This window comes from Triticum aestivum, chromosome 4D, assembly GCF_018294505.1.
Source record: "Triticum aestivum cultivar Chinese Spring chromosome 4D, IWGSC CS RefSeq v2.1, whole genome shotgun sequence".
Taxonomy (NCBI): Eukaryota; Viridiplantae; Streptophyta; class Magnoliopsida; order Poales; family Poaceae; genus Triticum; species Triticum aestivum.
The window spans coordinates 409,436,596-409,724,953 of record NC_057805.1 but is presented as its reverse complement, the minus strand read 5'-3'; the positions used below and the strand labels follow the sequence as shown (position 1 = coordinate 409,724,953).

The 288,358-nt window shown below is 47.2% G+C and overlaps 2 protein-coding genes across 2 annotated transcripts; one reads left to right on the top strand and one right to left on the bottom strand.

Moving 5' to 3' along the window:
• Nucleotides 1–169,074: 169,074 nt before the first annotated feature.
• On the top strand, nucleotides 169,075–179,112 carry LOC123098240 (protein DETOXIFICATION 42). The gene is made up of 14 exons (XM_044520174.1): nucleotides 169,075–169,548; nucleotides 174,751–175,099; nucleotides 175,216–175,337; nucleotides 176,326–176,532; nucleotides 176,645–176,838; nucleotides 176,935–177,070; nucleotides 177,181–177,277; nucleotides 177,367–177,467; nucleotides 177,554–177,717; nucleotides 177,831–177,902; nucleotides 178,014–178,130; nucleotides 178,231–178,326; nucleotides 178,414–178,535; nucleotides 178,742–179,112. Exons 2-14 carry the CDS (start codon nucleotides 174,909–174,911, stop codon nucleotides 178,782–178,784), a joined length of 1,662 nt encoding a protein of 553 aa, XP_044376109.1. The 5' UTR covers nucleotides 169,075–169,548; nucleotides 174,751–174,908; the 3' UTR covers nucleotides 178,785–179,112.
• A 620-nt stretch (nucleotides 179,113–179,732) lies between these two features.
• LOC123098239 (probable glucan 1,3-alpha-glucosidase) lies at nucleotides 179,733–183,788 on the bottom strand. The gene is made up of 6 exons (XM_044520173.1): nucleotides 182,158–183,788; nucleotides 181,788–182,061; nucleotides 181,576–181,711; nucleotides 181,127–181,337; nucleotides 180,828–181,034; nucleotides 179,733–180,428 (listed from the first exon to the last, which is right to left on the bottom strand). The coding sequence occupies exons 1-6, from the start codon at nucleotides 183,715–183,717 to the stop codon at nucleotides 180,060–180,062; spliced, it is 2,757 nt and encodes a 918-aa protein (XP_044376108.1). The 5' UTR covers nucleotides 183,718–183,788; the 3' UTR covers nucleotides 179,733–180,059.
• Nucleotides 183,789–288,358: the final 104,570 nt, after the last annotated feature.

The following is a 288,358-nucleotide window of genomic DNA, read 5'->3' as shown; positions in this document are numbered from 1 at the left end:
TCCGTGTGGACTTCGACGTTTAGCTTGATACCACAGCTACGATCTTGTGCCCTCGGCAGGATCTGGTAGATAGTCAGGCTTCTCTGCCTTTTTCATTTGTAGATGTCTGTACTCAGACATGTTAAGCTTCCGCATGTGCTTTGATTTGTATGCTCTGAATGTTGGGTCATGAGACCCATGTTTGTAATATCTCGCTCCTCGGAGCCTAATGAATTAATACTTTGAGTCGTAGAGTTTTGTTGTGATGCCATGTTGTATTTACACATATCGAGCATATTGTGTGGATGATTGAAATGCTTGGTATGTGTGGGATCCGACAACCTAGTTGTTTATCCTTGGTAGCCTCTCTTATGGGGAAATGTAGTCTTGTGCTTCCATGAGCCATAGTAGTCCGCTACAGCCCGGTTCACCGGAGTCCTGCTAGCCCAGCACTACTGCTCCGGAACACTTGACTGGCCGCCATGTGATTCACTTCGTTCCTGTGTCTGTCCCTTCGGGGAAATGTCACGCGGTGACATCCGGAGTCCTGCCTAGCCTGCTACAGCCCGGTTCACCGGAGTCCTGTTAGCCCAGTGCTACAGCCCGGAGTCGCACGCTGCTGACCGACATGCTCGATGTTGATTCATGTATGCCTATCCCTTTAAGTTAGTGCCACTTTGGGTTCACAACTAGTCATGTCGGCCCGGGTTCTTTGTCATAGGATGCTAGCGACACTATCATATACGTGAGCCAAAAGGCGCAAACGGTCTCGGGCGATGGTAATGCGACACCTGTGGGAATAACGTACATGAGGCCTCAAAGTGATATAAGGTGTTACCGGCTAGATCGATGTGACTTGGAAACGGGGTCCTGACAAGAGGCCCGCTCTGGGCCGCGACAAGAAGCAGGAAGACGATGATCGTGACGAAGACGACAAGTCCGGCGAGCATGAGTTCCAGAAGGCTACAGAGGCCATGTGCGTCGATGGTGGGGCCTCGCTGCATACCTCTCACCGCCAGCTCAAGCAGTGGGCGCGTGAGATCACAGCAGCGGAGCCATCATTCGACGCTCAGAAGCCAATGAAGGGGTCCAGCACGCCTATCATCTTTGACACCGAGGACAACGCTGATTGCACAACTGCGTTCGGGTGCTTGTCGTTGTTGGTTTCACCAATAATATGCAACCTCAAGGTGAACAAGATGTTAGTCGATGGCGGGGCTAGTATGAACTTGATCTCGCCCGTTGTGATCAAATGGCTGCAAATTCTTGATGGAGACCTTGAGGAAACAGGCACGTTTCAAGGGGTCAATCTGCGAAGGAGTCAGCCGAAGGGGAAGGTCACGGTGCCCGTGACGTTTGGGGGCGAGTTGAACTACAGGACGGAGAGGATCGTCTTCGACGTAGCCAAGATCCCCTTGCCCTACAACGGTATTCTCGGCCGCCCGGCACTAGCCAAGTTCATGGCAGCGTCACATTACGCCTACAACACGCTGAAGATGCCTGGGCCGATGACCATCATCATCGTCCCTTGTGACAAGAAGGATGCGCTGATCTGCGCCGACCTACTCTACCGGGAAGTAGTTGCAGCAACTGCCGCCAAGGCACTTGCTCCTGCCGTTGAAGCCCCGAGAGGGAAGAAGAAGACCGGCAGGACCTCTTGCACCCACTCTGGCAAGCGCACCTCTTTGGAGTGTTGTGCTACCGTCGAGGATGTGCCAGAGAGCTCCACCGGCAAGAGCAAGAAATCCAGAGCTGGACCACCAGAGACCAAGAAGGTGTCCGTCAGGGAGGATGGCACGGGAGGGGCTTTCACCATAAGCTCCACCCTTGACAGCAAATAGGAAAGCGTGCTCATCACTTTCCTGCGGGTGAATGTCGATGTGTTTGCATGGCAAGCATCTGACATCCCCGGTGTTCCCAGGGAAGTGATTGAGCACCATCTTGCTGTCTGCCCCCACGCGCGACCCGTCAAGCAGAAGGTCAACAAGCAAGCTTTGGAACGGCAGGAGTTCATCACAGAGGAGATCAGGAAGTTGGAAGCAGCAGGCTTGGTGAGGGGAGTGCTCCATCTGACGTGGTTAGCCAATCCAGTGGTGGTCCGCAAGACAAACGGGAAGTGGAGGCTGTGTATTGACTACACTGATATCAATAAGGCTTGTCCTAAGGCCCCCTTCCCGTTGCCGCGCATCGACCAGATTGTTGACTCCACGGCCGGGTGTGATCTGTTATCATTCCTCGACGCCTACTCGGGCTACCACCAGATCTTCATGACAAGAGAAGATGAAGAGAAGATATCATTCATCACCCCATGTGGTACGTACTGCTTTTTACGGATGCCTTTCGGATTGAAGAGTGCTGGCTCGACATTTGCAAGGGCGGTCCAAATTGGTTTTGAGCCCCAGCTACATAGAAATATGGAAGCTTATATGGATGACATAGTGGTCAAAACCAAGGACAGGGCAACTCTTGTACAAGACATAGAAGAGACGTTTGCAGACCTGCGCAAGATCAACCTCAAGCTGAACCCTAAGAAGTGTGTCTTCGGCGTTCCCTCCAGCAAACTTCTTAGGTTCTTTGTGTTGCAGCGTGGGATCGAGGCAAACCCAGACAAGATCAAGGCTATCGAGCAGATTGAGGCGCCCAAGCAGATCAAGGATGTGCGTTGGCTCACTGCCTGCGTTGCCGCCATGAGCTGATTCATCTCCGAGTCTGCCGAGCGCGCCCTTCCCTATTTAATATTTTTAAAAAGGCGGGCCCAATGGAGTGGACCCCAGAGGGCGAAGCAGCACTGCAGGATCTGAAGAAATACCTCTCTTCTACACCAGTACTAGTGGCGCCTAAACCGCAAGAGCCGTTGCTGCTTTATCTGGCGGCGACGAATCAAGTGGTCAGCGTCGCGCTGGTGGTGCAGAGGGAGGTCGACGAAGAGGCAGCGGCAGCGGCAGGACCGACAGATGGCAAGTCAGAGATTCCCCCGGCAGGGCCTAGTGCCGGCAAGGCAAGGCCCCCGGCAGAGTCTGACGCCGTCGGGACGAGGCCCGCATAGCCCAATGAAGTGGTGCAGAAGAAGAAGATGATGCAGCGCCCGGTTTACTTTGTCAGCTCCCGCTTGCAGGGGGCTAGGTCAATGTACTCCGGTGTGCAGAAAATGCTCTTCGGCCTCCATATGGCCTGGAGGAAGCTGCGTCATTACTTCCAGGCCCACGACATCACTGTCGTCACCCGCCTCCCGTCGCAATGGATACTGCACAACCCAGACGCAACCGGAAGGATTGTGGAGTGGGCCTTGGAGTTATCAAGCTTTGGGTTGAAGTTTGAAAGTACCTCAACAATCCAGGGTAGAGTCCTGGAGGAGTTCATTGCAGAATGGACCTCAACGCCTGATGAAGAGTTCCAGGAGACCACTCTCCCCGGCAAGGAAACAGCTCGCGACTGGATTATGTACTTTGACGGAGCTTTCTCGCTTCAAGGCGCTGGTGCTGGTGTGCTACTCGTCACACCCACTGGAGAGCACCTTAAGTATGTAATCCAGATGCACTTTCCCAGGGAGATGTCCACCAACAACACTGCTGAGTACAAGGGGTTGCTTGCCAGTCTCAGGATCGCGGCAGACCTCGGAGTTAAAAAGCTCATCGTCAGGGGTGATTCACAGCTTGTCGTCAGACAAGTCAACAGAGATTATCAGAGCCCGTTGATGGAGGCCTACGTAGATGAGGTGTGGAAGCTGGATGAGTGCTATGATGGTATACAAGCGGAGCACGTTCCTTGAGCGGAGAACGAAATCGCCGATTACCTGTCAAAGCGTGCTGCATTCAAGCTACCTGTGGAACCAGGTACCTTTTTGCTTCGGTTAACTCAACCATCCGTCGAACCATCAACGGAGCAGAACAAGTGAAGGAAATCCGGCCCCGGCAAGTACTTTCCCGCTGAGCCCCCGGGGGCCGTCGGCAAGGGTGTTGCCATGGACTCTGAGCCCCTCGAGGAGCGACCAACTCCGGCAGGCCGTCAATCCCTGGCCGTAGAGACGGCCGCCCCCATGGCAGAAGAAATGCCTTTGGTCCTTGCCGTCGAGCCCCAGGCTCCGACATGGGCACAACATACCGTCCGATTCCTCCAAATAGGGGAGCTTCCTGAGGAGCAAGAAGAAGCGGAGAAAGTAGCCCGTCGGTCTGCTATGTATCAGTTCGTCAATGACGTCCTGTATAGGAGGAGACCGAACGGTGTGAAATTGAAGTGCATTCCCCGGGAGGAAGGACTGGAGCTGTTGGCAGAGATACACGGAGGCATATGTGGCTCCCACATAGGGTCGAGGGCACTTGCCGGCAAGGCGTTCCGGCAGGGTTTCTTCTGGCCCACTGCCCTCCAGGATGCAATGGCACTAGTAACCAAGTGTGAAGCGTGTCAATTCCATTCGAAGAAGCTTCATCAACCAGCCCAACCCTTCAAACCATTCCTCTCTCCTGGCCATTCTCGGTCTGGGGGCTCGACATAGTGGGCCCTTTCCCTCGCGCTGTCGGGGGCTTTGAGTACCTGTACGTTGCGATCGACAAGTTCACAAAGTGGCCGGAGGTGGAAGCAGAGAGGAAGGTGACAGCAGAGTCGGCCGTCAAGTTCTTCAAGGGGCTAGTGTGCCGTTTTGGTCTGCCAAACAGAGTCATCACCGACAATGGTACGCAGTTCACGAGCCACACCTTCATGCAATACATCCAAGACATCGGTAGCAAGGTCTGTTTCGCTTCCGTGGCACACCCACGGAGCAACGGCCAGGCAGAGAGGGAAAATGCTGAAGTGTTGCGAGGCCTGAGGACAAAGACTTTTCAGGCTGCACAAGAGCGGAAGGCGCTGGATTGATGAGTTGTCGGCGGTTCTTTGGTCGATCAGGACGATGCCAAATCGAGCCACCGGCCAGACACCCTTTGCCCTGGTATACGGGGCAGAAGCAATTCTCCTCACGGAACTCATATATGGGTCACCTCGAGTGCTCGCTTACGACGAGCTTGAGCAAGAGCAATTGCGGAAAGATGACGCAACGCTCCTTGAGGAAGATCGTCTTCGGGCGGATGTGAGAGCAGCACGCTACCAGCAAGCCTTGCGCCGCTACCATAGCCGCAAGGTTCATGCCCGAAGCTTTGAGGAAGGCGACCTTGTTCTTCGGCGCGTTTAGTCGGCCAAGAATTCCAACAAGTTGACGCCGAAGTGGGAAGGCCCTTATCGTGTAATACGAGTCACCAGGCCTGGCGCAGTCCGCCTGGAGACCGAAGATGGTATTCTAGTTAGCAACTCCTGGAACATCGAACATCTTCACAAGTTTTACCCATAAGGCGCGGTTGCCGGGCCTCCCGGCAAGCCACTCTTTTGTACGAGCTTTGCCGGCAAGGCATGTAACCCTCTGTACAAAGCCAGGCGCAGACCCTGAGCATAAATAAATTTAGCGCTGGCACCCTAAGTTATAGCATGCATCCTAGGTTAAGTCTCTCCCTCGGGTAGGGTTGATAGTGCTTAGCGGCGACTAACCCCTAGCCTAGAGGTCGAGTATGCGTCTTTCTGTCCTCTTTGGTTCGCAGGGCACATGGACACTTCTGCTGAGGCACTTGGAAGAAAGAGAACGAACCGGTGCTCCGGCCCCGGCAAGCCAAGACTGCCGGGGGCTGCGGATTCAGATAAGTCTTTCATCCCCTGTTATGCATTTCCGTATGGAGCTGGGACATGTGAAGCCTCGTTTAAATTCTTAAACCACCGTGCCCCCCTTTTCCTGTCCCCAAGACCTATCCCCTGGGTCAGAACTTGGTCGTAGTCGCGGTGGCAAGGAAATGAACGAGGGGCCTAACTCTACTTCGCCCCTGCTCCGCCAAGAGTATGAGAATGGTTGACTGAAGTGGGAGGACAACAAGGCCTGTTGCCGGGCGACAATGTTTATCTTAAAAATAACAAGGATTCGTTACTTTGCATGGGCCTCGCTCACGCACAAAGAACCCAGCAAGCACCCTTTTTCATTAAAAACGTCCCATACAGGTACAGTTCGCACGGAATAAAAAACATGAGCAAGGGGATTATAGGTTTTAAATCTAACAAGTGCCCGCAGGCTTACCAACTAAAAAAGATAAGATGCCCGTAATCCCTTTCTTGTCCCCCTCCTCAGGAGATGGAACAAGGTAGTAGGAGGGCGAAAGGAGCGCCTAGTGGAGGTGCGAGAAGCAGAAGGCACCAAGAGAGCATCACGGTGCCAGAGCTGGAAGATGAGGCAGCGGCCCGACGATACGCGACGAAGGCGTCGGTGCCCGCGTACTCCGACTTGACGGCCGCCGCCCGCCTTTTTCGCCTTCTCCGGCCCTCCTACACCAGCCACCCAAGGAGGCGATGGGGAACGCGCCGATGGAGAGCTTGACGAGGAAGGCCCTCGGCAGGGCGCATGGCCGAGGGAGGAGCGACGCGGTCAGCCGGAGTCAGGGTCGGCGCCCCGCCGGTTGACGCCCTCGTCGTTGCTGTCGCTGTCCTCCTCGTCACTCCCGCTCGAGGAAGAATCTTCTTCATCGGAGGAGCTCTCCACGCAGCACTTCAGACGAGTTCCAAGATCTCCGAAGACCTTGACGGAGAGCAGGCCGTCCTCCATTAACTTGAAGTAGAGGACGAGCCCCGCCGTCAGGCTGTGGATGCGAGCGAACGTCTTCCATCCGCGACAGAGGTACATGACGTGAGAGGCGGGGAAGTCGACGTCGACCCGCGTGCCGCCGTTCCCGCAGCCCCTCATGAGCAAGCTGAGGGTTTGGGGTGGATCGAGCTCCATCTCCCGAGCGAATGGGGTAGGGAGACATAGGCGGTGACGCGGTGGCCGGCGCAGCCTGACGAAGAACTTGCGCGGCTGGTCCCCGACGTGGCCTTCCATTGGAAGAGGCATCGCTGGCGGAGGCGAGGCCGGTGCGCCGCCCCGTCCCCCTCTTCCCCGAGCGCCACGAGGACCTCGGCCTCGCCCCCTCCCCCTTCCACTCGTGGCCGGCTCTGCCACCGCGAGCTCTTGTGGAGGAGGGACACGCTGTCGAGCAGCAACTCTCGACGCCACCGTCGAAGGGCCGACGCCTCCTCTCGCCATGGCAGATGGAGGAAAGGAGCCGAAGTGAATGAAGACGGACGATGAAGGGATGTGGGATGCCATCCCCCTCCCCCTTCTTATAAAGAGGCGGAGTCGGGGCTCGGCCGCCCCGCTCGACCAATCCGGCCATCCGGGGCGCAGGAACCAGGACCCACCCACTGCCCCAATCAGCGACGGCCCGGTTTCCCGCCTCCACCACCTGCCACCTGCATGGAGGACATGTGGCGAGCAAGCAGAATCGCGGGGACGGTTGAGGCGACCGTTCCCCGCCCCGTGATCGTGGGGCGCGAAAGCCTTGAAGACCACGACCCGCCACTCAGTAAATGAGCCGCGCCTCTGCGCCTCCCTCTTTTTATGGGGAAGATGCGAGCCGCCTCTTTACCGCGATGTGACGCATGCGTGCGGGAACCGCCCCACGCATGACCCCCACATCACGCATGATCCTCCACGTCACGCGTTCAACATGGGTCGTGGGGAAGCGCAGCAGACGAAACAGTCACTGCGGTAAAAATCCGCCCAACCTGCCCGTGCACCGTTCTGGGCCTGGGCCAACAACGCATCGCGCTTATGTGTGGCCCAGACCCGGGGGCTCCTGTCGGTGTACAAAAGTAGGGGCTCTCCTTTTGACCCCTTTACTTTTGCACGGGCAGTCAGAGCGACGTGCCACGGCCACACTTAGCAGCGCAGAGGAGGGAAGCCGGAGAGAAACCAAAGTGCAAGGCAAACAAAGCAACGCCAAGACCAGAAGCATGAAAGAGCAAGGGGGCGAGGTGGACTCCCCCGGCAAGACCCTTGCCGGGGCGGCCTCCGTGGCCCTGGCAGCAAGCCACCCTCGAGCCCAAGGGTTCCAAACATCACCAACAACTACGTTGGACCCAGGGCTCTGGAGGCACCTCTGTGGTGGCATGCAGATCTTTGTCAAGATCATAGATACATGAGATCATATGAGGACCAAAAGACGACGATCCTCGGCGGGATTCTAGCCGAGGAAGCCTACAAGACCCCCTGGCAAGAGCCTTGCCGGGGACGACTGCAACGCCACGGCAAGACCCTTGCCGGGCCCCCGGCAAGACCCTTGCCGAGGGCATCAGCGGGGCCACTGCCAGGCCCGCACCAGTCAAGACTCCACCGTCGTCCCCAAGGAGCTGCTAGCTCAACCAGCTGGGCAGGCACCTGCGTGGCGACGGGCGGCCTCTACACCGACTCAACAAGCACCTGCGTCGTGGCATGCAGATCTTCGTGAAGGCTCCACCACCACACCACCTCAGCAGCCTGCCTGCCTACATGGCACCGCACGCATCGTTGGCCTGGGTGCGTGTCGAAACGAGGCGGAGCAGCGATGGACGGGACGAGCCTCGTTGCCATCCATGATAAAGCTAAAGGACGCCTAAGTAGCGCATTTAAGGCGCTTTGTCCCGTAACACCGGGCGATAAGCTATCGCCCTGTATACCTTTCCACCTCACGTTTGCCACTGTGGCAACCCCTTTTGCCTATAAAAGGAGGCCCGAGGCGACCAGGAGAAGGATTCGGCTCTTTTGGGCAAGTTACACCCCGTAGCTAGCTCAAGAACACAAGAACACTCAATACATCCACCAAAGCAGGACTAGGGTATTACGCATCTTCGCGGCCCGAACTTGGGTAAACGATCCGTGTGCTTCTTGTCAGGCCTGCTCTTCTCACGACCCCACGCCCACCAACCGTAGAAGGGATTCCAGTGATCCCATAGGTGTCATTTTTCCCCGACAAAAGTGTCGTGGTATTCTCACGGGGGGCTTGCGAGTCGACAGATGCCACAAGGGCTTAGTGTGAGGGTAAGACTGTTGCTGATAGGACCGGGAGCGGGTATGCGTGTAGCACGCGCTAGTTTACCCAGGTTCAGGCTCTCCAGAGAGATAATACCCCTACTCCTGCATGTCTGAGTATCTGTAGTATATCTGGTACAGAGTTGCTCCTGGAGCTGTATCTGAGCTCAGTGCCATAGGCATCTGGCTTTGTATATGCATATGAGCACAAGTGTGTGCATGGCCGCAAGTGCATGAGCATGCATGCGTGAGTGTGTGGGAGAGTGGGTCCATGCTGGATGGACGGATGAATGGTCATATATATATGCTTGAGGGGTATCTGAGGATGAAAGCTAGGTAGGTATGGGCAAGGCATGGTGGGGTGTCATGCTTGTCCCCTGGGTCACTTCATAAATAGTGCCAGGGGACAAGTGACACTATACATGATGGCGTCGAGGTACAACCCTCTTGTCCGCGGTATGGCCGCCACGTCGGGTTCTTGTTGGTGTCGGGTCGGGCTGCAGTTGGCGCAGTCGGCAGCCGGCAGCCGGCCGGGCAGAGCAGTCGGACGGGGAGCCGGCAGGAGCAGCCGGGCAGTCGGACTGAGGGGCTTTGCTAGCCCCGATGTCTTGAATTATTATCTCGCCGTCTTTGGGGTATCCATGGACAATTACTCTGACAAGAAGGTCTATCCCGTTACTTTACGACATGTTTCCAAAACATGGACCTCGAGGTTAGTTCAACTAATAGGACGGAGCATTATATACATTCAACGTAATTAAATATTTTCCAGAAAAGGTGCTATGATTTCTGTGAAACTTATAAGTCATGTATGTCAAATTAACCTTTGTGTACTTGTTCTTGAATTAACCTCCGGTCCTTTTTGCCGCGTATCACACACATCTTGTTAAGTTGAACCGTTTATGTTTTCTTCCCTAATCGAAAACATTTCATTCGACTGAACCTTATGCCGTATACCATAAACACCTTGATCCGGCTGACCATTTCCGTTGCTTTTCCTAATAGCAAATAGTTCATCGGAGCGAACCGTATGCCATATATCGCACACGCGTTTATATGGCTGCCCATTTCTTTTGTTCTATCTAATCGCAAACAGTTCGTCTGGATCAACCGTATGCCCTGCTGCGCACACGCAACTAAAATCTGAACCGTGTTTCATGCATCCGTCATCGCAAACGTTTTGTACCTTTTTTGACGGTTTTTTACACCACCGTTTGCGGTTATGGCATCACACACAGTTTCTTCGAAGGATCTCTGATCGTAGTGTCGCGTTAGCAGCATCCTGCAGTAGTGAACAGCTTTGCTGTTTCTGGGCAAGCCTTCCTCCCCGGTCAACCTTTTGTGTTCGGCGGCTTCACTCTGCGTGCCAATTCAATTGGTCACCTTGAACGGGTCGATAGCTACGCCCTTGGTCATCAGATCAGATTCAGAAGCCTGAATTAAGTCGCCGACATCCGAGGAGACTTGATCTTCGAAGGGTTCACGACCTCGACCACCAAAGGAAACCCATCGGATCCGTCATCAGGCACCGTTCAAGGACCAACTATCATCCCTGCCCTGGCCATAGATCGAGGGCAGACTACTTCATCCGAAGATGGGTATCTGAAACCCACCAGACTCTCTCCTACTATGGAACTTTCCTCCGGAGACCCGGAGGCAACTATGTCTTCGGTGAGCCTGGAATCAAGCAGGACTGTCCCTATCGTCGGAGAGCCGAACCCGCCTCAGGATGCAGACTCCGAACTCTCAAGGTCCGCATCTAGTAAGCACAGCCGGGCAGAATCTGCCATGCCTAGCCCTGCAGGTCCTCGGTTCCCTGTCCGGCCTTTGCTCTTAAACGAGGCCTTGGACTTAATGCGATCCCTCGCCATTACGGAAGTATCACCTCCGAACTACACCCAGCCTGGACTAGGGGTTGAGAGTGGGGAATTTTACATCTCACCCACCATCCACTTAATAGCCACTGTCGAGGATTTAACCAACATGCTAGATTACGCCTCCGAAGACATCGATGGTATGGACGACGATGCCGGAGACAAACAAAGCCAGGACCCGCCATTCACCGGGCGCTGGACGGCTACCTCCACATATGATGTCTATATGGTGGATACACCCAAAGAGGATGACGACGAAGGCAGGAAAGATCCGAGCGAGGACAAGCCCGCGGACGCACCACCGAAACATCGACGTCAACGGCGCCGCTCAAAATCACGTCGCGAAAACGACAGTAATACCGGCACCGGAGACAATAACACTCTGGACAATGCCGAGGATCCCGAAGACCCCATCGAGCCTATGCCCAAACAGGATGATTGTGAGGAGGGACAAGTCAACCCCGATGAGCCGGTCGAGAATGAGGATTCGGAAGATAGTAACTATCTACCGATCTCCGAGGATGATGTCAGCCTTGGCAACAAAGACTTCATCGTGCCAGAGGAACCCCTCGAGCAAGAGCGCTTTAATAGTCAGCTAATCGCAACTTCGAGAAGCCTAAAAAAGAAGCAGCAACAGCTCCAAGCAGAACAGGATACCCTCAACGACAGATGGACCCAGGTCCTATCTGCCGAAGAATACGACCTCGAGCGCCCAACAAAGAGTTATCCGAAGCGTCGGCTACTACCATAATTCGATGACGAGGCCCTTGGGCCAATACCGTCAAGATATGACCGCGCCGATGAACCAGACCGACCACCACGTGCGCAAGATAAAGCGGCTACTTACACCGAACACCAACCCGCACCACCTCGCCGTAGAGGCAAAGAGGTAGCGGCTCCAGGATACACCTACGACCTACAATAAGACCTGTACAATAGATCCGTCCAAGCTAGATAAATCTATGGATCAAGGGGGCGTGCCCCAAGGCGAGAAGATGGCCATCAAGCCTGGCGCAATAGGCATAACCTCACCCGGGCTGAAAACCGAACACAGATGTCTTCTGAACTCCGTCGTGACTTTGCCCGGTGCTTTACCGATGAGGTAATGCAGCACCAGTTTCTAGACGGGTTTAAACCCATAAACATTGAATCATACGATGGCACGACATATCCCACGGTATGGATTGAGGGTTTCCTCCTCCATACTCACATGGCTCGATGCTTGGTATAGGCTTATGGAATCCTATCGTATTTGCAATTTAAAGGGGGATGCTAAGATCTTGCTTCGTAATTTTTACATAGGATTGGCTTTGCCGCTAAAGGGAATTTTATTGAGCTTGATGCTAATGCTGCCTATGAAATTTTGGGGGTTCCACCTCAAAATAAGGGGATTTTCTTCACCCCAGAGGGAGTTCAAATGTTCGACAAACTTGGTGATTTGCATAAACACATGGTGGAAATACAAAAATATAATGAACCCCTCAAACATCTCAATGGTATTATCAATCGCATGAACACCTTGATTACTCTTTGCAACAAGCGATTGGATATTTTGGATCTAAAGATGGTTTCTTTTCCTGAGAATTTAGGGAAGCGTAAAGAGCCTCCTGGGTTTGAGAAAACCCTTACCAAAGTAGCCAAAACTATGGATGACAAAATTTAGATCCTAGCTTTATGCCTAGCTAAGGGCGTAAAAGTATAGCGCTTGTTGGGAGGCAACCCAATGAATAAAATTTATTTTTGCTTTTTGCTTTCTGTCCTTTGAGTGTTTGTACAATTATGCTACTGTTATGATTGTGCTTTTTGTGTTTTAATTAGTGTTTGTGCCAAGTAAAGCCTTTAGGATCTTCTTGGGTGATAGTTGTTTGATCTTGCTGAGAAAAACAGAAACTTTTCCGCTCATGAAAACAATTCTCATTTTTTACCAGAGAAAATACCAATTCTTTTTGCAAAAGATTAATATACAAATTGCTCAGGCCGTCCTAATTTTTTAGAATTTTTAGAGTTTCAGCAGTATTCGAAATATCCAGATTGCTACAGACTATTCTGTTTTTGAAAGATTCTATTTTCTTTGCGTTGTGTGCTTGTTTTGATGGCTCTATGGTTTCTTTGATGAGTTTTTGCCATAGAAAATTTGGAATATAGTAGATATAATGCAAGAACAAATATGAATTGGTTTACTACAATACTTATAGTAGTGATTTGCTTTCTTATACTAACGGATCTCACAAAGGTTTTGTTGAGTTTTGTGTGATTGAAGTTTTCAAGTTTTGGGTTATCTTACGATGGATGAAGGAATAAGGAGTAAGAAGAGCCTAAGCATGGGGATGCCCCGGCATCCCAAGCTATTATCCAAAATAGAGCAAGCAACTATGCTTGGGGATGCCCTGAGTGGCATCCCCTCTTTCTTCTAACGACCATCGGTATTTTACTCGAAGCTATATTTTTATTCATCACATACTATGTGTGTTGCTTGGAGCGTCTTGTATGATAAGAGTCTTTGCTTGTTTTATTTTTTATTTTAAGTCTTGATTCCTTGCTGGACACACCTATTTGAGAGAGCCAAAATTATGCCATGACTTGTTCGAATTGCTCTCTATGCTTCACTCTAATTTTTATGAGCTATGGACTTGCTCTAGTGCTTTACTTATATCTTTTTGAGCATGGTGTGCTTTAGTATTTTTTGAAGAAATGCTCTCTTGCTTCACTTAGATTTATTTGAGAGTTGGTAAAATTTTCAAGAAATTCTCTCTTGCTTCACTTAAATTAATTTGAGAGAAAGAAATATTATGCTCATGATCTTCACTTATATTTGTTTGAGCTTATCAAAAGAAACACATGAAAATTAGTTCCAAAGTGATAGATATCCAAGAAGGATATAATAAAAGCTTTCATGAAGACCATTGGACAAAATAAACTTGGTTCCTTGTAATAGTTTTGAGATATGATGATCTGATATGTGAGTCATGTTGATGAGTAATTATTGCTTTAGTAAGAATATTGGTGTTATGGTTTGTGATTCCCTATGCAAGCACGAAAGTCAATAGTCATGCAATGAAATTACATCCTGCTTGTTGTGACACCCAAAAAAAATTTATTTTGGTTTTATCAAAATCTTTATTTGATTTGAAGGAGGTTATTTAAATTTTTCTTCTAAAGGACTCTCCTTCTCAAAGATTTTCTTTTATAACAAGTATTTTCCTTGAGTTCATCCAATACTTGATCTTTGGTCTTGGAGGTTTTCATCTTGTGTTGACTCAACACAAATGTTTTTCATTGGGAACGTTTTTGAAAATCTTTTCTTTTTAAAAATAGCCCTATGGCATTTGGAATGATCCTTTCCCTTTCAAAATTTTCTCTTGCCATGACATAAGTGGAAATCCCCTCCCAAAAGCCATATCCCCTCTTTGTGTCAAGATAAACTTCAAATCCAGCAAGTTGAACTCCCCCATGATTTTATCTCCATTTAATTCAAACAGAAACTTTTTCTGTCCTCTATTTTGGCCCTTGGAGATTTGCAAAGGAACCACTAGTTCTCCTTTGAGTTTTGCCTCAAAACAAATTTCCCTGGCTAGTCCTTAGAACCATCAACCAAGATCCAGGAAGATCCACTGGTCTCCAGTTCAAAATTTTCAAAATGAGCTTGCTGCAAGTTTGGACCATATTTGTCAAATTTGGTGAAATTCATTTGTTTCCTTCTCCTAAAAATCCGAGAAAATTCAGGCAGCATCTGGATGCATCAAGAGGTCACCTCACCAAGTCCCAGCCCCAGAAATATCTCCTTCGTGCCCAAATCATATCGTCGAACACCTGGAGGGCACTGTACCTGTCAAAATTCAGTGTTCAGTAAACAGTTTCAGTAGCAGGTGTCGTTTTCTTCACAAACATACCTCGATCTCGCCAGTAGCCGCGGTGGCGCCTTGCTCCCTGTTCCCCCTTCTTATCCACTGCGCCGCCCGATCGCCTGGACGCTTGCGGACGTCGTCGGCGAGCTGGCAGTGGTGCGCCTCCCGTGAGCGGCGGCAGCAGCGCCCGCTGCGGCTGCCAGAGAGGCGCAGCGAGGGACGGCGCCGTCCAGCATCGCCCAAGCCACCAGAGGCCACCGCGTGGCCGTCCCTTCCCCTGTGCACGTTGCAGAGTAGTCATCGTGAACTGGAAGGCGCGGAGCACGCTCCCTGCCGCCGACGTGCCCGTATGGCCGTTCCGTCGAGGGCCAGAGCATTACCCCAATCCGGCCGAGGTATTAGCGGAGAAACGGTGCCAGTGAACCACCACGATGATGCCCAACCGCCTAAACCTCCTGCCCGACCTCTGCCTCGCCGTAATTGCTCGCCGGCGTTATCCCGTTCACGGCCACCTCCTCGGATCGCCTATAAAAGGAGGTCCCGAGCTCGAACACGCACCATCCCTACACCTCACAAGTACCACACCAAGCCACTGGGCAGACCCCGAGGAAGTCTTCTTCCCGAACTCCGGCCACCTCGACCCGCTTCGGGATCCAGCACGATTCACTCCAGTGCGTGCACCCCTGCCTCTCAAATCATGCCAGTAGTCTCCTAGTGCATCCACATCTCTGACCCGCGCACCAATTTGAAGTTTGCAGCACCCACCGGAGAGCTCCACCCTCGCCCGAACCACCGTCCGCCGGAGATAAGGTCGCCGTCACCGTGGTGCTCGCCGACAGCGAAGTCCACCACCCACCGACGCGGAAGAACGCCCTGAACCCGTAGGTACCCTCCGATCACCCTACCTTCCCGTGGATCGACGCCGGCGACCACCGCAGCCTTCGGGCGCCGGCGAACTCTGTTGGAGTTTGAACCTGACGGGTGGGACCCCCCCCCCGTCAACCTCTCTTCTTTCTCCTTCGAACCGTTTTCTGAAGGCGCCTTCGGGCTGAGTGTGTTTTCTCTCTGGGCTGGCGTATTTCATACCGAAGCGCTTTCCGCTTTTTCAAACGAGCCCCTGGATCTTTTCTGTTTCATCACAGATTAGTCCTTGGACTCAAACCCTTATATCTTTTAAACAAAAGATGCTTTTTGATTGATTCTTTTTCTGCCAGTCTTATATTTTTGTCTAGTTTTTTATAGTATTTATTTGGAAAAAATTTGGAAAAAATTTTATACACGCAACGGTATTCACGTTAGTATGCGATTTCTTTATACCGTAGATTCCGGAAGAGGTGACGGAGCCGCAAACTTCGCCGAGCTAGACTCTGACTTCCCCGAACCAGGCAAGCATGTTTGAACCTTTGATACGATGGGTGTTTTGCATGTTTGCTTGAATAGTTTGTGCATGGCATATGAGCATCGGTGAGTGTTACGTTCCATGCAAGGCAACTAACCGTGTGCTTCGAAGTTTACTGTGATCTCTTGATGAGAGATGACCTGCTCATATGGTGACATGAGAGGTAGTAAGATGGTATTGTTGTAGCATGCCAGTCTTATATCAACCGTTAAAATCCGACGTTAACGTGGACCGAGCCACGTTACCATTCGTTCCCTTCCGTGCTGCCACATGTTTTCTGCAAAGAATACGGTTTAGTAAGTTGCAAACCTCTTTCCTTGTACACACCAAATAGAGAGGCCGGGATGAGGGTTCCATGGCCCTAAATTAAAGCCAGTCATCCGGTCAGGGGGCATGGGTGTTTCCGGTTGGGACCGAGAGGGGGCACCCCTTAGAGCGCGCGATATAAATTTGATCCCATGCTACGCGAGGTTGTAGCCTCCCCGTCTCAAGGTTTTTCTTGAACGTTGCTCAGGGTGATTCCTGGCAACGGAATGTGGAATGGGTGTGTATTGGTTAGATGTGTTTCTCCTAAAATACCGTGAATGGAACTAGTCCCTTGTGACTACTGAAATCCGTTGGCTGTGGTTAAGAGTACAAACTCTGCAGAGTCAAAACCCTCCGAGTCATCGTATCCATGGTCAAGGACCTTGGTCAACATATCCATATATCAGTCCCTGTGTCAGTCTCCGTGGAAATCCCTGGTGAACAAGCTTGAGTGGTAAACCCGGTTGAATGTTATTCCTGTGGATGGACTAACCATTTTATTATCTCGTACCTGAGTACTACCTTGAAATGATTTAACTTCATGAGCTACTGGAATATCGAGTTATGAAATATAAGCCCTTTATGTGATGTCGCTCAGACGTCCGACTGTGGCACTCTTGTTATTTACTTTTGATATAAGCCCTTTATGTGACGTCGCTCAGACGTCCGACTGTGGCATTCTTGTTATTTATTTTTGATATAAACCCTTTCTGTGATGTCGCTCAGACGTCCGACTGTGGCACTCTTGTTATTTACTTTTGATATAAGCCCTTTATGTGACATTGCTCAGACGTCCGACTGGGCAGTCTTGTTATTTACTTTTGATATAAGCCCTTTCTGTGATGTCTCTCAGACGTCCGACTGTGGCACTCTTGTTATTTACTTTTGATATAAGCCCTTTACGTGATGTCGCTCAGACGTTCGACTGTGGCACGCACTGTCGTTTATATTCCATTATAAGCCCTTTACGTGGTGTCGCCCTGACGCCCGACTGCGGCATTGTTAATTTATTTGTACCCCTTTCGAGGAGTCATTTCAAACACTCGATTGGCCTTCAGTTTTACATTGGGATTTCGGGAGGACTACCACCCGACTTCCTTTTTATTTCCCATGCATTGCTATTTTATTATCTGAGTGCACTTTATTAATCTGCTCATATGCATCATGTTTGCATTTGTTATATCTTATGTCCAAACTGTCTTGCGAGTACTTTCATAGTACTCACCTGGCTTATTGATTTGGCCAGATGTTGACGAAGGCGATCTCATGGATGATGAGTTTGATAGCGAGTCCGACGCCTAGAGGAGTCCCAGTCAGTCCCGTGCGATCCTGGATTTGGTCACTTATTTTATATACGCTTCCGCCACCAAAATAAGAGTCCTCGAGCCTCACTCCGACGCTCGATGATGCTGTAAGATTTAGGAGTCATGTCACCCACTTCACTGTGACATATCCACCACCACTTTTATTACGAGTCAGTAGTTATGCCACCATACCCCTTGTGTCATATCCGCCTTTATGTATATTATCGGCGTGCTTGTAATAAATTGTTGAGCAGCCTCCGCGCAACCTTGTATTATATTTAGTACTCCTGGATGTTTCTGTAATCAAGAATTTGTCTACCAGTAAGAAGGATTCTTCTCTACTGGTCCATTAAAGGGATCGGTTTCTCAATAAATGTTTTATTCGAAAACCGGTCGTGACAAACTTGGTATCAGAGCCAGGCTGACCGTAGGAAGCCACTAGGTGCGATTGCTAATCGGTTATTAGCGTTTTTAGTGCTTTTCAGAATTTTTGCAAATGTAGCTATTTTCTGTTGGTCATCATAAATTTATGATTTGACTACTCAGAATTTTTGCCTACTTTTGCACATGGCTGGCAACGACTGCGAGACACGGGTGTTCACCAATGTGCCCGAGGGGTTTGTCAAACTTCTCATCTCCATCACCAAGCTCACGATCGGGCCGTCGACCCGTCCAGAGTTCACGCTTTACCAGCACAAGCTCAGCGACGACGTGTCTATGCACCAGGCCGTGGTGCAATTCAAGGGAGGACGTTCTGCGTCTCGCCACTTCCGTTTTGTGGGGAGGGCCATGCCTACGGAGAGGCATGCCATGCAGATGGCCGCCCGTGAGGCGATAGCTCGTCTTCGGGATGTTCTTCCTACGATGAAGACTCGTCGCTACCGCTACCTCCCATGCCATGTGCCATATACTTGTCACTATGCATTCGCCTGCCATAGGGGAGAGAGAGATGAAGCTATCGAGATGCTGGTTGAGTATCTCAAAGCTCTGGAGGCAGCTTTCGAAAACCTCGTGGACGACCTTGTGGCTGCCCGTATGGACTCAGTTCAGGGCTGTTCCGCCAACAGGAGGGAGCTTCTCCACATGGTACCGCCACTGACTTTCGTCTCGTCCTCAGCATCCTATACACCTGCCATTTTAGCCACCGCCCGCCGTCTGCCTACCATTGAGGAGTTTGACCAGGTCATTGCTCCTACTCCAGTCAGAGCTGCACCACCGACCGCACCCGCACCAACTCCTCAACGCAGTGCTACGCGCCTGGAGCCTATTAGGGAGGAGGAGGAGGTTGAGCCTCTTGCACCTCTGGGTCTTACCCTCGGCAGGCAGAAGGAAGTTTTCACCATCTCCGACTGAGTGCGCCTAGCAGCTGTGCGTTGTACCCGCTTGTATGATATGTTTATATGTACCTAGTTTGGTGAGAAGTAGTGTGTGTGCGCATCATGTAGGAACTCGGAGAAGTGCACTAGCATAAATAACATGTCAGGATTGTGTACGCACATCCTGAGTGATGTATTGTATAATTACGACTCGCGTGTAAGATATGTACTGAGCAGTCCTTCTCCATGCGCAATCAAGTTTTTTTTTGAAAAGTCTTGAGGTCTTTTAAATTTTTGCCTTTGCAAAATTTTTCCTCGTGCCACACAATTCTTCTCATGAGTTTTGCAAAATAATACCCCAGAGTGGAAAATGTCTCGTCCCTGGACTCGTTCCATGCCAAATCCACCGGAAGAAGTTTATGGGACCCAGACAAGCAACAACTTCACACAGGGGCAGTCTAGTCAGCGGGACAGCGAGGCAGCATTATCTCAAGTATGCCGCCTTTTCGAACAAAGCCAGCAGCAGCACCAAGAAATGATGAATCACGTCATCAATATGGGAAATCACCGTGAGCCATACCAACCGCATTCCAAGTTGTCTGAACTACAGAAGACACGTCCTCCAATGTTCACTCACACTGATAGGCCGCTTGAGGCCGACGATTGGCTTCGAGACATCGAAAGAAAGTTGATTATTGCACAATGTTCAGATCGTGAGAAGGTGCTTTATGCACCTCACTACCTCACTGGAGCAGCAGCAGCATGGTGGGAAAATTTTCTACACATGCACCCCAATGAACATAACATCACCTGGGAAGAGTATAAGGAAGGTTTTCGTGGGGCGCACATCCCCAGGAGCATTATAAAGATCAAGAAAAGGGAGTTTGATGACCTCAAACAGAGAGGCATGACCGTGACTAAGTACAACAGTCAATTTACTCAACTATCTCGTTATGCCTACGACGAGCATATGACTGAGAATAAAAAGATGGAAAAAAATTTGGACGGCCTGGCGCCAGCACTAAAATGCCAACTGGTCGTACACACCTTTCCAAACTTCAAAACACTGGTTGACAAGGCTATTACACTGGAGAATGAGCGCCGCAGCCTGGAGGATATTCGCAAGCGAAAAAGGGACAAGACGGCTCATGCTTGCAACAACCGGAGCAAGACTGATATTTAGAGGAATGAAGCAAGAAAGTCCACGACCACTGCTCTAAGGCCAACCAAATATTTCCATTCAAGGGACAAGGACTTTACGTACCGCCCAGGTGTCACTTGCTATGCTTGTGGAGAGGAAGGGCACTATGCCAAACAGTGCCCAAAGCCAAGGAACTTGGCCCCCAAGCCGAACAATGGTGGGAATAATCCAGCCCCAAAGCGTAACAATTTCAACCCCAACAACAATCACAAGAAGGGTCACCTGAACCATGTGACCAAGGAGGAAGCACAGAATGCCCTAGACATCGTACTCGGTACGTTCCCTGTCAACACAATACCTGCCACGGTTTTGTTTGATTCTGGAGCTTCGCACTCGTTCATTTCGAAGAGTTTGTTTTGCAACATGGTTTTCCGATACTTCCTTTGAAAAAATCCATGGTCATCAAGTCCCCCGGGAATAAGAAGATCACTCAGAGTTACTGCCAAGGTGTGATTATTGAGTTTGAAGGACTAAAGTTTCAGGCGAATCTCATCGTGTTGGAAAATAAAGGACTGGATGTTATCCTAGGAATGGACTGGTTAACCACCAACAAGGGATTTATCGACTGCTTCAATCGGACTATGATCCTCACTCACCATCACGGCAAGACAATAAAGGTTGCAGCCCAAGAAAGACCACGGTCACGGCAACCAAAGTTGAACAAGGTGGACATTTCAGAATTGAGAAAAGTTCCAGTGGTGTGTGAGTTTCCCGACGTATTTCCCGAAGAACTACCAGGCATGCCACCAGACCGAGAAATAGAGTTCAGCATTGAACTAGCACCTGGCACCACCCCCATTTACAAGAAGCCTTATAGAATGGCACCCTCCGAGTTGGTAGAATTAAAGAAGCAAATAAAAGAATTATTGGACAAAGGATTTATACGAGCCAGCTCCTCACCTTGGGGTTCACCAGTATTATTTGCCAAGAAAAAGGATGGGACACTGAGATTGTGTATAGACTATCGAGCTCTCAACATGGTCACCATCAAAAACAAATATCCGATGCCACGGATAAATGATTTATTTGACTAACTCGCACAAGCCAAGGTGTTCTCAAAAATTGATTTAAGATCGGGATATCATCAATTAAAGGTACGGACAGAAGACATCCCTAAGACAGCATTCACCTCCAGATACGGATTATATGAGTTCACAGTAATGCCGTTTGGACTGACGAACGCCCCCGCATATTTCGTCCACCTCATGAACAAAGTGTTTCTGAAATTTATGGACAAATTTGTTGTGGTGTTCATTGACGATATTCTGGTATACTGAAGGACACCGGAAGAACATGCTGAACATCTCAGAATTGTACTGGGAGAATTAAGGAAACATCAGTTATACGCGAAATTTAGCAAATGTGAATTTTGGCTAAGACAGGTTGGTTTTCTAGGCCATGTACTGACCCAAGAGGGCGTGGCCGTAGACCCAGAAAAAGTCAAGGCCGTTCTTGGCTGGAAAACACCAGCCAACGTAACAGATGTACGAAGTTTCCTAGGAATGGCTGGATAATACCGAAGGTTTATTGAAGGATTCTCCAACGTGGCAAAACCAATGACACAGTTATTCAAGAAACATAAGAAATTTGTATGGACTGAAGCGTGCGAGGAAAGCTTCCAAGAACTCAAGAGAAAATTAACAACAACACCGGTTTTGGTTGTGCCGGACATACACAAGAGTTTTGAGGTGTATTGTGACGCATCCCGGAAGGGCCTCGGGTGCGTATTGATGCAGGACGGCAAAGTTGTCGCATATGCTTCCAGGCAACTACGGAAGCATGAGGAAAATTATCCTACTCATGACTTGGAGCTAGCAGCAGTCATCCATGCACTCAAAGAGTGGAGGCACTTTTTGCTGGGAAATCGTTGTGAAATATATACGGATCATAAGAGCCTAAAATATATTTTCACGCAACCAGAGCTCAATTTGCGACAACGACGCTGGTTGGAATTAGTCAAGGACTATGATGTCGGCATTCACTACCATCCAGGGAAAGCAAACGTAGTGGCAGATGCTCTTAGTCGGAACCCCAGCTCGGGCAACGACAGTCTACAGAACTTGAGGCCCGAAATTCAGCAAGAGTTCGCCAAACCCAACATGGTGTTAGTCGCGGAGGGCAACGTATCAAATCTGGAGATACAGACCACCCTAATGGAACAAATTAAGAAGGCTGAGCATGGACATCCCAGCATCGAAGGTATAAAGAGAAAAATGAGCCTTGGCAAGGCTTCAGAGTTCGTCATAGACAATGAGGGAGTATTATGGTACGGGGACAGACTTTGCGTACCAAACATTGAGGACCTCAAACAGCAAATCCTATCCGAAAGCCACACCGCCCCATATTCAATCCACCCTGGAGGAACCAAAATGTACAAAGACATTCAGGAAAGATTTTGGTGGCACGGTATGAAGAGGGATATAGCCATATTCATTGCCTGTTGTGATTCATGTCAGCGCATAAAAGCCGGGCACCAAAAACCAGCAGGGCTACTACAGCCAAACAGGATACCCGAGAGGAAATGGGACGAAATTGGAATGGATTTTATCGTCGGACTACCTCGATCACAACGCGGAAATGATGCCATATGGGTCATCACAGATAGGCTAACCAAGGTAGCACATTTCATCCCAGTAAAGACGACCTACTCCACTCAGAAGCTTGCTAAGCTTTATCTCTCCCGCATAGTTTGTCTGCATGGAGTCCCAAAGACTATAATATCCGACCGGGGCACTCAATTTGTCTCTAAATTTTGGGATCACTTACAACAAGCTCTGGGCACTCAACTAGCTTTCAGTATAGCGTACCACCCCCAGACTGATGGACAAACTGAACGCGTGAACCAAATCCTAGAGGACATGCTGAGAGCCTGTGTTCTCACCTATGGAACCAGTTGGGAGGAAAGCTTGCCATATGCCGAGTTCGCATACAACAACAGTTACCAGACCAGCCTACAAATGGCACCTTTTGAAGCATTGTACGGACGGAGATGTCGTACCCCATTAAACTGGTCAGAAACAGGTGACAGTCGTATCTTCGGCCCAGGCATGCTCAAGGAAGCCGAGGAGAAAGTCAAACAAATCAGGGACCGACTCAAGACAGCTCAAAGCCGACAAAAGAGCTATTACGATCAAAAACATCGCAAGGTCAGCTTTGAACCCGGTGAATATGTATACCTACGAGTGTCTCCTATGAGGGGCCTGCAACGGTTCAAAATTAAAGGGAAGCTAGTCCCGAGATTTATTGGACCCTTCTGTGTAGTTGCACGAAGAGGCACAGTAGCCTACCAGCTAGACCTACCCAAAGAGCTGTCAGACGTCCACGACGTGTTCCACGTCTCACAGTTGAGAAATGTGTGAGCAACCCAGAAAAGCATGTATCTCATAAGAGCATTGACGTGCAACTAGACCTCACCTACAGAGAGCGACCAATAAAAATATTGGAAGAGTCTGAAAGGAGGACCCGTCAGAAAACAATTAAATTTTTCAAAGTTCAGTGGAGCAATCACACCGAGGATGAAGCAACATGGGAGAGAGAGGATTTTCTTCAGGCAGAGCACCCACATCTATTTAAGGATCAGCTGAAATCTCGGGGATGAGATTTTCCCTAAGGGGGTAGGTGTTGTGACACCCAAAAAAAATTATTTTGGTTTTATCAAAATCTTTATTTGATTTGAAGGAGGTTATTTAAAATTTTCTTCTAAAGGACTCTCCTTCTCAAAGAATTTCTTTTATAACAAGTATTTTCCTTGAGTTCATCCAAAACTTGATATTTGGTCTTGGAGGTTTTCATCTTGTGTTGACTCAACACAAATGTTTTTCATTGGGAAAGTTTTTGAAAATCTTTTCTTTTTAAAAATAGCCCTATGGCATTTGGAATGATCCTTTCCCTTTCAAAATTTCCTCTTGCCATGACATAAGTGGAAATCCCCTCCCAAAAGCCATCTCCCCTCTTTGTGTCAAGATAAACTTCAAATCCAGCAAGTTGAACTCCCCCATGATTTTATCTCCATTTAATTCTAATCAAAAACTTTTTCTGTCCTCTATTTTGGCCCTTGGAGATTTGCAAAGGAACCACTAGTTCTCCTTTGAGTTTTGCCTCCAAACAAATTTCCCTGGCTAGTCCTTAGAACCCTCAACCAAGATCCAGGAAGATCCACTGGTCTCCAGTTCAAAATTTTCAAAATGAGCTTGCTGCAAGTTTGGACCATATTTGTCAAATTTGGTGAAATTCATTTGTTTCCTTCTCCTAAAAATCTGAGAAAATTCAGGCAGCCTCTGGATGCATCAAGAGGTCACCTCACCAAGTCCCAGACCCAGAAATATCTCCCTCGTGCCCAAATCATATCGTCGAACACCTGGAGGGCACTGTACCTGTCAAAGTTTAGTGTTCAGTAAACAGTTTCAGTAGCAAGTGTCGTTTTCTTCAGAAACTTACCTCGATCTCGCCAGTAGCCGCGGTGGCGCCTTGCTCCCTGTTCCCCCTTCTTATCCATTGCGCCGAACAATCGCCTGGACACTTGTGGACGTCGGCGGCGAGCTGGCAGTGGTGCGCCTCCCCGTGAGCGGCGGCAGCAGCGCCCGCTACGGCTGCCAGAGAGGCGCAGCGAGGGACGGCGCCGTCCAGCAACGCCCAAGCCACCAGAGGCCACCGCGTGGCCGTCCCGTCACCCCGTGCACGTTGCAGAGCAGTCGTCGTGAACTGGAAGGCGCGGAGCGCGCTCCCTGCCGCCGACGTGCCCGTATGGCCGTTCCGTCGAGGGCCAGAGCATTACCCCAATCCGGCCGAGGTATTAGCGGAGAAACGGTGCCAGTGAACCACCACGATGATGCCCAACCGCCTAAACCTCCTGCCCGACCTCTGCCTCGCCGTAATTGCTCACCGGCGTTATCCCGTTCACGGCCACCTCCTCGGATCGCCTATAAAAGGAGGTCCCGAGCTCGAACTCGAACACGCACCATCCCTACACCTCACAAGTACCACACCAAGCCACTCGGCAGACCCCGAGGAAGTCTTCTTCCCCAACTCCGGCCGCCTCGACCCGCTTCGGGATCCAGCACGATTCACTCCAGTGCGTGCACCCCTGCCTCTCAACTCATGCCAGTAGTCTCCTAGTGCATCCACATCTCTGACCCGCGCACCAATTTGAAGTTTGCAGCACCCACCGGAGAGCTCCACCCTCGCCCGAACCACCGTCCGCCGGAGATAAGGTCGCCGTCACCGTGGTGCTCGCCGACGGCCAAGTCCACCACCCACCGACGCGGAAGAACGCCCTGAACCCGTAGGTACCCTCCGATCACCCTACCTCGTCGTGGATCGACGCCGGCGACCACCGCAGCCTTCGGGCGCCGGCGAACTCTGTTGGAGTTTGAACCTGACGGGTGGGACCCCCCGTCAGCCTCTCTTCTTTCTCCTTCGAACCGTTTTCTGAAGGCGCCTTCGGGCTGAGTGTGTTTTCTCTCTGGGCTGGCGTATTTCATACCGAAGCGTTTTCTGCTTTTTCAAACGAGCCCCTGGATCTTTTCTGTTTCATCACAGATTAGTCCTTGGACTCAAACCCTTATATCTTTTAAACAAAAGATGCTTTTTGATTGATTCTTTTTCTGTCAGTCTTATATTTTTGTCTAGTTTTTTATAGTATTTATTTGGAAAAAAATTGGAAAAATTTTTATACACGCAACGGTATTCACGTTAGTATGCGGTTTCTTTATACCGTAGATTCCGGAAGAGGTGACGGAGCCGCGAACTTCGCCGAGCTAGACTCCAACTTCTCCGAACCAGGCAAGCATGTTTGAACCTTTGATATGATGGGTGTTTTGCATGTTTGCTTGAAAAGTTTGTGCATGGCATATGAGCATCGGTGAGTGTTACGTTGCATGCAAGGCAACTAACCGTGTGCTTTGAAGTTTACTGTGATCTCTTGATGAGAGATGACCTGCTCATGTGGTGACATGAGAGGTAGTAAGATGGTATTGTTGTAGCATGCCAGTCTTATATCAACCGTTAAACTCCGACGTTAATGTGGACCGAGCCACGTTACCATTCGTTCCCTTCCGTGCTGCCACATGTTTTCTGCAAAGAATATGGTTTAGTAAGTTGCAAACCTCTTTCTTTGTACACACCAAATAGAGAGGCCGGGATGAGGGTTCCATGGCCCTGGATTAAAGCCAATCATCCGGTCAGGGGGCATGGGTGTTTCCGGTTGGGACCGAGAGGGGGCACCCCTTAGAGCGCGCGATATCAATTTGATCCCATGCTACGCGAGGTTGTAGCCTCCCCGTCTCAAGGTTTTTCTTGAACGTTGCTTAGGGTGATTCCTGGCAACGGAATGTGGAATGGGTGTGTACTTGTTAGATGTGTTTCTCCTAAAATACCGTAAACGGAACTAGTCCCTTGTGACTACTGAAATCCGTTGGCTGTGGTTAAGAGTACAAACTCTGCAGAGTCAAAACCCTCCGAGTCATCGTATCTATGGTCAAGGACCTTGGTCAACGTATCCATATCAGTCTCAGTGTCAGTCCCTGTGTTAGTCTCCGTGGAAATCCCCGGTGAACAAGCTTGAGTGGTAAACCTGGTTGAATGTTATTCCTGTGGATGGACTAACCATTTTATTATCTCGTAGCTGAGTACTACCTTGAAATGATTTAACTTCATGAGCTACTGGAATATCGAGTTATGAAATATAAGCCCTTTATGTGATGTCGCTCAGACGTCCGACTGTGGCACTCTTGTTATTTACGTTTGATATAAGCCCTTTATGTGACGTCGCTCAGACGTCCGACTGTGGCATTCTTGTTATTTACTTTTGATATAAGCCCTTTCTGTGATGTCGCTCAGACGTCCGACTGTGGCACTCTTGTTATTTACTTTTGATATAAGCCCTTTATGTGACCTCGCTCAGACGTCCGACTGTGGCATTCTTGTTATTTACTTTTGATATAAGCCCTTTCTGTGATGTCGCTCAGACGTCCGACTGTGGCACTCTTGTTATTTACTTTTGATATAAGCCCTTTACGTGATGTCGCTCAGACGTCCGACTGTGGCACGCACTGTCGTTTATATTCCATTATAAGCCCTTTACGTGGTGTCGCCCTGACGCCCGACTGCGGCATTGTTAATTTATTTGTACCCCTTTCGAGGAGTCATTTCAGATACTCGATTGGCCTTCAGTTTTACATTGGGATTTCGGGAGGACTACCGCCCGACTTCCTTTTTATTTCCCATGCATTGCTATTTTATTATCTGAGTGCGCTTTATTAATCTGTTCATATTGATCGTGTTTGCATTTGTTATATCTTATGTCCAAACTGTCTTGCGAGTACTTTCATAGTACTCACCTGGCTTGTCGATTGGGCCAGATGTTGACGAAGGCGATCTCATGGATGATGAGTTTGATAGCGAGTCCGACGCCTAGAGGAGTCCCAGTCAGTCCCGTGCGATCCTGGATTTGGTCACTTGTTTTATATACGCTTCCGCCACCAAAATAAGAGTCCTCGAGCCTCACTCCGACGCTCGATGATGCTGTAAGATTTAGGAGTCATGTCACCCACTTCACTGTGACATATCCACCACCACTTTTATTACGAGTCAGTAATTATGCCACCATACCCCTTGTGTCATATCCGCCTTTATGTATATTATCGGCGTGCTTGTAATAAATTGTTGAGCAGCCTCCGCGCAACCTTGTATTATATTTAGTACTCCTGGATGTTTCTGTAATCAAGAATTTGTCTACCAGTAAGAAGGATTCTTCTCTACTGGTCCGTTAAAGGGATCGGTTTCTCAATAAATGTTTTATTGGAAAACCGGTCGTGACACTTGTGGTGCATTATTCGGTGTTAATTATGCTTAATGCTATCTTATGAGATTATTCGTTTCTTGGTTGGTCGCTTCTCAATCTTTTGCTAGCCTTCATTTTACACTAAGTATGATCACTACTTGTGCATCCAAAATCCTTTAAACCAGTTTTGCCACATGAGTCCACTATACCTACCTATATGCGGTATTCTATTGCCGTTCTAAGCAAATTTTTATATGCCATCTCTAATTTTCAAAATAAATTTCTCTTTTGTGTGCTCGTACTTCTCGCGAGGCGGTGACGGGTGGCCAATATTTTCCATGCTAGATGTGTTATTCTCACGATGAGTGTTTATTCACTTGTCATTACACGAGAGTAAGGCAAAGGTATTAGGGATGCCCAGTCCCAAAATGAAATATGAATTTACTTTATGTTGTCAAATAATAAATTCCTTGGAAAGTGTTGGTATGGAGGGCAACCATGGATTCAGCTAGCCATGGAAAGTGAAAGTATGGTGGAAAAAGGAATAAACTTTATTTTCCGTTTGGGAACCGCCTATGATATATCTAGCATGGAAAGTGTTGGGAACTCTAAGTAATTTTTGTTGGTGGGAAAGGCACAAATCCCAAAATGTTTTTATCTCTGTGTTTTTTGCTTTGAGCTCTGGCACCTCTACAAATCCCTACTTCCCTTCGCGAAGGGCCTTTCTTTACTTTATGCATTTTTTATTTTGAATTTGAGTCTCCATCTTCTCTTATAAAATCACCAACTTGGGGGCACTATGATCGTACTTGAGCACTAGGTGTAGCTAATATGCGAGTGTTTTTCATAACTGGATCAATGATTGAGCATAATGGGCTAGGGATAGCTTATTTTAGGGTTGATATTTTGAAAGACATGGTTGCTTGTTGGTATGCTTGAGTATTTAAGTTATCATGTCAAAACTAGACTATTCCTTTGAATGACATAAAAGTCCAAATGTCCTTGCTATAAAGAAAAGAATATGACATGACATGTTAGGCAGCATTCCACATCAAAAATTATGTTTTTATCACTTACCTACTCGAGGACGAGCAGGAGTTAAGCTTGGGGATGCTGATACGTCTCCAACGTATCTATAATATTTGATTGTTCCATGCTGTTATATTATCAATCTTGGATGTTTTATAATCATTTTATAGTCATTTTATATCATTTTTTTTGTACTAACCTATTGACATAGTGCCAAGTGCCAGTTGCTCTTTTCTGCATGTTTTTTACATGGCAGGAAATTAATACCAAACGGAGTCCAAACGCAGCGAAACTTTTTGTGGATTATTTTTGGACCAGAAGACATCCAATGGGCCGGAGAAGCGCCTGGGGGGTGCTCCGAGGGGAGCACAACCCACCAGGGCGCGCCAGGAGGCCCAGGCACGCTCTGGTGGGTTGTGCCCACCTCGGGTGCCCCCTGAACCGACTCTTTGCTCTATAAATACCCCAATATTCCAGAAACCCTAGAGGAGTCGGCGAAAATCAATTCTAGCCGCCGTAGAGTCCAGAACCACCAGATCCAATCTGGACACCATCACGGAGGGGTTCACCACTTCCATTGGTGCCTCTCCAATGGTGCGTGAGTAGTTCTTTGTAGACCTTCGGGTCCGTAGTTAGTAGCTAGATGGCTTCCTCTCTCTCGTTTGATTCTCAATACAATGGTCTCTTGGAGATCCATATGATGTAAATCTTTTTGCTGTGTGTTTGTTGGGATCGGATGAACTTTAAGTTTATGATCAGATCTATCTTTTTATCTCCATGAAAGTTATTTGAGTTTCTTTGATCTCTTATATGCATGATTGCTTATAGCCTCGTATTTCTTCTCCGATATTTGGGTTTTGTTTGGCCAACTTGATCTATTTATGTGATATCCTGTCTTATTAGGGATGATAGATTACTCATATCAATAAGGAATTCCTTCTTTTCCGGGAGCCCATTCGGAAAGAACTCCAAAGTTAAGCGTGCTCAGCTTGGAGTAGTTTCAGGATGGGTGACCGACTGGGAGGGTGCTCCTGGGTGTGCACGAGTGAGGACAAAGTGCGCAGAAAAGACTAGTATTGATCTGTGAGGCCAGTCTAGATCCCGCCAGGAGTAACGACCACCGGCGGGTGTGTCCGGGGCGTTACAAGTTGGTATCAGAGCCGACCCTCTCGGTTACACGGATGTTTGCGGACAGGTGTGCGGTCATGTTGTGCATGACGTTTGTGACCCGTCGTGGCACACGGCATGGCACACGTGCCGGACTGGAAGCACAAACGCATGTGCCAAGAGGGAACGTTCCTGTGGCCCGACGAGGACGTCGGTTCCTCTGAGTGGGTGTGTATGTGATATCCTGGCTTATTAGGGATGATAGACTACTCATATCAATAAGGAATTCCTTCTTTTCCGGGAGCCCATTCGGAAAGAACTCCAAAGTTAAGCGTGCTCAGCTAGGAGTAGTTTCAGGATGGGTGACCGACCGGGAAGTTGCTCCCGGGTGTGCACGAGTGAGGACAAAGTGCGCAGAAAAGACTAGTATTGATCTGTGAGGCCAGTCTAGATCCCGCCAGGAGTAACGACCACCGGCGGGTGTGTCCGGGGCGTTACAATTTATCTTGCAATGGGAAGAGGTGCTTTGTAGTGGGTTCGATCTTACAGTGCTTGATCCCAGTGACAGAAGGGGAACCGACACGTATGTATCGTTGCTACTAAGGATAAAACGATGGGGTCTATCTCTACATAAATAGATCTTGTCTACATCATGTCATCGTTCTTATTGCATTACTCTGCTTCTCCATGAACTTAATACACTAGATGCATGCTGGATAGCGGTCGATGTGTGGAGTAATAGTAGTAGATGCAGCTAGGAGTCGGTCTACTAATCTTGGACATGATGCCTATATAATGATCATTGCCTGGATATCGTCATGATTATTTGAAGTTCTATCAATTGCCCAACAGTAATTTGTTTACCCACTGTTTGCTATTTTTCTCGAGAGAAGCCACTAGTGAAACCTACGGCCCCCGGGTCTCTTTCTCGTATTATTTGCCTTTGCGATCTAGTTTTCCTTTGCTTTTATTTTCAGATTTATTAAACCAAAAATACAAAAATACCTTGCTGCAATTTATTCTTATTTATTTTATTTTGCGTTCGATATTTCAATCTACTACAATTTATTTCACGTCCGTTTGCCTATCTTGGGCGCCCCTACCCGAAAGGGATTGACAACCCCTTTTACACGCCGGGTTGCGAGTATTTGTTATTGGTGTGTAGGTGGTGTTTACGTTGTTTTGCTTGGTTCTCCTACTGGTTCGGTAACCTTGGTCTCATAAGTGAGGGAAATACCTATCGCCGCTGTGCTGCATCATCCCTTCCTCTTTGGGGAAATACCGACGTAGCTTCAAGCCGCATCAACCGGTGCTTAGGTGCTGTTCTTACTTGAACAAACCTCCTAATTATGATTAACCCCGTCGCAAGCATCCACAACTACGAGAAAAGTATTAAGAATAAATTCTAACCATAGCATTAAACTTTTGGATCCAATCGGTCCCTTACGGAATAGCGCATAAACTAGGGTTTAAACTTCTGTCACTCTCGCAACCCATCATCTAATAACTACTCCACAGTGCATTCCCTTAGGCCCAAATATGGTGAAGTATCATGTAGTCAACACTCACATGACACCACTAAGGGAATCACAACATGCATACATACTATCAAAATATCGAACACATATCAAGTTCACATAATTACTTGTAACATGATTTCTCCCATGACCTCAAGAACAAAAATAACTACTCACAAGTGATAAACATGATCAAGATCAAAGGGGTATTAAATAGCATAATGGATCTGAACATATAATCTTCCACCAAATAAACTATATAGTAATTTATAAGATGTAATCAACACTACTAGTCACCCACAAGTACCAATCTGAGGTTCCGGTACAAAGATTGAACACAAGAGATGAACTAGGGTTTGAGAGGAGATGGTGTTGTTGAAGATGTTGATGGAGATTGCCCTCCCCAAGATGGGAGAGTTGTTGGTGATGATGATGACGATGATTTCCCCCTCCGGGAGGGAAGTTCCCCCGGCGGAATCGCTCCACCGAAGGGCAAAAGTGCTCCTGCCCAAGTTCCGCCTCGAGACGACGGTGCTCCATCCCAAAATTCCTCTCCTTATTTTTTCTAGGTCAAAATGACTTATATACCAGAAGATGGGCACCGGAGGTGGGCTGGGCTAGGCACAACCCACAAGGGCGCGCCTGGGGGGCCTGGTGCGCCCTGGTGTCTTGTGCTCACCAGGTAGCCCCCCTCCGGTAGTTATTTGCTCCAGTATTTCTTATTTATTCCATAAAAATTCCTCGTGAAGTTTCATCTCATTTGGAGTTGTGCAGGATAGGTAGCCTGACGTAGCTTTTTTAGGTCCAGATTTCCAGCTGCCGGAATCCACCCTCTTTGTGTGTACCTTGCATATTATGAGAGAAAAGGCATTAGAATTACTCCAAAAGGCATTATTAAGCATAAAAACATCATAAGTAATAGTAGGTAAACATGATGCAAAATGGACGTATCACACACGATTCAAGAATGTAAAATGTGTGCGGTGCCTCTACTAACGCCAACGTGTGCATTTTCATAACTGTGTGCGATTCGTATTCCAATCACACACGCACACTGGTTTGAAATGTTTGTCGTATTACCACGAATCGCACACGCATATGAGACGAAGCCGTGTGTGCGTCCGTCGGGCATCGCAAACGTTTCACGTCAAAGAACCGTTTGTTCTCTTTTTTCCATCACACACGCTGCTTTCTTTCTAACCGTGTGCACATTATTTTATTCGCTCCTGTATGTTTTTATTTTTTCTTGTAATTTATTATTCAAATTGGAAATTTTGAAATATGAAACGTGCAATTCAAATTCTCAGCACAATGGTTCAACAACAAATCCATAAATAAAATTGTCAGTACAATATGCTCAGTAATTAGAGGATTAGACAGCAATTAACTATGATGAACCACAATATTTACAGGCAGTAAAGGTGAAGAGACAAGTGTAAATCATTTTGACTGCCGATCATGTTGAAGAAGTGGAATGCCCATAATGTGCCTTCCTGCATGCCATAGGCACGAAAAAGTTTTGTCCAACCCCTTGTGACGATCGCCCGCCCATCCTTCACCGCCTTTAGGAAGACTTCTAGAGCATTATCATGGTAGCATGAATTATATACTTTAACCTTAGTTGCCTTCACTCCGGTCATGTAGTTTGCAAGGTAATCATCGGTAAATAGCTTCGGAAACCACTGAAAAGAGAAAAATATCAGATCCCGAGGTCTAATAGAGTAACTTGTTGTGGGCAGGGGGAAATGGCAACACATTACTTACCATCCTAAAGTTCACTGTTGTCTTGGACAATGTGTAAATAAAGATCTTAATTCCCATCACCCATTTCTTTCGCCTAGCAATCTTTCTTAGTTTCCTCACTTGATGCTTGTTCATGAATATCTCATTGCGCCATACGCAAAAGGGATCGAAGCGTGGATCAGTACCGCACATATATGTACCAACAAACAACCAGTAAATGTTAGAAGCTAAACTGAGATTGCACAAATGATGTAAAATACAACTACCTACGTTCCTAAGTTGTGCCACCCCGGCTCAGAGCGACCGGTTTACCCTGCATTGCCAGCCCAGAGATCATGTCTTCTGGCAACACACAACATATTGGTACAGAAAACAACCGCTTTATTGATGCTAGCGGAACAGAGTTCATATTACAACAGTGGTCGAGGCCAAGCGGCACACTCGGTGCGGCGGAACAATATGTACATTATTTAGTGAACATAAAGGGGCCTTGACTTGAACAACTATGTGGCAGCGGAATAACGTCGTAGCGGAAGCTCCATATCACAGGGACACTGATGTGGACACGATCTAGATTCGAACAGAGCTCTAGCGATCCATTTATGGACTGGTGCAAGCCTCTCGGAGTTGGAATAAACGCTTTGATAGTGTGATCAAAGCATTTGGTTTTATACAGACTTTTGGAGAAGCCTGTATTTACAAGAAAGTGAGTGGGAGCTCAGTAGCATTTCTGATATTATATGTGGATGACATATTGCTGATTGGAAATGATATAGAATTTCTGGATAGCATAAAGGGATACTTGAATAAGAGTTTTTCAATGAAAGACCTCGGTGAAGCTGCATATATATTAGGCATTAAGATCTATAGAGATAGATCAAGACGCTTAATTGGACTTTCACAAAGCACATACCTTGACAAAATTTTGAAGAAGTTCAAAATGGGTCACGCAAAGAAAGGGTTCTTGCCTGTAATACAAGGTGTGAGATTGAGTAAGACTCAATGCCCGACCACTGCAGAAGATACAGAGAAGATGAAAGATGTTCCCTATGCTTCAGCCATAGGCTCTATCATGTATGCAATGCTGTGTACCAGACCTGATGTGTGCCTTGCTATATGTTTAGCAAGGAGGTACCAAAGTAATCCAGGAGTGGATCACTGGACAGCGGTCAAGAACATCCTGAAATACCTGAAAAGGACTAAGGATACGTTTCTCGTTTATGGAGGTGACAAAGAGCTCATCGTAAGTGGTTACGTTGATGCAAGCTTTGACACTGATCTGGACGATTCTAAATCGCAAACCAGATACGTATTTACATTGAATGGTGGAGCTGTCAGTTGGTGTAGTTCTAAGCAAAGTGTCGTGGCGGGATCTACGTGTGAAGCGGAGTACACAGCTGCTTCGGAAGCAGCAAATGAAGGAGTCTGGATGAAGGAGTTCATATCCGATCTAGGTGTCATACCTAGTGCATCGGGACCAATGAAAATCTTTTGTGACAATACTGGTGCAATTGCCTTAGCAAAGGAATCCAGATTTCACAAGAGAACAAAGCACATCAAAAGACGCTTCAATTCCATCCGGGATTTAGTCCAGGTGGGAGACATAGAAATTTGCAAGATACATACGGATCTGAATGTTGCAGACCCGTTGACTAAGCCTCTTCCACGAGCAAAACATGATCAGCACCAAGACTCCATGGGTGTAAGAATCATTACTGTGTAATCTAGATTATTGACTCTAGTGCAAGTGGGAGACTGAAGGAAATATGCCCTAGAGGCAATAATAAAGTATTATTTATTTCCGTATATCATGATAAATGTTTATTATTCATGCTAGAATTGTATTAACCGGAAACATAATACATGTGTGAATACATAGACAAACAGAGTGTCACTAGTATGCCTCTACTTGACTAGCTCGTTAATCAAAGATGGTTATGTTTCCTAGCCATAGACATGAGTTGTCATTTGATTAACGGGATCACCTCATTAGGAGAATGACGTGATTGACTTGACCCATTCCGTTAGCTTAGCACTCGATCGTTTAGTATGTTGCTATTGCTTTGTTCATGACTTATACATGTTCCTATGACTATGAGATTATGCAACTCCCGTTTACCGGAGGAACACTTTGTGTGCTACCAAATGTCACAACGTAACTGGGTGACTATAAAGGTGCTCTACAGGTGTCTCCAAAGGTACTTGTTGGGTTGGCGTATTTCGAGATTAGGATTTGTCACTCCGATTGTCGGAGAGGTATCTCTGGGCCCACTCAGTAATACACATCACTTTAAGCCTTGCAAGCATTGTGACTAATGAGTTAGTTGCGGGATGATGTATTACAGAACGAGTAAAGAGACTTGCCGGTAACGATATTGAACTTGGTATCGAGATACCGACGATCGAATCTCGGGCAAGTAACATACCGATGACAAAGGGAACAACGTATGTTGTTATGCGGTCTGACCGATAAAGATCTTCATAGAATATGTGGGAACCAATATGAGCATCCAGGTTCCGCTATTGGTTATTGACCGGAGAGGTGTCTCGGTCATGTCTACATAGTTCTCGAACCCTTAGGGTCCGCACGCTTAAAGTTACGATGACAGTTATATTATGAGTTTATATGTTTTGATGTACAGAAGGTTGTTCGGAGTCCCGGATGTGATCACGGACATGACGAGGCGTCTCGAAATGGTCGAGACGTGAAGATTGATATATTGGAAGCCTATGTTTGGACATCGGAAGTGTTCCGGGTGAAATCAGGATTTTTCCGGAGTACCGGGAGGTTACCGGAACCCCCCCGGTAACTTAATGGGCCTTATTGGGCCTAGGTGGAAGAGAGGAGAGGAGGCTAGGGCAGGGCCGCGCCCCCCTTCCCCCCCAGTCCGAATAGGACAAGGAGAGGGGGGCGGCGCCCCCCCTTCCTTCCTCCCCTCCACCTCTTCCCCTCTTCCACTCCTAGTCCAACATGGAAAGGGGGGAGTCCTACTCCCGGTAGGAGTAGGACTCCTCCTGGCACGCCTCTACCTCCTAGGCCGGCGGCCTCCCCCTTGCACCTTTATATACGGGGGCAGGGGGTACCTCTAGAAACACAATTGATCAACGATTTTTTTGGCCGTGTGCGGTGCCCCCCTCCACCATATTACACCTTGATAATATCGTAGCGGAGCTTAGGCGAAGCCCTGCGTTGGTAGAACATCATCATCATCACCACGCCGTCGTGCTGACGAAACTCTCCCTCAGCACTCGGCTGGATCGGAGTTCGAGGGACGTCATCGAGCTGAACGTGTGCTGAACTCGGAGGTGCCGTGTGTTCGGTACTTGATCGGTGGGATCGTGAAGACGTACGACTACATCAACCGCGTTGTGTTAACGCTTCCGCTTTCGGTCTACGAGGGTACGTGGACAACACTCTCCCCTCTCGTTTCTATGCATCACCATGATCTTGAGTGTGCGTAGGAAATTTTTTGAAATTACTACGTTCCCCAACATTAAGTCCAAATGAAAAGATTCAAAAACTCCAAGTTTCAACAACTTTCAAATGAAAACTCAAACAAATAAGAGAGGGCAAAAACCAGGCTGTCACAAAGCTCCCCCACTTAGAATGAATCTCGTCCTCGAGATTCGGTTGCTTGGGAAAACCACTCTGGATACTGACTCTTAAGGAACTCTTCCTGCTCCCAAGTTGCTTCTGACTCGGTGTGATGCTCCCACTGAACTTTGAAAATTTTTCTGACTTTGCTGCGAGTGACCCTTTCCACTTGATCCAAAATTTTGGACGGTCTTTCTTCATAAGTTAAATCCTTTGCCAATTCTATCTCAGCCATAGCAGTCCTTTTCTCAGGCGGGGATATGCATCATCTCAATTGCGAAACATGGAACACATTGTCTATTTCTGACAACTCCGAGGGTAGTTCTAGTTGGTATGCAACCGTACCCACTCGAGACATAATTGAGAATGGACCAATGAATCTGGGTGCCAGCTTTCCACGAGTCTGAAATCGCTTAACTCCTTTCATAGGAGTGACTCGGAGGTACACATGTTCTCCGGGTTCAAAACTGACCTGCCGGTGCTTTGCATCATAATAACTCTTCTGACGGGACTTGGCCAATTGCAGTCGGTCCTTGATTTCCCTGACTTGTTTCTCGGCTTCCATCGTGAGATCGGTTCCGAAGATATGGCTATCTCCAGCTTGATACCAATTTAGAGGAGTGCGGCACTTACGACCATATAGAGCTTCATAGGGTGACATCTTTAGACTGGTCTGGAAACTGTTGTTATACGAGAACTCGGCGTATGGCAAGCAATCTTCCCAGTTCGCCCCGTTGGCTAGCACACAGGCTCGCAACATATCTTTGAGTATTTGATTTACTCGCTCTGTCTGACCGTCCGTCTGGGGGTGATAAGCAGTACTACATTTTAGTGCTGTCCCAAGGCTTGATGGAGGCGGGACCAGAAAGCGGAGGTAAACAAAGAACCTCGGTCGGAAGTGATAGTCCGTGGTACCCCATGCAGACTGACGATTCTGGATACATACAGTTGCGCCAGTTCATTTGCTCTGTATCTGGTGCTGACCGGGATGAAATGAGCAACCTTGGTTAGGGTCTCCACTATAACCCAGATTGCGTTTTTGCCTCGCTGAGTCCTAGGCAATCTGGTGATGAAGTCCATGCAAACATCATCCCATTTCCATTGTGAAACTGGCAGTGGTTGGAGAAGTCCGGCTGGCTTCTGATGCTCTACTTTCACCTTGTTGCATATGTCGCAACAGGCTACGAAATAGGCAATGTCTTTCTTCATCCCATTCCACCAGAATATTTGTTTAAGGTCTTCATACATTTTCGTACTTCCCGGATGAATGGAATACGAGGATTCGTGTGCTTCTGACAAGATTTTCCTCTTCAAGTCTGGTTGATTTGGTACACAAATTCGTCCACGGAATCGGAGGGTACAGAAGTTGTCCTTGAAGAAATCCGGGGGCTGCCTTGCATGTTTTTGTAGCTTGGCTTCATCTGGCTGGGCCTTGCGGATTTCCATCTCAAGTGTGGGGGTGACTTCCAAAATATTAGTGAGGCCAGCATCCACGATGACCAAGTTGAGCTGAGCGATCTCCTCCTGAAGTTCGGTAGGCAATGATTTTAACATGACATTTAAGCTGACGGGCTTTTGACTGAGCGCATCGGCAACGACGTTGGCCTTGCCTGGATGGTAATTTATTCCAAGGTCATAATCCTTGAACAACTCTAACCATCTTCGCTGACGGAGATTTAAATCTGGCTGAGTGAAGATGTACTTGAGGCTTTTGTGGTCGGTTAAAATTTGGCACCTTTTTCCAATGAGATAGTGTCTCCAAATTTTTAATGCATGAACCACTGCAGCCAATTCCAAATCATGAGTAGGATAATTTCCCTCATGTGGTCGTCGTTGTTGTGATGCATAGGCTACTACCTTGCCGTCTTGCATCAATACACAACCAATACCTTGTCTGGAGGCATCGCAGTACACGTCGAAGCTGCGATAAATGTCTGGAAGAGTCAATACGGGTGCGGTTGTCAAACGCATCTTTAGCTCATAAAAACTCTTCTCACAGTCCTTGGTCCCCTCAAACTTTGTATCCTTTTTGAGCAGTTTCGTCATAGGTTTAGCAATTTTGGAAAACCCTTCAATGAAACGACGATAGTATCTAGCTAATCCAAGGAACTCCAGATCTGTGTTACGGTCGTGGGCGGTACCCAATAGAGCACATCCTTTACTTTGCTTGGGTCCACGGCTATGCCTTCGGCGGAGAGTACATGCCTGAGAAACCCAACTTGCTTGAGCCAAAATTCGCACTTACTGAACTTGGCGTATAGCTGATGGTTGCGGAGCCGTTGTAGCACTGCCCGGAGGTGATCCTTATGCTCTTCTTCACTCTTGGAGTAAATGAGTATGTCGTCGATAAAGACTACCACAAATTTGTCGCGGAAGTCCATGAACACCTTGTTCATCATATGCATGAAGAAGGCAGGGGCATTCGTGAGACCAAAGGACATCACAGTATATTCGTAAAGACCGTATCGTGTAGTGAATGCGGTCTTAGGAATATCTTCCCTTTTAATCTTGAGCTGATGATACCCGGTCCGTAAATCGATTTTTGAGAATACTTTAGCCCCACTGAGCTGATCGAACAGATCATCAATCCTTGGCAGTGGGTATTTATTTTTGATGGTGACCTCATTCAGCTGGCGATAATCTATGCACATACGGAGACTGCCATCCTTTTTACCCACGAAGATTGCAGGTGACCCCCACGGTGAAGAGCTGGGACGAATATAACCTTTCCGGAGTAATTCGTCAAGCTGTTTCTTTAGTTCCACTAATTCTGATGAGGGCATCCGGTAATACTTCTTGTATAATGGTGCGGTTCCGGGCACAAGATCTATGGCAAATTCCAGTTCCTGATCTGGTGGCATGCCTAGCAGTTCTTCTGGAAAACACATCAGGGTACTCACTGACCACAGGAATAAATTCCAATTTGATCACAGCAGTGCACACTAGTTCTGGCTTGGGTATATGCTTGCGAGCATAGAATTTGGTGAGCTGCCCATTCAGACTGGTTAAATTGACTTCTCGGGTTGCGCAGTTTATACAAACTTGATATTTGGTCAGCCAATTCATTCCCAATATAATATCCAACTGTTCAGACTCAATGATTATCAGAGATGTTGGAAAGTGGACCCCGTTGATATTGAACTCCAGATCACGGAAGACTAGATTGCTCTTGATTATAGATCCCGGGGTTTGTACCAGCATATTTTTGCCCAAGATTGTGCAAGGAAAATTGTTTTGGGCGGCAAAACTCTGAGAAATAAAAGAGTGGGAAGCCCAGAGTCAAATAAAATTACTGCAGGTATGTCATTAACAGAAAACATACCAATGACGACTTCTGTCTTCTCTTGGGATTCATTGGCGGAGATATGATTCACGTGCCCAGTGAAGTTTTGCTGGGTTGGCCCTGACTCCATAAAGTTGACTTGTGGCCTGCTCAGCGCATTCACCTTGTGGTTCTTGGGGCACTGTTTGGCATAATGTCCGGCTGCCCGCAAGTGAAACAAGAATTATTGCGCTGCCACTCCTCATGCATTGGATTGGCCACAACATTCTTGACTTGAGTGGTGGTCTTGTTAACATTCTGCTGCCAATTTGGCCAGTATTCCACCTCAGTCTGCTGCCAGGTACGAGCCTTTTGCATAGGTTGCCCATCCTTCTTTGGCTCAAACTTGCGCTTGTTGTCGTTAACAGGCCTATTATCTGATATAAGCTTGTGTTCCCGTTCAGCAATGAATACCTTGTCTACCAGAGTTTGGAAATCCGTGAAATCAAACATACTGAGAGCACACCGAAGTTGCGGATTTAAACCTCCAAGAAATCTGTCCATCTTCCTTTCTTCGGTGGCTACGTCATACAGAGAGTAATGGGCCATATGATTGAATCTTTGCAGATACTCAGCCACAGATTGATTTCCATGGACAAGCGCGAGAAATTCACGCTGCTTGGCCTTCATAACCCCAGTAGGGATGTGATATTTGCGGAACTTATCCTTGAATTTTTCCCAGGTGACTTCCTCATCAATCGGCCACATGGCTTTTGTATTTTCCCACCATATGGCAGCTGCGCCTTCAAGGTAATGGGTTGCAAATAGGACTTTATCATTTCCTTCAGTACGGGCGATCTCAAGCTTTTTCTCCATGGTGCGCAACCAATCGTCTGCATCCAATGGGTCAACAACCTGACTGAAATTGGGTGGATTCGTCCTCTGAAAATCTGACAGCTTTGAGTGATGACCATTCTGATTTCCATTTTGTCCAACTATAGCTTGCACACTTCTCAATATTTCAATCAGATCATTGTTCCTTTTTTCCTCAAACATACACAGAACTTGCTCGGTGGAGGGAGGATCAGGCGGAGGAGGTGGTGGCTGAATATACGGCTTGGGAGAATATCCTGCCTGTCGTGCGGAACGACCAACAGGAGTTCCCTCACGAACGTTGCTACTGCCGCCTCCCCGCGTCATCCTATCGAGTATTTTTCCCAAGGCAACGAAATCGAGATGAGAGACATCAAAGAATAAAATTGAGGAAAAGCCAGCAACAATTCTCGAAAAAGACAAAAGAGCGATGAGAATATGGCGATTAAAGTCCCATCATAATTATACATAGACTCATACATGAAAATTTTACAACCTGACTGGTTCCACTACTCTCATACATGAAGCATCATGACTCGTACAACTACATCCGTACACCATCTAGACGACTGCGAATACTCAAAGACACTACTGCTCTGCTGGTGCTGCGGTGTCCTCCCCTGAAGCGGTCTCAGATCCCGAACTGACGTGGTTAACGGAAACCTCCGGGTTAAAGGTAACACGACGACGCTGCCTCGAGGGCTCTCCCTCAGGGGCAGGGGTAGGATGAAGCATCAGGGCTGCAGGAGTAGCAGGAAGTGAGACCCACTCGGCAGGAGTACGGAGAGGGTTCACGGCCGGGATGCCTGTGCTACTCGGGGGAGTAACCGGCGAAATAGGGGAGCTAGAGCTAACTGGGACATAAGGGGTAAATCCCAGTGAGGATGGAGTAGTGGTGGATCTAGTAGTGACCAAGGTAGCAGCTAAAGCAGTACGGGCACGAGTCAGCTCTCGAGCCAGCTTGTGGATCATGAGATAGCTAGCAGTGATATAGCGAGCAAGATGGCTAGCAACACTATCAGACTCCGGGTTAACGAGAGGAAAACGGACACGACCGTTGTCGTGCAGAGATGGGTAGTAATAGAATCCTGGGTGATGCTACATTTGAACCTCGGTATAACGAAGCTCGACAAGGACATCAAATGCGGCAAACTGGACAGCCTGAGAAGCGGTGGAGGCGTAACCGCTCCGAGAAGTGCGAGTGTAGGAGCCGGAATCGGAACTGGTGCGCAGAGTAACCACTGCGTGATACTCATACACTGAGTCTGCTGGACGCTCCCGGTACACACGGTAGACTGGTTCGTCTCCGTGAGGGTACAGCCGACGCCACACGTTGCGGAGAAGGTGCGGTGACGTGTACGACATCAACTGCAACTGGCACGGATACGACACCGGAGCCATCTACACTCACAACCATTAACAGGTTAGCATAAAAATAACAATCAAATGACTACAATGCAACAACCAGCTATAACTGCTACCGACACTCATTTTTACTCGTGCCTAGCGTCCAGTTAACACGTCGTAGTCTAGCGTGGCCTACAGTCAGCGCGGCTCTGATGCCTACCGTTGTGGCACCCCAGCTCAGAGCGACCGGTTTACCCTGCATTGCCAGCCCAGAGATCATGTCTTCTGGCAACACACAACATATTGGTACAGAAAACAACCGCTTTATTGATGCTAGCGGAACAGAGTTCATATTACAACAGTGGTCGAGGCCAAGCGGCACACTAGGTGCGGCGGAACAATATGTACATTATTTAGTGAACATAAAGGGGCCTTGACTCGAACAACTACGTGGCAGCGGAATAACGTCGTAGCAGAACCTCCGTATCACAGGGACACTGATGTGGACACGATCTAGACTCAAACAACGCTCCTTTCCAACGAGACTTTCCTGAAATCTGGCATGACATGCCAGGTCAGTACATTGAATGTACTTGCAAGCTCACAACAAGCATAATCATATTGACAAACAATATCATGATATTTAACCAATTATTAATAATGCAACATTAAATGTCAACATGCTGTGATCAAGCCCGAACGTCCCTCAGGACAGCTTACCAACTGTGATCATCTCTGGACCACAAACACACCACCATAGTGGTCTTTCTCAAGAACAACTCGTGATCCTTACGGCGATCACAACCACGACCATCATTTGGTCCCAAATACCTCGATGGCCTTTCTACCATCCATTGACAATGCAAAGTTCATAGCTTAGTGTGCAATTTTTATTAAACGTTGACTCATGGTGGGACCTAGTACGAGGTGTCCATGACCATGGACTCGGCTATCGATAGACTATACACTCTACAGAGGTAGCACACTGTACCCACACCACGGAACCCATGGCCTTGCATTCCCATTCGGGTGGACCAACGGCATTCCGACAAAACCCCTCCATTGCCACAGCACTCTCCCGGCCACTCCGACCCAAATCCCCAACGGGCTGGTCCTGGGTGGCCCCGTGTCTACCAAAGACACCCCGACCACCGTCGTGGTTAAAACACTCCCACTCGGCGACTCGGTACCATAATCTCATCAACGAGCACACAAGATTATGTGTGCTTACCGGGCCAGGGCAAACACGACATAATCTTCCCTAGATGGAGGCACACCAAGCATAAACGTCAATAACTCAATTTACTCTACTTGCTCAAAATGACTCACAACTTAACCAAAATATTTTGCAACAAGTTTTATTAATTTCTTACGCAAGAAAGTAACTCCGATAAATTTTTCATATGCTTGACAAAAAGATTTCATTATCAACAACTCTTAATTTCTTTATCACTAAGTTGGGTTCAAACATTCTGTAAGACAAGTAATATGATTAAACAAGTATTTAACAGAATATTTTCTAACAAATTTTTATCAATGTAAGAATGCAAACACAAAGCTTACTAACATGCATAACAGAATTATTTCTAACATCACCTCAAATAAATCTTAGCTTGCTTTACCCACTTAAACTAGTTTCAACTATTCTGTAAATCAAGCATAACAACTGACCAATACTTACCGGAATACAAATAATTCAATAACTATTTAGATGCATGGGTTAATCATTTCATTCAAGTGAGAAAATCACAAATATTGAAATGGCATCATAAAAATGTTGATGTGGCTTGCCTTAGTGCAGATGAGGTTCACAAGCCTCCTAGTGATCCTCAAGACAAGCCTCACCTTCTGAAAATAATTTTAAACACAAAAAGAGAATATCAAGAACACTTCTGAAATTCACCAGAAATTCTAAACAGCTCAGAAAAATCTCATCTTTGGTGAGCTGTTAGATTTCCTTTCAAAGAACACAATGCAAAAAGAATCATCTCATTTGGACTTATGGTTAAAAAGTTAAAATTGTTTGAAGCTCTGTGGAATGAATTTGAATAAAAAGAAACAGCTGGGGGTGACGTCGAAGGCGTAAAGCCCAGGGGCGCCACCACTCGTACCGCTTCACGCGCGTACTGAGTGGCTGACTAGCGGGCCCCGCTACTCAGGTGGGGGAAGATGGAGAGAGAAACGGAGACGGCCGCGGCTTCGCCAGAGCTCTTGTCGGCGACGAGGGCTCTTTGGCCATAACGACAGGGAGGGATGGCAAGAGGAGGTCAAGGCGCACCTGCCCGTACCCGTAGCGTGGCTAGAGGTGGTCGGACGGCGTCGGAATCTAGCTCGCGAGCGGAGGCAGAACGAGGAGGTCGTCGGAGTTGAGGAGGACGGCGAGCAGAGGCCGCTCCAGGGGCTCCAAGCGGGCGAGACGGCCTCATCGGAGAGAGGCGGAGGCCCTGGAGAGGTCGCCCAGGCCTGAGAGGGGCTGGAGCTGCCGCGGCGGCCAGTGGGGATCGCCGGCGAGCTCGAGCTCGGGGACGGCGGCCCTAGGCCTGCCCGGCCGGGCTACGGCTTCCTACACGACCGTGGAGTGTGTGTGAGTGCTGGAGGATGCTCAAGAAGGTTGGGGAGGGGCTCTATATATAGGCGTGCGGCGAGGGTGCTTCGGGCTCCGCCGATGGACACCTGTCCACGACGCCCGGCGACGAGCGGCGTCAGTGAGAGGGGGAGAAGGCGACGGAGGTCACATGGCCACTGTGGGCGAGCGGAGACGAGCACATGATCAAGGGGGGTGACGACGAGCACAGTGCGCCCGCACTGTTGGGCTGGCCGGACCTTGCCCATGCTCGCTGCGGCGAGCTCCGGCGTTGGCGAGTGCCAGGGTGGAGTTAAGGACGTCGAGACGATGATTGTGGCGAGTTTTGGCAAGGTTGGGCAGGCGGGGAAGCGAGCACGCGAGCAACAGAGGCTCGGGCGCGTCGCAGAGCGCGTCGGCTGCATGCCAGCACGCCTGGACGAACGCAGTCACCGTGTGAACTATGACATCAGGTCGATCTAAGCGTAAATTCGATGTCTGGCAGGTTGTTCGTGGTAGTTTAGAGTGTCACCACGATTTGGTTTGGATCCAGGTGCAGTAGAGGAAATTTTACAAGTCTGGTAAGTTTCTGGACAGTAACTTTGTGATGTTACTGTGGTGAAATGGCTGGGAGTTTGGAGCTGTGCTTTGGAGACTAGCTTAGAGTTACTAAGGTAAATAGGCACAAGAAAGATCAGGTCAAATGGAGCAGGTAAAATGGTAGTTGCTGTAGAAACCACCATTTCTGTCCAGAACAGAAAAGATTTTCTGTAGCAAAAATATTCCAAAAAGTGATGAAATATTTTTGCTCAGGGAGGTGCCCTAGGGTCCCTAGAATATTTTTGAATTATCTTAGAATTTTCTGAGCCATAAAAATTAGGGTTGCCTTGAAGCAAACAGATCTGGCTTAGGGTTTTTGAGAGAAAATGAATATTTTTCATTTAAGAAAAATATTCCCAAGGTTATTTTGTGGTGGATCAGAAGTGAAATGATGGTTTGGAAGAGAAGTGAACACTTGGGTGAAAGCCAAGGATGCCCAAGTGTTTAAGTCCAACTGAAAAGATTCAAAAACTCCAAGTTTCAACAACTTTCAAATGAAAACTCAAACAAATAAAAGAGGGCAAAAACCAGGCTGTCACATAAGTACAAGTATTTTTAGAGATTTCAATATTAACTACATACGGATGTATATAGAATTATAGATATAATTTAGATTAGAATCTAGATTCACTCATTTTGCTCCTTATGTAGTCTATATTGGAATCTCTAAAAATACTTATATTTTGGAATAGATGGTGTATAAGACATGGGATGCAGCTAAGCACGACGGCAAACAACATCATCGCCCATTGTAGCCCTGTGTAAGTACATGGGAAGCCAATGTTAACTACAACAGGGTTAACATCCACCAAAAATAGCAAATGGTAATAAAACAGTGGCATCTGTAGTGATATCTTCATTGTGAAAGAGTAGCACGGTAGCAAAGGGATGGATTAAAAAATGGATACAACTGTTTATTGCAATAGGCTTAACAGCATCCTAATTCATGTTTTGTAAGTTTGTAGCCATTGAAATACAACTGTTTAAAATGGATACAACTATTAATTGCAACAAACTTAATGGCCATTGAAACCGGTACTGATAAAAATGCAATTGGCAAAGTTAAACATCACAGGGCAGGTACTGCCAGAGTAGATAATGGCCCAGGTGTCCATAAAAAGGTAGGGAAAATAGCTAAAACGTGTTAGGCATGTTTACTACAACATGCTTAATACATCGACCGTTGTCGGTGTACAAAAGTAGGGGCTCTCCTTTTGACCCCTTTACTTGTGCACGGGCAGTCAGAGCCGCGCCCACGACCACACTAAGCGGGGCAGGGAAGGAGGCCGGAGCACAAGACGATCGAGGCAACGCCAAGACCCAGAAACACCGAAGAGAAAAAGGGCGAGGTGGACTCCCCCAGCAAGGCCCTTGCCGGGGCAGCTTGCCCAACACCAGCAGAGCGACCCACCCTTGAGCCTAAGAGTTCCAAGCGCTGCCAACAACTACATTGGGACCAAGGCTCGGGAGGCACCTCTGTGACGGCATGCAGATCTTAGTCAAGATCATAAACACACAAGATCAGATGAGGACTAGAAGACGAAGACCCTCGGCAGGATCCCAGCCAAGCAAATCCATGAGACCCCCGGAAAGCGCCTTGCCGGGGACGACCGCAACGCCACGGCAAGCCGCTTGTCGGCCCCCGGCAAGGCCCTTGCCAAGGGAATCCGTGGGACCATAGCCAGGCCCACGCCTGCCAAGACGCCACCGCCGTCCCCATGCACCTACTAGCTCAACCAGCTGGGCTGGCACCTGCTTGGCGGCGAGCGGCCTTTACACCGACCCAACAAGCACCTACGTGGTGACATGCAGATCTTCATGAAGGCTCCACCACCGCGCCAGCCCAGCAGCCAGCCAACGTGACGCCACGACGCCTCGTCAGCTCGGACGTGTGTCAAAGCCAGGCGAGGCGGCAACAGCTGGGACGTGCTTCTTTGCCGTCCCCGATAAAACGAGAGGGGCACGTCGGCAGCGAATTAAATGCGTTTGTCCGACGGTGCCAGAGGATAGACTCATCCACTGTACACCTTTCCACCTCCTGTGTGCCACTGTGGCAACCCCTTTCTGTCTATAAAAGGAGGCCCGAGGCTACCAGGAGAAGGATTCGGATCCTTTGGGCAAGTCACACTCCGTAGCTAGCTCAAGAACACAAGAACACTCAAATACATCCACCAAAGCACGACTAGGGTATTACGCATCTCCGCGGCCCGAGCCTGGGTAAACAATCTATGTGCTTCCTGTCAGACCTACTCTTTGCACAACCCCGCGCCCGCCAACCGTAGAAGGGATCCCAGTGATTCCATAGGTGTCGATTTCCCTCGACATCTTTGGCGCGCCAGGTAGGGGGCGCAGTTGTGGAAATCTGGTCTGATCGGAGCAGCGGCTTCATCGCGGCCGTCGTTCCAAGGAAGAAGACGACCTAGCTTGACGGCACCATCTGCAGATGCGGTGGACGCCCGTGCGGTGACAGAAAAGCTAAGTCGCGCGAAACTTTAAGCAATTCCTTTTTATATATAAGGTTATTGTCCTCGAAGGTCGTGCCCTATGTATGGAAAACCTACACGCAAAGGGGGCCTTCCGCTATTGGCAACGCCCTTGCTCTGTTTCAAGTCCGCTCAATAGCCCAAGCGGCCACGTCGAGAATGGTAGGGTAGCCTTCCGCAATTAGCAACGCTCTTGATTCTGACTCGAGTCAAGCTCGACGGTTCGAGCGGACGCGTTGGGAGCGGTAAGGTGGTTCGCCTTGCAGCAAGCACACCCGACAGGCCATTGGGGATCCGCTCTCAAGGCGACGTGCCCTGCGTTTACGCGCCGACAAGCCTACTCTATTAACTTAGGGTGAACGTACAAAGGGGGGATTGAACAGGAAAGTAACATGCATAATATCAAAAGTGCTGCAGAGTTATATTACATCAATTGTTGTTGCGGTTCTAACTAAAAATAAAAATTGTCTTGGTCGTGAACCTGCAGCGGCGATGAGAGATGGGGTGCCTAATCCCGGCGCTGGCCCTCTATCCTCTGAATTCCATCGATGCGGCTGATGATGGGCATGATACGCTCCTTGAGCACCGCGAGATCCACATCCTCCGGCAAGCTCTCAAGCGCGGCGTCGAAGTCGAGGTTGGGATTCCAGTGCGCCACCTTGGTGAGGACCTTGGTCATGTCACCCCGGCAAAGCCTCCGGGCCTCATCGGCCAGAGAGGCCGCCCGGTTGGAGTGGAGCTGCTCTAGGGCCCCGAGGACACCCTCGAAGAACAGGGTCAGCTTGGCGTTGGGGATCACGTTGCACTCGGGGGTGTACCTCACATTTGGCATCCCCATGGTGGCCAGCTGCATGGTGATCCTGCCGGCGACATCTTCGAGGCGGCCGATCCAGCGGTTCTCGCCCTCCACAAAGTCCTTGTGGTTGGCTGCTTCGTTCTTCCACAGCTGCTTCTCGGCCTCCAGATCCTTGGCCAGGGTCTCCTCTCGGGCCTTGGCCTCCAAGAGCGTCCCCTCAACACCCTCCAGCTTCAGCTTCAGGTCTTTGATGGAGTCGTTGGCCTTGGAGAGCTGCTCAACCTTGCCGAGGACTGCACCCTGCGCCTCCATTAGGGAACCGTTGAGCGTGTCCTTCTCCTCGGCCAGCTTCAGGGCCGGATCCTTCAGCCCGTCCCGCTCCACCTCCAGCTCTTTCACCTTGCCGGCATCAACCAGAGCCTGGGCATTGATACGTCCATTTTGCATCATGCTTTTATATCGATACTTATTGCATTATGGGCTGTTATTACACGTCATGTCACAATACTTATGCCTATTCTCTCTTATTTTACAAGGTTTACATAAGGAGGGAGAATGCCGGCAGCTGGAATTCTGGGCTGGAAAAGGAGCAAATATTAGAGACCTATTCTGCACAACTCCAAAAGTCCTGAAACTCCAGGAAAGTCATTTTTGGAAATAATAAAAAATACTGAGCGGAAGAAATACGTCAGGGGGGCCACCACCTGTCCACGAGGGTGGGGGCGCGCCCTACCCCCCAGGGCGCGCCCCCTGCCTCGTGGGCCCCCTGTTGGCTCTCCGGTGGCCATCTTCTGCTATATGAAGTCTTTCGTCCAGGAAAAAATCATCAGCAACTTTTTGGGACGAGACTCCGCCGCCACGAGGCGGAACCTTGGTGGAACCAATCTAGGGCTCCGGCAGAGCTGTTCATCCGGGGACAATTCCCTCCGGGAGGGGGAAATCATCGCCATCATCATCACCAACGCTCCTCTCATCAGGAGAGGGCAATCTCCATCAACATCTTCACCAGCACCATCTCCTCTCAAAACCCTAGTTCATCTCTTGTATCAAATTCTTGTGTCCAAGTCCGGGATTGGTACTAGTAGGTTGCTAGTAGTGTTGATTACTCCTTGTAGTTGATGCTAGTTGGTTTATTTGGTGGAAGATCATATGTTCAGATCCATTATGCATATTATTGCCCCTCTGATTATGAACATGAATATGCTTTGTGAGTAGTTACGTTTGTTCCTGAGGACATGGGAGAAGTCTTGCTATTAGTAGTCATGTGAATTTGGTATTCGTTCGATATTTTGAAGAGACGTATGTTGTCTATCCTCTAGTGGTGTTATGTGAACGTCGACTACATAACACTTCACCATTATTTGGGCCTATAGGAAGGCATTGGGAAGTAATAAGTAGATGATGGGTTGCTAGAGTAACAGAAGCTTAAACCCTAGTTTATGCGTTGCTTCGTAAGGGGCTGATTTGGATCCATATGTTTCATGCTATGGTTAGGTTCACCTTAATACTTCTTTTGTAGTTGCGGATGCTTGCAATAGGAGTTAATCATAAGTGGAATGCTTTTCCAAGTAAGGACAGCACCCAAGCACCGGTCCACCCACATATCAAATTATCAAAGTACCGAACGTGAATCATATGAACGTGATGAAAACTAGCTTGACGATAATTCCCATGTGTCCTCGGGAGCACTTTTCTCTATATAAGAGTTTGTCCAGGCTTGTCCTTTGCTACAAAAAGTATTTGGCCACCTTGCTGCAATTTATTTACTTTTGTTACTTGTTGCTCATTACAAATTATCCTATCACAAAACTATCTGTTACCACTTATTTCAGTACTTGCAGAGAATACCTTGCTGAAAACCGCTTATCATTTCCTTCTGTTCCTCGTTGGGTTCGACACTCTTACTTATCGAAAGGACTACGATAGATCCCCTATACTTGTGGGTCATCAAGACTCTTTTCTGGCGCCGTTGCCGGGGAGTGAAGCGCCTTTGGTAGGTGGAATTTGGTAAGGAAAAATTTATATAGTGTGCTGAAATTTACTGTCACTTGTTACTATGGAAAGTAATCCTCTGAGGGGCTTGTTTGGGGTATCTTCACCCTGACTAGTAGAGCAAAGAGTTGCTCCTCAACCTACTGAACCTATTGAAAATGAAAATGTCCCCTTTGAAGTTCCTTCGGGTATGTTAGAAAAACTGCTAGCTAATCCTTTTGCAGGAGATGGAACAAAGCATCCTGATGAGCACCTAATCTATGTGGATGAAGTTTGTGGATTATTTAAGCTTGCAGGTATACCCGGTGATGTTATTAAGAAGAAGGTCTTCCCTTTATCTCTGAAAGGAGATGCATCGACCTGGTATAGGCTATGTGATGATACGGGGTCATGGAACTACAAACGATTGAAATTGGAATTTCATGAGAAGTTTTATCCTATGCATCTTGTTCATCGTGATCGCAATTATATATATAATTTTTGGCCTCGCGAAGGAGAAACCATTGCTCAAGCTTGAGGAGGCTTAAATCAATGTTATATTCATGCCCCAATCATGAGCTCTCAAGAGAAATAATTCTTCAAAGTTTTTATGCTCAGCTTTCTGATAACAATCACACCATGCTCGATACTTCTTGTGTCGGCTCTTTTATGATGAAGACTATTGAATTCAAATGGAATTTATTGGATAGAATTAAATACAACTCCGAAGATTGGGATCTCGACGAAGGTAAGGAGTCAGGTATGACACCTAAGTTTGATTGTGTTAAATCTTTTATGGATACCGATGTTTTCCGTAAATTTAGCACTAAATATGGACTTGACTCTAAGATAGTAGCTTATTTCTGTGAATCTTTTGCTACTTATGTTGATCTCCCCAAGGAGAAGTGGTTTAAATATCATCCTCCCATAGAAGTAAAAGTAGCTGCACCTACTAAAGTTGAAGAAAAGACTATCACTTATAATGATCCTATTGTTCCTACTTCTTATGTTGAGAAACCACCTTTCCCTGTTAGGATAAAGGATCATGCTAAAGCTTCAACTATGATTCGTAAAAGCAATATTAGAACTTATACACCTCCTAAGCAAGTTAAAGGTTAACCTAATATTGTTATTATTAAAGATCTCTTGGCTGATAATATTGATGGGCATGTTATTTATTTCTGCGGTGAAACTGCTAGAATTGCTAAACCCTGTGCTAAAGATAAACATAGACCTGTGGTAGGCATGCCTGTTATTTATGTTAAAATAGGAGATCATTGTTATCATGGCTTATGTGATATGGGTGCTAGTGCTAGTGCTATACCTCATGACTTATACAAAGAAATTATGCATGAAATTGCACCTGCTGAGATAGAAGGTATTGATGTTACCATCAAACTTGCTAATAGAGATACAATATCACCCATTGGAATTGTTAGAGATGATGAAGTCTTGTGTGGGAAAACTAAATACCCTGCTGATTTTCTTGTTCTTGGTTCCCCCCAAGATAGCTTTTGTCCCATTATATTTGGTAGACCCTTCTTGAACACAGTTAGTGCTAGGATAGACTGCGAAAAGAGTGTTGTTACTATTGGCTTGGGTGATATGTCTCATGAGTTTAATTTCTCTAAATTTAGTAGACAACACCGTGAAGTAGAATTGCCTAGTAAGGATGAAATTATTGGTCTTTCTTCTATTGCCGTACTTCCTAGTGATCCTTTAGAACAATATTTGCTAAACCATGAAAATGATATGTTTACGAATGAAGGAAGGGAAATAGATGAAGTATTCTTTAAACAGGAACCCATTCTGATTCACAATTTGCCTGTTGAAATCCTGGGGGATCCTCCTCCGCCCAAGGGTGATCCTGTGTTTGAGCTTAAACCGTTGCCTGATACTCTTAAATATGCTTATCTTGATGAGAAAAAGATATATACTGTTATTATTAGTGCTAACCTTTCAGAGCATGAAGAAGAGAGATTATTGAAAACTCTGAAGAAGCACCGTGCTGCTATTGGATATACCCTTGATGATCTTAAGGGTATTAGTCCCACTCTATGTCAACATAAAATAAATTTGGAGGAAGATGCCAAACCAGTTCGTGATCATCAACGACGGCTGAATCCTAAGATGAAGGAAGTGGTAAGAAAAGAAATACTAAAGCTCCTGGAGGCAGGTATAATTTATCCCGTTGCTGATAGTCAGTGGGTAAGTCCTGTCCATTGCGTCCCTAAGAAGGGAGGTATTACCGTCGTCCCTAATGATAAAGATGAATTGATTCCGCAAAGAATTATTACAGGTTATAGGATGGTAATTGATTTTCGCAAATTAAATAAGGCTACTAAGAAGGATCATTACCCCTTAGCCTTTATCGATCAAATGCTAGAAAGATTATCTAAACATACACATTTTTGCTTTCTAGATGGTTATTCTGGTTTCTCTCAAATACCTGTGTCATCCAATGATCAATCAAAGACTACTTTTACTTGCCCTTTTGGTACTTTTTCGTATAGACGTATGCCTTTTGGTTTATGTAATGCACCAGCTACCTTTCAAAGATGCATGATGGCTATATTCTCTGACTTTTGTGAAAAGATTTGTGAGGTTTTCATGGACGATTTCTCCGTTTATGGATCCTCTTTTGATGATTGCTTGAGCAACCTTGATCGAGTTTTGCAGAGATGTGAAGAAACTAATCTTGTCTTGAATTGGGAGAAGTGCCACTTTATGGTTAATGAAGGTCTTTTCTTGGGGCATAAAGTTTCTGAAAGAGGTATTGAGGTTGATAAAGCCGAGGTTGATGCTATTGAAAAGATGCCATGTCCCAAGGACATCAAAGGTATAAGAAGTTTCCATGGTCACGTCGGATTCTATAGGAGGTTCATTAAGGACTTCTCAAAAATTTCTCGGCCTCTGACTAATTTATTACAAAAAGATATACCATTTGTCTTTGATGATGATTGTGTAGAAGCATTTGAAATACTTAAGAAAGCATTGATCTCTGCACCTATTGTTCAGCCACCTGATTGGAATTTACCATTTGAAATTATGTGTGATGCTAGTGATTATGCAGTAGGTGCTGTTCTAGGGCAAAGAGTTGATAAGAAATTAAATGTTATTCAATATGCTAGTAAAACTCTAGACAATGCTCAGAGAAATTATGCTACTACTGAAAAAGAATTCTTAGCAGTCGTATTTCCTTGTGATAAGTTCAGACCTTATATTGTTGATTCTAAAGTAACTATTCACACGGATCATGCTGCTATTAAATATCTTATGGAAAAGAAAGATGCTAAACCTAGACTTATTCGATGGGTTCTCTTGCTACAAGAAATTGATTTGCATATTTTTGATAGAAAGGGAGCTGAGAACCCCGTTGCAGACAACTTGTCTAGGTTAGAAAATGTTCATGATGACCCACTACCTATTGATGATAGCTTTCATGATGAACAATTAAATGTTATAAGTACTTCTCGTACTGCTCCATGGTATGCTGATTATGCTAATTACATTGTTGCTAAATTTATACCACCTAGTTTCACATACCAGCAAAAGAAAAGGTTTTTCTATGATTTGAGACATTACTTTTGGGATGACCCACATCTTTATAAAGAAGGAGTAGATGGTGTTATTAGACGTTGTGTACCTGAGCATGAACAGGAACAGATCCTACGCAAGTGTCACTCCGAAGCTTATGGAGGACACAACGCTGGAGATATAACTGCACATAAGGTATTGCAATCCGGTTTTTATTGGCCTACTCTCTTCAAGGATTCCCGTAAGTTTGTCTTATCTTGTGATGAATGTCAAAGAATTGGTAATATTAGTAAATGTCAAGAAATTCCTATGAACTATTCACTCGTTATTGAACCATTTGATGTTTGGGGCTTTAATTATATGGGACCTTTTCCTACCTCTAATGGATATACACATATTTTAGTTGCTGTTGATTACGTTACTAAGTGGGTAGAAGCTATTCCAACTAGTAGTGCTGATCATAACACTTCTATTAAAATGCTTAAAGAAGTTATTTTTCCGAGGTTTGGAGTCCCTAGATATTTAATGACTGATGGTGGTTCACACTTTATTCATGGTGCTTTCCGTAAAATGCTTGCTAAGTATGACGTTAATCATAGAATTGCATCTCCTTATCACCCACAGTCTAGTGGCCAAGTGGAATTGAGCAATAGAGAGATCAAATTAATTTTGCAAAAGACTGTTAATAGATCTAGAAAGAATTGGTCCAAGAAACTTGATGATGCATTATGGGCCTATAGAACTGGATATAAAAATCCTATGGGTATGTCTCCGTATAAAATGGTTTATGGAAAAGAATGTCACTTACCTCTCGAACTAGAACATTTGGAATATTGGGCTATTAAAGAGCTCAATTATGATTTCAAACTTGCCGGTGAGAAGAGGTTATTTGATATTAGCTCACTTGATGAATGGAGAACCCAAGCTTATGAGAATGCCAAGGTCTTTAAAGAAAAAGTTAAAAGATGGCATGACAAAAGGATACAAAAGCGTGAGTTTAATGTAGGTGATTTTGTATTGCTATACAACTCTCGTTTAAGATTTTTTGCAGGAAAACTTCTCTCTAAATGGGAAGGCCCTTACGTTATCGAGGAGGCCTACCGTTCCGGTGCCATAAAATTCAACAACTTCGAAGGCACAAATCCGAAGGTGGTGAACGGTCAAAGAATCAAACATTATATCTCAGGTAATCCTATAAATGTTGAAATCAATGTTATTGAAATCGTAACCCCGGAGGAATACATAAGAGACACTTTCCGGAACGTTTCAGACTCCGAAAAGGAATAGGTATGTGGTACGGTAAGTAAACCGACTCCAAAACAGTTTTTATGGCAATATTTCTCCGTTTTGGAATATTTAGAAAAATAGAAAAATAAGAAGTAGTCCGGGAAGGACACGAGGGCTCCACGAGGGTGGAGGGCGCGCCCTACCCTACTGGGCGCGCCCCCCCACCTCGTGGGCACCTCGTGTGCTCTCCAGACTCCGTTTTCTTGCACTATACGTATTTTGGTCAGTAAAAATTCATTATATAATCTCCCGAAGGTTTTGACTCCTATATCACGCAATTATCCTGTGTTCTTGTTTCGAGTTGTTTTCTGTCAGGGTTGTCAAGGCTAGGCATCATGTCGCCCCCCTCCTCCAACAATGGTGACAACGATGCTTGGCTAATGAAGATAGAGCTGAAGAGGGAAGAACCCATGGAGATCAACAAGGATGAAGGGATCAAGAAGACCACGGAGGACCAAGTTCCGGCTGCAGGAAACACCCTTCAACTTGATCACAATCTTCTTACCCCAACTGAGATCGAAGCTTTCAAGATGATTGAGTTAGCTCATATACAAAACAAGTATCTCACCAGTGAAAATATTTTGTTGAAGGAACATATTGTCGCACTCAAGGGCATTATCCGCAAGTTGGAGGATCTTTTACACTCGATGTGCGATTACCCATCATCAACAACTCCACCTTCTTCACCAGCAAAGGAGACATAATCACATGGGTATGGGCACTCCCCTTGGCAACTGCCAAGCTTGGGGGAGATGCCCCGGTATCGTATCACCATCACATCTCCTATCTTTACCGTTTTTCTTAGTTCGATCCTATTAGTAGTATCTTGATTTAGTAGAATAAAGTTTATGGCATGATCTAGTTTTGAGTTTTGCTTTATGATCTCTCTATGTAAGCGAGTCTGTGAGCTATATAATAAAGATTAGTGTTGAGTCAAGGGCTTGATTATCTTGCAATGATCTTCAGTGAATAAAAGAAAAGAGAAAAGAATAAAAAGAAATAAATAGATCATATTGATCTTATTGAGAGTAATGACTTCACATAGAAAGAGTATGATGATTAAAAAAATTTGGGAGTTGGCAAACATAGCTTTGGTCATCGTTGCAATTAATAGGAAGTAATAAAGAAAGAGAGGTTTCACATATAAATATACTATCTTGGACATCTTTTATGATTGGGAGCACTCATTAAAATATGACATGCTAAAGAGCTGATGTTGGACAAGGAAGACAACGTAATGGGTTATGTTTTCTTATATCTGAGATAAAGTATATTATCATGGATCATCCAACATGTTGAGCTTGCCTTTCCCCCTCATGCTAGCCAAATTATTAGCACCAAGTAGAGATACTACTTGTGCTTCCAAAAACCCTTAAAACAGTTTTGCCATGAGAGTCCACCATATCTACCTATGGATTGAGTAAGATCCTTCAAGTAAGTTGTCATCAGTGCAAGAAATAAAAATTGCTCTCTAAATATGTATGATTGATTGGTGTGGAGGAAATAAGCTCTATACGATCTTGTGATGTGGAAGAAATAAAAGCGACGGACTGCATAATAAAGGTTCATATCACAAGTGGCAATATAAAGTGACATTATTTCGCATTAAGATTTTGTGCATCCAACCCTGAAAGCGCATGGCAACCTCTACTTCCCTCTGCGAAGGGCCTATCTTTTACTATTATCTTCTACCTTATGCAAGAGTCATAGTGATCTTCACCTGTCCTTTTTATATTTTATCCTTTGGCAAGCACAGGGTGTTGGAAAGATCCTGATAGATATACCTAATTGATGTAAGTCAGCATGAATTATTATTGTTGACATTACCCTTGAGGTAAAAGGTTGGGAGGCAAAACTATAAGCCCTTATCTTTCTCTGTGTCCGATTAAAACGCCATAACCACAAGTATTGCGTGAGTGTTAGCAATTATGAAAGACTAAATGATAGTTGAGTATGTGGACTTGCTAGAAAGCTCTGACATAGACTCTTTCTGATGTTATGATAAATTGCAATTGCTTCAATGACTGAGATTATAGTTTGTTAGTTCTCAATAAAGTTTCTGATTCATACTTTTCATTGTGAATAGATTATTACTTGAGCATAAGAAATCATATGACAATATCCATATATGTTGCTGTTATGAGAATAATCATGATGCCCTCATGTCCGTATTTTATTTTATCGACACCTCTACCTCTAAACATGTGGACATATTTATTGTTATGGGCTTCCGCTTGAGGACAAGCGAGGTCTAAGCTTGGGGGAGTTGATACGTCCATTTTGCATCATGCTTTTATATCTATACTTATTGCATTATGGGCTGTTATTACACGTTATGTCACAATACTTATGCCTATTCTCTCTTATTTTACATGGTTTACATAAGGAGGGAGAATGCCGGCAGCTGGAATTCTGGGCTGGAAAAGGAGCAAATATTAGAGACCAATTCTGCACAACTCAAAAAGTCCTGAAACTCCACGAAAGTCATTTTTGGAAATAATAAAAAATACTGAGTGGAAGAAATACGTCAGGGGGGCCACCACCTGTCCGCGAGGGTGGGGGCGCGCCCTACCCCCCAGGGCGCGCCCCCCCATGAAGGAAATATGCCCTAGAGGCAATAATAAAGTATTATATATTTCCTTATATCATGATAAATGTTTATTATTCATGCTAGAATTGTATTAACCGGAAACATAATACATGTGTGAATACATAGACAAACAGAGTGTCACTAGTATGCCTCTACTTGACTAGCTCGTTAATCAAAGATGGTTATGTTTCCTAGCCATAGACATGAGTTGTCATTTGATTAACGGGATCACCTCATTAGGAGAATGACGTGATTGACATGACCCATTACGTTAGCTTAGCACCTGATCGTTTAGTATGTTGCTATTGCTTTCTTCATGACTTATACATGTTCCTATGACTATGAGATTATGCAACTCCCGTTTACCGGAGGAACACTTTGTGTGCTACCAAACATCACAACGTAACTGGGTGATTATAAAGGTGCTCTACAGGTGTCTCCAAAGGTACTTGTTGGGTTGGCGTATTTCGAGATTAGGATTTGTCACTCCGATTGTCGGAGAGGTATCTCTGGGCCCACTCGGTAATGCACATCACTATCAGCCTTGCAAGCATTGTGACTAATGAGTTAGTTGCGGGATGATGTATTACGGAACAAGTAAAGAGACTTGCCGGTAATGAGATTGAACTAGGTATCGAGATACCGACGATTGAATCTCGGGCAAGTAACATACCGATGACAAAGGGAACAACGTATGTTGTTATGCGGTCTGACCGATAAAAATCTTCGTAGAATATGTGGGAGCCAATATGGGCATCCAGGTCCCGCTGTTGGTTATTGACTGGAGAGGTGTCTCGGTCATGTCTACATAGTTCTCGAACCCAAAGGGTCCGCACGCTTAAAGTTACGATGACAGTTATATTATGAGTTTATGTGATTTGATGTACCGAAGGTTGTTCGGAGTCCCGGATGTGATCACGGACATGACGAGGAGTCTCGAAATGGTCGAGACGTAAAGATTGATATATTGGACGACTATATTCGGACACCGGAAGTGTTCCGGAGAAGTTTCGGATTAAACCGGAGTGCCGGAGGGTTACTGGAACCCCCCGGGGAAGTATTGGGCCTTGAGGGGAGAGAGAGGGCAGCAGCCAGGAGGTGGCGCGCCCCCTCCCAAGGGGAGTCCTAGTTGGACTAGGAGAGGGGGGCGCAGCCCCCTTTCCCTCTCCCTCTCCCTCTCTTTCCTTCCCCCCTTCTTTCCTAGTAGGACTAGGAAAGGGGAGTCCTCCTCCTAGTAGGAGTAGGACTCCCCCTCTCTCCTTGGCGCGCCTAGGGCAGCCGGCCTCCCCCTTGCTCCTTTATATACGGGGGCAGGGGGCACCTAAGACAACAATTGATCCTTGAGATCTCTTAGCCGTGTGCGGTGCCCCCCTCCACCATATTACACCTCGACAATACCGTTGCGGAGCTTAGGCGAAGCCCTGCGTCGGTGGAACATCATCATCGTCACCACGCCGTCGTGCTGACGAAACTCTCCCTCAACACTTGGCTGGATCGGAGTTCGAGGGACGTCATCGAGCTGAACGTTTGTAGAACTCGGAGGTGCCGTGCGTTCGGTACTTGATCGGTCGGATCGTGAAGACGTACGACTACATCAACCGTGTTGTGATAACGCTTCCGCTGTCGGTCTACGAGGGTACGTGGACAACACTCTCCCCTCTCGTTGCTATGCATCACCATGATCTTGCGTGTGGTGTAGGAATTTTTTTGAAATTACTACGTTCCGAACAGTGGCATCCGAGCCTGGTTATATGCGTTGATGCTATGCATGAGTAGAACACAAGTGAGTTGTGGGCGATATAAGTCATACTGCTTACCAGCATGTCATACTTTGGTTCAGCGGTATTGTGAGATGAAGCGGCCCGGACCGACATTACGCGTACGCTTACGCGAGACTGGTTTCACCGTTCGGAGCACTCGTTGCTTAAAGGTGACTTGGGGGTGTGTGTCTCTCTCACTTTAGTTGAACCGAGTGTGGCTACGCCCGGTCCTTGCGAAGGTTAAAATAGCACCAACTTGACAAACTATCGTTGTGGTTTTGATGCGTAGGTAAGAATGATTCTTGCTAAGCCCGTAGCAGCCACGTAAAACATGAAACAACAAAGTAGAGGACGTCTAACTTGTTTTTGCAGGGCACGTTGTGATGTGATATGGTCAAGACATGATGTGATATAATGTGTTGTATGAGATGATCATGTTTTGTAACCAAGTTATCGGCAACTGGCAGGAGCCATATGGTTGTCGCTTTATTGTATGAGATGCAATCGCCATGTAATTGTTTTACTTTATCACTAAGCGGTAGCGATAGTCGTAAAAGCAATAGTTGGCGAGACGACAACGATGCTACGATCGAGATCCATGTGTCGCGCCGGTGACGATGGTGATCATGACGGTGCTTCAGAGATGGAGATCACAAGCACAAGATGATGATGGCCATATCATATTACTTATATTGATTGCATGTGATGTTTATCTTTTATGCATCTTATCTTGCTTTGATTGACGGTAGCATGATAAGATGATCTCTCACTAAAATTTCAAGACAAAAGTGTTCTCCCTGAGTATGCACCGTTGCAAAAGTTCTTCGTGCTGAGACACCACGTGTTAATCGGGTGTGATAGGCTCTACGTTCAAATACAACGGGTGCAAAACAGTTGCACACGCGGAATACTCAGGTTAAACTTGACGAGCCTAGCATATGTACAGATATGGCCTCGGGACACAGAGACCGAAAGGTCGAGCGTGAATCATATAGTAGATATGATCAAGATAGTGATGTTCACCATTGAAACTACTCCATCTCACGTGTTAATCGGACATGGTTTAGTTGCTTTGGATCACGTAATCACTTAGATGATTAGAGAGATGTCTATCTAAGTGGGAGTTCTTAAGTAATATGATTAATTGAACTTAAATTTATCATGAACTTAGTACTTGATAGTATCTTGCTTGTCTATGTTAATTGTAGATAAATGGCCCGTGTTGTTGTTCCGTTGAATTTTAATGCGTTCCTTGAGAAAGCTAAGTTGAAAGATGATGGTAGCAATTACACGGACTGGGTCCGTAACTTGAGGATTATCCTCATTGCTGCACAGAAGAATTACGTCCTGGAAGCACCGCTAGGTGCCAGGCCTCCTGCAAGAGCTACGCCAGAAGTTATGAACGTCTGGCAGAGCAAAGCTGATGACTACTCAATAGTTCAGTGTGCCATGCTTTACGGCTTAGAACCGGGACTTCAACGACGTTTTGAACGTCATGGAGCATATGAGATGTTCCAGGAGTTGAAGTTAATATTTCAAGCAAATGCCCGGATTGAGAGATATGAAGTCTCCAATAAGTTCTACAGCTGCAAGATGGAAGAGAATAGTTCTGTCAGTGAGCATATACTCAGAATGTCTGGGTATAATAATCACTTGATTCAACTGGGAGTTAATCTTCCGGATGATTGCGTCATTGACAGAATTCTTCAATCACTGCCACCAAGCTACAAGAGCTTCGTGATGAACTATAACATGCAAGGGATGGATAAGACAATTCCCGAGCTCTTCGCAATGCTAAAGGCAGCGGAGGTAGAAATCAAAAAGGAGCATCAAGTGTTGATGGTCAGTAAAACCACTAGTTTCAAGAAAAAGGGCAAAGGAAAGAAGAAGGGGAACTTCAAGAAGAACAGCAAGCAAGTTGCTGTTCAGGAGAAGAAACCCAAGTCTGGACCTAAGCCTGAAACTGAGTGCTTCTACTGTAAGCAGACTGGTCACTGGAAGCGGAACTGCCCCAAGTATTTGGCGGATAAGAAGGATGGCAAGGTTAACAAAGGTATATGTGATATACATGTTATTGATGTGTACCTTACTAATACTCGCAGTAGCACCTGGGTATTTGATACTGGTTCTGTTGCTAATATTTGCAACTCGAAACAGGGGCTACGGATTAAGCGAAGATTGGCTAAGGACGAGGTGACGATGCGCGTGGGAAATGGTTCCAAAGTCGATGTGATCGCCGTCGGCACGCTACCTCTACATCTACCTTCGGGATTAGTTTTAGACCTAAATAATTGTTATTTGGTGCCAGCGTTGAGCATGAACATTATATCTGGATCTTGTTTAATGCGAGACGGTTATTCATTTAAATCAGAGAATAATGGTTGTTCTATTTATATGAATAATATCTTTTATGGTCATGCACCCTTGAAGAGTGGTCTATTTTTAATGAATCTCGATAGTAGTGATACACATATTCATAATGTTGAAGCCAAAAGATGCAGAGTTAATAATGACAGTGCAACTTATTTGTGGCACTGCCGTTTGGGTCATATCGGTGTAAAGCGCATGAAGAAACTCCATACTGATGGAATTTTGGAATCACTTGATTGATCACTTGGTACTTGCGAACCGTGCCTTATGGGCAAGATGACCAAAACACCGTTCTCCGGTACTATGGAGAGAGCAACAGATTTGTTGGAAATCATACATACAGATGTATGTGGTCCGATGAATATTGAGGCTCCTGGCGGATATCGTTATTTTCTCACCTTCACAGATGATTTGAGCACATATGGGTATATCTACTTAATATAACATAAGTCTGAAACATTTGAAAAGTTCAAAGAATTTCAGAGTGAAGTTGAAAATCATCGTAACAAGAAAATAAAATTCCTACGATCTGATCGTGGAGGAGAATATTTGAGTTACGAGTTTGGTCTACATTTGAAACAATGCAGAATAGTTTCGCAACTCACGCCACCCGGAACACCACAGCGTAATGGTGTGTCCGAATGTCGTAATCGTACTTTATTAGATATGGTGCGAACTATGATGTCTCTTACTGATTTACCGCTATCGTTTTGGGGTTATGCTTTAGAGACGGCTGCATTCACTCTAAATAGGACACCATCGAAATCCGTTGAGACGACACCTTTTGTACTATGGTTTGGCAAGAAACCAAAGTTGTCGTATCTTAAAGTTTGGGGTTGCGATGCTTATGTGAAGAAACTTCAACCTGATAAGCTCGAACCTAAATCGGAGAAATGTGTCTTCATAGGATACCCAAAGGAGACCGTTGGGTACACCTTCTATCACAGATCCGAAGGCAAGATATTCGTTGCTAAGAAATGGATCCTTTCTAGAGAAGGAGTTTCTCTCGAAAGATGTGAGTGGGAGGAAAGTAGAACTTGATGAGGTAACTGTACCTGCTCCCTTATTGGAAAGTAGATCATCGCAGAAATCAGTTTCTGCGACACCTACACCAATTAGTGAGGAAGTTAATGATAATGATCATGAAACTTCAGATCAAGTTATTACTGAACCTCGTAGGTCAACTAGATCAAGATCCGCACCAGAGTGGTACGGTAATTCTATTCTGGAGGTCATGTTACTAGACCATGGCGAACCTACGAACTATGAAGAAGCGATGGTGAGCCCAGATTCCGCAAAATGGCTTGAAGCCATGAAATCCGAGATGGGATCCATGTATGAGAACAAAGTATGGACTTTGGTTGACTTGCCCGATGGTCGGCAAGCCATTGAAAATAAATGGATCTTCAAGAAGAAGACTGACGCTGATGGTAATGTTACTGTCTATAAAGCTCGACTTGTTGCGAAAGGTTTTCGACAAGTTCAAGGGATTGACTACGATGAGACCTTCTCACCCGTAGCGATGCTTAAGTCTGTCCGAATCATGTTAGCAATTGCCGCATTTTATGATTATGAAATTTGGCAAATGGATGTCAAAACTGCATTCCTGAATGGATTTCTGGAAGAAGAGTTGTATATGATGCAACCGGAAGGTTTTGTCGATCCAAAGGGAGCTAACAAAGTGTGCAAGCTCCAGCGATCCATTTATGGACTGGTGCAAGCCTCTCGGAGTTGGAATAAACGCTTTGATAGTGTGATCAAAGCATTTGGTTTTATACAGACTTTTGGAGAAGCCTGTATTTACAAGAAAGTGAGTGGGAGCTCGATAGCATTTCTGATATTATATGTGGATGACATATTACTGATTGGAAATGATATAGAATTTCTGGATAGCATAAAGGGATACTTGAATAAGAGTTTTTCAATGAAAGACCTCGGTGAAGCTGCATATATATTAGGCATTAAGATCTATAGAGATAGATCAAGACGCTTAATTGGACTTTCACAAAGCACATACCTTGACAAAGTTTTGAAGAAGTTCAAAATGGATCAAGCAAAGAAAGGGTTCTTGCCTGTACTACAAGGTGTGAGATTGAGTAAGACTCAATGCCCGACCACTGCAGAAGATAGAGAGAAGATGAAAGATGTTCCCTATGCTTCAGCCATAGGCTCTATCATGTATGCAATGTTGTGTACCAGACCTGATGTGTCCCTAGCTATAAGTTTAGCAGGGAGGTACCAAAGTAATCCAGGAGTGGATCACTGGACAGCGGTCAAGAACATCCTGAAATACCTGAAAAGGACTAAGGATATGTTTCTCGTTTATGGAGGTGACAAAGAGCTCATCGTAAGGGGTTACGTTGATGCAAGCTTTGACACTGATCCGGACGATTCGAAATCGCAAACCGGATACGTATTTACATTGAACGGTGGAGCTGTCAGTTGGTGCAGTTCCAAACAAAGTGTCGTGGCGGGATCTACGTGTGAAGCAGAATACAAAGCTGCTTCGGAAGCAGCGAATGAAGGAGTCTGGATGAAGGAGTTCATATCCGATCTAGGTGTCATACCTAGTACATCGGGACCAATGAAAATATTTTGTGATAATACTGGTGCAATTGCCTTAGCAAAGGAATCCAAATTTCACAAGAGAACCAAGCACATCAGAAGCCGCTTCAATTCCATCCGGGATTTAGTCCAGGTGGGAGACATAGAAATTTGCAAGATACATACGGATCTGAATGTAGCAGACCCGTTGACTAAGCCTCTTCCACGAGCAAAACATGATCAGCACCAAGACTCCATGGGTGTAAGAATCATTACTATGTAATCTAGATTATTGACTCTAGTGCAAGTGGGAGACTGAAGGAAATATGCCCTAGAGGCAATAATAAAGTATTATGTATTTCCTTATATCATGATAAATGTTTATTATTCATGCTAGAATTGTATTAACCGGAAACATAATACATGTGTGAATACATAGACAAACAGAGTGTCACTAGTATGCCTCTAGTTGACTAGCTCGTTAATCAAAGATGGTTATGTTTCCTAGCCATAGACATGAGTTGTCATTTGATTAACGGGATCACCTCATTAGGAGAATGATGTGATTGACATGACCCATTATGTTAGCTTAGCACCCGATCGTTTAGTATGCTCCTATTGCTTTCTTCATGACTTATACATGTTCCTATGACTATGAGATTATGCAACTCCCGTTTACCGGAGGAACACTTTGTGTGCTACCAAACGTCACAACGTAACTGGGTGATTATAAAGGTGCTCTACAGGTGTCTCCAAAGGTACTTGTTGGGTTGGCGTATTTCGAGATTAGGATTGGTCACTCCGATTGTCGGAGAGGTATGTCTGGGCCCACTCGGTAATGCACATCACTATAAGCCTTGCAAGCATTGTGACTAATGAGTTAGTTGCGGGATGATGTATTACGGAACGAGTAAAGAGACTTGCCGGTAACGAGATTGAACTAGGTATCGAGATACCAACGATCGAATCTCGGGCAAGTAACATACCGATGACAAAGGGAACAACGTATGTTGTTATGCGGTCTGACCGATAAAGATCTTCATAGAATATGTGGGAGCCAATATGCGCATCCAGGTCACGCTATTGGTTATTGACCGGAGAGGTGTCTCGGTCATGTCTACATAGTTCTCGAACCCAAAGGGTCCACACGCTTAAAGTTACGATGACAGTTATATTATGAGTTTATGTGATTTGATGTACCGAAGGTTTTTCGGAGTCCCGGATGTGATCACAGACATGACGAGGAGTCTCGAAATGGTCAAGACGTAAAGATTGATATATTGGACGACTATATTCGGACACCGGAAGTGTTCCGGAGAAGTTTCGGATTAAACCGGAGTGCCGGAGGGTTACCGGAACCCCCCGGGGAAGTATTGGGCCTTGGTGGGCCTTGAGGGGATAGAGAGGGCAGCAGCCAGGAGGTGGCGCGCCCCCTCCCAAGGGGAGTCCTAGTTGGAGTAGGAGAGGGGGGCGCAGCCCCCTTTCCCTCTCCCTCTCCCTCTCTTTCCTTCCCCCCCTTCTTTCCTAGTAGGACTAGGAAAGGGGAGTCCTACTCCTACTAGGAGGAGGACTCCCCCTCTCTCCTTGGCGCGCCTAGGGCAGCCGGCCTCCCCCTTGCTCCTTTATATACGGGGGCAGGGGGCACCTAAGACAACAATTGATCCTTGAGATCTCTTAGCCGTGTGCGGTGCCCCCCTCCACCATATTACACCTCGACAATACCGTTGCGAAGCTTAGGCGAAGCCCTGCGTCGGTGGAACATCATCATCGTCACCACGCCGTCGTGCTGATGAAACTCTCCCTCAACACTCGGCTGGATCGGAGTTCGAGGGACGTCATCGAGCTGAACGTGTGTAGAACTCGGAGGTGTCGTGCGTTCGGTACTTGATCGGTCGGATCGTGAAGACGTACGACTACATCAACCGCGTTGTGATAACGCTTCCGCTGTCGGTCTACGAGGGTACGTGGAGAACACTCTCCCCTCTCGTTGCTATGCATCACCATGATCTTGCGTGTGCGTAGGAAATTTTTTGAAATTACTACGTTCCCCAACACCCCTGCCTCGTGGGCCCCTGTTGACTCTCCGATGGCCATCTTCTGCTATATGAAGTCTTTCGTCCAGGGAAAAATCATAAGAAACCTTTCGGGACGAGACTCCGCCGCCACGAGGCGGAACCTTGGCGGAACCAATCTAGGGCTCCCGCAGAGCTCTTCTGCCGGGGACAATTCCCTCAGGGAGGGGGAAATCATCGCCATCGTCATCACCAATGCTCCTCTCATCGGGAGAGGGCAATCTCCATCAACATCTTCGCCAGCACCATCTCCTCTCAAAACCCTAGTTCATCTCTTGTATCCAATTCTTGTCTCCAAGTCCGGGATTGGTACTAGTAGGTTGCTAGTAGTGTTGATTACACCTTGTAGTTGATGCTAGTTGGTTTATTTGGTGGAAGATCATATGTTCAGATACATTATGCATATTAATACCCCTCTGATTATGAACATGAATATGCTTTGTGAGTAGTTACGTTTGTTCCTGAGGACATGGGAGAAGTCTTGCTATTAGTAGTCATGTGAATTTGGTATTCGTTCGATATTTTGATGAGATGTATGTTGTCTACACTCTAGTGGTGTTATGTGAACGTCGACTACATAACACTTCACCATTATTTGGGCCTAGAGGAAGGCATTGGGAAGTAATAAGTAGATGATGGGTTGCTAGAGTGACAGAAGCTTAAACCCTAGTTTATGCGTTGCTTCGTAAGGGGCTGATTTGGATCCATATGTTTCATGATATGGTTAGGTTCACCTTAATACTTCTTTTGTAGTTGCGGATGCTTGCAATAGGAGTTAATCATAAGTGGGATGCTTGTCCAAGTAAGGACAGCACCCAAGCACCGGCCCACCCACATATCAAATTATCAAAGTACCGAACGCGAATCATATGAACGTGATGAAAACGAGCTTGACGATAATTCACATGTGTCCTCGGGAGCGCTTTTCTCTATATAAGAGTTTGTCCAGGCTTGTCCTTTGCTACAAAAAGGATTGGGCCACCTTGCTGCACTTTATTTACTTTTATTACTTGTTGCTCATTACAAATTATCCTATCACAAAACTATCTGTTACCACTTATTTCAGTACTTGCAGAGAATACCTTGCTGAAAACCGCTTATCATTTCCTTCTGCTCCTCGTTGGGTTCGACACTCTTACTTATCGAAAGGACTACGATAGATCCCCTATACTTGTGGGTCATCAGGCATTGAGTGCCTCCTTGTGCCTCTGCTCCAGCTCCCGGGTCCGCTGCACGACAAGCTTCTCCACCTCCTCATCCTTGCCGCGGAGCGTTGCGGCGAGCTTCTCCTCACACGCGACAAGGTCCTCCTCCTGGGAGTTCAGCACGGCCTGCTGCTGGTGCCGAGCAGCCTCGGCCCGGGCAGCCTGCTGTTCCGCCAGTTCCTGGGTCTTCTCGATACCAGCCTGCTTCATGACAAGCTCCAGGTTGCGCTCAGCCAGCACATCCTGGGCGGCCTTCAGGTCCTTGTTGGCCTGGCGGAACCAAGCCTGCGCCTCAGCGACGCGCCCCTGGAGGTCCGCCTCCGCCTTGTCCACCACTGCCATCCTGGACATGGCCTTGTCCAGGCGGGCGCGGTGAAGCACCTGAAGCTTCTGGAAGGTGGCGCTCATGGACTGGAGGATCCGCTCTTCCTGGGAACCGCCGCCACCGGCGCTCGGCTCGTCAACAACCTCAAGCCCGGTGGTGGAAAGCACTTCGTCATCGAACACCTCCCCCTCAACGGCCGCCCCAGTGCTCGCTGTCCCTGGGAGGTGGACGAACAGGTCGTCGCTCACCTTCAGATATCTGCCGGAGCCAGAGGCAGCGGAGGAGGAAGTTTGCTCGTCAACCACCTCCTCCTCGGCAGCGGCCTTGCCGGCCTCCCCGGTAGGCCCCTTGCCGGCCTCCTTGGCAGCGGCCTTGCCAGGCTCCCCGGCGGAACCCTTGGCGGCCTCCTCGGTGGCGATCTTCTCGGCCTCCGCCATGGCATCCTTGGCAACATCCTCGATGACGGTGTCTATGTCCTCCCAGTACGCCGAGGGAGGATCTGGATATCGAGAAGGGGGTGAGGCGAAGCCAAGACCAAGATTCAAGAAGAAAAAGAACAGGGACGGAAGACAAGTAACTTACCCGTGCCGGGCTGGGAAGAAGAGGCCCCCTCCCCACCAACATCTGGCGCCAAGGCGAAGCCACCAGCGCCCGAGTTTGCCTCCTCCTCCTCCGTGTGCATGGGCTCGGTTCCTGGCGCCCTTGCCGGGGATGCCCCTCAGGGCGGCGTGGTCGATGGGGGCGGCGTGTTGGGGGTAGCCCTCAGTGGCTCCTCCTGCTACTGTCCTCCTCCTGCAACCACGGCAAGGTCAGCGCCAAGGGATCGTACCCCCAACACACGTCGACGAGGGGTGAGTGATGAGCTTACGCTGGGGGCTGTGCCGGGGGCTGCTGTCCGGGCTGCTCAACACCACCAGCGGTGTACCAGAAGTACCTGTCGGGGGCTGGCCGCTCGCCGAAGCCCTGGCCCTCTTCACCCTATGGGCTAGTCTCTCCGGATGCCTACAATGAAAGAAAAAAATCAAGATAAGTGGCACAGTTTGAGGAGGCAGAGATGACAAAAAAGGAACAAGATACTTACTCGTGCTCCACCTCCTCTTCCGTTGCCTTCCTCTTCCTCCTTGGGCTGAGGGACCCGAAATCGAAGACAACCTCCGCGTCGTCATCTGCGGGAGGAGGGGAAGCAGATGGAGTCTGTGGACGCTTGGACGAAGCAGAGGCAGTTTCCTTCTTCGTCGCCACCGCGGCCTTCACCACTTCCCTCGCCGCCGCGGCCCTCGTCTGGGACACGGACGCCTCCTGGGTTTGCTACGGCTACACGGCCCTGGCAGGCCGGACCGGCTCGCCAGAGCTGGCCCGCCACAGACTCGCCCTCTCCCCGTTGCCGGGGGGTCGACAGTCTCGACCTCCTCCTCCGATGGCTCGTCGACCACATCTTCGATGAGAGGGGCCCCAATGCCAGCGCTGCTGGCCTCCCCAGCGGCCTCCGCCCAGTGGGCGAGCTCCTTTTCCTCCGCCTCCGCCACGGCCTTGTCCTCCACGCCGTCGGCGCTGCCGCCTTCCCTGGCGAGCTCCGCCTTCGCCGCCCTGGCGGCGTTGTAGTCCAGCTCTGCCTGGGTGGTGTCCTAGACGAGCCGCGGTTCGGCGCAGACGTACTTCTCCTCCAAGGTGTCAAAAACTCCCGCACCTGATCCTCCGGCGGCTCGGCCCAATTTGGGATGAGGCCGTGCACGTTGAACTCCGGCATCATGGCGATGATGTCATTTCGGCACGAATTGTTGCTCAGCGGGACCACCCCCGCCGGCAACGCAAACAAGGGCCCCTTGGCAACCTTGCCGGCCTTCGCGGCCTTGCCGGACCGCTCGACCTTGCCGTCGCGGTTCACGTCGAGCTGGAAGAGCCGCTGACAGAAGTGGGCGTGCCCCATCACCGTGAGGTTGTGGTCCAAGCCGGGGCGGAGCGTCATGATGTCGGACGCATTCGTGAAGAGCCAGGCAGGCCTCCCCTTATTGTGTAGCGGGGCAATTTGGCGGCAGATGAAATCCGCCCCGATCATCTCACGGGTGAGCCCGGCCTCGGTGAGACGAAGAATCCTGGTGGTGGCGACCGGGAGCTTCTTGTCATTGGCGTCGACGTCGCTCCAGTCGTTTCTGCGGACCGGCGACGCGTGGCGGACCCGGCAGAAATCTTGTGGATCATCCTCCTCAATCCAGCACCACCGGCCCCGCCACTCCTCCTACCTCTCCTTCTGAGCGCCCTCCGGGTATGTCCCCTTGGACCTTGGGATCCAGGCGACACAACCGGAAATGGCGCCCCCCTTTTGGATCTGAGGGAAGAAGTAGTGGCGGAAGAGCGCCGCGTTGGGATGCACCCCGACGAAGCCCTCGCAAAGGTGCGCGAAAAGAGCCATGCATGACACGGCGTTTGGGGTAAAATCCAGAAGGTGGAAGCCGTAGTTGTGCATGATGTCATTGAAGAAATCAGAGAAGGGGGCAGAGGCCGCAAGAAAAGTAGTCGACGAAAAATGGGTACCGATTCAGGCCGGCTTCGGCGAAGGCGGCAGGGATGATGCGCGTGGCCGGATGCCTCGTCTTCCCCCCCCCCCCCATCTTGCACCCCCACAGGTGCTTGAAGTAGTCCCGGACGTGGACCGCGTCGACCGCCGTGGGGAAGTAGGCAGACTGCGTCCACCGCACCGCCAACTCGCTCTCCGGCGGCTCGTTCGTCCCGGCGTCCTTGGCCACTCCCTTGCCTCTGCTGGTTTTGGGTGCCATGGCGGCTGCGACAGGCGAAGGACGATGAAGGCGCAGCGGCTGCGAGCAGAGGGAAAAGCTTGAGAGGGAGGAAGAAGGGGACGGCGGTTCCAAGATTGGAGAAGGCGCAGGGGGTAAATGAGCAGCGCACCCGTGGTTATTCCTTTTTTATGGGGAAGGCGCAGCCGCCTCCTTTCCCATTAACTGCGATGTGATGCATGCGTGCGGAGACTGCCCCACGCATGACTCCTGCGTCACGCACGACCCTCCATCGCGCGTTCAACGCGGGTCGTAGAGAAGCGCAGCGGACGAAAAGTTACTGCGGTAAAATCCGCCCCACCTGCCCGCGGACCGTTCTGGGCCTGGCCCAACAACGCGTCGCGCTTATGTGTGGCCCAGGCCCGGGGGCTCCTATCGGTGTACAAAAGTAGGGGCTCTCCTTTTGACCCCTTTACTTGTGCACGGGCAGTCAGACCCGCGCCCACAACCACACTGAGCGGGGCAGGGAAGGAGACCGGAGCACAAGACGATCGAGGAAACGCCAAGACCCAGAAACACTGAAGAGCAAAAGGGCGAGGTGGACTCCCCCGGCAAGGCCCTTTCTGGGGCGGTCTCCGCGGCCCCGGCAAGAGCCTTGCCGGGGCAGCTTGCCCAACACCAGCAGAGTGAGCCACCCTTGAGCCTAAGAGTTCCAAGCGCTGCCAACAACTACATTGGGACCAAGGCTCGGGAGGCACCTCTGTGACGGCATGCAGATCTTTGTCAAGATCATAAACACACGAGATCAGATGAGGACCAGAAGACGACAACTCTCGGCGGGATCCCAGCCAAGGAAATCCATGAGACCCCCGGCAAGTGCCTTGCCGGGGACGATCGCAACGCCATGGCAAGACCCTTGCCGGGCCCCCGGCAAGGCCCTTGCCAAGGGCATCAGCGGGACCATAGCTAGGCCCACGCCTGCCAAGACGCCACCGCCGTCCCCATGCAGCTGCTAGCTCAACCAGCTGGGCAGGCACCAGCGTGGCCGCGAGCGGCCTCTACACCGACCCAGCAAGCACCTGTGTAGTGACATGCAGATATTCATGAAGGCTCCACCACCGCGCCAGTCCAGCAGCCATCCAACGTGGAGCCACGGCGCCTCGTCAGCTCGGACACGTGTCGAAGCTAGGCGAGGCAGCGACAGCTGGGACGTGCTTCCTTGCTGTCCCCGAAAAAGCGAGAGGGGCACGTCGGTAGCGCATTAAATGCGTTTGTCCGACAGTGCCAGAGGATAGACTCATCCACTGTACACCTTTCCACCTCCTGTGTGCCACTGTGGCAACCCCTTTCTGTCTATAAAAGGAGGCCCGAGGCGACCAGGAGAAGGATTCGGATCCTTTGGGCAAGTCACACCCCGTAGCTAGCTCAAGAACACAAGAACACTCTAATACATCCACCAAAGCAGGACTAGGGTATTACGCATCTCCGCGGCCCGAACCTGGGGAAACGATCTGTGTGCTTCCTGTCAGACCCGCTCTTTGCACAACCCCGCGCCCGCCAACCGTAGAAGGGATCCCAGTGATTCCATAGGTGTCGATTTCTCCTGACAACCGTACAAAACATAGCCATTAATTGCAACTGGTATTGGTAAGATTGAACTGGTGAGTACATACTTGCTAAGTCCTGAGAGGTAGTTGTTGAGGCACTTCATCTTGGCTAGAGCCCGCCCAAAGTCAGCGGCGGCGGAGGCGAGCTGTTGCTCCGGGTCGAAGCGTGGATCAGTACCACTGACATGTGTGCCTACAGGCAACCAGTAAATGGTAGAAGTTAAACTGAAATTGCACAAATGATGTGAAATACTGTAAGACATGGGATGCAGCTAACCTCGACGCAAACAATAGGATCGGCCATTATGACCCTGCGTAAGTACATGGACAGGCATGTTAAGTACAATAGGGTTAGCATCCACCAAAAATAGCAAATGGGCAGCATGTCTAGTGATATCCTGAGTCATGTATTGTAAGTTTGTTGTTGGTATTGGTGAAATTGAGCTGGACAGTTAATACTTGAACATCACACAGTGTGCAGTACTGAAATAAACAAGGCACGAACATGCTTAATACATCAACCATACAAAACATAGCCATTGCAAGTGGTATTGGTAAGATTTAGCTGGTCCGATCATACCTGTTAATTCCTGGGGGGTAGTCGCTGGGGCACTTCATCTGGGCTAGAGCTTTCACCATGTCAGCGGTGGAGGAGGCGAGGTGCTCCTCCGGGTCAGCACACACAGCGGCCATCGTGCCATGGACCGTCATCAGCTCCTCGCCTCCACATGATACGTGGTTGGGCTTGCGCCGTGAAGCTCTGGAGGTAAGGGCGGTGGGGATTTGGAGGCATGAGGATGTTTAGCAGGCGCCATTTAAGCAATCAAGCTGGGCCGTGATAGAGATAGGTGGATTACCTGACTGGATCCGAGGAGAACGTAGATGTGGTTGAAGCTGTGGTTGCGGCAGCAGCGGTTTGAGCTGCCGGTACGGGAAGGCGCGGGGGGAGATACTGAGGAAATTTGATGGGTGGGGATGTGGTTGGAGGAATAAATTCTGAAATCGCGCGCCTAATGAAAATTTCACTGTGAAACTTGAAACTTGGGTGGGGAAAACACATAACGCAGATGAAGCATGTAAAATACTCGTGTGCGAGAAAATAGAAAATTGGCATATCCCGTCTCCAAAAAAATGTACACGTGTAGTTGATTTTTTCGGTCAATGGTATGCTTGGTTTATTAGGAAACATCGCACAGGTAACTGACTTATGGATCCTTAATGCATAAAAACGCACATGGGTACGGCATAGAAACTGTGTGTTTTGTGATCTTCTAATGATTAACAGAGAAAAACGCACACGGGCACACATGCTAATCAACGCTCAAAGCCCTCAAAGGATGCTCTTACCGACATTGTACGTTAATACTACAAACTTAAAGTACTACTGGTAATTTTCTCTAATACTACAAACTTAAATTACTTCTCACATGCTGCCATCGGGGCATGCTGGCCAGACGTCGATGTTCTCCTTCCCGGCCTTGTAGGTGGCAGCCCACCGTGCTTCGATCTCCACCAAGCTCTCCTCACCATGGCGTGCGGCCTCTTATTTCTTGCGGCGGCGGGACTCTCTTTTCTTGATTGCGTTTTGCCTTTTCCGCTCCTTCTGTACGGCTTTGGCCGCCTCTAGATGCACTGCCCATTCGGCCATGGCAGCCTCAAAGTTCACCCACGTAACTGTGTGGCCGGCGGCGGCGATGAACTCGGTGCGGCGAGATGCCATCACTTCCTTACCATGTGTGCGGTCGCGGGTGGCGAGGAACGCGGTGCGGCGGGATGCCATCGCTTCCTTACTAGTTACTGTGTGCCGCGGTGCCATGAACGACACTTGGAGAGAGCTCTGGGATGGAGGGCCGAGCAAACATACAGTGCGGTGTGTATTTAAGAGCTCAATGACAAACGACAAAGGAAATTTGGCTTCCCTTACAATTTTGCTCGTTCATTATCGCACACGGTTCATCTCCGTCGCTTCCAGAAACAATGTGCGTTGAGCCTATTGTGTGTTGCGTTATGATTGGCCGGAACCCCAGCCACGCGGATCGCACGTGTGCACCGTAGGATGCGCCACGATCGAACGGCAATCCACGTCCCTCACATCACACCCGTGCAGCTGTAGCTAGATTGGATTTATATGCGCTAAATGCCTAGAAAATGCACATAATCCATTAAATATGGTAAATGAGCCTAGAAAAATGCCAAATTTGAACACGGTGATTTGTAGGGTGTCTGTTCATCGTAAAAAAAAACTCCAGGGCAAAGAACGAAGAAAATTTGGATTCCCCTTCAATCTTGGCGATTTCCCTCTCGACAGCATGGAACTTCCTCGGTGATGGTTCGATTTATGAAGGGCGTGCATGACGACATAAGCCAAACCTTCTCAAATTTTTACCAGGGCATGGTGAGGTCATACCATGGCACCATGCCAGGCGTCATGTTTTTCAAGCATTTATTTCATTTTTTCTATAGTTGAAAACCCAATAAACAAACGTTTGTGGTTGACTATTGCCACACATTTCATCGAAATATCTGTCCATTCCTTGTAAAAGGCATGAGAATTTACCAAATGGCATGAGCATGGTTTTCTAGGCCGTTCTTGTGCACCCTTTCATGCACCGATTGTTTGAAATTGAATTATGTGCATTAATGCCTACAAAATGCACATAATCCCCTAAATATGGTAAATGAACCCGTAAAAGTGCAAAATTTGAACACGGTGATTTGTAGGGTGTATGTTCATCGTAGAAAAAAACTCATCGACAAAGGACAAAGGAAATTTGGATCCCCCTCAATCTTGGTGATTTCCCCCTGAAAACCATGAAACTTCCTCGGTGATGGTTCGATTCATGAAAGACGTGCATGACGACATAAGGAAAACATTCTCAAATTTTTACCAGGGCACGGTTAGGCCATACCATGGCACCACGCCAGGCGTCATGTTTTCCAAGCATGTATTTCATTTTTGTATAGTTGTTAACCTAGTAAATGATGCGTTTATGGTTGACTATTGCCACACATTTCCTTGAAATATCTACCCATTCCTTGTAAAAGGCATGAGAATGTACTAAATAGCACGAGCATGGTTTTCTAGACTGTTCTTGTGCACCTTGTCATGCACCGATTGTTCGAATTTGAATTATGTGCATAATTAATGCCTAGAAAATGCACATAATCCCCTAAATATGGTAAATGAGTTCGGAAAAATGTCAAATTTGAACATGTTGCATGTTAGGCGGTATGTTGATCGTTGGAAAAAAACTGAATGACAAACTAGGACGGAAATTTGGATTCCCCTTCAATCTTGGTGATTTCCCTCTCGAAAGCATTGAACTTCCTCGGTCATGGTTCGATTTATGAAGGGCGTGCATGATGACATAAATCAAACCTTCTCAGCTTTTAACCAGGGCACGGTGAGGCCATACCATGGCAACATGCCAGACGTCATGTTTTTCAAACACGCATTTCATTTTTCTATAGTTGATAACACTGTAAATGACGCGTTTGTGGTTGACTATTGCCACGCATTCCCTTGAAATCTCTGCCAATTCCTTGTAAAAGGCTTGAGAATTTACTAAGTACCACGAGTATGGTTTTTCCACACCGTTCTTGTGCACCTTTTCATGCACCGATTGTTCGAATTTGAATTATGTGGATTAATGCCTAGAAAATGCGCAAAATCCCCTAATGTGGTAAATGAGCCCGAAAAAATGCCAAATTTGAACACGTTGCATTCGATGGGGTATGTTGATTGTAGAAAAAACTGAATGACAAGCTAGGAAGGAAATTTGGATTCTCGGCCCCTTCAATCTTGCTGATTTCCCCCTCGAAACCATGAAATTTCCTCGGTGATAGTTTGATTTATGAATGGCGTGCATGACAACATCAGACAAACAATCTCAAGTTTTTACCAGGGCATGATGAGGCCATACCATGGCACCATGATGTCACTTGAAGCTACGTCGGTATTTCCCCAAAGTGGAACGGATGATGCAGCACAGCGGCGGTAGGTATTTCCCTCAGATATGAAACCAAGTTTATCGAACCAGTAGGAGAACCAAGCAACACAACGTAAACAGCCCCTGCACACAAATAACAACACCTCGCAACCCGACGTGTTAAAGGGGTTGTCAATCCATTTCGGGTAACGGCGCCTCAAACGGTGAATGGATGGGAGAAAGTTGTAATAGATTGAATAAATAGATCGCAAATAAAACAAAGTGCAGCAAAGTATTTTTGTATTTTTGGTTTAATAGATCTGAATAAAAAGAGCAAATAAAATAGATCGCAAAGCAAATATATGAGAAATAAGACCCGGGGGCCATAGGTTTCACTAGTGGCTTATCTCGAGAAAGACAGCAAACGCTGGGTGAACAAATTACTGTTGGGCAACTGATAGAACCTCAAATAATTATGATGATATCCAGGCAATGATCATTACATAGGCATCACGTCCAAGATTAGTAGACCGACTCATGCCTGCATCTACTACTATTACTCCACACATCGACCGCTATCCAGCATGCATCTAGTGTATTAAGTTCATGGAAAAACGGAGTAATGCAATAAGAACAATGACATGATGTAGACAAGATCCATCTATGTAGAGATAGACCCCATCGTTTTATCCTTAGTAGCAATGATACATATGTGTCGTTTCCCTTTCTGTCACTGGGATCAAGCACCGTAAGATCGAACACACTACCGGGCACCTCTTCCCATTGCAAGATAAATAGATCAAGTTGGCCAAACAAAACCCAAGTATCGGAGAAGAAATACGAGGCTATAAGAGATCATGCATGTAATAGATCAAAGAAACTCAAATAACTTTCATGGATATAAAAAGATACGACTGATCATAAACTCAAAGTAAATCAGATCCCAACAAACACACCGCAAAAAGAGTTACATCATATGGATCTCCAAGAGACCATTGTATTGAGAATTCAATGAGAGCGAGAAATCCATCTAGCTACTAACTACGGACCTGAAGGTCTACAAAGAACTACTCACGCATCATCGGAGAGGCACCAATGGAGGTGGCGAACCCTATCCGAGATGGTGTCTAGATTGGATCTGGTGATTCTGGACTCTGCGGCGGCTGGATGAATATTTCGTCGACTTCCCTAGGGTTTCTGGAATATTGGGGTATTTATAGAGCAAAGAGGCAGTCCGGGGGCCACCCGAGGTGGGCACAACCCACCAGGACGCGCCTGGGCCTCCTGGCGCGCCCTTGTGGGTTGTCCCCTCCTCGGGACTCCCCCTAGGTGCAACCAGGGCCCAACATCTTCCTTCTGGTCCATGAAAAATCTCCGTAAAGTTTCATGGCATTTGGACTCTATCTGATATTGATTTCCTGCGATGTAAAAAACATGGAAAAAACAGCAATTGGCAGTTGGCACTATGTATATAGGTTAGTACCAAAAAAATAATATATAATGATTATAAAACATCAAAGATTGATAATAAAACAGCATGGAACAATAAAAAATTATAGATACGTTGGAGACGTATCACACCACGACAGGCGTCATGTTTTCCAAGCATGTATTTCATTTTTGTATAGTACCGAGTAAACACATTTCCTTGAAATATCTGCCCATTCCTTGTAAAAGGCATGAGAATTTACTAAATAGCACGATCATGGTTTTCCAGACCGTTCTCGTGCACCTTTTCAAGCACCGATTGTTTGAATTTGAATTATGTGCATTAATGCCTAGAAAATGCACATAATCCCCTAAATATTGTAAATGAACCCGGAAAAGTGCCAATTTGAACATGGTGATTAGCAAGGTTTATGTTCATCATAGAAAAAACTCATGGACAAAGGACAAAGGAAATTTGGATTCCCATTCAATCTCCATGATTTACTATCGCACGCGATTCATCTCTGTCGCCTTTGCAAACTGTGTGTGTTCACTCACTGTCGGAGTACAAAAGTAGGGGCTCTCCTTTTTACCCCTTTACTTGTGCACGGGCAGTCAGAGCCGCGCCCACGGCCACACTAAGTAGGGCGGAGGAGGGAAGCCGAAGGTACAAGACAACCAGAGCAACGCCAAGACCAGAGACACAAAGAGCAGAAGGGCGAGGTGGGCTCCCTAGGCAAGACCCTTACCGGGGCGGCCGCCACGGCCCCGGCAAGAGCCTTGCCGGGGCAACTTGCCCGATGCCAGTGGAGCGCGCCACCCTTGGGCCGAGGGCTCCAACGCCATCAACCACATTGAGACCAAGGCTCGGGAGGCACCTCCGTGGTGGCATGCAGATCTTTGTGAAGATCAGAAGCATACAAGATCAAATGAGGACCAGAAGACAACGATCCTCGGCAGGATCCTAGCCGAGGAAATCCACGAGACCCCCGGCAAGATCCTTGCCGTGGACGACCGCGATGCCACGGCAAGGCCCTTGCCGGGGCCCCAGCAAGGCCCTTGCCGAAGACACCTGCAAGGCCACAACCAGGCCTGCGTCCGCCAAGACTCCACCGCCGTTCCCATGCAGCTGCCAGCCCAACCAGCTGGGCAGGCACCTGCGTGGCAACGTGCGGCTTCCAAACCAGCTCAGCAAGCACCTGCGTGGTGGCATGCAGGTCTTCGTGAAGACCCTACCACCGCGCCATCTCAGCAGCCTGCCAGCCTACATGGCGCTACATGCATCGTTGGCTTGGATGCGTGTCGGAGCAAGGCGAAGCGGTGACGGACGGGACGGGCCTCGCCACCATCCCCGATAAAGCAACGGGACACCTAAGGGAGCGCATTTAATGCGTCTTGTCACGTAATGACAAGGGATAAGCTTGCGTACTATACACCTTTCCACCTCCTGTATGCCACTGTGGCAACCCCTTTTGTCTACAAAAGGAGGCCTGAGGCGTCCAGGAGAAGGATTCAGATCTTTTGGGCCGGACACGCACTGTAGCTAGCTGAAGAACTCAAGAACACTCAAATAGATACACCAAAGCAGGACTAGGGTATTACGCATCCTCGCGGCCCGAACCTGGGTAAACGATCCTTGTGCTGACTGCCAGACCCGCTCTTTGCACAACCCCGCGCCCGCCAACCGTAGAAGGGATTCCAGTGATCCCATAGGTGTCATTTCCACCGACATCTTTGGCGCGCCAGGTAGGGGGCGCAGTTGTGAAAATCCGGTCTAGAAGTTAGTCTAGCAGTTCTTCATCGCCATGGCTCCCAAGAAGAAGACGATCACGGCAATTGGTTCGTCGGGAGCCAAACGGCCCGTACCAGTGCGGGCGAGTGGCGGGGCAGTCGCGGACGGAAGCCGAGGCGCAGCCCGTGAACACCCGCATCGCTCTGGCAGTCAAAGCCGGGCGAGCGGCGCCGTTCATGCGCGAGACGACGGGTCGTACGCCGCCAAATCCAAAGACGGAGCCGGCCCCCCACAGGCAGCGCGGGGCCTCCAGGGGCGGCGTCATGCCACCTACGGGTGGCGCGGCGACTTCCAAAACGCCTACGCCAGCGCCTACGACGGGCTCCTCCCAGGTTGTGCGCGATGAGCAGCGTCACCACGCTGGTGACCCTGGTGACCCTGACCCTGGGCGCCGTCATTCGCGGGACGTAGAAGGTCAGCATGCCCGCCGAGATGCTGGCGAAAATGGCGCATAGCCGCCAGGCCGTGATAGAGCTCCTTCTAACGTGGTTGGAAGTCGGAGCACGTCACGGCCCACGCAGCTTTCGCCGCCACCTACGCCAGCCGAAGCTTTGGCGCGCGCGCAACTGCTCCTCGACTTTCCTCCTGCTGCTGAGAAGCTCGACGACTGGAGAGCCACCATCCGGAGCCTCGTTGGCGTTGACAACAAAGATGAGCCGCAACCAGCGGGGCCCTCAGGCCGGCGCTCCGCCGAACCACCGCTTGCCAATGGTGGAAGGACCGGAGGTGCTACGGCCACGGTGCACTCTCCTCCCCCACGTCCGTCGCCGTGGGTGCCGATCCGTCGTGATGGCGCTTGTGATAACATCTCCATAGCGTCGTCCGACCCACGGACCCGCCGCGATCAGCGCCAAGTTCTTCGGGAGCGAGCCCATGAAGACGCTCGAAGCACCATCGAGCGCTGGCGTGATGCACGCCACTAGTCAGATAGGCGGGCGGGGCCCACTACGGACCACCGAGCTCTAGGAGGCCCTGGCGGCATACCTTACGAGGTGCGTTGCCTAGCCTTTACCCGTGAGTTGCGATAGTTCCAGTGGCCCTCCCACCGCATGTTCAAGCCCGACGTTGGCGAAATGTACAACGACAAGACCCACTCGTCAGAGTTCCTCAGCATCTACGCCATCGCGATGCAAGCTGCCGGAGCCCGCGATGATAAGGTGCTTGCCAATTACTTCCCGTTGGCGCTTAAACCCAATGTTATGTCATGGTTGATGCACTTGCCGGCGGATTCCATTTCTTCTTGGTCGGATTTGTGCCATGAGTTCGTTGGCGCCTTCACCGGAGGCCACCAAGCTCATGGCCAGGCAAGCGATTTGCATATCATCCCCTAGAAGGAAGGTGAAACCCTGCGCAAGTACATACAGAGGTTCAGCCGGGTGCAGTACAACATCCCAGATGTTCATCCCACCGCCGTGATCAGCGCATTTCATCAGAATGTGTGCAACCGCAAGATACGTGAAGAGCTCGCGATGAACAAAGTCAAAGATGTGGCCGAACTCTATGTTCTAGCCGATAGGTGGGCCGTGGGGAGGAAGTACCCCGGCGAGGACGCCGGCACAGAAACCGACTCCACAAACGAAGGCACAGCCACCCCGACGAAGAAGGGCCGATGCCGCAACAGGAAGCGCAAGGGCAAGACCGTGCTTGCTGTTGAGGGATCCGAGGACACCGGCGCTGCCAAGAAGGCCAAGGAAGATGACCCCGGCAAGGAAATTACCGGGGTGCTGATACATCTCCAACGTATCTATAATTTTTTATTGTTTCATGCTATATTATATTCTGTTTTGGACATTAATGGGCTTTATTATACACTTATATATTATTTTTGGGACTAACCTATTAACCGGAGGCCCATTCCAGAATTGTTGTTTTTTGCCTATTTCGGAGTTTCGCAGAAAAAGAATATCAAACGGAGTCCAAACGGAATGAAACCTTCGGGAACGTGATTTTTGGAACGAACGTGATCCAAAGACTTGGACCCTACGTCAAGACATCAACCAGGAGGGCACGAGGTATGGGGGCGCGCCTACCCCCCTAGGCGTGCCCTCCACCCTCGTGGGCCCCACGTTGCTCCACCGACGTACTTCTTCCTCCTATATATACCTACGTACCCCCAAACTACCAGATACGGAGCCAAAAACCTAATTCCACCACCGCAACCTTCTGTACCCGTGAGATACCATCTTGGGGCCTTTTCCGGAGCTCCGCCGGAGGGTTCATCGATCACGGAGGGATTCTACATCAACACCATAGCCTCTCTGATGATGTGTGAGTAGTTTACCTCAGACCTTCAGGTCCATAGTTATTAGCTAGATGGCTTCTTCTCTCTTTTTGGATCTCAATACAATGTTCTCCCCCTCTCTTGTGGAGATCTATTCAATGTAATCTTCTTTTGCGGTTTGTTTGTTGAGACCGATGAATTGTGGGTTTATGATAAAGTTTATCTATGAACAATATTAGAATCTTCTCTGAATTCTTTTATGTATGATTGGTTATCTTTGCAAGTCTCTTCGAATTATCAGTTTGGTTTGGCCTACTAGATTGATCTTTCTTGCAATGGGAGAAGTGCTTAGCTTTGGGTTCAATCTTACGGTGTCCTTTCCCAGTGACAGTAGGAGCAGCAAGGCACATATTGTATTGTTGCCATCAAGGATAATAAGATGGGGTTTATATCATATTGCATGAGTTTATCCCTCTACATCATGTCATCTTACTTAAAGCGTTACTCTGTTCTTATGAACTTAATACTCTAGATGCATGCTGGATAGCGGTCGATGTGTGGAGTAATAGTAGTAGATGCAGGCAGGAGTCGGTCTACTTGTCTCAGACGTGATGCCTATATACATGATCATACCTAGATATTCTCATAACTATGCTCAATTCTATCAATTGCTCAACATTAATTTGTTCACCCACCGTAATACTTATGCTCTCGAGAGAAGCCACTAGTGAAACCTATGGCCCCCGGGTCTTTCTTCCATCATATTAATCTTCCAACACTTAGCTATTTTTATTGCCTTTTATTTTACTTTGCATCTTTATCATAAAAATACCAAAAATATTATCTTATCATATCTATCAGATCTCACTCTCGTAAGTGACCGTGAAGGGATTGACAACCCCTTTATTGCGTTGGTCGCGAGGATTTATTTGTTTGTGTAGGTGCGAGGGACTCGTGCGTGGTCTCCTACTGGATTGATACCTTGGTTCTCAAAAATTGAGGGAAATACTTACGCTGCTTTACTGCATCACCCTTTCCTCTTCAAGGGAAAACCAACGCAGTGCTCAAGAGGTAGCAAGAAGGATTTCTGGCGCCGTTGCCGGGGAGTCTACGCAAAAGTCAACATACCAAGTACCCATCACAAACCCTTATCTCCTGCGTTACATGATTTGCCATTTGCCTCTCATTTTCCTCTCCCCCACTTCACCCTTGCCGTTTTATTCGCCCTCTCTTGTCCGTTTGCCTCTTTTTCGCTCGCTTCTGGTTTGCTCGTGTGTTGGATTGCTTGCTTGTCACGATGGCTCAATATAATACTAAATGGTGTGACTTTACCAATACCAACAACAATGATTTTCTTAGCACTCCGATTGCTCCTCTTACCGATACTGAATCTTGTGAAATTAATGCTGCTTTGTTGAATCTTGTCATGAAAGATCAATTCGCCGGCCTTCCTAGTGAAGATGCCGCTACCCATCTAAATAGCTTCGTTGATTTGTGTGATATGCAAAATAAGAAAGATGTGGACAATGATATTGTTAAATTTAAGCTATTTCCTTTTTCGCTTAGAGATCGTGCTAAAGCTTGGTTCTCGTCTTTGCCTAAAAATAGTATTGATTCTTGGAATAAGTGCAAAGATGCTTTTATCTCTATGTATTTTCCTCCCGCTAAGATCATCTCTCTTAGAAATGATATTATGAATTTTAAGCAACTTGATCATGAACATGTTGCACAAGCTTGGGAGAGGATGAAATTAATGATACGTAATTGTCCTACACATGGTTTGAATTTGTGGATGATCATACAAAAAATTTATGCCGGATTGAATTTTGCTTCTAGAAATCTTTTAGATTCGGCCGCGGGAGGCACTTTTATGGAAATCACTTTAGGAGAAGCTACTAAACTCCAAGATAATATTATGGTTAATTATTCTCAATGGCACACTGAGAGATCTACTAATAAAAAAGTGCATGCGATAGAAGAAATTAATGTTTTGAGTGGAAAGATGGATGAACTTATGAAATTAATTGCTAGTAAAAATGTTTCTTCTGATCCTAATGATATGCCTTTGTCTACTTTGATTGAGAATAATAATGAATCTATGGATGTGAATTTTGTTGGTAGGAATAATTTTGGTAACAACGCGTATAGAGGAAACTTTAATCCTAGGCCATACCCTAGTAACTCCTCCAATAATTATGGTAATTCCTACAACAATTCTTATGGAAATTTTAATAAGATGCCTTCTTAATTTGAGACTAGTGTTAAAGAATTTATGAATTCACAAAAGAATTTCAATGCTTTGCTTGAAGAAAAATTGCTTAAAGTTGATGAATTGGCTAGGAACGTTGATAGAATTTCTCTTGATGTTGATTCTTTGAAACTTAGATCTGTTCCACCTAAGCATGATATCAATGAGTCTCTCAAAGCCATGAGAATTTCCAGTGATGAGTGCAAAGAAAGAACCGCCAGGATGCGTGCTAAGAAAGATTGCTTTGTGAAAGTGTGTTCTTCTAATTTCTATGAAAATAAAGATGAAGATCTAAAAGTTATTGATGTGTCCCCTATTAAATCTTTCTTTTGCAATATGAATCTTGATAATGATGGGACTGAATATGATCCACCTTTACCTAGAAGGCGTTCCAAAAATTCAGAGTTTATAGATCTTGATGCAAAAATTGGTAAAAGTGGGATTGAAGAGATCAGAACTCTAGATATTAATGAACCCACTATTATAGATTTCAAGGAATTTAATTATGATAATTGCTCTTTGATAGATTGTATTTCCTTCTTGCAATCCGTGCTAAATTCTCCACATGCTTATAGTCAACATAAAGCTTTCACTAAACATATCGTTGATGCTTTAATACAATCTTATGAAGAAAAACTTGAGTTGGAAGTTTCTATCCCTAGGAAACTTTATGATGAGTGGGAAGCTACTATTAAAATTAAAATGAAAGATCATGAATGCTATACTTTGTGTGATTTGGGTGCTAGTGTTTCCACGATTCCAAAAACTTTGTGTGATTTGCTAGGTTTCCGTGATTTTGATGATTGCTCTCTAAATTTGCACCTTGCGGATTCCACCGTTAATAAACCTATGGTAAGAATTAATGATGTTCTATTATTGCAAATAGGAATTATCTGCCCGTAGATTTTATTGTTCTTGATATATATTGCAATCCTTCATGAACTATTATTCTTGGTAGACCTTTCCTTAGAACGATTGGTGCAATTATTGATATGAAGGAAGGGAATATTAGATTCCAATTTCCGTTAAGGAAAAGCATGGAACACTTCCCTAGAAATAAAATAAAATTAGCTTATGAATCTATTATGAGAGCCACTTATGGATTGCCTACCAAAGATGGCAATACCTAGATCTATCCTTGCTTTTATGCCTAGCTAGGGGCGTTAAACGATAGCGCTTGTTGGGAGGCAACCCAATTTTATTTTTAGTTTTTTGCTTTTTGCTTCTGTTTAGGAATAAATATTTGATCTAGCCTCTGGGTAGATGTGTTTTTATGTTTTAATTAGTGTTTGTGCCAAGTTAAACCTATAGGATCTTCTTGGATGATAGTTATTTGATCTTGCTGAAAATTCCAGAAACTTTCTGTTCACGACAATAATTGTTAAAAATCACCAGAACGTGATAAAATATTGATTCCAATTGCTTCTGATCAATAAACAAATTGTCTAGGTCGTCCTATTTTGGCTGAATTGTTGGAGTTCCAGAAGTTTGCGTTAGTTACAGATTACTACAGACTGTTCTGTTTTTGACAGATTCTGTTTTTCGTGTGTTGTTTGCTTATTTTGATGAATCTATGGTTAGTAAGATAGTTTATAAACCATAGAGAAGTTGGAATACAGTAGGTTTAACACAAATATAAATAAATAATGAGTTCATTAAAGTACCTTGAAGTGGTGTTTTGTTTTCTTTCGCTAACGGAGCTCACGAGATTTTCTGTTAAGTTTTGTCTTGTGAAGTTTTCAAGTTGTGGGTAAAAGATTTGATGGATTATGGAACAAGGAGTGGCAAGAGCCTAAGCTTGGGGATGCCCATGGCACTCCAAGATAATCTAAGGACACCAAAAAGCCAAAGCTTGGGGATGCCCCGGAAGGCATCCCCTCTTTCGTCTACTTCCATCGGTAACTTTACTTGGAGCTATATTTTTATTCACCACATGATATGTGTTTTGCTTGGAGCGTCTTGTATGATTTGAGTCTTTGCTTGTTAGTTTGCCACAATCATCTTTGCTGTACACACCTTTTGAGAGATACACACATGATTCGGAATTTATTAGAATACTCTATGCGCTTCACTTATATCTTTTGAGCTATATAGTTTTTGCTGTAGTGCTTCGCTTATATCTTTTAGAGCACAGCGGTGGTTTTGTTTTATAGAAACTATTATTATCTCATGCTTCACTTATATTATTTTGAGAGTCTTAAACAGCATGGTAATTTGCTTAAATTGGGAAATTAATCCTAATATGTTAGGTATTCAAGACTAGTAAAAAACTTTCTTATGAGTGTGCTGAATACTAAGAGAAGTTTGATGCTTGATGATTGTTTTGATATATGGAGGTAGTAATATTAAAGTTGTGCTAGTTGAGTAGTTTTGAATTTGAGAAATACTTGTGTTGAAGTTTGCAAGTCCTGTAGCATGCACGTATGGTAAACGTTATGTAACAAATTTGAAACATGAGGTGTTCTTTGCTTGTCCTCCTTATGAGTGGCGGTCGGGGACGAGCGATGGTCTTTTCCTACCAATCTACCCCCCTAGGAGCATGCGCGTAGTGCTTGGTTTTGATGACTTGTAGATTTTTGCAATAAGTATGCGAGTTCTTTATGACTAATGTTGAGTCCACGGATTATACGCACTCTTACCCTTCCATCATTGCTAGCCTCTTCGGTACCGTGCATTGCCCTTTCTGTCAGGACCGGATTTTCGGGATATTAATTTTCCAGAAAATGGCCCTTGTGCTCACCAGCCCCAGGATTACTGTTAGCTGATGAGGCACCAACTTGATACAGAAATTCCAAGCAAGGTACAAAATATGTAGTACAAGACCATTGTGGCCTACGAGTACAACATTTGGTTTCTAGTGGTTGATGGCGGAAGCGGTTTGTGGTTCATCTGCGTCTATGGGACTCCATTTCCCACAGGAACAGCTGACCAGGATAACTCCTATCTTCGCGAGGCTGCTATCATCATTGCGTAGGTTCCGGGGCTGTCATCGCAATGCTTATCTCCATGCGAGAAATCTGGCCAAGACAATAGCCAGGGACAAGCCAGTGAGTACTTTTGAATGTACTCGCAAACATTATGAACACGGGTATAATATAACAAGAGATAAACATGCTCCAAAATATTCTATGATCATACCGTCTGTCACGAAGTGAACAAAATTCATGATGCACGCATGCAGGTTAAATATGAATATGCAATACGGGAGTAGGAATAGAATGCACCGATCGAGTGTCTGAAGCGACGCCTCGAAAGGATAATAAGATAAATCATGCCTCAGTCGGGCGCCTGAGTGACGCCACATAAAGGGATTATAAAGAATAAATAAATAACAAGCATGCCGCAGTCGGGCGTCTGAGCGACACCACATAAAGGGCTTATAAAGAATAAATAAATAACAAGCATGCCGCAGTCGGGCGTCTGAGCGACACCACATAAAGGGCTTATAAATAAATAAATAACAAGCATGCCGCAGTCGGGCGTCTGAGCGACACCACATAAAGGGCTTATAAATAAATAAATAACAAGCATGCCACAGTCGGGCGTCTGAGCGACACCACATAAAGGGCTTATAAATAATAATCACAGTGAGTATCCAGGAGGTAGAACCGTCCCAGGGGTACTCAATAATTCAAATAATGTAAATGGTTAGTCCACAATAATAATAATCATAATCCTCATATGTCATAGGTCAAAATCAATGTTCTAGTTTAGCCATTTCTCCATCCGAAGACCGTTACTATAATAATCATAATCCTCATATGTCACAGGTCATAATCAATGATCTAGTTTAGCCGTTTCTCCATCCGAAGACCATCACTATAATAATCTCAGACTGTAGTCCTTACCCATGGACATGGCTATCCGAAAAGATTTAACCTCTGCAGAGGGTGTACTCTTTACCCACGAGTAACGGATTTATTTAGTCCATCGGGACTAATTCCGCCTACGGCCTTTTAATTGAAAACACGCCTGACCTGCACACACCAGCTTAACTTACCGGTGTCTGGAATCACCCACGACACCTGTCAAGCAAAACTCTAAGTGGGGAGGCTACAACCTCGACGTAGCATGGGATCAAATTTATATCGCGCGCTCTAAGGGGTGCCCCCCTCTCGTTCCCAACCGGAAACACCCATGCCCCCGGACAAGGTGGCATGCCTACCGGATGCATCCTGTATCTTCCACCATGGCCTCTATGTACGGTGTGTGCTAGGAAGGGGTTGAAAACCTACTGAACCGTACCCTACCTGCGGCAGGGACGAGTGGTAGTACGAAACAAGTATGGGGGTTACTGGAACAAGACTCGATCTACGGCCGACTCAGGAGGTTTAAGTATTCTCCGTATGATTTGCATAACAAAAAATATTTCCATTTAACACATAAACTCACCACTCGTCAAGCCTCGCCATGCCTTACCGGACATACTCGTCTCAACGAGGAACTAGGGACAAGCTCGTGTCTACCCAAGACCGCGACTTTCCCGGCTTCCTTCCGGTGTGCATGAGAAGCTTACGAGGATGATTACCATCACCAGCATATCCATTTCTAACAGCAAAGAATCTCCATTGTGCACTCATGCGTATGATTTTATCGCCACATAAAAATAACGTGTGCTCCAAGTCATGGTGGTGTTGTAACCATATCAACAACACCCAAAAATATCATGCCAGGGTTCAGAATGCTTGCCTTCAAGAGTACACAAGGGGGTGCACTTTTTTGAAAGTTTTCTTCTCTCTCCATTTCCTATTTTGAAAAATATTCAAATAACATATATTTCAAAAACAGTACAAAAATTTGTCCCAAATATTTTTGAAATAAATCTTAAACTAAACTAGATGAAATTTGAGAGAGTTGGAAAAAGAATCAACTCATTTGGAGTTTTATTTTAAAAGATATAGCCAGTCAAAGTTTGGTCAAAGTTTTGTTTTAAAATAAAACAGAAAAAGAAAGCGTTTCGGAGGGGCTTACGCTTTCTGTTTAGCGAAAACGTATTTTGCGAAATACGCCTCCACTTAAAACACACGTCGGCGGGGCTGGGTCGCTGACAGTGGGTCAAGCGGGCCCACTGGTCAGGTTTGACTAGTCCCCGCCTTCTTCCTCCTCTGTCCGAGCCAAGGCGGGGACTCCGGTGCTCGACGCCGGCGAACGACGGCTCCTAGGAGCCATCCGAGGGTGGGGAAAGATCCGCCGCTACAGGACGATCCTTCCGATAGTCGAAAGGGCCTCGGGGATGGAGGGGATCGTCGGCGGCGAGCTTCGCGGCGGCGGAGGCTTCGGGCATGATTGGGGATTTGGGCTGTGGTGGCTCCCGATCGAAGCTTAGAGGCTGGGCGACTCCGCGCAGTCGAGGGGAGTCGGACGGTGGCGTTGGATGGTCGCGGAATGCTATGGCTACGACGAATTGAACCGGAGTGTGGCGGCGGCCGATCCTGCCGGAGGTGAGGAAGGCGATGGTTTCAGAAGACTAGAGCGAGGTGGCGCACTTCTACGGTTTGCCTGAGGATGCTCGAGCGAGGTTTGGGGCCACTTATAGCCGGGGAAAGTCGGTTCCCGTGGCAGCCGAGGATAAGAACGCCGGCGACCGTCGTTCTGTAGCCGCAGGACGACGTGGCGGCGACGAGCGCGTGCCGACGGGCTTCAGGATAAGCTCGAGCTGTTCCAGGGGGCAGTTGGCGCGCTGGTGTGGATCGGGCGGCGCCGTCTAGGGCAGAGGTTGTCGGGGTGGCGGTGGCGGCTTGCGGTGGCGGCGCTGTAGAGCGCCAGGAGGGGGCCAGGGCGGCTCTGCGGCGAGGGAGGGGTCGGGGCACGGCGGCTGCGAGCGGGAAGGGTCAGCACGAGCGCGGGGGTGGGCGGCAGCGAGACGCGGCGGCTCGGTGCACGCGCGTGCAAAACGTGCGCTCTGGGCGCGCCCAGAGCGTGCACGCCAAATGTTCGGCAAAATGCCAAAGCGTGCCACAGGGCTTGGGTGAGGCTAGCAATTAGCAGACCTAGGTTAGGAGTAGCTAGGATCTTAGTGGACAAGGTCACTGGGTCAGTGGATTAAGTACACAGTGCAAACTAAAAATCATGTCAAAACTGACTATGCACACCAAATGTTCGACAGAATGTCATGGGCATCTAGGCAACTCTTGGGGTGGCCAAACACTCCAGATCATATTCTCTTTAGATGATAAAGAGGGTGGCAAGGTTAGTTGGTCAAGACCAGAAACTTGTTAGTGCAAAAATTTGAGAAAACCAATTTTGGGCAGAAACTAAAGGCTATTATCTCATGAACCAAAAATACTCCAATGGGTCCACTCTCATGGACTTAAGGGTTTTGTAGGGAGGACTATAAGTAGGAAAAAGCTCATGGGCACCAGAGCAAAATAAATTAGTGTTGCAGTACAAATCACCAAACTGGAGCAGAAAGAAGATGAGGATGATTCACTCAAATTTTTCAAAGAACATCACTGGGTTTTTGCATGAAGTTGAATTATATGCATCTACTGACATCTCCAAACACTTGGAAGAATTTTTAAAGGAATATTTAAATAGGTTGTAGTGCAAAAATACCTACTGGACCAGATTTGAAAATTTGGTGTAGAGCTCAAAATCTCAATAACCAAAAGATATCTTTGCATAAAAGTGATGTGGAAACATCACATGACATCCCCAAATTTTGGTGAAAATTTTAAATGCATTTATCAAATGGTTGCAGTGCAACAGAGGCTCCAAATTTATGAAGAATCATTTTAAAAGAATAAAGCTCAGGAAAAGCAATTATGCAATTAAATCCACTGATAAAGAATTGTTTTATAGAGAGAGCATACAAATCCAATAATACTTTTGGAAAGTTTCCACTAGAGGTAAAAACTCCACAATATTAAAGAAAAGAGAGGTTCTGAAATCAAGAGATAAACCCAGACAAATGGAAAAGTTTAATCTCCTGGCAAAATTTTAATTAATAAAACAAGGTCAAAATTTTGGGGTGTTACACTTTCTCACATTGAGAGTTGGTGCAAACTTCGCCGGTGCATCCAAACCCCGTGATATGATACGCTCTTTCACACATAAACCTCCTTATATCCTCCTCAAAACAGCCACCATACCTACCTATTATGGCATTTCCATAGCCATTCCGAGATATATTGCCATGCATCTTTCCACCGTTCCGCTCATCATGACACATTTATCATTGTCATATTGCTTTGCAAGATCATGTAGTTGACATCATATTTGTGGCAAAGCCACTGTTCATAATTTTTTCATACATGTCACTCTTGATTCATTGCTATCCCGGTATACCGCCGGAGGCATTCATATAGAGTCATACTTTGTTCTGGTATCGAGTTGTAATCATTGAGTTGTAAATAAATAGAAGTGTGATGATCATCATTCATAGAGCATTGTCCCAAAAAAAAGAGAAAGGCCAAATAAAAAAAGAAGGCCCAAAAAAAGGGACAATGCTACTATCCTTTTTTTTCACACTTGTGCTTCAAAGTAGCACCATGATATTCATGATAGAGAGTCTCTTGTTTTGTCCCTTTCATATACTAGTGGGAATTTTTCATTATAGAACTTGGCTTGTATATTCCAACAATGGGCTTCCTCAAATGCCCTAGGTCTTCGTGAGCAAGCAAGTTGGATGCACACCCACTTAGTTTCTTTTGTTGAGCTTTCATGCATTTATAGCTCTAGTGCATCCGTTGCATGGCAATCCCTACTCCTTGCATTAACATAAATCGATGGGCATCTCCATAGATCATTGATTAGCCGCGTTGATGTGAGACTTTCTCCTTTCTTGTCTTCTTCACATAACCCCCATCATTATATTCTATTCCACCCATAGTGCTATATCCATGGCTCACGCTCATGTATTGCATGAAGGTTGAAAAAGTTTGAGATTACTAAAGTATGAAACAATTGCTTGGCTTGTCATCGGGGTTGTGCATGATAAGAGCATTCTTATGTGACGAAAATGGAGCATGACTAAACTATATGATTTTGTAGGGATGAACTTTCTTTGGCCATGCTATTTTGAGAGGACATAATTTCTTAGTATGCTTGAAGTATTATAAGTTTTATGTCAATATTAAACCTTTATCTTGAATCTTTTGGATCTGAATATTCATACCACAATTAAGAGAATTACATTGAAATTATGCCAAGTAGCATTCCACATCAAAAATTCTGTTTTTATCATTTACCTACTCGAGGACGAGCAGGAATTAAGCTTGGGGATGCTTGATACGTCTCCAACGTATCTATAATTTTTTATTGTTCCATGCTATATTATATTCTGTTTTGGAGATTAATGGGCTTTGTTATACACTTTTATATTATTTTTGGGACTAACCTATTAACCGGAGGCCCAGCCCAGAATTGCTGTTTTTTGCCTATTTCAGAGTTTCGCAGAAAAAGAATATCAAACGGAGTCCAAACGGAATGAAACCTTCGGGAACGTGATTTTCGGAACGAACGTGATCCAGAGGACTTGGACCCTACGTCAAGACATCAACCAGGAGGGACGAGCTAGGGGGCGCGCCTACCCCCTGGGCGCGCCCTCCACCCTCGTGGGCCCCACGTTGCTCCACTGACGTACTTCTTCCTCCTATATATACCTACGTACCCCCAAACTACCAGATACGGAGCCAAAAACCTAATTCCACCGCCGCAACCTTCTGTACCCGTGAGATCCCATCTTGGGGCCTTTTCTGGAGCTCCGTCAGAGGGGGCATCGATCATGGAGGGCTTCTACATCAACACCATAGCCTCTCCGATGATGTGTGAGTAGTTTACCTCAGACCTTCGGGTCCATAGTTATTAGCTAGATGGCTTCTTCTCTCTTTTTGGATCTCAATACAATGTTCTCCCCCTCTCTTGTGGAGATCTATTCGATGTAATCTTCTTTTGCGGTGTGTTTGTTGAGACCGATGAATTGTGGGTTTATGATCAAGTTTATCTATGAACAATATTTGAATCTTCTCTGAATTCTTTTATGTATGATTGGTTATCTTTGCAAGTCTCTTTGAATTATCAGTTTGGTTTGGCCTACTACATTGATCTTTCTTGCAATGGGAGAAGTGCTTAGCTTTGGTTTCAATCTTGCGGTGTCCTTTCCCAGTGATAGTAGGGGCAGCAAGGCACGTATTGTATTGTTGCCATCGAGGATAACAAGATGGGGTTTATATCATATTGCATGAGTTTATCCCTCTACATCATGTCATCTTACTTAAAGCGTTACTCTTTTCTTATGAACTTAATACTCTAGATGCATGCTGGATAGCGGTCGATGTGTGGAGTAATAGTATTAGATGCAGGCAGGAGTCGGTCTACTTGTCTCGGACGTGATGCCTATATACATGATCATACCTAGATATTCTCATAACTATGCTCAATTTTGTCAATTGCTCAACAGTAATTTGTTCACCCACCGTAATACTTATGCTCTCGAGAGAAGCCACTAGTGAAACCTATGGCCCCCGGGTCTATCTTCCATCATATTAATCTTCCAACACTTAGCTCTTTTTATTGCCTTTTATTTTACTTTGCATCTTCATAAAAATACCAAAAATATTATCTTATCATATCTATCAGATCTCACTCTCGTAAGTGACCGTGAAGGGATTGACAACCCCTTTATTGCATTGGGTGCGAGGATTTATTTGTTTGTGTAGGTGCGAGGGACTCGTGCGTGGTCTCCTACTGGATTGATACCTTGGTTCTCAAAAACTGAGGGAAATACTTACGCTGCTTTACTGCATCACCCTTTCCTCTTCAAGGGAAAACCAACGCAGTGCTCAAGAGGTAGCAGGTGCGCCGCTTGCCGGGCCTTGGCGGCTGCCGACAAGCCAGGAGGCTCCGACAAGCAATACTGCAAGATCCACCGCACCAAGGGCCACGACCTCCAGAACTACCGGCAAGTCGAGCTGCTGGCGGCCAAGGAGGTCACCGCGGCAGGGATAACCAGCAAGAGAGGCCCGCTCGGGGCCGCGACAAGAAGCAGGAAGGCGATGATCGTGACGAGGACGACGAGTCCGGCGCGCATGAGTTCCAGAAAGCTACAGAGGCCATGTGCGTCGATGGTGGCGCTTCGCTGCATACCTCTCACCGCCAGCTCAAGCAGTGGGCGCGTGAGATCACAGCAGCGGAGCCATCATTCGACGCTCAGAAGCCACTGAAGTGGTCCAGCACGCCTATCATCTTCGACACCGAGGACCACCCTGATCGCACAACTGCGGTCGGGTGTTTGTCGTTGTTGGTTTCACCAACGATACGCAACCTCAAGGTGACCAAGATGCTAGTTGACGGCGGGGCCGGTCTGAACTTGATCTCACCCATTGTGATCAAAAGGCTGCAGATTCCTGATGGAGACCTCGAGGAGACGAGCACGTTTCAAGGGGTCAACCCGGGAAGGAGTCAGCTGAAGGGTAAGGTCACACTGCCTGTGATGTTTGGAGGCGAGTTGAACTACAAGACTCAAAGGATTGTCTTCGATGTAGCCGAGATCCCCTTGCCCTACAACGGGATCCTTGGCCGCCCGGCACTAGCCAAGTTCATGGCGGCGTTGCATTACGCCTACAACATGCTGAAGATGCCTGGGCCAATGGCCATCATCACCGTCCCCTCCGACAAGAAGGACGCGCTGATCTGCGCCGACCAACTCTACCCGGAAGAAGTTGCAGCAACTGCCGCCAAGGCACTTGCTCCTACCGCTGAAGCTCCGGGAGGGAAGTAGACCGGCAAGACCTCTCGCACCTACTCCGGCAAGCGCACCTCTCCGTAGTGTTGTGCTCCCGTCGAGGACGTGCCAGAGAGCTCCACCGGCAAGAGCAAGAAATCCAGAGCTGCACCACCAGAGACCAAGAAGGTGTCCATCAATGAGGATGGCACGGGAGGGGCTTTCACCATAAGCTCCACCCTCGACAGCAAATAGGAAGGCGCGCTCGTCACTTTCCTGCGGGCGAATGTCGATGTGTTTGTGTGGCAAGCATCCGACATCCCCGGTGTTCCCAGGGAGGTGATTGAGCACCATCTTGCTGTCTGTCCCCATGCGCGACCCGTCAAGCAGAAGGTCAGGAAGCAAGCTTTGGAAAGGCAGGAGTTCATCACAGAGGAGATCATGAAGTTGGAAGCGGCAGGCTTGGTGAGAGGAGTACTCCATCCGACGTGGTTGGCCAATCCGGTGGTGGTGCGCAAGGCGAATGGGAAGTGGAGGCTGTGTATTGATTACACATATATTAATAAGGCATGTCCAAAGGACCCTTTCGCGTTGCCGCGCATTGACCAGATTGTTGACTCCACGGCCGGGTGTGACCTGTTATCATTCCTTGACGCCTACTCAGGATACCACCAGATCTTTATGACGAGAGAAGACGAAGAGAAGACAACGTTCATCACCCCATGTGGCACGTATTGCTTTTTACGGATGCCTTTCGGGTTGAAGAGTGTTGGCTCAACGTTTGCCAGAGCAGTCCAAATTGGTTTTGAGCCCCAGCTACATAGAAATATGGAAGCTTATATGGATGACATAGTGGTAAAAACCAAGGACAGGGCAACACTTGTGCAAGACTTAGAACATTTGCAAATCTGCGCAAGATCAACCTCAAGTTGAACCCTGAGAAGTGTGTCTTCGGTGTTCCGTCTGGCAAACTTCTCGGGTTCTTTGTGTCGCAGCGTGGGATCGAAGCGAACCCAGACAAGATCAAGGCTATTGAGCAGATCGAGGCACCCAAGCGGATCAAGGATGTGCGTCGGCTCACTGGCTGCGTTGCCGCCATGAGCAGATTCATCTCCAAGTCTGCTGAGCGTGCCCTTCCCTTTTTCAAAATCTTGAAAAAGGCGGGCCCAATGGAATGGACCCCAGAGGCCGAAGCAGCACTGCAGGATTTGAAGAAATACCTCTCCTCTACACCGATACTGGTTGCGCCTAAGCCACAAGAGCCATTGCTGCTGTATCTAGCGGCAACGAATCAAGTGGTCAGTGCCGCACTAGTGGCACAGAGGGAGGTCGATGAAGAGGCAGTGGCAACGACAAGACTGGCGGATGACAAGCCAGAGCTCCCCCCGGCAGGGCCCGTGCAACCAAATGAAGTGGTGCAGAAGAAGATGATGATGCAGCACCCGGTTTACTTTGTCAGCTCCCTCTGGCAGGGGGCTAGGTCAAGGTACTCCGATGTGCAGAAATTGCTCTTCAGCCTCCTTATGGCCTCGAGGAAGCTGCGTCATTACTTCCAATCCCACGAAATCACCGTCGTCACCCGCCTCCCATTGCAATGGATACTGCATAACCCAGACGTAACCGGGAGGATTGTGGAATGGGCGTTGGAACTGTCTAGCTTTGGTTTGAAGTGTGAGAGTACTTCGACAATCCAGAGAAGAATCTTGGCGGAGTTCATTGCAGAATGGACCCCAACGCCCGACGAAGAGATCCAGGAGACCACTTTCCCCGGAAAAGAAGCAAGTCGCAACTGGATTATGTACTTTGATGGGGCTTTCTCGTTGCAAGGTGCCGGTGCTGGTGTGCTGCTTATTGCACCCACCAGAGAGCACCTCAAGTATGTAATCCAGATGCACTTTCCTAGGGAGATGTCAACGAACAACACAGCCGAATACAAGGGGTTGCTTGCCAGTCTCAGGATCGCGGCGGACCTCGGGATCAAGAAGCTCATCGTCGGGGGTGATTCACAGCTTGTCGTCAAGCCAGTCAACAAATATTATCAAAGCCCGTTGATGGAGGCCTACGTGGATGAGGTGAGGAAGCTGGAAGAGCGTTTTGGCAGTATACAGGCGGAGCACGTTCCCCGAGTGGAGAACGACATCGCCGATTACCTGTCAAAGCGCGCTGCCCTCAAGCTACCTGTGGAACCAGGTACATTTGTGCTTCGGTTAACTCAACCATTTGTTGAACCCTCAACAGAACCGAACAAGCGAAGGAAATCAGGCCCAGGCAAGTACTTTCCCGCCGAGCTCCCAGGAGCCGCCGGCAAAGATGTTACCATGGGCACTGAGCCTGCCATGGGGCAACCGACTCCGGCAGGGCGTCAAGCCCTGGCCGTCGAGGCAGCCGCTCCCATGGCAGAGGAAATGCCTTTAGTCCTTGCTGTCGAGCCCCAGTCTCCGGCGTGGGCAATACATACCGTCCGGTTCCTCCAAACAGGGGAACTCCCTGAGAAGCCGGAAGAAGCGGAGAAAGTAGCCCGTCGGTCTGCCATGTATCAATTCGTCGATGACATCCTGTACAGAAAAAGACCGAACGGTGTGAAATTGAAGTGCATTCCCTGGGAGGAAGGACTGGAGCTGTTGGCAGAAATACATGGAGGCATATGTGGTTCCCACATAGGGTCGAGGGCCCTTGCCGGCAAAGCGTTCCGGCATGGTTTCTTCTGGCCCACTGCCCTCTAAGATGCAACGGCACTAGTAACCAAGTGCGAAGCGTGTCAGTTCCATTCGAAGAAGCTTCGTCAACCAGCTCAAGCCCTTCAAACAATTCCTCTCTCCTGGCCCTTTTCGGTCTGGGGGCTCGACATACTGGGCCCTTTCCCTCGCGCTGTCGGGGGCTTTGAGTACTTGTACGTTGCAATCAACAAGTTCACAAAGTGGCCGAAGGTGGAAGCAGTGAGGAAGGTGACAGCGCAGTCGGCCGTCAAGTTCTTCAAGGGGCTAGTCTGCCGTTTTGTTGTGCCAAACAGAGTCATCACCGATAATGGCACGCATTTCACAAGCCACACCTTCATGCAATACATCCAAGACCTCGGCAGCAAGGTCTGTTTCACTTCCTAGCGCACCCACGGGGCAACGGCCAGGCGGAGAGGACAAATGCTGAAGTACTGCGAGGCCTGAGGACGAAAACTTTTGACAGGCTGCGCAAGAGCGGAAGGCTCTGGATTGATGAGTTGCCGGTGGTTCTTTGGTAAATCAAAACGACGCCAAATCGAGCCACCGGCCAGACACCCTTTGCCCTGGTATACGGGGCAGAGGCAGTTCTCCCCATGGAACTCACATACGGGTCACCTCGAGTGCTCGCTTACGACGAGCTTGAGCAAGAGCAATTCGGCAAGATGACGCAACGCTCCTTGAGGAAGATCGTCTTCAGGCGGCTGTGAGAGCAGCGCGCTACCATCAAGCCTTGTGCCGCTACCATAGCCACAAGGTTCATTGTCGGTGTCAAAACCGGCGGATCTCGGGTAGGGGGTCCTGAACTGTGCGTCTAAGGTCGATGCTAACAGGAGAGAGGGGACACAATGTTTACCCAGGTTCGGGCCCTCTCTATGGAGGTAATACCCTACTTCCTGCTTGATTTATTTTGATGAATATGAGTATTACAAGAGTTGATCTACCACGAGATCGTAATGACTAAACCCTAAAAGTCTAGCCTGTATGACTATGGCTATGAGTCTCTCCCTCCGAACTAAGTCCTCTGGTTTATATAGACACCGGGAGGATCTAGGGTTACACAAGGTCGGTTACAGAGAAAGGAATCTATATATTTGATCACCAAGCTTGCCTTCCACGCCAAGGAGAGTCCCATCCGGACACGAGTGAAGTCTTCGGCCTTTGTATCTTCATGGCCCATCAGTCCGGCCCACGGCTAATAGGTTGGACGCCTAAGGACCCCTTAGTCTAGGACTCCCTTAGTAGCCCCTGAACCTGGCTTCAATGACAAGGTATCCGGCGCGTAGATCTGTTTTCGGCATTGCAAGGCGGGTTCCTCCCTCCGAACTCCAAGATACTCTTTGGACGTAATGGTCGTGTCCGGACCTGTAACAGACATACCACACACAACCGCAGAGAATATAATATTCCATGAGTCCAATCCACTGACAACTTTTTGCAACCTCACATCACGTCTGCCCGGTCATAATTTCGAACCGTTTTTCGTTTGCCGCTCCACGTTTCGAGACGCGGTTGCCATTGGCACGTCTTGTCGAAGCAGAGATCGTGTCCCCTTATTGCGGGATTCTCATCTATACGGGCGTGGGTAACCCAACCGTGCCATTTACATAGCCCTTGGGAACAGGCGAGTGGGGAGGCATTCAATATTCACTGCCTTTATAAGGAGATAAGAATCCCCTTTCTTCACCCACGTCTCCTCCTCCATTCTCGAGCTCCAGCGCCCAAGTTCCCATCTTCTCCATCTCAAGGAAGCACTCAATCATGTCCTGATCCGGAGGCCAAGGCAAGTGGATGGTCTCCTCCATCAAGGAGAAGGACATCACCCAGCTTCGGGCGGCCGGGTACCTGGCGAAAGGAATCGCCCATCGTCTGCCCTCCAAGGGGCAAGTCATCCCCACCCCGAAGCCTACTGAGAGGGTAGTTTTCCTCCCTCACTTCGTCCGTGGATTGGGGTTTCCACTTCACCCCTTCGTCCGCGGACTGATGTACTATTACGGGCTAGATTTCCATGATCTAGCCCCAAACTCCTTCCTCAACATCTCGGCATTCATTGTCGTGTGCGAGGCCTTCCTCCGCATCGATCCCCACTTCGGCCTATGGCTCAAGGTCTTCAACCTGAAGCCGAAGGTGGTGGATGGTCAGCACGCGGAGTACGGAGGCGCCATGGTGAGCAAGACGCCCAACGTCACTTGGCCCACAGGCACTTTCATGGAGACTGTCAAGGAGTGGCAGAAGCAGTGGTTCTACATCACAGAGCCACGCGGCGCGACTTGGGCGGCGGCTCCCGAATTTAAGGCCGGAGCTCCAATGCGGCTCACCTCCTAGAAGGAGAAGGGCCCCAACTGGTCTGCATCAGACGAGCTGATAGCGCTGCAAACGCGCATTCACAGCATGGTGGATAAAAACATCAAGCTCGTCGATGTGATCCAGGTGATGCTGGTTCGCCGGATTCTCCCCTGCCAACGCTGAAGCTTTCCTTTATGGGAATTTGATCCGGAGAAGCACCAGACCCTGGGAGGGCTCTTCGGAACTACTCATGAAGATGCCTGGAAGTTGCTCTTCAAGGGCAACGAGAAGCCGCCGGTCATAGATTCGGATCGTGGGCACGATCACACCCATCCTGCCAATGAGGTAAGTTCTTAAGGCGTACCTTCTACTTATTTGTTCAAGGAGGATGCCTAACCTTTGCTTTTCAGGTGTGGACAAAAAGAGCGGAGCGGATCCATAGTTCGGCTCCGCTGCCCGAAGAGCCAGTCATCCCGCTCCTGGCGAAGATGCTGGTTCCGGCACCCTATAGGCCGCCGGAAAAGAAGGCCAAGGGGGCCAAAGGTGGCCCCCGTCGCAAGGGTGCTTCGGACATGACGTCCGAAGACGAAGTGACCCTTTCCTCCGCCACTGAGGATGACGATGAGGAGGAGGAGGAGAACAACCCTCCCCCTGATGAGGGAAAGAAGAAGTGGGCGGCCTCCACGAACCTGGAGGCGGAGACGTCCAAGAAGGGGAAGGGCTCCTTCGCGGATAACTCCGCGTGGGATGTCGACAGCAGTCCGGAGCAACACCCCCGCACTAAGCCTCGGGCTGCATCGTAAGTGCTAAGACTCACACATACCCATAGATCCAGCCTCTCCTCTTCATTGTATTGACATGATTAGTTATGCTATTGCAGTCCGGCCCACGACAGCTCCCAGTGATCCTCGTCACGAGGTTCGTTGGATTCAGAGGTGATGGCCAGCGAGTCGCCGCCGTCCGCTCACTCCCCCAAGGCCAAGGACGACGCAGAGGTGTTGTCCCGAAGGACTTTCCCAGACTGGGGAGAGGTTCAGGAGGCGCCAGAAGGCGAAGCCTCCGTCGCTGGACACCAGGGGGAGCCAATCCCCATGGGGACTGGTGATGAGGGCCGGATTCAGTTCGGCCCTCAGCTGAACTCGATTCCGAAGACCGATATGGCTCCAAAATCTGGCATGCAACCTCCTTCGAAAGAAGGGGGTACGCCTATTCCGCCGGTGACCCCTGTCCAACCAGGGGCACCTGATAATCTGCTGGAAGCGCTGCCAGGCGCTTCCATTGTGGATGAGCACCGTGTTCTTATGGGCACGGTAATTGAAAGGGTTCAGTCCGCCAAGAGCGGACTAACTGAAGCCTGCAGCAGCCTGCTGACAGGTTTTGAGGTAAGCGATGGAAAAAGAGAAGATCCCAATACAGACAGTAGCCCCTGAGACACTGTCCGGTGTTCGGAAAGAAAAAGCCGGACAGAGGATCAATCCCTTATTGCAGGAAACTAACTAAATATGTCTGAAATGAATACGCAGGCGTCGCTGTTGGCCGCGGCCTCGCATACTGCCGAAGTCTCGGACTGAAGCAGAGACTGGAGCAGGCCGAGGAGGAGCCCGGCCAGGTGAGGAGGCAACTCCAAGAAAAACAAGGTATATAATAACCCGCTATATATTCAGAAAGAGTAAAATAATGTATATTGACCGAAGTGTCATGATATGTATAGGAGAAACGACCGAGGTCGAAGCCCTCAAAAAGGACCTGGCCGAAGCCGAGGGGAAGGCTGTCAAGGAGCAGGCCGCCCGTAAGAAGCTCAAGGCTCGGGTCAACGAGGTCCATCAAGAGCTCCAGGACGCGGTAAGGAAGTGCGAGACCTTGGAGCGCGATGCATCGGCTCAAGAGACCGAACTCGCCAAGGCTCGTCAGAGCGCAGAGACGGCCCGGAATGAGGCCCAGGGCGCCCTCCAGGAGATCCAGGATGCCAGGAAGATCACGGCGGGTAAGGCATTTAGTATGCAAAGCAAGAATGTGAAGAGGAAGTATCTTTTACTAACCCAGATTCGGAGTTCTCCAGGGGCTTTTGCTGATCTGCCACGCAGTGTGTCCGACACCGCGGAGTTCTTCCGAGCTGAAGAAGGGAGCTCCACGGAGAAGCTGTTCTGGTCACAATATCTTGCGCCAGAACATCCGGTGCCCTTCAGCAACCAGCTAAAACAGCGGGTCGAGCTGCAGAGGGTGGCCGAACTGGCCATGAAGGATTTAATAATCCGGTTGTGGCCAGTCGAAGTTATATCCGGTAGTTACTTCGGCCTTGTGAATTGGCTGGTGGATGCATGTCCTCGGCTGGACGTCGTCAAGTGGTCCGTCTGCATCGAGGGCGCGCGTCTGGCCTTCGCCTATGTCAAGGTGTGGTGGGCGAAGATGGACGCCGTCAAGTTAGCGACCGAGGGGCCGCCTGAGGGCAAGGAGCACTGCACACCCGAGCGATACTTTGGAGACGTCTTGGAGGGGTCCCGCATTGTTGCGGAGCATTGTGCGAAAGACGTGATCTTTGAATGAATACATTCATATTTTCTCTCACCATGTATTATGAAACAAAGATAAATTATGTAATATAATGCTTTGTGTTAGATTTTTACCTCCTGTGCGGCCATTTATATTAAATCTGAGAGTTGGCAGTCATCAGCTTTAGCCCCCACGTAGGTAATACGGGGGTGTTCGGGATGGAATCTAAACACTATTGATCCAATTATTTGGTCCTTGAAGGATGTGTTTAGCGCAACGAACCAGGCAATCGGACTATAATGCTTTATCACCCTCACTTAGCCATAGAAGTTCGACAATAAAATTTTAGGCGCAGCCCCTGGTATTCGGAAGTCCGAACTGGGGGATTCCGTAAACACCTGATCGGATAAAGACCGATTCACCGCGTAATGCGGAAAAAACCTCTAGCGATTTGAAACCTCCGAAGAGCTGACCGGCTCTTGCCGTATCATGACAGTCAGTTTTCGGCTTTCTCTACTGAGGTGCTCATCCGGATGAACCAGGGCGCAATCGCAGTAGTTCTCCCTTTACTACCCTAGCCGATATAGCGGAACGTAAGGTAGTAAGCATAGGAGCCGAGCAACCCAACTATTGACAAAAGACATGATTCGGAGCCAATGCATATAGTGCTAAATTCAGGGTGCCGAACTATACTATAAAAAGTGTTCGGACTTTGTTGCCGTAGTGCGGGGTGCTATAAAGCCCCTGGCAAATATGAAACATACCAGAGTGTACAGGTGCTAACTGATAAGGTTGTCAATAGAAGAAGGAAAATAAACAAGGAGCAAAAGGTAATTAGCTGGGGCCCTAAAATTTGGGCCGCAAAATTGTTTCCATTGCAATTTTATTAATACGTCAAAGTGCATTGATAAAAATAGTGCGATAAGCAACAGGCTATTTGACATGCCATGACCAAGGGAGAGCTGCGTGTGGGTCCTGAAAACAGGTAGAGTGATCGTTAAAGAAAACACCTAGAAATTTCCCGGTATGCTTGTGCTTCATGCCAGCTTGGTGTGTTTATCCTTTGATAGGACCGGTGATCAAGCCATCAGGGAAAGCCTGTGGAAAAGGGACCTGAAAAGGGGAAAGATAAACAGTGAAAGTATATGTGTCCAAGAGCGGTCGAGCCATACTATGGATCACAAGGTAGGTATGCCTCCGTCTATGCCCATGGTATTTTGAGTGCTTAGTTATGTACGAGCGGTACGAATGCCATCACTTGATTGGGGCTGGGACGGAGGCCGAGTTGCTAGTTGAGCTTTTGACGAGCCGAGCTGTCTTGCTGCAGAATGGTCTGGACCCTCTTAACGGTGTCCGGGGGCTTGGCAGCCGAGTTAAGGTTCTACTTGAGAAGGCCGCTCTGTACTTCTGCTGCTAAGGCAGCGGTGTGCTCTTCTGTACGGAGGGAGCGTTCCGTGTTTCCATTAACTGTTATGATGCCGCGTGGCCCGGGCATCTTGAGCTTGAGGTAAGCATAATGAGGCACCACATTGAATCGAGCAAATGCGGTTCGTCCGAGCAGTGTGTGATAGCCGGTGCAAAAAGGAACGATATCAAAGATTAACTCTTCGCTTCAGAAGTTGTCCGGAGATCCGAAGACAACCTCTAGCATAATTGAGCCCATGCAGCGGTCCTCTACACCTGGTATGACTTCTTTGAAGGTGGTCTTTGTGGGCTTGATCCGTGATGGTTAATGCCCATTTTGCGCACTGTATCCTGATAGAGCAGGTTCAGGCTGCTGCCGCCGTCCATAAGGACTCGCGTCAGGTGGAATCTGTCAATCATTGGGTCAAGGACCAATGCGGCTGAACCGCTATGACGGATACTGGTCGGATGATCCCGTCGATCAAAATTGATCGGGCATGACGACCATGGATTAAATTTTGGGGCGACTGGCTCTATCGCATAGACATCCCTGAGCGCGCTTGCGCTCCCTCTTGGGGATGTGTGTAGCATATATCATGTTCACCGATTTAACCTGGGGGGGACTTCTTTTGTCCCCCTATGCTCGGTTGCCGGGGCTCCTCGTCATCGTCCTCGCTTTGCGATCCCTTTTCTTTGTTCTCGGCATTTAACTTGCCGGCCTGTTTAAAAACCCAACAATCTCTGTTGGTATGATTGGCTGGTTTATCAGGGGTGCCATGGATTTGGCACGGACGATCGAGTATGCGGTCCAAGCTTGATGGTCCCTGGTTGTTTCTTTTATATGGCTTCTTTCTCTGACCGGACTTGGAACCACTGAATCCGGCATTGACTGTCGTGTCATCGGTGTTGTCACCGTTACTTTGGCGTTTGTGTCTGCTACGTCGGAGCTTGCCGTTGCTATTTTTTGCCTCGAAGGTGCCCGTGTCACTTGCTGTATTTTTTCTACGGGCCAGCCAACTATCCTCCCCCGCACAGAAGCGGGTCATGAGTGCCGTGAGGGCTGCCATGGATTTTGGCTTTTCCTGGCCGAGGTGGCGGGCGAGCCATTCGTCACGGATGCTATGTTTAAAGGCCGCTAGGGCTTCGGCATCCGGACAGTCGACGATCTGGTTCTTTTTAGTTAGGAACCTAGTCCAGAATTTCCTGGCTGACTCTCCAGGTTGTTGGACTATGTGACTTAAGTCATCGGCGTCTGGTGGCCGGACATAAGTACCTTGGAAGTTGTCAAGGAAAGCTTCTTCCAAGTCCTCCCAGCTGCCAATGGAATTTTCAGGCAGACTGTTTAGCCAGTGCCGAGATGGCCCTTTGAGTTTTAGTGGGAGGTATTTGATGGCGTGAAGATCATCCCCGCGGGCCATGTGGATGTGGAGAATAAAATCCTCGATCCATATCGCGGGATCGGTTGTTCCATCGTATGATTCAATGCTTACGGGTTTGAACCCTTCTGGGAATTCATGATCCATTACTTCTTCAATGAAGCAAAGAGGGTGTGCGGCACCTCTATATCGGGCCGCATCGCGACGTAGCTCCGATGGAGTCCATCTGCGGTTTTCGGCCCGGGCGTGACTAGGTTTGTCACCTCCGAATAGATAGCCATCCTCGCGTGTCAAGGCACGTCCTCGTGATCTGTAGATCGATCTTGTATGTCCTGCTCTACTGTCCAGGTCTTGACGAAGGTCATATGTATAGCCCCGAGCTGTCTTATCCCTGCCTTTACGGCGAGGTGGGACAGTCTGGTTTTCGGCTCGAGTTGCCATTTTATCCCGACCACGCGGTGGCCAATCAACCGCATTGCATGATGGTGGTGCGGGCTCTGGCGCCTCGTCATCGAACTGAGGTAGCAATTTGCGCTTCGGGTAACTTTTTGCTGGGCATTTAAGGCCGTATTCCTCGGCTGCCAGGACATCGGTCCATCTGTCATTGAGCAGGTCTTGATCAGCTTGAAGCTGTTGCTGCTTCTTTTTCAGGCTCCTCGCAGTGGCTATTAGCTGAAGCTTAAAGCGCTCCTGCTCGAGAGCTTCCTCAGGCATGATGAAGTCTTTGTTGCCGAGGCTCACCTCCTCCTCGGAGAGCGGATGATAACTACCGTCCTCCGAGTCTTCTTCTATGGCTTGTTCGTCAGGGCTGACTTGCTCATCTTCCCGATTGTCTTGTTCGGCAGTTTGTTCATCGGGTTCTTCTGTGTCTTCGGCACCATCCGGAGTGTTGTCGTCTACTGTGTCGGTGTTGCTGTCTTTGCTGCGGCGTGATTTAGAGCGGCGCCGCTGACGCCGGCGCTTTGGTGGTGTCTTAGGAGGGTCCTCCTTCGCTGGGTTTTCCTTGTCATCGCCGCTATTATTTTTTGGCGCATCTACCATGTATACGTCATATGAGGAAGTGGCCATCCATCGTCCAGTGAACGGCGGGTTTTGGGCCTCCTTGTCTCTGGCATCGTCGTCCATACCATTGATGTCTTCGGAGTCGTAATCGAGCGTATCGGTTAGGTCTTCGACAGTGGCTATGAAGTGGGCGGTGGGTGGGAAACGAAATTCTCCATCATCTGCCTCTAGCTCAAACTGGATATAATTCGGCTGAGAGTCCTCCGCTAGAGATAGATTCTTTAACGAGTTTAGCACATCGCCTAAAGGTGAGTGTTGGAAGATGTCCGCGGCGCTGAATTCGGCGATCGAATAGGCGGACGCACATGGCTCGGAACTTCTAGCCGGAAACGAGTCCGAGGTTCTGATGACACAGGCCTCACCCGAGGTTAGGTCTGTGTGCGGCTCCAACGCCGCAGAGTCTGCGGCCTCCGTGGTGGGGTTGAACATCCCGTAATTGGATGGCGCAATCTGCTCCAGATCTAAGGCCAGAGTGGTTACAGGTGCGATTTTCTGAGTGTGGTCTGATGACAGATTTAAGTGATGCTCATCGTGTCGATGGGGAGCGACTGTCGCGGTCCCGAATCCGTCGAAGATCAAGTCTCCGCGGATGTCCGTGACGTAGTTCAAGCTCCCGAATCTGACCTGATGGCCAGGGGCGTAGCTGTCGATCTGCTCCAGCTGGCCAAGCGAGTTGGCCCGCAGTGCGAAGCCACCAAACACGAAGATTTATCCGGGGGGAAGGTTTCCCCTTGGACAGCATCGTTGTGGATGATTGAAGGGGCCATCAAACCTTTTGGGGACAACATAGTGGAACTCTCAATGAAAGCACCAGTGTGTTGGGGAACGTAGTAATTTCAAAAAAATTCCTACGCACACGCAAGATCATGGTGATGCATAGCAACGAGAGGGGAGAGTGTTGTTAACGTACCCTCGTAGACCGATAGCGGAAGCGTTAACACAACGTGGTTGATGTAGTCGTACGTCTTCACGATCCGACCGATCAAGTACCGAACGCACGGCACCTCCGAGTTCAGCACACATTCAGCTCGATGACGTCCCTCGAACTCCGATCCAGCCGAGTGTTGAGTGAGAGTTTTGTCAGCACGACGGCGTGGTGACGATGATGATGTTCTACCGACGCAGGGCTTCGCCTAAGCACCGCTACGATATTATCGAGGTGTAATATGGTGGAGGGGGGCACCGCACACGGCTAAAAGATCGTTGATCAATTGTGTGTAGAGAGGTGCCCCCGTGCCCCCGTATATAAAGGAGCAAGGGGGAGGCCGCCGGCCAAGGGAGGAGAGGCACGCCAGGAGGAGTCCTACTCCTACCGGGAGTAGGACTCCCCCCCTTTCCATGTTGGACTAGGAGAGGAAGGGGGAAGAGGTGGAGGGGAGGAAGGAAGGGGGGCGCCGCCCCCCTCTCCTTGTCCTATTCGGACTGGGGGGAAGGGGCGCGCGGCCCTGCCCTGGCCTCCTCTCCTCTCTTCCACCTAGGCCCACTAAGGCCCATTAAGTTACCGGGGGGTTCCGGTAACCTCCCGGTACTCCGGAAAAATCCCGATTTCACCCGGAACACTTCCGATGTCCAAACATAGGCTTCCAATATATCAATCTTTATGTCTCGACCATTTCGAGACTCCTCGTCATGTCCGTGATCACATCTGGGACTCCGAACAACCTTCGGTACATCAAAACATATAAACTCATAATATAACTGTCATCGTAACGTTAAGCGTGCGGACCCTACGGGTTCGAGAACTATGTAGACATGACCGAGACACCTCTCCGGTCAATAACCAATAGCGGAACCTGGATGCTCATATTGGTTCCTACATATTCTACGAAGATCTTTATCGGTCAGACCGCATAACAACATACGTTGCTCCCATTGTCAACGGTATGTTACTTGCCCGAGATTCGATCGTCGGTATCTCGATACCTAGTTCAATCTTGTTACCGGCAAGTCTCTTTACTCGTTCCGTAATACATCATCCCGCAACTAACTCATTAGTCACAATGCTTGCAAGGCTTATAGTGATGTGTATTACTGAGTGGGCCCAGAGATACCTCTCCGACAATCGGAGTGACAAATCCTAATCTCGAAATACGCCAACCCAACAAGTACCTTTGGAGACACCTGTAGAGCACCTTTATAATCACCCAGTTACGTTGTGATGTTTGGTAGCACACAAAGTGTTCCTCCGGTAAACGGGAGTTGCATAATCTCATAGTCATAGGAACATGTATAAGTCATGAAGAAAGCAATAGCAACATACTAAACGATCGAGTGCTAAGCTAACGGAATGGGTCAAGTCAATCACATCATTCTCCTAATGATGTGATCCCGTTAATCAAATGACAACTCATGTCTATGGCTAGGAAACATAACCATCTTTGATCAACGAGCTAGTCAAGTAGAGGCATACTAGTGACACTCTGTTTGTCTATGTATTCACACATGTATTATGTTTCCGGTTAATACAATTCTAGCATGAATAATAAACATTTATCATGATACAAGGAAATAAATAATAACTTAATTATTGCCTCTAGGGCATATTTCCTTCAGTCTCCCACTTGCACTAGAGTCAATAATCTAGATTACACAGTAATGATTCTTACACCCATGGAGTCTTTGTGCTGATCATGTTTTGCTCGTGGAAGAGGCTTAGTCAACGGGTCTGCAACATTCAGATCCGTGTGTATCTTGCAAATTTCTATGTCTCCCACCTGGAGTAAATCCCGGATGGAATTGAAGCGTCTTTTGATGTGCTTGGTTCTCTTGTGAAATCTGGATTCCTTTGCTAAGGCAATTGCACTAGTATTGTCACAAAAGATTTTCATTGGTCCCGATGCACTAGATATGACACCTAGATCGGATATGAACTCCTTCATCCAGACTCCTTCATTTGCTGCTTCCGAAGCAGCTATGTACTCCGCTTCACACGTAGATCCCGCCACGACACTTTGCTTAGAACTGCACCAACTGATAGCTCCACCATTCAATGTAAACACGTATCCGGTTTGCGATTTAGAATCGTCCGGATCAGTGTCAAAGCTTGCATCAACGTAACCATTTACGATGAGCTCTTTGTCACCTCCATAAACAAGAAACATATCCTTAGTCCTTTTCAGGTATTTCAGGATGTTCTTGACCGATGTCCAGTGATCCACTCCTGGATTACTTTGGTACCTCCCTGCTAAACTTATAGCAAGGCACACATCAGGTCTGGTACACAGCATTGCATACATGATAGAGCCTATGGCTGAAGCATAGGGAACATCTTTCATCTTCTCTCTATCTTCTGCAGTGGTCGGGCATTGAGTCTTACTCAATCTCACACCTTGTAGTACAGGCAAGAACCCTTTCTTTGCTTGATCCATTTTGAACTTCTTCAAAACTTTGTCAAGGTATGTGCTTTGTGAAAGTCCAATTAAGCGTCTTGATCTATCTCTATAGATCTTGATGCCTAATATATATGCAGCTTCACCGAGGTCTTTCATTGAAAAACTCTTATTCAAGTATCCCTTTATGCTACCCAGAAATTCTATATCATTTCCAATTAGCAATATGTCATCCACATATAATATCAGAAATGCTACTGAGCTCCCACTCACTTTCTTGTAAATACAGGCTTCTCCAAAAGTCTGTATAAAACCAAATGCTTTGATCACACTATCAAAGCGTTTATTCCAACTCCGAGAGGCTTGCACCAGTCCATAAATGGATCGCTAGAGCTTGCACACTTTGTTAGCTCCCTTTGGATCGACAAAACCTTCTGGTTGCATCATATACAACTCTTCTTCCAGAAATCCATTCAGGAATGCAGTTTTGACATCCATTCGCCAAATTTCATAATCATAAAATGCGGCAATTGCTAACATGATTCGGACAGAATTAAGCATCGCTACGGGTGAGAAGGTCTCATCGTAGTCAATCCCTTGAACTTGTCGAAAACCTTTTGCAACAAGTCGAGCTTTATAGACAGTAACATTACCGTCAGCGTCAGTCTTCTTCTTGAAGATCCATTTATTTTCAATGGCTTGCCGATCATCGGGCAAGTCAACCAAAGTCCATACTTTGTTCTCATACATGGATCCCATCTCGGATTTCATGGCCTCAAGCCATTTTGCGGAATCTGGGCTCACCATCGCTTCTTCATAGTTCATAGGTTCGTCATGGTCTAGTAACATAACCTCCAGAATAGGATTACCGTACCACTCTAGTGCGGATCTTAATCTGGTTGACCTACGAGGTTCAGTAATAACTTGATCTGAAGTTTCATGATCATTATCATTAACTTCCTCACTAATTGGTGTAGGTGTCGCAGAAACTGGTTTCTGTGATGATCTACTTTCCAATAAGGGAGCAGGTACAGTTACCTCATCAAGTTCTACTTTCCTCCCACTCACTTCTTTCGAGAGAAACTCCTTCTCTAGAAAGGATCCATTCTTAGCAACGAATGTCTTGCCTTCGGATCTGTGATAGAAGGTGTACCCAACAGTCTCCTTTGGGTATCCTATGAAGACACATTTCTCCGATTTAGGTTCGAGCTTATCAGGTTGAAGATTCTTCACATAAGCATCGCAACCCCAAACTTTAAGATACGACAACTTTGGTTTCTTGCCAAACCATAGTTCATAAGGCGTCGTCTCAACGGATTTCGATGGTGTCCTATTTAGAGTGAATGCAGCCGTCTCTAAAGCCTAACCCCAAAACGATAGCGGTAAATCAGTAAGGGACATCATAGATCGCACCATATCTAGTAAAGTACGATTACGACGTTCGTACACACCATTACGTTGTGGTGTTCCGGGTGGCGTGAGTTGCGAAACTATTCCGCATTGTTTCAAAAATGTAGGCCAAACTCGTAACTCAAATATTCTCCTCCACGATCTGATCGTAGAAACTTTATTTTCTTGTTACGATGATTTTTCAACTTCGCTCTGAAATTCTTTGAACTTTTCAAATGTTTCAGACTTATGTTTCATTAAGTAGATATACCCATATCTGCTCAAATCATCTGTGAAGGTGAGAAAATAACGATATCCGCCACGAGCCTCAATATTCATTGGACCACATACATCTGTATGTATGATTTCCAACAAATCAGTTGCTCTCTCCATAGTTCTGGAGAACGGTGTTTTAGTCATCTTGCCCATGAGACACGGTTCGCAAGTACCAAGTGATTCATAATCAAGTGATTCCAAAAGTCCATCATTATGGAGTTTCTTCATGCACTTTACACCGATATGACCTAAACGGCAGTGCCACAAATAAGTTGCACTATCATTATCAACTCTGCATCTTTTGGCTTCGACATTATGAATATGTGTATCACTACTATCGAGATTCATTAAAAATAGACCACTCTTCAAGGGTGCATGACCATAAAAGATATTATTCATATAAATAGAACAACCATTATTCTCTGATTTAAATGAATAACCGTCTCGCATTAAACAAGATCCAGATATAATGTTCATGCTCAACGCTGGCACCAATAACAATTATTTAGGTCTAAAACTAATCCCGAAGGTAGATGTAGAGGTAGCGTGCCGACCGCGATCACATCGACTTTGGAACCATTTCCCACGTGCATCGTCACCTCGTCCTTAGCCAATCTTCGCTTAATCCGTAGCCCCTGTTTCGAGTTGCAAATATTAGCAACAGAACCAGTATCAAATACCCAGGTGCTACTGCGAGCATTAGTAAGGTACACATCAATAACATGTATATCACATATACCTTTGTTAACCTTGCCATCCTTCTTATCCGCCAAATACTTGGGGCAGTTCCGCTTCCAGTGACCAGTCTGCTTGCAGTAGAAGCACTCAGTTTCAGGCTTAGGTCTAGACTTGGGTTTCTTCTCCTGAACAGCAACTTGCTTGCTGTTCTTCTTGAAGTTCCCCTTCGTCTTCCCTTTGCCCTTTTTCTTTAAACTAGTGGTCTTATTGACCATCAACATTTGATGCTCCTTTTTGATTTCTACCTCCGCTGCCTTTAGCATTGCGAAGAGCTCGCGAATTGTCTTATTCATCCCTTGCATGTTATAGTTCATCACGAAGCTCTTGTAGCTTGGTGGCAGTGATTGAAGAATTCTGTCAATGACGCTATCATCTGGAAGATTAACTCCCAGTTGAATCAAGTGATTATTATACCCAGACATTTTGAGTATATGCTCACTGACAGAACTATTCTCTTCCATCTTGCAGCTGTAGAACTTATTGTAGACTTCATATCTCTCAATCCGGGCATTTGCTTGAAATATTAACTTCAACTCCTGGAACATCTCATATGCTCCATGACAGTCAAAACGTCGTTGAAGACCCGGTTCTAAGCCGTAAAGCATGGCACACTGAACTATCGAGTAGTCATCAGATTTTCTCTGCCAGACGTTCATAACTTCTGGTGTTGCTCTTGCAGGAGGCCTGGCACCCAGCGGTGCTTCCAGGACGTAATTCTTCTGTGCAGCAATGAGGATAATCCTCAAGTTACGGACCCAGTCCGTGTAATTGCTACCATCATCTTTCAACTTTGCTTTCTCAAGGAACGCATTAAAATTCAACGGAACAACAGCACGGGCCATCTATCTACAATTAACATAGACAAGCAAGATACTATCAGGTACTAAGTTCATGATAATTTCAAGTTCAATTAATCATATTACTTAAGAACTCCCACTTAGACAGACATCCCTCTAATCATCTAAGTGATTACGTGATCCAAATCAACTAAACCATGTCCGATCATCACGTGAGATGGAGTAGTTTCAATGGTGAACATCACTATGTTGATCATATCTACTATATGATTCACGTCGACCTTTCGGTCTCCATGTTCCGAGGCCATATCTGCATATGCTAGGCTCGTCAAGTTTAACCTGAGTATTCCGCGTGTGCAACTGTTTTGCACCTGTTGTATTTGAATGTAGAGCCTATCACACCCAATCATCACGTGGTGTCTCAGCACGAAGAACTTTCGCAACGGTGCATACTCAGGGAGAACACTTTTATCTTGAAATTTTAGTGAGAGATCATCTTATCATGCTACCGTCAATCAAAGCAAGATAAGATGCATAAAAGATAAACATCACATGCAATCAATATAAGTGATATGATATGGCCATCATCATCTTGTGCTTGTGATCTCCATCTCTGAAGCACCGTCATGATCACCATCGTCACCGGCGCGACACATTGATCTCCATCGTAGCATCGTTGTCGTCTCGCCAACTATTGCTTTTACGACTATCGCTACCGCTTAGTGATAAAGTAAAACAATTACATGGCGATTGCATTTCATACAATAAAGCGACAACCATATGGCTCCTGCCAGTTGCCGATAACTCGGTTACAAAACATGATCATCTCATACAATAAAATATAGCATCATGTCTTGACCATATCGCATCACAACATGCCCTTCAAAAACAAGTTAGACGTCCTCTACTTTGTTGTTGCAAGGTTTACGTGGCTGCTACGAGCTTAGCAAGAACCGTTCTTACCTACGCATCAAAACCACAACGATAGTTTGTCAAGTTGGTGCTGTTTTAACCTTCGCAAGGACCGGGCGTAGCCACACTCGGTTCAACTAAAGTGAGAGAGACAGACACCCGCCAGTCACCTTTAAGCAATGAGTGCTCGCAACGGTGAAACCAGTCTCGCGTAAGCGTACGCGTAATGTCGGTCCGGGCCGCTTCATCTCACAATACCGCTGAACCAAAGTATGACATGCTGGTAAGCAGTATGACTTATATCGCCCACAACTCACTTGTGTTCTACTCGTGCATATAACATCAACGCATAAAACCAGGCTCGGATGCCACTGTTGGGGAACGTAGTAATTTCAAAAAAATTCCTACGCACACGCAAGATCATGGTGATGCATAGAAACGAGAGGGGAGAGTGTTGTCCACGTACCCTCGTACACCGATAACGGAAGCGTTAACACAACGCGGTTGATGTAGTCGTACGTCTTCACGATCCGACCGATCAAGTACCGAACGCACGGCACCTCCGAGTTCAGCACACGTTCAGCTCGATGACGTCCCTCGAACTCCGATCCAGCCGAGTGTAGAGGGAGAGTTTCGTCAGCACGACGGCGTGGTGACGATGATGATGTTCTACCGACGCAGGGCTTCGCCTAAGCACCGCTACGATATTATCGAGGTGTAATATGGTGGAGGGGGGCACCGCACACGGCTAAAAGATCGTTGATCAATTATGTGTAGAGAGGTGCCCCCTGCCCCCGTATATAAAGGAGCAAGGGGGAGGCCGCCAGCCAAGGAAGGAGAGCCGCGCCAGGAGGAGTCCTACTCCTACCGGGAGTAGGACTCCCCCCCTTTCCATGTTGGACTAGGAGAGGAAGGGGGAAGAGGTGGAGGGGAGGAAAGAAGGGGGCGCCACCCCCCTCTCCTTGTCCTATTCGGACTGGGGGGAAGGGGCGTGCGGCCCTGCCCTGGCCTCCTCTCCTCTCTTCCACCTAGGCCCACTAAGGCCAATTAAGTTACCGGGGGGTTCCGGTAACCTCCCGGTACTCCGGAAAAATACCGATTTCACCCGAAACACTTCCGATGTCCAAACATAGGCTTCCAATATATCAATCTTTATGTCTTGACCATTTCGAGACTCCTCGTCATGTCTGTGATCACATCCGGGACTCCAAACAACCTTCGGTACATCAAAACATATAAACTCATAATATAACTGTCATCGTAACGTTAAGCGTGCGGACCCTACGGGTTCGAGAACTATGTAGACATGACCGAGACACCTCTCCGGTCAATAACCAATAGCGGAACCTGGATGCTCATATTGGTTCCTACATATTCTACGAAGATCTTTATCGGTCAGACCGCATAACAACATACGTTGTTCCCTTTGTAAACGGTATGTTACTTGCCCGAGATTCGATCGTCGGTATCTCGATACCTAGTTCAATCTCGTTACCGGCAAGTCTCTTTACTCGTTCCGTAATACATCATCCCGCAACTAACTCATTAGTCACAATGCTTGCAAGGCTTATAGTGATGTGTATTACTGAGTGGGCCCAGAGATACCTCTCCGACAATCGGAGTGACAAATCCTAATCTCGAAATACGCCAACCCAACAAGTACCTTTGGAGACACCTGTAGAGCACCTTTATAATCACCCAGTTACGTTGTGACGTTTGGTAGCACACAAAGTGTTCCTCCGGTAAACGGGAGTTGCATAATCTCATAGTCATAGGAACATGTATAAGTCATGAAGAAAGCAATAGCAACATACTAAACGATCGAGTGCTAAGCTAACGGAATGGGTCAAGTCAATCACATCATTCTCCTAATGATGTGATCCCGTTAATCAAATGACAACTCATGTCTATGGCTAGGAAACAGAACCATCTTTGATCAACGAGCTAGTCAAGTAGAGGCATACTAGTGACACTCTGTTTGTCTATGTATTCACACATGTATTATGTTTCCGGTTAATACAATTCTAGCATGAATAATAAACATTTATCATGATATAAGGAAATACATAATAACTTTATTATTGCCTCTAGGGCATATTTCCTTCACAGTGTCGTTGTCAAAACCGGCGGATCTCGGGTAGGGGGTCCAGAACTGTGCGTCTAAGGTCGATGGTAACAGGGGACACAATGTTTACCCAGGTTCGGGCCCTCTCTATGGAGGTAATACCCTACTTCCTACTTGATTGATCTTGATGAATATGAGTATTACAAGAGTTGATCTACCACGAGATCGTAATGACTAAACCCTAAAAGTCTAGCCTGTATGACTATGGCTATGAGTCTCTCCCTCCGGACTGAGTCCTCCGGTTTATATAGACATCGGGAGGATCTAGGGTTACACAAGGTCGGTTACAGAGAAAGGAATCCATATATTTGACCACCAAGCTAGCCTTCCACGCCAAGGAGAGTCCCATCCGGAACGGGTGTAGTCGTCGGTCTTCGTATCTTCACGGCCCATCAGTCCGGCCCACGGCTAACAGGCCGGACGCCTAAGGACCCCTTATTCCAGGACTCCCTCATTCATGCCCGAAGCTTTGAGGAAGGCAACCTTCTTCTTCGGCACGTTCAGTCGGCCAAGAATGCTAACAAGTTGACACCAAAGTGGGAAGGACGTTATCTGGTAATACGAGTCACCAAGGCCGGCGCAGTCCGCCTGGAGACCGAAGATGCTATTCCAGTGAGCAACTCCTGGAACATTGAACACCTTCGCAAGTTTTACCCATAAGGCGCGGTTGCCGGGTGAGGGAGTCCTGGATTAAGGGGTCCTCGGGCGTCCGGCCTGTTAGCCATGAGCCGGACTAATGGGCTGCGAAGATACAAAGACCAAAGACTCTACCCGTGTCCGGATGGGACTCTCCTTCGTGTGGAAGGCAAGCTTGGCGATCGAATATGTAGATTCCTTTCTCTGTAACCGACCTTGTGTAACCCTAGATCCTCCCGGTGTCTATATAAACCGGAGGACTTAGTCCGAAGGAGAGAGACTCATAGCCATAGTCATACAGGCTAGACTTTTAGGGTTTAGTCATTACAATCTCGTGGTAGATCAACTCTTGTAATACTCATATTCATCAAGATCAATCAAGCAGGAAGTAGGGTATTACCTGCATAGAGAGGGCCCGAACCTGGGTAAACATTGTGTCCCCTGTCTCCTATTACCATCGACCTTAGACGCACAGTTCGGGACCCCCTACCCGAGATCCGCCGGTTTTAACACCGACATTGGTGCTTTCATTGAGGGTTACACTGTGTCGTCCTCAAAAGGTTTGATGGCTCCGTCAATCATCAACGACGATGCTGTCCAAGGGGAAACCTTCCTCCCCGGACAGATCTTCGCGTTCGGCGGCTTCGCACTGCGGGCCAACTCGCTTGGTCATATGGAGCAGATCGACAGCTTCGCCCCTGACCATCATGTCAGATTCGGGAGCTTAAACTACATCGCAGATATCCGTGGAGACTTGATCTTCGACGGCTTTGAGACCACGGCAGCCGCTCCCTGTCCCTACGATGAACATGACCTAAATCTGTCATCCGACCATGCTCAGGAAATTGCACCTGTAACTACTCCGGCCTTAGATCCGGAGCAAATCACGCCATCCGAGGACGGGAAGCTCAACCCCGCCACGGAGGCCGCAGATTCCACGGCGTTGGAGCCACACACAGACCCAACCTCGGGTGATACCTATGTCTACGGAACCTCGGACTCGTTTCCAGCCATAAGTTCGAACCATGTGCGTCCGCGCATATCGAGCTGGACCAGTCGTTGATATACGAATTCAGTTCCGCGGACATCTTCCGACACTCGCCTTTAGGTGACGTGTTAAACTCATTAAAAAATCTATCCTTAGCGGAGGGTTCACAGCCGAACTATGTCCGGTTCGAACTGGAGGCTGATGACGGGGAATTTCGCTTCCCACCCGCCACCCACTACATAGCCACTGTCGAGGACTTGACCGACATGCTCGATTACGGCTCCGAAGACATCGATGGTATGGAGCAGGGCCAAAACCTGCCGTTTACCGGACGCTGGACGGCCACTTCTTCGTACGACGTATACATGGTGGATACACCTAAAGAAACTAACAAAATGAATAAGAGGATCCAGTTGAGGATAAACCTCCCGAAACACATCTCAAACGCCGGAGTCAACGGTGCCGCTCTAAGTCACGTCGTGCAAAAGACAGCAATACCGGCACTGGAGAAAACAATACTCCGGACGATGCCGAAGACAATGAAGACCATGTTGGGGCAATCTCCGAACAGGATGAACGGGAAGACGGGAACGCTAGCTCTGATGAACAGGCCATACACGAAGACTCGGGGCATAGTAATTATCTTCCGCTCTCAGAGGATGAGGAAAGCCTTGGCAACGAGGATTTCATCGTGCCTGAGGAACCTCTTGAGCAGGAGCACTTTAAACGCCGGCTAATAGCCACTGCAAGGAGCCTGAAAAAGAAGCAACAGTAGCTTCAAGCTGACCAAGATCTGCTCAATGATAGATGGACTGAAGTCCTGGCCGCCGAGGAATACGGCCTTAGTGGCCCAGCCAAAAATTACCCGAAGCGCAAATTGCTACCTCAGTTCGGTGATGAGGCGCCGGAGCCCATGCCATCATCCCATAATGCGGCTAATCGACCACAACGTGGTCAGGACAGAGCAGCAACTCAAGCCGAACACCAGCCCGCCCCACCTCACCGTCAAAGTAGAGATAAAGCAGCTCGGCGTTACACATATGACCTTCGGCAGGGCCTGGACAGCAGAGCAAGACATACTAGATCGATCTACGGATCACGAGGACGTGCCCCGACGCGCGGCGACGACTATCTACTCGGACGCAACAAGCCTAGTCACGCTCGGACCGAAAACCCCAGACGGACTCCATCGGAGCTACGTCGTAGTGTGGCCCAATATAGAGGCGCCGCACACCCTCTTTGCTTCTCAGACGAAGTAATGGAGCACAAATTCCCAGATGGGTTTAAGCCCATGAATATCGAATCATACGACGGAACAACTGATCCCGCGGTATGGATCGAGGACTTCCTCCTCCATATCCACATGGCCTGCGGGGACGACCTCCATGCCATCAAATACATGCCACTAAAACTCAAAGGACCAGCTCGATACTGGTTAAACAGTCTACCGGAAAACTCTATTGGCAGCTGGGAGGACTTGGAAGACGCCTTCCGCGACAACTTCCAAGGAACATATGTCCGGCCACCAGATGCCGATGACTTAAGTCACATTGTCCAGCAGCCCGTAGAGTCAGTCAGGAAGCTCTGGACTAGGTTCTTAGTTAAAAAGAACCAAATCGTCGACTGTCCGGACGCGGAAGCCCTAGCGTCCTTCAAACACAGCGTCCGGGATGAGTGGCTCGCCCGCCACCTCGGTCAAGAAAAACCAACATCCATGTCAGCCCTTACCGCTCTGATGACCCGCTTTTGCACGGGAGAAGACAGCTGGCTTGCTCGTAGAAGCAACAACACCAGCGATCCGGGCACTTCCGAGGTCCGAGACGGCAATGGCAAGCCACGACGCAGCGAACACAAACGTCGCAATGATAATGAAAGAACGCGCGACACAGCGGTCAACGCCGGATTCAGCGGTCCCAAACCCAGTCAACGGAAAAAGCCATTCAAGGCGAACAGAGACGGACCATCCAATTTAGACAGGATATTGGATCGACCCTGCCAAATTCACGGCCACCCCGACAAACCAGCTAATCATACCAACAGAAGCTGTTGGGTCTTCAAGCAGGTCGGCAAGCTCAATGCCGAACACAAGGGGAGGAGCCCGCCAAGTGATAGCGACGACGAAGAGACTCACCAAACAAATACCGGGGGTCAGAAGCAATTTCCCCCCGAAATAAAAACAGTGAACATGGTATACGCGACACACAACTCTACAAGGGAGCAGGAGAAGCACTCCCTCCGGACTGAAGATCGTACTGCGGCAACTTCAGTACAAAACGGTCTTATTAAACCGCATACCTTGTCGTCCATTAAGCCACCGGTCTCCATTCAACAGGATTGACCAATTCCGGAGCGGAAATAGCAGTTCGGCTTCCGCCGTCCACCTCATATACCTTCGAAATTTGTATCGCGCATACATAACTATGCACTTAAGATACCCTAGGCATCGGCTGAAGCACAATACGGATGAGCCTGCAAGCACTCCCGTAACCTTTTTTCTAATTACTCTTTCTTTCTTCATTATCCTTTACTACAGGTGACACAAAGGCTAAACATCTAATGGACTCTAGCGGAGTTCGGATCTGTACACTCACCTAGGGGGCTATTTCCATCAAAGAATCCCCTCGCCGAGGACAGGCGGCGCAGACGTGTGACAGGAGGTCCAAAATAACTTTTTGTAGACCGCACTCTTTATTTCGAGCCTGTAATATGCCTTTTTCCTCCGCCTTCGACCCCGAGCATGTCAAATAGCCGGGGTTGCGGCCTTTTTTATCTATAAAATAACCATTGGCATATCACTCAAGTCCCAGTAAACATAATCCGCATTCAGCATTCGCTTTTTTCCAAAAAAATGAATTTGGCTCCTATGGTTGTTTCACACACATACCTTGGCACAACTTGCCAGGGGCTCGGTATGGGAACAAATGAGTTGCCGACAAGTCCGAACAGCTTTATAGTGTACTTCGGCGTCGTGAGTTTGGCCTTATATGCATCAGCTCCAAATCATGTCTTGGGTCAATAGTTGGGTTGCCCGGCTCCTGTGCATGCTACCTTATGTTCCGCTCTATCGGCTAGGGTAGTAAAGGGAGAACTACTGCGATTGTGCTTCCGGTTCATCTGGTCAAGCACCTCAGTAGAGAAAGCCGAAAACTGACTGTCATGATGCGGCGAGAGTTGGTCAACCACTCGATGACTTATCGGAATCTTTCGCGATTCCCTCCGTATTATACGAAGGACCTTTTTCTTCAGGTCATATATGTAACGCACCATATTGGAATAAGCCGTACACATACCAGGGGCTATATCGTAGTCCCACCTATAAAACTCCTATGGCTAATTGAAAGTGTTAACGCCCTATAGTCTGATTGCCTAGTTCACCGCATTGACACCTCCTTAATGGACCAAAACGTTGGGTTAAGAGTGATCACATGCTTCTCCGATCACCCCCGTATTTTATACGTGGGGGCTGAAGCCGATGACTGGAAAACTTTCAGATTAATACAAAAACGGCCGCACAGGAGGAACAAAAATTTTAGGCGAAACTAACATATATAGCCTTATCATAATATTGTCTTTTACAACTACCCATACATTTCGCTCGAATATCATGTTTTTCGAGCATTGACCCTCTACTATCAAGCGGGCACCCTCCAGGACATCCTCAAAATAATGCTCTGGTGCGTAATGGTCCTTGCCTTTGGGTGGACCCTTCGCGGCAACATATGTGGCCTTCATCTTCACCCAGTATGTCTTGACACGGGCAAAGGCCATCCGTGCACCTTCAATGCACGCCGACCGCTTCACGACGTCGATACGCGTCACCGCATCAGCAAGTCACCGCACGAAACCAAAATAACTATCCGGAATTGGCTCGTTCGGCCACAGCCCGGCCACAGCGTCCTTCATGGCAGCACCGGATAGTCTATGGAGCTCGGCCCATTGGGCCATCTGTTCGTTCAGCAATAGTGGGCGTTTTGACACACCGAACTACGACCAGAAAAGCTTCTCCATTGCACACCCTTCTTGCGCTTGGTAAAACTGTGCCGCATCGGAAGCACTCTTTGGCAGGTCCAATAACGCAGCTAGAGAACTCCACACTTGATTAAGCGGAGCATAATTCGTATCGCCGAACTTAGTTTTCAATAAAAAGGGCTTGCCAGCCGCGATCTCCCTAGCTTGTCGGATCTCCTCCCGGGCCGCTCTAGATTCGGACCGTGCTTCTTTCGCCTCTCTTAAGGCCTTGTTAAGATTAGTCGTTTTGGCTTTATTATCCTTCTCAAGGATTGCACAGTGGCTAGCGGCATCCTTTAGCTCACGCGTCATTGTGGATATTTTCTCCTCGCATTGGCGTCGAGCAGCCTGTTCGGCCTTTAACTCTGCAGATGCCTTCTCGGCAGCCGCATTGCTACTCCGGGCCTGTTCTTTGGCCCGAGCCAGCTCGGTCCGAAGGATCTCGACCGCGGTGGCACCATCTGCATTAATGCATATCTTAGTATACAATATCTCGCGTGATGCTTACATCACAAAGCACGCGTTTGTCATGACCGCCCCAAAAACATACCTTGCGACTCGTCAAGATGCTTGTTGATAAGCATAAGGTCATCTCCTGCCATATTAAGCTTCCGCTCTAGATCGGCAAATTCTGTAGTCCGGGCGGACACCAGGGAAGCAACAGCCTGCGTTTTAGTTAATCATATTATTTCTTGGACATATCTTTTTTGATCCTCTGATCGCCTCCCTCGGGAAGCCAATCCGAGTCTCAAGGGCTACTACCTATACACAGGTGAATTGTGTGAGTCAAGCACAATCAAAGATATTACATAACAAACCTCGAAGCCTTTTAGCAGGCTCACGAAGGCTTCATTCAATCCGCTTTTCGCGGATAGAACCCTTTCAACCACCGTACCCATCAAGGTACGATGTTCCTCTGAGACGAACGCCTTTTGCAGCATGTTCGTCAATACATCCGGTGCTTCGGGATCTCCGGAAGCTGCCATAGGAGTACGGCCTCCCTTTGAAGGGATCCGTTTATTCGTCCCTATGATTGTCTCCGGCCGTAGGCCGGACATCTCGGGGCCTTTGTTGTTGTGCGCTGTGGCCGGGCTGTGGCCGGGCTCGTTCGGCCACAGCCCGGCCACAGCGTTGCCGAAGTATTACCTTCGGTACCCCGGACTCTGGGCTACCGAAGTATTACCTTCTGGTTGTGTCTTCACCATCCCTCACACCACTTGTTGATCAGGAGAGACCCTCTGCGACGACACCTCAAGATCGTCCGCCCTATTGGGCGAGGAGACTGGTGGAGGCGTCTCGCTTTCCATCATCTCTGGGAGAAGGTCCCCGAGGAAGAGGATTCCTGAAGACTGTTCGTCGAGCTGCAAAAAACATATATTCTAGATGTTACCTTGGTCACAAGAAAGGGACGTGATATGTTTAAAAACACCCTTGTTCACTTACGGTTTGCCTGAAGGCTTGTCCTCTCCGTGGGACCGCGCAATGACTTCGCCCTCAAAGCTCGGGCCACCCAGTGAGACCATCTTGCCTCGCTTTGGAGCCCTTTCCTCCCAACCTTCGGAGGCGGCCCTTTTCTTACCATGGGGAGAGGGAATGTTGGCTTCTCCTTCACTTTGGCCTTCGGGCGTGGGAATCTTGATCTCCCCGGGCACAGTGTCTGATGTACCCTCAGAAGGGAGGCCACCTTTGGCCTTCCCGCTCTCCATCTTGTCTCCCTTCGCAGGCACCTGGTACGGCGCCGGGGCCAGCATCCTCGTTAGTACGGGATCCGCTGAGTCTTCGGGAAGGGGGCCGAACACCTAATACGCTCCGCTTTCTTTATCCAGCCCTGGAGGAAGATAGTCTGTTCAGTAACATATTACGGCATACTTAACTACAAAGTGTTCGGAAGTTGAGCGCTTATCGAGGTATCCGGATGGTTGCAGTCAAGGCCCGGGTCCTCGGTGGTGTTCGGCCACTGTTTTTGTTTCCCGAAAAACAACTTCCACATTCCTTTGTGCGTAGTGCCGAAGAAATGTTGGAGGGTTCGTGATCCTTCTGGATTAAACTCCCACATGCGGAGAGGCCTACGCTGACATGGCAGGATTCGGTGGATTAGCATTACTTGAATCACGTTGACAAGATCGATGTCCCTTTCGAGGAGAGTTCGGATGCGGCTCTGTAGAGTGTGCACTTCATCAACTGATCCCCAGTCCAGCCCCTTATTAATCCATGATGCAAGCTGTAACGGAGGGCCAGAACGGATCGCAGGTGTAGCGGCCCACTTGATACCGCGGGGTTCTATGATGTAAAACCACTCCCGCTGCCATTGGTTGGAAGTTTCGGTGAAAGAGCCTTTTGGCTAGTGAGTATTGGTAAGCTTGCTCACTACAGCACCGCCGCACTTTGTTTGTTTCCCGTCGACCACCTTCGGCATCGCACTAAAGGTCTTGAGCCATAAGCCAAAGTGTGGGGGAATTCGGAGGAAGGCCTCACACGTAATGATAAACGTCGAGACATGGAGGAAAGAATCTGGGGCTAGATCATGAAAATCCAGTCCGTAATAAAACATGAACCCCTGGACGAAGGGGTGAAGAGCGAACCCTAGCCCTCAGAGGAAGTGGGAGATGAATACGACCCTCTCGCCGGATCTGGGGGTCGGAATAACCAGTCCTTAAGCAGGAAGCCTATGGGGGATCTCCACGGTCAGGCATCTGGCTGCCCGAAGCTTCGCAATGTCCTCCTCTGTAACGGAGGAAGCCACCCATCGGCCCTGAGGGCTGGGTCCGGACATGATTGGGAAGCTTAGGACAATGAAGTCGAACCTTGGATGCTAGAACTTGAAGTTGGAAAGGCTGAGGAGAGGTTTGGCGTAAAAAGAGATGGCCCTTGGCTCCTTTATAAAGGCAACGGGTATCGAACGCCTCCTCCTAAGCTTGAAAGCCCACCTACTCCTAAGGAATCTTTCCAATGGAGCGGTTGGGTTACCCATGCTCGTATTGATGAGAATCCCGCAATAAGGGGACACGATCTCTGCCTCGACAAGACGTGCCAGTAAAAACTGCGCCTCGAAACGTGGAACGGCAAGACAGGAAACGGTTCAAAATAATGACCGGGCAAGCGTGATGTCACGTTACAAAAAGTTGTCAGCAGATTGGACTCGTGAAATATTATACTCTCTACGGCTGTGTGTGTGGTACTTGTGTTGCAGATCCGGGCACGTTCGTTGCGTCCGAAGACTATCTTGGAGTATTCGGAGGAGGAACCCGCCTTGCAATGCCGAAGACAATCTGCGCGTCGGACACCTCGTCATTGAAGTCTGGTTCGGGGGCTACTGAGGGAGTCCTGGATTAAGGGGTCCTTGGGCGTCCGACCTGTTAGCCATGGGCCGGACTGATGGGCTGCGAAGGTACAAAGACCAAAGGCTCTACCCGTGTCCGGATGGGACTCTCCTTGGCGTGGAAGGCAAGCTTGGTGATCAAATATGTAGATTCCTTTCTCTGTAACCGACCTTGTGTAACCCTAGATCCTCCCAGTGTCTATATAAACCGGAGGACTTAGTCCGGAGGAGAGAGACTCATAGCCATAGTCATACGGGCTAGACTTTTAGGGTTTAGTCATTACGATCTCGTGGTAGATCAACTCTTGTAATAGTCATATTCATCAAGATCAATCAAGCAGGAAGTAGGGTATTACCTCCATAGAGAGGGCCCGAACCTGGGTAAACATTGTGTCCCATGTCTCCTATTACCATCGACCTTAGGCGCACAGTTCGGGACACCCGAGATCCATCGGTTTTGACGCCGACACCGGGCCCCCCGGCAAACCACCTTTTGTACAAGCCTTGCCGGCAAGGCATGTAACCCTCTGTACAAAGCCAGGCGCAGACCCTGAGCATAAATAAATGAAGCACTGGCGCCCTAAGTTTTAGCATGCATGCTAGGTTAAGTCTCTCCCTCGGTTAGGGTTGATAGTGCTTAACGGCGACTAACCCCTAGCATAGAGGTCGAGTGTGCGTCTCTCTGTTCCTTTCCGTCCTCTTTGGTTTGCAGGGTACATGGACGTTTCTGCTGAGCTATTTGGAAGAAAGAGAACAAGCCGACGCTCCAGCCCTAGCAAACCAAGGTTGCCGGGGGCTGTAGATTCAGATAAGTTCTTCGTCCCCTGTTGTGCATTTCCGTATGAAATTGGAACGTATGAAACCTCGTTTTATTCCTAGGCCACCGTGCTCCCCTTTTCCTATACCCAAGGACTATTCCCTAGGTTGGAACTTGGTCGTAGTCGCGGTGACAAGGAAGCAAACGAAGGGCCTAAACTCTACTTCGCTCCTACCTCCGCAAAGAGCGTGAGAATGGTGGAATGAAGTAAGGGGACAGCAAGGCCTGTTGCCGGGCGACAATGTTTATCTTAAAAATAACAAGGATTCACTCCTTGGCATGGGCCTCGCTCACGCACAAAGAACCCGGCAAGCACCATTTTTCATTAAAAACGTCCCATACAGGTACAGTTCATACGGGATAAAAACATGAGCAAGGGGATTACAAGTTTTAAATTTAACAAATGCCCGCAGGCTTACAAACTAAAAAGAGATAAGGTGCCCGTAATCCCTTTCTTGTCCCTCTCCTCAGAAGGTGGGACGAGATAGCAGGAGGGCAAAAAGAGCGCCTAGGTGAGGTACGAGCAGCAGAAGACGCCGGGAGATGGAGCTCGACCCGCCACAGACCCTCACTCACACACACAAAAGGAAAAAGAAAACATTTGCCCAGTTCGTTCCCACCCACTCGCCGTGGACTCCTCCGCAACTCTGCACCTCATCAACTTCTATCGCGGTGGCCACCCTAAGCTCGATGGCTATTGTCAGCGGGCGGAGGTTGCGCTCCAAACGGCACAGGATTTCACCCCTACCTCTTTCCGCCGCCTATCTGCACCGACATTCTAGACTCTGGTCGACTGGGGTTTTCTGCGGGGATTGGGCCGGGGATTTTTCTCATGAAGAAGGTAATCAACTTAGCAAAATATTCACTCATCTCTTATCACAGTCTGTCCGTCGCTGTTAATCAACCGGCGGAAATCACCGTGGAATCATTTTTGTTCTAGCTGATTCGTGGGTGTTCATTCATGTGTCCACAGTGCGAGCACAAATCGGGCAAGTGTGGTCATGGACAGTCGGAAATGAAGTTCTATCTCACCATTTCGGATGACTTCAGGGAGCGCTCGGTATGTTCAATCTCAACCTACCACGGTGGGCATGGCTTAAATTTGTGAACATATACCGTCTGTTGCTACATTATCTATATATTTGCATCAAATCTTTGTTACATTATCTATTTTTAATTATCTATTTTTGTACTTTGCTTTCATCTATATATTGATCTGTTCTATCAGTTACTCCCATATTTGCATCTTGCTCTGTTATTTCAATATATCTAATCTACAATCTTAATTTTCATTTCAAGCATACATCCCTTACTTTGCAAGAACAGGAGTAGAAGGAAATCTTGGGCTTTACTTTGTTGATGACTCCCAGGATGTCATATTGACAACGCAACATGGATTTACAATGATGGTTAGCATAAAACTTGATAAAGATGGTCACTCCTATTTTAATGCGGACCTTTGGAGAAAAATGTCTAAGTGTTATGAACTGAAAGCTGCCAATAAAATTCTAGAGCGTGCACCACAGCCTGGTCTAATAATATGGATGTTTACTTCCCCAACGTCATCAGCCAGTCAAAGTCTGATCGAGGTTAGTGTCCTTTCAACTTTCTCATGCTGTCATATTACTTAGCAAAATCGGGGTATTTGCTCAGACTAAATGATCACTATTTAAGCAACCAATTGTGATTTCATTTTCTGACTCCGTTCCTAGGTAGTAACAAATTCTATTTACCAATTTATGCCCACTATATATTCTTCTGCCATGTTCTGAATAAATAATACCTTTCCACCTTTTAAGCATGATATGTTGGATGCATAGTGAACGATCTATATGTTACTAAGTGTACCAAATTTCAGTAGAAGGACTTGAAGCATGTCATAAACTTTGTTGATAATCTGACAGAGATAGCACAGCATATGAACGCCGGATTTTGGATGGGATTAATTATACCTATGGTGCACACATTGAACAAGTCCAATTGTGTGCACAAAACACTGGTAAAAAGTCTTATTTTAATGCTGATGTTCATAAACTATATATATCTTCAACGATATGTTACAATTGGTTTTTATTCTACATTTCAACATAAATTGCCCACTGTAGCACTTCCTGGATCAATTTCCCAGCGTGGTTGAATTACACTTGTGCTTGCTAATAACACCAAAGTGATTGCAAGGTACTGCATTTCCCGAAAAATGGAACCATTCAAATTAACAAGTTCTCGCTTGTTGTGGCAATGCATCCATATTGGAAAATTGGAGACACTGTTCTACTCATGCTCTACCAAGGCACAGGAGGGCTCTTCCTTTTCATTGATGAGATGCCGAGTCGCTGTGATCAAGATGCTTCAAGCGGATAGTTGTGGTTGTTGGCCCTCAACCTCTAGAAATGTGCTAGCTGTTACTATGTTAAGTATGTAGATATGGACCATATGGTTGTTGGCCCTTAGCCTCTTAAAATGTGATGGTTGTTACTATGTTAAGTATGTAGATATGGACCATATGGTTGACAAAACCGTGTTACGAAGATCCTCCTTTCGTCGAATTATGTAACCACTATATATATGTTACTCCAATGCTGTTACCCAAGTTCTTAAATTTTCATGGAAAGTATTAGTATCGTACAAAGTTCATTGAGTTTAAGCGTGTGCCCGATGTACAGAAGGCATTTGCATATTAACTGTCCATATTGCAAATTCACACACAAGTTAACATAAGGAAATGTATGTGTAACTTACTAATCATCACGCACGAGTACTGTCAGACGCATCATGTGCGATACTCCTAGCCACCGCAAGCAACTAGTTTGCATTTTTCAAAGTTTTTTGTACACACAGAAACGCACACGAACTAACTGTATTAACCGTCTGTGTTGTAATTTCTCATCGCAAACAGTTCATCCGAGTCGGCTGTTTGCCACGTATCACACACATCTTGTTTACACGACTCATTTGTGTTATTTTGGGTCATCGCAAACAGTTCATCCATGTGAACTGTATGCCACATATCACACACATCTTGTTAAGTTGAACCATTTTCGTTGTGTTCCCTAATCGAAAACAGTTCGTCCAAGTGAACCATATGCCGTATATCACAGATACCTTGATCTGGCTAACCGTTTCTGTTGCACTCCCTAATAGCAAACAGTTCATTGGAGCGAACTGCATGTCGTATATCACACACACATTGATATAGCTGCCCGTTTCTGTTGTTCTGCCTCATCGCAAACAGTTCGAATGCATTAATCATGTGCCTTGCATCGCACACGTAACTAAAATCTGAACCGCGTTTGATGGCTCCTCCATCGCAAACGTTTTGCACCTTTTTTGACGGTTTTTTTTACACCACCTTTTGTGATTAATGCATCGCACACAGTTTCTTCAAAGGGTCTCTTATCGTAGTGTCGCGTTAGCAGCATCCTGCAGTAGTGCATGTTGGTGAGTAATTATGCTTTAGTAAGAATATTGGTGTTAAGGTGTCTGATTCCCTATGCAAGCATGAAAGTCAATAGTTATGCAATGAAATTACATCCTACTTGTGGTGCATTATTCGGTGTTAGTTATGCTTAATGCTCGCTTATGTGATTTTTCGTTTCTTGCTTGGTTGCTTCTCAATCTATTTGCTAGCCTCCACTTGTACTAAGTAGAAATACTACTTGTGCATCCAAAATCTTTAAACCCAGTTTTTGCCACATGAGTCCACCATACCTACCTATATGCAGTATTTCCATGCTGTTATAAACAAATTTGTATGTGCCATCTCTAATTTTCAAAATAAATTTTCTTTCTGTGTGCTCGTACTGCTCATGTAGCAGCAGGGGTGGCCAATATTTTCCATGCTAGATGTGTTATTCTCAAGATGAGTGTTTATTCACTTGTCATTGCACGAGAGTGTGGCAAAGGTTTTAGGGGTGCCCAGTCCCGAAATGAAAAAGAAATTTACATTATGTTGTCAAATAATAAATTCCTTGGAAAGTGTTGGTATGGACGGTACCCGTGGATTCAGCTAGCCCCGGAATGTGAAAGAATGGTGGAAAAAGGAATAAACTTTATTTTCTATTTGGGAACCGCATATGATATATCTAGCATGGAAAGTGTTGGGAATTACTTGGTCATTTTCGCTGACAAGAAAAGTATGCCTCTCAAAATTTTATCTCTTAATTTTAGCTTTGAGCTCTGGCACCTCTACAAATCCTTACTTCCCTCTGTGAAGGGCCTTTCTATTTACTTTATGCAATTTTTATTTTTATTTGAGTCTCCATCTTCTCTTATAAAGCACCAACTAAGGGGCACTATGATCGTACTTAAGCATTGGATGTAGCTATTATGCGAGTGTGTTTCATGAATGGATCAATGATTGAGCATGATGGGCTAGGGATAACTTTCTTTAGTGTTGATATTTTGAAAGACATGGTTGCTTTTTTATATACTTGAGTATTTAAATCTTAATGTCAAAACTAGACTATTGCTTTGAATCATATAAAAGTCCAAATGTACATGCTACAAAAGAACAAATATGTGATGAACATGTTAGGCAACATTCCACATCAAAAATTCTGTTTTTATCATTTACCTACTCGAGGATGAGCGCCAGTTAAGCTTGGGGATGCTGATACGTCTCCAACGTATCTATAATTTTTTATTGTTCCATGCAGTTATATTATCATTCTTGGATGTTTTACAATAATTTTTAGCAACTTTATATCATTTTTTTGGACTAACCTATTGAAATAGTGCCCAGTGCCAATTGATGTTTTTTGCTTCTTTTTACTTTGCAGAAAATCAATATCAAATGGAGTCCAAACGCAGCTAAACTTTCTGGAGATTTTTTCTGGACTAGAAGACACAAGATGGGCCAAAGAAGAACCAGAGGGGTGCCCCAAGGGGGGCACAACCCACCTGGGCGCGCCTGGGGGCCCAGGCGTGCCCTGGTGGGTTGTGCCCACCTCGGTGGCCTCCCGCACTGCCTCTTTGCCCTATAAGTAACCTAATATTCCAAAAACCCTAGGGGAGTTGACGAAACACAGTTCTAGCCGCCGCAAGTTCCAGAACCAAGAGATCCAATCTAGACACCAACATAGAGGGGTCCATCATCCTCATTGGTGCCTCTTCGATGATGCATGAGTAGTTCATCATAGACCTACGGGTCCATAGTCAGTAGCTAGATGGTTTCCTCTCTCTCTCTCTCTCACTTGATTATCAATACAATGGTCTCTTGGAGATCTATTTGATGTAACTCTTTTTTGTGGTGTGTTTGTTGGGATCCGATGAACTTTGAGTTTATGATCAGATATATATGTCCATGAAAGTTATTTGAGTTCTTTGATCTCTTTTATGCATGATTACTTATAGCCTTGCATTTCTTCTTCGAATCTTTGGCTTAGTTAGGCCGACTAGATCGATTTTTCTTGCCATGGGAAGAGGTGCTTTGTGATGGGTTCGATCGTGCAGTGTTCTTTCCTAGTGACAGAAGGGGCAGCAAGACATGCCTGTATCAATGCTATTAAGGATAACAAGATGGGAGCTATTCCTACATGAATAGATCTCATCTACATCATGTCATCGTTCTTATTGCATTACTCTGTTTCTCCATGAACTTAATACACTAGATGCATGTTGGATAGCGTTCAATGTATGGAGTAATAGTAGTAGATGCAGGCAGGAGTCGGTCTACTAATCTTGGACATGATGCCTATATAATGATCATTGCCTGGATATCGTCATAATTATTTGAGGTTCTATCAATTGCCCAACAGTAATTTGTTTACCCACCGTATGCTATTTTCTCGAGAGAAACCACTAGTGAAATCTACAACCCCCAGGTCTATTCTTTCTCATATTTTTCTTTCATTATTTGCCTTTGAGATCTATTTTTGTTCGCTTTCATTTCCAGATCTATTGATCCAAAAACCCAAAAGTATGTTGCTCAATTTTATTTGCCTCTATTCTATTTGCATCTATCAATCGATGTATTTATCAATCTTTTACCCGAGAGGGATTGATAACCCCTCTTACGCGTCGGGTTGCAAGTATTTGTTCTTTGTGCACGTACCATTTACATAGTGTTGCTTGGTTCTCCTAATGGTTCGATAACCTTGGTTTCATAACTAAGGGAAATACCTATCGTAGCTGTGTTGCATCATCCCTTCCTCTTTGGGGAAATATCGACGTAGTTCAAGCGACATCAGGGGCTAGTCCTCCTCCTCGTCGGAGGAGCTGACGATCTCCTCCTGGGCGGAGGACCGAGCCGCTGTGGATGTCGAAGGACCAGAAGAGAGACGGCGGCGGCGCCAAGAACCATTGGAGGAAGAGCTTCCGCCGAGGTCGCCTGCCGGCGCAGAGCATTGATGTCTACTACACAACTTGTTCTTGTAGACTCGTGTTGGACCTCCAAGCGCAGAGTTTTGTAGGACAGTAGCAAATTTCCCTCAAGTGGATGACCTAAGGTTTATCAATCCGTGAGGTGTAGGATGAAGATGGCCTCTCTTAAACAACCCTGCAACCAAATAATAAAAAGCCTCTTGTGTCCCCAACACACCAAATACAATGGTAAATTTTATAGTGCACTAGTTCGGCGAAGAGATTGTGATACAAGTGTAGTACTGATAGTAGATGTTGATTTTTGTAATAGGAACAATAAAAAATAGCAAGGTAGCAATTGATAAAATGGAGCACAAACGGTATTGCAATGCTTGAAAATGAGGCCTAGGGTCCGTACTTTCGCTAGTGCAATCTCTCAACAATGCTAATCTAATTGGATCATATAACCATCCCTCAACGTGTGATGAAGAATCACTCAAAAGTTCCTATCTAGTGGAGAACATAAGAAGAAATTGCTTGTAGCTATTCTTTCCGATCGATCTATCCAAGAGTTCGTACTAAAATAACACCAAGTTATTCTTTCCGATCCATCTATCCAAGAGTTCGTACTAAAATAACACCAAGTTATTCTTTCCGATCGATCTATCAAGAATTCGTACTAAAATAACACCAAAGCAAATTCGGATTCATAATACTCAATCCAACATAGAGAACCTCAAAGAGTGCCCCAAGATTTCTACCGGAGAAACAAAAGACAATAACGTGAGTCAACCCCTATGCATAGATTACCCCAATGTCACCTCAGGAATCCGCGATTTGAGTGCCAAAACATATCTCAAGTGAATCTATATAATACCCCATTGTCACCACGGGTATTCATATGCAAGACATATATCAAGTGCTCTCAAATCCATAAAAATATTCAATCCGATAAAACGAAATCTCAAAGGGAAAACTCAATTCATCACAACAAGATAGAGAGGGAGAAACACCATATGATCCAACTATATTAACAAAGCCCGCGATACATCAATATCGTGACATCTCAAGAACATGAGAGAGAGAGAGAGAGATTAAACACATAGCTACTGGTAGAAACCCTCAGCCCCGAGGGTGGACTACTCCCTCCTCATCATGGTGGGCGCCGGTATGATGAAGATGGCCACCAGTGATGATTTCCCCCTCCGACAGAGTGGCGGAACAGGGTCCAGATTGGTTTTTTGTGGCTACTAGAGGCTTGCGGCGGCGGAACTTCTGATCTAGGGTTATTTCTGGGGGTTTCTGTATTTATAGGATTTCTCAGCATTGGAATCACGCGAAGATGGGCCTCGAGGTGGGCACAACCCACCTGGGCGCGCATGGGCCTCATGGCGCACCCAGGTGTCTTGTGCTCACCTCCTTCACCTTTTGGTCCTCCCACGAAGCTTCTAGTGCCTCTTTTGTTCCAAAAAAATCGTCAAAAAGTTTCGTTGCATTCGGAGAACTTTTATTTCTGCACAAAAAAACAACACCATGGTAGTTCTGCTGAAAACAGCGTCAGTCCGGGTTAGTTCCATCCAAATCATTCCAAAATCATATAAAATTGTTGTAAGCATGGCATGAATACTTCATAAATTATAGATACGTTGGAGACGTATCAGAATCCCCAAGCTTAATTCCTACTCGTCCTTGAGTAGGTAAATGATAAAAGAAATAATTTATGAAGTGTGAATGCTAGCATAGTGCATAAGTTTGATTGATGATAATTTCAATCACTTTTCCTAGCATCATAACAACAATTCTTTCTCATAAAACTTCTCATGTTAAAGTAACAACCAATTCACGTGTTAAGGTTCTAACAATGAATTCTCTTGAAACTCGACAACCTGTATTCTTAGTCACCAAACAACTGCAATTCAACTTATTCAACAGAGTCTAAGTAAGAGCTCCAAATACTCAATCATCATATAGTCTTCTATGATTGCTAGTACTCAAAGCATATGTTTAGAACAAATGGCATCGATCGAACACAGCGAAAGATAGGGGCTTAATGTTTCGCCTCCCAACTCACTTATCATAGAGATAATTGTCAACAATAATAATTCAAGATCAAATATATTTTACTGGTCATATGTGCCTAGATCATTCCCCACCACATGATGCTTGCCAACTAGAGAATAATTGAGGTTGAAATGAGAATGCATTCTATTGACTCTTGCATAAAAGTAAATACTGAAGAGTAAAAGATAGGCCCTTCACAGAGGAAAGCAGAGGTTGTCATGCGCTTTTTATTTTTGGATGCCCAAGCTCTTAGTGCAAAGGAATGTCACGTTATATTGCCCCTTATGATAGCAACCTTTATTATGCAGTCTGTCGCTTTTATTACTTTGCCATCACAAGTTCGTACAATGCTCAATTTTCCCTTACAATAAAAGATCAAACATATTTAGGAGCAATTTTTATTGCTTTATGCACCGATGACAACTTACTTGAAGGATCTTATTCAATCCATAGGTAGGTATGGTGGAAACTCAAGGCAAGAAACTGGGTTTAAGGGTTTTTGGATGCACAAGTAGTATCTCTACTTAGTACGAATGTTTGGCTAGCAAAAGATCCTAGGCAAACACCACATGTTGGAGGATCCATGACAATATAACTTCTATGCAAATATACACAACCATAACTCATTACGTTGTCTTCCTTGTCCAACTTCAACTAATTTGCTCAAGTTTGAAAATAATAAATGGGTATTGACAATCATACAAGATTTCCAAGATAATATATTTGCATGTGAAAGTTCTCTTCCTTATACTAATCATTCATGAATTGCTTGTATGACCAATATTGTGATTGTAAAGATTCAAAAGATATCACTTTCAAAACCCAATGTGAAGCTACCACTAGGCATGATATGAACATATAATTTCAACTTCATGATATTCAATTTATTCAACAATTTACTCGTAGGATATAAGTGAAGCACAAGAGTAAATGACAAACTACTCCAAAAAGATATAAGTGAAGATAAAATGAGTAGTTAAGTAAATGGGTAGCTAATTAAAACTTTCAAATCTAAGTATGTTATTCAAACAGGAAAGAAAATAAAATAAAATGACATTCCAAGAATAGCACACATCATGTGAAGAAGCAAAAACTTAGGCTCAACCAGGGCTAACCGATAATTGTTGATGAAGAAAGGTGGGATGCCTACCAGAGCATCCCCAAGCTTAGATGCTTGAGACTTCTTGGAATATTAACTTGGGATGCCTTGGGCATCCCCAAGCTTGAGCTTTTGTGTTTCCTTAATTCCTTTTATATCACTGTTTCCCTAATTATTAAAAACTTCATCCACACAAAACTCAACAAGAACTCGTGAGATACGTTAGTATAAATCAATGCAACACCTTATCATTCTCTACTGTAACAAATCACTAAAATTATTATTTAACATTGCATACTAAATGCCTCTTCATATTTAATACTCCTATCCTCAAATAGAATCATTAAACAAGCAAACATATGCAAACAATGCAAACATAACAGCAATCTGTCTAAACAGAACAGTGTGTAAAGGATGAAGCAATATCCATTCTTATTTAACTCAAACAATTCTGAAACTTTACCACACTGTAGAAAATTTATCATAGCTTATTGTGCAAAAAAATTCAACATTTTATCGCATTCAGACTTTTCTCGGGAATTTTTGCAACAGTGATAAATTTTCTGTTTTGAAACAACAACTCATATACTTGCAAAATAGGCATGGTGAAGGCTATCCTTGCCACTTTTATTGAAATAAAAGATGCAAGACATTATCTAAATAACAGCAAGAAAATCTTAACAAAATAAAATGACGCTCCAAGCAAAACACATATCATGTGACGAATAAAAGTATAGCTCCAAGTGAGGTTACAGAAAATGTTGGAGACGAAAGAGGGGATGCCTTCCGTGGCATCACCAAGCTTAGTTGCTTGGATCTTCCTTGAATATTAGTTTGAGGGTTCCTTGGTCATCCCCAAGCCTAGGGTCTTTTCACTCCTTATTCTCCTCATATCGATATCTCACCCAAAACTTGAAAACTTCAATCACACAAAACTTAACGGAACTTTGTGAGATGGGTTAGTATGATAAAGACAAATCACTCACTTTGGTACTGTCAAAAACAAGATTCATAATTGTTCTCACACAATGACTACTGTAATTATCATTTCCACAATTTATATTGAGCAAAGCCATAGAAACTAGAAAGCAAGCAAACTATGCATTGAAAACAGAATCTGTCAAAAACAGAACAGTCTGTAATGATCTGAACAATGACCATACTCCTATAAGTTCCAAACTTCTGAAAAAATAGGACAACATAGAAAATTTTTATATCAATCATGTCTCAAAAATTCAAAATTTTATCACCCTCCAGTGAATTATAGAATTCTGCTACTGGACGCAAAAGTTTCTGTTTTTGCACAGAATCAAGTGAACTATCATCCACACTATCCTAAAGGCTTTACTGTTGGGAATCGTAGCATAATTTTAAAATTTTCCTACGTTCACCAAGATGCATCTATGGAGTATACTAGCAACGAGGGGAAGGGAGTGCATCTACATACCCTTGTAGATCGCGAGCGGAAGCGTTCCAATGAACGTGGATGACGGAGTCGTACTCGCCGTGATCCAAATCACCGATGACCGAGTGCCGAACGGACGGCACCTCCGCGTTCAACACACGTACGGTGCAGCGACGTCTCCTCCTTCTTGATCCAGAAAGGGGGAAGGAGAGGTTGATGGAGATCCAGCAGCACGACGGCGTGGTGGTGGATGTAGCGGGTCTCCGGCAGGGCTTCGCCGAGCTTCTACGAGAGAGAGAGAGGTGTTGCAGGGGAGGAGGGAGGCGCCCAAGGCTGTAGGTTGCTGCCCTCCCCCCCCCCCCCGTTTATATAGGCCCCCTGGGGGGGCGCCGGACCTGGAGATGAGATCCAAAGGGGGGCGGCGGCCACAAGGGGGGAAGGGGTTGCCTTGCCCCCCAAGGCAAGGGGGAACTCCCCCCTAGGGTTCCCAACCCTAGGCGCATGGGGGAGGCCCAAGGGGGGCGCCCCAGCCCACTAAGGGCTGGTTCCCTTCCACTTTCAGCCCACGGGGCCCTCCGGGATAGGTGGCCCCACCCGGTGGACCCCCGGGACCCTTCCGGTGGTCCCGGTACAATACCGGTAACCCCCGAAACTTTCCCGGTGGCCGAAACTGGACTTCCTATATATCATTCTTCACCTCTGGACCATTCCGGAACCTCTCGTGACGTCCGGGATCTCATCCGGGACTCCAAAAAACTTTCGGGTTTCCGCATACATATATCTCTACAACCCTAGCGTCACCGAACCTTAAGTGTGTAGACCCTACGGGTTCGGGAGACATGCAGACATGACCAAGACGCCTCTCCGGTCAATAACCAACAGCGGGATCTGGATACCCATGTTGGCTCCCACATGTTCCACGATGATCTCATCGGATGAACCACGGTGTCGAGGATTCAATCAATCCGTATGCAATTCCCTTTGTCAATCGGTATGTTACTTGCCCGAGATTCGATCGTCGGTATCCCAATACCTTGTTCAATCTCGTTACCGGCAAGTCTCTTTACTCGTACCGCAATGCATGATCCTGTGACTAACGCCTTAGTCACATTGAGCTCATTATGATGATGCATTACCGAGTGGGCCCAGAGATACCTCTCCGTCACACGGAGTGACAAATCCTAGTCTCGATCCGTGCCAACCCAACAGACACTTTCGGAGATACCCGTAGTGCACCTTTATAGTCACCCAGTTACGTTGTGACGTTTGGCACACCCAAAGCACTCTTACGGTATCCGGGAGTTGCACGATCTCATGGTCTAAGGAAAAGATACTTGACATTGGAAAAGCTCTAGCAAACGAAACTACACGATCTTTATGCTATGCTTAGGATTGGGTCTTGTCCATCACATCATTCTCCTAATGATGTGATCCCGTTATCAATGACATCCAATGTCCATAGTCAGGAAACCATGACTATCTGTTGATCAATGAGCTAGTCAACTAGAGGCTTACTAGGGACACGTTGTGGTCTATTTATTCACACATGTATTACGATCTCCGGACAATACAATTATAGCATGAATAATAGACGATTATCATGAACAAAGAAATATAATAATAACCTTTTATTATTGCCTCTAGGGCATATTTCCAACAGTCTCCCACTTGCACTAGAGTCAATAATCTAGTTACATTGTGATGAATCGAACACCCATTGCGTCCTGGTGTTGATCATGTTTTGCCCTAGGGAGAGGTTTAGTCAATGCAGATCCGTATGTACTTTACAAATATCTATGTCTCCATTTTGAACACTTTCACGAATGGAGTTGAAGCGACGCTTGATATGCCTGGTCTTCCTGTGAAACCTGGGCTCCTTCGCAAGGGCAATGGCTCCAGTGTTGTCACAGAAGAGAGTCATCGGGCCCGACGCATTGGGAATCACCCCTAGGTCGGTAATGAACTCCTTCATCCAGACTGCTTCCTGTGCTGCCTCCGAGGCTGCCATGTACTCCGCTTCACATGTAGATCCCGCCACGACGCTTTGCTTGCAACTGCACCAGCTTACTGCTCCTCCATTCAAAATATACACGTATCCGGTTTGTGACTTTGAGTCATCCAGATCTGTGTCGAAGCTAGCGTCGACGTAACCCTTTACGACGAGCTCTTCGTCACCTCCATAAACGAGAAACATATCCTTAGTCCTCTTCAGGTACTTCAGGATATTCTTGACCGCTGTCCAGTGTTCCATGCCGAGATTACTTTGGTACCTTCCTACCAAACTTACGGCAAGGTTTACATCAGGTCTGGTACACAGCATGGCATACATAATAGACCCTATGGCCGAGGCATAGGGGATGACACTCATCTTTTCTATATCTTCTGCCGTGGTCGGGCATTGAGCCTTGCTCAATTGCACACCTTGCAATACAGGCAAGAACCCCTTCTTGGACTGATCCATATTGAACTTCTTCAATATCTTGTCAAGGTATGTACTCTGTGAAAGACCAATGAGGCATCTTGATCTATCTCTATAGATCTTGATGCCTAATATATAAGCAGCTTCTCCAAGGTCCTTCATTGAAAAACACTTATTCAAATAGGCCTTTATACTTTAGAAGAATTCTATATCATTTCCCATCAATAGTATGTCATCCACATATAATATGAGAAATGCTACAGAGCTCCCACTCACTTTCTTGTAAACACAGGCTTCTCCATAAGTCTGTGTAAACCCAAACGCTTTGATCATCTCATCAAAGCGAATGTTCCAACTCCGAGATGCTTGCACCAGCCCATAGATTGAGCGCTGGAGCTTGCATACTTTGTTAGCATTCTTAGGATCGACAAAACCTTCCGGCTGCATCATATACAACTCTTCCTTAAGGAAGCCGTTAAGGAATGCCGTTTTGACGTCCATCTGCCATATCTCATAATCATAGTATGCGGCAATTGCTAACATGATTCGGACGGACTTCAGCTTCGCTACGGGTGAGAAAGTCTCATCGTAGTCAACCCCTTGAACTTGTCGATAACCCTTAGCGACAAGTCGAGCTTTGTAGATGGTCACATTACCATCTGCGTCCGTCTTCTTCTTAAAGATCCATTTGTTTTCTATGGCTCGCCGCTCATCGGGCAAGTCTGTCAAAGTCCATACTTTGTTTTCATACATGGATTCTATCTCGGATTTCATGGCTTCTAGCCATTTGTCGGAATCCGGGCCCGCCATCGCTTCTTCATAGTTCGAAGGTTCACCGTTGTCTAACAACATGATTTCTAGGACAGGGTTGCCGTACCACTCTGGTGTGGAACGTGTCCTTGTGGACCTACGAAGTTCAGTAACTTGATCCGAAGCTTCATGATCATCATCATTAACTTCCTCCCCAGTCAGTGTAGGTACCACAGGAACATTTTCCCGCACTGCGCTACTTTCCGGTTCGGAAGGGGTGACTATCACCTCATCAAGTTCCACTTTCCTCCCACTCAATTCTTACGAGAGAAACTCCTTCTCCAGAAAGGACCCGTTCTTAGCAACGAAGATCTTGCCTTCGGATCTGAGGTAGAAGGTGTACCCAATAGTTTCCTTAGGGTATCCTATGAAGACGCATTTTTCCGATTTGGGTTCGAGCTTTTCAGGTTGAAGTTTCTTGACATAAGCATCGCATCCCCAAACTTTTAGAAACGACAGCTTAGGTTTCTTCCCAAACCATAATTCATACGGTGTCGTCTCAACGAATTTCGACGGAGCCCTATTTAAAGTGAATGCGGCAGTCTCTAAAGCATAGCCCCAAAATGAGAGCGGTAAATCGGTAAGAGACATCATAGATCGCACCATATCCAATAGAGTGCGATTACGACGTTCGGACACACCATTTCTCTGAGGTATTCCAGGCGGCGTGAGTTGTGAAGCTATTCCACATTTCCTTAAGTGTGCACCAAACTCGTGACTTAAATATTCTCCACCACGATCTGATCGTAGGAATTTTATTCTCCTGTCACGTTGATTCTCAACCTCACTCTGAAATTCCTTGAACTTTTCAAAGGTTTCAGACTTGTGTTTCATTAGGTAGACATACCCATATCTACTTAAATCATCAGTGAGAGTGAGAACATAACGATATCCTCCGCGAGCCTCAACACTCATTGGACCACACACATCGGTATGTATGATTTCCAATAAGTTGGTTGCTCGCTCCATTATTCCGGAGAACGGAGTCTTGGTCATCTTACCCATGAGGCATGGTTCGCACGTGTCAAATGATTCGTAATCAAGAGACTCCAAAAGTCCATCTGCATGGAGCTTCTTCATGCGCTTGACACCAATGTGACCAAGGCGGCAGTGCCACAAGTATGTGGGACTATCGTTATCAACTTTACATCTTTTGGTATTCACACTATGAACATGTGTAACATCACGTTCGAGATTCATCAAAAATAAACCATTGACCAGCGGGGCATGACCATAAAACATATCTCTCAAATAAATAGAACAACCATTATTCTCGGATTTAAATGAGTAGCCATCTCGAATTAAACGAGATCCAGATACAATGTTCATGCTCAAAGCTGGCACTAAATAACAATTATTGAGGTTTAAAACTAATCCCGTAGGTAGATGCAGAGGTAGCGTGCCGACGGCGATCACATCGACCTTGGAACCATTCCCGACGCGCATCGTCACCTCGTCCTTTGCCAGTCTCCGTTTATTCCGTAGTTCCTACTTTGAGTTACAAATATGAGCAACCGCACCGGTATCAAATACCCAGGAGCTACTACGAGTACTGGTAAGGTACACATCAATTACTTGTATATCACATATACCTTGGGTGTTGCCGGCCTTCTTCTTGTCTGCTAAATATTTGGGGCAGTTCCGCTTCCAGTGACCACTTCCCTTGCAATAAAAGCACTCAGTCTCGGGCTTGGGTCCATTCTTTGACTTCTTCCCGGTAACAGGTTTACCGGGCGCGGCAACTCCCTTGCCGTCCTTCTTGAAGTTCTTCTTACCCTTGCCCTTATTGAACTTAGTGGTTTTATTCACCATCAACACTTGATGTTCTTTTCAGATCTCTACCTCAGCTGATTTCAGCATTGAATATACCTCAGGAATGGTCTTTTCCATCCCCTGCATATTGAAGTTCATCACAAAGCTCTTGTAGCTTGGTGGAAGCGACTGGAGGATTCTGTCAATGACCGCGTCATCCGGGAGATTGACTCCCAGCTGAGACAAGCGGTTATGCAACCCAGACATTCTGAGTATGTGCTCACTAACAGAACTGTTCTCCTCCATTTTACAGCTGAAGAACTTGTCGGAGACATCATATCTCTCGACCCGGGCATGAGCTTGAAAAACCAGTTTCAGCTCCTCGAACATCTCGTATGCTCCATGTTTCTCAAAACGCTTTTGGAGACCCGGTTCTAAGCTGTAAAGCATGCCGCACTGAACGAGGGAGTAATCATCAGCACGTGATTGCCAAGCGTTCATAACGTCTTGGTTCTCTGGGATTGGTGCTTCACCTAGCGGTGCTTCTAAGACATAATCTTTCTTGGCTACTATGAGGATGATCCTCAGGTTCCGGACCCAGTCCGTATAGTTGCTGCCATCATCTTTCAGCTTGGTTTTCTCTAGGAACGCATTGAAATTGAGGACAACGTTGGCCATTTGATCTACAAGACATAGTGTAAAGATTTTAGACTAAGTTCATGATAATTGAGTTCATCTAATCAAATTATTTAATGAACTCCCACTCAGATAGACATCCCTCTCGTCATCTAAGTGAAACATGATCCGACTTTAACTAGGCCGTGTCCGATCATCACGTGAGACGGACTAGTCAAGATCGGTGAACATCTCCATGTTGATCGTATCTTCTATACGACTCATGCTCGACCTTTCGGTCCTCCGTGTTCCGAGGCCATGTCTGTACATGCTAGGCTCGTCAAGTCAACCTAAGTGTATTGCGTGTGTTCCGAGGCCATGTCTGTACATGCTAGGCTCGTCAACACCCGTTGTATTAGAATCTATCACACCCGATCATCACGTGGTGCTTCGAAACAACGAACCTTCGCAACGGTGCACAGTTAGGGTGAACACTTTCTTGAAATTATTATAAGGGATCATCCTACTTGCTACCGTCGTTCTAAGCAAATAAGATGCAAAAACATGATAAACATCACATGCAATCAAATAGTGACATGATATGGCCAATATCATTATGCTCCTTTGATCTCCATCTTCGGGGCACCATGATCATCTTCGTCACCGGCATGACACCATGATCTCCATCATCATGATCTCCATCATTGTGTCTTCATGAAGTCATCACGCCAACGATTACTTCTACTTATATGGCTAACGCGTTTAGCAACAAAGTAAAGTAATTTACATGGCGTTATTCAACGACACGCAGGTCATGCAAAATAATAAAGACAACTCCTATGGCTCCTGCCCGTTGTCATACTCATCGACATGCAACTCGTGATTCCTATTACAAGAATATGATCAATCTCATACATCACATATATCATTCATCACATCTTCTGGCCATATCACATCACATAGCACTTGCTGCAAAAACAAGTTAGACGTCCTCTAATTGTTGTTGCAAGTTTTTACGTGGTTTGTAGGTTTCTAGCAAGAACGTTTTCTTACCTACGTATGACCACAACGTGATTTGCCAATTTCTATTTACCCTTCATAAGGACCCTTTTCATCGAATCCGTTCCGACTAAAGTAGGAGAGACAGACACCCACTAGCCACCTTATGCAACTAGTGCATGTCAATCGGTGGAACCTGTCTCACGTAAGCGTACGTGTAAGGTCGGTCTGGGCCGCTTCATCCTACAATGCCGCTGAAACAAGAAACGACTAGTAGCGGCAAGAAGAATTGGCAAACTCAACGCCCACAACTGCTTTGTGTTCTACTCGTGCATAGTAACTACGCATAGGCCTGGCTCATGATGCCACTGTTGGTAATCGTAGCATAATTTTAAAATTTTCCGACGTTCACCAAGATGCATCTATGGAGTATACTAGCAACGAGGGGAAGGGAGTGCATCTACATACCCTTGTAGATCGCGAGCGGAAGCGTTCCAATGAATGTGGATGACGGAGTCGTACTCGCCGTGATCCAAATCACTGATGACCGAGTGCCGAACGGACGGCACCTCCGCGTTCAACACACGTACGGTGCAGCGACGTCTCCTCCTTCTTGATTCAGCAAGGGGGAGGGAGAGGTTGATGGAGATCCAGCAGCACGACGGCGTGGTGGTGGATGTAGCGGGTCTCCGGCAGGGCTTCGCCGAGCTTCTACGAGAGAGAGAGAGGTGTTGCAGGGGAGGAGGGAGGCGCCCAAGGCTGTAGGTTGCTGCCCTCCCTCCCCCCCCCTTTATATAGGCCCCCTGGGGGGGCGCCGGCCCTGGAGATGAGATCCAAAGGGGGGCGGCGGCCACAAGGGGGAAGGGGTTGCCTTGCCCCCCAAGGCAAGGGGGAACTCCCCCCCCTAGGGTTCCCAACCCTAGGCGCATGGGGGGAGGCCCAAGGGGGGCGCCCCAGCCCACTAAGGGCTGGTTCCCTTCCACTTTCAGCCCACGGGGCCCTCCGGGATAGGTGGCCCCACCCGGTGGACCCCCGGGACCCTTCCGGTGGTCCCGGTACAATACCGGTAACCCACGAAACTTTCCCGTGGCCGAAACTGGACTTCCTATATATCATTCTTCACCTCCGGACCATTCCGGAACCTCTCGTGACGTCCGGGATCTCATCCGGGACTCCTAACAACTTTCGGGTTTCCGCATACATATATTTCTACAACCCTAGCGTCACCGGACCTTAAGTGTGTAGACCCTACGGGTTCGGGAGACATGCAGACATGACCGAGACGCCTCTCCGGTCAATAACCAACAGCGGGATCTGGATACCCATGTTGGCTCCCACATGTTCCACGATGATCTCATCGGATGAACCACGGTGTCGAGGATTCAATCAATCCGTATGCAATTCCCTTTGTCAATCGGTATGTTACTTACCCGAGATTCGATCGTCGGTATCCCAATACCTTGTTCAATCTCGTTACCGGCAAGTCTCTTTACTCGTACCGCAATGCATGATCCCGTGACTAACGCCGTAGTCACATTGAGCTCATTATGATGATGCATTACCGAGTGGGCCCGGAGATACCTCTCCAACAGACACTTTCGGAGATACCCGTAGTGCACCTTTATAGTCACCCAGTTACGTTGTGACGTTTGGCACACCCAAAGCACTCTTACGGTATCCGGGAGTTGCACGATCTCATGGTCTAAGGAAAAGATACTTGACATTGGAAAAGCTCTAGCAAACGAAACTACACGATCTTTTATGCTATGCTTAGGATTGGGTCTTGTCCATCACATCATTCTCCTAATGATGTGATCCCATTATCAATGACATCCAATGTCCATAGTCAGGAAACCATGACTATCTGTTGATCAACGAGCTAGTCAACTAGAGGCTTACTAGGGACACGTTGTGCTCTATTTATTCACACATGTATTACGATTTCCGGACAATATAATTATAGCATGAATAATAGACGATTATCATGAACAAAGAAATATAATAATAACCTTTTATTATTGCCTCTAGGGCATATTTCCAACATTTACTTGGGACTTTATTGAAACAAAAGCTATAAAACATTATTACTACAGTAGCTTAATCATGTGAACACACAAAAATAGTAGGTAATAGTGTTGGGTTGTTTCCCAACAAGCGCTTTTCTTTAATGCCTTTTTAGCTAGGCATGATGATTTCAATGATGCTCACATAAAAGGGAAGATTTGAATCATAACGAGAGCAAAAAAATTATGGGAGCAAGAATCAACTAGAATAGGAAAGAAAAACAAGCAAAACTTCAAGATTTTCAACACATAGAGAGGAAACTTGATATTATTGCAATACTTACAAGTATATGTTCCTCTCTCATAGTAATTTCCAGTAGCATCATGAATGAATTCAACAATATAGCTATCACATAAAGCATTATTTTCATGATCCACATGATTAAATTTTTTATTACTCTCCACATAAGCAAATTTCTTCTCATCAATATTGGTGGGAGCAAATTCAACATAATAACTATCATGAGATACTTGATTGGCATAATCCAATTGAAAATTAAAATCATGATGACAAGTTTCAAGGTAATCATTATTCTTTATAGCATACATGGCATCACCATAATCATCATAGATAGGAACTTTGTTGTCATAATCAATTGAAACCTCTTCCAAGATAGTGGATTCATCACTAAATAAAGTCATGACCTCACCAAGTCCACTTTTATCAATATAATCATCATAAATAGGAGGCATGCTTTCATCATAATAAATTTTCTCATCAAAACTTGGGGGAGTAAAAATATCATCTTCATCAAATATAGCATCCCCAAGCTTATGGCTTTGCATATCATTAGCATCATGGATATTCAAAGAGTTCATACTGAAAGGATCGAGAAGAGGTGTCTAGAGGGGGGTGAATAGACTCTTAGCAAGAAAAGTTGCAGTTTTTAATTTCTTTAAGTTGAGGTGGAGTTTTAGCACAAGTTTAAACATTCCCAATACATATCAAGCATGCATAACAAGAGCGTATGAGCAGTGGAAAGTAAAGCATGCAATTTGCAAGAATGTAAAGGGATGGGATTGGAGTGTGCAAACACAATTGGAGACACGGAGATTTTTGGCGTGGTTCCGATAGGTGGTGCTATCGTACATTCATGTTGATGGAGACTTCAACCCACGAAGGGTAACGGCCGCGCGAGTCCACGGAGGGCTCCACCCACAAAAGGGTCCACGAAGAAGCAACCTTGTCTATGCCACCATGGCCATCGCCCACGAAGGACTTGCCTCACTAGGGTAGATCTTCACGAAGTAGGCGATCTCCTTGCCCGTACAAACTCCTTGGTTCAACTCCACAATCTTGACGGAGGCTCCCAAGTGACACCTAACCAATCTAGGAGACACCACTCTCCAAAAGGTAATAGATGGTGTGTTGATGACGAACTCCTTGCTCTTGTGCTTCAAATGATAGTCTCCCCAACACTCAACTCTCTCTCTCACAGATTTGGATTTGGTGGAAAGATGATTTGAGTGGAAAGCAACTTGGAGAAGGCTAGAGATCAAGATTATGTGGTTGGAGTGGAATATCTTGACCTCAACACATGAGTAGGTGGTTCTCTCTCAGAAAATGTATGATGGAAGTGTAGGCATGTTCTAATGGCTCTCTCCACGAATGAAGAGTGGGTGGAGGGGTATATATAGCCTCCACACAAAATCTAACCGTTACACACAAATCACCAAACTCGGTGGGACCGAGTCAGAGAACTCGGTCGGACCGATTTAGTTCATAATGTGACCGTTAGGCATTTCGGTGGGACCGATATGATCAACTCGGTGGGACCGACATTCTAGGGTTAGGGTAAAACCTCATCTCGGTTTGACCGATTACACAAACTCGGTGGGACCGATTTTGGTAATAGGCTAACCAGAGAGTTGGTCAGGCAAACTCGGTGGGACCGATCACAAAACTCGGTAAGACCGAATTTATTGCAACAGGAACCAGAGAGTTTGCAAGCCCATCTCGGTGAGACCGGGATCCCATCGGTGAGACCGAATTGACTAGGGTTTTGTGGCAGTGGCTATGTCAAATGAACTCGGTGGCGCTAGATAGAATATTTCGGTGGGGCCGAGTTGACTTTTTGTTTGGGACATTAGTCCAACAAGAGATATGTTGACATTAATTACCAAAATCACCCAGGGAGCACTTGTGCTTTCAATCTCCCCCTTTTTGGTAATTGATGATAACATACATCAAAGCTTTAGATAAAGATAAAGAGAATAACAAGTAAAGCTTTGGAAGGACATGTAACATGCATAGGCTCCCCCTACATGTATGCAATCATGTCAATATAGAATGTAAGAGCAAATGATTGCATAACCATGACAGAGCAGGCAATGTGTTACATGTATCTTGGCTATATGCGTCAGAGCAAATGATATGAATATATGAGGTATAACTTCATGTTCATGATTCCTTCTTGCAAACAATATGTACATTAGCGAGAAATCTTCATGCACATGAGTGTGATTCATATACTTACCTTGTGGTCTTGAGCTAGCTTAGGAAGAGATGAAACTGAGTAAACAAGGTTAAATAACACAGATACATCTACTAGACAGAGCAAACAAAAGAAGCCACAAGAGTACCAAGATTTGCCATAACATGTAGAGAGTGAGTACTAGGTACTCTATTGGATACAGACATGTCCCCAAAGGTAAAAGATGTGCAATGTATTCAAATACTTCCTTCCCTGACAGTCTTTCTCCCCCTGAATCTTATATTGGATAATGGGAGAAAGTAGGGAAACAAATCAGAGCAAAAATAGATCAGATCACAGAAACATAGACATAGACATGTCTTTCCTCTCTTAAAGACATGTGACTTCTCTCCTCCTGAACACCAAGCATCTGGGGCATGTGATTCCTCTCTCCCCCTTTTGAAGTATTCTCTCCCCCTTTTGAAGGATTAAGCTTTGATGTGATCTCTCTCCCCCTTTGACATCAATTTCCAAGAAGGGATCTTCTGGAGTGTGAGTCAAAATAGGTTTGATCCTTGAGTCACAGAGCAAAGCAGCATATAAAATGTCATGCTGGTAGAGGACAAGAATCATTGAGTGGATCTAGAACAAAAGCGCAGAAACAAGTTGTCGTGGAATTGTCACGGCAGATGTCCTCGAGCTAGGACTTAGTCGTGGAGCCATCGCAGCTAGGAAGCTTAAAGGGGTTAAACGGGACAAGGAACACGGGGGTTATACTGGTTCGGCCCCTTACGGTGAAGGTAAAAGCCTACGTCCAGTTGAGGTGGTATTGATTACGGTTTTGATGACCAGGGAGCTTAATCGCTATGCCTGGCTCTCGACGAGATCTTACTTGTCCCAAAACCGCTGCCGGGTCGTCCCTTTATATAGAGAGGTTGACGCCCAGCGGCTCTCAGAGTCCCGGCCAGCTCATAAGAGTGTCCGGCTCGGACTCTCAACTATTCTTGCCTTACACTACAAGTTCCACCATAATGGCGGTTATCACTACGGGCCTTAAGCCATCTCCGGGTCTTAAGCCCATTATTGACCCGTCGTCTTCAAGCTCGGTACTGGGCTTCGCGTGATGACCATTATGACGTAACCCGGCCCCTCCTGGGCGGGTGACTCTAATGGTTATATCCTCAACACAAGTGGCAAATTTCTACTTTGCAGTGAAATCGGTGACACCGAGTTGTGGTCTTCAATTGCACCGAAAGAGTTTGGTTGGACCGAAAGTGACAAACTGGTGTGACCGAGTTCAACACAGAGAAAGAGCAATAGTCACCTCAGCTCACTAGGCAAATAAGATCTCACAAAGATTTGCAAGGAATTAACTGAAGGATTTACAATGAATTGGATGCAGGGAATGCAGAACAAAAACAGAGAAAAGAATATCTAGATGAAGTTTTTTTTTATAAAGGGAAGGGGAACAAAAATGCAAGGAACAAATGCAAGAACTCAGAGAAACACTAGAGAACTTCATCTAGAATTGGGCGGTGACAAAGTCACCTGTGTTAGAGTGTATTGACTAAGGAGTCAAGTGAGAATACTTGATCATAAGTCATACTCATCGTTTAAGCTCAAAATGGGGTTACCATTTTTCGTTTAAGCATTTGATGTATTCTCATCTTGTTGAGCTGCTTTGACCCATGACTTGGAGTAAAGCTTCTCTAAGATGGAATAACATACCTTGGGTGGTGGTGTTGAACTTGATCATGTAGTTGAACTTGCGTGGAGTGCTCAAGGTTGATGTAGCGCATCAAGGATTGGGAACACCACTTGGAGTTGAGTTCATCTGCCTACATGGGTTAGGCTTGCAAGGAAGAGCACTTGTGTATCCAAAATGACAATCATGAAACTTGATACCAAATGAAATTTGATATATAGAATTTGTCAAAAGATATGTTGAAGGGTTTCATGCTTCCTTGTCTTCAACCACCATCTTGTAGAGACTTGGTGATGTAGAGATTGCTCAAGGTGTGAGTGAGTTGCAATCTCATGGATTTAGATTCATCCAAGTACCTACAAGGGTTAGATAGCATGCAAGGGTACAAATGTATCCAAGACATATGATCATCATCATAAGAGAAGAGTCAAGGATTAGTCAAAGGCTGATGCCTTGCATGTATCCACATGGAGTTCCTACTCCAAGTTTGAAGCATCAATGATGTTCAATTCACCTCTCAAGCGGCAAAATACTTTCTCATCAAGCGGTTTGGTGAATATATCCACCAATTGCTTATCGGTACGAACATGCTTAAGATCTATGTCCCCTTTAGCAACATGATCTCGAATGAAATGATGATGAACTTCAATATGCTTAGTTCAAGAATGTTGCACGGGATTGGGAGCAATCTTAATAGCACTCTCATTGTCACAAAGCAATGGAACATGTTTCACATTGATACCATAATCTTTAAGAGTTTGGGTCATCCAAAGTAATTTAGCACAACATGAACTGGCGGCAATGTATTCCGCTTCGGCAGTGGATAAGGATATCGATTTTTGTTTCTTGGAGGACCAAGACACAAGAGATCTACCAAGAAATTGACAAGTACCCGAAGTGGACTTTCTATCAACCTTGTCTCCGGCATAGTCCGAATCGGAGTAGCCAACAAGATCAAAAGAAGACCTCTTAGGATACCAAATGCCAAAATTTGGTGTATGTATTAGGTATCTCACTATCCTTTTCACAGCCTTAAGATGACATTCTTTGGGGCTGCTTGATATCGTGCACACATGCACACACTTAGCATAATGTCGGGATGGGAGGCACATAGATATAACAATGAACCAATCATAGAGCGGTAAACCTTTTGGTCAACCGATTTGCCCTCCTTGGTCAAGTCAAGATGTCCACTAGTAAGCATGGGTGTTTTCATACCTTTGCTTTCTTGCATGTTGAACTTCTTGAATAAGTCCTTGGTGTACTTTGTTTGAGAAACAAAGGTGCCTTCCTTAGTTTGCTTGATTTGCAAACCAAGAAAGAACTTGAGTTCACTCATCATAGACATCTCAAACTTCTTCGACATTAGCTTTCCAAACTTTTCACTAAAACGAGGGTTAGTCGAACCGAATATGATATCATCAACATAAATTTGGCACACAAATAATTCACCATTAACCCTTTTAGTAAAAAGAGTAGAATCTATTTTTCCAGTCTCAAAGCCTTTTTCAATAAGGAACTTGGTCAAGCATTTATACCACGCTCTAGGAGCTTGTTTAAGACCATAAAGAGCTTTGTGAAGTTTGTAAACATGGTCGGGTTTCTTTGGATTGACAAAAGCGTGAGGTTGTTTAACATAAACTTCCTCCTCAATTTCACCATTTAGAAAGGCACTTTTAATGTCCATTTGGTACAAGGTAATATCGTGGTGATTAGCATAGGCAAGTAAGATGCGGATGGACTCAAGTCTAGCAACGGGGGCATATGTCTCACCGTAGTCCATACCTTCGAATTGAGTGTAGCCTTGGGCGACGAGACGTGCTTTGTTGCGGACGACTTGACCATCTTCGTCTTGCTTGTTGCGAAACACCCATTTGGTACCAATGATGTTGTGGTTGGTGTCGGGCTTCTCGACCAATGTCCACACTTGATTTCTCTCAAAGTTGTGTAGCTCTTCATGCATGGTGTTTATCCAATTCGGATCTTCCAATGCTTCTTCAACCTTCATAGGTTCAATGCTAGAGATGAATGGATAATGTTCACAAAAGTTAGCCAAATGAGTTTTAGAGCGAGTGATTCTCCCGGTTTGAATATCATTGAAGATTTGTTCGACGGGATGGTCTCTTGAGACTCTTGCTCGAACTCGTGAGAGCTTTTGCTTGGGTCGGGTGGAACATCTTCTTCATCATCTTGTACTTCTTCTTGGCCTTCTTCATTGTTGACGTCGTCGTTCTCTTATCATGGTGGAGAAGGAGGTTGATGAGGTTCATCTTGATGCATTTCCTCGTTTTCTTCATCTTGATGTGTCCCACTTGTGGATGCTTCCATGTCAACTCTTGGTTCATCTTGTCGTGAGGTAGAAACTTCCACTTGGACGGATGAGGTACTCTCCTTCACCTCCGTTGGACGAATCTTGCCAATAGACAAGTCTTGGATAGCTTCCGAAGGGACTTTGTCTCCTACATCAATTGGCAATTTCTCTACTTGCGAGTAGTCAGATTCATCAAACTTTACATCTACCGTCTCTTCAACCTTTCGGGTGAAATTGTTGTAGACACGGTAAGTGTGAGAGTTTGAGCTATAACTGAGTAGGAAACCCTCATGAGATTTAGGAGAAAATTTAGAACGACGATGCTTATCAAGAATGTAACACTTTGAGCCGAATACTCGAAAGTATCCAACTTGGGGTTTGTTACTGGTGAGGAACTCGTATGCCGTCTTGCCGAGTAGCTTGTGAAGATACAAGCGATTTGTTGCATGACAAGCCGTCTCAACCGCTTCCACCCAAAAGTGTTTTGGAGTCTTGTACTCATCAAGCATCGTTCTCGCCATCTCGATGAGAGTTTGGTTCTTCCTCTCAACAACTCCATTTTGTTGAGGCGTGTACGTAGCCGAGAACTCGTGTGAAATCCCTTCTTCGTCAAGAAATGTATCCACATTTGCGTTCTTGAACTCCGTTCCGTTGTCGCTGTGAACCTTCTTGATCTTCACTTCAAATTGATTTTGGGCCTTCCTAGCGAAGTTCTTGAAGATCTTTTGGACCTGCGATTTATCATCAAGAAAGAACACCCACGTAAATCTTGAAAAATCATTGACTATAACTAGACCAAATGAGTTTCCACCAAGACTCTTGTAGGCATTGGGACCAAAAAGATCCATATGAAGTAGCTCGAGCGGTCTTCTCGTGGTCTTGATGTTGTTCACGGGGTGACTTCCTTCAACCTGTTTTCCTGCTTGACAAGCACTGCACAATCTATCCTTGTCAAATATAACATCTTTCACTCCATGGATATGATTACCTTTAATAAGCTTATCAAGATTTCGCATGCCCACATGGCCTAACCTTCTATGCCACAACCAACCTTTCGAAGATTTAGCAATAAAGCAAGTTCTAGGTTGAGCCTTTTTAGTGAAGTCAACAATGTAAAGATCACCTCGACGTATACCAGTAAAGACCATTTTATGATTATCTCTATGAAAAACTTGGCAATCTACTTCAGTAAATAGAACGTTGAAACCAAAGTCAGCAAGTCTAGATACGAAAAGTAAATTGTAGCTGAGAGATTCAACGAGCATAACATTTTGTATGGAGCTATCATGTGAGATGGCCACCTTACCAAGGCCAACCACCTTACCCTTTAAGTTATCAACAAAACTGGCGTACTTCCGAGGGCCGTCGTTTTCAGCAAGCTCTTGAAACATATCCTTGTCTCCGGTCATATGATCAGTACATCCACTATTAAGGACCCATTCCTTTCCTCCGGCCATGTAGCCACGAAGATTTGCCATAAGACCAAAGTGTCTCATAGACTCGTCGAGATCAAAGTCACTATCATCATCCTCATCATAGTATCCATGTTCAACATCATCTTGTAATTGATCATTCCCTAGAGAAGGTGATCCATTAGAAGTATGACCGTAACAATGTTCATCTCTATGGATCCTAATGACTTCGGAAATGATATTGCTAATAATTCCAACATCTCCTTTGGCACGCATGAGATCATGAAGCTCAAACAGGCAATCATCAAACTTAGGATCACTAGTACTCATCCTGTTCAAGGCAATAGACTTATGGAGAATCTCGTCTAGATTTTTCAAGGAATAATTTGGGAATCGTTCCTCTAGAAATCTCCATATGGTGTAAGCACAATCAAGAGAAGGTAAACTAGCAATCAAATTTTTGGGCAATCCTCTAACAATAAGATTGATAGTTCTAAGATTGCGAATCATGTCAAGATCCTCATCGGGAGAAGGATGCAAAGGATCACTAGGGGGAATGCAAGGACTAGTAATATACTTGTTTAAGTGATATTCATTGAAAATCTCAAGCATCTCATTTTTCCACTCATGAAAGTACTCTCCATCAAGTATAGGCACTCTATGTCTAAGACTCCCCAACATAGACTCATCCATCTTCCTCCAAAGGTGTTTAAACCAAAGAAATGGATACCAATGCTCTGATACCAATTGAAAGGATCGAGAAGAGGTGTCTAGAGGGGGGTGAATAGACTCTTAGCAAGAAAAGTTGCAGTTTTTAATTTCTTTAAGTTGAGGTGGAGTTTTAGCACAAATTTAAACATTCCCAATACATATCAACCATGCATAACAAGAGCGTATGAGGAGCGGAAAGTAAAGCATGCAATTTGCAAGAATGTAAAGGGATGGGATTGGAGTGTGCAAACACAATTGGAGACACGGAGATTTTTGGCGTGGTTTCGATAGTTGGTGCTATCGTACATCCACGTTGATGGAGACTTCAACCCACAAAGGGTAACAGTTGCGCGAGTCCACAGAGGGCTCCAGCCATGAAGGGTCCACGAAGAAGCTACCTTGTCTATCCCACCATGGCCATCGCCCACGAAGGACTTGCCTCACTAGGGTAGATCTTCACGAAGTAGGCGATCTCCTTGCCCATACAAACTCCTTGGTTCAACTCCACAATCTTGACAGAGGCTCCCAAGTGACACCTAACCAATCTAGGAGACACCACTCTCCAAAAGGTAATAGATGGTGTGTTGATGATGAACTTCTTGCTCTTGTGCTTCAAATGATAGTCTCCCCAACACTCAACTCTCTCTCACAGATTTGGATTTTGTGGAAAGATGATTTGAGTGGAAAGCAACTTGGAGAAGGCTAGAGATCAAGATTTATGTGGTTGGAGTGGAATATCTTGACCTCAACACATGAGTAGGTGGTTCTCTCTCAGAAAATGTATGATGGAAGTGTAGGCATGTCGGGGGTTGGGTGCGACATATGCCAATGGATGGCTTATCATGGTGGGAGCGAGTAGAACGTCGCCGGTGCCTGGAAGCGGGATAAGGCGTAGACACGAACGCCGGCGCACTTTACCCAGGTTCGGGGCTCTCCTAGGAGATAACACCCCTAGTCCTGCTCTGCGGGGTCTCCGCATGATCTCTAAGGCAATAGTGAGTACAATGGTGCTCCTCGAGCTGTTTGCTAGAGGTGGAAGAAAGCAAGGCTAGCTCTCTCCTTTCTCTATGGGTCGGTCTAGTTCTAATAGGTTGGGAACCCTTTGCATGGGTGCCCTGGGGGGTTTATATAGGCCTACCCCCTAGGGGTACAATAGTAATCCGGCCGGGTGTAGGACCCGGCTGTCAGTCTCTCTGGTGGCCGGCTTCTCCGCCGGCTGCTGGGGCCCGCAGCCTGGTGGGCCCCGCCGACTGGTCTGGTATGGAGCCGACGGGCCGCCTCCGCCGCTCGCGGGTCTTGTCGGCTGCTGATCACTATAGCCGTGATGCTAATGACGCCGGCTCGGTCAGGGGAGCGTGGCTACAGCCCCGCCGCCTGGCGAGCGATTACGGTAGCCACTCTGTGTCTTGTCTGGTTAATGGCGAGTGGGCCCCGAGGAAGGGGCGGGCCGACTGCTGGGGACCGACCTCCCTCGGATCCGACTGGTGGGGCTCTAGCCGTCTTCCGGGCTCTCGCTGATCGGTGGGGCCCGTCATCCTTGGGCCGTACCGACAGGCCGTCGTGGGAGCAGAGCCCCGCCTGCTTGTGGTGACGTCAGGGGTGCAGTGGCAACAGTGCCGCGCCGAGCGGAGATCTCCGCTGGTACGGTGCACTGTGGCCACACCCATCCCTGGATTTGGGAGGGGTGGGCTATACTGTAGCCACTCCCTGTCTTGTCTTTCTTGGTGAGGGCGCAAGCTTCGTAGGCGCCACGGGCCGACTGCTAGGGGCCGGCTTCTCCGGAAGCCGCCCACTAGGAGTCGGCTTGTCTTGATGCCGGCTTCTGGAACTCGGCCGTCTACGGGCAGCCGGCTATTCCTCCAGCCGGCCACCAGAAGGTGGCACCTCGTCTTGACGCCTCGAGGGGCGCTGCCAGCCCCGTTGTCTTGAAAGGCTCAGGGACTCGGGTTAGCCTACCCGTGGCCCATTACTCCGACAGTAGTCCCCGAAGCTGGTCAGGTGCCGCGGCTGAGCAGCTGAGGAGCCTCAGCAGTTTCTTTCTTCGAGGGCTTGAGGTGGAGCTTCGTACGACTTCTGCCGAGCCGACTGGCGGGAGTTGGCCTCGTCCAGTCTGACTTATCCTAACTTCGAATGCGATGGCGGGAACCAAGTGGCGTGCTTGCTAAGCCTCCAGGCTGCTGCTCGCTGTGGGCATGTCATGTGGCGTCGAGCGGCCGGGCCAGTCTGCCAGCCCACGCTCGTGATGGGACACGCCTGCTGGTGGGGCCCGCCACTACCAGGCCTCGGCACGCGAGCAGATCTGCTGCGGCCGAGGTGGGCGGTTGAGTTTTTCCACGGAGTTACTGTGCGCAGTAACTCGCGCGATAAACGCGGGGGACGTGGGGTCGTGGGCGCAGTAAATCCCACGATCGCCCCCTCGGCTTCGCAGCCCGTAGGCCTATAAGTAGGGGGAGGAGGGGGAGCGGCGGAGCACGCGCGCCCCTCCGCCCCATTCTTTCCTCCTTCTTCCTCTCGCCGTAGCGCCTCCAAGCCACGCTGAGAGCTGCAATGGTTCGTCTCCGATGAGCTCATCTTCCAACCCCACGCCCCCCATGGCACGCTCCGGAGCATGGGACGGCTCCGAGGTTCATCACGACCAGATCGACTTTCTCCGCCAGACGCGGCGGCTGCCCGGCAAGGACTACGTGAAGGTCCGCGTCGCACCAGAGAGGGAGATCTCGCCGGCGCCGGAGGACGGCGAGCGGGTCGTCTTCCACTCGCACTGCCTGCGCGGCCTCGGCCTACCGGCGAGCAGCTTCTTCCGGTCCTTCCTCGAGTTCTACGGTCTTCAGCCGCACCACCTCACCCCGAACACGGTGGTGCTGCTGTCCGCCTTCGTCACTTTATGCGAAGGCTTCCTCGGCGTCCTCCCCACCATCGAGCTTTGGGGGGAGTTCTTCTACACCAAGCTCGGCACCCTCGTCGCGGGCGTGTCGGCTCAATGCGGCGCTTTTATTGCGGTGCGGAGGCCGACGGCCGAAAATCCGTTTCCTCCCATCGCGCTGATCAAGTCGGTGAAGATGTGGCAGCGGTCGTACTTCTACATGAAGAGCGTCTTCCCGGAGGGCGACTGGGCAACTTGCCGGCTTACGCAGCCGGCGCGCCGGCTGGGAGGCGGCCCAACTGGTCGTACCGGGCCAAGACACTGTCGCCTTCTGGAGCCGCCGCCATCGCGCGGCTCCGAGTGTTGACACAGTCAGAGGGCCTGACCGGGCCCGACTTGCTGTCCGCCTTCGTGGCGCGCCGAGTGCTCCTACTCCAGGGCCGCCCTCATATGATCTGTCAGATGAGCGGGCATCGGGACCCAAGCCGGCTGTGCACCAAGGAGATGCCTCACGCAGAGGTAGCTCACATGGTGAACTATCTTGCGAACTGCGAGCTCACGGAGGAGTGGCGGTTTGGCAAGGAGTCGTATTCACGCGCCGATCCCCCGCCTATGGTAAGTTATCTTTCTTTTTCTCTATCCTTTTTGTTGCCGAGTTCGGCCTGTCCAACCTGACCAATCGTCCTTTGAACAGAGCCCCCCCCTCCAGCCGGCAGCCGGCGCCGCGGGGCCGGAGCGCCAATTCCTCCCCGACCGAGCGGAGAGCGACGTCGACGACCCCGACTTGGGGCGGCGGCCTTGGAGGACGACGCCGAGGGAGGAGCCGGCGAAGCAGGCGGCTCGAGGCTCGGAGCCAGCCTCGAGGACTGGCCCGACGATGATGCGGGGGAAGTCACCCCGCGCCACCAGCCAGGGTCCGCCAGCCAGGCGCGAGCTCGTCTGCCGCGCTGGATGCCCAAGGTGGCGCGAAAAAACGCAGGGCCGCGCCGAGCTTGTTCGGCAGCCGGCCGAAGAAGCCCAAGGGCTCGGCCGCGGCAACCAAGCGGGATGAAGCAGCCGCGAAGGCCATCCGCTTCCGCAAGGCGGTGAAGGAGCCGGAGCTGGTTTCCGCATAAGTACCGCCTTCATCTCGTACTTTCTCCTTCCTTGCTGATCTTGTCTGAGTTTCTTTGTTTTGTTTCCTTTGATCTAGGGCTCCGCTTTCTCTTGAGAAGTCGGCCGCCGCCTCCATCGTGGGGTCGGCGGAGACTTCCACCACCGCTCCGCGAATTGATCCGGCCGCCGACCTCCGGGAGGCGACGGAGCGGAACGCCCGGGAAGCGCGCGAGGAGCAGGAAGCCGCCCGCCTGGAGAAGGCGAGAGCGGAGAAGGCGGAGGCCGCCGCCCTGAAGAAACTCGCGGAGGCCGAGGCAGCCGACGCGGCGAAGAAGCAGGCCGAGGAAGCCGCGCACCGCCAGTCGGCGATATTCATCACCCCCTGAACTCTGCGCCGCCACCACCTGAGTTCGTGGTGCAGACTGGGGAAGCCGGCGACGAGCACCCGATCATGGAGAGGGACGGCGGCGACGTCGCCATGCCGGACGTGATTGTGCCTCCACCGCCGCCGTCCGGGAGCGCGCAAGGCGAGCAGCCGGCGGACCCACCGGTGCCGCCAACCGAACACGAGGTGGTGACGGGCCCGACTCCTGAGGTCTGCACACCGACGCGCCGCCGACTCGCAAAGGCGGCTTCGGCGCCACGCCCACTGGAGACCGGCGCCGCAAGCTCCTCGATCCTGGACACCGAGGCGACCAGCATCGCACCCACTGGATGGGTGCGGGGAGGCGGGACGGGCCCTCTGAACAAGGCGATCCTGGATGTTCAAGCCAAACTCCGCGCCGAGGCTGATGCTATCAAGCACTGCAACAAGACGTTCCTGGAATTGCGAGAGGCCATCCAGGTACGCTTCTTGCTTCTTCGTTTTTAACTCTTGTATTGCTTCGTGGGGGCGCGTCAGCGCACCCACTGGGTGTAGTCCCCGAGTTCCGGGCCGGCTGCTGAGCAGGCGGCTCGGAACTTTAATTAGCAGGCTCTGAGCGCTCATATCCTTCCTGTAGGATTATCATAACCTCCGTGCAGCCGCCTTCAACTCCAAAGTCTAGGAGTTGGATCAACGTGTTGCCGACTTGTCGGAGAGCCGAAGTAAGTCCTCTTCTTTCTCTGCGGGGGCGCGCTGGCGCACCCGCGGGCTGTAGTCCCCGAGATTCGGGCCGACTGCTGAGCAATCGGGCCGGATCTCCCCGGCAACTGTTCTTCTTTCTGCTTGTTACTAACGCCTTTCCCTTCTTATTTTCTTCTGCAGAGGCCAACGCCGTCTTGCAGCAGCAGTTGGGCGAAGCCAACACCGCGCTGCGCGCTAAGGAGGAGGAGTGCGGCAAGCTGGCTAAAGAGCGTGACCGGCTGGTCGTGCAACTGGCGGAGCAGGCGGAGCTTCTCAAGAAGGCCCAGAAGGAGGCGGAGGACAAGGAGACCGGCCTCCTTGCTGAGTTCGCGACCGAATGCTCTGCCTGGACCGACAAGGAGGCGATGTTGACTTCCGGCTTTCACAAGATTGAAGACATAGTTGATGGTGAGCTTCCCTCTTTTTCCTTCTTTGAGCTGCCGGCTGCAGGTCGAGCCGGCCTCTTGTCTCTGACTTTGGCTCTTTGCTTTCTGTCTTGGCAGACTTCTTCCCTGGTCACTCTGACGCCGCCAATCAGGCCATTGAAGCTGATCGCGAAGGACGAAGGGCGGATGGCGCGCAGATCGCTGCAGACGCCCCCGAACCCTTAGCGAGCAGCTCCTGAGCATCGAGGCCCGTCTTCGGCCGGCTCACCGGATGCTGCGCCGTCTTCAGCGTGTCGGCGCCCAGGCGATCGTCGCCCTGTGGCCGGACATGCCAGCACCGCGCACTCCCAGTCGGACTGCCGACTGACTGGAGGTGGCGGCCGGCCGTCTTGAGGCCTGGAAGGGCTCCTCGGCCTGGGCTGGAGCGCGCCAGGCCTTGGAATTCGTCAAGGCGTGGTACCCTAGGCTAAGTCTAGCCCAGCTGGCCACGTTTCGGCTGGAGGCTCAGGAGGAGTTGGCGGTCGTGGAAGATGACCTTGTCAAGCGCGCGGCGGCAATCGCCGAGTACACCGACACCAGTGTTTTCGTCCCGGAGCGGGTTGAGAACGGCGCCGAGGCGCCACCAGAATGGTTCGGGCTGAACCCGGAGGACGGCGAGGACTCGGCCAAGGTGATCGGCTCCAGCGGCGAGGAAGAAGGCGAGGAGGAGGAGGAATGCGAAGAGGAGGCGCCAGAGGTCGGAGCGGACGGCCAGCCTTAGCTCGACCGCGCCTCCAGCAACGAGCCATGCCCAACCGAGCGGGCTACCACTGGAGGCGACCAAGCGGAGACTAACCAGCCGGCCGCTCCACCAACCGGCGCCACCGACTCCTTCGCACCGAACCCGTCTGCCGCTCCCTAGGCTGCCAGTTTATCTTTTGCTTTACCTTCCTATCAGTCTCGATGAACTTGTTAATTTTGCACAATTCCACCCGCGGGGTGTATCTCAAACTTCCGTTGAATATCGGCGAAGGGCCTTTTGCTATGTAAAATATTTTTTCCGGGTTCTATCTTTCCTTGCTTTCTGCTCTTTTGGCTTTTTCCTTTGCCACCCTCCCTTAGTTGCCGTCTTGCCAGCCGAACAGCCGCTCTGCGGACTATGGCTGGGTCAAGTACTTAGCTACTTTCGGGAAGGCAAGTACTTAGCCGATTTAGAACGTTTTAGCAAGTTAAGTAGAAGCCGGCCGGCTGCTCAACAGCCGGTCGTAGAAGGCAGGAAGCCGGCTTAAACTATGCACATGCTTTGGGTCCTTAGCCATTTTTCATGTGGGCACCCATTCTGCCTTACTCCTGCCCACCAGACAGTCGCTCCGCGAGCTGTGGCTTTGGCAGGAGACGGCTTAGGTGCCAACACATTACTTGTCCAACTGCAGGAAGCATTTCATAGTATAAGGCGGCGAGTCCCCGGGCCGACTGGTCGGACCCGGTGCCAAGCGGCATAAAGGAAATGATACATTCATAGGCATAATTCTTATCATATAGATAAAAGAGGGCAGTCCCCGAGCTCTTCTCGGGGGACCCGGAGTCTTCGTACTTTAATACAAAAGGTAGCGTGGCACATACTGCATTAACTGTAAAATCTTCGGAGGAGATTTGCATTCCATGGCCGCTCCGTCTCCTTGCCGGAGTCGTCCCTCTTGCGCGCTCGAGGCTTCTGAGCGTCGATCAGGTAGTAGGAATTGTTGCCCAACACCTTGCTGACGATGAAGGGGCCTTCCCAAGGCGCTAAGAGCTTGTGCTGGCCGGCTGTTCGCCGGATCAGCCGGAGCACAAGGTCTCCCTCTTGGAAAGATCTTGGCCTGACCTTCCGGTTGTAGTATCGGCGCAGGCTCTGCTGGTAGATGCTGGACCGGCTGAGTGCCAACAGCTGGCCCTCTTCCAGCAGATCGACGCCGTCTTGTCGCGCTTCTTCTGCCTCCTCTTCGGTGTACATGGTGACTCGAGGAGAGTCGAATTCTATGTCCGTCAGGATGACGGCTTCGGCACCGTAGACGAGGAAGAAAGGCGTGAAGCCGGTTGACTTGTTCGGAGTTGTGCGCAGGCTCCATAGGACGGCTGGCAACTCGTCGAGCCAGCAGCCAGCCGAATGCTCCAGAGGCTCGACCAGTCGGGGCTTGATGCCAGACAAAATGAGGCCGTTTGCTCGCTCCACCTGGCCGTTTGACTGCGGATGGGCAACGGACGCTAAGTCCAGTCGGATGCCCTGCGTCGCGCAGAAACGGGCCAAGGCGCCTTTGGCAAAGTTCGTGCCATTGTCGGTGATGATGTTGTGTGGTATGCCATACCGGATGGTGATGTCGGAGATGAAAGTCACGGCAGTCGGACCATTCAATTTCTTGATTGGTTTTGCTTCTATCCACTTGGTGAACTTGTCAACTGCGACAACCAGATGAGTCATGCCACCTCGTGCTGTTTTGAATGGTCCCACCATGTCCAGGCCCCAGACAGTAAAGGGCTAGGCAATGGGGATAGTCTTGAGTGCAGAAGCCAGCTGATGTGGCTTGGAGCGGAACTTCTGGCACCCTTTGCATTTCTGGACCAAGTCTTTGGCGTCTTCTAAAGCAGTCGGCCAGAAAAAACCATGGCGAAAAGCTTTGGCCACGAATGCTCTTGAAGCCGCGTGATGACCACACTCGCCTTGATGAATATCTTTGAGGATTGCTTGGCCTTGCTCCGGCTCTACGCACCGCTGGTAGACACCAGTGACACCGCGCCTCACAAGCTCTCTGTTGACTATGGTGTATGCTACTGCCCGGCGTTGCACTTGTCGGGCCGAGATCTCATCAGTCGGCAGCTCGTTGTTTACCAGGAAGTTGAGGATGGGCTTGGCCCATGAGGGCGCTATGATTTCTTTGATCGCTAAGGCCGCTACTTGCACGAGGGCGGTTGGGCCGGGAGGCGGCGGGTTGGAGTCAGCTGCCGCTCGCTGAGTCGATGAAGTCCCCGGGCCGACTGTTGCAGTTCCCGAGCCAGGTTCTGAAGTCCCCGGGCCGGGTGCGCCTGTTGCAGTCCTCGGGTTGCCTGCCGGATTCCTCATGCCGGCTGCTGGGGTCCTCAAGTCGGATCCGGCTGCTTCAGGAGGAGCCGGCACAAAGATGGAATCCGACTCTGGCGATGGCTTGACAGACGGCTTGAGGAGGCGTTGTAGGGCGACGCCGGTTGGTATTGCTTGACGGGTGGAGCCGATTCGTGCCAAGGCAACAAGATCGGCGAGGCAGCTAGCCGCGCAGGCGACCTCCGCGCCATGCAGCGCGTCAGCGCAGACTCCGTCTGGCATGCCGGGCTGGCTGCGCTCGCCAGGGAGGAAAAGGGTTCCCAAGTGACACCTAACCAATCTAGGAGACACCACTCTCCAAAAGGTAATAGATGGTGTGTTGATGATGAACTCCTTGCTCTTGTGCTTCAAATGATAGTCTCCCCAACACTCAACTCTCTCTCACAGATTTGGATTTGGTGGAAAGATGATTTGAGTGGAAAGCAACTTGCAGAAGGCTAGAGATCAAGATTTATGTGGTTGGAGTGGAATATCTTGACCTCAACACATGAGTAGGTGGTTCTCTCTCAGAAAATGTATGATGGAAGTGTAGGCATGTCGGGGGTTGGGTGCGACATATGCCAATGGATGGCTTATCATGGTGGGAGCGAGTAGAACGTTGCCGGTGCCTGGAAGCGGGATAAGGCGTAGACACGAACGTCGGTGCACTTTACCCAGTTTCGGGGCTCTCCTAGGAGATAACACCCCTAGTCCTGCTCTGCGGGGTCTCCGCATGATCTCTAAGGCAATAGTGAGTACAATGGTGCTCCTCGAGCTGTTTGCTAGAGGTGGAAGAAAGCAAGGCTAGCTCTCTCCTTTCTCTATGGGTCAGTCTAGTTCTAACAGGTTGGGAACCCTTTGCATGGGTGTCCTGGGGGGTTTATATAGGCCTACCCCCCAGGGGTACGATAGTAATCCGGCCGGGTGTAGGACCCAGCTGTCAGTCTCTCTGGTGGTCGGCTTCTCCGCCGGCTGCTGGGGCCCGCCGACTGGTCTGGTACGGAGCCGACAGGCCGCCTCCGCCGCTCACGGGTCTTGTCGGCTGCTGATCACTGTAGCCGTGATGCTAATGACGCCGGCTTGGTCAGGGGAGCGTGGCTACAGCCCCGCCGCCTGGCGGGCGATTACTGTAGCCACTCTGTGTCTTGTCTGGTTAATGGCGAGTGGGCCCCGAGGAAGGGGCGGGCCGACTGCTGGGGACCGACCTCCCTCGGATCCGACTGGTGGGGCTCTAGCCGTCTTCCGGGCTCTCGCTGATCGGTGGGGCCCGTCATCCTTGGGCCGTACCAACAGGCCGTCATGGGAGTAGGGCCCCGCCTGCTTGTGGTGACGTCAGGGGTGGAGTGGCAACAATGCCGCACCGGGCGGAGATCTCCGCTGGTACGGTGCACTGTGGCCACGCCCATCCCTGGATTTGGGAGGGATGGGCTATACTATAGCCACTCCCTGTCTTGTCTTTCTTGGTGAGGGCGCAGGCTTCGTAGGCGCCACGGGCCGACTGCTAGGGGCCGGCTTCTCTGGAAGCCGCCCACTAGGAGTCGGCTTGTCTTGATGCCGGCTTCTGGAACTCGGCCGTCTACGAGCAGCCGGCTATTCCTCCAGCCGGCCACCAGAAGGCGGCACCTCGTCTTGACGCCTCGAGGGGCGCTGCCAGCCCTGTTGTCTTGAAAGGCTCAGGGACTCGGGTTAGCCTACCCGTGGCCCATTACTCCGACAAGGCATGTTCTGATGGCTCTCTCCACGAATGAAGAGTGGGTGGAGGGGTATATATAGCCTCCACACAAAATCTAACCGTTACACACAAATCACCAAACTCGGTGGGACCGAATCAGAGAACTCGGTCGGACCGATTTAGTTCATAATGTGACTGTTAGGCATTTTGGTGGGACCGATATGATCAACTCGGTGGGACCGATGTGCTAGGGTTAGGGTAAAACCTCATCTCGGTTTGACCGATTACACAAACTCGGTGAGACCGATTTTGGTAATAGGTTAACCAGAGAGTTGGTCAGGCAAAATCGGTGGGACCGATCACAAAACTCGGTAAGACCGAATTTATTGCAATAGGAACCAGAGAGTTTGCAAGCCCATCTCGGTGAGACCGGGATCCCATCGGTGAGACCGAATTGACTAGGGCTTTGTGGCAGTGGCTATGTCAAATGAACTCGGTGGCGCTGGATAGAATATTTTGGTGGGGCCGAGTTTGACTTTTGGTTTGGGACATATGTGGATATGAGAAAGTGTTTGAGGGTTTTGGAGCATATCACTAAGCACTTTGAGCAAGCAAGCCATTAAGCAACACCTCATCCCCTTTTAATAGTATTGGCTTTCCTATGGACTCAATGTGATCTTGGATCACTAAAAGTAAAATGTAGAGTCTTGAGCTTTTGAGCTTGAGCTAATCCTTTGTCCTTAGCATCTTGAAGGGGTTCCACATCCTCTTGTCCATGCCACTCCATCTGTTGAACTTGTCTGAAATATTCTAGATAAAAACATTAGTCCAACAAGAGATATGTTGACATTAATTACCAAAATCACCCAGGGAGCACTTGTGCTTTCACATACCAACAACATTGCAATCATGCTCATCATTCAACGATTTTTTGTCAAACATTTTATAGAATTCTTCTTCTATCAATTGAGCACAATTTCCCTTTCCATCAATTTCATGAAAGACATTATAAAGACGAATAATATGAGGCCACCTCAATTCCATTTTTTTGTAGTTTTCTATTATAAACCAAACTAGTGATAAAAAAGAAACTAAAAGATTCGGTTGCAAGATCTAAAGATATACCATCAAGCACTCACCTCCCCGGCAACGGGAGCCAGAAAAGTGCTTGATGTCCACTACACAACTTGTTCTTGTAGACTCGTGTTGGGCCTCCAAGTGCAGAGTTTTGTAGGACACTACCAAATTTCCCTCAAGTGGATGACCTAAGGTTTATCAATCCGTGGGAGGTGTAGGATGAAGATGGTCTCTCTCAAACAACCCTGCAACCAAATAATAAAAAGTATCTTGTGTCCCCAACACACCAAATACAATGGTAAATTGTATAGGTGCACTAGTTCGGCGAAGAGATTGTGATACAAGTGTAGTAATGATAGTAGATATTGTTTTTTCTAATAGGAACAATAAAAATCAGCAAGGTAGCAATTGATAAAATGGAGCACAAACGGTATTGCAATGCTTGAATATGAGGCCTAGGGTCCGTACTTTCGCTAGTGAAATCTCTCAACAATGCTAATCTAATTGAATCATATAACCATCCCTCAATGTGTGATGAAGAATCACCCCAAAGTTCCTATCTAGCGGAGAACATAAGAAGAAATTGTTTGTAGCTATTCTTTCCGATTGATCTATCCAAGAGTTCGTACTAAAATAACACCAAGTTATTCTTTCCGATCGATCTATCCAAGAGTTCGTACTAAAATAACACCAAGTTATTCTTTTCGATCGATCTATCAAGAGTTCGTACTAAAATAACACCAAAGCAAATTCAGATTCATAATACTCAATCCAACACAAAGAACCTCAAAGAGTGCCCCAAGATTTCTACCGGAGAAACAAAAGACGAGAACGTGCATCAACCCCTATGCATAGATTACCCCAATGTCAGTTCGGGAATCTGCGAGTTGAGTGCCAAAACATATCTCAAGTGAATCAATATAATACCCCATTATCACCATGGGTATTCATATGCAAGACATATATCAAGTTATCTCAAATCCATAAAAATATTCAATCCGATAAAACGAAATCTCAAAGGGAAAACTCAATTCATCACAACAAGATAGAGAGGGAGAAACACCATATGATCCAACTATATTAACAAAGCCTGCGATACATCAAGATCGTGACATCTCAAGAACACGAGAGAGACAGAGAGAGATTAAACACATAGCAACTGGTACAAACCCTCAGCCCCGAGGGTGGACTACTCCCTCCTCATCATGGTGGCTACCCGGATGATGAAGATGACCAGCGATGATGATTTTCCCCTCCGGCATAGTGCCGGAACAGGGTTTAGATTAGTTTTTCGTGGCTACAGAGGCTTGCGGCGGCGGAACTTCTGATCTAGGTTTATTTCTGGGGGTTTCTGTATTTATAGGATTTTTCAGCGTTGGAATCACACGAAGATGGGCCTCGAGGTGGGCACAACCCACCTGGGCGCGCCTGGGCCTCCTAGCGTGCCCATGTATCTTGTGCTCACCTCCTTCACCTTCTGGTCCTCCCACGGAGCTTCTAGTGCCTCTTTTGTTCAAAAAAATCGTCAAAAAGTTTCGTTTATAAATAAAGCCACCAGGCAGAGTTCCACAATCACATAGACAGGTAACCACAACAAAAAGACAGACAAAGTAAACAAAGTTCTGATACATGGCACCCAAGCCATACATGGCGCGCAGCCGTGCAGGCCAGAAGACGAGAAAACAGCAACAAGGGGACCTCCAGGTTCCATTAAACTCCTGGTTGCCTGCGCGCCAGGGAAGAAGCAGTAGCCCGAATCTTGGAAGTCAACATGTCGAAAGCCTCGTGGTCAGCGTCCCTAGTCAATGATCTTCACTGCTGCAAAATATGCCAGATTTAAATAAGCAGTCAACAGATTTAGCCGGGAAGGAGTGTTCGATAGTAAACTTGTTTCTAGTAGTCCACAGCGACCAATAGATCGCCGTAAACTCCACCCAGAAAACCCGTATGGAGATCCCAGACAGGCCATTTGTCAAGATCCTAAGTTCAGCAAAGGATGATGGACTCCAAGAAACGTGGAGCCAAGATCTGATGCAACACCACACGAATTTGGCCAGGGAGCACTGAAAGAATATATGCTCCGTATCTTCGAGCTCACCACACAAAGCACATCTATTCGAACCTGGGCCGTTCCTCTTGCGGATCTGGTCAGCCGCTGGCAGCCTTCCATGAAATGCTTGCCAAAGGAAAATTTTAATCTTAGGAGGGACACGGGCATGCCAGATGATCTTAAACTTAGAGGTAGGGGACCCTGAGATAATTTTAGCATATAATGACTTAACAGAGAAGCGACCAGAAGCAGTATGGGGCCAGAAAACCGAGTCCTCTCCCTCCGAGAGCAAAGGGAAGTAGGCAACAAGTCGCTGCCAATCGTCCAACTCTACAGGAGACAGAGATCTACGAAGGCCCAGGTCCCAGTTATTCTCCGAGAGCTCGGAGATAGAGATCTCCGGGTCCGGACAGTAAGAAAAAAGCACCGGGAACGCCACAGCAAGAGTGGACTCCCCATACCACCAATCCAGTCAAAAAGTTTCGTTGCATTTGGAGAACTTTTATTTCTGCACAAAAAACAACACCACGGTAGTTCTGCTGAAAACAACGTCGGTCCGGGTTAGTTCCATCCAAATCATACCAAAACCATATAAAATTGTTGTAAGCATGGCATGAATACTTCATAAATTATATATACATTGGAGACGTATCAAGCATCATGACTTCGGCATCGCTTCTGGGGTCGGAGAGGAGGAAGGGCTCGGCGAGGTGGGTGACGGGGAGGCGAAGGAGTGCGGAGGTGTTGGGTGAAGGGGATTGCGACTCTGTGCTTGGCCGGAGCATGACTTATAAAGCCGCGGCCAGGCCATGTGAAGGGGCCGTCAGCCGGCTTTAATACGGCCCAGCGGCCGAAGTCTGTTCCACGAGAAGCTGCGTCCACATTGAAGCGGCGACTCCCGAGAGGTCGCTCGGTCAGCGCCGCCATCCGTCCCTCCGGTCACATCACGGCATCGGTGCCGGCTGCTGCGTGCTCTAGGCCGGCATGAATACGACGTGTTAAGCGGCGCATGCATCGGAAGGAAAGCGCGGGAGGGGCGGGTGGTTTTTTATGGGCCAGGACGGTCAGAAGCGAGCTTGGGAGCAGTCCGGACTCCCGCTAAGCTCCTCCACGTTTGTCTTTGGTTTGCGGAAGAAATCGCGTCCGAACCGCGCCGCGGAGCGATACAGGGGTGCGCTGTATGGCTTCCGCGGTCCAAACAAATGTGGGAGGTTTGCAGGTCCATCTTAAAAATGTCCTAATCCCCATGTCAGCCCACTAAGCCTTTACAAGGTCTCAGTCAACTGAGTCTTAGACAGACCCTTCAATTTTATCCCGTCGGCGTCAGTTACTGTACCTAGGCTTCTGGTTTGGGTGGAATGTAATGACACCAGCCAGTAATTTTACCGTAGTCGACGCAAGCTTCTTCTCCACTGTTGGCAACGCGGTTGATGGAGAGAGCCGCCACCCAACCAGCACCGACGGCGAGCGCGACATCTCACACGCAAGCGACCACTGGCGCGCACGCACACGAATTCAGACCAAAAAGGAATCACCAGATCAACTTATCAGCAGGAAAATTATTCGGGAGTGCTTCGCCCGGCGACCGGCGTAGCTCAGGCCGTCCTTGGTGGCCTAGCTTGTCCTCGGTCGAGACATATAAAATAAAATCCATGGCGCGTGCACCACTCTCACGGTCACTGCTACTCTGACCGACCCCCGCAACCTAACTTTCCCACGGGTTCCATCGCCCTTCTCCTTCCTCGGTGCAGCTCCTTACCAGTTTCCACACAGAGACGTATGCGTAAACTAGGAGTGATACGAAAGCGACGCAGGCGGGCGGGCCTAACAGTTGAGCCATCATCCCCCAGGAAAAGAAGTAGGCCAGGCTTTCCATTGCTGGCCTCTTTTATTCACAGAGCCCCTAGTGAGTGACCTATATCCTCGACTTGTATACTGGTGAACGCAAACCGCACCACCGCGCTCCCGCTGCAGCCGGACCTTTCCTGGTCGGCGAGCCGCCAATGGCGCGGTGACACGGCGGACGGGGCGCCGGTGCGCGGCCCGGCGTACGGCGGCGACACGCGCGGGCCTGTGCTGGCCACGCGGCCCGCGACTAAACAAGGATTTTCTCCTAGCTATTGCGACTCCGAGCTGGACTCCAGAGCTAGCGAAAAAGGCAGCGGGAATCCAACGGACCCTCGAGCCGTCGCGCGACCGCAAGTACGCGAGCCGCGCCACGCGTGAATCGTGCCTCCGGACGCCCTCGCACGGCGCCTATTAATAGGGGCCACGAGCCAGTGTGGAGCAGCAGCCAGTAGCTCTCTGCACTCAGCGCCCAAGAGTGCGAGTGCAACCCAAGACACACAGCCGCTCTGCACCCAGTGGCCGGCCACTTTGCTACTTCAGGCCAGAGGTACGCATGCGCATGCTTTGATATGGCTTCTCTTTCTGTTTGATCATTCTTCCAGTTCCAGGTAGCTAGATAATCGATCGCGTATCGATAGAGCACTCTTCGGACGGGAACTCAATCGATCGTAAGAACATAGCTAATGTCTTGGCGGCATGGCTGAGCCGAGCGTAGCGATCGACGGTGACGGGTCTCGGTGACGTGTTGCACGGCAGGCCGTGATGCGTAGTTCTCAATGTACGTACCGACGTTTTAGCTAGAGTAGGTGATCGTTAAACGTAACCAACTATCCGAGCAAGTGCAAGTGTTTTCCTAACCACAAATTGGCCGGGTCGAGGTGTCTCTGTCCACGGTGTACGCGCCGACTGTGATTGATCGTTGCACTACAAGAAGCTAGGATACTAGACTAATCAAACACTCTACACAGATGCAGTCGCTATGAGGTGGATTACTGTCTTTTTTTTGGCGAAGTACCACGCAGGAGTAGAACTTGGTTGTATCCTTCTAGGCACTCTGCATGAGTCTGCTACGTACTACGTAGTTGACCAAACAATAATGCATATATATTGATATATACACACATAAATCAAAAGTAAAAACCATGCAAAAGCTGCATTTCCGGGAATATAGATGTTGTGCCAGAGAAGCTTAATCGGTTGATAGCTATATTATTCGCGCGCTTATGTGCACCTTTAAATCTTCTTTTTCACGCATCGGGTAGTGGTTTTCTAAAGTTGGCCGGCACCAGTCCAAAGCTGGCCTGGTTGCTGTTCCGGAAGGAAGAGCGATCAGGGTAACCACACGTCAGTAGATTCAGATATGGTAACGCCTTTTTGTTGCTTCATTTCAACCAAGCACTCCAAAGCTGGCAGGCACCACATATCAGCATGGTATTAGTCTCCTAAAGCTGCTTAACTTGCCGATGACGCAGCTCGCATTCCACTCCGCTTTTGTTGGATACATTTATAAACAGTTCGATTGGGATATATATAATGCGACATTTCTTGGCTCTTTTGCTTTTAGAGTGGCCAACATTCGGGATAAAACCATTTGATCAAACACTGCTTATTTGTTTGTCTGCTAGTGATAATACTCAAATGTACGGACTACGGATGCAGGAGATGATAAGAGCGGAGTATATGTGACTGGCCAAATACGCACTAGACAGAACACTGGTAGTTTTGTTACTGTACTTGTTTTCTAAGTGTGTTGATTGGTTTACACCGAACCTTTTCAAATTCAATGATACTGTCTCGAGCTATTTTGTTCACTGTGATTGTGATGGCTGGCCAACTCGTGTCTTTTTAGTTGTACACTTTTCTGCGGTCACAACAAACAAGATTTAGTAAAAATATACAGAATATATACAAATATGCACAACTATGATTGTCTGCGGTGATACTTTGTTCAACCAGAAGATTTAAGAATATAAGAATTACAAAAAAATGGCCATGCATAAGAGGAACTTGGTGAGCATGATGGTCGAACCCTGGCTGGCCCAACATAGATGGTGCTAGCCAGTAAGCCCTAACTTTATTTTGGAATCACCAGGTATGACAAGTTTTGTCGAGCATTAGTATCACATCTTATGCTATGCATTCTCCCCCAGAATTGTTTGTTGTGGAGCTTCAAGTCAATGGTCACATCTGTCTATTTGTAGCCTTATCCTTGAAGCACTATCTTGGGCAAGATATTCTTGAGGAAACTTATAGTGAGACCGAATGCCAGGTATTTGAGTTAAATTTGATTATCACAAAAAACAAGTTAAATTTTGAGCAGTCTATTTTAACACATTCTCTGGAGTCTGAATCGTCGGTCGCAACTCTCAGATGTATCTAAGCATAGGGAATAGAAACACCGCAACTTTGATAGGACATTGTTATCCATGAAAACAAAGTCTCGCACTACCGTGTTCTTTATTTCTGGTACAGATGGTTGGCTTCTCTTGTTGTATTTAACCATGCCACCTGAAGATGGCACAAAAGGATAGCAATGTAGCCGTAGAGAATTTTGTTTCAAGAACAATATTGTTACAGTACATGATTGTTTTCTCTTTATTTAATGTTGTTGTTTCTTCCATCCTTTAATTCTAATGCTTAGACCTTTTCACACTCCCTTGACTCTTGGCCCGGTCTTGTTCTCAACGTCACTAAAAATTTCTAACGTGATACGACAAATGATATGCTGACACCATACTGTCGTACATGTCGTACACTAAATTTGCTTTTACCACTGAGTCTTTTGCCTTTTGAGTTTTGTCAACATACAATTAGATGACTGCACCCTGATACACAAATTATGGTCAAAAGGAGCAAGGTTACCTTGCTAGCCAATCAAACATAGAAAGAGCAACGTACCAACTTGTGTATGATTGGAATTATTTATGTAAGTGGTCAGTCCAAATTGCTAGTGGCACATCAGCAACATAATCACAGCACTAGGAGAGTTAGTGGCGCCCAATACTATTTATGTTTGATGTTTTTGTGGCTTACGATCAGTTTGCTTTTCATAAAAGTTGGCGATGAACTATGTTTGATGTTTTGTGGCTTAGTTGACATGGGGTACACTAAATGGTTGTGGTATATTTAATATGAATCTAACCAAATCATTTTGTTGCAAAGGATATGGACCAGAAATATGGAAATTAAATTTGGCACTTAGTTGCCATGACACAACACATATTTTGTCTGTTCAATACTTTCCAGAGTTTCCAAAAATTGGTGAATGCAAGTTAGCTAATTAACTGTTCAACATAAAAAGAATGAATAGTGTGTGAGATCTAACCAAAAAACATTCATTTTGGTACATGTCATGTGAGTCAAACTTTTTGATTAATGTGTGTCAGTCCACACAGTATAGCATGACTTACTACGTGCACACATTATTTCACAATTAGATCACTATGCATGCGACACCTTCACGTTCGATTTTCATACAAAGCTGCGATTGATGGTTGCAGTCGATGAAGCGATAGTGGCTGTTAACATGTCAGATAGAAAGAGTAGTGCGTGTAGGGTTGCTCATTTCACAACTTTTTGGAAACTTGGTGAATTGTTTTTGAACAATTAAATGTAGTGGCAAATAGTTGCGTAAAAATCCACTCTAGAAAATGAAGCGATGGAATGAAGCGATGGAGGCGCAAACTTATGGCATACTAAAAGCCTCGCATATATTGTAGCTGAGGGGACTGCGTTATATTTACTCGCGTACTGTTGATGAGGAATAACCAAGAATCGTGTGTTACCTTTTGGTATATTCAAGCATCATTTTAGTTCTACAGATGTTTGGACTACAGTTCACTCCATTGAATGCATATTCGCCTCTCCTTTCCCCAATGCTAGATGGGGGAAATTGCCTAAAAAAACATGATAACAAGTAGTCTCAGCAATATATCCAAATAAGATGGGAGGGACTCCTGTCATCTTTCTCATTGGAAAGAGTGGAGAGGGAAATAGCCATGAGTAGAGAGAGCAATAGCCATGAGTAGTGGGGAAACCAAGATCACTGCCTCTTTTCGTCTTCCCACCTTGAAGAGGAGGAAGATTCTAGTATAGAATGGGTAAAAAGGAGACTAGGATGGGGTGGCTAAGAAACACAATTGGAAAACCATGCATGTGATATGTCAAAAAAAGATCTACTAAATTACTAGTGGGTAACCCATAAGCATGCACTATCTCGTAACCATTTTTGTTTACTATAATCTTGTACCAAAATTATAGTGAACTTGATGTTAGAATGGCCCAAACTACATTAGAAATGATATGCATCCGTAGTTTGAGTAATACATTTAGTAAGATGATCTTTCACTGCACGCACACAATTTATTACATGAAAATGGACGTAAGAAATTAATTTGCGACAGTCGTAAAAATTACTACGTTGCATATCTAGAGTAACAATATCACATCAGTTGCTTTGTATGCTTCAAGGTATTATTTGCGGCGTGAAAAAAGAGAACCGGTAGTTCTATCGGCGTCTAGGTATCAAGCTAGCTGTTCCCCTCCGATACTCAAAACCGGTGCTTATCCAAACATCTGAGGTCCCCTCTACGAGAATCGTCGCGCTGAAGCTTCATCATGATCTTTAGGCGTCCTACAAATGGGCAAGGCGTTGAGCGAGACCCCAAAAATCCTCCTCTTTTTGCCATGCCGCCTTGCCGCTGTCCGTTGTTGATCCGAATCTCTATCCTGTTACTTGCATCTGACCGGATGACACGGCACTTGGGAAATTAACAATTGGGATGCAATTGCATGCAACAATTGTGGTTCGATGGGTGAAGAAAAATCATGAATAATGTGCATGGCCATTCTCGCGACAAAAACATTCTTGCGTTTCAAATGCTGTAGGACTAGTATTATCACAATTGCAGCTTGCTTCCCAGCAAATTAAAGCGTGCCTTTGCCGTACGAGAGATGAGGGGGGTTCCGGTAACAGAAACTCTTTCCGGCCGGTCAGAAAAGCTGGTCGAGACGATGATCGATCGCCCATGCAGCCTACGCCGGCCGGCGAGGCCGTACCGTACGTATCGCCGAGGCCATCCCAACGGTGGTACGTATGGTAGTTGCCGGGACGGCACTGACGGATCGCCGACGGCACCGCTGGGCCGCCATGTCCACTAGCTTGTGCGTTTGATCACGCAACGTAACGGCACCAACCAATACCCCGCCCGGAACCCCGGCCAGCCCGGCGCGGCGGCGTCCCGCACACGCATACCGTCACGCGTTCCGGCTGCATCGGTCCCTCGGCTCGCCGGGCACTCGGCGATCGGAGCGTTCCCGGCGGCCGGCCCTGGACCACGGGCGTTCCCCTCCATTCTCGTCGGCAGGAGCATGCACGTCGTGCAACTCGCCGTTGCCTCGCCGCATGCGTCGCCAGCCGGCCGTAACGCCCGGCCATGTCGCGTTGCGGCCCCGGTCGTCACGGCGGGTGGTCGCTTTCCTGCTCTTGTAACGAAAAAAACTTCGATTCCTTTCTGTTTCTGCCTTTGCTTCCGCTGCATGCGCACAGAGACCACACGCACACATAACCGCACGCACGGCACGAGCCGATTCCTTTTTTCCATGTCAGCTGATTTATCTATCTTTTTGTTGTTGTTGAGAAAAAGCTGGTTTATTTCTTGAGAGAGACATTTCACCGTTGTGGAGCACATCGCCACATCTGACGGACTGACTGACACGCCCTGCCCACGTTCGCCTTTCCATGTGACAGCTGCTGATCGGTTTCCGTATAAGTAGGGGCGAGCTGCCGCTTCTCCCTGTGCTCTCATCCCTCCTCTCACAGTCCTCCGTCCGAGCACGTATATACCCTGAACGAGCGAGCGAACGATCGGTTGATCGATCGACCTCTCAGGCAAGCATCCACTGTGTATGGAGGAGGGCGCGGCCGCGAGCATGACCGTGGGGGAGAAGCGGGTGGCCGTCGACGTTCCCACGGACGCTGCCGCGGCGGCGAACGGGCACGGCCCGGAGGAGAAGGCGGCGGAGGATGTTCCAGCGCCGTCTGCATTGTCCGGCTGGCCCAGGACGACAGGGATGTACCTCTTCGTCATGAACATCAGGTTCGTCCTTGTCCCATGCATCTCGTTGATTTCCTTCCACCTTGCGCCCAAGTACGTCTGTCTTGGGAGTGCTCGTGTTCCTCACGTCTGATGTGCTTAACTGTAACCTGTCGCAGGAGCGTCTTCAAGCTCGATGAGCTCGGGTCGGAGGTGCTGCGCATTGCGGTGCCGGCGTCGCTTGCCTTGGCCGCCGATCCCCTCGCCTCCTTGGTGGACACAGCATTCATCGGACGTCTAGGTAAATACATACGGCCATCCAATCAACCTATCTATCTGTCTATGTATGCAATGAAGAAGAAACCTCTATGCGTCGCTGTTGCTGCACCATGTTCACTTGTAGCACCTCCCTCGCGGAATTTCCGCGGGATAGATAGAGCTTCTCAATTAATTTTCACCGGCAGTCCTGATTTTAGGCAGTCCTACAAGGGAATTTCCGGATATGTACCACCTTTGCTGTTTCTGTCAGTGGATAGTCCCTACTTCAGTTTCCGGTTTGTCAGTTTGGCAAAGTAACCGACTTCGGTCTACAGTATCGATCACTTGATTTGGACATGTAACCGGCTCATTTGGCGCCAAAAAACCTTCCACGAAATGCGCACCGGAGAATTTTCACCTTTGCCGACAATTGCGCCCACCTTCTTCTTCTTTTTTTGCTAATGGTCATGGCTGATAAATTGCTCATTTCTTTCCTTTGATTCGGTTACATTGGTGTTTTCATATGCTTATATAGAAGATCTAAAGTAACAGTGTTTTCAGTTTTTATTTGTTCTTTTGTGCATCACAAAGGCTTCTGTTCCGAATACTCCTTTGCGTGTCACTGGCAATTTCTCGTTATACAATTGGTTAGCCAGGCACATGCTGAGTTCGTTCTCTTCATTTTGTTACCTTGAAATAACCATTCGTCCGTTTCTTTTCTTGTCGAAAGGCGTCACCACAGCCCCATTTTGATTTTTTTTTTCTGTTTTGAGTATGTTCCCCATTTACACACACAAAAGAAGTGTGATTCTCTTGAAAGATACTCATTTTTTCTGTACTTTTAGTATGCCAGGTCCTTGGCTTTAGTTTTCCGTTGCTTGTCTAAGCTAGTCGCAAAAGATAATTTTAGTCTTTCAGACATCTGTTCTCATAGTTATCTCACATTACTTTGTGCGTTGTAAGAGATAGGCTGCTGCTACTGCTCTGAGATTTAATGCGGTGAAATATGTGCACAATTTTTCAATGATCAGGTTCGGTGGAGATAGCAGCTGTTGGTGTTTCTATTGCCATATTTAACCAAGTCTCGAAAGTCTGCATCTACCCACTCGTTAGCGTAACAACATCATTCGTCGCTGAAGAAGATGCCATCATTAGCAAGTACCTAGAAGAAAATAACAGCAAAGACCTTGAGAAAGCCGCTCATGTGCATTCAGATGCCTGCAATGTGCCCGCATCTGGTACCGATTTCTCGCAATATACCTGGTTTCATATGTTCCTAAACAGTAATTTGATTTGACCTCAGGACTGAAGTATTCTTCATGAATCCCTATGTGGAACTCTGTTTTACAGGTGGTGATACGCCAGTGTGCGCTAATTCTTGTATACCCACAGAGTGTGCTGATCTCTCCAATCAAGGGTGCAAGAGAAGGTACATACCTTCTGTGACATCGGCTCTAATTGTTGGCTCATTTCTCGGGCTAGTCCAGGCCGTGTTCCTCATCTTTTCGGCGAAAGTTGTGTTGGGCATCATGGGTGTGAAACATGTAGGTGTCTCTATCTGTCCAAGTTTATTTTACTTCTGTAGTTTCTTGCTATCCATGATGCTAATTCATATTTCCATCTACATCACACTATTCCAGGACTCACCAATGCTAGAACCCGCGGTTCGATACCTAACGATCAGATCACTTGGTGCTCCCGCTGTTCTCCTGTCTTTGGCAATGCAGGGTGTTTTCCGAGGCTTCAAAGATACAAAGACACCGTTGTATGCTACCGGTAAGAATACCTGGTGATGATTTACATTCTTTCAGCTGGAATATGGATATCTGTTTTCAAGGAGAAATATTTGAAGCGTTGCTAACATTTCCTTACAATTTCTTTTGCAGTGGTTGGAGATGCAACAAATATCATCCTAGACCCAATTTTGATGTTTGTTTGCCACATGGGTGTCACTGGTGCCGCAGTTGCTCATGTCATTTCCCAGTAGGTTTCACCTCGCTACCAGTAGCATCTAGACCTGCCTATGTATTTCAGTCCGTCCTAACAACTCCCCATTCCATCTTTTTCTTCAGGTATCTGATAACCATGATCTTGATATGTCGGCTCGTCCAGCAAGTTGATGTTATCCCACCGAGCCTTAAATCCCTGAAATTTGGGCGGTTTCTTGGGTGTGGTGAGATACAGTTGGAACCCTGGAACTGGATAACATCCCTCACTGGTCCCCTGGAAATGGCTCTGAAAGTGTTCTGTTTTCTTCAGGATTCCTGCTGCTCGCGAGGGTGGTAGCGGTGACATTCTGCGTCACTCTGGCGTCGTCGCTGGCAGCCCGCGACGGGCCAACCATCATGGCGGCCTTCCAGATCTGCTGCCAGCTCTGGCTCGCGACGTCGCTTCTCGCCGATGGATTGGCCGTTGCTGGACAGGTCAGATTGCCATGTCATGCTCCCATAGATTAATTATTAGTCCATGAGAAGCAGCTTCGGTAGAGACTGGAGAGTGTGCTGAACTGGGGCGTGTTGTGGATGAGTTCTTGCAGGCAGTGCTCGCAAGCGCGTTCGCCAAGAACGATACCAAGAAGGTGATTGCCGCGACCTCTCGTGTTCTGCAGGTTTGTTACAGTTGATTATTGCCACTTCTCCCTTTTCCCCCCCTAGAACGCGCAAAATGTGTTTGGTTCATTGAGAAGAAGAGGCTAATGGCCATGTCTTTCACCTTGCAGCTGAGCATTGTTCTGGGGATGGGTCTCACAGTGGTGCTCGGTCTCTTCATGAAGTTCGGCGCCGGCGTTTTCACAAAGGACGCCGCTGTGATCGACGTCATCCACAAAGGCATCCCGGTAAGAGCCTTGGCTCTTCAAAACACTTGAAACTCCATACGAGAGATGACTATTTCCCAGGATTCGGACACTGAATATAGCTTTGTTTGGGGATGATCAGTTTGTCGCCGGCACGCAGACGATAAACGCCCTGGCGTTCGTGTTCGACGGCATCAACTTCGGAGCACAAGACTACACCTACTCTGCATACTCCATGGTACCCTAAATCCTTACACAGCAGCATAAATTTTTTAGCTCTGAAACTTGTCCCGAGACTGAAACTGAATCCCATGGAAACCTTCAGGTTGGGGTGGCGTCCATATCCATACCATGCCTGGTGTACCTTTCTGCGCACAAGGGATTCATCGGCATATGGGTCGCATTGACCATCTACATGAGCCTCAGGACCGTAGCCAGCACCTGGAGGTATGAATGATACGATGCTCCACCCTAACCCCCTCCTCATCACTTCTTCAGTATATCCATTTCTTCGGTATCCCCGGCCCTTTTCTAGTGCCGTTTACAGGAGGAATGTTTTCAAATCCTGCTGAAATTGAACTGTTCTCTGTGAAATCCTTGCAAAATCTGTGTTCCATAATCTTCAATTATGGCTTTGTGACTGGTGTCTGCAGGATGGGGGCAGCGAGCGGGCCATGGGCTTTCCTCCGGAAGTGATGGATCGGCTCGCAAGATTGATGGCGGTTTGTCTACAGTGCATAGCTGGTAGATAGCCATATGCATACGCTCGTTCCATGTAATTAGAATAAGTGTAGTATTGTGTTGCTGTTCTAAGCTTGGGGTATTGGAGTTAGATGATGGGGCTTATTGCTTTGCTTCGCGGCCGTCTGCCTTTTGTTGGGGGAGAGAGAGGCTACTCTGATCTTGTGATTCATGTCCTTGTTCTGTGCCGGAGATGGCTATTTAATTGGACCAGTGCTCTGTAAAAATCATACTACATTGATACATTGGTCTATCCCTAGTTATGTCGTTTTTCCTCTCTTAATCCTTGTATCGGATGTACGCGAGGTCATTCTTCTTACCGAAGATGAGGTTTTGTTTTCGAGCTGAGAAATAAAATTGTCTTGACGGAAAAAAGATTGTCAAACAAACCTCCAAGCTGAAAATTAGTACTTCCTCTGTTCACTTTTATAAGGCCTTTAAGACATTTCAGACAATGTGCAAAACAGTCCATTTTGAGTTGTCTAAAACGACTTACAAAAGTGAACTTTGTACTACTTATGTTGTTATACGCCACTTTCAAGGCATTTTACCCTTTTAGGTCGGAACAGAGGCTGGGGGCTGGATGCATTGCCTACCGCCATTTCCTACTTCAGCCAGTGAATGTAAACGTTATAATACTAACTAGCCGCAGGACTGAAAGCAGTTATAACTGGATACTACACTTTGGTCTGCCTGCCACAACTCACAACTGCAGTTGCAGGACCAGTTGATGGCTGCCATAACTAACAACTCAAGCTCTTAAAGTATGTGCATTCTGTCTGAGAAGGTATTATTTGTTACCATTGTGTTGGAGGATAGTGTGTGGTCTATGTTGCCTATAAAAGATTTTCATGGACAGAGAAGCTGATGGGGTTACAATCTTAGGCAAAGAACTATCCAAGATTACACACACAAAAAAAACTACTAAATTGCAATGTTGCAAGAACTTCATATCGCATACATCATACGTGGCACACCAATTTCAGTATAAGTGCTACAGGTATACATCAGCAATTTATGTCACGACTTATGTCAAAATTGGGAGTACAAACAGCATGCGTACCAGGTACATGCAGAAATTTTGGGTCCACTGAAAGTCTGAAACAATGAAATTTGGGTGTCCACAGATAACATTTACGAGTCTGAAACTACGCTTCTAGCATTGCCCAAGTTTATAGCCAGACAGCGAACAACGGAGACATCAGGCTCCATATGTGAATGGGCTGCATATCATGCAATCCTTATCGTCCAATCATCTACAACACGAACATTGGGCCTCCTGACTGTTGGCGCAACAGACTTTGAACCACTCCTTAAACTAATCGGTCCCAGATCAATTTCCACTTCTTGGTTCCCAGGTTCAATGATAGCCTTCTTTGCTCCCGATGATAACCCAAGCACTATAATTCGTTCAATCACACACTCAGTTGAATATACCTTCTTGCCCAGACTATCAGGCGCAATATTGATCGAAGTTAGTTTATTGTCTGCAAATACAAAACGCCGATGGATGAATGCCCCTTGCTGATAATCATAAGTTTTCCCATCATCCACATAAAGTTCACCTTCTGCAGAACCAGAGCTATTGAGGGCTATCACCTGATCATTGCAAAAATACAGAGTTAAATAGTACTACAGAGAATAAACCGCACTAGTATGTAGGTAGTAGCTACATCAACCAAACAGATTTGCATGGTCATATATTTAGCTAGTTTAGAGCCTAATAATTTAACAAGCATTGCAATATGATGTATAGTTGATCCTCAGAACCACATCGACTAATCTGGAAGGGGCTAGCTAAGTAAGGCTCACATGCAGCATGTGTTTAGTACAGAAAAAGGTTCACATGCAACTTTTCATCGGTAAAAAATATTATGAAATACCAGGTAGATATTAACACTATTAATGACTATTTGCACATCACAGAGAGAACTAGTAAATGGGATTATGAGTTACCAAAGAGCAAGATGTTTACATAGGCAAACATGTTTGACATACCAGGGTGTATGGATCGTTCACCATCTGAGTAGAACTGCGCCTGAATCTATCCTTTCTTGGCACAATTGTGCCGGACCTTTGGAAGCTTGGTATGCTATCTTCTGAAACTTGCAGCTTGTGTGACACACTTCCCTTGTATGGAGATCCATTTCTCAAGTCATACCATAACTCCGTTCCAGGAAGGTAAACCGACACTGATTTCTGGCCCTGCATGTAGTTATTATATTAAAATGCATGTTGCATTTTCCAGCAAAACATGAGTGATTTAGAAAAAATATATATGCAGTATCACTACTCACCTCTTCGTAAATTCCTTGGGCCAAAATGCTTGGCCCAACCATAAAAGCCTCACCATTATTATATGTTTCCTTGTCGTCAGGAAATTCCAACCACAAAGGACGCATAACAGGAACACCAGTTACACTAGCCTCTTGGAACAGAGAGTAATAGTAGGGCAACAATGAATACCGCATATGTATTGCCTCCCTCATGAGGGCAGTTCTTCGCTCTCTGTAGTAAGTACAATGAGTATGTTAGCCTTGAAACAAATATCATTTATAATCTACTTCTCCAAACTAAGTTATCAGCTTAAATTTTCTAGATGACAATGTGAAGTCATGTCATGGTAATAAATTTTCCTCGATTATCAGCCAGTTCTTTAATATATTTTCTCAGAGGGGATTACCAGCCATGTTGAGAATTTCCAAGATAAACAAAACTATTTAAATTTAATTATTTGTGGCATTACCCAAATAACCATGGCTCCCGCCTCTTGGTGTCATGGTGAGCATGACCTCTAAAGAAAGGATAAAAAGCTCCTACTTGGTACCAACGCACCAATAGGTCAGGCTCAGGATTGCCAAAGAATCCACCAACATCCGCACCTGTCAAAGGTTCACATGTTAGTAAGGCTTTTAACATCAGGATTATGAGGTGAAGTTGTAATGTAGGTCCACCTACCAGAGAAGGTCATGCCAGTAAGACCAAGAGTTAAAACCATCGGAATAGAGGATTTAAGGTGATCCCAATCTGCAGTGTTGTCACCAGTCCAAACTGCCCCATACCGTTGACTTCCAGCAAAGAAGGCCCTTGACAAAACAAAGGGCCTGTCTTTACCCTCACCTCGCTTGAGAAGCCCATCTGATGTAGCCATATGGAAGTAGTACCCATATGCATTGTGCAGTTCTCGATGTTCAACATCACCGTTATGTAATGCATCCCTAGGCATGGTGACCTAACAAGATTGATTCATGCATAAAATGTTTCAGTTTTGCTGTAAACCTCGCCTTCACAAGATAATGCACAGAAATATTGCAATTCAGCAACATACCTCAGGGCCGTTGAAAACTGATGGCTCGTTCATGTCGTTCCAAATGTACAGCGTTGGAGTTGATCCCTTGTAGTTTTGATAGGAGAACTTGTCAGCCCACCAGTCCCGTATTTCAGGATTCAACATGTCAGGATATGATGATGACCCAGGCCAGCACCACCCATCGTAGTCCTTCCCGCTTGCATCTTTAACATAGTAACCTTTGGCAGTAGCTTCCTCATGGATGTGGTACCCACTGTCCCTCTTCATATGTGGGTCTACAATAGTTACCATCTTCCTCCCCTTATCTGCTATCTTCCGCTGCATCTCCTCTGGATCCGGGAATGTGGAACGGTCCCATGTGAAATATCGCTTGCCATCAGTGTGTTCAATGTCGAGCCAGAGCACGTCATATGGAATATCATGCTCATCAAATCCAGCATCCACTCCAGCAACATCCTCCTCGTCCCTGTAGTTCCACCGGCACTGGTGATATGCCACTGCAAACTGCTGCGGCATGGAGGGCGTACCTGTAACACTAATGTACTGCTTGATCACATCCTTCGGCTCGGAACCAACAAAGAAGAACGCATCAACCACACCAGCCTCAGCCATCCACAGCGTGTCAATTCTCCCATTCTCCATCAAGGCCGCGCTATCCCACCCTGGTGCAAGCACATCAATCTGCATCTCCGCGGCATTAAGCCAGAAGAATCCTGAAGATGCACTTGCGCCATGTGCAATCATGAAGGGGATCGACCCATACAGCCCAAAGGGCGAGTCGTGGAGATACTCGAACACATCGAGGTTGAAGAGGCGGTAAGGTTCCGACTCCTCAACCCCCGGGCCGCGTGTGGGGCGGAGGGCGAGCGATGTGGAGCCGTGCTCGGGGAGGCCATACACGAAGTCGGCACCATAGAAGGAGACGTCGAAGGTGATCGACTGCGGGCCGCGGGGGCGCGTGTCGGTGTGGCTCCTGAACTGCTCCTCCCAGGTATCGCCCTCGGGCTTTGACTCCTGCAGCGGCTCGAAGTCGAAGAGGCCGTGGGAGTTGAAGGAGAGCACGGGGTCGCCCGAGCCAGCTCGGCGGACGGTCAGCTCGAAGGGATCGTGCTTGACGACGACGTCGAGGTCGGAGGAGAGCGCGACGGTGGAGGCGCCGCCGACGGTCTTGGGCTTGGAGAGGTGGAGCGCGCGGGAGTCGACGTCGGGGAGGAGGACGTTGGGGACGTGGAAGCGGCGGCTGGGCGGGGTGTTGGCCGAGTAGTCCTCGTTGATCTGGAGGCGGAGGGCGTCCGGGGGCAGCGCGGAGAGGCGGAGGAGGAGCGGGCGGGGGCGGGAGGGGTGGGAGAGCTCGGCGGTGAGGGAGCCCTCGGGGGAGACGGCGAGGGAGCCGGCGACGAGGGAGAGCGGCGCGTCGAGGGAGTGCGGGGCGCGGGTTCGGGCGCGCTTGCAGAAGGGGGTCTGGTTGCAGTTGCGGAACTCGTCCCTCTTCCAGGCGAGCGCGGCGGGGGAGGCGAGCAGGAGGAGGAGGAGGGGGAGGGCGACGGGGAGGACGCGCGGCAGCGGCGGGGGATCCATGGCCGCGACGTCGGATCTGGTCTGGGACTGTGGAGCAGCGAACTGCCTCTGCCCCTTTGCTCCCTCGGCCGGAGTCTTTGCAGGACTGGGGGGGTGGGGGGATGTCTCGCCGTTCGTCGATGGGCCAGCCGCCGAATTGGGAGCGTAGCAGGCCTTGTACGGGCCGTATAGTAGATTTTGTGCATCTTCTTGGCAGGCCTACTCCGGAGGTATCGCGGATATGGGCTGACCGACAACAGCGCTCTCATTCCCTTTCTCGTCGTTCTCGCGAAATTAAAAGTAGGCTGCACCGAACAGCTGCAGTCTTCGCCTTCAAAGAAAGCTAAAGATGCTGCCTCAGGTTTCTTTTATCTTTAATAAAAGAATAAAGAATCATGAAAAACAGATTAAAATATATATTATATTGAAATAAACATGCTATGGGTTTATTGATAGACATAAAAAATGTTAAAAAATCATAGTTTTTAAAATTCAATGGATTTAAATAAATGCTCACTAATTTAAATAAATTGTTAATTAATTTAAAATTTCCTCTAATTTAATAAATGTGTAACTGATTTTAACAGAAAAACATGAATTTTTAAAATATTCATGAAATTTGAAAATGTTCGCGAATTTTAGGAGAAGAGGAAAAAGAAAAAAGGAAAAGGAAAAGGAGAAAATGAGAAAGAAAGGAAGGAGGCCGCTGAACCTGACAGAGAAAAAAAATGACAAATGGAAGAAAATCGGCTCATGCTAGGTTAACGTTTGGGTGTGAAGTAGATGGGTTAGTCTAATAGAGCGATTGGGTGTGCAGTTCTTACGAATATCTCTTAGCATTCGCTACAAGCGAGAATAGAGGATTCCATTTTTTTGAGGGATAGGGGATTCCACCTACTCCCGATGAGTGATGATATCGCGTATGGGGTTTATGCATGTATCGTGCACCCCCACCAAACCCAACCTAGCCCACTCGGTGGCATCTAGGTCCTTTCGTGTTCAGCATATGTCATCATTGTTGCACTTGACTTCTATGTGCTTGAGGTGCCCGAAGGAGGAAACTGAGGATACGGTAAAATGCATGCTAACTGACAGAGCCCGGGACTAGAAGGTTCTAATGGTACGTTTCTGAAGGAGAAAATGGTGGTGTTTTGTCAAGGATTAATTCATCCAATTGCGCAAGGACCTTTACAAGGGAAACCTTAATACCAGGAGTATTAGCACTACATTTGTCACTCTCGTTCCTAAGAAAAGCAATCAGAAATTACCTCAAATTATAGGCCCATCTCCTTAGACAATCTTGCTTTTGAAAATTCTTACGAAGCTCCCTACTATAAATTACAAAAAGAAAAAGTATCCCATGATCCATGAAGACCAGTATGGCATTGCCAAACCATTCAGGATTGTGATACGTCTCAAATGTACCTATAATTTTATTATATTCAGTCTATCTTTATACCATTACTAGAATAATGGGCTCACTTCGCCGCACCCAGCAATTATCATGTTGGTATCTTATGACATAACATTGTCGTCTTTCAAAAATATTTAAAAAAAATAAGCCATCACATTCGTTCACATATATTAAATTATCTCAACCATTAATTTTAATATAAACGGTTAAGATTTAAAGATGTAAACATAATATAAAAATATAATCTACATGTCTAATTGCACTTTTTAACACTGTTTTGTACATAAAACATATGCCACATACATGTATTAGATGAAAGAGGTGCAATCACAATCACATATAGGAGAAGGAGAACTACAAGTTTAAAATGGCGTAGATTTAAATCTGGCAGCATAGATATGTCCCCTATGTGTCCAAAAATGGAAAGCTAATCTACGCACATGCATGCTGGTGTCCAAACCCCAAGTACGTAAGTACGATAGTGTCGTTCTTCTCTTCTCCATTGCTCATAGGAAGTGGTATCATTATCTTTTATGGGAACCTTATTCACGACATAACATGATGTCAATATAGCCTCCCCCACCATGGCTTGGATAAAACCGATGTACCTAACATGACGTTAACCAAATCCGTTAGAGTACAGTTTTCCATTCGGCAACCCTGTTCGACTGGGGTGAATAGGCAGTCGTCCTCTAATGAACAATACCATGTTCTGCACATAAAGAATCAAACTCATTAGAGAAGTACTCTCGACCACGATCTGACCGGACTCGTTTAATTTTCTTTTGAAGTTGATTCTCAATTTTTGCCTTATAGATTTCGAAGTAGTGTAGAACCTCATCTTTAGTATTTAACGGATAAACGTAGCAATATCTAGTGGAATCATCTATCAACATTATGAAATGAATTTTTTTTCACCTTTAGTCAACACACCATTCATCTCACAAAGATCAGAAAGTATGATTTCTAATGGTGCCAAGCGTCTCTCCTCACCAGCCTTGTGAGGCTTGTGAGGTTGCTTTGATTGCACACACGAATGGCACTTAGAACATTTAGCTAAAGTGAAACTCGGGGTTAAATTCAATTTTGCTAGTTGTCTCATAACACCAAAACTAATGTGACAACGACGTGAATGCCAAACTTCAGATTCATTAAGACTCAAATGAATATTGTTCATGACTTTATTACCAAAATTCATGAGGGGAAGGCGGAACAAACCTCCACATTCATAACCTTTTCCAACAAATAGTCCATATTTCGTAACTACTTTATTAGACTTGAAGACCAACTTAAACCCTTCTCTACAAACAAGGGAGCCAATAGTGAGGTTCTTCTTGATGGCGGGGACATGTTGTACGTTCCTCAGCTGCACGATCCTTCCCAAAGTAAACTTCATATCGACTATGCCAACACCATGAATAGAAGCACTCGCACCATTCCCCATCAATACAGACCCATGGCTTGTGACATGGTAAGAAGATAACAATGAAATGTCAGCACACACATGAATATTTGCACATGTGTCCACCTACTAATCGGTGGACTGACAAACCGAAAATATAGTAAATAGATTATCGTGCATAGATGCACCACTCTCATTGCTGCTCACGATCATATTTGCAGACTTAGAGTCCAGCCCTCGCTTCTTGTACTTGTTGGCATTTGTTAGCCCAATGTTCCTCTGAACCACAAGTGAAGCAGCCACCCCCCTTCTTGTTCTTCTTGAAGGTCTTCTTACCCTTCTTCTTAAAGTCGGTATTTTGTTGGAGACCATTCTTTCCCTTGGGCTTGCAGAAGTTTCTGTGTACCACATTGGTGACAGAGGCTCCCTCATTCCCTTTTCCGTGTGAGTCCTTTGCTCTCGAGTTTTGCTAACACTTAGATGACCTAAGACATCCTCAACTGAGAATTCTCGTCTCTGATGTTTCAGAGTAGTAGCAAAGTTCCTCTAGGAATTAGGAAGCTTAGGGATTATGCATCCTACAACAAATTTGTCTCGTAAATTACAGTTAAGAAGCTCAAGTTCCTTAACGGCGCACTGTATCTCATGAGCATGTTCCAATATAGAACGGTTCTCAACCATTTAGTGATCGTGGAACTTCTTGATTGCATACATCTCGCTACCAGCATTGGTTGCACCGAATTTAGATTCGAGCGCCTCCCAAGTCCTTGACAACTTGCATATGTAAATTGAAGGAAATATGCCCTAGAGGCAATAATAAAGTTGTTATTTATATTTCCTTATATCATGATAAATGTTTATTATTCATGCTAGAATTGTATTAACCGGAAACTTAGTACATGTGTGACTACATAGACAAACAGAGTGTCCCTAATATGCCTCTACTAGACTAGCTCGTTAATCAAAGATGGTTAAGTTTCCTAGCCATAGACATGTGTTGTCATTTGATGAACGGGATCACATCATTAGAGAATGATGTGATGGACAAGACCCATCCGTTAGCTTAGCACTATGATCATTTAGTTTATTGCTATTTCTTTCTTCATGACTTATACATGTTCCTATGACTATGAGATTATGCAACTCCCGAATACCGGAGGAACACTTAGTGTGCTATCAAACATCACAACATAACTGGGTGATTATAAAGATGCTCTACAGGTGTCTCCGACGGTGTTTCTTGAGTTGGCATAGATCGAGATTAGGATTTGTCACTCCGATTGTCGGAGAGGTATCTCTAGGCCCTCTCGGTAATGCACATCACTATAAGCCTTGCAAGCAATGTGACTAATGAGTTAGTTGCGGGAAAATGCATTACAGAACGAGTAAAGAGACTTGCCGGTAACGAGATTGAACTAGGTATGATGATACCGACGATCGAATCTCGGGCAAGTAACATACCGATGACAAAGGGAACAACGTATGTTGTTATGCAGTTTGACCAATAAAGATCTTCGTAGAATATGTGGGAGCCAATATGAGCATCCAGGTTCCGCTATTGGTTATTGACCGGAGATGAGTCTCGGTCATGTCTACATAGTTCTCGAACCCGTAGGGTCCGCACGCTTAACGTTCGATGATAATTGGTATTATGAGTTTACGTGATTTGATGTACCGAAGGTTGTTCGGAGTACCGGATGAGATCACAGACATGACGAGGAGTCTCGAAATGGTCGAGACATAAAGATTGATATATTGGACCATGTTGTTCGGACACCGAAAGTGTTCTGGAGAGTTTCGGATAAAACCGGAGTGCCGGAGGGTTACCGGAACCCCCCCGGGAAGTTAGTGGGCCACCATGGGCCTTAGAGGAGAGAGGGCCGGCTAGGAGGTGGCACGCGCCCCCAGTCCGAATTGGACAAGGGGTGGGGGCGGCGCCCCCCTCCTTCCTTCTCTCCCCTTCATCCTTCCTTCCCCTCCTAGTTGGACTAGGAAAGGGGGAAACCTACTCCTAGTAGGAGTAGGATTCCACCCCCTTGGGTGCGCCCCTTGAGGCCGGCCGACCCCCTCCTGCTGTCCTTTATATGCGGGGGAGGGGGATACCCCATAGACACACAAGTTGATCTCTTAGCCGTGTGCGGTGCCCCCCTCCATAGTTTTCCACCTCGGTCATATTGTCGTAGTGCTTAGGCGAAGCCCTGTGTCGGTAACTTCATCATCACCACGCCGTCGTGCTGGCGAAAATCTCCCTTGGCCTCAGCTGGATCTAGAGTTCGAGGGATGTCAGCGAGCTGAACATGTGCAGATCGCGGAGGTGTCGTGCGTTCGGTACTTGATCGGTTGGATCGCGAAGACGTTCGACTACATCAACCGTGTTACTAAACGCTTCCGCTTTCGGTCTACGAGGGTACGTGGACACACTCTCCCCGCTCGTTGCTATGCTTCTCCTAGATAGATCTTGCGTGATCGTAGGATTTTTTTTGAAATACTACGTTCCCCAACAGTGGTATCCGAGCCAGGTCTATGCATAGATGTTATATGCACGAGTAGGACACAAAGAGTTGTGGGCGATAATAGTCATACTGCTTACAAGCATGTCATACTTTGATTCGGCAGTATTGTTGGATGAAGCAGCCCAGACCGACATTACATGACCACGTTCATGAGACTGGTTCTACGGCCGTGCTTTGCACACGGGTGGCTAGTGGGTCTCTGTTTCTCCAGCTTTAGTTGAATCGAGTGTGACTACACCCGATCCTTGTTGAAGGTTAAAACAGCACTTGACAAAAAATCGTTGTGGTTTTGATGCGTAGGTAAGAACGGTTCTTGCTAAGCCCGTAGCAGCCACGTAAAACTTGCAACAACAAAGTAGAGGAAGTCTAACTTGTTTTTGCAGGGCTTGATGTGATGTGATATGGTCAAGACGTGATGATATATAAATTGTTGTATGATATGATCATGTTTTGTAACAGTTATCGGCAACTGGCAGGAGCCATATGGTCGTCGCTTTATAGTATGAAATGCAATCGCCATGTAATTGCTTTACTCTATCACTAAGCGGTAGCGATAGTCGTAGTAGCAATAGTTGGCGAGACGACAACGATGCTTCGATGGAGATCAAGGTGTCAAGCCGGTGACGATGGTGATCACGACGGTGCTTTGGAGATGGAGATCAAGGTTACAAGATGATGATGGCCATATCATATCTCTTATATTGATTGCATGTGATGTTTATCCTTTATGCATCTTATTTTGCTTAGTACGACGGTAGCATTATAAGATGATCTCTCACTAAATTTCAAGGTACAAGTGTTCTCCCTGAGTATGCACTATTGCTACAGTTCATCGTGCCGAGACACCACGTGATGATCGGGTGTGATAAGCTCTACGTTCACATACAACGGGTGCAAGCCAGTTTTGCACACGCAGAATACTCGGGTTAAACTTGACGAGCCTAGCATATGCAGATATGGCCTCGAAACACTGAGACTGAAAGGTCGAGCGTGAATCATATAGTAGATATGATCAACATAGTGATGTTCACCATTGAAAACTACTCCATCTCACGTGATGATCGGACATGGTTTAGTTGATATGGATCACGTGATCACTTATATGATTAGAGGGATGTCTATCTAAGTGGGAGTTCTTAAGTAATATGATTAATTACACTTTAATTTATCATGAACTTAGTACCCACTACTGCAGGATGCTGCTAACGCGACACTACGATCAGAGACCCTTCGACGAAACTATGTGCGATGCAATAATCGCAAACAGTGGTGTAAAAGAACCGTAAAAAAGGTGCAAAACGTTTGCAATGGGGGAGCCATCAAACACGGTTCAGATTTTAGTTGTGTGTGCGATCCAGGGCATACGGTTCAGTCCAATGAACTGTTTGCGATGAGGCGGAACAAAAGAAACGGGCAGCCTGATGAAGCGTGTGCGATATAGAGCATACGGTTCATGCGATGAGGCGGAACAAAAAAACTTGTGGTTCTGTAATGAACAAAGATCTCAAGGATCCCGAGAGAGTGATGTTCTTTGCCTATGTTGTGAATGCTTATAATATTTATGTCTTAATTAAAGAGATGGCCAGCCATTGGCCAAGTATGAAAGAAAATATGGGTCAAAGCCGAGTTGAAAAGGGCAACAATATCTAACTCCAGCTAACAAACAATACAAAAGCACGAGGATTAATTGCTCATCAGGTTTAGACTAAATCCAGATTGAACAGGACAATGACATCTAAGTCAACCAAAGTTTTCGGCAGTCACAATCAAATGGATCGGTCTGATCCATAAAATCAAGATCAACGGCCAAAAATTCTACTGGTCCATGATGACAAGTTGTTGTAAATAGAAGCCGAGCACGATCAGAAGCCCTTAGGTCCACATGAAACTTCTTTTTAGGTTGTTCAACACCTGCAGCCGTAAGAAATTTCTTGTTGAAAAACTTAATCCTCACGGATAATAGTGCCCTCGCATTCGACATGAAGAATGTGACAAAGCTAGTGTTTGCATTGTTGGATGCATATCCTTCCAGTGTTACTGTCTTCAAACGAATGTCGTGAGATCTGAGAAAATTCCGGTGCTTCTTGAACCATCGATTGGTTATACCTTTTTTCCGTGTGTTAGTGCCTAAATAGAGATGAAGATTGAAAACAGTTAATGTCTAAAAAAGATTATGTTGAAAGAGTGATAGCTGAATGATACGTCTCCAACGTATCTATAATTTTTGATTGCTCCATGCTATATTATCTACTGTTTTGGACATTATTGGGCTTTATTATTCACTTTTATATTATTTTTGGGACTAACCTATTAACCGGAGGCCCAGCCCAGAATTGCTGTTTTTTTTGCCTATTTCAGAGTTTTGCAGAAAAGGAATATCAAACGGAGTCCAAACGGAATGGAACCTTCGGGGACGTGATTTTTAGGAAGATTATGATCCAGGAGACTTGGACCCTACGTCAAGAAACAAAAGAGGAGGCCACGAGGTAGGGGGGCGCGCCCTCCACCCTCGTGGGCCCCCTGTTGCTCCACCGACGTACTCCTTCCTCCTATATATATACCTACGTACCCCCAAACGATCAGATACGGAGCCAAAAACCTAATTCCACCACCGCAACCTTCTATACCCACGAGATCCCATCTTGGGGCCTGTTCCGGAGCTCCGCCGGAGGGGGCATCCATCACGGAGGGCTTCTACATCAACACCATAGCCTCTCCGATGAAGTGTGAGTAGTTTACCTCAGACCTTCGGGTCCATAGTTAGTAGCTAGATGGCTTCTTCTCTCTTTTTGGATCTCAATACAATGTTCTCCCCCTCTCTCATGGAGATCTATTCGATGTAATCTTCTTTTTGCGCTGTGTTTGTTGAGACCGATGAATTGTGGGTTTATGATCAAGATTATCTATGAACAATATTTGAATCTTCTCTGAATTCTTTTATGTATGATTGGTTATCTTTGCAAGTCTCTCGAATTATCAGTTTGGTTTGGCCTACTAGATTGATCTTTCTTGCAATGGGAGAAGTGCTTAGCTTTGGGTTCAATCTTGCGGTGTCCTTTCCCAGTGACAGTAGGGGCAGCAAGGCACGTATTGTATTGTAGCCATCGAGGATAACAAGATGGAGTTTTTATCATATTGCATGAATTTATCCCTCTACATCATGTCATCTTGCTTAAGGCGTTACTCTGTTTCCATGAACTTAATACTCTAGATGCATGCTGTAACACCCCGGATGTAACTTTCCATATTTGTAACTCCAACTCTTGCCATTTTCGGCTATGTGTTATGATATTCCCTCCGTGGTTGGGTTTTGTCTCTCGTTTTGCATTTTGTTCATGTCATGCATCTCATATCATGTCATCATGTGCATCTCATTCGCATACGTGTTCGTCTCATGTATCCGAGCATTTTCCCCGTTGTCCGTTTTGCAATCCGGCACCCCCCCCACACGCACCGGCGCACCCCTCTTGTTTCTTTTCGTGAGCGGGTGTTAAACGTTCTCGGAATGGACCGAGGTTTGTCAAGTGGCCTTGGTACACCACCGGTAGACCACCTGTCAAGTTTCGTTCCATTTGGAGGTCGTTTGATGCTCCAACGGTTAACCGGGTAACCGCAAAGGTCTTTTGTGTGTTGCAGCAAAAACTCCCCTCCAAACAGTCCAATAACCCCTCTAAGTCCCCTCCATGCTCTCGGTCATTCGATCATGATCGTGTGGGCGAAAACCGCACTCCATTTGGAGTCTCCTAGCTCCCTCTACCTATAAATATGTGATCCCTCTCGGATTCCTCGCGCAGATCAAAACCCTAACCCTTCCTCTCTCCGCAGCCGGACGTGTCCGGTCCGGCCGGACGAATCCCTCCGCCACGCCTGACCAATCGGGGTGCGACACGTGTCCTCCCGTCCGCCTCCGCCGCCGCGGCCCGGGGAGCCCGGATCGGGCCCTCCCGGCCCATCTCCTCGCGCCGCCGCCCGAGCCCGTGTGCGCCTCCGACTGCGACCGCACCCCACCGCGTCGCCGTCTTCGCCGCCTCGTCGACCCGTGCCGCCGCCTCCTCTTCTCCCGCCGGCGCCGACGCCCATACCCGCGGCCGCCGACCGCCGTCCGCTCCCCAACGCCTCGGCGTCCGTGCCCGTCCTCACCCGTGCCCGCGCCTCGACGCCGTCCCCACCGTCCTCGCCCGCCGGCGCCTCCTCTCCCCTCTCCGGCAAGAACTCCGGCGAGCCGCCCCGCTGCCTCGGTTCGCGTGCCTGCTCAGATCCAGATCTAGAGAGGTTCACCCGTTTTTTCTCTAAGTACCCGAAATTATTGCATTATGTGCTCATGTTCATCGCATCATATCTCCTTGCATACTGCTCTATTTTGCGTCCATTATATATCGAAATGTTCGTCACGAGATGCTCTTCATTTTGTTCCATTGTGCCATGCTCGTTTGAGTCCATCTTGATTCCTAAATCTCTGGTGCAAGTGTGCTATGTGATGTTTACTGCTGTTATTTATCAGAACTTGGTGTTTTGTTATTTTTGTTGCATTTGATGTGTGCATCTTCTGGGCATGAGCTCTACAGGTGATTCGATCTGTGCCATGCCATATTTATAGAGGTGTATTCCATGTATTTTTGTGATCTATGTGGTGACTAGCACAAGCATGCAAACTAGGCTTCGTGGTGTTTCTGTTTTTAGGGATTTGATTTTGCTGTCTTTTATCTGCTGTTATTTTGTTGCTACGTATCCATGTGTCTAAGTGAGATCCATGCTTCTTTTGGGTATGTTGACTAAGGATGTTCTGTAGATATAGTTGTGCTATATCCATCCATGCCCTTGTTTGCAATTATGGAGTGCCCTAGAATGTCTCAAGCTTGCTCTACTTTTGCTATAAAATATTCCTGGCAGATTGTTAACATGATATTCAATTTTGCCAAGGTTGTTGTAGTTGATCCATACATGCTATGAACTTGCTCTTGCCATGTATAGTTTCATAAACATGTCTTCTTGCTGTAGGTATGCTTGTTTTGTCATGCATTACTTTGTGGTGAGTTAATCAAGCTCACCAAGATGCCCTCATAATTTCTGTTAATGCCATGCTCTGTTTTCTGCTAAGTCTGAAAACTGTTAACGAAACTTGCTATGTTTACATGGGTGCCATCATATCTTCTGATCATTTTTGTCTCATGGTCAGTAAGGGACTTTTGTTATATGAATTTAGTAGATTCATGCCATGCCTTGTTTTGCTATGTTAAGTTCCTATAGCATGTTGGTTGCTTGCTCTGAACATTGCTACCTAATGCTGTTTCTGCCATGTCCAGTATTTTTACCAAGTCAGTGAAGCTGATATCTTTTGCACTTTTGCCATGCTTGTTTGAGCCTGTTATTTTGTGATCTAGCCGTAGCTCAGTGTTCATCTTTTGTCAAGCATCTCCTGTAGATTACAGTCATATGCTTTGTTGCTATGTTGGGGTGCTGTAGCATAGTTACTTGACGCATTCTAAGTGCTATCATGCTGTTAATCGTAGAATCGTGTCATTCTTGTTTTGCTTGCCATTTGCAAACCGTGCATCCGTTTCCGGTGATCTTTATATCGTTTTCGACCGAAATCATCTCATCTTTCCAGTGGCATACTTGGTTTGCCAAGCTACTGCCTTGTTCATCCTTTTTCTTCCGGAGCACGCATATGCATCGCATATCATATCTCGCATATCATGCATGTTTTGCATCATGTTGCTTGTGCATTTCTCGTGAATTATTGTGGTTCCATTGCTTGTGTTCTTGCTGTGGGTAGAGCCGGGAGAAGAGTTCGTGAACGAGGAACCTGTTGAGTACGCTTACGAGGATCAACCTTTCGACAACTCTGAGAACCTTGCAGGCAAGATGACAATACCCTCGAAATCACTTCTATCTTTGCTTTGCTAGTTGTTCGTTCTATTGCTATGTTGCGATAACTACCACTTGCTATATCATGCCTCCCATATTTGCCATGTCAAGCCTCTAACCATCCTTTCCTAGCAAACCGTTGTTTGGCTAAGTTACCGCTTTTGCTCAGGCCTTCTTATAGCGTTGCTAGTTGCAGGTGAAGTTGAAGTTGGTTCCATGTTGGAACATGGATATTTTGGAATATCACAATATCTCTTATTTAATTAATGCATCTATATATTTGGTAAAGGGTGGAAGGCTCGGCCCTATGCCTGGTGTTTTGTTCCACTCTTGCCGCCCTAGTTTCCGTCATACCGGTATTATGTTCCTTGAGTTTGCGTTCCTTACGCGGTTGGGTGATTTATGGGATCCCCTTGACAGTTCGCCTTGAATAAAACTCCTCCAGCAAGGACCAACCTTGGTTTTACCATTTGCCTACCTAAGCCTTTTTCCCTTGGGTTTTCGCGAGCCCGAGGGTCATCTTTATTTAAACCCCCGGACCAGTGCTCCTTCGAGTGCTGGCCCAAACCGAGCGATGTCCGGCGCCCCCTGGGCAACCAGGGACTATGCCAACCCGACGTCTGGCTCATCCGGTGTGCCCTGAGAACGAGATATGTGCAGCTCCTATCGGGATTTGTCGGCACATTCGGGCGGCTTTGCTGGTCTTGTTTTACCATTGTCGAAATGTCTTGTAAACCGGGATTCCGAGACTGATCGGGTCTTCTCGGGAGAAGGTTTATCCTTCGTTGACCGTGAGAGCTTATAATGGGCTAAGTTGTGACACCCCTGCAGGGTATTATCTTTTGAAAGCCGTGCCCACGGTTATGAGGCAGATGGGAATTTATTAATGTCCGGTTGTAGAGAACTTGACACTTGACTTAATTAAAATACATCAACCGTGTGTGTAGCCGTGATGGTCTCTTTTCGGCGGAGTCCGGGAAGTGAACACGGTCTGGGTTATGCATGAACGTAAGTAGTTTCAGGATCACTTCTTGATCATTTCTAGCTTCGCGACCGTTGCGTTGCTTCTCTTCTCGCTCTTTTCTGCGTATGTTAGCCACCATATATGCTTAGTGCTTGCTGCAGCTCCACCTCATTACACCATCCTTTCCTATAAGCTTAAATAGTCTTGATCTCGCGGATGTGAGATTGCTGAGTCCTTGTGACTCACAGATTCTACCAAAACAGTTGCAGGTGCCGACGCTGCCAGTGCAGATGGCGCAACCGAGCTCAAGTGGGAGTTCGACGAGGAACGTGGTCGTTACTATGTTTCGTTTCCTGATGATCAGTAGTGGAGCCCAGTTGGGACGATCGGGGATCTAGCATTTGGGGTTATCTTATTTTCATTTGGATTTGACCGTAGTCGGTCTATGTGTGGATTTTGGATGATGTATGAATTAATTTATGTATTGTGTGAAGTGGCGATTGTAAGCCAACTCTCGTTATCCCATTCTTGTTCATTACATGGGATTGTGTGAAGATAACCCTTCTTGCGACAATACCACAATGCGGTTATGCCTCTAAGTCGTGCCTCGACACGTGGGAGATATAGCCGCATCATGGGCGTTACACATGCTGGATAGCGCTCGATGAGTGGAGTAATAGTAGTAGATTCAGGCAGGAGTTGGTCTACTTGTCTCGGACGTGATGCCTATATACATGATCATACCTAGATATTCTCATAACTATGCTCAATTCTGTCAATTGCTCAACAGTAATTCGTTCACCCACCGTAAAATACTTATGCTCTTGAGAGAAGCCACTAGTGAAACCTATGGCCCCCGGGTCTATCTTCATCATATTAATCTTCCAACACTTAGTTATTTCCTTTGCTTTTATTTTACTTTGCATCTTTATCACAAAAATACCAAAAATATTATCCTATCATATCTATCAGATCTCACTCTCGTAAGTGACCGTGAAGGGATTGACAACCCCTTATCGCGTTGGTTGCGAGGAGTTATTTGTTTTGTGTAGGTACGAGGGACTCGCGCGTAGCCTCCTACTGGATTGATACCTTGGTTCTCAAAAACCGAGGGAAATACTTACGCTACTTTGCTGCATCACCCTTTCCTCTTCAAGGGAAAACCAACGCAGTGCTCAAGAGGTAGCAAGAAGGATTTCTGGCGCCGTTGCCGGGGAGGTCTACGCAAAAGTCAACATACCAAGTACCCATCACAAACCCCTTATCTCCCGCATTACATTATTTGCCATTTGCCTCTCGTTTTCCTCTCCCCCACTTCACCCTTACTGTTTTATTCGCCCTCTCTTTTCTGTTTGCCTCTTTTTCGTTTGCTTTTTGTTTGCTCGTGTGTTGGATTGCTTGTTTGTCACGATGGCTCAAGATAATACAAAATTGTGTGACTTTACCAATACCAGCAATAATGATTTCCTTAGCACTCCGATTGCTCCTCTTACCGATACCGAATCTTGTGAAATCAATGATGCTTTGTTGAATCTTGTCATGAAAGATCAATTCGCCGGCCTTCCTAGTGAAGATGCCGCTACTCATCTAAATAGCTTCGTTGATTTGTGTGATATGCAAAAGAAGAAAGATGTTGATAATGATATTGTTAAATTGAAGCTATTTCCTTTTTCGCTTAGAGATCGTGCTAAAGCTTGGTTTTTGTCTTTGCCTAAAAATAGTATTGATTCTTGGAACAAGTGCAAAGATGCTTTTATCTCTAAGTATTTTCCTCCCGCTAAGATCATCTCTCTTAGAAACGATATTATGAATTTTAAGCAACTTGATCATGAACATGTTGCACAAGCTTGGGAGAGGATGAAGTTAATGATACGTAATTGCCCTACTCATGGTTTGAATTTGTGGATGATTATACAAATTTTTTATGCTGGATTGAATTTTGCTTCTAGAAATATTTTAGATTTGGCCACGGGAGGCACTTTTATGGAAATCACTTTAGGAGAAGCTACTAAACTCCTAGATAATATTATGGTTAATTATTCTCAATGGCACACTGAAAGATCTACTAATAAAAAGGTGCATGCAATAGAAGAAATTAATGTTTTGGGTGAAAGATTTTGATGGATTATGGAACAAGGAGTGGCAAGAGCCTAAGCTTGGGGATGCCCATGGCACCCCCAAGATAATCGAAGGACACCAAAAAGCCAAAGCTTGGGGATGCCCCGGAAGGCATCCCCTCTTTCGTCTACTTCCATCGGTAACTTTACTTGGAGCTATATTTTTATTCACCACATGATATGTGTTTTGCTTGGAGCGTCTTGTATGATTTAAGTCTTTGCTTTTTAGTTTACCACAATCATCCTTACTGTACACACCTTTTGAGAGAGCCATACATGATTTGTAAATTATTAGAATACTCTATGTGCTTCACTTATATCTTTTGAGTTATATAGTTTTGCTCTAGTACTTCACTTATATCTTTTAGAGCACGGTGGTGGATTTGTTTTATAGAAACTATTGATCTCTCATGCTTCACTTAGATTATTTTGAGAGTCTTACATAGCATGGTAATTTGCTTAAATAATCCTAATATGCTTGGTATTCAAGAATTGTAAAAACTTTCTTATGAGTGTGTTGAATACTAAGAAAAGTTTGATGCTTGATAATTGTTTTGAGATATAAAGATGGTGATATTAGAGTTATGCTAGTTGATTAGTTGTGAATTTGAGAAATACTTGTGTTAAAGTTTGTGATTCACGTAGCATGCACGTATGGTGAACCGTTATGTGATGAAGTCGGAGCATGATTTATTTATTTATTGTCTTCCTTATGAGTGGCGGTCGGGGACGAGCGATGGTCTTTTCCTACCAATCTATCCCCCTAGGAGCATGCGCGTAATACTTTGCTTTGATAACTTGTAGATTTTTGCAATAAGTATATGAGTTCTTTATGACTAATGCTGAGTCCATGGATTATACGCACCTTTCTTCCTTCCACCATTGCTAGCCTCTCTAATACCGCGCACTTTTCGCCGGTATCATACACCCACCATATACCTTCCTCAAAACAGCCACCATACCTACCTACCATGGCATTTCCATAGCCATTCCGAGATATATTGCCATGCAACTTTCCACCGTTCCGTTTATTATTACACGCTCCATCATTGTCATATTGCTTAGCATGATCATGTAGTTGACATCGTATTTGTGGCAAAGCCACTGTTCATAATTCTTTCATACATGTCGCTCTTGATTCATTGCATATCCCGGTACACCGCAGGAGGCATTCATATAGAGTCATATTTTGTTCTAAGTATCGAGTTGTAATTGTTGAGTTGTAAGAAAAATAAAAGTGTGATGATCTTCATTTTTAGAGCATTGTCCCAAGTGAGGAAAAGGATGATGGAGACTATGATTCCCCCACAAGTCGGGATGAGACTCCGGACGGAAAATAAAAAAATAAAAAAAAGAGGCCATAAAAAAGAGAGAGAAAAGGCCCAAATAAAAAAAAGAAAAAAAAGAAAAAAATGAGAGAAAAAGAGAGAAGGGACAATGTTACTATCCTTTTACCACACTTGTGCTTCAAAGTAGCACCATGATCTTCATGATAGAGAGTCTCTCATTTTGTCACTTTCATATACTAGTGGGAAATTTTCATTATAGAACTTGGCTTGTATATTCCAATGATGGGCTTCCTCAAAATGCCCTAGGTCTTCGTGAGCAAGCGAGTTGGATGCACACCCACTTAGTTTCTTTCGCTGAGCTTTCATATCACTAGAAAAAAAAGACACATCCGTGACATTTTGGGCCGAACAAATTTTTTTTCTGTCATACATATGACACTTCTTTGACGATAATTGTGACAAAACCCGGTATCATCATAGATGTGGTGGGCTCCTACTTCTATGACAGAAAATGGGCTTTTCGTCCTGGGCGGGCCGGAGACGCAGTTGCATGACATTCTTTGGGCCGTCCATGACGAAAAAAACCGTGGTAGAAGCGAGGGCGAGGAAAATTTCGGGGAGTTCCCGGTTACGGTGGGAGGTCGGGGGCCGAGCGATGCGCGTTTCTCTCGTACACGTACGCGCGTGTGTGCGAGGTGTTGGCTCTAACTGAACCCGAGTGAGGCGTTGGGCAACTGAACCCGAGCGATTGCACTGCAGGCTACGCGTTACTGAACCTGAGCGATCGATCGATGGCTGTTAACTGAACCCGATCGAGCGATTCCTTCGCTACTGCTGCTAACTGAAGCCGATCGATGCTGCCTCTGGGATGAACAGTGAGCGTTGCGGGGGGGGGGGGTTTGGATGAACAGTGAGCGGTGGCGTTGCCTCTGGATGAACAGGACCCCGTGGTGTGGTGGAGGGCTGGATGAACAGTAGACGGTGGAGGGGTGCCCGTGGAGGGGTGGTTGAACAGGACCCTGTGGTGTGGAGGGCTGGATGAACAGTAGACGGTGGAGGGGTGCCCGTGGAGGGGTGGTTGAATAGTAGCCGGTGGAGTAGCGCGCGGTGGAGGCTGGATGAACAGGAGCCCGTGGAGGCTGGAGGAGGTCGACGATATCCCGTGGAGGCTGGAGGAGGTCGACGGTGGAGATGAACACTATCCCGTGGAGTCCCGTTTTGCGGTACGCCACACCCCTCCCGATGAACAGGACCCCCGTTTCGACCGTAGGAGGTCTGTTTCGACCGTTTTGTGGTACGCCACACCCCTCCCGATCAACAGGACCCCCGTTTCGACCGTAGGAGGTCCGTTTCGTCCGTTTTGCGGTACGCCACACCCCTCCCGATCAACAGGACCCCCGTTTTGACTGTAGGAGGTCTGTTTCCTCCGTTTTGCGGTACGCCACACCCCCCGATCAACAGGACCCCGTTCCGAACGTAGGAGGTCCGTTTCCTCCGTTGTGCGGTACGCCAGGCCTCGTTTCCATCGCCTGTTCCGTCCAAGCCCTCCCGATGAACACGACCACGCATTCCGTTCCGACCCAGCCGGTTGGCTCCCACGCGTTCCGTTGCCTCCCGATGAACACGACGCATTCCGTTGCCTCCCCATGAACACGACGCATTCCGTTGCCTCCCCATGAACACGACGACGACGTTGTTTCTCCATTCCGACCCAGCCATGTACACGAGCCCTGGCCGTACGTATGCGCGAGTAGGCGTTCGAGACCCCGCCCGTATGTACACATACGTGGCCGTATTTTCTTTCTTGCACCCTGGCCGTTGTACGTACGTGTACATGCTACGTGCGCGCCTCTACTACGACACGTACGCGCCTCTACTACGACACGTGCGCGCCTCTACATCCACCAGTATATATGTACGTACACGTTCGCGACCAGAATGACAACGCTACGTACGCTTCGACCAGGTGGGTCCCGACTGTCAGGCACTTCCTTGCCCGCGAAGATGTAGCTGGTGGGTCCCAGCAGTCAGGGGGGCAAATCGTTTTTTTTTGCCCGGACACACTTCCTTGCGTGCGAAGATGTAGCTGGTGGGTCCCAGCAGTCAGGGGGAAATGTTTTTTTCGCGAAATACAGCGGCCCGTCCGGTGGGTCCCAGCTGTCAGGTGGAGGAATCCTTATTTTCTGTGTAATAAGGAGGCACTTCCTTGCTGCGGCCGTGGACCCAGCTGTCAGCCTCTCCACGTACAATCCACGTCCGATGGAAGTCGTTCCTTGACCACGTTGACCACGCCGCGCCGAGAGCACCAGGGCGGTAGACGACGGCGAGGCCTAGGAAGGGGACGGCGGGGAGCCGGGGAAGACGCGGCAGTGGAAGCCCGCGCGGAGAGGAGTACGAGGGTTCACTGGTTCGGCTGCGGTGTGAGGCTACCGTCGCCGCAGGGCCTGGCCAGCGGTGGGAATAGTAGCGGGCGGTGAGGCCTCCGCGGCAGCACAACCGGCCACGGGAGGCAGGAGCATGTGGCACGACCGGCGTTGCTTTGGGCGGCAGGAGCAAGAAGACCAGCGGTTGAAGAAGCACTACGGCCGTTGGATGGACATCGTACGGTCACTGGAGCTAGAATCGTTCATATTGACTAAAGATGACAAAGGCCCCCGTCCCAGTCAACTTAGTAGGCCCACAAGTCAGCCTCCCACCATGGTGGGTCCCAGCTAGCAGGGGGAGTATTCATTTTTTTGTGCGTAATAAGGAGGCACTTCCTTGCATGCGAAGATATAGCTGGTGGGTCCGAGCTGTCAGCGACGGTAACGTTTTTTTCGCAAAATACAGAGGCCCTTTCGGTGGGTCCCTAATGTCAGGTGGAGGAATCATTATTTTGCACATAATAAGGAGGCATTTCCTTGCGTGCGGCCGTGGACCCAGCTGTCGGCCTCTCCACGTACAGTCCACTTCAGATGCATGTCGGTCGTTGACCACGTTGACCAGGCTGCGCCGAGAGCACCAGGGCGGTGGACGACGGCGAGGCCTAGGAAGGGAACGACATGGAGGCAGGGAAGACTCGGCAGTTGTTTCCCACACGGAGGGGAGTACGACTGTACGAGGGTTTACTGGTTCGTTTGCCGTCGCCGGAGAATAAAAGCAGGTGTGGGTGAGTAGAGGGATGGCTAGGCCAGCGATGGGAGTACGGTGGGGCGGTGAGGCCTGCGCGGCAGCAGAGCCGGCCGCGGGGAGGAGGGAGCAGGCAATCCTGCCGGCGCTTGTTTGAGCGGCTGGAGCAGGAAGAGCAGAGATTGAAGAAGCACGACGGCCGTTGGATGGCCATCCAACAGTCACTGCTTGTGCGTCAACCTTTTTTTAGGAAAGCCTCAAATCTGTGGAAAACAGCATACAACCCATCTGCCATTATTTCTAATAATTTACAGCCCATTTGCTAATTATGAAGGTTTTTTTGGAGCCCATATTCTTTATGTTAGCATTACAGCCCATATTGTGGCCACGGTTAAAAAATTATATGAAATTTTGCATATTTTGGTGCGGTCCGAACTGTTTTTAATCCCGAAATTTCGACTCACATTCAAACTGATTTTAAAAATAAATGTATATCAATATAAAATCCAACAAATTCTCCACGCATAAAAATTAATGTAATTTAAAATCTCGAAATGAAAAAAAAGATATTTGAAACTAATTGCTGGTTTGATGTGTTTTAAAAATGAACAACCCATTTCTCATTACTGATGGGCCATTTTCTCGACCAACCGAATGAAAGCTCTCCTCGTCTTGAAAGATTTGCAGCCCAACAGGCCTGACAAAGCGACTTACTTGGCAAATCACAAAAAAACTGTGCTGTGGCCGTGGACCTAGCTGTCAGCTTCTCCACGTACAGTACTCTTCCGATGGAAGTCGTTCCTTGACCACGTTGACCACGCCGCGCGGAGAGCACCACGGCGGTGGACGACGGCGAGGCCTAGGAAGGGGACGACGCGGAGCCGGGGAAGACGCTGCAGTGGAAGCCCGCGCGAAGAGGAGTACGAGGGTTCACTGGTTCGGCTGCGGTGTGAGGCTGCCGTCACCGCAGGGCCTGGCCAGCGGTGGGAATAGTAGTGGCGGTGAGGCCTCCGCGGCAACACAGCCGGCCACGGGAGGCAGGAGCATGCGGCACGACCGGCGCTGCTTTGGGCGGCAGGAGCAAGAAGACCAGAGGTTGAAGAAGCACTACGGCCATTGGATGGACATCGTACGGTCACTGGAGCTAGAATCGTTCATATTGACTAAAGTTGACAAAGGCCCCCATCCCAGTCAACTTAGTAGGCCCACAAGTCAGCCTCCCACCATGGTGGGTCCCAGCTAGCAGGGGGAGTATTCATTTTTTTGTGCGTAATAAGGAGGCACTTCATTGCGTGCGAAGATATAGCTGGTGGGTCCGAGCTGTCAGCGGTGGTAACGTTTTTTTCATGAAATACAGAGGCCCTTTCGGTGGGTCCCTGATGTCAGGTGGAGGAATCATTATTTTGCGCGTAATAAGGAGGCATTTCCTTGCGTGCGGCCGTGGACCCAGCTGTCGGCCTCTCCATGTACAGTCCACTTCAGATGCATGTTGGTCGTTGACCACGTTGACCAGGCCGCGCCGGGAGCACCAGGGCGATGGACGACGGCGAGGCCTAGGAAGGGAACGACACGGAGGAAGGGAAGACTCGGCAGTTGTTTCCCATGCGAAGGGGAGTACGACTGTACGAGGGTTTACTGGTTCGTCTGCCGTCGCCGGAGAATAACAGCAGGTGTGGGTGAGTAGAGGGATGGCTAGGCCAGCGATGGGAGTACGGTGGGGCGGTGAGGCCTGCGCGGCAGTAGAGCCGGCCGCGGGGAGGAGGGAGCAGGCCTAGACGGGGCAGCCCAAAACCACGTCCAACACTTGCCAAAATTTCGTCCCTCTTTTTCTCTGTGTTTCGCACACTCGACATTGTGTGGGCATTTTGACTGTGCATCATATGAAGATGTGCTATGCATGAATGTTGATCAGCATGATGTTAACTGGCTGGTAGTTCCATTTTCGACCATGAATAAAACTTCCAACATGATGTTAACCCTGTTTGAAAAGGCCGTGTTAATATAAATGCTCTGCCTCTGAAAGTTGCAGTTTCTTATCGGAAACTGAACTTGCAGTTTCTTATCTGAAACTGAAACTTGCAGTTTCTTCTCTGAGAATCACATTGTCTGCACTTTTATACTCCTATGAAACTACATTTTTTAAGTGCTAAAAATAGATCTCTAGAATTCATAAAATACTTCATATGCTCAATACTACAAATCTGAAATTCAAAAGACATTCATATCTGAAAGTACTCTCAAAATACACAACACAAAACACAATTCACAACCTGCAAATACTGACAACCCTAAGCTCCTCCTGACAATTCACAACCTGCCCGACTATTGGGCTGGGGGGGCAGCCCCCTCCTATTCCTCGGCGGCAGACAGCCGCCCCGTGAGACGATGTGAACGGCGAGGGAGACGATGGCGGGGAAGCGTCGTCGGGCCAACTACTTTTCTCCTCTTGCAGTTAGGTTCGGTCGACGAAGACTCCACCGGTTCGCTCTGGCAGGACACCCTCACAAACGGAACCCTATAGATGCTCGATCCTTCAATCTCTGGTGGATGCTCCATCTGGGATCGATACTCCCACCACCGCTCCCTCACGATCGGATTCGGTGAATCTGTTTGGTCCATGGCCCAGAGGAGCAGCTCTATGTACTCCGGCGCAACTCCCTCCGGGAGTATCGCCGCCTTTTCGCTCTGTTGCAGATATTTGGCCATGGATGTCGCCGTCGCCGCTAGTTGGTCCTTGTTGTCAAACCAAGACTGTATCTCCAACATCCTAGCTAGCTTCACAGGGTCGTCGTCTGCGATCCTCACGTATCGGTTGTACTCCTCCATCGATCTACTTCTCCACAGCACCTTCACTCACCGGCGGTGGTTTTTGAATGGAAGAGGAGAGGAGCAGCGCTGGTTTTGGATTAGAACGGGAGAGGAGCGACGCTGGTTTTGGACTGGAATAGGAGAGGAGGGGCGGTGGTTTTGAAATAGAAGAGGAGAGGAGCGGCGCTGCATTTAGATTGGAACAGGAGAGGAGCGGCGGTGGTTTAAGAGGAGAAGAGCGGAAGAGCGGCGCTGGTCTCGGAAGTATTTTTTTGTTGTTTTGCGTATTTTGGGTCAAAGTTTGACCACCTACTATATACTATTTAAAAGTCGAGGGCGGGGCTTTTCCTGCGCGGTAGGCGGGGCAGTTCCGCCTAGTCGGTTCGACAGAGACGCGAGAAGACGAGGGATGTAACATCCCAAAATTCTAAATTTTGGAATGTTATAATAAACAGATAGATTGGATTGATTGTTTGATTGATTGACTGAAAGTGAGTAAATTCAAAATCTTTTGAAAGTTAAATGAGAGGGAATAAAAGGACTTTCCCAAACTTTCATCTTTGCTTTCTGATCTCCATGAATTCAAATTCTTTTCATCACAAAACCCTGGAGAGAAGATGACATGACTTCTTCCATTTATTTAAATGAAAAGGGGTGTTGAAAATATTTAAATATCATTTGAAAATATTTCCAATTCAGAAACTTCAAGCAACTCAATGATTTTCATGAGAGAAGATAAAATGACTTCTTCAAAACATATGAAATATGAGTTGGAAGTTTAAAAGGATCAAATTTAAAATCCTTTTGAAATTATTTCAATCTGGACTTATTTGATTTTTATTCAAATTATTTTTCTCCAAAAATAAAATATATGGAAAATAGGGTAACATGATTCCCTACAATACAAAACTGGAGATAAATAAATTTGACATCATTTTGGTATTTTTAAAATGATTTTTACTGGATTTTAGTAGGGCAGTAGCACTCTTTGAATTATTTGAATTTTTCTTGGTTTTATTTGACTTCACAAAAATGTCCACGTTGTAGAAAATCTTTTTCTGAAGATTTCGATATATTATATACCTATATAATATTTTATTTTAATTTTCCTTTGTTTTTACTGTGTTTGTCTGTGTTTTAAAAACAAAAAAAATCTCTCTTCCGCCGACTGGGCCGGCCCAGCTCCAATCGGGCTAGGCCAAGGCCCAACCCAGCGGCGCCGCTCGTCCCCGAGCTCGGGACGGAGTCCCGAGCCGCCACGCCGCCGCGCCGCCATGGGAGGCCGTGCCGCCTCCTGTCCCCTTCTCCAAGCCTCGCGCAGGCCCCCCTCATAAAGCCGCCAACCGGGACCCCCCTCTCCTTTTCGCATTTCCGCCGCGCTCGCCGGAAGCCGCCGCCGCCGGCGACATCCGTTGCCCTGCCCCGCACTCCACCGCCGTCGCCGACCGCCGCCGGCGCCACCATCGACTCCGCCGCACCGCGCCGCCCCTCCCCGACTGCTCCGCTGCCCTCCTCGACCACCGGAGACGCCTCCCCGCGCGCAGCCGATGCTGTCTCCGCCATCTTCCACGTCGCCGGCGATCGCCTTGGTAACCGCCGCCTCCCGTCCGTTGGATATCGATCGAACGATCCAGATTTCGTTTTGTTTTTTTAAAATGTTTTTTTATTCGATGAACGTTCGTTAGTTAGGGTTTGCACCGAACGGTTTTTCGTTCGTTAGCGTTCGTTAGCAAACGTTTGTTAGATAGCCTTTTCGTTTTATTTTATTTCTGCCAGCGACCCATATGTGAATAATTTATTTACAGATTAGCCCCTGATCTTCAAACGTCTACAACTTTTTACTCGTTTATCCAAATCCAACGAAACCAACGCCCACTTCTTCGTTATGATCTCCTCTATCCAGTAATCCAACTCAAACATGTTTTTGAAATTTTAAAATTTGAATTAGATCAGATTTGAATTCAAACTTCGTTTGATCGTAACTTGAGTTTCGTAGCTCCGTTTGAGTTGATTCTTTTTGCAAAGCAAGCTCTTGACCTAGACTTTCTGATAAGGCCAAATCCACCTAATTTTGGTACTGTTAGAAACTGTTTTATGTTGCAAGAGTTATTTGCTTGTTTTCGAAGTTTTCCGTGATCTTTTTTTCGATTCTTTTGCTTGATTGCTTATGTGTGGTTACTATTGCTTGCTCGTGATAGATTGACCGGAGTGTGACGAGTAGAACTATCAAGAGTTATGAGTGCGAATCATCTTCATCAACATTGTAGGCAAGTAACACTTTGATCATACCTATTTTACTACCTAGTTTTATTGCATTAGATCAACCCTCAGACATTGCATGATTAGGATCTAATTAAATTGTGGGTATTGGGAAGTAGTTGAGGTAGTACCTATCACCTGTTTATTATCAAACCCTTGGGAGTTACTTCTACGTTCGCTCATATTGCTATGCTATGCTAGTAGACGTGGATTGGGTTTGAGTGTTACCATGACAGATGTGAGATTGTTAATTAATGGTTAACCTTAAGGTGGCAACTAACACTCACATCTGGGTGGATTGAGGTACCTGGGTATTCCAGGATTGCCTGTTTTTCTTTTGGACCGCCGCCGAGGCTCAAAGGGATCATGAGATTATTCATGCTAGAAACTTTCGTGTGCAGCCACAAGCTATTATGGGATCTAGCATAGTTGATTAAGTTGTGTGAACTCTTACAGTGGTAGACTAGCAAATGCAGGGGATGTAGGTTGGTACGGTCTATCACATCGTAAGGTGCAAACACTTCTGAAAGACTGTGTCTCGGTCATCCGTTTCTCAAACACCTTGAAGTGCGAGAATCCCAACGGAGGAGATCGAGTCTTGTGGGGAAAAGTGCGCAAACCTCTGCAGAGTGTATAAACTAATCATGATTAGCCGTGTCCCCGGTTATGGACAATTTTGAGTCTCTGGTCTTTGGATATTCATATTGATCTCATCATGTTACTTTAATTAATCTTGTTGGGTTAATGATGATACTTAATTGGGATTGAGATGCTGTCAACCATCTCAATGTTTAACAACCACCATGATAGTCAAATAAAATTTATTCCTTTGCAGTAGGGAAAATTTGGCTTTTCGCAAAAACATTAGAACCATAGAGCTTTTCCACCAGCCATATATGCATGTAGTGATAGCCTTTGTTCATCATTTCTCTATGGTGTGAATTTGCCAGCATATTCCATGTGCTGACCCGTTTTCGGGCTGCAACGTTTCATGTTGCAGGATATCTTACGACGAGTAAGAGATACGTTAGGGTTACGATTTCTACACTCAACTTTGCCGTTGGTGTTGATGGGAATCCACGACCTTGTTACTTCCGCTATTTGGATTGAGGTAATAGTATTTACGTTACTTTATACATGTGATTTACCTCTGTTATAAATCCTCGAGTACTGTGTGTGTCAGCATACCGATCCAGGGATGACACTTAAGCACAGAGACTTGATCCATTCGGGTCGGGTCACTACAAGATGGTATTAGAGCACATGTTGACTGTAGGACGTGACCCTAGAAACTGGCAAGCCCATAGGAAAAGATTTTTCTCTACAACTTTCTTTTCAAAAAGATCTCTTACCTCTCTTCTCTTCTAAGCTTATTCAAATATTCCCTTTTAGTGAGACTATACCCCTTTCCCCTTTTGACCACAAAGACTCGACTGATGAGACCAATCCAAGAAGGACAAGATATCGGACAACCAAGACCACCTTGGAATGAAGAGTGTTTTACCGAGCAATTGTTATAATTGGAACTACAACGGTTGAAGACTCCGAAGACTAGGAGAATTTGAAGGCTCTGAAGAATTTCCAGATTGGTATAGGGAGGCTACCCTTATGGATTTTGTCAGACTATGGAAGCCGTAAATACCCGAGATCAAGGTGTATCGGAGAAAGACCGGAACATAGAGCATTAGAACTCAAAGATTTTGTCAAGAAAACCTTAAGGCAAGGGATATCAACTATGGAATGATAGCTCATGGTAATGACAAGGGCAGAAACATGGCTATCCATGATGTTATCGCCCGCTTATGCTATTTTCACCGTGCTGAGTTAAGCATGCGTATGCATGGAAGGATTGGATGGTAGAAGGTTGGTGGAACACCTATCAGCAAGATGAAGTTTTAACCTTAGCCGGTGTATCACCAGGATCTGGAGTATTACATCAAGAAGTTAAGATGGACCTGCAGGAAGCAGTATTTGATAAGGAAGCGTTTCGTGAAGAACTCAGGACCCAGAAGCTGAAAGTAGCCAAGCTGGAGGAGCAAAACCTCGAGACATCAAAGATTCATCATGAACTGAAGGACAGTAGGATCATGGTCCATGTCGAGGTTGATGAAACCCAGAAGTTTGGAATGCAACTCCAGAATATTCAAGGACGCCACGAGAGACTTCGCGTCAACAGCGAGGGTCTGGCAAAAGAACTTGAGAAGGACAAGCATGATCGGAAGAAGCCCATCGGAGACATGAACAAAACTTCAAGAGTTTGGCGACTTTGAAGATTTTTGACCTCTAGAAGACCAAACCCCTGTTATACCTACGTTAGATGCGACGTTTGTGAGCTGTCATTTGATTGTTGTTTTTTCGACAGCCACGATAAAAATCTGTCTTTTCAAAAAATTTCTTTGTACTGTGTGCATCCCTCTCGATCTCTCTTATCCCACCGCAAACCCATGGACCCAATAGAGGATGAATGAAGATGAGCTTGTATTTTCTGGACTGATAAGTCAATTGGAGACGGACCGATGGATTCAGAACATGGAGGATCACATGGAGAATAACCCTATAGCCGGAAAGGATATGACCCAGCATGCTCTTCAGTGCTTTGTAAGAGTTGCTGCTACTTGGTGGAGGATGTACCAAACCATCAATGGATGGCAAGGAGTAACCACTTGGAAAAAATTTAAGTTGACTTTGCCAAAGTCTTGGCTTGTGTCCCAGAAATTGAGGCCTTATGGAAAGGATATGAAGAAACCTTGTGCATACAAGCTTTGTGGAGAAATAGGACACAACCATAAAGAAAACAAGGACGAATACCCTCATAAGCGGAGGATTGCCAAAGGAGTGAGCCGAGGATCTCAGGGAACTTCGGTTGGAGATTGTTCCCAAGGGTTTTGTTGCAGCAATGGAAGTTCAGTCTACATTGTTGGGAAAGATCCGTGAAGCTCAGAAGGATGACAAAGAGATTGCTGAGGTAAAAGAGAGAATGAGCAAAGGAAAGGCCAAAGGTTTTCGTAAGGATGAGCACGACACCTTATGGTTCGAGGACCATGTATATGTGCCCAATAATGCAAAGATCAGGAAGTTAATACTTCAGGAGGCTCATGACTCACCATACTCGATTCGCCCTGGAAACACCAAGATGTATTTGGATTTGAAGGAGCGTTTCTGGTGGACTGGTATGAAGAAGGATATTGCGGAGTATGTAGTCGTAGGTGATGTATGCCAGAGAGTAAAGGCAGAGCATCAGAAGCCAGCAGGATTACTACAGCCTATGCCGATACCCGAATGGAAGTAGGATAAGCTTGGCATGGATTTCATTACCGGATTTCCCAGAACCCGAACGGGATATGATTCTATCTGGGTAGTAGTTGATTCGCTTGACCAAAGTGGCTCACTTTATCCCAGTGAAAACCACCTATACAAGTGCGAAGTTGGCCAAGATATATTTGACCAGGATCGTATGTCTGCATGGAGTTCCGAGGACCATCGTATCAGATAGAGGAACACAGTTTACCTCAAAGTTTTGGAATCAGCTGCACCAGACTTTGGGTACTAGGCTAGAGTTCAGTACAGCCTTTCATCCGCAGACAGATGGATAGACCGAGAGAGTCAATCAGATTCTGGAGGACATGTTGAGAGCGTGTGCGCTAGATTATGGATCTAGTAGGGATGATAATCTACCTTACGCGGAGTTCTCATACAACAACAGTTACCAAGCCAGTTTGAAGATGGCCCCTTTTGAAGCTTTGTATGGGAGAAGGAGCCAGACACCGTTGATGTGGGATGAAGTTGGAGACCGTCAGTTGTTTGGACCAAATGTGATCAAGGAGTCAGAAGAGAATGTTAAGTTGATTCGAGATAGACTGAAGGTAGCTCAGTCCAGGCAGAAGAGTTATGCAGACTCAAAAACGCAAGGAGGTAGTCTATGAAATTGGAGACAGAGCATGTCTTCGTGTGTCCCCTCTGCGAGGAGTTAAACGATTTGGAGTTAAGGGAAAGTTAGCCCCGAGATTTGTAGGACCATACCGAGTTTTGGAGCGTATGGGAGAAGTGGCCAACAAGTTGGAGTCACCCGAAGGACTGTCAGGAGTTCATGATGTGTTTCACGTTTCCCAGTTGAAGAAGTGCCATCCAGAGATGGCCAATATTTCCCTGTAAGGACGCTTGACCCTGGAAAGGATAATGATGTTCCACGAAGTGGAGTATGGACTTCATAAGTATAAGTTTTATCTCGGTAAGTGGGATATCCCAAGAGTATGAAGGGATGAAGTACTATTGGACATAAAGGAGGTATGATGTCAGTAATATGGAGCAATTGTGACTCTATGATGAGTCTGAGTAATCACGTCTTAGTTTGGTGCAAATAGAAGGAAAAAACGATACAATTGGATGGATTTTAAGTATGCCAGGAAGTTGGATGTTGGGATAATGATCAGTTGCCTGATGATGAGTTCAAGGTTTACAAGTGATGAGATGGGCCATAACCCACAGGCCCCAGGACCTGCCAGGAAGCAAGCACCCTCTTGCTGAAGGAGAAACCCTGGAAGAAGATACGACTTTATCAGCAGACGATTTCATAGGAGTAACGCAAAACCTGAGAGTTGTGAAGGAACGATAGATGTTTGTTTGGCTTGCAGAATCCATGGATGATCCGAACTTGGTTCGTTGACAAGAGAAATTCTGCAATGCTTGTGAGGATGACCGAGTGTTAGAATGCGAGATTCGCTAAACCATATACAAGGTAATGATTTGGGTGCAGGATGGATTGATCACCATACCGACTTACTCTTATTATTCGCCTTGCTATACGGGATGGTAAATCTGAGTGACTTACCCATAGTAGAGAGAGGATGATCAAAACCTTGTTTGAACCTTAGAATGGTATAGCAATTTTTCTCCTGTACAAGGCAGCTCTTGCTAATCGTAGGTTATACGGTGAGGATCAACCCAGACCCATTTCCTGCAGGAGAAACCATAATTGGAAGACCACCATGAGAGATCGATAGTTTTTTAGTATTGGCGCCTGACCCGTCAGCTAAGAAGACCCAGTCTCGGAACAACCTTACCAAGAAAAAGGACAGAAGAATTGAGGTAAAGATTATGCCACTACCGGAAGAGCCCAGAGAAGGAATTTTCCGAGAATCTGAGAAGACCGACACTGTCAAAGATAAGGATGGATTATAAGAGTTTTGATGGAACCGTAACCATGCTTCTAAGGGTGGTAGCACCCGAGACCCTGTGATGGTCGATGGATTTTGAGAAGATCCCAAACCTAACCTATTTCTTGCTAGCCTCTCCGAATCTCGAGGACGAGATTCATTTTAAGTGTGGTAGGTTTGTAACATCCCAAAATTCTAAATTTTGGAATGTTATAATAAACAGATAGATTAGATTGATTGTTTGATTGATTGACTGAAAGTGAGTGAATTCGAAATCTTTTGAAAGTTAAATGAGAGGGAATAAAAGGACTTTCCCAAACTTTCATCTTTGCTTTCTGATCTCCATGAATTCAAATTATTTTGATCACAAAACCCTGGAGAGAAGATGACATGACTTCTTCCATTTATTTAAATGAAAAGGGGTGTTGAAAATATTTGAATATCATTTGAAAATATTTCCAATTCAGAAACTTCAAGCAACTCAATGATTTTCATGAGAGAAGATAAAATGACTTCTTCAAAACATATGAAATATGACTTGGAAGTTTAAAGGGATCAAATTTAAAATTTTGAAATTATTTCAAGCTGGAATTATTTGATTTTTATTCAAATTATTTTTCTCCAAAAATAAAATATATGGAAAATAGGGTAACATGATTCCCTACAATAGAAAATTGGAGATAAATAAATTTGACATCATTTTGGTATTTTTAAAATGATTTTTACTGGATTTTAGTAGGGCAGTAGCACTCTTTGAATTATTTGAATTTTTCTCGATTTTATTTGACTTCACAAAAATGTCCACGTTGTAGAAAATCTTTTTCTGAAGATTTTGATATATTATATACCTATATAATATTTTATTTTAATTTTCCTTTGTTTTTACTGTGTTTGTGTGTGTTTTAAAAACAAAAAAAATCTCTCTTCCGCCGACTGGGCCGGCCCAGCTCCAATCGAGCCAGGCCAAGGCCCAGCCCAGCTGCACCGCTCGTTCCCGAGCTCGGGACGGAGTCCCGAGCCGCCACGCCGCCGCGCCGCCATGGGAGGCCGTGCCGCCTCCGGCCTCCTCCTGTCCCCTTCTCCAAGCCTCGCGCAGGCCCCCCCCTCATAAAGCCACCGCCCGGGACCCCCCCTCTCCTTTTCGCATCTCCGCCGCGCTCGCCGGAAGCCGCCGCCGCCGGCGAGATCCGTTGCCCTGCCCCGCACTCCACCGCCGCCGCCGACCACCGCCGGCGCCACCATCGACTCCGCCGCACCGCGCCGCCCCTCCCCGACTGCTCCGCTGCCCTCCTCGACCACCGGAGCCGCCTCCCCGCGCGCAGCCGACGCTGTCGCCGCCATCTTCCACGTAGCCGGCGATCGTCGTGGTAACCGCCGCCTCCCGTCCGTTGGATCTAGATCGAACGATCCATATTTCGTTTAGTTTTTTCTAAATGTTTTTTTATTCGATGAACATTCGTTAGTTAGGGTTTGCACCGAACGGTTTTTCGTTCGTTAGCGTTCGTTAGCAAACGTTTGTTAGATAGCCTTTTCGTTTTATTTTATTTCTGCCAGGGACCCATATGTGAATAATTTATTTACAGATTAGCCCCTGATCTTCAAACGTCTACAACTTTTTACTCGTTTATCCAAATCCAACGAAACCAACGCCCACTTCTTCGTTATGATCTCCTCTATCCAGTAATCCAACTCAAACATGTTTTTGAAATTTTAAAATTTCAATTAGATCAGATTTGGATTCAAAATTCGTTTGATCGTAACTTGAGTTTCGTAGCTCCGTTTGAGTTGATTCTTTTTGCAAAGCGAAGCTGTTGACCTAAACTTTCTGATAAGGCAAAATCCACCTAATTTTGGTACTGTTAGAAACTGTTTTATGTTGCAAGAGTTATTTGCTTGTTTTCAAAGTTTTCCGTGATCTTTTTTTCGATTCTTTTGCTTGATTGCTTATGTGTGGTTACTATTGCTTGCTCACGATAGATTGACCGGAGTGTGACGAGTAGAACTATCAAGAGTTATGAGTGCGAATCATCTTCATCAACATTGCAGGCAAGTAACACTTTGATCATACCTCTTTTACTACCCAGTTTTATTGCATTAGATCAACCCTCAGACATTGCATGATTAGGATCTAATTAAATTGTGGGTATTGGGAAGTAGTTGAGGTAGTACCTATCACCTGTTTATTATCAAACCCTTGGGAGTTACTTCTACGTTCGCTCATATTGTTATGCTATGCTAGTAGACGTGGATTGGGTTTGAGTGTTACCATGACAGATGTGAGATTGTTAATTAATGGTTAACCTTAAGGTGGCAACTAACACTCACATCTGGGTGGATTGAGGTACCTGGGTATTCCAGGATTGCCTGTTTTTCTTTTGGACCGCCGCCGAGGCTCAAAGGGATCATGAGATTATTCATGCTAGAAACTTTCGTGTGCAGCCACAAGCTATTATGGGATCTAGCATAGTTGATTAAGTTGTGTGAACTCTTACAGTGGTAGACTAGCAAATGCAGGGGATGTAGGTTGGTACGGTCTATCACATCGTAAGGTGCAAACACTTCTGAAAGACTGTGTCTCGGTCATCCGTTTCTCAAACACCATGTAGTGCGAGAATCCAACGGAGGAGATCGAGTCTTGTGGGGAAAAGTGCGCAAACCTCTGCAGAGTGTACAAACTAATCATGATTAGCCGTGTCCCCGGTTATGGACATCTTGAGTCTCTGTCTTTGGATATTCATATTGATCTCATCATGTTACTTTAATTAATCTTGTTGGGTTAATGATGATACTTAATTGGGATTGAGATGCTGTCAACCATCTCAATGTTTAACAACCACCATGATAGTTAAATAAAATTTATTCCTTTGCAGTAGGGAAAATTGGCTTTTCGCAAAAACATTATAACCATAGAGCTTTTCCACCAGCCATATATGCATGTAGTGATAGCCTTTGTTCATCATTTCTCTATGGTGTGAATTTGCCAGCATATTCCATGTGCTGACCCGTTTTCGGGCTGCAACGTTTCATGTTGCAGGATATCTTACGACGAGTAAGTGATACGTTAGGGTTACGATTTCTACACTCAACTTTGCCGTTGGTGTTGATGGGAATCCACGACCTTGTTACTTCCGCTATTTGGATTGAGGTAATAGTATTTACGTTACTTTATACATGTGATTTACCTCTGTTATAAATCCTCGAGTACTGTGTGTGTCAGCATACCGATCCAGGGATGACACTTAAGCACAGAGACTTGATCCATTCGGGTCGGGTCGCTACAAGGGAGTAGGCTGCTGCAAACGTAGGGCTGTGTGATTTGACAGCGAGTTACTGCTGGACAGGTGGGGCCCCGTGATTTGACTTGCCATTATCATTTTAACTGCGGCGCTACGACCGACGTGAGTCTCCCGATTCCTGACCACCTCCATACAGGTGCCTCTCCCAATGCTCCACCATGTAGTAGAGGCCGGCTCTTGCATGAGAGCCCACTTCTCCACTTTTTCCTTGCCTCTCTTTCCTCCACATATGCAAAAATGCCATGTAAAGCGCACTATTGTACTTACTTTTACTTGCTCCTACAGGTGCTTAAGCTTGCCACATAGGCATAAAGTCTGATGTGGCAAGTTAATCAAGAAGAGAGAGACTAGTTTGGTGACCCAAGGAAGAAACGGTGCTAAGTGCATGTACCTAGGTGAAAAGACAATTTTGAGTCTAGAGCTAATTAAATGAAGCAAACTTAGCAACACCATTTCATTGGAAGAGGTCACTCCTTGGCAAATGCAATAAATACTAGTACTCCATGTGTCCCATAATATAAGAACGTTTTTGGCACTACACTAGTGTCAAAAACGTTCTTATATTATGGGACGGAGGGAGTACGAAGAAAGAGATAGAGAGGAGTAAAAAACATTACACTTATAGCCAAACCTTATAGCCAACCTTGTTGTAGTATGAGTGACTAAGTGATGACTATGTATGATATGCCAACATCAGATAGCCTAACGCACCGTGTTAAATCTCCAAGGGCGCGACCGCGCGAGCGACGCAACGGTTGTGGTAGGCGCGACCATGATACGGGCTGCTGGCAGCCCTTGGATCTGAGATCAAACGGTCGCATGCTAAGTTGCTGAAAATTTGCAGAATAACCCTCCAGGATAGGATATTCAACCATAGGTCTAGAATCACGCCATGCAACCGTTCGATCTCAGATCCAAGGGCTCTCGGAAGCCCGTATCATGGGAGAATGGAAAGCCACTACCCTGCCGTTCGCACGCTGGCAGTTCGCTCCTACTCGTCCCCGCACGTCCTTCAATACTACGGCGGTTCGCTCCTAGTCGTCCCGTCCATTCATATTACGGCAATTCCACTAATCCTAACCCTCCTCCCAAATCCATGGCGTCCCAAATCTCCACGATTGGCGGTGAGTACAAGGTTAGAACCATCACCGGCGATGAGTTCGACGTCATCTACACCCGTTCTTCCGCGACGGTGAAAGGATGCCTTTCTCGCTTCAGACGCATGTTCGAAGACTCAGATGATGAGTGGGTCGCTGGGCTAGATGTTGAGTACACCACAGTCCTGGGACGAGAGAAGGATCTAAAGGACGAAGAGAGGAAGAAGCCCGCCGTGATCCAGGTTTGCGTGCATGACTTATGCTTGGTCTACCACATATGCCATGCCGACGTTGAGTGCCAGGATTTTAAGGACTTCCTCGAGAGCAACCTAGTCAAATTCGTTACTGTAGACTTTGGTAACAACAAAGAAGTCCTGCGTCGGATAGGCCTCGTTGTAGGCAACACCTTCAACCTCCAGAAGAATCGGCTGGTGTCCTCTCGTCAGCCTTCAATGCTGACCCTGGCAGGAGCCATGGTTCATCCTTCGTACGGTAAACTGGAGAAACCTCCATACATGTTTCATCGTCATGCATGGCAGCGGAATGTACTAGATATAACCACATCCACTACACTTCAATGGATGGCTACCTTTGCTTCAATATCTACAAGGGTTGGATGAAGAGCAACAGCCAAGTGTGCGGTTCAAGCAAAGAAGTATCGGCCAAGAGGAAGAGGGACAAGGATGAAGTCGAGGACGTGGACGAGGACTCCGAGTAAGGTGGCAGTTTCGTTGCTCATGGTGGTTCTAATGCAGTGTCTACCGGAATAGTTGCAAAGTTTAATTTCAGGTGTGCTTAATTTAATTTGAGGGGTGTGTTGTGCTGAGCCCCCAGCAGAACTATGTTATGTTTCTTCTCGTTACTTTAACTCTTCAGTACGTACATACTAGTATTTCTTACATTTCATCTTTTAGTTGGTATAGTACTACCACTCGTTTCTTCACATTATATACGTACAATATATATGGCCAACATCATATAGCTAGCAGTTTAGTTGTCAAAGAATTTCAGGGTGTTTAGTTTTGTCAAAGAATTCCAGGATGCTTAGAGGGTGCTTGGATCCAATGGACTTATTTTAGTCTGACTAAAAATAGTCTCTTTAAGAGGCTAAAGTTCCAAGCACCCCTGACTAAAGTGGGGCTAAAAGTAGTCTTGAGACTAATTTTTTTTAGTCAGGGGTACCCCTACTAAAATGTGGATTAGTCCTCTCTCTACTCATTTAACTCCTCTCCTTTAACACAGGTGAGTTCTGGATTGGAGGGTTTGGAGGATAATAAATGCTCATTAACTTGATTTTAGCCTTTTTAGTATTTGGATCCAAGCATGGGTGAGGCTAGCATGTTTTAGTCCCACTACTTTTAGTCATGGGACTAAAATGTATCCAAGCACCCTCTTAGTTTTATTTGAGGGGTGGGTTGTGCTGGACACCATTATTGTGACTAGCCTTTTTAATAGTACTATATGCATAATTTGGCGACGAGCGCTCTCTATATGTACCACCTTTTTTTTTAATTTCAAGTTTTGCTCCATGGCGCAATCCATCGATACTACTACTGTACAAAAGTATACATTTTTTAAAAGGCTAGAGGGCGGGGCAGTCTAGCTTGGTCGGTTTCACGAGAGGCGAGGGCCTTTGTGATTTGACGGCTCATTACTGCTGGAAGGCGGGGCCTTGTGATTTGACTGCTCGTATAAATGCGCCGACGACCTGATCGAGGAGGAGCAAAGAACCGTGCGGTATACTCAAGTTTTCCACTGGAGTAGTACTGCGACGGAGGAGCACGAAACACGGCAGCCCAGTGCCAATTGGCGATAAAAAATGATCTAATTTGCTAGTCATCTCATTGTTAGCATTGTTCTATTCATTCCCTAAAAAAACATTGTTCTATTCATGCCTCGCAGAGAATGTGACACGTGCGGTGAAACACCCGAAGCAAAAGATGAAACACAGGAGAAAAAGAAGAAGGAAGATTATCACCCCAAATGATCTAATTCGCCGCGGAGTCGTAACTGCTTCTTCATCGCCTCCACGACCTCCATCTCCTTGCGCGTCTCCTCCGCCATCTTCTTCATTCTGTCCATGACGTGGGATTTCTCGACGCGAGCCTTCATCATCTGTTCCACGGCCGCATTACGTACCTTGACAGCAGCCGGGTGCTCGATGCGGAGCTTTGCCAACTCCTCCTTCTGTTCCATGATGAGGGCCTGCAGCATCTTCATCGAGGAACTACTATTCTCATGCAGCTTCTTCCAGCCGGCGTTCTTCTCCTTCAATAGGTCGATCTCGTGGCAGAGCTTCGCCTTGTCCTCCTGAAGTCGTAGGATTTCGCCGGTCGCCTTCTTCTCCGAGGCAATGCTCTTCTTCAGCAGCATCACCAAGCCGGCGGTCAACTCCCCCTGCTGATTGAGCTCAGCGGGAATGTCGTCGAGGCTCTCCTTCAGCAACTCCATCAAGCCTTGGATGAACTCCTTCTGCTTATTGAGCTGATCGGGCATGCCGTCGAGGGATAACGACTCCAGCTCCGCCGGCTCGGCATGTTCGCCTCCGCGGCTAGGGCGCTCCTGGGAGCCATCGCCTGCCCGTGAGAGATCTTTCGAGGTCTCTGCGTGGCGGTGAGCCCTCTTTTTTTTTCCGCAGCCTTGGTTGCCGCTCCCTTGTTACGAGTAGTTCTCGACCTAGAGCTCTGCTCACCGGCCATGGCAACGACGGACGAAGAAGAAGCACTTATGAGGAGGAAAGGTAGAGTAATTTTCGGTTAGTGTCGTGGAATTGTCATGGCAGATGTCCTCAAGCTAGGACTTAGTCGTGGAGCCATCGCAGCTAGGAAGCTTGAAGGGGTTAAACGGGACAAGGAACACGAGGATTATACTGGTTCGGCCCCTTACGGTGAAGGTAAAAGCCTACGTCCAGTTGAGGTGGTACTGATTAGGGTTTCGATGACCAGGGAGCTTAACTGCTATGCCTGGCTCTCGACGAGATCTTTCCTGCCCCTAAACCGCCGCCGGGTCGTCCCTTTATATAGAGAGGTTGACGCCCAGCAGCTCTCAGAGTCCCGGCCGGCTCATAAGAGTGTCCGGCTCGGACTCTCAACTATTCTTGCCTTACACTACAAGTTCTACCATAATGGCGGTTGTAACTACGGGCCTTAAGCCATCTCCGGGTCTTAAGCCCATCTTTGGCCCACCGTCTTCAAGCTTGGCGCCGGGCTTCAGGCGATGACCATTATGAGTAACCCGGCCCCTCCGGGCGGGTGACTCTAAGGTTTATATCCTCAACATTAGGCCCCAGATTGATTTGAGCCGGCTCATGTCAATCTTCAATCCTTTCGACAGAAAATCTCCGGCTTACAATTGTGTGAAGGCCATAACCCGGCGTGACGTCATCCTCTGGATTCCGGGTAATCCGCCGTGACGTCATCTTCCATTAAGTCCATTTTTTACTCCACCATATCCGCAACGGATCTTATCTTTACTGCCATCCCGAAAATCGAGGCGTTTTTATGGTGAGATAACCGCGCCGTGGCCTCCTCGTTTCTCGCGCCCACTTATGAGCCTCACCTTATAAATAGCCCGGCCCGTTGAGCCTCCAGCCACTCGTCTTCCTCCTCTCGCCACTGTTCTCCCGCTCGAGCTCCATCACCGCCGCCGCCGCGGGTCTCCTCGTCCTCACCAACTCCGGCCGCTGCATCAACCTGTTGTGTACAGAGAAAACGGCGGCGACCTCCGCGACTCACCAGCACCCGTAAGCCATCGCCACTCCATAGAATAGATCCACATTAGGTTCTTGCTGTTCTTCCCGTGTTCTTCACCGTTCTTTGCGAGTTCTCGGTAGATTTGTTTTTTACCACCTTTCTTGATCTTAGACTGTATAGAACTGCTGCGGTAGTTGTTTCACGCCCGTTTCCAATGTACTTAGATCTCCTTTTACTGCATAGAGGCTCCGTTCGAACCCGCAAACTTCTTCTGCGTCTGTTTTAGGTCTAGAAACTTTCCTCTTTAGTCGACCATTTTGATCCAAATTAGTTACTCCGATGTGTGAAACCTGTTTTCACCACACTTAGTAAAAAATTGTACCTGCTGAGTCATGGCGGCTTACATTTCCGGCTCAAAGAAGCCACGCGCCGTAAAACCTTCCGGCTTATTTAGGATAAAACTGCAGACAATTGAATTACTCTAAATACCTCCAGCGGCTTAGATAAGCCGATGCACTTAGCTATATGTCATTAGGCCCCTCCATAAGCCGCCACTTTAAACATTGAACTGTAAATTTCCTCCGGCTTATAATTAAACCGGACATTTCCTTTTATCATAGGCTTCCGACTTTCACCATGCCTCCCAAAGCTCCCAAAGCACCCATCACGTGCAACTGGATGAGGTCCAACGTCACTGATGACACCTTAGCAGACTTTGTAAAAACAGGTTACCTGCCCAAGAAGGACGTCATGTCCTACCATGCCCCTGACCCATCAGAAGAGAGACCGCAACCAAAGGATGGTGAAGTGGTAATATTCGCGGATCACATGAGCCGGGGCTTCGCACCGCCCGACTCAAAGTTCTTTAGGGATGTGCTGAATTTCTTTGACCTGCGGCCACAAGACATAGGACCCAATTCGGTGTCGAATATATGCAACTTCCAAGTATTCTGCGAGGTCTACCTTGGAGAAGAGCCCAGCCTGCTGCTCTTCAGAGAGCTCTTTTATCTGAACCGCCCGAACGAGTGCGCCAACGGGCCGAGCTTAGAACTTGGTGGAATCTCCATTCAGCGACGGAGAGACTGCCTTTTTCCTTACGCCGAGCCGCCAAGCCACCCAAAGGACTGGAACCAGACGTGGTTCTACTACCAAGACACTTCGCCGGCTGACGAGAGCCCTCTGCCCGGCTTTCGTCCTTCGCGTCTGGAACCAACTCACCCTCTGTCAGACAAGTTATCTCAGGCGGAGCGCCAACCTCTGATCCCCACCATCAACAAAATCAAGGCTCTCCTGGGAAATGGCCTTAATGGCATTGATCTGGTCCGAGTCTGGATCTCGTGGCGGGTGATCCCCTTAAGCCGCCGCCTCGGCTTAATGTGTGAGTACACGGGCCGGAAAGATGACCCCCTGCGACACAGCCGCAACGATCTTCTTGAAGACGTTGCTGAAGACATGACCAAGGCCCTCTTGAACGAGAGCTTGGCAGACTGCGGGAGGACCGGCTTAAGCCCCTTCTGCAAGACCAACCCGGCCCCAGCGGTAAGCCGCTGATCTGAACATCTTATTTTCTTCTGTAGATAGCTTTCATCTGAACCTTAAGAAATCGTCATTGTATTTTTCAGGCTGATGACAAATTCTGGAAGGTCAAATATGACCATGAGGCGGCCAAGAAGGCCAGGAAGGCTAAGAAAGCCGCCAAGAGAGCCGCTCCCCGCAAGAAGGGAAGTAGGCCTACTGCTTCAGAGCTGCTGCAACTAAGCGACAGCTCCGAGTCAGAGGTAACCCCTGAACCTGTAAGCTCTTGTTGTATTTCTTGTTTATTTCTGTCCACCTTATCAATACTGTTCATCAACAGGATGACACCGGAGCAAGTAACCCGGTGGTTGAAGAGGTAATGACACTTTCCTCCGACTCGGAGCCCTTGCCAAGGCTGAAAGTCCGAAGGGTAACCCGGAAAGTAAGATTTTCACATCCTTTAGCTTATCAAGATCATCAATTTCTTTTGAAGCAACAGATTCATGAGAGCCGGCGGCACATCGGGACCAACAAGGATGCTGACCTCTCCTCCGGCTTACCTGAGGCATCAAGGAAGCGCCGGTCCGAGGTTATCTCCAACTTATATCCTTTTCATCCTCTGGCGGGTGTTATACGTCAACCTCTCAATTCTTCTGATTCAAATTATCAGGAAACGTCTCCTTCCTCTGGTGACTCGATGCAGTCGAATCTGCCGGCTTTCAAGACCGTACCCGGGTAATGATGATCATCTCTTGCTGTGCTTTATCTTTACTCATACTTTTGTACTAACCTTTTGTCCTTTCAGTGCTCAAGCAAAGCTCAGTAAAAGAGCAAAGAAGAATAAGCCGGCGGAGGAGTCGGTCGTGACGGAACCGGAAGTTTCCGCTCAAGAGCCGCCAGCCGCCTCTGCTCCTGAAGCCACCGCTCCCACCGACGAGCCAGCCATGGAGACTTCCACCAACCCGGATATCTCCAGCCCGGCTCAGCCGGCCGATGACCCGGACGTGGTAATCACCCGGACGGAGTTTGTTGAGCCGGGGAGACCCACTGTGCTGGCCAAGTGCTCCGCCAAGGAAGAGTTGCTAGAGCGCAGCCGGGCCAATCTGGACCTCACCAACTATACGAACTTGAGCGTCGGAGAGATCGTCTCCGGCTATGTGAGTCAGGTGCACAAGAGCCGGGATTTGGAGATCAACATGGTGAATCAGATACAGCAGAAGTCTGAGGTACCACTCTACTGCTTACTGCATAGTTATCTTTACCATACTAGCCCCCAAGTCGACGACTTATGATTGAATATGTTGTAGACTTAAGTTCCGGCTTACTTCCATGAACCGGTAATTTGTAGATAGAAACGTTCGACATGCATTAGCCACCAAGTGCCAAGTGTCTTTGCTTGGGAAGTGCTTGGGACTTTAAAATTACATAATAACTGTTCATACTATAACCCGGAAATTGTGCAGGCTGCTTGCAAGAAGTTTGAGGCTGATATCTCTGATCTGAAGAACCGCCTGAGGACGCAGGAAACTGAGACCCGGAAGGCCAACGCCAAATTTGTGTCCAGTATTGCTGCTCAAGAGAAGCTGAAGAAGAACTTTGAAGCTGAAAGGAAGACTTGGGCCGAAGAGAAGGCTACTCTGGTGAGCTGGGCCGAACAGGCGGAGAAGGCTCTGACGGAGAAAACTGCCGAACTCGCCGGCTTAAAGCGCCACGTGTCGCAGATGGTCGCCGCAATCTTTGGTAAGTCATTCCACCGGCTTTCATCAAGTTTATAATCTTTATGTTTCATAACTCCCATCATTGCCAGCGGCTTATCTTACTCTGTTAAACAGGTCCCAAGAAGCGCCAACCTCAATCAGAATGTGCTGACCAAGCTGAAGGCCGTGTACACCCTGGTGGAGCAACTCTACACCGGGTCACAGCGCTTTGGCCGTGGTGGCCCTATCCAATGAGGTTCCGACTCACCTGGCGGAAGTTCTTCGCCGGCTTGCCGTTCTTCCTCAGCGTGTCCAAGAGCTGCGACGGGCCTCTGCAAGAGCCGGAGCCATAGCTGCTCTGAGCCGGGCCAAGGCTTTCCTTCCAGAGCTAGACCCGGCGGACATTGCACTTGGTTACCCCAGCTTGAAGGAAGACGGCACCCCTTTCGACCAAAAGGACTTTGCTGCCTGTGTGAAGATCGTGCGCCCGGTGGCCACCCTGATTGGGAATGACACTGATCTGACCAAGTACCAGCCGGGCTACGATGCAGAGAATCAGAGGATCCCCACTCCGCGTTATGAAGCCATCAGCTTAGTCCCGCCGACTCGTAAGCACACCTTTGCCCCGGAAATTGACCCGGCCGGGTTAATTGACGAGGAAGCTCAATTTGAAGCTTTGAGCGGCATTGACTGGAAATCGTCAACCTTCCAGGTCTTGGGAACAGCCGGAGGAGCGGAGAGGGATGAGCCGGAAGCGTCGACCCGGCAAGCATCTTGAATCTTTACGGCGGCTTGTTAAACAATGCTTCACCCTTTTGGACTCTGAGAGTTTTGTAATAGAGTAGGACCAACATTTTAACTTTGTCGTGCCATCGTGCACGTGTTGAATGCGTAACTCCATCGAAGTTGCTTCCTTATATTTTTCCGGGTCATAATTGATCATTCATTTTCCTTAAGCTCCAATAGCTGGCTTTAACTATCCTGCATGGAAAAACAAATCACAAGTCTCTAGGCGGCTTACCGCACTGAGAATCATAGTCTCCTACATATAACCCGGAATATGAATCTAAGTCACAAAAGACTGGTCCTCAATTATATCCTTGATATAACCGTAATAACACACTTACCGGCCTTCAAGTATACTTCCGGTTTATATAACCCGGGTAATAAGGTTGATACCTCAATTCCGGTTTACCAGTCTTGATAACGCCGATTGTGTTCGACGAGCACATTGAATCAAAGTTAAGCCGGCGGAATAAGAACCGCCGTGTGCACTGTTGATACAATCAGAAGAACTCGTTGTAAATCAGAAAATCAAAAGTCAGGGGCTTCCGGTTCGAATACGATCAGAGACCCGTCCCAAAGGGGTTAAGCTAAGATTCGAATGCGATCATATAGCCCCCAGCGGGTTTGGCGATGCCGATCAAGAGGGTACCGACAGCTATGTTCTCTTTGGTTCGAATACGACCCATGTTTGAACAGGAAGCCCCCAAATGACCTTAGGAGTTGTTTAACGACGCTGATTCGAATACGATCCACGTCGGTTCCCAAAGGGGGTTGAACTATGATTCAAATATGATCAAAGAAAACTCCCCAATGAGCTCGGCACTTTGCCAATCAAATGGGTATCGACAGCTATGTTCTCTTTGGTTCGAATACGACCTATGTTTGAACAGGAAGCCCCCAAGTGATTATATTGCGTACGGCTAGATTCGAATACGATCATAAGCCGGATCCTCCTTCAAGTTATCATGTGATCTTGCAATGGAAACAACACGTTCACCTTTGGAGGAGAAAAAAGGACAGAGGTCCTGCTTTATTGCTTATCATAATATATACATGGCTATAGAAATATGTACATTATGAGAGCCGGTGGCTCAAGTGTAATAGGGCCGAAGCTGAGCTATGTTCCACGGCCGACGGGTCTCCTCCTCCGACTTGCGTGAATCTTTGTGCTCCCGAATGTCAATGAGGTAATATGACCCGTTGTGCAAGTTCTTGCTGACCACAAAGGGTCCTTCCCAAGGCGGGGATAGCTTGTGCGCATCTGTTTGATCTTGGATGAGCCGGAGCACCAGATCACCTTCCTGGAAGACCCGGGACTTAACCCGGCGACTGTGATAACGGCGCAGGTCTTGTTGGTAAATCGCTGATCGAGCTGCTGCCACATCACGCTGTTCGTCCAACAAGTCAAGAGCATCTTGGCGCGCCTGTTCATTATCCGCCTCAACATAAGCCGCCACTCGAGGCGAGTCATGACGGATGTCACTGGGGAGGACTGCTTCCGCTCCATAAACCATGAAGAAAGGCGTGTAACCCGTAGACCTGTTAGGAGTAGTATTGATGCTCCATAACACGGAGGGTAACTCCTCCACCCAACAACCCGGCGTCCGTTGCAAAGGGACCAAAAGCCGGGGCTTGATGCCTTTCAGAATCTCCTGATTAGCTCTCTCAGCTTGACCATTGGATTGAGGGTGAGCCACTGATGAAACATCAAGTCGAATATGCTCTCGTTGACAAAACTCCTCCATGGCACCCTTGGATAGATTGGTACCATTGTCAGTTATAATGCTGTGTGGAAAGCCAAAGCGAAATATCACCTTTTTCATGAACTGAACCGCCGTGGCTGCATCACACTTGCTAACTGGCTCTGCTTCAACCCACTTTGTGAACTTGTCAACTGCCACCAAGAGGTGGGTCTTCTTATCCTTGGACCTTTTAAAAGGCCCAACCATATCAAGCCCCCAGACCGCAAAGGGCCAAGTGATTGGTATCATCCTCAGCTCCTGAGCCGGCACATGAGCCCGTCGCGAGAACCTTTGGCAACCATCACATTTACTGACCAAGTCCTCCGCATCAGCATGAGCCGTCAGCCAATAAAAACCATGACGAAAAGCCTTGGCCACAAGGGATTTTGAGCCGGCATGATGGCCACAATCCCCTTCATGAATCTCACGCAAGATCTCTTGACCTTCCTCAGGGGAGACACAACGCTGGAACGCTCCCGTAACACTGCGGCGATGCAGCTCACCATTGATAACAACCATTGACTTAGACCGCCGGGTTATTTGTCTGGCCAAAGTTTCATCCTCAGGCAAATCTCCCCGGGTCATGTAAGCCAGATAGGGCACTGTCCAGTCCGGGATGATGTGGAGAGCCGCCACCAATGTGCCTCCGGGTCAGGGACAGCCAAGTCTTCCTCTGTAGGCAACTTAACAGAAGGGTTATGCAAGACGTCCAGGAAAGTATTAGGCGGCACCGGTTTTCGCTGAGAGCCCAGCCGGCTTAAAGCATCAGCCGCCTCGTTCTTCCTGCGATCGATGTGCTCTACTTGGTAACCCTGAAAGTGTCCAGCAATGGCATCAACTTCACGGCGATAAGCCGCCATGAGAGGGTCCTTGGAATCCCACTTGCCTGATACCTGTTGAGCCACTAAGTCTGAGTCGCCGAAGCACCTTACCCGGCTCAAGCTCATCTCTTTAGCCATCCGAAGACCATGGAGCAAGGCCTCGTACTCAGCCGCATTGTTAGTACAAGGAAACATCAACCGTAGCACATAATGGAACTTGTCACCTTTAGGGGAAGCCAATACGACTCCAGCCCCCGAACCCTCCAACTGTCTGGACCCATCGAAGTGAATAGTCCAATATGTATTATCCGGCTTTTCCTCGGGCACTTGTAGCTCTGTCCAATCATTGATGAAATCCACCAAAGCTTGAGATTTAACAGCAGTGCGTGGCATGTACTTTAGACCATGAGGCCCAAGCTCTATAGCCCACTTAGCCACTCTTCCCGTAGCCTCTCTGTTTTGAATGATATCTCCAAGGGGGGCAGAACTAACCACCGTGATAGGGTGACCTTGAAAATAGTGCTTAAGCTTCCGGCTTTCCATGAACACACCATAAACAAGCTTCTGCCAGTGTGGATACCGCTGTTTGGACTCGATGAGCACTTCGCTGACATAATAAACCGGCAGCTAAACCGGATGCTCCTTACACTCTTCCTTGCGCTCCACCACCACAGCCACACTGACGGCCCGTGTGTTAGCATCCACATATAGTAATAAAGGCTCCTTGTCAATCGGAGCAGCAAGGACAGGGGCTCTGCCAGCTGTCTCTTCAAATCCTCAAAAGCAGTATTAGCAGCATCATTCCAGACAAAGTTATCAGTTTTCTTCATCAGCTGGTACAATGGCATGGCCTTCTCACCCAAACGGCTTATAAACCGGCATAAAGCAGCGATGCGACCCGCCAGGCGCTGGACGTCGTTTATACATGCCGGCTTAGCCAGAGAGGTGATTGCCTTGATCTTCTCCGGGTTAGCTTCAATGCCTCTGTTAGAAACCAGAAAACCCAAGAGCTTGCCTGCAGGAACACCAAAAACGCACTTGGCCGGGTTAAGCATCATCTTGTAGACCCGGAGATTATCAAAGGTTTCCCTTAGATCATCTATCAAGGTTTTCTCTTCCCTGGACTTAACCACAATATCATCCACATAAGCATGAACATTGCGCCCAATCTGGTTATGAAGACAGTTCTGCACGCAACGCTGATAAGTTGCCTGTGCACTCTTGAGCCCAAAAGGCATAGACACATAGCAGAAGGCTCCAAAGGGAGTGATGAACGCCGTCTTCTCCTGGTCCTTAACTGCCATTTTAATCTGATGGTATCCAGAATAAGCATCCAAGAAACTTAAGCGCTCGCAACCCGCCGTAGCATCAATGATTTGATCAATACGGGGAAGGCAAAAGGATCAGCCGGACATGCCTTGTTTAAGTCCGTGTAGTCCACACACATCCGCCAGGTGCCATTCTTCTTGAGCACGAGCACCGGGTTAGCTAACCACTCTGGGTGAAAGACTTCAACAATAAACCCGGCCGCCAAGAGCCGGGCCACCTCTTCACCAATGGCTTTCCGCCTCTCTTCATTAAACCGCCGAAGGAATTGCCTGACCGGCTTAAATTTCGGATCAACATTGAGAGTGTGCTCAGCGAGTTCTCTAGGTACACCTGGCATGTCAGAAGGTTTCCATGCAAAAATGTCCCTATTCTCACGGATGAACTCGATGAGCGCGCTTTCCTATTTTGGATCCAGATTGGCACTGATGCTAAACTGCTGAGATGAATCACCTGGAACGAAATCAACAAGTTTAGTCTCATCAGCCGACTTAAATTTCATTGCCGGCTCATGCTCCGTAGTCGGCTTCTTCAGAGAGGTCATATCTGTTGGGTCAACATTGTCCTTGTAAAATTTCAACTCCTCTGTTGCACAAACAGACTCTGCATAAGCTGCATCGCCTTCCTCACACTCCAAGGCCACCTTCCGGCTGCCGTGAACCGTAATGGTCCCATTGTGACCCGGCATCTTGAGCTGTAAATACACGTAACACGGCCGTGCCATGAACTTGGCGTAAGCCGGCCGCCCAAATATGGCATGATACGGACTTCTTATCTTGACCACCTCAAAGGTCAATTTTTCCACCCTGTAGTTGTACTCGTCTCCAAAGGCCACTTCCAACTCGATCTTGCCAACTGGATAAGCCGACTTACCAGGCACCACACCATGGAAAATAGTGTTTGACTGGCTGAGGTTCTTATCAATCAACCCCATACGACGGAAAGTCTCATAATAGAGGATGTTGATGCTGCTGCCTCCATCCATGAGCACCTTAGTGAACTTATATCCTCCCACCTGAGGAGCCACCACCAAGGCCAAGTGACCCGGATTATCAACCCGGGGAGGGTGATCCTCCCTACTCCACACAATAGGCTGCTCAGACCATCTTAAATAGCGTGGAACCGCCGGCTCAACAGCATTCACAGCCCTCTTATGAAGCTTCTGATCTCGCTTACACAGACTGGTGGTAAATACATGATACTGTCCACCGTTAAGCTGCTTTGGATTGGTCTGATAACCCCCTGCTGCTGTTGATGACCCTGGCCAGACTGCTGATTAAAGCCCCCTTGACCGTTCTGAGGATTAGAATTTGAGCCGCCGCCCGGGCCATGAAAACCGCCAGCGCCTGAGCCGCCGCCCGGGCCATTGTTGCCATTAAAGGCATTGGAATTCTTAAAGGCTTTCATGATTGCGCAATCCTTCCATAGATGAGTAGCTGGCTTCTCCCTAGAGCCATGCCTTGGACAAGGCTCATTCAACAGCTGCTCCAGCGTCGGGCCTGACCCGCCGGCTCGGGGAGGTGGCCTCCCCTTGCGTCGCTGGTTATTACCCTGTGAGCTGGCGTTGGCCACGAACTCTAGGCTGCCGTCGGCCTTACGCTTGCCACCTCCTTGGTTCCCCGGGTTATGCTGAGGACCCTTGCCATTGCCGTTCTTCTTTCCCTTCCCTGTCCTTTCATCATCTGAAGCGGGGTCCTTGGTACTATCAGAATCGGCGTACTTGACGAGAGCCGCCATCAGCGTACCCATATCATTGCAGTCGCGCTTAAGCCGCCCGAGTTTCATCTTCAGGGGCAGGAAACGACAATTCTGCTCCAACATTAAGACTGCAGAGCCGGCATCCATCTTATCAGATGAATGTATTATCTCTTTGACCCGGCGAACCCAATGTGTCGTAGACTCACCCTCCTGCTGTTTACAGTTAGTCAAATCCACAATTGACATAGACTGCCTACAGGTATCTTTGAAGTTTTGGATGAACCGGGCTTTCAGCTCAGCCCAAGACCCGATGGAATTCGGTGGTAGCCCTTTCAACCAAGTGCGGGCAGTCCCATCTAACATCATGGTGAAGTATTTGGCCATCGCCGCTTCACTGACCTCCAGCAATTCCATGGCCATCTCGTAACTCTCGATCCAGGCTCCGGGTTGTAAATCAGCCGTGTAATTAGGCACCTTCCTAGGCCTTTGAAGTCCTTGGGTAGACGTTCATTGCGGAGAGCTGGCACTAAACAAGGGACACCTCCAGTCCTCGTAGGGATACCCACGTCGACGGAAGTCGTCGGATAAGCCGGGGGTGTCTGGTAAGCCGTCAACTGAGGCACCTGCTCCGCCTCTTGCCGCGCTCTGTCTTGGTCTGCTGCGTGAAAGGCTCCGTTATGAGCCGGGCCATGGCCAGGGGGCGGGTCATGGCGTCGGACATTACTTGAGCCGGTCGCTGAGACCATGTGTCTGCTATAACTCGGGCTCCGGCCTGGACGAGGGGTTGAGTGGATCCTGTCCCGGCTGTAAGAGTACGCCTCTTGCTGCGCCAGCGCTGTCTGAAGGAGTTCTCTGACCCGGCGGGTTTCAATAGCCGTTGGAGAGTCGCCGTCAATTGGGAGAGCCGCCAGCCGTGCTGCTGCGGCGACCATGTTCTCCAGCGGGTTAGCATAATGACCCGGTGGTATTGGCACATACTGAGGCGGGGCAGGGTTCACCCGGGGAGGCCCCATCACTTGTGGCTGAACAGGGGTCCCAGACCCGGGCACTATGATCCCCGGCGGGTTACTAGACCCTGCACCTGGCGTGTTGAAGAGGTTTCGAGGATCGTAGACCGGAGGGAGTCGAGATCGGGCCTTTTGATGCCTCCTTCTCATGACCTCATTGGACGCGTTCTGATCCATCGTTAGCCGGAAGGACTGCGCCTGAATCAACTGAGTCTGGGCGTCGAGAGCCGCCCTCTCCGCAGCCATCCTGATCCCTTCCGCTGCCAGATCCTCCTTGGCTTTCACTAGATCTAACTTTAACTGCGCCACCTCCGCGTCATGCTGAGCTTGATCCGCCGGGTCAACCGTGGCGGTCAACAGGGCCGTCATCTTGTCCGTGAGATCCATCAGCACCTGAGCCGGCGAGGGTACCGGGTTTCCTGACCCGGCGGCAGGGTTTTGAACAGGCTGTGCACCGGCCATGAAGATTCCAACCCGGCTCGGCGGCTCAAAAGGGTCCGGAATACTATCACCATCGGAACCACCCATGAGCCTGCCATCTTGAAGTTGATACAACGAGTTTGACTCATCTGTGGACGACTCGCCGTCAGAGCCGGCGGCCGTCTCATCACCAGATCCAGACCCTACAGAGAGTCCTTCATGGATACATCCCACAAAAGCATGCTTCAAGGCAGGTAGGGCCCGGGCGGGTCGTGCGCGCTGAGCCGTCTCGACGAGTTCGGCGCAGAGATCCGGCTCAAGGCCCGGCTCACCAATCTTGCCGATGAAAACATGAATTCCGCCAAAGGGGACCCGGTACCCGTACTCAATTGAGCTGGCGTCGGGGCCCCAGTTTGCATCGTCGATGTAGAGCTTGCCGCGACGACTCTTAGTCATCCGGCCCACAGCGTATCCCTTGAGCCCTTCGAAGCTGCCCTTCAAGAACTCAAATCCACCGTGCGCTGGCCCCACGGTGGGCGCCAACTGTCGTGGAATTGTCACGGCAGATGTCCTCAAGCTAGGACTTAGTCGTGGAGCCATCGCAGCTAGGAAGCTTGAAGGGGTTAAACGGGACAAGGAACACGAGGGGTATACTGGTTCGGCCCCTTACGGTGAAGGTAAAAGCCTACGTCCAGTTGAGGTGGTACTGATTAGGGTTTCGATGACCAGGGAGCTTAACTGCTGTGCCTGGCTCTCGACGAGATCTTTCTTGCCCCTAAACCGCCGCCGGGTCGTCCCTTTATATAGAGAGGTTGACGCCCAGCAGCTCTCAGAGTCCCGGCCGGCTCATAAGAGTGTCCGGCTCGGACTCTCAACTATTCTTGCCTTACACTACAAGTTCTACCATAATGACGGTTGTAACTACGGGCCTTAAGCCATATCCGGGTCTTAAGCCCATCTTCGGCCCGCCGTCTTCAAGCTTGACACCGGGCTTCAGACGATGACCATTATGAGTAACCCGGCCCCTCTTGGCGGGTGACTCTAAGGTTTATATCCTCAACAATTAGGTAGTTCCCCTTTTTATAACCTAAGTACTAGCACTAGTACTAATACCTGCATAGTGGGAACACGTTCAGGTTTGGTACGTACTAGTAGGTGTGAGCAGGCTTTCGAATGTGATGGGAACAAGGTAAAGATTAATTGATGGTTTTGGTTTCGAGGCCCGAAACGGCTCCCGATGAGTTTAGCGAAACATAAATTTCAAGTACTACACTGCTCAAATGCGTAAATATTATGTTAATGTCAATAATTGGCACAAAATACGAAGGAGACCAATGGAAGTACTACTAGCAACCCACGATTTAACTACTCGCATGCGCGCAGTGGAGTAATAATGTCTTTCTTCCGCCCTCACGTCCACTCAATTTGCATGCGATGTATAATTGACCATCAATGAAGTGAACGACTTTACACGCGTCAAATTATCACATGGGGTGGATCTTGGTACAAAATTGCGTCTGCCGTGTACCCGCGTGTGCGTGCGAGGGAATGAGTGCGTGCGTGGCGTGCATGCACATCTTCGCTTCGTGCATGTACCGCCAGTATGGCTCAGGGAGGACGAGTACATTCTTCTGGAACCAGCAGCACGTCACTGTGATCAATTCACGCAAGGAGGTCGCGACAACACCTCCACATGTGCCACGTGGCTTCATGAACTGTAAGAGAGACACCTTCTTTCGTGAGCAGGTGTCAAATGTTCTCGGAATGGACCGAGGCTTGTCAAGCGGCCTTGGTATACCACCGGTAGACCACCGGTCAAGTTTCGTTCCATTTGGAGGTCGTTTGGTACTCCAACGGTTAACCGGGCAACCGCAAAGTCCATTTGTGTGTTCCAGCAAAACCCCCTCTCTAAACAGCCCAAAACCCACCAAACTCTCTTTCATGCTCTGATACCAACTTGTAACGCCCATGATGCGGCTATATCTCCCACGTGTCGAGGCACGACTTAGAGGCATAACCGCATTGTGGTTTTGTCGCAACAAGGGTCATCTTCACACAATCCCATGTAATGAACAAGAATGGGATAAAGAGTTGGCTTACAATCGCCACATCACACGATACATAAATATAATTCATACATCATCCAAAATACACACATAGACCAACTACGGTCAAGATCCAAATGAAAATAAGATAACCCCAAATCCTAGATCCCCGATCGTCCCAACTGGGCTCCACTACTGATCATCAGGAAAAGACACATAGTAACGACCACGTTCCTCATCGAACTCCCACTTGAGATCGATCCCATCATCTGCAGTGGCATCGTTGGCACCTGCCACTGTGTTGGTAGAATGTGTGAGTCACGAGGACTCAGCAATCTCACACCCGCGAGATCAAGACTATTTAAGCTTATAGGAAAGGATGATGTAATGAGGTGGAGCTGCAGCAGGCACTAAGCTTATATGGTGGCTAACATACGCAAATGAGAGCGAGAAGAGAAGCAACGGAACGGTCGTCATCTAGTAATGACCAAGAAGTGATCCTGAACTCCTACTTACGTCATTCATAACTCAAACCGTGTTCACTTCCCGGACTCCGCCGAGAAGAGACCATCACGGCTACACATGCAGTTGATGTATTTTAATTGGGTCAAGTGACAGGTTCTCTACAACCGGACATTAACAAATTCCCGTCTGCCCCATAACCGCGGGCACGGCTTTCGAAAGATATTACCCTGGAGGGGTGTCCCAACTTAGCCCCTCATAAGCTCTCACGGTCAACGAAGGATAAACCTTCTCCCGGAAAGACCCGATCAGTCTCGGAATCCTGGTTTACAAGACATTTCGACAATGGTAAAACAAGACCAGCAAAGCCGCCCGAATGTGCCGACAAATCCCGATAGGAGCTGCACATATCTCGTTCTCAGGGCACACCGGATAAGCGAAGCGTACAGGTACCAACATAACCCAAGTTGCCAAGGGACGGTCCCGCACGGTGCTCTAGTTTGGACCAGCACTCAGAGGAACACTGGCCCGGGGGTTAAAATAAGATCACCCTCGGGCTCGCAAAAACCCGGGGGAAAAAGGCTTAGGTCGCAAATGGTAAAACCAAAGTTGGGCCTTGCTGGAGGAGTTTTATTCAAGGCGAACTGTCAAGGGGGTCCCATAAATCACCCAACCGCGTAAGGAACGCAAACTCAAGGAACATAATACCGGTAAGACAGAAACTAGGGCGGCAAGAGTGGAACAAAACACCAGGCATAAGGCCGAGCCTTCCACCCTTTACCAAAATATATAGATGCATTAATTAAATAAGAGATATTATGATATCCCAACATTCATTCCACATGGAACCAACTTCAACTTCACCTGCAACTAGCAACGCTATAAGAAGGGCTGAGCAAAAGCGGTAACTTAGCCAAACAACGGTTTGCTAGGAAAAGGATGGTTAGAGGCTGACATGGCAATATGGGATGCATAATATAGCAGGTGGTAGGTAGCGCAGCATGGCAATAGAGCAAATAACTAGCAAAGCAAAGATAGAAGTGATTTCGAGGGGTGGTCATCTTGCCTGCAAGGTTCTCAGAGTTGTTGAAAGCTTGATCCTCGTAAGCGTACTCAACAGGTTCCTCATTCACGAACTCGTCTCCCGGCTCTACCCAACACAAGAACACAAGCAATGGAACCACAATCAATCACGAGAAAAGCACAAGCAACATGATGCAATACATGAATGATATGCAAGATATGATATGCGGTGCGTATGCGTGCTCCGGGAGGAAAATGATGAACAAGGCAGTAACTTGGCAAACCAAGCATGCCACTGGAAAGATGAGATGATTTCGGTCGAAATCGATATAAAGATCACCGGAAACGGATGCACGGTTTGCAAATGGCAAGCAAAACAAGAATGACACGAATCTGCGATTAACAACATGATAGCACTTAAAATGCAACAACTAACAATGCTACCGCACTCCAACGTAGCAACAAAGCATAAGGCAGTAATCTACAGGAGATGCTTGACAAAAGATGAACACTGAGCTATGGCTAGATCACAATATAACAAGCTCAAACAAGCATGGAAAAAGTGCAAAAGATAACAGGTTCACAGACGTGAAATTACTGGGCATGCGTGAAACAGCATCAGGTAGCAATGTTCAGAGCACGAAATCAACATGCTACAGGAACTAAACATGGCAAAACAAGGCATGGCAGCATTCTAATAAATGCATATGACAAAAGTCCCTTAATGACCATAAGCCAAAAAGGAAGAGAAGATATGATGGCAACCATGTAAACATAGCAAGTTTCGTTAGCAGATCTCAGACTTAGCAGAAAAGAGAGCATGGCAGAAACAATAATATGAAGGCATCTTCGTGAGCTTGATGCACTTACCACAAGGCAATGCATGACAAAACAAGCATACCTACAGAAAGATGGAAAGTTTATGAAGCTATCCATAGCAAGATCAAGTACATAGCATGTATGGAACAACTACAACAAGCTTGGCAATATTGAATAACACGTAAACAATCTGCCAGAAATATTTTATAGAAAAAGTAGAGCAAGATTGAGTCATGCTATGGCACCCCAAAATTGCAAACAAGTGCAGTAATGGATCAATTACAACAATATCTACAAAACATCCTTAGTGAACATCTCGAAAATATGCATGGATCTCTCTGTAGCATTAAGTTTACATGGCAACAAAATAACAACAGACAAAGACTTAGAGAAATTACCAAGTCCCTGAAACCAGAAACATTACGGGGCCTAGTTTGCATGCTTCTGCTAGTCACCACAGAGCTCACAAAAATACATGGCATACACCACTGGAAATATGGCATGGCATACAACAAAACACATGTAGAGCTAATGCCCATAAGATGCACAGATTAAATGATACAAAAATAACAAATCTCCAAGTTCTGCTAAGTAACAGCAGACAACAACAACTAGCACTCTTGCACCAGATATTTGGGCATCAAGATTGCCTCAAATGAACATAGTGCAATTGAACAAAATGTAGAGCATCACGAGGCGAACAATTCGATATATTACACGCACGAAATGGAGCTATATGCAGAGAGTTATACCATGATGAACAAATGCATGTAGTGTACAAATATAAGACTTAGAAGTTTCGGGGGGGGGGGGGAGAGAAAAGTCAACGCACGGGCGGCCCGATCGGATCTGGCTCGGGCTCTCGCCAGAGCTGGTGCTGCTCGCCGGAGCGAGGGACGACGACGGTGAGGGAGAGGACGGCGGCCGGGCGGCGGAGGAAGGAGAGGGCGACGGCGTCGGGCGCGGGCGGCACCGTGGTGCGCGGCGGCGACGGCGAGTGGCGGGGCCGGTGGACGGTGGCGAGGCGGCGGGGCCGGCGGATGGTGGCGAGGCGGCGGGGCCGGCCGGCGCGGGAGGCGAGGCGCCCGGGCGGCGCTCGGGCCAGGTGGCGGCGCGGCGGGCTCGCGCGGGCCCCGGATGGGCTCCGCGGGCCACGGGCGTACGGGCGGCGGCGAGGCTGACGTGGCGGCGCGGGACTGGCTGTAGCTTCGTCCGGCGGTGACGGGAGGAGCGGGTTAGGGTTTCATCTGCGATTGTATCTCGGGATGGATGCAAATATATAGCTAGAGGGAGCCAGGAGAGTCCAAATGAGGTGCGGTTTCCGCCCACACGATCGTGATCGAACGACCTACAGCATGGAAGAGAGTTTGGTGGGTTTTGGGCTGTTTAGAGAGGGGGGTTTTGCTGGAACACACAAATGGACTTTGCGGTTGCCCGGTTAACCGTTGGAGTACCAAACGACCTCCAAATGGAACGAAACTTGACCGGTGGTCTACCGATGGTATACCAAGGCCGCTTGACAAGCCTCGGTCCATTCCGAGAATGTTTGACACCCGCTCACGAAAGAAAACAAGAGGGGTGCGCTGCAGGAGATGGGAGCGCCGGATTGCAAAACGGACAACGGGGAAAATGTTCGGATGCATGAGACGAACACGTATGCAAATGCAATGCACATGATGACATGATATGAAATGCATGACATGAAAAAAATGCAAAACGAAAGACAAAACCCGACCACGGAGGGAATATCATAACACATAGCCGGAAATGGCAAGAGTTGGAGTTACAAATATGGAAAGTTACATCCGGGGTGTTACAACACTCCACCACTACGAGAGGATCTCGTCCCGAGATCTAGGACTGAAAGAACTCCGGATATTCGGAACGGAGATGGTCCTCACGTTCCCAGGTGGCTTCCCGGTCGGAATGGTGCGACCACTTCACTTTCAGGAATTTGATTGACTTGTTGCGAGTCTTGCGCTCAGTTTCTTCAAGAATAGCAACGGGGTGCTCATGATAAGATAGATCTTCTTGGAGGTCAATCTCTTCGAAGTTGAGAGTGTGCTCAGGAGTCTTGAAGCACTTGCGAAGCTATGACACGTGGAACACATCGTGCATGTTCGCGAAGTTGGAAGGAAGCTCAAGTTGATAGGCGAGATCGCCTCTTTTGCCAATGATCTTGAAAGGACCCACGTATCTAGGGGCAAGCTTCCCTTTGATACCGAAGCGACGAGTGCCTTTCATTGGAGAGACGCGGAGGTAGACACGATCTCGAAAGCCACATCACGGTGCTTACTATCATAGTAACTCTTCTGGCGCGATTGCGCGGCCTTGAGATTATCACGGATGATTTTACACATTTCTTCAGCTTCAGTGATTAAGTCATTGCCAAGAAGTTGGCGTTCTCCAGTCTCTGACCAATTGAGAGGAGTACGGCACTTTCTGCCATAGAGTATCTCGAATGGGGCCTTGCCCGCACTCGCTTGGAAGCTGCTGTTGTAGGAGAATTCAGCATATGGAAGACAATCTTCCCATTTCATGCCAAAGGAAATGACACAAGCCCTGAGCATATCTTCAAGAATTTGATTGACTCGCTCGACTTGGCCACTAGTTTGAGGATGGAAAGCTGTGCTGAAGCGAATGTTGGTGCCCATGGCCTTCTGGAAGGAGTCCCAGAACTTAGAAGTGAAGATGCTTCCACGATAAGAAGAAATCAATTGTGGAATGCCGTGCAAGGAGACAATTCTGGAGGTGTATAGCTCTGCCAACTGAGCTGCTGTGATAGATTCTTTGATTGGAAGGAAATGAGCCACTTTAGAAAGCTTGTCGATGACAACGAAGATAGCATCATTTCCGCGCTTGGACTTGGGAAAACCAGTCACGAAGTCCATTTCGATATGATCAAACTTCCATTCTGGGATAGCAAGAGGTTGGAGGAGGCCAGCTGGTCGTTGGTGTTCTGCTTTCACCCTTCGACAGACATCACATTCATTCACGAATTGATCAATTTCTCGCCATTCGAGTCCACCAATACGACTGCTTGAGGTCATGGTACATCTTCGTACTTCCAGGATGAATGGAAAGGAGAGAATTATGCGCTTCGTTCATAATGACTTTCCTTAGATCATCTTTAGGAACCACAATCCGGTCCTCGAAGAATAAGGTGTCTCTGTCATCAATGCGATAGCACTTGTATTTGGAAAGACCCTTGTCGATACCACGTTTCACCTTCTTCACCATGGCATCAAGAAGTTGTGCCTCACGAATTTGATCTTCCAAAGTAGGAGAGACTATGAGGTTGGCAAGAAAGCCTTGAGGAACAACTTGAAGATTCAGCTTGCGGAAAGCTTCACAAAGATCCGGTTGGAATGGATTGAGAATTAAGCTGTTGCAATAAGCCTTCCTGCTTAAAGCATCTACAATGACATTGGCTTTGCCTGGAGTATATTCAATACTCGGATTGTACTCTTGAATCATTTCAACCCATCGAGTCTGCCTAAGGTTGAGGTTGGGCTGAGTGAAGATGTACTTGAGACTCTTGTGATCGGTGAATATGTCCACTTGTCGTCCCAACAAGAGATGTCTCCATGTTATCAATGCATGGACAACTGCCGCCAACTCAAGATCATGAGTGGGGTAGTTCTTCTCATTGGGCTTCAACTGACGAGAGGTATAGGCCACAACTTTCTTCTCTTGCATTAACACAGCACCGAGACCTTGGAGAGAAGCATCACAGAAAACTTCAAATGGCTTGGATTCGTCAGGAGGAGTTAAGACATGAGCTGTGACTAGTTTCTCTTTGAGAGTATTGAAAGCAACGTCACACTCAGGAGACCAGACATACTTCACATGCTTATGGAGGAGGTTGGAAAGAGGCTTTGCAATCTTAGAGAAATTCAATCTTCGGCAATAGCTTGCAAGACCAAGAAAACTGCGGAGCTGCTTGACATTCTGAGGAGGTTCCCAATTCACAATTGCAGACACCTTCTCGGGATTAACAGCGATGCCCTTGGCAGAGATGATGTGACCAAGGTAAAGAACTTCATCAAGCCAAAACTCACATTTTGAGAACTTCGCATAGAATTGATACTCTCTGAGCTTGTCGAGCACCAATCGCAAATGTTTGGCATGGTCCTTCTTATTCTTGGAGAAGACCAAGATATCATCGAGATACACCAGGACGAATTCATTGGTATAGGGGTTGAAGATGAAATTCATCATCCGAGAGAATACTGGAGGAGCATTGACAAGGCCGAAAGACATGACAGTATATTCATAAGAACCAAAACTTGTTCTGAATGCTGTCTTGGGAATATCTTCTTCACGAATGCGAATCTGATGATAACCCATACGAAGGTCAAGCTTGGAGATATTTGGCACCTTTAAGTTGCTCGAATAGCTCATTGATGTTGGGAAGTGGATACTTGTTCTTGATTGTCTTCTTGTTCAATGGATGGTAGTCGACACAAAGTCGGTCCGTGCCATCCTTCTTCTGGACAAAAAGAACACCACAACCCCATGGAGATGAACTCGGTCTGATCAAACCCAGACGCTCTTTTTCATCGAGCTGTTTCTTCAATTCCTTCAGCTCGTTGGGTCTAAGCTTGTATGGACGCTTGCAAACGGGTTCAGTGCCCGGCTCAAGATCGATAACGAACTCAACTGGCCGGTGAGGAGGCATACCCGGAAGCTCTTCTGGAAAGACATCTTGATACTCACAAACGACTGGAATCTGAGAGATGGCATTCAATCTGCCGCCGCGTCGCCTCCTCCCGCACGCCGCCGCCCGCACCGCCGCCTCTCCGGCGAGGCCGGCCCCGAGCGCCGCCTCCCGTCCCTCCTCACCGGCGTCCCTCCTCACCGGCCCCTCCGACCCCTCTCCGCGCCGCCCCGCCGGCGTCCCCGAGCTCCAGCGCCGGCGACAAACCCTAGCCTGATCCGATCTGGGAGACAACCGAAGGTTGACCCGAAACCCCCTCTCTAAACAGCCCAAAACCCACCAAACTCTCTTCCATGCTGTAGGTCGTTCGATCACGATCGTGTGGGCAAAAACCGCACCTCATTTGGACTCTCCTTGCTCCCTCTAGCTATATATTTGCATCCATCCCGAGATACAATCGCAGATGAAACCCTAACCCGCTCCTCCCGTCGCCGCCGGACACGTCCTGTCGCCGCCGGACGAAGCTCCAGCCAGTCCCGCGTCGCCACGTCAGCCTCGCCGCCGCCCGTACGCCCGTACGCCCGCGGCCCGCGGAGCCCATCCGGGGCCCCCGCGGAGCCCATCCGGGGCCCCCGCGAGCCCGCCGCGCCGCCGCCTGGCCCGAGCGCCGCCCGGGCGCCTCGCCTCCCGTGCCGGCCGGCCCCGCCACTCGCCTTCGCCGCCGCGCACCACGGTGCCGCCCGCGCCCGACGCCGTCACCCTCTCCTTCCTCCGCCGCCCAGCCGCCGTCCTCCCTCGCTCCGGCGAGCAGCACCAGCTCCGGCGAGAGCCCGAGCCAGATCCGATCGGGCCGCCCGTGCGTTGACTTTTCTCCCCCCGAAACTTCTAAGTCTTATATTTTGACACTACATGCACCTGTTCATCATGGCATAACTCTCTGCATATAGCTCCGTTTCGTGCGTGTAATATATCCAATTGTTCGCCTCGTGATGCTCTACATTTTGTTCAATTGCACCATGTTCATTTGAGGCCATATTGATGCCCAAATCTCTGGTGCAAGAGTGCTAGTTGCTGTTGTCTGCTGTTACTTAGCAGAACTTGGAGATTTGTTATTTTTGTATCATTTAATCTGTGCATCTTATGGGCATGAGCTCTACATGTGTTTTGTTGTATGCCAAGCCATCTTTCCAGTGGTGTATGCCTTGTATTTTTGTGATCTCTGTGGTGACTAGCATAATCATGCAAACTAGGCCCCGTAATGTTTCTGGTTTCAGGGACTTAGTAATTTCTCCAAGTCTTTTGTCTGCTGTTATTTTGTTGCCATGTAAACTTGATGCTACAGAGAGATCCATGCATATTTTCGAGATGTTCACTAAGGATGGTTTGTAGATATTGTTGTAATTGATCCATTCCTGAACTTGTTTGCAATTGTGGGGTGCCATAGCATGAATCAAACTTGCTCTAATTTTTCTATAAAATATTTCTGGCAGATTGTTTACGTGTTATTCAATTTTGCCAAGGTTGTTGTAGTTGTTCCATACATGCTATGTACTTGCTCTTGCCATGGATAGCTTCATAAACTTGCCCTTTCTGTAGGTATGCTTGTTTTGTCATGCATTGCCTTGTGGTGAGTGCATCAAGCTCACCAAGATGCCTTCATATTATTGTTTCTGCCATGCTCTGTTTTCTGCTGAGTCTGAGATCTGTTAACGAAACTTGCTATGTTTACATGGTTGCCATCATATCTTCTCTTCCTTTTTGGCTTATGGTCAGTAAGGGACTTTTGTCATATTCATTTAGTAGAATGCTGCCATGCCTTGTTTTGCCATGTTTATTTCCTGTAGCATGTTGATTTCGTGCTCTGAACATTGCTACCTGATGCTGTTTCAGGCATGTCCAGTAATTTCACTAAGTCTGTGAACCTGTTATCTTTTGCACTTTTGCCATGCTTGTTTGAGCTTGTTATATTGTGATCTAGCCGTAGCACAGTGTTCATCTTTTGTCAAGCATCTCCTGTAGATTACTGCCTTATGCTTTGTTGCTACGTTGGAGTGCTGTAGCATTGTTACTTGTTGCATTTTAAGTGCTATCATGTTGTTAATCACAGATTCGTGTCATTCTTGTTTTGCTTGCCATTTGCAAACCGTGCATCCGTTTCCGGTGATCTTTATATCGATTTCGACCGAAATCATTTCATCTTTCTACTGGCATGCTTGGTTTGCCAAGTTACTGCCTTGTTCATCATTTTCCTCCCGGAGCACGCATACGCACCGCATATCATATCTTGCATATCATTCATGTATTGCATCATGTTGCTTGTGCTTTTCTCGTGATTGATTGTGGTTCCGTTGCTTGTGTTCTTGTCTTGGGTAGAGCCGGGAGACGAGTTCATGAACGAGGAACCTGTTGAGTACGCTTACGAGGATCAAGCTTTCGACAACTCTGAGAACCTTGCAGGCAAGATGACCACCCCTCGAAATCACTTCTATCTTTGCTTTGCTAGTTGTTCGCTCTATTGCCATGCTGCGCTACCTACCACTTGCTATATCATGCCTCCCATATTTCCATGTCAGCCTCTAACCATCCTTTTCCTAGCAAACCGTTGTTTGGCTAAGTTACCGCTTTTGCTCAGCCCTTCTTATAGCGTTGCTAGTTGCAGGTGAAGTTTTAGTTGGTTCCATGTTGGAACATGGATAAGTTGGGATATCACAATATCTCTTATTTAATTAATGCATCTATATATTTTGGTAAAGGGTGGAAGGCTCGGCCTTATGCCTGGTGTTTTGTTCCACTCTTGCCGCCCTAGTTTCTGTCTTACCGGTATTATGTTCCTTGAGTTTGCGTTCCTTACGCGGTTGGGTGATTTATGGGACCCCCTTGACAGTTCACCTTAAATAAAACTCCTCCAGCAAGGCCCAACTTTGGTTTTACCATTTGCGACCTAAGCCTTTTTTCCCCGGGTTTTCGCGAGCCCGAGGGTCATCTTATTTTAACCCCCGGGCCAGTGTTCCTCTGAGTGCTGGTCCAAACTAGAGCACCGTGCAGGACCGTCCCTTGGCAACTTGGGTTATGTTGGTACCTGTACGCTTCGCTTATCCGATGTGCCCTGAGAACGAGATATGTGCAGCTCCTATCGAGATTTGTCGGCACATTCGGGCGGCTTTGCTGGTCTTGTTTTACCATTGTCGAAATGTCTTGTAAACCGGGATTCCGACACTGATCGGGTGTTTCCGGGAGAAGGTTTATCCTTCTTTGACCGTGAGAGCTTATGATGGGCTAAGTTGGGACACCCCTGCAGGGTAATATCTTTCGAAAGCCGTGCCCGCGGTTATGGGGCAGATGGGAATTTGTTAATGTCCGGTTGTAGAGAACCCGTCACTTGACCCAATTAAAATACATCAACTGCGTGTGTAGCCGTGATGGTCTCTTCTCGACGGAGTCCGGGAAGTGAACACGGTTTGAGTTATGAATGACGTAAGTAGGAGTTCAGGATCACTTCTTGGTCATTACTAGTTGACGACCGTTCCGTTGCTTCTCTTCTCGCTCTCTTTTGCGTACGTTAGCCACCATATATGCTTAGTGCCTGCTGCAGCTCCACCTCATTACATCATCCTTTCCTATAAGCTTAAATAGTCTTGATCTCGCGGGTGTGAGATTGCTGAGTCCTCGTGACTCACAGATTCTACCAACACAGTTGTAGGTGCCGACGATGCCAGTGCAGATGATGGGATCGATCTCAAGTGGGAGTTCGATGAGGAACGTGGTCGTTACTATGTGTCTTTTCCTGATGATCAGTAGTGGAGCCCAGTTGGGACGATCGGGGGTCTAGCATTTGGGGTTATCTTATTTTCATTTGGATCTTGACCGCAGGCGGTCTATGTGTGTATTTTGGATGATGTATTAATTATATTTATGTATCGTGTGAAGTGGCGATTGTAAGCCAACTCTTTATCCCATTCTTGTTCATTACATGGGATTGTGTGAAGATGACCCTTGTTGCGACAAAACCACAATGCGGTTATGCCTCTAAGTCATGCCTCGACACGTGGGAGATATAGCCGCATCGTGGGTGTTACAAGTTGGTATCAGAGCATGGAAGAGAGTTTGGTGGGTTTTGGGCTGTTTAGAGAGGGGGTTTTGCTGCAACACACAAATGGACTTTGCGGTTGCCCGGTTAACCGTTGGAGTACCAAACGACCTCCAAATGGAACGAAACTTGACCGGTGGTATACCAAGGCCGCTTGACAAGCCTCGGTCCATTCCGAGAACGTTTGACACCCGCTCACAAAAGAAAACAAGAGGGGTGCGCCGGAGGAGATGGGAGCGCCGGATTGCAAAACGGACAACGGGGAAAATGCTCGGATGCATGAGACGAACACGTATGCAAATGCAATGCACATGATGACATGATATGAAATGCATGACATGAACAAAATGCAAAACGAAAGACAAAACCCGACCACGGAGGGAATATCATAACACATAGCCGGAAATGGCAAGAGTTGGAGTTACAAATATGGAAAGTTACATCCGGGGTGTTACACTATATACACACATACATAGAGGAACATCGATCGTTGCGCATGCACGCGTGAGAGATAAAGAATGCCCGATATGATGGAGAGGGGGATGTGTGTGGGTGTGTGCCTTCATGGGAGACCGACCTGAAGAAAAAGATTGTATGCGTGCGATGGATAATGCCGACTGGTAGTGTGTGTGCATGCATGCACGAGAGAAAGTTAGTGGTACAATTATAAAGAGAAGACTACTGTGTGGGTGTAAAAGAATAGGTGAGGTCATAATCAATGTAGAGTTGAATTCAAATATTTGAATAAGAGATCCTGATGTTTGAAACCCATGCATGCATGAATATAACGGAGATCTGCGCGGTGTGGTTTGGAAACGAGCATGTTGTAATATATACACATTGAACAAGGTCAGACTGATTTGAATTTGAGATACCGATGGCAGACATCATTTGGCCACGTCGCATCCGTGCATGGACACACTATTCTAATTGGAGACGATGGGCTGCTTTCGCATCACATATCTATATCTATACCCCTATATATATATATATATTTTATATTTTATATTTTTTTATATTGTGTGTGGGTAACTTTAACTTTGAAAGATGGTCGTTGGATGAGGCGAATCCGATGGTCCAAAGATGGCAAATTTGAGCACTACTGGCCGTTGGATATCATCTAGATTCCACCAGATTTCGCCACATGTATAATCTAGAAGACTCCATGGTTGAACTTAAGCATAATGCACAAACATCAAAACACAAGCACTTCTTATTTGTTCTAGAATCTTCCGTATCAGAATTGCCCAAATGTTTTTCTACATGATTTGCCATTATTTGTTTTTACTTTATGTCTTACGATGCACAATTCCATGAATCTTAAAATAGATTAGCTTTCTTATAAAAACTAGATGATTTTGAATGAAATGAACTATAAGAATTAAACGAACATCTACATCATGCATATATGACTCGAAGCTTGCATGCTATAATGTGGTATTTATTCATAATTTGCTTGCCAAGTCTCATGTGTGCAATGCACGTGTACCTTACTCTAGTCTAAATGGTGTTTGTGTGTGTGTTGTGCATGTTGAGGTGCAAATTGTCTTTTTTTTGGGTACACGTTAAGCTTGTTCTTCCGAAATTTCAAGTCGCGCCTTGTTATGCCGAAAATTCAAGCTACCGTCTCTGTCTATCGTGCTGCGAAACTCCCGCCTCTTCAACCCGCGCCTTGTTAGCCTGAAATATTTAAGATATATCTCTGTCTCGTTGTGCTCCGACAACTCCCTCCATCTCAACCCGCGCCTTGCTATTCCGAAATTACAACGCGCGCGGAAACTCCCACCTCCTGTGAAATCCCGACACGCGAAATGCCTGTGGTACCCCTGAACCGAAAGAACCGCCTCAAATCGGTGGGGGTACTTTCGTAACTTACCCCACATTTCGAACAAGCGCGTCTCTAAGCCATGGTTCCCCACTGCCATCCCATCCGCCCACCCATTCGTACACCGAGGCCGCGAAAACCCGCGACGAAACCCCACACCCTGCTCCGTCCGCCACCCAGCCAGAGCCTCTTCCTCGACGGCATCGTCCACAACAACACCTCGACGTCCCTCATCCACCGTACCGGATGAGGATCCGTCGTCGATCTCATCGTCCCGCCGGTTCAGCCACCCCGTCCTCCACCTCCAAGGAGCTGCCCCGACGTTCCCCTCGTCTTTCGCGCCACCTCCATTCCCAGACCACCGTTTCCTCGGATGAAGCTGCGGCCTAATCGGCGCCACCAAAGAGGTTGTACACTAATCGCCGCATTTTCTTCTTGATTCGATCTCACGGTGCTGCCGGCGCTCGGTCCCGACCCGACACGGCGCGGCTCCATCCATGGCGGCGTCGCCGACCACTTCCTCCACGGCGTTGCTCCCTCGGCGGCGACGTCCACATCAGTAGGAGCTGCTGCTGCTTTAGCTCTCGCTCGCGCTACTGCTCTGCTCTTGCTCTCGGTCCCCTGCCTGGTCTGCTCTTGCTATTGCTCTTGCTCGCGCTGCTGCTCTCGCTCTTGCTCTTGCTTGCGATGCTGCTCCGATTTAGCTACACTACAGTCGACTGAATTGACTTTTGGGTCAGTCGATTTTCAGGGGGTGGGGGGGGGGCTCGCCGGGGTGAAGGAAGAACCAGCCGCAGCGGGGAGGGGGGCTCGCCGGAGAGGTACCCCACTATCTATCTTAGGGTTCAGGATGGGGGCGGTGGTCGCCGGCGGTGGCGGGGCGTTCGCGGGGCGGTGGCGTGGGGATCGCCGGAGAAAAAGCTCGGCACAGGGGGGCCTAGAGGGATGGCCGGGGCGGCGGCGGACAGGCAGTGGGGAGTGTTTTCGGGGCGGGCGGGGCGGCGCACCGCCGGCCGCGGGCGGCGGGGGGCTGCTGTTTGGCCGGTGGTGGCTGGCGGCTCAGGGGGTGGAGGTTGAAGATGAATCGCAGGCCCTTGATTTCGTATCCAACGGCTGCAAAATCGACTGACCAGAGATGAAAAAGTCAGTCGACCGACGTGTAGCCTCACCTTGCTAGTGCGTTCAGTTTCGACAGCAAAATTCAATTTCGACAGCAAAATTCAGTTTCGACAGTTAAGTTCAGTTTCGACAGTTAAGTTTAGTTTCGACAGTTAAATTCAGTTTCGACAGTTAAGTTCAGAGATGAGCGGCTGATGTATTTTACATCTAGCACTTTGTGGTTATGTATTTTACGTCATGTATTGGAGATGCTATTAGAATTCCACTCAGGTTAACGTTGTTCGTTGTCTCTCTTGTCCTGCTTCAGCCTCGGCATCGTACAACTCACCGGAGCTGCTCCAACGTCGAAACCCTCCATCACAGCGGAGCAGTACCTCGGGCTCCATCTCCAGACGCCTAAGATCTTCTTCCCCTCCTCCGACAGCCAAGTCAGCCGGAGCATCCTCACCGGCCAACCCAATTACGCTGAGATCGACATGGCTTCACCAAAGAGGTTGTACACTTGTTGCATCTCTTTTTTACACAACATGTTATATATATTGTCCACTGATCACTCGTAGTAACGGGAAATACGATTATTTTATCCTACTATATGACAAGCAGTAAGGTACCAGGCAACTTAGCTATCCGTGATGGACTCTCTTGAACGCCATCATTATTTATCTTTGCGCGTTTGAGTTGTGCATTTGTCAATGGGCCTGGGAGTTGAGCTAGTATGGCAGTGGCCTGGGTCCAAAGTAATAGAAGTAGCACAAAAACATTTTTTTAGTGTAGGATTTTCCTTGCTCAAGCCTGCCTACTAGAATCGCCAGTGCTTGAAAGGAAAAGTGAATGAAAAACATCGGAATTGGGAAGTTTCCTACGGTACTACTTTTCATGAATTTGGTGCAAAGGAATGGAGCAAAGGAAAACTGTAGGATTTGTTCCTTTAGTGTCTCCTTGAAAGAAAAACCGTAGGAATTCTAATTTCCACTTCTCCTCCTTTTCATATTCCTATTCATCAAGCACAAGACTAAGAGATAGTAGCATAATAGCATTATAACCGTACATTTTCTTGTGGTTTGACTAAATCTCACCATGCTTTTTTGCATCCTGTGATCTTCCAATTGTTGTGAATCAAACACCCAGATTGGCAGAAATCCTGTGTTTTTAAATTCTCTGTTTTGCACATGCATTCCTATCCTATTCCTGTCTATTTCCTATCCCTGCATTGTTAGAATCCTCAAATTCAAACAAGCCCTTACTCAATTACTTCTGTTACAGATATGTGTCAAAGAAAACCTTGTGTGGTTTGTCCTGCTCCTGCGGCGCTGTGTTCCACCCCAACTCAGCTGCTCCAACGACAGAAGGGTTCACCACAGCAGGGATCCGCTCTCCAGACTGTCTTTTGCCGCCTCAGATCTTCTTCCCCGCCGTCGGCAGCCACGGCAACTGCATTACCATCATCAACTGAGCAGATGACCTTGAGGACTACACGGGTCCGCAAGAGAGGTCGCACTCTTCCGTGTCTGCTTACGTTATGCGTCGCTTAATATGATGACATGCTACATTATCATCGTGTTCACCTATTAGACTCCGAGTAAGGTCCAAACTAATGCTGAAACTTGAGTTTTTAAATGGTTGTGGGGTACATATTGGGGCAGCAATCAGTACTATCTGTCTACTATCTGGTTAATCTCCGGTGTCTACTATGAGTTTCATGTTGGGTGCAAACAAACATTAAAGGAGCCATTATCTGTATTTTTTAACTAAAGCTATGATCTGCCTGCTATCATTGGTTTTGGGTCTATCCACAGTTTGCTACCATCACTCTGGATTTGTGCATGCACTCCTTACATAATCTCACTATGTTTTATTCCTATGCATGCCAGTTATTGTACACAATGGAACTGATCATGTAGAGCAAAAGAGACGAGCCTTGCGTGGCAATAAAATTTCATGCAGACGTCGTTCCATGGTGGGCGCAAAGGCAGCCCCCCTCCACCCATTTCGGATCGTAATCAAGAGGAAGATAACTGTTCTGAGGGGGATTCAGAAGGAGAAGACCACTCCTATTTACCCCATGAGGTCTTCGCTCTAACTTGGCATGCTGATGTTGGTAATATCATGCATATGGTGCCTTGCATTGCTTACTGTATACATTAAAGATGTCATCTGCTTAGTTTAGACATGCTTTGTGTCAATGCCATCTGTTTAGTTTCTTTATCGTATATGTGAATCATGCAATGCCATCTTGTCTAGCCAGGCATCATATATGTGAATTTTGCAATGCCACCCTGGTTAGCCAGTCATCTTATATGTGAATTATATCATGCCATCATTTTTTATTACGTGTTAAATTTGTCAACAATTTTAGTACATTCAATTACTCTTCCTGTGCATCAGCCATTCGGCACGGTCATGGAAAAATCTGGAGTGGAAACAAGGTCTTCAGAGCAGACAATGCTATCTGACGAAGCGCATGTCTTGCTGGTTACCGATAGCTCCTCAGAGGAGGATTCAGAGACAGATGACCAGTCATATTCCCCCCCCCGAGGTGCATGCCCTAACTTGGCAGGGTTATGTTGCTCATATCGTGCGTATGGTATCTTGCATTGCTATGTCATTTCTTAGTTTAGACATGCTTTGTGTGAATGCCACCTGTTTAGTGTCTAATTACCATATATGTGAATTATGCAATGCCATCTTGTTGCAAGACATTATATATGTGAATTATGCAATGTTATCTTGTTGCAAGGCATTATGTATGTGAATTATGCAATGCCATGCTGTTTAGGCAAGCGTCATATATGTGAATTATATCATGCCGTCCTTTTTTTGTATTTCTCATTGCTTTTGTCGACAATGTTTGTATATTCAACTGCTCTTCCTGTGCATCAGCCATTTGAATTGGTGATGGAGAAATCTGGAGTGAAAACAAGGTCTTCAGAGCAGACAATGCTACCTGCTGAAGCAGATATCTTGCTGGTTACAGATAGCTCTTCAGAGGAGGATTCAGAGGCAGATGACCAGTCCTATTATCCCCCTGAGGTGTATGCTCAAACTTGGCAGGGTTATATTACTCATATAATGCATATGTTGTATTGCAATGCTTAGTTTTTACATCATATACACAATATTGAATGCCATCTCCTTAGTTGACACATCATATATGCGATTGCCCTCTGCTCACTTCCTTAGTATATAAATCATATATTTGAATTATGTCATGCCATGATGTTTACATAGACAGCATGTATCTGAATTATGGCATGCCAACCCATTTTCTAAAGACATAATATAGTTATATCATCTCATCCTGTTTACATAGTCATCATATTTTAAATTATGTCATTCTATCCGTGAATTATATCATGCCATCATGTTTCCATCGACGGCATGTTTGTGATTTATGGCATGCCAACCACTTTAATAGACACATCGTATAGTTATATCATGTCATCCTGTTTACATAGTCATCATATTTTGAAGTATGTCATTCTATCCTGTTTAGTTAGCCATCATACATGTGAAATTGTGTCATGCTATCCTGTTTAATTAGCCATCATATATGTGAAATTATGTCCTGCTATTCTGTTTGCTTAGACAACATAAATGTGAATTATTTCATGCCCTGTTTTCTTCCCTACTATCCATTGCACCTGTCTATCTTACAATGTCTGTACATTCAATTACTTTTCTTGTTTATCAGCCATTTCAATTGGAGGGAGTGATGGCAGTATCTGTGGGAGTAAAAACACGGTCTTCAGAAAAGATCGTGCTACCTGTCGATGCAGATAGAACCACGGTTGTACTTGCCCAAGAACCAGCCCCACCACACATAACCCACACTCATGCAGATTGTACCCCTACCCAGTTGGACAGAGAACCAGCTACACCCCTTCTAACCCCAACCCCAGCAGATAGACACCCAGTTCCCGTTGACACAGCACCGTCTCCACCACAGAGCACCCAAACACGAGCAGTTAGTAAGGCAACTGCAGTGCCCAAATCACGAGGACCACCACTCCGAACCCGAAGTCAACGCTTAAAGCAGAAGAAGAATTGTTCTCAGGTCAGGTTCCGTAGCTATGGTTCATACTACTTTGCTCTTGCATCACTGTATTTACTGATACCAACTAATTTCAAATTTGAAGGATGCAATTGAAACTCCAATGGCGCAACAGGTATGTTTTAAACCTGTTTCTTCAACGTGTTTGGCTGTTTGCTGTTGTAACTTGCTCTATGTTGATTTCAGTTTCAATTGAATAAACAGTTATGTTCTCATGCCATGCACATTACAAGTGTTGTTATTGCTGTGTAGTTTCCCACACTTATATTCTGTCTATGCTGCTTTGTCTTAAATAGATATGATTCGAACTGTATCTATCTTGATTTGGCAACATAAACTAGAATGATATAGACCATACAGTGACCATACTACATAGATATATGTTTGTTTCATGCTGTTATCCTGTCCACCTTACTACTGAACTGGTTTACCAAAATGAGTTTCATATACTACATTGTAAACCTGAGATGTGTTTGTTTGTTTCTCTTTTAGAACGCGGATAAAATATTGGAGAAGAGTACCCTGTTATGCAATGGTAAAGGAAGTAATGCAGATAAGGTTCAAGATAGTGAGACATCCCTGTTGGTCTCCAAGAAAGCTGATAAAAACTATATTGAAGACACTGAGACAACCCCAAAGTCCTGTCTTGATGTAGTGTTCGAGTTACTGGCTACCACTGCTGGCACCAGCTCTTCGAACTCGTTGCCTGAATCAGTTCGGCTTCTTGAGTCTCAACTTCAAGTTGAAAGACATCGATCAGATGTTATGAGACAGGAAGCCGAAGGACTGAGGAAGTCCCTGCAGAATTCAGATGCATACTTTCTGGTGCAACAGCAAGCGCTGGAGGACTTAAGCGCCAAACAAGAGAAAGTTAATAAGCTTGCTAAGCATCTTGCCAGCATTATGGGTACCCAGGATATTGTTTCTTGAGCTCTTCTGAAGTGGTTTCAGTTCTGGACTTGTTTTGCTGCGGCGTTTATATGCTGCTGTGTTCCCTATATTTGCACTGGTGGCGAACTTTGATGCCCAGTGGATGTAATATGTAATAGCCGTGATAGCCTAGTGTAAGTTGCTTGCTTATTTATTTCCTTGTTGTCTTGTTTACTTGTTTGCTTGTAGTCAGTGCAGTTCTTTTTCTGCGGTTTGCTAGTGGCTGCAATAACCTATTTTTTAAAACTAGGCCACAATAACCATGGGCTAATATTTACTGTAGTGACACTGGGCCTCCTACGGGCCGTAGAAACAGTGGCCTTCTACGGGCCGTAGAAACAGTGGGCCTTCTACGGGCTGTAGAAACAGTGGGCCTTATACGGGCCGTAGAAACAGTGGGCCTTCTACGGGTCGTATCATCAATGGGCCTTATACGGGCCGTATGATCGATTGGCCAAACATGGGCCAAACAGACCGCATTCTGGCCGTAAACGGGCTAGAGTTGGAATCGTCCGTTCATGGGCCGACCATAACGGGCCATCGCTAATAGGCCGTATTTGATGACGCTATGAAAACGGCCCAACGTATTAACGGACCACAAACGGGCCGACTGTAACCACGGGCTGAATTTGGCCCACAAGCAGAAAATGACAGTAACGGGCCGTAAGTAAACGAATGCTGGAAAATAGCCCAAGAATAAATGGGCTCTGAGAAGGCCGAAAGATAACATGGGCTGGAAACGGCCCAACGGAATAACGGGCCGTTAATGGGTATAAAGTGATACACTGTTCTTTACGGACCAGTTTCACCACGGGCCGTTAATGGGTGTAAAGTGATACACTGTTCATTACGGGCCAGTTTCACCACGGGCCGTTAATAGGCCAAGAGTTACATAGGGCCTCATATGGGCCGAAAGACGTCATGGGCCATACATGGGCCAGAAGTGAAAACGGGCTGGAATCATATTGGATGGCCCAGATGACGCTACTGGGCCTAATTCGAATAGGGCGTAACGGGCCTTGGGTTAGCGGGCTGTAAATGGGCTATATGCGAACAGGCCGTTAACAGGCTTTCCATGGGCCGGCCCGCCACCTTTTGACCAAGTCAAACGGGCCGGCCTTTTCACAGGAATGGGCCTCTGTTGGGCCGTGCCACGTGTCGACGTATCATAGGCGCCTTCTGTCCAATGAGTGGATGACATCTGTCCCAGCGATGAGCCGACACGTGTTTCCTCCAGCCAATGATGATTTTACATGTGGAAAATCCCCATTGGTCGGGGCTGTTAACGGGTTATCGGATCCAAAACCCGACCCGATAGCTTAACTGCTTTCCGTTACGGTGGATGCCACGTGTCGGTCACCCTTGACGAAAGCACTTCTGTGACGCGTGATTTATCGTCATGGAAGTGGACACTTCCGTGATGATAATTTTGGTAATGTCATGGAACACTTCTACGACAGCACAGGTATGACTATCTTGATTCTGTCATAAATTTGTCATGGATGTACATGCATGACAAAAAACGCGACCTACTGTGACAAACACGTATCATCACGGAAGTGTTTTTTGTAGTGTATACTTATAGCTCCAGTGCATCCGTTGCATGGCAATCCCTACTCACTCACATTGATATCTATTGATGGGCATCTCCATAGCCCGTTGATACGCCTAGTTGATGTGAGACTATCTTCTCCCTTTTTGTCTTCTCCACAACCACCATTCTATTCCACATATAGTGCTATATCCATGGCTCACGCTCATGTATTGCGTGAAGATTGAAAAAGTTTGAGAATTTCAAAAGTATGAAACAATTGCTTGGCTTGTCATCGGGGTCGTGCATGATTTAAATACTTTGTGTGGTGAAGATAGAGCATAGCCAGACTATATGATTTTGTAGGGATAACTTTCTTTGGCCATGTTATTTTGAGAAGACATGATTGCTTTGTTAGTATGCTTGAAGTATTATTATTTTTATGTCAATACTAAAATTTTGTCTTGAATCTTTCGGATCTGAATATTCATACCACAATTAAGAAGAATTACATTGAAATTATGCCAAGTAGCACTCCACATCAAAAATTCTGTTTTTATCATTTACCTACTCGAGGACGAGCAGGAATTAAGCTTGGGGATGCTTGATACGTCTCCAACGTATCTATAATTTTTGATTGCTCCATGCTATATTATCTACTATTTTGGAGATTATTGGGCTTTATTATTCACTTTTATATTATTTTTGGGACTAACCTATTAACCGGAGGCCCAGCCCAGAATTGCTGTTTTTTGCCTATTTCAGAGTTTCGCAGAAAAGGAATATCAAACGGAGTCCAAACGGAATGAAACCTTCGGGAACGTGATTTTTAGGAAGATTATGATCCAGGAGACTTGGACCCTACGTTAAGAAACAAAAGAGGAGGCCACAAGGTAGGGGGCGCGCCCTCCACCCTCGTGGGCCCCCTGTTGCTCCACCGACGTACTCCTTCCTCCTATATATATACCTACGTACCCCCAAACGATCAGATACAGAGCCAAAAATCTAATTCCACCGCCGCAACCTTCTGTACCCATGAGATCCCATCTTGGGGCCTGTTCCGGAGCTCCGCCGGAGGGGGCATCCATCATGGAGGGCTTCTACATCAACACCATAGCCTCTCCGATGAAGTGTGAGTAGTTTACCTCAGACCTTCGGGTCCATAGTTAGTAGCTAGATGGCTTCTTCTCTCTTTTTGGATCTCAATACAATGTTCTCCCCCTCTCTCGTGGAGATCTATTCGATGTAATCTTCTTTTTGCGGTGTGTTTGTTGGGACCGATGAATTGTGGGTTTATGATCAAGATTATCTATGAACAATATTTGAATCTTCTCTGAATTCTTTTATGTATGATTGGTTATCTTTGCAAGTCTCTTCGAATTATCAGTTTGGTTTGGCCTACTAGATTGATCTTTCTTGCAATGGGAGAAGTGCTTAGCTTTGGGTTCAATCTTGCGGTGTCCTTTCCCAGTGACAGTAGGGGCAGCAAGGCACGTATTGTATTGTAGCCATCGAGGATAACAAGATGGTTTTTTTTTATCGTATTGCATGAATTTATTCCTCTACATCATGTCATCTTGCTTAAGGCATTACTCTGTTTCCATGAACTTAATACTCTAGATGCATGCTGGATAGCGGTCGATGAGTGGAGTAATAGTAGTAGATTTAGGCAGGAGTCGGTCTACTTGTCTCGGACGTGATGCCTATATACATGATCATACCTAGATATTCTCATAACTATGCTCAATTATGTCAATTGCTCAACAGTAATTCGTTCACCCACCGTAAAATACTTATGCTCTTGAGAGAAGCCACTAGTGAAACCTATGGCCCCCGGGTCTATCTTCATCATATTAATCTTCCAACACTTAGTTATTTCCTTTGCTTTTTTACTTTGCTTTTATTTTACTTTGCATCTTTATCACAAAAATACCAAAAATATTATCCTATCATATCTATCAGATCTCACTCTCGTGAGTGACCGTGAAGGGATTGACAACCCCTTATCGCGTTGGTTGCGAGGAGTTATTTGTTTTGTGTAGGTACGAGGGACTCGCGCGTAGCCTCCTACTGGATTGATACCTTGGTTCTAAAAAATGAGGGAAATACTTACGCTACTTTGCTGCATCACCCTTTCCTCTTCAAGGGAAAACCAACGCAGTGCTCAAGAGGTAGCACTGAATGATTAATTATAGTACATTATATATCAGCTTTCAATGTGCGTGAAATCATCACCTTCATGTACAAATTCTCCAGACATGGAAAGCATTGCAGCAAGGCAATAATGATGTTGAGATCAAAACACCACATAGTGATATATAAGGTCTTGACAGAATCCACCACCACTGATAGGATGGACAAGCGCTTCATTGAACATAAAACATAATATTAGCACTGAAAGTGTACTCCAAGATGAAACTTAACTTATGCGCACAAATGAAAAATGAAAATTACAAAAGTGTACACGAATAATATACAATACCTCAATAGGTGTGGAGGCAAACACCATCTCGGACCATTCAAACAGATCACTAATTGCACCCAAGGTCTCCAGTTTAGGCGCAGAGACCACAATTATTTGTGAAAGTTTATAACAACAATGAAGGAGCAACCTTTGAAGTGAAGGGGCGTCTTCGATGATGAGCCCCTGTCCTTCAAAATGAATTCCAATGCTTACAAGGTGAGACGACTTTATTTTGAGACAAGGGATATGGATTCCTATTCCAAAAACAAGCACCAAACGCTGCAGTGCAGGGGCAACTAGAGTGGATGATGCTGTGAAGTGAGGCCACCGACAGATCAACCAACACAAGCGCAAGTTTTTTCAGCACTGGCAGTCGAAGCATTTGTACCAGATAGTCTGCTAGATGGCACCGGGTCAAGGTGACAGTGTGGAGAGAGGAGGAAAACCATGAGATGGGCATCGGTGGTGAGGGCACAGATGCAGCTCTTGGTGGAAACCTATCGCTGTAATGGTAGAACTCAAGCTGCTGGAGTTTATCGAATTGACGGGATGTCAGGCAGGCGGCCACCGTGCAGGGTATGTCTAGTAGGTAGCATGCCGGGATGCAGATGCATTGAACGGAGCCCCCGTGGGAGGAGATGATGGCTTTGGGGAGTTCAGAATCATCATCGATTGATAGCTGACGACAGTCGAGATTAAGAGGCTCGGTGCTCCACAGAGTGCGCCACCGAGATGCGAGGACTTGTGTGCGGCGGCCATCCTTGGTGGGGATAAGGGAGATGATCTCCCCAAGCATTTCGTCCGGGAGATCGCTGATGCGGTCCGCCGGAGATTCTACTAGTTCCTTGTGTCCAGGGGGCGCTTCTGGCCGCACAGCCAGGTCGAAGATCTACATCTGGTGGCGGTGCTGGTCGGAGCCTCATCTGTGTTCATACCAATCTAAAATAAAAAAATGGCATAACATGTAGGACACTCGAAATCAATTCCCAAGATCAGGAAGAAAAAAGGCACAGACATATATGTAGGTGACTAACCGGTTTTCCGTCGGAGTCGCAGTTGTTGCCGGAGTTGCTGTTGACCTCCGGCTCCAGCTGGGGGGGGGGGGGCAAGACGGCGCCGATGAATTCAAGGTCGTGTTGCTGCCCGCGCGAGACCTCGCCGACGGCGACGGAAACCTCTGTGGCCAGCTTGACGTGGTGTGTGAAGGAAATGTGCCCTAGAGGCAATAATAAAGTTATTATTTATTTCCTTATATCATGATAAATGTTTATTATTCATGCTAGAATTGTATTAACCGGAAACATAATACATGTGTGAATACATAGACAAACAGAGTGTCACTAGTATGCCTCTACTTGACTAGCTCGTTGATCAAAGATGGTTATGTTTCCTAGCCATAGACATGAGTTGTCATTTGATTAACGGGATCACATCATTAGGAGAATGATGTGATTGACTTGACCCATTCCGTTATCTTAGCACTCGATCGTTTAGTATCTTGCTATTGCTTTCTTCATGACTTATACATGTTCCTATGACTATGAGATTATGCAACTCCCGTTTACCAGAGGAACACTTTGTGTGCTACCAAACGTCACAACGTAACTGGGTGATTATAAAGGTGCTCTATAGGTGTCTCCGAAGGTACTTGTTCGGTTGGCGTATTTCGAGATTAGGATTTGTCACTCCGATGGTCGGAGAGGTATCTCTGGGCCCTCTCGGTAATGCACATCACTTAAGCCTTGCAAGCATTGCAACTAATGAGTTAGTTGCGGGATGATGTATTACGGAACGAGTAAAGAGACTTGCCGGTAACGAGATTGAACTAGGTATTGAGATACCGACGATCGAATCTCGGGCAAGTAACATACCGATGACAAAGGGAACAACGTATGTTGTTATGCAGTCTGACCGATAAAGATCTTCGTGGAATATGTGGGAGCCAATATGAGCATCCAGGTTCCGCTATTGGTTATTGACCGGAGACATGTCTCGGTCATGTCTACATAATTCTCGAACCCGTAGGGTCCGCACGCTTAACGTTTCGATGACAGTTATATTATGAGTCTATATGTTTTGATGTACCGAAGGTTGTTCAGAGTCCCGGATGTGATCACGGACATGACGAGGAGTCTCAAAATGGTCGAGACATAAAGATTGATATATTGGAAGCCTATATTTGGATAACGGAAGTGGTCCGGGTGAAATCGGGATTTTATCAGAGTACCGGGGGTTACCGGAACCCCCCCCCCCCCGGGGGGGGGGGCTTAATGGGCCTACATGGGCCTTAGTGGAAATAGAGGGCAGCAAGGGGAGTGTGGGGCGCCCCCCAAGGCCCAAACCGAATTGGTTTAGGGCAAGGGGGGCTGGCCCCCACTTTCCTTCTCCTCCTCTCCCTTTCCTTCCCCCTCTCCTACTCCTACTAGGAATAGGAGGAGTCCTACTCCTAGTGGGAGTAGACCTCCCCCTTGGCGCGCCTCTCCCTGGCCGGCCGCCTCCTCCCCTTGCTCCTTTATATACGGGGGCAGGGGGCACCCCATAGACACAACAATTGATTGTTTGATCTTTTAGCCGTGTGCGGTGCCCCCCTCCACCATAGTCCACCTCGATAATACTATAGCGGTGCTTACGCGAAGCCCTGCGTCGGCAGAACATCATCATCGTCACCACGCCATCGTGCTGAAGAAACTCTCCCTCAACACTCGGCTGGATCGGAGTCCGAGGGACGTCATGGGGCTGAACGTGTGCTGAACTCGGAGGTGCCGTGCGTACGGTACTTGATCGGTCGGATCGTGAAGACGTATGACTACATCAACCGCACTGTGCTAACGCTTCCGCTTTCGGTCTACGAGGGTACGTGGACAACACTCTACCCTCTCGTTGCTATGCATCACCATGATCTTGCGTGTGCGTAGGAATTTTTTTGAAATTACTACGTTCCCCAACAGTGGCATCCGAGCCAGGTTTTATTCGTTGATGTTATATGCACGAGTAGAACACAAGTGAGTTGTGGGCGATATAAGTCATACTGCTTACCAGCATGTCATACTTTGGTTCGGCGGTATTGTTGGATGAAGCGGCCCGGACCGACATTACGCATATGCTTACGCGAGACTGGTTGTTCCGACGTGCTTTGCACAGAGGTGGCTGGCGGGTGTCAGTTTCTCCAACTTTAGTTGAACCGAGTGTAGCTACGCCCGGTCCTTGCGAAGGTTAAAACAGCACCAACTTGACAAACTATCGTTGTGGTTTTGATGCGTAGGTAAGAACGGTTCTTGCTAAGCCCGTAGCAGCCATGTAAAACTTGCAACAACAAAGTAGAGGACGTCTAACTTGTTTTTGCAGGGCATGTTGTGATGTGATATGGTCAAGACATGATGCTAAATTTTATTGTATGAGACGATCATGTTTTGTAACCGAGTTATCGACAACTGGCAGGAGCCATATGGTTGTCGCTTTATTGTATGCAATGCAATCGCCCTGTAATGCTTTACTTTATCACTAAGCGGTAGCGATAGTTGTAGAAGCATAAGATTGGCGAGACGACAACGATGCTACGATGGAGATCAAGGTGTCGCGCCGGTGACGATGGTGATCATGACGGTGCTTCGGAGATGGAGATCACAAGCACAAGATGATCATGGCCATATCATATCACTTATATTGATTGCATGTGATGTTTATCTTTTATGCATCTTATCTTGCTTTGATTGACGGTAGCATTATAAGATGATCCCTCACTAAATTATCAAAGTATAAGTGTTCTCCCTGAGTATGCACCATTGCGAAAGTTCTTCGTGCTGAGACACCACGTGATGATCGGGTGTGATAGGCTCTACGTTCAAATACAACGGGTGCAAAACAGTTGCACACGCGGAATACTCAGGTTAAGCTTGACGAGCCTAGCATATACAGATATGGCCTCGGAACACGAAGACCGAAAGGTCGAGCGTGAATCATATAGTAGATATGATCAACATAGTGATGTTCACCGTTGAAACTACTCCATCTCACGTGATGATCGGACATGGTTTAGTTGATATGGATCACGTGATCACTTAGAGGATTAGAGGGATGTCTATCTAAGTGGGAGTTCTTAAGTAATATGATTAATTGAACTTAAATTTATCATGAACTTAGTACCTGATAGTATCTTGCTTGTCTATGTTGATTGTAGATAGATGGCCCGTGCTGTTGTTCCGTTGAATTTTAATGCGTTCCTTGAGAAAGCAAAGTTGAAAGATGATGGTAGCAATTACACGGACTGGGTCCGTAACTTGAGGATTATCCTCATTGCTGCACAGAAGAATTACGTCCTGGAAGCACCGCTGGGTGCCAGACCTGCTGCAGGAGCAACACCAGATGTTATGAACGTCTGGCAGAGCAAAGCTGATGACTACTCGATAGTTCAGTGTGCCATGCTTTACGGCTTAGAACCGGGTCTTCAACGACGTTTTGAACGTCATGGAGCATATGAGATGTTCCAGGAGTTGAAGTTAATATTTCAAGGCAAATGCCCGGATTGAGAGATATGAAGTCTCCAATAAGTTCTACAGCTGCAAGATGGAAGAGAATAGTTCTGTCAGTGATCATATACTCAAAATGTCTGGGTATAACAATCACTTGATTCAACTGGGAGTTAACCTTCCGGATGATAGTGTCATTGACAGAATTCTTCAATCACTGCCACCAAGCTACAAGAGCTTCGTGATGAACTATAACATGCAAGGGATGGATAAGACGATTCCCGAGCTCTTCGCAATGCTAAAGGCTGCGAAGGTAGAAATCAAAAAGGAGCATCAAGTGTTGATGGTCAATAAGACCGCCAGGTTCAAGAAAAAAGGGCAAAGGAAAGAAGAAGGGGAACTTCAAGAAGAACAACAAGCAAGTTGTTGTTTAGGAGAAGAAACCCAAGTCTGGACCTAAGCCTGAGACTGAGTGCTTCTACTGCAAACAGACTGGTCACTGGAAGCGGAACTGCCCCAAGTATTTGGCGGATAAGAAGGATGACAAGGTGAACAAAGGTATATGTGATATACATGTTATTGATGTGTACCTTACTAATGCTCGCAGTAGCACCTGGGTATTTGATACTAGTTCTGTTGCTAATATTTGCAACTCGAAGCAGGGGCTACGGATTGAGCGAAGATTGGCTAAGGACGAGGTGACGATGCGCGTGGGAAATGGTTCCAAAGTCGATGTGATCGCGGTCGGCACGCTACCTCTACATCTACCTTCGGGATTAGTTTTAGACCTAAATAATTGTTATTTGGTGTCAGCGTTAAGCATGAACATTATGTCTGGATCTTGTTTGATGCGAGACGGTTATTCATTTAAATCAGAGAATAATGGTTGTTCTATTTATATGAGTAATATCTTTTATGGTCATGCACCCTTGAAGAGTGGTCTATTTTTGTTGAATCTCGATAGTAGTGATACACATATTCATAATATTGAAGCCAAAAGATGCAGAGTTGATAATGATAGTGCAACTTATTTGTGGCACTGCCGTTTAGGTCATATCGGTGTAAAGCGCATGAAGAAACTCCATACTGATGGACTTTTGGAACCACTTGATTATGAATCACTTGGTACTTGCGAACCGTGCCTCATGGGCAAGATTACTAAAACGCCGTTCTCCGAAACTATGGAGAGAGCAACAGATTTGTTGGAAATCATACATACAGATGTATGTGGTCCAATGAATGTTGAGGCTCGTGGCGGATATCGTTATTTTCTCACCTTCACAGATGATTTAAGCAGATATGGGTATATCTACTTAATGAAACATAAGTCTGAAACATTTGAAAAGTTCAAAGAATTTTAGAGTGAAGTTGAAAATCATCGTAACAAGAAAATAAAGTTTCTACGATCTGCTCGTGGAGGAAATATTTGAGTTATGAGTTTGGTCTTCATTTGAAACAATGCGGAATAGTTTCGCAACTCGCACCACCCGGAACACCACAGCGTAATGGTGTGTCCGAACGTCGTAATCGTAGTTTACTAGATATGGTGCGATCTATGATGTCTCTTACTGATTTACCGCTATCGTTTTGGGGTTATGCTTTAGAGACAGCCGCATTCATGTTAAATAGGGCACCATCAAAATCCATTAAGACGACGCCTTATGAATTGTGGTTTGGCAAGAAACCAAAGTTGTCGTTTCTTAAAGTTTGGGGTTGCGATGCTTATGTGAAAAAGCTTCAACCTGATAAGCTCGAACCCAAATCGGAGAAATGTGTCTTCATAGGATACCCAAAGGAGACTGTTGGGTACACCTTCTATCACAGATCCGAAGGCAAGACTTTTGTTGCTAAATTTGGAATTTTTCTGGAGGAGTTTCTCTCGAAAGAAGTGAGTGGGAGGAAAGTAGAACTTGATGAGGTAACTGTACCTGCTCCCTTATTGGAAAGTAGTTCATCGCAGAAACCAGTTTCTGCGACACCTACACCAATTAGTGAGGAAGTTAATGATGATGATCATGGAACTTCAGATCAAGTTGTTACTGAACCTCGTAGGTCAACCAGAGTAAGATCCGCACCAGAGTGGTACGGTAATCCTGTTCTGGAGGTTATGTTACTAGACCATGACGAACCTACGAACTATGAAGAAGCGATGGTGAAACCAGATTCCGCAAAATGGCTTGAGGCCATGAAATCTGAGATGGGATCCATGTATGAGAACAAAGTGTGGACTTTGGTTGACTTGCCCGATGATTGGCAAGCAATTGAGAATAAATGGATTTTCAAGAAGAAGACTGACGTTGACGGTAATGTTACTGTCTATAAAGCTTGACTTGTTGCAAAAGGTTTTCGACAAGTTCAAGGGATTGACTACGATGAGACATTCTCACCCGTAGCGATGCTTAAGTCTGTCCGAATCATGTTAGCAATTGCCGCATTTTATGATTATCAAATTTGGCAAATGGATGTCAAAACTGCATTCCTGAATGGATTTCTGGAAGAAGAGTTGTATATGATGCAACCGGAAGGTTTTGTCGATCCAAATGGAGCTAACAAAGTGTGCAAGCTCCAGCGATCCATTTATGGACTGGTGCAAGCCTCTCGGAGTTGGAATAAACGCTTTGATAGTGTGATCAAAGCATTTGGTTTTGTACAGACTTTTGGAGAAGCCTGTATTTACAAGAAAGTGAGTGGGAGCTCTGTAGCATTTCTGATATTATATGTGGATGACATATTGCTGATTGGAAATGATATAGAATTTCTGGATAGCATAAAGGGATACTTGAATAAGAGTTTTTCAATGAAAGACCTCGGTGAAGCTGCTTATATATTGGGCATCAAGATCTATAGAGATAGATCAAGACGCTTAATTGGACTTTCACAAAGCACATACCTTGACAAAGTTTTGAAGAAGTTCAAAATGGATCAAGCAAAGAAAGGGTTCTTGCCTGTGTTACAAGGTGTGAAGTTGAGTAAGACTCAATGCCCGACCACTGCAGAAGATAGAGAGAAGATGAAAGATGTTCCCTATGCTTCAGCCATAGGCTCTATCATGTATGCAATGCTGTGTACCAGACCTGATGTGTGCCTTGCTATAAGTTTAGCAGGGAGGTACCAAAGTAATCCAGGAGTGGATCACTGGACAGCGGTCAAGAACATCCTGAAATACCTGAAAAGGACTAAGGATATGTTTCTCGTTTATGGAGGTGACAAAGAGCTCATCGTAAAGTGGTTACGTTGATGCAAGCTTTGACACTGATCCGGACGATTCTAAATCGCAAACCAGATACGTATTTACATTGAATGGTGGAGCTGTCAGTTGGTGCAGTTCTAAACAAAGCGTCGTGGCGGGATCTACGTGTGAAGCGGAATACATAGCTGCTTCGGAAGCAGCAAATGAAGGAGTCTGGATGAAGGAGTTCATATCCGATCTAGGTGTCATACCTAGTGCATCGGGTCCAATGAAAATCTTTTGTGACAATACTGGTGCAATTGCCTTGGCGAAGGAATCCAGATTTCACAAGAGAACCAAGCACATCAAGAGACGCTTCAATTCCATCCGAGATTTAGTCTAGGTGGGAGACATAGAAATTTGCAAGATACATATGGATCTGAATGTTGCAGACCCGTTGACTAAGCCTCTTCCACGAGCAAAACATGATCAGCACCAAGGCTCCATGGGTGTTAGAATCATTACTGTGTAATCTAGATTATTGACTCTAGTGCAAGTGGGAGACTGAAGGAAATATGCCCTAGAGGCAATAATAAAGTTATTATTTATTTCCTTATATCATGATAAATGTTTATTATTCATGCTAGAATTGTATTAACCGGAAACATAATACATAGACAAACAGAGTGTCACTAGTATGCCTCTACTTGACTAGCTCGTTGATCAAAGATGGTTATGTTTCCTAGCCATAGACATGAGTTGTCATTTGATTAACGGGATCACATCATTAGGAGAATGATGTGAGTGATTTGACCCATTCCGTTAGCTGAGCACTCGATCGTTTAGTATGTTGCTATTGCTTTCTTCATGACTTATACATGTTCCTATGACTATGAGATTATGAAACTCCCGTTTACCAGAGGAACACTTTGTGTGCTACCAAACGTCACAACGTAACTGGGTGATTATAAAGGTGCTCTACAGGTGTCTCCGAAGGTACTTGTTGGGTTGGCGTATTTCGAGATTAGGATTTGTCACTCTGATTATCGGAGAGGTATCTCTGGGCCCTCTCGGTAATGCACACCACTTAAGCCTTGCAAGCATTGCAACTAATGAGTTAGTTGCGGGATGATGTATTACGGAACGAGTAAAGAGACTTGCCGGTAACGAGATTGAACTAGGTATTGAGATACCGACGATCGAATCTCGGGCAAGTAACCTACCGATGACAAAGGGAACAACGTATGTTGTTATGCGGTCTGACCGATAAAGATCTTCGTAGAATATGTGGGAGTCAATATGAGCATCCAGGTTCCGCTATTGGTTATTGACCGGAGACATGTCTCGGTCATGTCTACATAATTCTCGAACCCGTAGGGTCCGCACGCTTAACGTTTCGATGACAGTTATATTATGAGTTTATATGTTTTGATGTACCAAAGGTTGTTCGGAGTCCCGGATGTGATCACAGACATGACGAGGAGTCTCGAAATGGTCGAGACATAAAGATTGATATATTGGAAGCCTATATTTGGATATCGGAAGTGTTCCGGGTGAAATCGGGATTTTACCGGAGTACCGGGGGTTACCGGAACCCCCCCCCCCCCCGGGGGGGGGGGCTTAATGGGCCTACATGGGCCTTAGTGGAAATAGAGGGCAGCAAGGGGAGTGTGGGGCGCGCCGCCCAAGGCCCAAACCGAATTGGTTTATGGCAAGGGGGGCCGGCCCCCTCTTTCCTTCTCCTCCTCTCCCTTTCCTTCCCCCTCTCCTACTCCTACTAGGAATAGGAGGAGTCCTACTCCTAGTGGGAGTAGGACTCCCCCTTGGCGCGCCTCTCCCTGGCCGGCCGCCTCCTCCCCTTGCTCCTTTATATACGGGGGCAGGGGCACCCCATAGACACAACAATTGATCGTTTGATCTTTTAGCCATGTGCGGTGCCACCCTCCACCATAGTCCAGCTCGATAATACTGTAGCGGTGCTTAGGCGAAGCCTTGCGTCGGTAGAACATCATCATCGTCACCACGCCATCATGTTGACGAAACTCTCCCTCAACACTTGGCTGGATCGGAGTTCGAGGGACGTCATCGGGCTGAACGTATGCTGAACTCGGAGGTGCCGTGCGTTCGGTACTTGATTGGTCGGATCGTGAAGACATACGACTACATCAACCGTGTTGTGCTAACGCTTCCGCTTTCGGTCTACGAGGGTACGTGGACAACACTCTCCCCTCTCGTTGCTATGCATCACCATGATCTTGCGTGTGCGTAGGAAATTTATTTAAATTACTACGTTCCCCAACAGTGTGCGGGTGCTTCACCAGCCCCGGTGTCGCCACTCCCTCCGATGGTGCGCTTCGGTGGCATCGTCATACACTCCGGAGTCCAGACGTCGGTGACCATTGTGGACCGGGGGTGCGGCCGCCTATTATGGCCGGCAGCTCGGGCGCGCAATTAATACGGACCAGTGGGAGCGAGGCAGGCTGCAGTCAAAAGTTGTCTCGCCTCCCAGTGAGCCTGCGCGGCGGACATCTCCCATTCCTACCATCATTTCACACAGCTACTCGCACGCCTCCCCGTCGATACACACACCTACACGAACGCCTCTCAGTATGCCCGCCCGGCGGACTGCTCGCATGCGTCCCGTCAACTCACGCCTGCTCGCACGACACATGGGGCGTGTGGCAGCACGTATATTTTTTGGTTTATTTTCTGCCGCTTTACTGCTTCACTGAACCGTTTGCGTTGAAGAGATGCACAAATCCTGTGTTGAACATCTCGCACGCTTCCCGGTGAACCTGCGCACCGGACGAGTTTTGGATTTACTAGAATTTAAAAACTAGGCATCTAAATGTTTTGCCGGCAATCAACAGTGCCCTCATGTTTGAAATTCATTCTCATTTCTTGCATGGGACCTAAGCATGCACATAAGGACACAGATTTGATTTTTCAACCAATTATAGTCACTGGAGCATGCGCATGTAGTTCAAATTTGAATTACGCATATAAATGCATTGAAAACTCAGTTAATGCGTAAAAATGTCCAAACGAACCCCAAAAAATCACAAAAATTGACACAACACTCCTGTTGTTCTTTGTTGACACGAGAAAAAAATTTGAAAGCAATAAGAGGCAATGGATATCGTTTTCTCCCCAAAGGTGGGACGTTCCCTACCGAAAACCATCATGCTTGTTGTGAGAAGCTCCGGTTTGTGAGAAGCATATACCCAAACCTGCCCCAAATGGGACAAAATTTGTACCACGACATGTTGATGCCGCTCCATGATAGCATGCCAAGTTTCATGAATTTCAGACGAGTTTTGGATTTACTAGAATTTGAAAACCAGGCATCTCAATGTTTTGACGGCAATCAACGGTACCCTCGTGTTTGAAATTCATTCCCATTTCTTGCATGGGACCTAAGCATGCACCCAAGGACACAGATTTGATTTTTCAACCAATTTATATGCACTGGAGCATGCGCATGTAGTTCAAATTTGAATTATGCACATAAGTGCATTGAAAACTCAGTTAATGCATAAAAATGTCCAAACAAACCCCGAAATCACAAAAATTCACACAACACTCCTGTTGTTCTATGTTGGCACGAGAAAAAATTTGAAAGCAATAAGAGGCAATGGATATCGTTTCGTCCCCAAAGGTGGGACGTTCTCTACTGAAAACCATCATGCTTGTTGTGAGAACCTCCAGTTTGTGAGAAGCATATACCCAAACCTGCCCCAAATGGGACAAAATTTGTACCACGGCATGTTGATGCCGCTCCATGATAGCATGCCAAGTTTCATGAATTTCAGACGAGTTTTGGATTTACTAGAATTTGAAAACCAGGCATCTCAATGTTTTGACGGCAATCAACGGTGCCCTGGTGTTTGAAATTCATTCCCATTTCTTGCATGGGACCTGAGCATGCACCCAAGGACACAGACTTGATTTTTCAACCAATTTATATGCACTGGAGCATGCGCATGTAGTTCAAATTTGAATTATGCACATAAATGCATTGAAAACTTAGTTAATGCATAAAAATGTCCAAACGAACCCCAAAAAATCATAAAAATTCACACAACACTCCTGTTGTTCTATGTTGGCACGAGAAAAAAACTTGAAAGCAATAAGAGGCAATGGATATCATTTTGTCCCCAAAGGTGGGACGTTCCCTACCAAAAACCATCATGCTTGTTGTGAGAAGATCCGGTTTGTGAGAAGCATATACCCAAACCTTCCTCAAATGGGACAAAATTTGTACCAGGGCATGTTGATGCCGCTCCATGATAGCATGACAAGTTTCATGAATTTCAGACGAGTTTTGGATTTAATAGAATTTAAAAACCAGGCATCTCAATGTTTTGCCGGCAATCAACGGTGCCCTGGTGTTTGAAATTCATTCCCATTTCTTGCAAGGGACCTAAGCATGCACCCAAGGACACAGATTTGATTTTTCAACCAATTTATATGCACTGGAGCATGCGCATGTAGTTCAAATTCGAATTATGCACATAAATGCATTGAAAACTCAGTTAATGCATAAAATTGTCCAAACGAACCCCGAAAAATCATAAAAAATCACATAACACTCCTGTTGTTCTATGTTGACATAAGAAAAAAACTTGAAAGCAATAAGAGGCAATGGATATCGTTTCGTCCCCAAAGGTGGGACGTTCCTACGGAAAACCATCATGCTTGTTGTGGGATGCTCCGGTTTGTGAGAAACATATACCCAAACCTGCTACAAATGGGACAAAATTTGTACCACGACATGTTGATGCCGCTCCATGATAGCATACCAAGTTTCATGAATTTCAGACGAGTTTTGGATTTAATAGAATTTAAAAACCAGGCATCTCAATATTTTGCCCGCAATCAACGGTGCCCTGGTGTTTGACATTCATTCCCATTTCTTGCATGGGACCTAAGCATGCACCCAAGGACAAAGATTTGATTTTTTACTTATTTATATGCACTGGAGCATGTGCATGTAGTTCAAATTTGAATTATGCACAGAAATGCATTGAAAACTCACTTAATGCATAAAAATGTCCAAACGAACCCTGAATAATTCCAATTCTTTTATGATCACTGCAGATAAAAAGTCTAGCAATTCAAACACCGTCGATGGCCGCTGTGACCCCATTATGTACTTCAAATCAAGATGAAAAATCAAGTAGATCCCACACAGTTTATTATAACCAACCGTGTGAGATGCAGCACAAAATATCTTCGGACCGTGTCTGAATAAGGGACCGTGTCTTATGACACTTTGCGCGCCAGTTTTTTGTCTGAAGCAATTCCAAATTTTCGGCTTCCGCGGAAATATCTACCTCCCCGCCCGTTCCCCCTTACCAAAAGCCACATTTCCCCCCTTTCCGCCTTCCTTTCCAAGTTGAAACCTTCACTCCTTGCTTGCAGCGCCGCCGCCTCCTTGCCAGCGACCCTCCTTCACACTGCTCGGCCTCGCCTATCCAGGCAGGTAATCCACACCCGACCCCATCCTCCTCCTCCTTCCACATCCCACATGCCCCGACCGCCGGCGCGAGCGCGACACCTTCCACCCAAATCACCGACCCCTCCACCAAATAAGCGCCGGCCTAAGCCATGGTGCACGCAGTATAGCCAGGACCTAAGGAGCATTTGGCAGCGGAGAAGCAAATCGCGTCCGCACACGCGGATGAGGTCGCGATGGCTGCCATTCGTGCCGAGTCCCAGATCTTGGAGGAGCACCTCGCCGTCGAGGCCACCATTAACGCCTCACGCGCCGACGCCACCACATGGCTGCTTTAAACGATGGTTCGTGGCGTTTTCTCGAGGCCACCATCGGTGCCTTGGACGAAGACTACGAGGTGTTTTCTCAGCGTGCACGTGCTTACCTCATCTCGACAGCTTGCAGGTTGGTGCCCGGAGCGGCTCAGGCAACTGACCACTACAACGAGGGCACCCACGATGCGGAGGCCTCGCCCTCTTCCATGTCCAAGGAGACAATCGTCATCGATATCTCCGACAATGAGGAGTAGCTTATCTTATTAGCTCACTATAAGGACCCATGTTCAGTTTGCTAGCTACTGCCTTACCTTAACAAATTATAGTGAATTGTGATATCTACTTTCACCATGCAATCTTCTGCTATAGTGTATATGTTCTATATGTCGTGCAATGTGGTGTTCAATTAACTGCTTGGTTCAACTCTGCAAATGTGATGTTCAATTCTTCAGGAAGCAATATTTCCAAATTGTTAAGCATGCTTGGTTTGGTTAACTATCTGATCTTCTATTAGGAGTATGTTATATTGTTCAATTGGTGTTTACATAACTTCTTGGTTCATTTGTTGTGGCTTGGTTCACTTGTTGTGGTGTTTAGTTAACTGCTTGGTTCAATTCTATAGTGCGATGTTCAATTATTGTGGCTGCATTCTGTTATTGTATACCATGTGAGGAATAAATCGAATTTGGTTGTACTCAATACATGAGAAACAAATATAATTTCTATATTTCCAAGTTGTTAAGCTTGCTTGGTTTGGTTAACTGTCTGGTCTTCTATTAGGAGTATATTATATTGTGCAATGTGGTGCTCAGTTAACATTTGGTTCATTTGTTGTGGTGTTTAGTTAACTGCTTGGTTCAATTCTGCAATGCGATGTTCTATTGTTGTGGCTGCATTCTCTTATTGTATACCATGTGAGGAATAAATCGAATTTGGCTGTACTAAATACATGAGAAACAAATACAATTGCTATATTACCAAGTTGTTAAGCATGCTTGGTTTGGCTAAATGTCTGATCTTCTATTAGGAGTATGTTATATTGTGCAATGTGGTGCTCAGTTAACGTTTGGTTCATTTGTTGTGTTGTTTAGTTAACTGCTTGGTTCAATTCTGCAATGCGATGTTCAATTGTTGTGGCTGCATTCTGTTATTGTATACCATGTGAGGAATAAATCAAATTTGGCTGCACTTAATACATGAGAAACATATACAAGTTCTACATTTCCTAGTTCCGAATCATGCTTGGTTTGGATAAATGGGTTTTTCATGTGGCTTGAATTAATCTGATGAATCTGCAATGTGCTTATTTATCATCAACATATTTTACTGATAGCATGCGAACCCTTACTTAACCTGATGACTAACTACCTTATATGTGTTGAAGGGAAACAATGGGAAGCACTGAGGTTTACAAGATGGTACTAACTATTATACCTTGCCTTTTTGTATTCCTTTGCCCCATTTCCAATATAGAGAAGATATTTATGCACATCCTTGTTTTCAGGCTTCACTGATGATTACCTCTCAAACCACCTCTGTGGTCAGGAGGCGAGGGAAGTTTTCATACAACACCCACGGTTCAATATTGAAGTGTTCCTGAAGAGGTCGAAGGATGGACGGTTAATCATCCACATGCACTGGCCTAAAGTTGCAAAGACCTTCAACATGAATGAAGGCTCAATATTCGCCTTCCGCTTCAGCAGTTTTCCAGATGAGATGCATCTCTCTATGTACCGTCTATGATGCTAATTTCAAAGGTTCTAGATGTTGCATGTGAAACTTCCTGCTAGTGCAGTTGTGTAATGGGGTAGCTTATTGATAGTGCAACTTATCTGTGGCACTGTCGTTTAGGTCATATTGGTGTAAAGCGCGTGAAGAAACTCCATGCTGATCGGCTTTTAGAATCACTTGATGCTTGCGAACCATGCCTCATGGGCAAGATGACTAAGACTCCATTCTCTGGAACAATGGAGCGAGCACTAGACTTGTTAGAAATAATACATACTGATGTATGCGGTCCAATGAGTGTTGATGCTTGCGGCAGGTATCGTTATTTTCTGACCTTCAAAGATGATTTGAGCAGATATGGGTATATCTACTTGATGAAACATAAGTCTGAATCATTTGAAAAGTTCAAAGAATTTCAGAGTCAAGTGTAAAATCACCATAATAAGAAAATAAAGTTTCTGCGATCTGATCGTGGAGGAGAATATTTGAGTTACGAGTTTGGTCTTCATTTGAAACAATGCGGAATAGTTTCGCAACTCCCGCCACCTGGAACACCACAACGTAATGGTGTGTCCGAACTTCGTAACTGCACTTTATTAGATATGGTGCGATCTATGTCTCTTACTGATTTACCGCTATCATTTTGTGGTTATGCTTTAGAGACGGCTGCATTGACGTTAAATAGGGCACCATCTAAATCCGTTGAGACGACACCATATGAACTGTGGTTTGGCAAGAAACCCAAGTTGTCGTTTCTTAAAGTTTGGGGCTGCGATGCTTATGTGAAAAAGCTTCAACCTGATAAGCTCGAACCCAAATCGGAGAAATGTGTCTTCATAGGATACCCAAAAGAAACTGTTGGGTACACCTTTCTAGAGAAGGAGTTTCTCTTGAAAGAAGTGAGTGGGACGAAAGTAGAACTTGATGAGGTAATTGTACCTGCTCCCTTATTGGAAAGTAGTTCATCACATAAATCAATTCTAGTGATTCCTACACCAATTAGTGCGGAACTTGATGAGGTAGCTAATGATGATGATCATGAAACTTCTGATCAAGTTACTACCGAACCTCGTAGGTCAACCAGAGTAAGATCCGCACCAGAGTGGTACGGTAATCCTGTTCTGGAAGTCATGTTACTTGACCATGACGAACCTACGAACTATGAGGAAGCGATGATGAGCCCAGATTCCCTGAAATGGCTTGAGGCCATGAAATCTGAGATGGGATCCATGTATGAGAACAAAGTATGGACTTTGGTTGACTTTCCCGATGATCGGCAAGCCATAGAGAATAAATGGATCTTCAAGAAGAAGACTGAGACTGACGGTAATGTTACTGTCTACAAAGCTCAACTTGTTGCAAAAGGTTTTCGACAAGTTCAAGGAGTTGACTACGATGAGACCTTCTCACCCGTAGCGATGCTTAAGTCCGTCCGAAACATGTTATCAATTGCCTCATTTTATGATTATGAAATTTGGCAAATGGATGTCAAAACTACATTCCTTAATGGATATCTTAAAGAAGAGTTGTATATGATGGAACCAGAAGGTTTTGTCGATCCAAAAGGTGCTAACAAAGTGTGCAAGCTCCAGCGATCCATTTATGGGCGGGTGCAAGCATCTCGGAGTTGGAATATACTTTGATAGTGTGATCAAAGCATATGGTTTTATACAGACTTTTGGAGAAGCCTATATTTACAAGAAAGTGAGTGGGTGCTTTGTAGCATTTCTGATATTATATGTGGATGACATATTGTTGATCAGAAATGATACTGAATTCCAGAATGGCATAAAAGGATACTTGAATAAGAATTTTTCAATGAAAGACCTTGGTGAAGCTGCTTATATATTGGGCATCAAGATCTATAGAGATAGATCAAGACGCTTAATTGGACTTTCACAAATCACATACCTTGATAAAGTTTTGAAGCATTTCAAAATGGATCAAGCAAACAAAGGGTTCTTGCCTGTGTTACAAAGTGTGAAGTTGAGTCAAACTCAATGCCCGACCACTGCAGAAGATAGAGAGAAAATGGAAGTCATTCCCTATGCTTCAGCCATAGGTTCTATCATGTATGCAATGTTGTGTACCAGACCTGATGTGTGCCTTGCTATTAGTTTAGCAGGGAGGTACCAAAGTAATCCACAAGTGGATCACTGGACAGCGGTCAAGAACATCCTGAAATACATGAAAAGGACTAAGGATATGTTTCTCGTTTATGGAGGTGACAAAGAGCTCGTCGTAAATGGTTACGGTGATGCAAGCTTTAACACTGATCCAGATGACTCTAAGTCACAAACCGGATACGTATTTATATTGAATGGAGAGCTGTAAGTTGGTGCAGTTCCAAGCAGAGCGTCGTGGCAGGATCTACGTGTGAAGCGGAGTACATAGCTGCTTCAGAAGCAGCAAATGAAGGAGTCTGGATGAAGGAGTTCATATCCGATCTAGGTGTCATACCTAGTGCATCGGGTCCAATGAAAATCTTTTGTGACAATACTGGTGCAATTGCCTTGGCAAAGGAATCCAGATTTCACAAGAGAACAGGGCACATCAAGAGACGCTTCAATTCCATCCGTGATGAAGTCATGGAGGGAGACATAGAGATTTGCAAGATACATACGGATCTGAATGTTGCAGACCCGTTGACTAAGCCTCTCTCACGAGAAAACATGATCAGCACCAAGACTCCATGGGTGTTAGAATCATTACTATGTAATCTAGATTATTGACTCTAGTGCAAGTGGGAAACTGAACGAAATATGCCCTAGAGGCAATAATAAAGTTGTTATTTATATTTCCTTATATCATGATAAATGTTTATTATTCATGCTAGAATTGTATTAACCGGAAACTGTACATGTGTGAATACATAGACAAACAAAGTGTTCCTAGTATGCCTCTACTAGACTAGCTCATTAATCAAAGATGGTTAAGTTTCCTAGCCATAGACATGTGTTGTCATTTGATGAACGGGATCACATCATTAGAGAATGATGTGATGGACAAGACCCATCCATTAGCTTAGCACTATGATCGTTTAGTTTATTGCTATTGCTTTCTTCATGACTTATACATGTTCCTATGACTATGAGATTATGCAACTCCCGAATACCGGAGAAACACTTAGTGTGCTATCAAACGTCACAACGTAACTGGGTGATTATAAAGATGCTCTACATGTGTCTCCGATGGTGTTTTTTGAGTTGGCATAGATCGAGATTAGGATTTGTCACTCCGATTGTCGGAGAGGTATCTCTGGGCCCTCTCGGTAATGCACATCACTATAAGCCTTGCAAGCAATGTGACTAATGAGTTAGTTGCGGGATGATGCATTACGGAACGATTAAAGAGACTTGCCGGTAACGAGATTGAACTAGGTATGATGATACCAATGATCGAATCTCGGGCAAGTAACATACCGATGACAATGGGAACAACGTATGTTGTTATGCGGTTTGATCGATAAAGATCTTCGTAGAATATGTGGGAGCCAATATGAGCATCCAGGTTCCGCTATTGGTTATTGACCGGAGATGAGTCTCGGTCATGTCTACATAGTTCTCGAACCCGTAGGGTCCGCACGCTTAACGTTTGATGACGATTGGTATTATGAGTTTATGTGATTTGATGTACCGAAGGTTGTTCGGAGTCCTGGGTGAGATCACGGACATGACGAGGAGTCTCGAAATGGTCGAGACATAAAGTATATATATTGGACCATGTTTTTCGGACACCGGAAGTGTTCTGGAGAGTTTCGGATAAAACCTGAGTGCCGTAGGGTTACCGAAACCCCCCCCCCCCTGGGAAGTTAGTGGGCCACCATGGGCCTTAGAGGAGAGAGGGCCGGCCAGGAGGTGGCGCCCCCCAGTCTGAATTGGACAAGGGGTGGGGGCGGTGCCCCCCTCCTTCCTTCTCTCCCCTTCCTCCTTCCTTCCCCTCCTAGTTGGACTAGGAAAGGGGGGAACCTACTCCTAGTAGGAGTAGGATTCCCCCCCTTGGGCGCGCCCCTTGAGGCCGGCCGGCCCCCCTCCCCTCCTTTATATACGGGGAAGGGGGCACCCCATAGACACACAAGTTGATCTCTTAGCCGTGTGCGGTGCCCCCCTCCACAGTTTTCCACCTCGGTCATATTGTCGTAGTGCTTAGGCGAAGCCCTATGTCGGTAACTTCATCATCACCGTCACCATGCCGTCATGCTGGCGAAACTCTCCCTCGGCCTCAGCTGGATCTAGAGTTCAAGGGACGCCACCGAGCTGAACGTGTGCAGATCGCGGAGGTGCCGTGCATTCGGTACTTGATCGTTTGGATCGCGAAGACGTTCGAATACATCAACCGCGTTACTAAAGGCTTCCGCTTTCGGTCTACGAGGGTACGTGGACACACTCTCCCCGCTCATTGCTATGCTTCTCCTAGATAGATCTTGCATGATCATAGGATTTTTTTTGAAATACTACGTTCCCTAACATAAATATGCATCAACCAACTTATCTCCGATCACACTTAGAACTGCTTCAGGAAAGATGACGGTGGCCTCCCTGAACGCCTTCTCGATTGCTCAAGAGCAATCGTTCCCGTGGAAGTAACATCAGCGACCCATAACAGATTCGTAGTTGTGAGCCATAAGGTGGTTTTGGTCTGCCAACGTTTAAAGTGCGTCCCCGTAAATGGGGCCGGTTTCAGTGCAGCAGCAAAGCCTTGCATCAAAAAATGCCTACACATATTAGGTTTTTGGATTGTTGAGTATATAAGCAATTTTTTGATTAATTTAATCTAGGAATAAATCATATGCATGAAATAAACAGTACTAAGCACATAGTGATATTTGATCACATAAGCACGTACTATGCAAACAGTAGACACATTGTAGGATCGAAAGTATGTCTAGAGGGGGGTGATTAGACTACCTGATCAAATAAAAATCTAGCATTTTCCCAATTTAAAGTCTTGGCAGATTTTAGCAACTTATCACAAGTCAAGCAATCAACCTACACATGCAATTCTAAGAGTATAGCAGCGGAATGTAAATCATTGCATATGAAGGTAAAGGGGAGGAGTTTGGAGGGAGCAAACGCAATGTAGACACAGGGATTTTGGCGTGGTTCCGATAGGTGGTGCTATCGTACATCCACGTTGATGGGGACTTCAACCCACGAAGGGTAACGGCTGCGCGAGTCCACGGAGGGCCCCACCCACGAAGGGTCCACGAAGAAGCAACCTTGTTTATCCCACCATGGCCATCACCCACGAAGGACTTGCCTCACTTGGGTAGATCTTCACGAAGTAGGCGATCTCCTTGCCCTTACAAACTCCTTGGTTCAACTCCACAATCTTGACGGAGGCTCCCAAGTGACACCTAACCAATCTAGGAGACACCACTCTCCAAAAGGTAATAGATGGTGTGTTGATGATGAACTCCTTGCTCTTGTGCTTCAAATGATAGTCTCCCCAACACTCAACTCTCTCTCACAGATTGGATTTGGTGGAAAGATGATTTGAGTGGAAAGCAACTTGGGGAAGGCTAGAGATCAAGATTCTTGTGGTTGGATTGGAATATCTTGGTCTCAACATATGAGTAGGTGGTTCTCTCTCAGAAAATGAATGATGGAAGTGTAGGCATGTTCTAATGGCTCTCTCAATGAGTGGAGGAAGGGTGGAGGGATATATATAGCCTCCCCACAAAATCAAACCGTTACACACAATTTACCAAACTCGGTGGGACCGAATAACCGATTTATTTCAAAATGTGAACGTTAGGATTTTCGATGGGACCGACATGTCAACTCGATGGGACCGATTTCATTAGGGTTAGGGCATAACGTAATCTCGGTGAGACCGATTTCTGTAATAGGCAAACAGAGAGTTAGTCAGGCAAACTCGGTGGGACCAGTCGCTCATTTCGGTGCGGCCGGAACGTTACGAAAAGGAAACAGAGAGTTTGCATTGCAAACTCAGTGGGCCCGATCGCTCATCTCGGTTAGACTGAAACGTTAGGAAGGGAAAAAGAGAGTTTGCAATCCCATATTGGTGAGACCGAGATCCCTATCGGTGAGACCAAACTGATTAGGGTTTCTGGCTATTGCTATGTCAAGTCAACTCGGTGGCGCCGGATGGATCAAATCGGTAGGGACAAGTTTGACTTTTGGTTTGGGACACATGTGGAAATGAGAAAGTGGTTGAGGGCTTTTGGAGCATATCACTAAGCATTTTTAGCAAGCAAGCCATTAAGCAACACATCATCCCTTTTTAATAGTATTGGCTTTTCCTATGGACTCAATGTGATCTTGGATCACTAAAATGAAAAAGTAGAGTCTTGAGCTTGAGCCAATATGTGTCCTTAGCATTTTGAGGGGTCCATGTCTCTAGTCCATGCCATGCCAATCATTGAACTTTCTAAAATGATTATCTTGATAGAATATTAGTTCAATAAGCTATATGTTGTTAAGAAATACCAAAACCACCCAGGGATTATGAAAGGATCGATATAGTTGACTAGAGGGGGGGTGAATAGGCAACTAACAATTTTTAGCTTTTCTTTACCAAATTAAACTTTGCATCAAAATAGGTTGTCTAGATATGCAACTAAGTGAACAACCTATATGATGCAATGACAACAAGCACGCAAGCAAGTAAGAGATATAACCCGAGTAAACTTGGGAAAGTAAAGGAACGAGATAACCAAGAGTGGAGCCGGTGAAGACGAGGACGTGTTACCGAAGTTCCTTCCTTTTGAAGGGAAGTACGTCTCCGTTGGAGCGGTGTGGAGGCACAATGCTTCCCAAGAAGCCACTAGGGCCACCGTATTCTCCTCACGCCCTCACACAATGCGAGATGCCGTGATTCCACTATTGGTGCCCTTGAAGGCGGCGACCGGACCTTTACAAACAAGGTTGGGGCAATCTCCACAACTTAATTGGAGGCTCCCAACGACACCACAAAGCTTCACCACAATGGACTATGGCTCTGCGGTGACCTCAACCGTCTAGGGTGCTCAAACACCCAAGAGTAACAAGATCCGCTAGGGATAAGTGGGGGGAATCAAATTTCTCTTGGTGGAAGTGTAGATCGTGGCCTTCTCAACCAATCCCGAGCAAATCAACAAGTTTGATTGGCTAGGGAGAGAGATCGGGCGAAAATGGAGCTTGGATCAACAATGGAGCTTTTGGGGAAAGAGGTAGGTCAACTTTGGGGAAGAAGACCCCTTTATATAGTGGGGGGAACAAACCAACCGTTACCCCACTTCTGCCCCGCAGAGAGCGGTACTACAGCTGTGCCAGCGGTACTACCGCTTGCCACTATAAGCGGTACTACCGCTCCTCATCGCGGTACTACCGCTTGGCCCACAGCAGTACTACCGCGGTGGGAGGGCGGTACTACCGCATACGAGCGGTACTACGGCCCCCACAGCCGCGGCCAGTACCGTAAAACCCGACATGAAAAAAGAGCCCTCGAATCAAGGCGGTACTAGCACGAGACCACCGCGGTACTACGGCTGGGGCTACTAGCGGTACTACTGCTCTGGAGCGGTACTATCGCTCCCAGAGCGGTACTACCGCCTGTGGCACCCAAGCGGTACTACCGCTCCGTCCCACGGTACTACCGCTGGGACCAGAGAGAGCACACAGTTGGGGGCTACCAGCGGTACTACTGCTCTGGGCGGTACTACCGCTCCAGAGCGGTACTACCGCTTGTAGCACCCAAGCGGTACTACCGCTCTGGCCCGCGGTACTACCGCTGGGACCAGAGAGGGCACACTGAGAAGAGAAACGAGCCCATCATCGGAACGGAAAGGCTCGGAGGGAGGGGCAAAGGAAGTGTACGTGATGATTCCGCCCTAGCCTTTCCAAAACGGACCCCCTCTTGATAGTACGGTGATCCCTATGAAACTAGTCCACCAAACTAATCCGAAAGGACTACACCATCTTTGCTTCAAGCTCCGAGGGGAGGGAATCGTCTCGTGCCAAAAGGATGAATCTCTAAAAAACACTCAATGCACACGATTAGTCCGCAAAAGCATTGTCATCAATCACCAAAACATCTTAGGGATAAATATGCCCTTACAATCTCCCCCTTTTTGGTGGATTGATGACAATATGGGATTTGCACAACTGGGAAAAGATAAAGGACATAAGCAAACCCCAAATCTCTAAAATATAGACGGGCTCCCCCTAGATGTGTGCCATCAAGATAAGTGTTTTGGACTGCACGACACACATACTAGGATCAACACTCCCCCTGTATTTTAGAGACCAACAACCTAAGCGAGATACAAGATAGCAGGATATATAACATAATGAAGCATATAACTCATGAGATATCAAATGACTAGAGACAAAGATAAAGATATGATAAGGATAGGGTAGCATATGTCTCACACCATATGACTTGAACTAAAGTCTCACAGAACACAAAACCAAGCAAAGCACAAGGTAGCACACAACGAAAGCACAAAGGCAAAGACACACTCGCAACACAACGACGCAAATCCCTAAACTCTCTCCTCCTTTGGCATCGAGACACCAAAAGGGGCAAAGAGCTAACCTACGGCTCCAGGTGAGAGCATGCTGAGGATCTCGAACATCAGGACTCTGCGTGATCATCTGCACTGCCGTCCTCGCCCAGAAACTGCTCGGCATCTGAATCGGTCCACGGACAGTGCTGCTGGATCCACTCCTCCTCCTCAGTAATCTGACCCTCAGAGCCGCTGGTGACGGTCGCACCCATCTGACGCATAAGCTCCTTATGACGTCCCCTTGCCTTCTTCTCAGACACATGAGTCAAGTACTGACCGTGAGACTCCATGCAGAACAGCTTCTTCATCTTGCGTTTGAGCTTCTTTGCCCAAGAGGGCTCTGCCACAGAAGGCTCTATCCCAGGAGGCACATAATCCTCATCATCATCACCGGCATCAGCCTCGTCCTCGGTCTCCATGGCAGCAGCAGAAGATGGAACTCCAGATCTACCCCAATTATCCTTCTTCCTCAGACGCTTGATCTCATGAGAGACCAACTCTCCAGTTTCCAGCCGCTCCTCAGGATAGGTATGTCTCCAGGCCCTCTCAATAAGCAACATAATGAACGGACCATAAATTGGGCACTTGCGCTTAGAAACAGCCGCCAGAAGTTCAGACCACATGACATGAGAGATGTCCAGGGACTCGCCGGTGTTTGCTTCCTTCTCACGCTGGCAGAAGAGAAGCATGTCCACAAGATAAGAGTGTACCATGTCCAGATTCCCAATACGAGGGAAGAGAGTCTCGCGGAAGATACAGTGAAGGATGTCCAGATAGGCAGACAACTCATAGGTTTCCTTCCTGGTCTCAGGGTTGACCTTCCGAGTACAGTAGGGCCAGAGGGCTTGCTTGTGAGTGGAGGTAACATTTTGGTGAGGACGAAAACCGACTGGAGTCTCGAGCCCTTGATCTTCCACCTCAAGCAGCCCCATGAAGGCCTGCCACTTGACAGCTAGCACCTTCCCATTAGTCATCCAAGTCAGAGTCCTGTCTGCATCAGTTCCTAGGTGAACAGTGGCAAAGAACTGTGCCAGCAAATCTGCATCAAAGTCCTTGTTGAACTGCATGATCCTGAGAATGTTCAACTGAGAGCACATCTGAAGGGCATCACCAAAGTACTCAGGGTCCTTCTCCATAACCTCCGTGTTGATGGAATGAACATTGACAAAGAGGTTCTTCTTAGCCTTGATCACATCAAAGTATGTGGCATACTGAAACCGGTTCCAGAACGGGCGATTGACAAGGTTGGGTTCTTGGTCTTCCTCATAGGGGTTGCGCCGACGCCTGTCCCAGAATTCCTTGCTAGACATCTCAGTCACTTTCTTGCCACTTGGCTTCGGTCGGCTGGCAATCTTCTTCTTGCGAGGAGGATTAGCACTTGAGGAAGCACCCCCTGCCGGCGGTGGAGCACTGGAAGAACCACCTGCAGTCTCAGATGAGCGGTACCGCTTTGACGTTGAACGCCTGGGGTTGACACGGCGGACTTGCTGCTCAGGATGTTCATCACCTGGAACCAAACACACGGACACAAGAAACAACCAGAAGGAACGATCAAACAAATAAACACAACACAAATGGATCAACATGTGGTAGGAAACGATGGAACTGGGCATCCGGCGGTAGTACCGTGCCTGTACTGCGGCAGTACCGCACAAGCGGTAGTATCGTGCCCTCCCAGCGGTAGTACCGCTCTGGCGGTAGTACCGCGCAATATGGGCGGTAGTACCGCCCGAGACGGGGCCACGGAGGATCCCTACTGCCGTGGTCAGATCCGGCACTACCGGGGATGCCAAATTCAAAAATAAACCTACCAAACATCAATCCAAAGAGTCTAGTTGCCTTCTCCAACCCACTCAAGCCTAGATTTGGCCAAAAATCTAGAGATGCAACTACTACTGCCCCTAAAATGCGAGATCTGAAAACTAGACAAGAAGAGAAAAGGAACGGGGCAATACCGGCATCCACGGCAAGAGGACGAGGTGGGATCGACTCCACCGGAGGGAATGGAGAGGGACGGTCCGGAGACGGAGGGCCGCCGGAGCCCTCCCGCGGCGAGATGGCGCTGGAGAGAGAGAAGAGGAACCAGGGGACGAAGAAAATGGGTATGGGGTGGGGAAACCACCCCTGCCCACGACTTAACCCCCTGGCCGCCCCTCAGCGGTATACCGTTGTGATGGGCGGTAGTACCGCTTAGCCACATAAGCGGTAGTACCGCTCCGTGGAGCGGTAGTACCGCGCCTTCACATATTCCCACACTCAACATGATATCCGGTCTAGATGCACAAAGGTAAAGCAAGGATCCAATCATGGAGCGATATACCTTTTGATCCACCGCTTTACCATTGGGATCAATGTCAAGCTGGCACTTGGTGGGCATTGGAGTGGAAGCCGGCTTGACATCACTTAGCTTGAATCTCTTTAGCATGTCTTGAGTGTATTTGGCTTGGTTGATGAAGGTTCCTTCTCTTCTTTGTTTGATTTCGAATCCGAGAAAGAACTTCAACTCTCCCATCATAGACATCTTGAACTTTGAGGTCATGAGAGCGGCAAATTCTTCATTGAAGGCTTTGTTAGGGGAACCAAAAATAATATCATCAACATATAGTTGGCACACAAACAACTCCCCTTTGACCTTCTTAGTAAAAAGAGTGGGGTCGATTTTCCTAATTTCGAATCCACGATCTTGTAACAACTCCGTAAGATGCTCATACCACGCACGTGGGGCTTGTTTAAGGCCATAGAGCGCCTTGTGGAGTTGATACACATGATCGGGGAAATAGGGATCTTCGAACCTGGGGGGTTGTTTGACATATACCAACTCATTTATGGGACCATTAAGAAAAGCACTCTTCACATCCATTTGTTGCAATGTGGAATTATGATGAGAAGCATAAGCAATCAACAAACGAATAGATTCAAGGCGAGCGACGGGGGCAAAGGTTTCACCGTAGTCGATACCCTCAACTTGGGAGTAGCCTTGTGCCACCAGACGAGCCTTGTTGCGAACAATGATTCCATGAGCGTCTTTCTTGTTCTTGAATATCCACTTGGTTCCAATGACATTATGATTTCCGGTTGGCCTTGGCACTAACTTCCACACTTGGTTATGTTCGAAGTTGTTGAGTTCTTCATGCATGGCGTTGAGCCAATCCGGGTCCTCGAGCGCTTCATAAACCTTTTGGGGTCCGACACAAGAAACAAACGCATGATGTTCACAATAGTTTGCTAATTGTCTACGAGTGCTTACCCCCTTTCTTAGGCTTCCAACCACATTCTCCATGAGATGACCTTTGGTGGTGAGCTTGGAAGCGATCTTAGCGGCACGACGCTCCAATTCCTCCTCGGAAGTGAAGTGAGGAGGGGTTACTTGATCATCTTGAGTGTCGTCTTGAGCTTGTTCTTGATCTTGAACTTGCTCGAGGGGAGGAACTTGACCTTGGGCATCATTTGGTGGATCACCACCATCTTGAGTTTGATCTTGCCCTTGATCTTGTTCATGAGGTTGAGGGCCTTCACTTTGTTCTTCGGAAGCGTGTGGGTCTTGGGTTGGTGATGGCTCCACTTGAGTGGAGCATTGTCCTTCTCCTTCGGCCACAAGGGGTTCCTCAATGGGCAGGATATATCCAACACCCATTCTTCTTATGGCTTGGGGAGGAATTTTATCACCTACATCACAAGTACCACTTTGCTCCACTTGGGAGCCGTTATTCTCATCAAACTCCACGTTACACGTCTCCTCAATAAGTCCCGTGGACTTATTGAGGACACGGTAAGCATGGGAGTTTGTAGCATAACCAACAAATATGCCCTCATGAGCTCTAGTCTCAAATTTAGACAAACGAACACCTTTCTTGAGAATGAAACACTTACACCCGAACACCCGAAAGTACTTGAGGTTGGGCTTGTTACTGGTGAGTATCTCATATGGAGTCTTGTTCAAGCCTTTGCAGAGATAGAGCCGATTTGAAGCATGACACGCGGTGTTGATGGCTTCGGCCCAAAAGTTGTATGGAGACTTGAACTCCGCCATCATGGTCCTTGCCGCATCCATCAACGTCCGGTTCTTCCTCTCCGCAACACCATTTTGTTGAGGGGTGTAAGGTGCGGAATATTGATGCTTGATCCCCTCATCACTAAGAAACTCATCCAGGGTGTAGTTCTTGAACTCGGTGCCGTTGTCACTTCTTATAGTCAAGATCTTTGCATTGTGTTGACGTTGGGCTTCATTTGCAAAGTTAATGACTGTTTGTTGGGTCTCACTCTTCCTCTTGAAAAATACACCCAAGTGTATCTAGAATAGTCATCCACAATTACCAAGCAATATTTTCTACCCCCAAGACTATCAAAGGATGGAGGCCCAAAGAGATCCAAATGAAGGAGCTCCAAGGGCCTCTTCGAGTAAATGAGAGTCGTGGGAGGGTGAGCCTTCTCATGAAGCTTTCCTTCGATACAAGCACTGCAAGCACGATCTTTGGCAAAACTAACGTTCGTTAGTCCACGGACATGGTCCCCCTTGAGAAGACTTTGCAAAGATCTCATATTGACATGGGCTAAACGGCGATGCCAAAGCCATCCCACGTCAACTTTAGCCATTAGGCATGTCGCGGTCTTAGTGGGTCGCTCCGAAAAGTTAATCACATAGAGACCGTTCTCGACATGCCCAACAAAGGCTACTTTAAGAGTCTTGCTCCACAAGAGGGCCACGGTATCAATATCAAAGAAGGTGGCAAAGCCCATGATAGCAAGTTGACGAACGGAAAGTAAATTGTATGCAAGGGACTCAACTAGCATGACCTTCTCGATCGTGAGATCATGAGAAATGACAACTTTGCCGAGTCCCAATACCTTAGAAGACGAGGCATCACCCCACTCGACATTGGTGGGCATAGATGGAATCTTGTGCACGTCCACCACCAAGTCCTTGCTTCCGGTCATATGATTTGTAGCTCCACTATCGAGCAACCATGATCCCCCACCGGAAGCAAACACCTACAAGAGATCAATGCTTGGTTTTAGGTACCCATTTTGTAATGGGTCCTTTGATGTTAGTAACAAGGGTCTTAGGAACCCAAATGGACCATTCAATATACTCATGAGGAGAACCAACAAATTTGGCATAAACATGCCCATCACTTGCACGACATAACACATAAGAAGGATTAAAGTCGCCGGCTTTGTTGGATGGGTGGAATTGCCCTTCTTGACACCGTCACCCTTCGCATTGTTCTTCTTCTCCTTGGAAGTACCCTCTCCCTCTTTCACAAAAGTTTGCTTGAGAGGGGGAGGTCGTTTGGTCTTGTCATTCTTCTTCTTGTTCTTGGGCTTGGGAGCGAACCCAATCCCCTCCTTGGCTACAACTTCCTTTTGGTTTCTCAAAAGGTCGTTGAGGTTCTTCTCACCTTGTATGCATGACACAAGGCCTTTCTCAAGTTGCTCCTTCAACTTAGCATTCTCCTCAACAAGATGCACATGCTCACAACAAGGGTTAGTAGCATTTGCATTATCAATTAACACCATATGAGGAAAGGTGGCTTTCTCCTTGTTAGCATTACTTGGAGTTGATCATGAGACTCCTTGAGGCTAGCATGAGCACCCTTCAAGACCTTGTGAGCCTTGTCGAGAATGTCAAACTCCTCTTTAAGTCTAGCAAGATCAACCCCAAGTTTTGCCTTCTCGGAGTTTAGCACACGAGACACAACAAGAGCATGATCAAGATCTTTCTTTAACTTAGCATGATCATCGTTGTATGACTCCTCAAGAGCCAAACGAAGACCACGCTCTTCGTCAAGAGCATTGGAAAGATCCGAAATCTCATCGGCATAGTCACGACTATGCCCCTCCATCTTAGAGATGGTATCTTCGTGAGCCTCGATCATGTCATTGGCTTCACCAAGTTGTTCCAAGAGAGCAACGAAGTGCTTCTTGGATTTACCCTTGAGTTTACCCATAAAGATCTCAAACTCATTTTCCTCCACATTTGTCCCCTCATGTTCATCAATGCTATCCGTCGAAGAAGGATGATTAATGATGGTAGTTTTGATGTTGGAGGTTACCTTATTGGTGGCTTTAGCCATGAGGCACTTGGCGGTGATGTTCTCATTGGGTGAGTCGAAGAGAGACACCCGTGGAGTCTTCGCAATGGCAACGGAGGCCATGGCAACCGACTCACCATCTTCATCATCGTCATCATCCTCATTGTACTCTTCTTGAACCACCAACGCCTTGGGAGGAGTCTTCTTGGTGAAGTTGCTCTTGTTGGGGAACGACTTGGCCTTGTCTTTTCTAATGAGCTTGCCACCATTGTCTTCCCTCTTCTCGTAAGGGCACTCCGCAACAAAGTGGCTCACATTGCCACAATTGAAGCAAGTCCTCATCCGTTGCTTGCCCTTTGCGCCACTTGAATTGCTTTTGTTGAAGTTTGGCCTTGTGTTCTTCTTGCTCCAAAATTGCCTTGAAGCAAGAGCCATGTGTTCATGATAGGCATACTTCGTATCTTCGAGGTTGCCCTCCTCTTCTTCCTCTTCATCCTCTTCCTCCATACTAACCTTGGCCTTTAGAGCAAGGTTGGGCTTCTTTACTCTTTGAGAGCGAAGAACCGCATTGTCGGCGGTCTTGTCCAAGATGCTCATAGCAACAAACTCATCCAACACTTCACTTGATGAAAGGTGTGGAAGTCCGGCCTTTGACGAATTACGGAGGACATGGCTTTGTGGTAGGGCATCATTGCCTTGAGGAATTTGCGCTTGATCCAATTGTCATCCGTGTCCTTACTTCCATGATCTCGGAGAGAGACCGCGAGTTTGGTTACTCTCCGAAAAAGCTCACGAGGTTCTTCATCTTCTTTCATTGCAAACTCGTCGGCTTCATCTTGCACCACTTCATAGTTGGAGCGTTGAATGCTTGCGCTTCCTCGATAGAGGGAGACAACTTGGAGCCAAGCATCTTTGGCCACGGTGTAAGGCCGGAGATGAGGAAGATCTTCGGGTGGGATTGCTTCTTGGATGATGAAGAGAGCATTCTCATGGAATTGATGATCCACAACTTCTCTAGGAGTGAAGTTACTTCGGTCATGCGGATAAAAACCTTCTTCAATGATTCTCCAAATGTTAGTGTTCACATGATTTAAATGACGCTTAAAACGATAGACCCGAGAATCAAAATCTACATTCTTCTCAATCTTAGGGGCCGGGCCGGCGTGATTCAAATGAGTGGAAGGGAGCGGTCCACCATAGACGGGTGGAGGTTCCACATGGGCAAAGATGCCGGTCCCATTTTTATCACTAGAACAAGGAGCCTTCTCTCTAGAAGCTTCCCCCTTGTCGGAGGTAGCATCCGTCACCTTGTTAGCGGGATCACCCACTTTCAACGGTGCGGTGGTAAGTTTAAGCCCTTCTAAGAATTTATTCAACATGCTTTCGACCTTGGTCATCACGGAGGTTTTCAATGTGTCCAACGCCACATTGAATTCCTCACGAGAGACCGCGGTTCCCCCATCTCCCGTAGACGAGACTGGATTTTCACCGGAGTGCTCCTCCGCACCGTCTACGACGTCAACCATACTCTTTGGACGGTAAAGTCCTTAATAAAGAGACGAGGCTCTGATACCAATTGAAAGGATCGATATAGTTGACTAGAGGGGGGGTGAATAGGCAACTAACAATTTTTAGCTTTTCTTTACCAAATTAAACTTTGCATCAAAATAGGTTGTCTAGATATGCAACTAAGTGAGCAACCTATATGATGCAACGACAACAAGCACGCAAGCAAGTAAGAGATATAACACAAGTAAACTTGCAAAAGTAAAGGAACGAGATAACCAAGAGTGGAGCCAGTGAAGACGGGGATGTGTTACCGAAGTTCCTTCCTTTTGAAGGGAAGTACGTCTCCGTTGGAGCGGTGTGGAGGCACAATGCTCCCCAAGAAGCCACTAGGGCCACCGTATTCTCCTCACGCCCTCACACAATGCGAGATGCCGTGATTCCACTATTGGTGCCCTTGAAGGCAGCG

Coding starts and splice junctions, on each gene's coding strand:
- LOC123098240 (XM_044520174.1), top strand. CDS start 174,909: ATGGAGGAGGGCGCGGCCGCGAGCATGACCGTGGGGGAGAAGCGGGTG. Junction 177,903..178,013: donor CGACCTCTCGTGTTCTGCAG/GTTTGTTACAGT, acceptor TTCACCTTGCAG/CTGAGCATTGTTCTGGGGAT. Junction 178,327..178,413: donor CCTACTCTGCATACTCCATG/GTACCCTAAATC, acceptor GGAAACCTTCAG/GTTGGGGTGGCGTCCATATC.
- LOC123098239 (XM_044520173.1), bottom strand. CDS start 183,717: ATGGATCCCCCGCCGCTGCCGCGCGTCCTCCCCGTCGCCCTCCCCCTC. Junction 181,712..181,787: donor TACTGGCATGACCTTCTCTG/GTAGGTGGACCT, acceptor AACCTTTGACAG/GTGCGGATGTTGGTGGATTC. Junction 181,338..181,575: donor CGGGAGCCATGGTTATTTGG/GTAATGCCACAA, acceptor TACTTACTACAG/AGAGCGAAGAACTGCCCTCA.